This window comes from Heterocephalus glaber, unplaced genomic scaffold, assembly GCF_053883595.1.
Source record: "Heterocephalus glaber isolate CG9 unplaced genomic scaffold, H.glaber_assembly_v1.0 deba00001688, whole genome shotgun sequence".
NCBI classification, from domain to species: Eukaryota; Metazoa; Chordata; class Mammalia; order Rodentia; family Bathyergidae; genus Heterocephalus; species Heterocephalus glaber.
In genome coordinates this window covers 7,790,473-8,078,830 of record NW_028258413.1, presented here as the reverse complement: position 1 = coordinate 8,078,830, position 288,358 = coordinate 7,790,473, and the positions used below count along the sequence as shown (strand labels likewise).

Genomic DNA, 288,358 nt, shown 5'->3' with positions numbered 1-288,358 from the left:
GCCTAATGCCCTGGACAAGAATGGCATCTCTAATGATCACTTAGCCCACAGTGAGATGATGCCGTAACCACTGCGGGGAGCTTGTTCAGTGGGGCAGGTCTGGTCCAAGCCCTCAGCCACCAGATTCTCCCAGAATCACCCAGATGGAGGCCCTGCTGGCTCCAAGCCATGGCTTCCTAACAGATGTCACTTTCCTCAAGGAGCCTTTGCTCCATGATCTGACGTTTCAACTCTAGCCTGTGAACATTGGGGAAATGACTGTATCGCCTTAACCAGGAGTGTTTTGCTTGTTCATGGAACATTTCTTCTTGCAAGTATTTCAAAATGTTAAAACAATTATGCTTCTGTTTTTCTGACTGATCTTTAATTCACATCCCAAGTACATGAAAATATTTTTTGAGGTATTAGAGATTGAATCTAGGGCTTTGTGCATGGAAAGCACTTGGTTTACTGCTGGACTTCACCCCAGCCCCCCAAAATTGTTGAGTCTTATTCTTTTCAACTTTGAAACTGGCTACGTGAAGACCTTTAAAGCACATGTCCACAGGACCATGTGCTCCTCATCAGCCCTGGACTGTGTGGACATATTTAATCCTTATGCATCATAAATATAGAGAAAAAGAGGAAACACTGATATCACATACTGTGAGGACTGAATTGAAGGAACTACTCATAATACACATATAACAGCTAGCTTAAAGGCACATGGCATTTGCTCAGTAAATATAAAATGTGCAAAAGTACATGTTCGTATCTCAAGCACTACGCGTTCTTTCTTTTTCCAGTACAGACCCCATGCCCTAGGGAAAGGAGATGGTTGTTAGGACAATGGCCTGGTTTCAAAGGAGAAACATTTGTTTCTTTCTCACTGAGAACACACAGCCATGCATTGCTTGTCAGTGGGAAGCACTCTCCTGAGACATGCATCGTTAGCTGGTTTGTCACACTGCAAGCCTCACAGAGAGTCCTGGGACACACTAGAAAGGCCAAAATGTCTTAAGGGACCATTGCCATACAGCCAGCCCACCTGTCACTAGCCAAAACAGTTACAGGACCCATGATCGCAAATACTCAGGTGTTTCTCTCCCTACTATCAAATCAATAGCCTGCCCTTATCTGAATTCTTCAACTCTACCTTCTTTCCCATTATTGCAAACGAATTTTCTAAGCTATTTCCCCAGACTAGTCCTCCACTGGTACGAGGGACCCGTCCTTGTGTGGGTCCCCAGGTCTCTGCTCCCACGGTTGGCCCTGCTGTCTCTTCCCTTGTCATCAGGGCCACCTCCGTCCAAGCTAGATCTTTCCCAAGGGCCAACGCATTCTCCTCTCTTACAAATGCCTTTCCCCCTTCATCTCTCTCTAGCTGCTCTATATTTGTTATGGATAAAACTGTGTTCTCAAGAGGATATGTTGAAGCTGTACCCCAAATAACTCAGAAGGGACTTTGTTTTAAAACAGGGTCATTGAGGATGGAATCAGTGAGACCAAGGTCCTAATCCAGTATGCTGGTGTCGCAAGAAGACACCAGAAGATGGAGGTGCAGGGACAACCCCATGTGGCCGTGAACTCAGAAGCTGGAAAAATGTAACTGCCAGCCCAGGAACACCCAAGATTGCCTGCAGCCCCCAGAAGGGACAGGAAGGGGCAGGAGCGTTCCCCTGAGGAGAATGGTCCCATAAACACCCCGGGGTGGGACAGTGGTTTCTGCTCTGCTAAGCCACCCAGTTTATGGCACTTTGTCGAAGGAACCTGGGGCACCAATGTATCCTCAGTTCCCCCTGCATGCCAGACTGCTCCCACAGGCGGACGATATACGGCCGTTGCCTCTTAGAAGTCCCTGACCTGACGCCTTCTCCAGCCACCCCAGCCCTCGCTTCCTTCTGAGAGCAGCTGCAATGCCCACCCCTGCCCTGCTGGACCCCACCTCCAACGCTGCCCCCGGCTGAGGTATCCACTCCCCAGATGCACACGGGGGCGGGGGGGGGGGGGGCAGGGTCCACCGCAGCATAGTTTTCTTATAATAACATCGTATGTTTACTTCTCTTCTGATGCCATCACTGCCTTTCTCCCCTTCTGGAAGCTAAGCTCCAGAAGCCGAGAACACAGTGTGTCCTTCACCACAGTCCTCGTCGAGGGGCCTCCCTGAAAGCTGATGACGTATAGTGTAGGAAATTTCCACCTGGATTTAAGCACTCTTCGATGCTGGGTGCTACAAGTTCTGCAAGGATTTTGTTCTAATTTTTCAAGAACTTGAAGGCTATCACCTAAGAGTTTTTATGGGTTTCCAAGCATCCATGATGAGTAATGTTTTATCCCAAAGTAAACCATGACGGCTTCCGTCAGTTTATATGATACTTTTTATGCCTCTGAACGGATATTAATCATCCTATTCATCCTGTGTATTGGAAAATATGTGTAACTTTTACCTCACAGAGTTGGCAGTGAAAGGCTGTAAGATCCAAGCATCTTCCTGTACATCAAAGTAGACCGAGGATAAGGTGCAAACTGAGATCAAAACTTCCGACTTCCTATCAGGTTCACCTCCAGGGATGCCCTGCATCACCAACCCCACCTCATAATCTCATCACTACTTATGATTATATCTTAATTACATGAAATGAGAAAAACAACACCCTCCTGCATATCAAGGCGATTTACAAAGCAGGTGGGTGAGATGAGATATTACACAAATGCACGTGGTCAAGAAAGAGTCCTGCTCAGTCTGAGCTCTGAAAGGCGAAGTTGAACACGGTAAACTGAGTTTTTTTAAAAAACTAAGAAGTGCTGTGAAATGAGCTTGTACAACACATTATCTAAAACGGGGCTGGGTCACACTGACCCATGATGTTGCAGCGCCTCTGTGCCACAACCTCCAACCTCATCGCGGCCTTGGGGTAGCAAAGAGCAGCTTAGCATCAGGAAGCAGCTGCTGGCTAACAATGCCTAGCTTAGGCAGCAGCAACACCAGGATGAATCCTCACCACGAGTGCTTTATTCTGACTACTGTCTGGAAACGAAGTCAGAGAGCAATGGCATTTTAATCCTCCCTGTACACGCATAATAATTCTGTGAACGCTTTGTTTCACAGTTCCACTAAACAGATTTTTTTTTTTTTTTTTGGTACCGGAGATCAAACTCGGGTCCTTCTGCTTGTGAGGCAGGTGGCAAAACCACTGAGCTACATCCGCAGCCCCTAAATGGATCTTTTTAAAAATATGTCTTAACATACTGATTTCATACATGAGGCAGATTCAACAGATCTCAGAAGCAATGTGGTCTTAGATCGAACAACATAGAAACTATTATTTACTTATTCCTCTGTGAGTTGGCCTGGGTTCCCCAGGGCCAGTCTCCAAGTACTGAACTCCTGGCTCCACCTCCCGAGGAGCTGGGGTTGCAGGATTGTGCTGCCACGCCCGGGAGGAACTAGTTTGAATCTATATTTGCACACTTTCTATCCAATCATAACTCAAACTAACTTTCCTCTCCCCTAAAACTCGGCCTGGAAACACACCTCCTCCTTCCCAACCTTTCCTCTATCCGCCTAGGCGAGGAGAAGGGGCCACCGTGGGTCTGCAGTCGCTCGGCTCCCCACATCCCCAGCTTTGCTTTCTCTTCGGTCCCGAAATCACGCGTGCTGGGCAGGCTCCCCGCGCTGGGCACGGCCTGGCCCAGGCTCCGCTGAGAGAGTCCGCTCCTGCTGCCCTCACCTGCGCGCACAAGGGGGTGAGGGGCCTGAGCCATCCACCGCTGCTTTCCCCTGCCTTCCCTGGGACGTCCTGGGCACAATTTTTCTCTCTCTCTCTTTCTTTCTTTCATTCGTTCTTTCTCAGGGCCAGGGATTGAACCCAGGGCCTTTGCACTGAGCTATCCCCAGTCCTGTTTATTCATTCATTCATCCACTCACTAGTTTATCTATCTTCTTTACCTATTTCTAGACTGAGCTGCCCACACTGGGCTCCAACTGCAACCCTCCTGTACACCACTGAGCCCACTCCTTCCTCCAATTTTCGCGATCTTTCCCTGCGCAGACCTAGCTTCTCCCCAACTCCCCTCTACCTCTCCCTCCCTGTCCCTGCCCCTCACTCTATGCACTCCTCACCCTGAGACACGTGGTCTTTCACCACAGGGCCTTTGCACCTACAGCCTCATGCCCTTGAAGTGATCTCCTTTCCTCCTCGCACTTCTCCCATCTTTACTATTTCTAGACTCAATGGCGCTTCCTCCAAACCCTTCTCTGACATTACTTTTTAGCTAAGAAGCCCTCCTAGTGTTCCTCAGAGACACTGCGCTACACCTTCACCATCTGTTTACATTTGTTTATGTTATCCACTGGGTTATAATTTTTTTTTTTTGCAGTATCGGGGATCAAACTCAGGACCTCGCCTTTGAGAGGCAGGTGGAGCACCACTGAGCTAAATTCCTGGTCCCCTGGATTATAATTTCTTACAGGTCCTCTCTCCCGTTGTGTCTAAAGTACTTCACATATCATAGGTAGTCAATAAATATTAGCAGAATAATGAATACAAGAAAAATTATTAAATAATGTTACTAAACATTTTTAACAACAAAACAACTTTTCAAACAACTTTCCAATCATATGGAAAGAGTTAAAGGAGAACAGAAGTAAAGTTAATAAAGAGGAAAGCTATAAACATCTAGGACAAAAGTCATCTCAGAAATCATTATCGCCATAGAATGGTGGATACACACACTCCACTCAGACTTCTTGAAATTTATTACCTAAGAAGCAATTTTTTAAATTTGTAATACAAAGCAGACATTCTCAGTGGAAAAATTAAGCCAACTTCACAAGTTAATGAATATTTAAATAGATTTTTGGCAAGACTGCTTTCATTTATGACCTTAGCCAATAGGACACCAGGTGCGAAGCAGGACCAGCATTCAAGATGGTGGGGCAGTGAGGCCACCTGGCCCAAGACTCTCACTCAGCAAGCTCCACGCTGACAGGGCACCTCCTGCTTCCCCCCTGCACTCCAGGTCCTCACTCTAAAATCCCACAGCTCTCGGGTCCTCCTGCCCGCCTGCTTGTTGCTAACCCTACAGCTCTCCTCAGGATTTCCTGGGGAACTGCCCTTCCCGCTATCATCATCCACACTGTGTATTATCACCACCTCCCCATCCTTCCAGTTCACTGGACACCAATCAGTGCTGCTCCGGGATGGGGGGGGGGGGTGGCCGTTTCAGGTCAGCCAAAGTGAAGAGGTTGCTCTAGGCCTGTGGAGGAAGCTAGGGAGCAGCCTTGATGAAGCTCCCTGGCTGTTCTCATCTGTGGTTCTCATCCAGGATCCTCCAGGTCATTAGGGAAGCACATTCCAGCCAAGACCCTGTCAGTAGGTGTTGCTGCTACCAAGTCATGGCTGTTGAAGTATGAGGTGCCCCCAGTGACCCCTGTGTGGAGGGCTTGATCCCCCGTGTGGCAGCATGCAGAGCTGGACCCTAGAGAAGTGCCTGACTCAGTCAATCACAATTTGATGGTGTTATTGGCAGACGGTAGAAGCAGGAGGTGGGTCAGGTAGAAGAAGTAGATAATGGCTGTGACCTTGGGGACTTCCTCCTTGGTTCTCTCCTTCCCTCTCTGCCTCCTGGCTGCCATGAGGTGAGCAGCTGTCCTCCCCACACCCTTCTGCCATGTTGCTCTGCCTCACCTCAGGCCTAAAGCAACGGAGCCAGCTGACCATGGACTGAACCTCAGGAACTGTGAGCCAAAATAAGTCTGTCCTCCTTTAAGGTGTTTTTTCCCTGGTACTTTGTCACAGTGATGGAAAGATGACCAACACAACCCTCAAGCTGCATGCTGAATCAGTCCATTTTCTCCTACTAGAAGGAAAGACTCTGCAGCTACGTACTTTGTAAAGAAACATTTATCTGGCTCATAATTCTGGAGGGGAAAGTCCAGACCATGTTGCCCAGATTCTGGCAAGGGCCCCCAGCTGTGTCTCACCATGGCAGATGGCCTCATAGTGGGGCCACATGCACAAGGAGGAAATGACCCAGAAAGACAGGAAGCCAGAGAGCAGGTAGGGTCTGTTACAATACCCCACACACAAGAGTATCCCAGACCCCACAGGAAGGTCATCAACCCTGAGAGAGGGGACCCCAGGACCTAATCTCCCCCCACTGGGCTTCCTTCAGGTGCTCCCATCTCTCACTTGGCACCCTGGAGATGGAGCATCCAACACACGGACCCTTGGGAGACAAAAACCACACCTAGCCACAGCACCCACCCTGCTGTGACGGCTGTAAATAACATCACCTCCTACAATGTGAGAGAGCTGGGACAAAAATCAGCCCCCTAAACTCAGTACCCAAAACCAGTTAGTTCAGTCCTCCTGTTAGAAGGAAGTAACTTTCACCACAAGTAAGTCCTACCCACAAAATCATGCAAATTTTACAAATACAACCCTTTTGTTTATTGAACAAATATTTTTGAAGTGGTGGCTCGAGTCTCCGCTATATACCAACGGATTGTCAATGCACAAAACCACCTAAAACCCTGGCCTGCCTGGAGTTCCTGTTTTAGTAGGAACGGAATGAGGTAACTGGAACAGGTCATTTTCAAATCACTCACATAGTGAGTCACCATATGGTTACTAAATACCACATTCTCAAAACAAAGTCTGGAAATATGTACGTATTATGTCAGTGGGACAGAGCTCGGATACAAAGCTATACATCCAGTATGAGTCCCAAGTTTGTAAAAACAAGTCATGATAGAGGCATGGCTTCCAGACATAGATACAGATCTGGGCGAAAAGATAATATAGAGATACACTACTAGTGTTATCTTTGGGGTGAATTAACAATATTGTTTATTTTCTTGTTTATAGTTCCTGTTCTTGCTAAAATTTCATAATGAAAATACTGTTAGAAGCAAATGGATTTTATCTTATGTATTTGTAAAGGCAAAAAATAGGCTGAGATACAGCTTTGTTCATAATTGCCAAAACTTGGATCCAACCAAGACATCCAACAATAGACACCTGGTGATTAAAAAGCAATGAGCTATCAGGGCCGGTTTAGCTCAGTGGCATGTGCCTGCCTCACAAGCCCAAGGTCCTGAGTTTGACTCCAGGTACCAAAAAAAAAGAAAAAAGAAAAAAGCAATGAGCCATGGAGCTACAGAGGGGACATGGCGGAACTCTACATGCACGATACCTCCCGAAAGACACACATCCAGGAGGCCCCAACTACATGGCTCCACCTGCCTCACACGATGTCCTGGGAAAGACAAAGCTCGTGTGGCAGAGTGAAACTCAGGGGCCAAGGTGGGAAAGAAGGGGAGAGTGGGCAGGGGCAGAGGAGTCTCAGGCAGCCGAGGCCCCGTGTGTGACACTGGAGTGGTGGCTGCCTGCCCCTGTACACTGTCACAACCACCATGTACAGCAGCAAACTGACGAGAGCAGTACACGTCTATTGACAACAGAGCACCAACAGCCGACCATACCCAGGCCGAGTGTTTCGCTTGGAACCGGGAGACAGGTAAGGAGGGGATGGAAACCCTTGAGCTGGCCACCCATGTCCTGTCCACCTAAAATGCTCTCAAATACATGCACTGATTCTTTTAAAGAAATGGGCTAAGATGAGCTCTATCGTTTTGACCTTCCAGTGACACAGGACTCGAGACACTGCATCAAACATTGGTTCCCAGATATCTAACTTCACAAACAGAAAAAGTTTCCAGGAGGATCCAAGGGAGAAGTCGGAGTTGTCTACTTTTCCTCTTCCAGGTCAGCACAGTAAATATATGCACGTGAGTGTTCACACACACACACACACACACACACACACACTACAATATTCCACAAACAGGAAAGAATATTTTAGCACCAAAAGTAAGAGCATAATCCTAGAATAAGAAAAATCCTTTAAATGTAGGAAGTCTGGCCTCATGAAAATCTCGCCCCATTCCTGGGCGCCCTCCTCCATCAGCACCCCACGCCTGCTCCGGGGACGCCTGCTGTCCCCACTCCGAGAGCACCGTCCTCCCCGCTGCCTTCCTGGGCAGCCCACTCCTCACTGCCCACATTCCCAGGGCCACGTCCTTATGTCCTCATTTTCCTGTGTTTCATCTTCCACACTTCTTTCTTTCTTTTTCATGGAGATTGTAATCTCCGGAACAGAAAATACCTCCTCTGTTCCTGCCACCACCTACAAGGACTGTCGGTGGCGTCTCTCCCAGATGACACAGGAGCCCGGGGTCACTGACGGCACAGGGGAAAATCTCCCTTCACTTCAAAGAAATTCTATGCAGTTTGTGTTTTATTTTCATCATATTTTATTTTCTAAATTTTAAAAGTACATTAGTAGTTACTGTTGTATGTTTATCATTTTTAATTGGCACGTAGTATTTACGTGTTTACGGGGTTCTGCATGGCATTTCAATAAATGGGCACAGTGAGCAACAGGAGCAGGGTAATTGGCCATCTGTGACCTCAAACATTCATCGTTTGGTTTGCTTGTTTGTTCACTTTGGGACATTTGGTATCCTCGCTCCTCACTAATCTGGAATATACAACTAATACCTGTCAGCCTTACTTACCCTACTGAGCTTCAGAACATTACAAGCTACTTCTCTCGTCTGTCTGCAATTAAAGGAGGGGATTTTGTGACACGTGAATGACACCTCAATTGAAAAGAAAAAAAACAAAACCATTTACCATGATATTAAGTACAAAAATATTTAAATTAGAAATTAATTTAGACCTCAGCGATGAGTCGGGTGTTTGTGGTTCCTGACTGGCCTTCCGGGGCCTGGGCTTGTCCAACTTCTGCCCTTAGCCTGTGCCTCTCAAGCTGCCTGTGGGGAGGAACCAGTTGTCTTTCAATTTCCTGTCAGTCTCAGGCCAATCCTATTAGAAAATACAATAGAAACCTATTACTAGCAGAATGATAAGCACGCATAAACTTACTCTGTTTAATTGCTATAATCTATATAAATCTATATCCTTATATAGATATATTTATCTATATTTATCTATATAAATATATATAAAAGTTGTTCTCATGGCCGTACTTATTTAAATATGGCCTGCGTAGGAAACAGCTGTGGGCAGGCCCTGATCCGAAGCCCACACTTTGGGCAGAAGTGTTTCCAGCTGTTCGTCCCTCAGGGACAGGGACACGTTCTAGTCACCTTTTGGGGGTTGCACAGAGCAAGTAAAAGGAACATGGGAGCTGTGTAAGTCGGGCCAACGTACTCAGCAACAGCAGCCTCAGCAGTAAAGAAGCCAAAGGCCTCCAACTTAACACATCAGGAAATGGCGGAGTCACCTCAACTCCTAGTCAGAGCCTAGAGGAACCGTGACTTCCAATGCAACATTAATTATTCTTTACATTACATAGCAATTATGCTTTGTTATCTCTCCTATTTATACACTAACTTCATTAAGAAGAGCTGGACGTGGCGGTGTGCACCTGTAATCCCAGCACTTGGGAGGCTGAGACAGGAGAATCGCCTTGTGTTCAGTTCAAAGGCAGCCTGAACTACAAAGCAAGAACCTGTCTCAAAAAAAAAAAAGAAGGGGACATCACTTATAAAATAATTAGCATATGATCAAAACAAGGTCAAAAATAGAGACAAGAAGACCGGGGATTTAGCTCAGTGGTTTTGCTGCCTGCTGCGCAAGCGCAAGGACCCGAGTTCGATCCCCAGTACCCAAAAAAAAAAAAAAAAAAAGAAGACAGAGACAAGAATACTTTTAGCACTAAAATGGCAAAGAGCTTCAGTGCTGGACTTGGATACATAACTCATAGATGACTGACAAAAGTGCTCCCTGCTATTGCTAAGAATAGACCCAGTTGTTTTGCTGTTTCTTTCCTCAAGTGTGGGTTGGGGAGGAGTCTGGACAGGATTTTTTACAATCCCCTTACCTGAAATGCTAGCCATTATGCAAGTAGCTACTAGACAGCTTCTTGTCAAGGGAATGAGAGGCATTTGAGGAATGGGGTCGGAAGATCACAGAGTCCTAATGCCCCATTATTATTCTGGCAAGGGGCATGGGAGCGATTACTTCAAATTTCTTCGGCCCATCCGCTGAGCTTAGGCGAGGACCACACTGCAAAGCCCTGCAGATGGGATTCTTCAGGCTTAGCCTTGCTCCCATCCTGTCTGAGGCTTGGAAAACATGCTGTTTACTGGGTTACCTTCTGGAGGGCAAGACGTTCGTCCCCTCTAAAGAAGAGGGGTGCAGGGGTCGCCAGCCTGGGGGCACAGCCGTGCCTCAGACCGCAGCTTGGTCCACGTGGACTGTGTTACTTCTCTTGTGGAAAGGAAGTCCTTCCACTGCCTGAATGACAGAAAGAAACTGGGGTATACAGGGCTTCACATGTCCACTCCTAATTGGGAAACTCTGATCCTGAACTTTCCTTTATCTTGTGAAATTATGGGGCTGAAGAATTTGGAACGCAAGGAAAACTCCCATAATGGCAGGGCTGTTATGACCCAGTGCATACGAGCAGCAGGAATTCATCCGGTTCACAGCACAACCACTGTGCTGGCTGTGTCGGCTGGAGAACAGTCATTGTCACTTTGCCATGGTGCCAGTTTGTGTCTCCTTTGGTAAGAACACACACATGTGCACCTGCACACATGCACACACGCATGCAGATGCACACACATCGCTACTCTGTAACTTGACGAAATAGCCGTATCTTTTGAATGCTGGTACAATTGCTACCATTCCATGGAGGAGAATTTTTTTAAATCTTTTCCAAATTCCCTCCATTCTTTCTTAAAGATATATATTTTTTTAAAATACTTTATATATTTTAAAGTCTATCTACACTTTAAATATATATATTTTAAATACTATCTATACTTTAAATTTATTATATATAAATATAAACATACTATCTGTACTTTAAATACAGATTTTAAATATACTATAAATATAAAGTTAAAATATAAACTATATATATTTAAATATATGATATTAGGGCCCGGGATTTAGCTCAGTTGTTCCGCCGCCTGCCTCGCAAGTGCAAGGTCCCAAGTTCAATCCCTGGTACCAAAAAAAAAATATGATATTGACCACTTTCAGAGGGGTTTATGGAACCACTTGGTTATTTCAAAAACAAAGGGCTAGAAGCAAATATTTATCTCACCTTGCCGATATAAACTGCAGCACCCTGGGTAACTACATCGGTGAAAGAAGAATCTTCTTAATAAAAATAGCTCAGCTACTGTGTGAAAACTGAAGGGCAGAATTGGAAGGCCACACTTTTGCCGTTGCCAGCACATCAACAAATCAAAGCAAAAGACACCCACATCTCCTCACGGATCGGGGGCTCAAACCTGAGTCTGATGCAGCTGACGATTCTCAGGAAATACGCAGGACAGAGGAGCATGCTGGACTTCATCACGAGGATGCAAGCAAACAGAAAAATGCTCCAGGCTGCAGGCGCTTTATGTTGAACAGCCCAGGTCTGCTACAGAGCGACCCAAGGGCAGCCGGTGAGGATGCGCCTACTGGAGAGATGGAACAGGCGTATGAAATTGTTCACAGCCACCATGGCCAGAGCACGAGCTCCTGCAGTCGGTGCAGCTGGAAGGAGGACTGCACGGCCCCTCAGGAGAGAGCAACAGGTTGGCAAGGAGCTCACGGCGGGGCTTCCAGGGCTGACGGAGCTGTGTCTTGGGCCCAGAGGAGTGATTGACAATGTTTGACTTTTAGTAACTCAAAGCCATACAAGTCTTTTGTGTGCTTTTTCTAAATCTGTACTTCATTTTATAATATAAAAGAATAATGTATAAGCTCTGTGACTGAATACAGCTCCTTGGCACCTCCTCTCTGGCAGGAGCACACCCGGAGCAGCCATGTGGCACCTCCACATGCCCCACTGTGGAATGCCCATTCCCGTCACCCAGGGCTCTTTCCTGGAAGCAGGACTTGGGTGTGAAATTCCTCCCATTCCTCCAAAGAAGGCCACAGAAATTCATCCTCTCAGTCCCAGTCAGGTATCAGCTGCACTAACAATTCATATCACACAAATATTTCACAAAGGTTCTGGCTCAAACTGAAAGCAGGCTCTGGGTCTAGGCTAGGACAATGACAATATCTTGACTTCTTAGTAGACTTTTTTTCTCTGGCACCGGAGGTGGGATGGGCCTTTGCACTGAGTCACATCACCAGCTCCTCACCCCCCTTTTTGAGGCAGGGTCCTGCTAAGTCACTAGGTTGCCCAAGCAGGACTCAAACTTGTAATCCTCCTGCCTCAGTCTCGAAGAGCACTGGGTTCATCATGTGCCATCACCCCTGGCCATTTCTTGGCTTTAATTCCTGTCCCCTTTTGATCCTCTCTGCACTGAAATCAAAACTTGCTTTTAAAAATCCAATAGGCAATTGAGCTGTTTCCAAGATTTAGCTATGTGAAATAGGAAGAAAAGGTCCAAAGGGGAAGGGGAAGTAGGAGGGGTAGGGGAAAGGAAAGAAGAGAAAGGAATTGATACGAGAAAAGGAAAAAACAGAAACACAGTCTTTGTAAATAGGGAGGAATGGAGGGGTTGAAGGGAGGGCAGGGGAATAGGGAAAAAATAAGAACCAAGATACTCATGTAAAGGTGCAAGATCCCAATGATGAATGTCATCATACTGTATACCTAACATGTACCAATAAACTTAATGAATAAAAAAATCAAATAGAGGGGCTGGGGATTTAGCTCAGTGGTTTCGCCACCTGCTGCACAAGTGCAAGGACCCGAGTTCGATCCCCGGTACCAAAAAAAAAAAATCAAATAGGAATGTATGAGCCCTTCCGGGAAAGATCTCCTAGTTTCTCATAAAATGAAGTGTGACCTGCTCTGTGACCGGCAAGTCTGCTCCCAAATACGTACGGAGGAGAAATGAAAGCACACGCTCACAGGACGCTCTGTACAGGACCCGGGTCCAAGCGTCCGCCATCATTGCCTCAGGCTGCAGGCAGCCCAGATGTCCATCAAAAGAGCGGATAAACCACAGCGCACTTAGAAAACAGAATCCTCTGGGCCGGGGATTTAGCTCAGTGGTTCCGCCGCCTGCCTCGCAAGCGCAAGGACCCGAGTTCGATCCCCAGTACGAAAAAAAAAAAAGAAAACAGAATCCTCTGCCACAATAAAAAGGAGCAAGTTACTGGTGCGTGTATGAATTTCAAGATTACACACAGTGGCAGCCCCTCACTCGAGAGGACGCGTGCTAGCGACTAGGAGTGTGGAGGTTCTGCCCCAGGCTCCGCCCATCAGGGGTGAAAGGAAGCCAAGGAGGGGGAGCCAGCCCTGGACAGCGAATCCGGAAACTTGGGCTCTATCTGCATGTTTGAAAACTCAGCGACTTCTGTATTTCACCTTATGTAAATTTTTCACCAAAATACAAAGCAAGCCCGCTCACAACATACGTGCTGAGTAACCTAGGAGTAAGTATGCTGGGGTCTCCGCTTCTTCTGAGACACATCAAATGCCTGGAAGACTAACAGGGGATGAGGGGGGTGGACAAATGAACACACAGGAGGGGAAGCAAGTTCGGGAAATGTGGGTTTGAGAGTCTGTTGGTAGGCGGCCAAGCCTTGCTGCTAAATGCTTGCGACCTTGTGGTAATAAATGATGGGCAGGAAGGCAAGGGAGGTTGTTCGTGGAAAATGATCGGCATGAGACACGAGCCCCGTGCCAGCCTGTGAGATCCCGGGTCCCGGGCGCCCTCCCCAGCTCTCTGCTCCCCTCCCTCCCCGTCTTCTGCTGACCTTTGCCTCCTCTGGGGAATCTACACCAAAAGTGTCTACGCCTGTGCCGCCTCCACCCGGACGATCCTCATTCAGGGCTGCTCACTGTGGCTGTTTCCCGTCCTCCCTGGCACCCTCGGACCCCCCAGCCCACCCTCACCAACCCACTGATCCCGGCGTGCCAAGGTACCCAAGTTGGTGTGCCATGCATCTTCCTGAAGTTCCTCTTCTTTTTAGAACTTCCTGAGCTCTGCGATCTTTCCCAGCACCCACCTGGAGACAGCAAGCTGATGGCCCGGGGACATGGACACTAACTGCCCACCTAATGAAGCACCTAGGAGGAGGACCAGGGCGAAGGAAGGAAATCCCACAGGAAGAAGACCTGGAGGGCTCTGGCACAGCTCTGCTGTTTCCCGAGACATGAGCAGGTGACCACTGTGGACAGCAGCGGCCGCAGGAACACGAGCTCACGGTCAACCTCCAGCCGCGGTTGGCACACAAAGTCGGCACCCAAAGAGAAGTGAGAAACAGGCACATAGAAACCTAAAAGCACTCACTGACGGAAGCGACGCTCTGTTTGGCCGGGATCTGTGGCATCGGGCTTGCCTTCTGTGTCCTCTCCTGGGATTCTCACGGCTGGGCCCTTCTCATCCTGCAGACCTCGTATGGCCTGGGCCTGGCCAGGGCACAGTGCCCACTCTGCAGGGCCCTTGGGCAAGGAGGACACAGGCTAGAGACCCGGAGAAGGACTTCCAAGGGGGTGGTGGTGTCACATGGGAGAGAGACTGTTGGGCGACACATACAGTGCTCCCCAGCCCTGCGTTCTGGACAATGAGGCCAGGGGCTGCCTGGAATCGTTAGACAAATCTGTGTGGAATTTCAAGTCCTTTCCCTCCAGAGATTGAACCGAGGGTCTTTGCACTGAGCTGCATCCCTGGCCCTTTTTATTTTTGACTTGAGACAGGTCTCACTAAGTCGCTAGATTACCCAGGCTGGGCTTGAACCGCCTGCCTCAGCCCACCGCAGAGCTGGGATGACAGGCATGGACCACCACCCCCTGCCGATATTCAGAACCCTTAAAGTGGGGCCTACATCAAGACCCAAGGGTGAAAAGGTGGCATCGGGGACACACAGTCAATGTGCCTTTACAGGGTTTCTGCAGGATGAGGGGTTTGGATGGAATTAGGGAAACTGCTTACAGATGGACAGAAAGGCAGAGGGACTTCATGGAGCAAGGGTGATGGCATGCCAATGTCATTTGCTTAAACTTAACTGTGCTCAAACAAAAGAATAGGGGGAAAGGAGGTAATCGTGAACCAAGTATTGCTGGATTTGGGGTGTTTCTCGGTAACATTTTCCTGACAGAATCCCGAGACCCCAGTGCAGGTTCCCATGCCCTGAACAGCAAGATGCTACCTTGCTGTCCTTGTGGGCCTAGCACTTACCGGTCTCCTGAGTGCATGAGGTTAGAATAAGGCTTTCCTGACATCTTCCTGATGACTTCCTCACCTGGCAGATTTGTCATCCTTGGTTGTGAACCAAGTGAACCCTATCTGGGTTCACTGTGGCTGATGTCTTTTTATTTGCAATAGAGTTGAGTTCTTCAACTTGTGTTCAACAATCACCGCAATCCTCCATTTGTGGCAACACTGGGAATTTCAAGCTTCCACCGATTTGCATTTTATTGTGGCTTCCAAACCTCAGTAAGAGGCTGATGGAGAAGGCACAGGGTCGGCAGCACAATGTTACTGGGAAGGAAAATGCAAGTGGAGATTAATTCTCCAAGCAGAAGTTCGCTTGTAAGTATCTTCACGTTATGGGGCCTTTGGCTTCCCCGTGGTGGGCTTGTAACTTTCCGCGGGGCCCCTGATGAACCCAGTTAGTTGAGTTCCTTTGGTGACTGACTCACATTGAAACTGAAGGCACAGCTGGCAGAGTGCTGAGTATGGTGCTCCTAGAGGTGTAAAAGTATTGCTCTCCTTTAATACATGCATCTTTATTGTCAAATAATTGCAGTATTTCTGATCTTATTAGATCTTATGGTGAGAAGAGCTACAGCATATTAAATAAAATTGCCATAGGGATGCTAAAGGAAGAATTTAAAAGAACAGGCCACAGGAAAGTGGCCCCAGGGCTGGATGGGAACAGGTAGTATTCAAAGGAAGAGAAGACCTGCACTGAGCCAGCTCGGAGACACTGAGCCAGGATAGTAGCGGCATATTCAGAAGAGAACCATGTGCTGGAACAACAAACATTAAGCAGACAAAAGAACAAAAATCCTACTAACTAGCACAGTTCCTGATCTCTAAAAAAAAAATCTTCCAACTCATATTTTTATCAAAACCATGGTCACACTCCCTTCCACTGCCCCATCTCGTTCCACCTGGGTATTTATATGTTCACCAGAGTCTCACGTTGAGCAGTGGACTAGGAAAGGCAGTCTCTTGTGTTCTTCTGACTTCCTGCTCTCCCGCTGCATGCTGGGAAACTCTTTCCTGAGGCTCAAGATGTAGCAGCAGAAACATCAGCCACTCAGCTGTAGGAAGCTGAGTTCAAGCTTTACAAAAAGAGTTATATACCATCATATTCGGGTTCTCTGGAGAGACAGAACCAGCCAGATGCATGGGAGAGAGTTATTGTGAGTAATCAGCTCATGCACATGCACGGCTACCACGTGGTATTTAGCAAACTCAGTTCTGTGTAGAAGAACAGAGTGGCTTATCGACAGCCTCAATTAAACTTCTGCAGGAAGCCCCCTCCTATGCTGTCTGACCTTGGCCGAAGAGTGCCTAATAATGTCTCAACCTCTAAAATGGGAATAAAAGTCTCTTTGCTTTCTGGGATTATTGCAAGCAGTAAATGAGTTAATTAACACTGTTCTACACATCCTAGACATTGAATAAATATTACCTAAGTGTAATCGAGCTCTCCTTAAAGTCTATATTTTATCATTGAAATACTAAGGAGACAAATTGGTAAATGTGTTTTTTATAATTTTATACCTTTTATAATTTTTATAATCTTAGCAAATTAGCATGCATTCTTTAAAATGTTTTATTTTTTTAAATCAGAATATATCAGACTATTCTGAAAGTTGACTGCCTTATAGTTTTGATAACAAATTAAGAAAATAATCACCTCTCTCTCTCTCTTTCTCTCTCTCTCTCTCTCTGTCTCTCTCCATCCACATAAACACACACACCTCAGAATGCTAAACTGGAAAACTAGAAGCTGTAGCTAAAAACCCCAGGCTCAAATGATACCAGACATAAAGCTGACGGCGCTGTGCAAATGCCCCGGGGACTCGCGAGGTGCACACCCTCCCGCAGCTGCCGCGGCAGGCACTGGTGGGGACCAGTCCTTTGGAGCAGGCTCCTGCCAGAAGGTCACAGGGGTCCAGGTGCTGACCTGTGTCCGGCCACAGGGATTCCACTCCGTAATTACCGCTCTGGTGCGGAATCCCTGGATTTGGTCCCTGTTTAATGGCACAACGTGTCTGGGCCACAGTGACAGCTCTGACCACAGCCACTCCCCCTCAGCCTGCCCGGCTCAGACGCTGAGGGGCTGGTGTGGCCTGGTTCCATCCCTCGTGCCGCCTGTTTTGTTTCTGCGCTGGCAGAGCAGCGGGGGAGACAGGCGCTGTGGACACCGCTCTCTCCTTGATCACCAGGGTCCAGGGCCTGTGACAGACACGGTGCCACACGTGCTGTCCCTGCAGCCACCTCTGTCTCACATGGGCTCCTCTTTCTGTGGACGACATGGGGACGGGTGCAGCCCACTTCGGGGAGCAGGAAGCAGAGCGGGAGGCTCCCCGAAACCCAGGCAGGAGGGCTCGGCCACACTCGCAGAGCATACAGCACGGCAGCCCTCACAGGCCCTGCTGTCTTTGCCTCTTGGCTCTTTTTTCCTCCCAGGTGGAAAAGGGGTGTGAAGTCCTTCTGAACAGGAACACCGTCCACGCAGATCCCGGGTCACTTGAGGCAGAGGGTGCGGAGGTCACCAGGCTGCAATGCTGACCTTATGCCAGCTGCCAACAGCACCGGTCTTCCCCACAGCACGGGAGGCAGGGCCGTGTCCTGAACCCTCGCAGTGGGGCAAGAACAGGCTGCCGAGTGTGTGGGTCTGGGTTAGCCTGGCCTGGCACCCACCCGCCCCAACTGCAGAGTGGCTGAGGAACCTCTGCTCGGCTCCCCCCTCCGTGGCCACTGTTCAGAAGGGAGGTGACCAGGCCAAGCAGCCCTGTCACAGCGCAGTGGCACATGGTCATCCCTGTGTCACCACTCCCGGGAGGGGAACCAAGGCATGCCAGAACGAAATGCACTCATCCGGAGCTTAATCCACACTCCGTCACCTTCTGACAGACACGGCTGTGTCTGCTGTGTTCCTACAGGTCAGGGTGCTCAGAGAAGGTGCTGGGGAGGACAGCACACACCATCATCCAGGGCTCCCAACAGCCACAGCTCATCCCCAGCCATGGAAAAAGTTGGCTCTCTCACCAGTGTACAAACTTCCCAAGCGCTTCCTGCACGCCCTGGCTGCTTTCCTTCAGGTGTTTTCCCCTCTGCGGGTCATTCCGGTGTTGAGAAACGGACCAGATGTTTACCAGAAAGGCCCAGACCTGTCCAGCGCTGTGCAGACCTCAGAATCTTGGGCTTGCTCGGCCCCAGGAGCCAGTGTTGCTCAATCTCCACTCCCTTTTCACATTCCTCAGGACCTGGGAGCCCAGGATGATCAGGGTGTAATTTACCGCATTCAGCCCCAAATGCAAAAAAATAAAAAGGAAATTTTGTCTTCTTGGAAAATCCACTCTTCCCAGTTGCCAGCCATAGTCCAGCACTTCCTGCTTAACTGGGTCAGAAGATCCTGGCCATGTTCAGCTGGGAAGGGTGTCTATCCGGTCGGGCAGCTTCCGGGCGGCACTGTGGAAAGTGGGGCAAATAAGCCCAATTTCTGCATTAAGGCCGTCAGAATCTGGTGGAGGAAACATCAGAGACGAAAAACCACAGCCGGTGGAGAATAAGGGCTGACTTGTGCAGGTGTGAAGGAAATCTGGCTGTGCGAGGCAGAGCTGGACATCAGGGAGGAAGGAGAGGAAGTGTAAAGACGTGGGCCTGTGGACGGAGGAACAGGCCGCAGCATCACGGAGGCACTGAGACCGCGCTTACTGTGCAGGACGGAAGGCGCTGGCACAGAGGGAGGCAGGGTGAATCCTACAGAGGGGAAATCACAGCAAGAGAAAGCCCTGGGGACGGAGGCCGATTAGGGTGGACAGGAACCACAGCAGGGGAGGGGAGACGGGCCCAGAGAGGCAACGGGAGGGGTCATGAGGATTAGTGAATAATGAGAATGACATTTTGTCTATCACAAAAATATGACAAAAACAGAAAATGTAAATTAGGAGGAAGCTAAAGTGAGTGACAAAATTTTTCTGTAGAGTCAGAAAAGATTCGTGAGAAACTTGGCAACTTGGAGGCTCTGGATTGGGTGGAACCAAGAAACCAGGTCCAGGCCAGGAGGTGCAGGGCAGACCACAGAGGCTGGAGTGGGCGGAAGTGAAGAGGGACTTCTGTCAGGGAGAGAAGGTAGATATCATGTTATGATGCAGGGAAAAATGCACTGCACATTGCTGTGTACCTGGCAGTAATGCTTTGTGTGCTTGCTGTCTGATGCTTGTGTGACGCTTACACAACGACCTCTGTGGACTGGTATTTTACAGTTTTCACCTCAGAGTTGAGGGAGTTGACAATCCTCTGTCTTCCAGCAATTCCCAAAATGACAGGGGGCACAAAGGAACAGACGAGGGAGCCTGGTGTGAGATTTCTAGGCCGTTTGGAAAACAGCATTTTTCCTCGGCCACACATGCAGATCTACAAAGAGAGTGGCTGTGTGGACGCCAGGGGAGTGAGTACCGTTCAAAAGGGAAGCTGCATAGACACCCGCATGGGAAAGCCAGAGTGTCCGTGTCACTCCGTGGCTGTCAGCATTGTCAGGGACGTGTGGAGAGCGAGGTTCTTGCCAGGGGAATTCGTGTGCACAGCTCGCTAAGGGCGGAGCGGCTTCCTAACGGGGAAGGGGAAGGGAAAGAAGGGCCAGGGGAAGCAGCTGCCCACCCAGAGGAGCCTGGCTGCTCCCCCCACTCTCCTTGTAGCCTTCGCTGGGCCTGGAGGCTCACTGGCGCAGCCCAGGGGATCCGGGCCCCAGGTTCAATGCCCAGCAGTGCTTAAAAATGGAAAATCATCCTGAATTGTAAGGATGGCTTTCCTTAACTGAACAGGTACCTGAGGCCCTCACCCCAGAGAAATAAATACTTAAAAGCAGAAGGAAAAGGTCAGGCAATGTGCTCAAATCACCTCAAGGTTGAGGGCAGAGCTGAGATTTCACTGCAGTCTTCTGATGCCGCTCCCCACAGCTGGGCCCGCTGCTCTGTGTCCATCCTGGAGCCTCGGCCTGACCTCAGTGCTCGGCTCTGCTCAGCCCCCTCAGAGCACCCCACACTGTGTTGCTGACCAGTCCTGAAGCCCCACTCCTCCCAAGGACAAGCCCTACCCCAGCGGGAGCGGCGTCCTTCCTAGGAGTGACACCAGGAATGGTGGCTCGCGGAGGGTGCAGCGAGGAGCCAGCCGAGGACAGTGGCCTCTCCAGAAACCAGCCCTACCGGCGCCATGATCTCGGACATTTAGCCCTTGAACTCCGAGAGAGTGAATTTCTATTCCTTAGGCCACCCACCCTGTGGGGTTCTGGTTCCTAGAGAAAGAGTGATACACAGACGTAGAATCGAGTCAATGACAGGTACAGGAGCTGAAGAAAACTCAAAGCCCAGATAGAGTGCAGTCCTGGGCCTGCCCCTGGGGGGGCGTTTCTAGAGGTCAACCATCTTTGGTGAGGAGAACTGAGTGGTAACTCGTTTATTTACCTGGAATCTATGGGGTTTCCTCAATGAGCTAGATGTGAAGAATCTGGCACATAACTGGACAAGATACACATGTAGCAAGTACGTGTGACACCCAAGGAAGGCAGAGTGCATTAGAACACACTGGATTCACTGAAGAGGTATCAAGGAAGACCTCTCAGGAGGTGTAAACTTCATCCGAGTCTTGGACGTGAGTAAGAGTTTGCCCAGCTCATGAAGAACACATGTTCCAGCACAGGGAGCAGAGGGGCAAAGGGAAAAGAAAACCAAACTGCAAGTTCAGGGAGTGCTATGGCTCTCGGCAGGCTGCTGGGGAGATGCAAAGGGCAGCTACGAGGCTGGGTCCTGCTGTGTGTGATGAGGACTCCAGACAGGACCAGCCGGGCCTCTCGTGTGGAGTCTGGGAGGTGGGGTCCCCTGCCCTGCCCAGTCCCTGGTTCCTTCAAACTTCTCCTCAAGGCCCTGGACCGGCAGCTCACTCCAGTCAGGAGGGGGAAGGAAGAGCAGAGGGCTGTCCCCGTCAGTGTGAAGGGCAGGGGCCACGTGTGCACCTGTGCCCATCCTCGGAACCTGTCAGTCACGGGCACAGGGCCCGAGGTGACGCGCACGTTTTCACACTGCCCCAGGTGCACCATAAGAATTGTCTTGTCAGGGGTAGCTCAGGGATGCCATCGCCTGCCCTGCAGGCACAAGGTCCTGAGTTCAATCCCCGGTACCAAAACAAAACAAAAAAAAGAATTGTCTTGTCAGGAGGATTTCTAAAGAGACCGGCTGCTTCTGATGAACCACAAAGTATGGGCCACAGCCTTCGCTGGGCACGAGACCGCTGCCTCCAATCCATGCCCTGCAGTCAACCTGGCCCCTAATCTCACCCCGGAGACCTTGGAAGTCACCTCCTCATCGCTGTCAGAGGCACCAGAAACAGAGGCACCACAATGCTGAAGGGCAGCTTGTCTCCCTCCAGGACAGAAGTTTACTGTTTAACAGTTTTGTACACCTTTGACAGCAGTTGCAATTATAATTTTTTTTTTTTTGGGTACTGGGGATTGAACTCAGGTCCTTGCACTTGCACAGCAGACAGCGAAACCACTGAGCTAAATCCCCGGCCCGCAATTATAATTTTAGATATATGAAGTACATTAAAATGGATAATTTGCATGTGTGGAAAAAGTCAAATTTTTCAAACTAAAAAAAAGGATTGCGTATATATGAAATGTATTTAAATACCACAAGAGAAATGGTGTCCATTAAAAGGTGAAATAGATTTTATCAAACAAAATCAAGAACCAAAAACAATAAAGCTAGTTAAGTCAACAATTAGATTCATTATTTCACATCGAAGGTGGATGTGGTTTTCACCTACCTGTGACCCCAGACTCTGGGTGGCAGAAGCATTGCAAGTTCAAGCCCAACCCAGGCAGTTTAGTGTCTTACAGAGACCCTGTCTCAAAATAAAAAGGGCTGGGGATGTAACTCAGTGAACAGGCCCTGGGTTCAATCTCCAGTACCACAAAAGAGAGTGAATTAATAAATTTAAAAATTGCTCAATTTTAGTGCAATACAGAATATCACCTAATCCTACTGAGGAGGTGACTAAGCCTAAGAGTAATAAATTGATTTAGTAAAGAAATGTTCAGGTCAGTATATTGAAAACCCTATGTTCTGTGCTAGACGCTATGAGAGGTAAAAGGTGGTAAAGTGCAGAGTTATATTTTCTTCTGTGCACCAACAAAATTGTGTTTTTTCTGTTATAAAACTTCATATAATGTAGGCCTTCCAGGCTAACTCCATGATTCTCCATCTGTTTGCCAGTAGGATAACCTTGGAAGCTTAAAAAAAAAAAAAATACACAGCAATGCCCAGATCAGACTGAGGCATGCTAAAATCAGAATCCCAGTATCCAAGTCTCTAAGTGATTCTTATGAACAACCATGGCTGGGAACTGCTGCCCTTCCTGGACTGTGAGCTCATTAGGGTGAAAGAGTCTGTCCCATCCATCCCCAAGCCCATCACTGTGCCGAGGCATTTGGATATTCCAGCGTTCAGCAGGGGTGGGAGAGATGGATGATGGGTAGACAATAGATGGATGGTGGATGGATGGATGGATGAAAAACTAGCATTTCTTGCCCTCAAGATAGTCATTATCAAGTAGGAAAACAGACCCACAGACAGTTGGGCAGAAACAGCCAGTGGCTGTGCATGATTGCTACTATATTTCCCAGCAGAGATTATGACCTGAAAGAAAGCCTAGTTAAATGCAGATGATGGAGTACTTTCGTTTATCAGCCAAACAAAGGATTTCAATTACACTGATGATTAGCACATAATTTTAAGAGGACAGAATCATCACACAGATCTTATCACTTAGAAGAAATAAAGGAAAACACTATTAACAATGAGAGAATGCACAGATTAACTCTTGGAAGCAAATTCCTTAAGCCCTTGCCACCATCACCTTCTCTAGGGCAGAATATGGGTTGGGTTGGGTTTTATGGTGACTTTCTTCCATGTAATCATTAGTGCCAGGTTCCCTGGCCACTAGATTCCCTCTGATCTATGATAAGTGCTCTCACCCTGTGAGATAACCCAGTATTTGGTTTTATATGTTTTTTTCCAGTACCGGGGATCAAACTCAGGACCTTGCATTTGCAAAGCAGGTGCGGTGCCACTGAGCTAAATCTCCAGCCCTTATAATCCAACATTTGCATATTAACCCTTTCTGGGCACCAGACAGCATCATTGTCAACTAGTGTCACGAAGGACGGACACTCAGCCCATGAGGTTTGTATCAAACACGTCTCACAAGGAACTATGCAAATTAAGCAGCTCATCTCAAACAACAGGGCATTTACAGTTTATATGCCACCCATTCAGTGAGTAAGTAAGCTATGGGAGCAATATTTCAACAGAAGTCATCTTTCTCTAGGTCAGCTTGTCTATGTCTGGTGAGAAGGGAGAAGCTTCGTAGAGCTTTCTTGGGGAGGAAGTCATTAGATAAACTTGAAACCTGTTCTAGCAAGAAATTGCACAATGTGTCTACTCAGAAACACCTTTAACACAGCGAGGCTTTCTGTGAAGCAGTGATGCTTACCCAAACCAACCCACTGGGCTTGAAAGGCAGGAACAGAAATTGCAAAACCGGTTTAGGCTAAAGTCAACATGTGATCATCTCTCCTGAGATGCGAAGATTGTATCTCACGTGTTTTCCAACTTCAGTAACAAGGCTCCAGTGTCCCTGGGGGTGCGACCAGCCTAAGGAATGTTCCCACTGCTGGCTGACAAGGCCACACAACATGTCCCATGTGGTGCCAAGCCCAGCAGACTCCCCATCCCCACACATCCCAGCCCTCAGGTACGCAGCCTTTCCTCCCTCCAGGAGGCTAAACCTGGCTGGCACTGCTTCCACAACCTTGATCTTTTCCTCTTCCTTTCTAAATATCTCTTCATTTGCCTCTTCAAAAAGCGGGTCTCCCAAAGAAATAAAAACAGCAAATAAATAGATGAAAAAATGTTCAACATCACTGGTCATTCAAGAGATGCCGATGAAAGCAACACTGAGATTCCACCTCACCCCAGAAAGAATGGCTGCTATCAAGAAATCAACAAATGGGCTGGAGATCTAGCTCAGTGGTTCTGTCGCCTGCCTTGCAAGCACAAGGACCCAAGTTCGATCCCCAGTACCAAAAAAAAAAAAAAAAAGAAAGAAAAGAAATCAACAAATAACGAATGCAGGCGGGGGTGTGGGGAGAAAGGAATCTTCCTCATTGTTGGTGGGAGTGCAGACTGGTGCAACCACTGTGGAAATCAGTATGGAGATACCTCAAAGAACTAGGACTAGAGGTCCCATGTGACCCAGCTATTCTCCTGCTGGGTATCTTCCCAAAAGAATTAAAAGAATCATACCACAGCGATATATGTGCACCCATGTTTATAGCGGCACAATTTGAAATAGCTAAAACTTGGAAACAACCCAAATGCCCATCAACTGGAAACTGGACAAAGAAGATGTGGTTTTTTTTATAAAATGGAGTACTACTCAGCCATAAAGAATGAGAAACTAGAGTCATTTATAGCCAAATGGATGCATATTGAGGCCATACTCTTAAGTGAAATAAATAGGGCACACGTGTAAATACCGAATAGTTTCTCTAGTATGAGAAACTGAAAGTGTAATTAAGGATTAAAATGATTAAAATGAATAATTGATAATTTAAAATAGGAAAAGGTTCGAGGGTTTGGGGGTAGCGGAAGGGGAAGGGGAAAGGAAAGAAAGGAAAGGAAAAATTATGAGAAAGAAAAAAAATGGAAACAAAGTCTATGTAAATAGGGAAGGGTGGAGGGGGTGAAGGGTGCACAGGTAATGGAGAAAAAATAAGAACTAAGATGCATCATGTACAGGTACAAGCACCCAATGTACCTCTAAATATAGAAATAAATAAAGCGGGTCTCCGCCCATCCTGTCTGCCTTTTCGGATTCAGACCGGCATGCCCGCACTGGTCCCCATGTGGAGTCCAATTCCAAAACAAACTCAGGTCCATCTTACTTCCTTCTGCACAACGAGCCTCCTCCATCTTCCAAGTCCTGGATCCTGAGCCTGCCAGGCCGGGTCTGGATTCCACCTCAACTGTTTCAGAACTGACCTCCCTCCCCATGGCCTTCCAGCTCTTCCCTTGGCACTCAGTGGCTCCCCGAGGTCCTGAATGTCCCCACCCACATCTCCACCTGAGTTCCCTCTCTCTCCCCCTGGGTTTTCTTCAGAAAGATCCACAGATGCCACCACCCTGGTCACAGGTTCTGCTGACTCTCCCTTGCTCACAGGAGTGCATCCAAGCTTCAGCTGAGAGCCCCCACCAGGACCCAAGTGAGTCTGAGTTTCACCCTCCCACAGCCGCGCCACATTCCCAGACAGATTCTTTCCCTGCCCCACGCTGGCCGTGCCCTTCTTGGTTTTTGTGTGTCCTACCCTCTGTATAGACATCCAATCTTTCCTCTCTGCCTCCACCTCAACCTGTAAAGCTTCTACTCTTTTCTTTAAAAACAAAATTGAATGTCGCCTTACTGGTTTCCTCAAGATTTAGACCAGCAGATGCTTGGGTAGGCAGAGGCAGCGCCAAAGTCCCTGGGCGTCCCGCTGTGGCAGCTGCTGTGGCTAACCGGCCCTCTCCACGTCCAGCGTCTGACATTTCGCCAGCACCTAAGCCCTGTTCAGTGGATGGATTTTTCATGATTGGATCTCTTGTTCTCATTCCTTTCACCACAGAGACAAGAAATAGGGCCAAGGCTGAGCCCTGACGAGAAGCAGAATGTTAGGGAAAGAAGAAATCCCACTCAGCGGAAAACAAGATGCTAGGCAGAAGGAAAGACCAAGCTTGAAGCCAAGCAAAGAGACATCCTGCAAAGCAAGACAGGAGAGGCAGTTGAAAGGCTCCGGCGTGGACAGAGGGGAAGCGGCGAAGGGTGTGACTCTGGGTGAAGCCCAAGATCTCTAAGATCACATGTGCCTTTTTTTTTTACAAGTAATAGCCATGTTGCAGTCGCCCTGCTCGCATTATCTGCAGCACTCCTCAGACCCTGAGTTCTTTGGAGAAAGCCACTTTGTCTTCTCATCTTTCAGTCCTGAGCACCTGGCCCCTGCCCAGCATGTAGCGCTGTCTCACTCCACACTGCTGGTTGCTCTGAGAATCCTCAAGTGTGGCAAATGCTCCCAGGCCTGGGCTCTGCTGGAAGCGCTGAGAAAGCAGACTCGGGCTGGAGGATCGGAAGTACCCACAGAGTCCAATCACACACGGCACCCACCAGCTGAGGCACAATTTCCTTGGCTTTTCTTTGAGGGCGTTGACTGAACTTGGTAAGGATTACAGTGAAGTTTCTCTCTGTAGAAGGGGTGAGTGACAGTGCCAGATGCATACGTTACCTAGGACAAATTCCTTCTGTGAGCCAGACAAGGACTTTCTGATGGTGACAGTCTGCTGACACAGATAATCTCCAACAGCCTGGGCAGAGCCAGCCTCCTTTTTAAAAGAGAACCTCTTATGCAAAATGATGGGCTATGGCCTATTTAGCCACAGTCCCACGCCCAGTGCTCCTCTTTGAGCCAATGCAAATACAAGCATCTCAGATAAAGATTTCCCCAGTGGAGGGGACACAGATTCTTTTATCTTTCTCCTATCAAGAGTGGAGCCCTTTATTTTGCTCTTTAAATTATTCATACTGGGGCCGGGGATTTAGCTCAGTGGTTTCGCTGCCTGCTGCGCAAGTGCAAGGACCAGAGTGGAGTTCGATCCCTGGTACCAAAAAAAAAAAACAAAAAACAATAAATTATTTATACTTTGGGTTTCCCATATAAAAGAAACCATGTGACATTTAACCTTCTGTGTCTGCTTGATTTCTCTTATCAGGGTCTCCAGATAAGAAGCCGGGAGGTAGAAACTGTGGAGATGAAAGCAGAGGGGAAAGGAGAAGAGGAAGTGAAAACGATTAAGATGCAATAGAGATATGAACCAGTTCCCCAGGATTAATAGTTGTTATGTATCACAAATAGAAGCCAATAATAATAAGGAGGAGGAGGAGGAGGTGAAGCCCTACTTCAGCTACCTTGAATCTGGTTGGCCAACCAGGGACAGGGGAGTGGTCATGTGACCTCAGCAGCCCTCTCTCCACGCTGCACAGCAGCCACGTGGCAACCACGTGGACGACAGGAAGGGCGACTGCAAGTCCGGGGTCTGGTAGGGTCCTCCCAGCTGCAGGCCCTGGGCGGACAGCTCCCTCCAAGGACCCCTCACCACTGACAGCACCCCCACTGCACTTGCCTCTTGGCTTTCTTTTCCTTCTGCCTCACTCTCTTCATCCTGTTATATAAAGGAATTTTTCTAAGCCACCTTAGATATTTGGGGGACTGAAACAAGCTATACATAGACAAACTCATATTAACAACATGTTAAGGCCAGGCATGGTGGCACATGACTGAAACCCCAACATGCGGGAGGCTAACGCAGGAGAGTCATGGGTTCACAGCCAGCCTGGGCTACTTATGAAGACCTTATCTGAAAAGACAAAGAACCAAAACAATGTTAAATGAAACATTAGTATTTCAGCCAATTTAATTAATTAGTCAATTAGCTAATTAAAGACAAAGAACTCATAGAGCCCTGATTTTCCCTTGGTTTCTAGGGCGGGTGCTGTCCTTCCGTGTGTGCTCTGAAGGCTGCAGTCAGAGCCTTATGCCTGCCAATCAAGAGCTCTGCTACACAACTCTATCCCCAGCCTTTTTAGTTTTATTTTGAGATAGGGTCTCCCTAAGTTGCCCAGACTGGCCTCAAGCTCAAAATCCTCTCGCCTCAGCCTCCTGAGGAGCTGGGATTACAGGTGTCACCACATCCAGCTGTATCATTGTTACTGACAAAATGGCTTGGACTGACTGTCAGCTTGCCCTCAAACTCATCTGCTGAAGTCCCCACTTGCATGCCATGGTATGAAGAGCATCTAACCGTGGGGCCAGGTCAGTGATCAGCCAGTTGTTCACTTGCCCCATTCACACGGCTGCAGTGGAATTGGTGTCCTGATGGGAGCCCAAGAGACGCCCTCTGTCCTTCCCCCAGGTAAGGACATGGGGAGGGGGTGGTATCAGTGGCCAGGCAGCAGACTGAGACCCAGAGCCTGGACCTGGGGACTGGAGAGATTCCTGCTGTCAGAAGCCGCCCAGCCCTGGGAGATTTGTTCGGGAGACACGGAAAGGACAAAGGAGCAGCCTCAGCCACTGGCTTGGTTTTCAGATCAACAGAGGCCCCCTGGGAGCGGGGTGTTCGGAGTGACCGTGCTGCACCCCGGCAGGGGATAGCAGGTGCCAGGAGAAGCAAACAGGGCTTCAGGGAATTAGGCCAGGAAGCCATCACCAAGGGCGGGGTGAGACCTGGTGTTTATAGAACTAGCACCACGGTCACGTGCACATGTAAGGAGGGCACCGCTACTGGCGGTCCGGTCGGCGTGGGGACCCAGGAGGCAGCAGTGAAGGGAGAAGGGAGGTGAAGAATGATTACGAGCTCATTTTTCCCTTTATTTTTCTTTACCTTCTGGGGCTCCATCCCAGCGAGTGCACCAACCCCCAAGGCCTCAGCATTCACCACGATTGCCCACTTCCTGGGACAGTTGTGTGGAAAATGCTGACACTTCCAGTTGCAGTGGTGGGTAAACAAATACCCAATTAGAGCATCTCACTGGGATCAGAGACGGAAGGCAGCCAGTCTTGACTTTATAACACAAGGACGATCCCCCTGCAAAAGGACGGAAAAGGACGCTGGCCATCCTGGACACGATGGACATGGCAGTGCTGCCGTCTGCCCCAGCCGGGTTTGCTAAGGTCAGTGAGCTGCGTGCGCAGACTCACACCTGAGAGGTGGCCTTCAAGGGCCTTTGTTCCACCTCCCACTCCCAGCAGCACCCAGGCGCTCGCTCTGGTACCTCGGGGTGCGTCCCTCTGTGGCTCCCCCACCGCTGCCTTGGAGCTCTCAATTGCAGACATTTTGCAAAGAGACCCTAAGTTCTTTCTGCTTTGAAATTTTTCCAGGGTGAGCCTGTTAAACCCAGGCCTGCGGTGCAGACCTTTGGAACCTCGAGGATCAATTGGCCCCTGGAGTGGGCCCAGAATTGTCTTCTGAGAAAAATCTATGAGCCGGGCCGCGCTCTGGGCCTCCAGGCAGAGGCTAGCCAAAGGGGACAGGCAAAGGCAGTGCTCTCATGAGGGGACTCTGTGTCTCCTTGCTCAGTTGATTTTTTTTTTTTCAGTACTGGGGATCGAACTCAGGACCTTGCACTTTCGAGGCAGGCGGCAGAATCACTGAGCTAAATCCCCTGCCCTCAGTTGATTTTTTAAATACATACTTTTTGAAGTATGAGTGTTAGAAATATACACACTTAAATTGTAACACAAATAACTGCTTGGAGACATTCGGCAGATAAAGAAATGCCTACGGGTGACAGGTGGGCCGGACCTGACACGAAACAGTAATTACTTGGGTTGAAACTCAGTAAGATTGAAAATTGGCCCTGGAAAGGAGAGGAAAGGAAACCATCAGGGTGATTCGCCTAGCGCAGGCCCCGAGGGGAAGGCAAAGGAGATGCAGGTTGGGGAAAGAAGCTGACAGACTCAGTGTCAGAGCCACTGACCTCAGAGCCTGAGGGCCACAGTGGGGGTGACTTTCTGAGTGACCCTCAACTCTGAGACGCCAGGAACACAGGCCGAGACCACTGGCAATGAGGAGGGAGTTCACCCTGCAACAGCCTGCTAGCTACGTCTCCTCAGCCAAGGCCCCAACCCTGTCCGCCTCGGTTTCTTTGTGGGTAACGTGAAGACCATCACTCCTGCCTGAAGACAATGTGAGAAAATTACACTTTCCCCTTAATGCATACCCAGTGAGTGCCTGCTATTTAAATAACATGCTAGGTTCACCTTGGATGACCACAGAGGGGGTGGTTATTAACCTTCCCGAGAAAAGCAAATGGCTCTGAGAGCAGTTTGAGCATGGACTTTATGGACTTGCTCATTTGAGTGTTGTACATAATCCACCACCCCAAGTTCTGCACACAGTTTCAAGGAGGTCTGCAGGTCCCCAAACAATTCTCTCCCGCCCCGACCCCCCACCTTTTTTAAGAAGGGGGTCTCACTATGCAGTTCAGGCTGGACTTGAACTCAGGGCAATCCTCCTGCCTCAGCCTCCTGAGTGGAGGATAACAGGCATGCACCACCATGCTTGGCCCCTAAGCAATTCTTAATGTACAAAATTAAAACGGGAAATGTGGCAAACAGGGAAAAATCAATATTTAAGGAATGAGTAGCATAAGAGAAGTCCAAGGAAGGGTTCCCAGAAAGCTACAAAGAAAACACTGAACAGTTTCAAGGAGACTGACCCAGGTCTCTCAGATTTGGCAAACAGAGCCAGTAAGACAGAGTTGATAGGCACTGGTGACTTGCACAGATTGCATAAGCGTGGGTGGGAGGTGAAAGTGGAATGTGGCACGTTGAGGAGTGGAACAGGGGTGAAAAAGTAGAGGTAACTTGTGGGTAGAAAAGGAAGGGAAAAGACAGAACGAGACACAGAGGGGAATGTGGGTCCAGAGAGGGCTGGGGCTTTGTTTATCGTCTCTGGGGTTTGGGGGTTTCTGGCTTTTGGGTTCTTTGCGGGGGCAGGATTGGTTTTTACTGCTAGCAATCAAACCTAGGGCCTCGCAGGCTAGGCAGGCGCCAGGTCCCCAGCTGGCCTGAGAGAAGTTTAATTATTGTTTTGTTTATCTATTTTTTTAAGGATGGGGAAGGCTTTGGGTTTCTGGACTCAGGATTGGAGCCAACAGGAAGATTAAGGTGGAAACTATGCAGCAGAGGGGTGACCCACGAAGGAAGCAACATTTGGGGTGCGGAGAACCCAGGGCTCCAGGAAGGGCCGGGCTCTGAGCCGGAGAGGGGGCCACACCCGAGCAGGCCGAGGGGGAGCAGCAGCCATGGCCAGTGAGGTCCGTGCATGTGGACCAGGGCCAGCGGAGACCCAGCTCTCCCCACTTCGAGAAAAGCAGCGCCCTGCTGAGAGCATGGGAGCACCAAGCCACGCTGACAAAATGCAGAGGATTTGGAACCAAAGCCAGTGACCTGATACGGAAGTGCGGTCAAAACACAGGAAGTTCTGTGGCCCTGTAGCACCAGCTTTGGGGATTCACCTCTCACGTGCCTTTGGAATCTTGAGACACTGGGGCCAGAACACACCGAGAATTATTTGGGTGAAGCTTCCTGCTTCGCTAGCAACAGTTATTTAGATGGAATCACTATAATTACTTCTTCCCCAAAAATATATTAGATGCACAACAAAAACTTCAAAAACAATAGTAGGTATGATGGACGTTATATCGATAGAATGTGATTTGTGGTACTAATTACTGAGATTTCTTTTGAGGCATTGATACAATCGGTATACAATTTTCTAATGAGCTGTTACATTTTCATGGACTTTTATACCCTTCCTTGCAGAGCCATAAGGAAAGTCAGTTGATCAGAGCAATTTCTTCAAGAATCTGCCTATTACACCAGGCGTGTTGGCACAAGTCTATGATCCCAGCACTCTGAGAGGCTGAGGCAGGAGGATCCCAAATTCAAGACCAGCTTAGGCAATTAGCAACTTAGCCGGACTATTTCTCAAGATAAAATAGAAACATAAAAACAGAGCTGGATCTATAGCACACTCTCGAGGCCCTGAAATCAATCTCCCAAACATTTCCCTTCCTATTGTTATACCGCCAGATCCCACGGTCCCAAAAGTCAAAAGGAACCCTGAAGCATGCTCACGCAATGAATTATGGATGCATAAAAAGCAGTGGTCCTTACGCTTGGGTAATGAATCGGCCTGGCAGACGAATGTTCTTGTGAACAGATTAATTTTTTTCTCTATGCTTGGTGCATAAAACAGAAGTTTTCCCCACACCAGCACACTTTCTAAAAGCACCAAGCCCCTGTCATTTGACAGTTACATCTGGGTCATTTTTATTTCTTCTTCCGGATTACATGGGAAAGATGTGCATTTGCCCTGGGTATTTGTGCAAATGTTTTAAACCTTTTTTCTCACGCTGAGGTTGGTGTGGTTTAGAGCTATTCAGATAAGGGAGAGACAGGGCTGAAGAGACAAAAGTCTGAACTAGTTTGTTTAAAACTGCGGAAATCAGAATAAACATCTAAAGGTATTTTAAGTTTCCGGTCACCTGTGAGAGTTGAAACAGCAGTTCCAAAATCTGTCAGGTTTCTGAGGGAATCTCATGTTTTCTCAGAAAAATGTATGAACCTGAGAAGGAAAATAATGTATTTGACACATTTAGCAGACTCTAGTTGTCCCGGTAAGCGCACCTGTCCGTAGCGCCGCCTAGTGGTCAAGGTGGTTTTATAAATACTACGGTGCTGCTGAACAGCAATTCGGTTGTTCTGGGACTTCGACACTAGACGGCAATAGATTTCCTTTGAAAGGGGCTTTGAGAATCTTAATAGCTGGAAGAAAAAAATAGAATAGGTGTACACTTGTCCAAAAGTAGGGGAAAATTGCCATCCTTTTTTACAATAGACTTTGCAGCAGAAGGCAGTCATATAAAAAGACCCGTTTTTGTACTTTTTGTCAGTTCTCCGCTAGAAGCAGAATATTCTATAGCTTCCTGTTTCCTTTATGATAGATCTCAGATTTTCTCACCCTCCTGAAAGTCCTGAGACAACTACGACACAACCCAGCTGTGCCGGCTCTGCATCAAAAGTTAGTCATTAACAAGACTCTAATAAATAAAGGGCTGGGGGCCGAAAAGCCAACGAGAAATGCACCGAGTGAGCTTGTCCGCCTGCACCCCGTTGTCGATGACCAGAGAAGACACACACGTGGTGTCGAGGACTGACGCCCATCTGCTTTCTTCCTCTCCCGAGGCGAAGGACTCTTCCTCGCTCAGCGTGGTCATCCGGAAGCAACCACCCCACCCTGACACAAGAGTGCACATGTGAGACCCAGCGAAGAACTTCCTTAGCGCTGCCACCGCCTCAGAATGCAAGGCAGCCAGCAGCTGCGCCTTCTCCTTTATGACATGCGTCTCCTCCCTAGTCCACAGCACACCCACGTCTCCCAAAATTGTCCAGGGAGTGCAGCACGCAGCAGTCAGCGAAGCGTGAAGCCTGCCTCTCCGTGACAGACTAACTTCTCCTGCAGGGTCTCGCTGCCCACTGGGCTTGGAACGAGAGTAGGGGATGCCCGCTCCCTTGACCTGAGACACAGACCCTTCCTTCAGGACCAGCACTCAGGTCGTGACAGGACTGGAGGCTTAAACAAGTCCTGACTGAATGGAGAAAGGAAGTGTGGACCTCTCGGGGGAGTGGTCGCACTGGCTCCACGGGTGGATATGCAGTCACTGTCTGCTAAGAGTCTGCTCCCCGGGGCCAGAGGGTGGCACCCTGACCTTTACCCTTAGCTGGACGAAGCAGAAGGGCAGGGTCCTGGCGCTCCGTAAACACGGCAAGTAAGCACCGTGCTGCTCTTCCTAACAGAAAGGACACAGCTCCTGGCGCTGCTGTGAGCCGGGACGTCCGGCTGGGATGGGCTCGGGGGGGACAGGCTGCACTGCCACAGCCCTGCCCCAGGGCGGCCTCAGCCACGCAGAGGACACGCGCCCTGCCCCTGTTCCTGCTGCGCCCAGCAAGGCGGTCACGGAGCAGCTTCCTTTCCAGAGGGACACTTCCGGTCCTGGTCTTCACTTCGCCCTGCGGTGAGGTTGGATAGCAACTGTGGGAAGAGGAAATCAGGCTTCTGGGGCAACGCCACACTATAGGCGTATTCCATAGGTGTCTTCCTTCCAGCTTTGTGAATTTCTGAATGTGTCTCAGGACAGTTCCACAAAGTGAGTCTTATTTTCAGATCTTGATACTTCTTAAACTCAGTGCGCATGCACGCGCGCGTGCGCGCGCGCGCGCACACACACACACACACACACACACAGAGGCAAGTGTCCTGGGAATCCGACAGGCCCCAGAGGGCAGGCCAGACTGGAAGGCTGTGACAGGCATGTCCCCAGCAGGGCAGGACCTTCCCACACACGCAGAGTTTGCTTAGCGCTTCCTCCGGGTGATTCAAACCTGCTGGATCCTGGGCTTCCGGTGCCGAACCCTCTGTGTCCGTGGGCTGGGTTCCTGCTCTGTGAGCTCATGTTTAACCACAATCACAATTACTGCGTCCACTTACATAGGATGTTCAAAGTCCCCCTTCTGCTTACTCTGCATTTCAGAAAACAAAAAGCCGAGAGAAGTGAGAAGTCCCACCTGACAGGACAGAGGAGCCGCTCCTTGGACTAATTAAAATAAGACAGTATCACCTCGTGCGATTATTTTCCAGAAAATAGCTGACGTGCACACACTGCGCCTGGCAGAATTCCTGGCCAACTGCGCAAGAATGGTAATTCCAGGCTGAGATCATCTCTTAAAGAAAGAGAAAGACTGAGAAACGGAATGGGTGAGGACAGAGAGGGAGACAAAGGGAAGTGGGAAGGAAGGAGGGAGAGAGAGAGAACTCTGGACAAATCAGGAAGTTTTCTCATTCTGACCAGATACCTACCCAGTCCTATAGGAAAGTTGTATTACAAAGGAGACAAAATATTTTTACCAGATTCATTAATGTAAAACATCCTGGCCTCAAATTCACATGAAGAATCATAGCATTATGCTGTGGTATGTTGTTTTAGACTTTAATAATTGTCCTCATTAGCAAGGTGACTGTAAGGAGAAGTAGCCAGGATGAACCTCTTCCGCTTCCTGTGGGTGCTGGAATCGCATTCCACCCATCCCCCAGCCTGGGGACAGCCAACGTGGGCGGGCTGTCACAGCCAGCCAGAGAGCCGACGCTGTCACTGATGTGGACAGGGCAGACCCCGTCCCCTAGGACGGTCACACAGAGCCATTTTCCTGAATCGCTCTGCTCACTGAATCCCACCAAAAGGCAACCAGGGCAAATTGGGTTTTTTCATTTTCTTGTGATTCAGTTTGGAATTTTTGACTACCAAGGATTATTTTTAATTCCTGTTACTAATCCAAGGGAGGAAAAGTATAATTAGAGAGTGAAAATTATTATTTGCTGATGTTTTCACTTAGCAAGAATATCAGGATTTTAGTCCTGAAGAGGAAATAGAATTTATAGTTTGCTTCAGACATACTGTGGTCCCCAAAATATTACTAGGATTTTAAAATGTGTTGCTGTTGTTAATAATATTTTCTTTTTTTGTTTATCTGCACTCCGTTTTGTGAAATGTTGAGTTCTAAAGAAATAGATTTAAATAACACTTGCAAGTTTTTTGGTTTGGTTTGGTTTGGTTTGGTTTTTCAATACTGAGGAAGGAGCCCAGGGTCTTTCCCCTGAGCTACATTCCCAGCCATTTTTATATTTGAGACAGGGTCACTAAGTCACTAAGTTGCCCAGGTTGGACTCAAACATGTCATCCTCCTGCCTCAGCCTCCCAAAGTGCAAGGATTATAGCTGTGAGCCAGCTGCATTTGCAGGCTCTATGAGTTTCTCACCAACATTAAAGCTGTCCCAGGTAAACTGGAAGGTTATGTATAGTTGCAAGATCTCACACCAAATTTGTTTTAAATGCTCATTCGACAAGACAAGTGCAGGCCACACAGAGAGAATGGTGGAGAATTGGGCCAAGTTGAGGCCTCCCTGAGCTTCCCACTTTGTTCTCTTTCGGAAACTTCAATTAACAGGGAGGCCGAAACACCACACTACCAGGGGTGAAGTAGGATACGGAATAAGCATTTTATTAACTTATAATCAATAGTGTCAAAATTGTTCACATTAACTCTTTTAGGTCTAAAGAAGATAAAGTATTATCCATGCCATGCCATTGTTTCTATGTTTTCCTTTTCTATAGAGATTATTCTGTCCTTATAAATAACAAGCAGGAAAAAAATCCTTCCATTTAGGTGCCGTCTAAATCGGCAAGGTGGAAGTAAACTTTTACTAACCTTTTAGCTCTATCATAGTCAAAAAGAAAAAACAGTCTCGGGAGATAAACTTCTGATAGGATATCTTTAAATAAAGTTAGCTATGTCATGTCATTTTTCCCTGAATAAATGTACTTCGTCAAATTTTCTTGCAAATTGTCGCCTGCTTTTCTTCTCCACAGGACAAAGTTTAACCCACTTGCATACTCTGTCTCCCATTCCGAGGTCACACCGAGGGCCGCACAAGCCAGGCAGGAGCTCAACGCTGCACCCCAAATTCAAGCCTCTGAGAAAACACTCACGAGCATGTCACGGGGCAGGGCGGAGGAGGGGTCAGGGCCGAAGGGATTCGCTCCAGGCGAGGAACCTGGACCCACCCTACCGCGGAACGGGGTTGCAGGCTCACAGACTTATTTCAGAAAAAGAATTTCCGGACTCGTCAGTGCAGGTGCAGGAAGGGTTTATTAGGCGGGAATTTAAAGTATACCCTCAGAGAAGAGGAGTTCGGGCCTAGAGAGACAGAGGCGCCTTCTGACCCAGAGCTGGGTGCATCCAAGGCGCCTTGGTGGGTCTTGGAGCTTGGCCCGGGGAGGCGCGTCCCCGAACGCGTGGGCTGTGTCGCAGCGCGGACCTCCCTGCTCTGGGCTGCTCTGGAGCCTCTGGCTGCCCCTCAGCTGCTGCTTCCTGGGCGGAGTCTGTGGAGGAAGCGCAGCTCCCAGGTGGAAAGCAGGGCCTCGAGAGCCCTCATTGCAGGCTCAGTGTGTCTGTCAGGCCGGCGGGAAATTTCTGGAGTGAGCTTCCTAAAGGGGAAAAGGGCTTGAATCACTTCTGTGTCCTGAAGCCGCAGTTTTTCTTAAAAGTGCAATTTAAAATTTCTGATTCTCCTTGTCTCCTTTCTACATTATCTTTCTTTCTTTTCTCCTACCCCAACACTAGAAAGAATCAGTATGACCCGTGTCAGTTAAATATCCGGGTTCCTTCCTTCACCCCAGCCTGGATGTGCCAGGAGCCCTCGGGTGTCGGAGCCAGGCTGAGTGAGATGCCTAGTGTGTGGTGCACACCCCACTTCTGTTACTGCGCAGTGGAAAGCGACAGCTCCAGGTGGCACACGCGGTAAGGAAACAGACCCGTCCGGGATGGAACTGGGGGTGCAGGCCTGGTGTCCAGGGCGCACCTCAGTCCAGATGACCCTGTGAGGCCTCGGCAGCTCCAGGCTCGTTTCCTGCTCTGTGATTCGGGTTTCCATCTTTCTACCCAATGTTGGCAGGAAGGTAACGCATTTGTACAACTTAATACGTGCCCCTATTTGCCTTCCTCTCTCCATCTCGGCTCTGTCCTCAGCTTCCAGGGCACTTGTTCAAGGAAACTTCCCGTACCTGGGTCTCTGCCCTCGGCTGTGCTCCAGAGTCCCGAGCTCCAGCACACTGACCCTCAAACTCACCTCTGTTCTATCACAACAGACCCCCAACAGTCACCCAGGAGTCCTGGTTGCAGCCCACACCACTAGGACAGCAGCCTGACGGGCAGCAGGGCCACTCGGAGTCTCCCTGAGGGTGGAGAGCCTGGGAGGAAGATGACCCCTCCTCAGGACCCATGTGGACGAGCTCCGTGGCCAGCCAGGGCGGAGAACTTCCATCGAGGATCCCAGCCTCCTCCCCCTGGGCTCTGACACCTGGGGACGATCCGAAGGGTCCCGGCACAGAGCAAAACAGACCCCTAAACAGAGCCTTGGTGCCTTGAGGTGGCCAGCCCAGCTTCCCCCTGAGGCCCCTATGCTGACCGCCGCTCCCAAGTGCAGACCCCGTGTGGTCCCACACAGGCACCCTGGTGTGACCCAGTTACCCCGAGGACACAAGGTCAAGCAGCACAGGTGCCCCAGTCAGCAGGAGGCAGAGCACAGGGGATCCCCGCACTCTGCAGCCAGGGCCCCGCTGCTGTGTTAGGGGAGCTCGATGTGCAGCAGTCATCACTAGAGGACACTGAAGGACAGAGGCCCCCGTGCAGGAGGGGCAGCATGCACAGGGCAGGGAAGGGGGACAGGATGGAAAAGGGCAGGCCCTGCACCCTGGTGACCCCGAGAGCAGCAGCCAGGGCTGCCCTGAACCCCGGGGTGCACCTCTGTGATGGGTGAGCAGACTTGGTCCTCTCCCAGGCCCGGCTGCAAGGCTGGTGATCCAGCATGGGTGCCGTCCTGGAGGACCTCAGGAGCTGTCTGTCTACTAGTGCCAGCGTGTCGACTCTGGGTTTTAAGAAATCATTTTCACCCCCATCTGCCCCTGTCCCCCAGTTTCCCATTTTGGGGGAGCTGCAATGTTATATTTTTCTCACATGCATCTTCCATATTGTTTCTCCAATTTTTAAGAATTTTCTCTTGACCTCTTCTTAATATATGTGAACGTCAAATTCTTCAGTCATTCTAGCAAAGCGAGTCAGAGCATAGTCGCCCGGCTTTGTGTCTCCTCGCCAGCACTGAGCGCTCCTGTTGAGCATCCCCTGCCCCTGCGGCATCCCTAGAGTGGCCGGCGGCCCGCACGGAGGCCAGCCATCCCCTGGAGCTCGCTCCCTGCACTCGCTTGAGCTTCTCCTGTGAGCTTACGTCCACGTCCCACTTCCTTCCTTCCTTCCTTCCTTCCTTCCTTCCTTCCTTCCTTCCTTCCTTCCTTTAGCGCCGTTAAAGCCTAGACCACCGCTGCACACGGCAGAATTAGGGTCCTGGATTTCACACACCGCGTGATCTTTCTTTCTAACTCAGGCGTATCTGCTAACACCTCAGCCACAGCTGTCCTGCGTGGGGTTTCCGCCGGCGCTGGGCCATTCCCTGTCTCACTTCAGCTTCCTCCCTGCGCCTGGGGTGCGGCTGAGCGGACGGAGCACAGAGGACGGGTGCCCAGCGCTCTCACCCTCCTGTCGGGGCAGCATCGAACGCTTGGGGAAGGCTGTGCAATGCAGTCCCCACCACACGGCCCCCCATGTCCCCTGCGGATTCCCCGGGGAAGGTGATTCCTGCTCTTCCTCGAGCTGCCTCCGTGTTACCTGCCGACCTGGACAGCGGGAAGGCACGTGGGGCAATGGTCTCGGTGTTAAGCACTTTTCATGGGCTTTCATTCCATTTTAAATTAATCCAACTGATTTTCTCCCAGCCTGTGGAGCGAGGGTCAGTGGTACCCCACTGTACAGGGAGGAAACCGGAAGTTAAGAACTTTCCCCGCAACCACGTAACGGGGAAGGAGCGGGGCTAGGACTCAAACTCAGATCCTTCTGATTCCGGACTCCAGGCTCTTGAGTACCTATCTCCAGGAGGAGAAGCAAACACAAAGCCCACGTTCCCTCAGGGACTCATCCGGGAGCCGTAACCATCGCCTCAGCTGAACCCTGGAAAGAGTCGCACGGATATGGGACACAAATTGCTCCTTCAACCTGGTCTAGGGATTTCCACTTCCGTACATCCAATGGCTAAAACTTTATTCACATTGAGCTCTAAAAAAGTCAATTATTTAAGCTTCAGTGATGCTTTGGGCTTAAGATATTTTGCAAAAGAGAAGAGGACTAAGAGATGGAGGGAAGGGAGAGGAAAGGCATAAAAAGAATTGAGACGCGTTATGCACATTTACCAACTCCCAATGAGGGATACGATCCTGACGTATGGCAAAAGTGGACTTATAAAAATGGAGTTTTTTTAAAAGTCAGATCTGCACTTTGCAATCCACAGTCGTCATGGGCCCCTGTGTCCCCAGAGTGTCCTTACCCAGCAGAGCGGACTCCTCTTCCCAGCAACTGCCAGACTTTCCAGGGTCTTCAAGCGTTCTCTTTAGCGGGGATGGACAGGACCACCGGGGACGACTGCCCAGGCCGGAAGGAGGCAGTTGGAGCTCTGGGGTTCACTGTGCACCGTACTGTGGATGATGCGTCCTCGACCCTTGGCAAAGGAGACACGTTCTGGTACTCGTGGGAATCTGCCCCAGGGTCACAGTGAGCCGTCACAGCATGTGGTGTGGGGAAAGATCCAGACACAGGTGGACTCCCAGGTCCACTCACCTGCTCTGCCCCTGGGGGTTCTGGGAAATCCGTGTAGATCTTAACTTCCTCACCCACAACTCAGGAAAGCTGAGGGGCCACCCGATTACAGTGGTGGGGAATGTGGATATCGGACACAAATCACCGAGCTCAAAATCTAGCTTGATTCTCCGTGCTGTTACCTGGAGCAGCTTCATCTCTTTGTGCCTCAGTTGCTTCATCTGCCAATGGAAATCACACCAGTAGGGTCCATTTTCAAATGCCAGGTGGTTGCTAGAATCATCGGAGAGTTAATGAAGGAACACTCAGCACGTGGTCCTGCACCGTCCTCGGTGGTTGCTGTGTTTCAGGGCACCGTGAGGATGGAGAGGGGAAACACCAGCAGGTGGGCTTGACCTCAAGCACTCAAGCACCTGGAGTCGAGGCTCCAGACCTGTCCTGCTGACACCAAGCACCTGGGACCACCAGCTACAGCTAAGCTGAAGACACTTACTTTAGATGACTTCTCTCCATTGACAAGGAGAATAACCAGCAACCATTTTAAGTGCTTTTCTATACTAAAAATCTTTTTTCATTTGTTTGTTTGGTTTTGGGTTTTGGTTTATTTTTGAGGCAGGATCCCACTATGTAGCCTAAGCTGCCCTCCAACTCAGAGAAATCCTCCTGCCTCAGCCTCCAAGTGTTGTGATTACAAGTGTGTCCACTGCACCTGGCTATACTAAAAATCCTAATAACTTTAGGCAAGTTAAACACAGCCACAGTGTTCTCTCTATATATGCTCTCGAGTGAGCAACAATGAAGTCCAAAGCAAATGAAAATTAACAAGTAACTGATCCAACACTTCCCATAAGTTTGCACAGGAGTGAGCCCAGAACAATGTTTTCTGGCATTGTTCTTTTTTAGCCCTGGCCGACTTGTGACAATTACTTTCTCTTTCAGGCGCATTCTGAACCCTGCAGCAGGAAGTCTTCCCTCAGCGTGGCGCTGCACCCTCGCCCCACAAGGGCTCTTTTAGAGAAGAGATCCGTATGAGCAGTAACTTCAATTATTCTAAAATATTTTAATCAGAGGGCCCTGAAAGGGAGTTTCCCTTATAAAAAGCACTCTGACTCACAGCTTGGGAGGAGGAATTCACAGTTTCTAAGCTTAAGCAACTCTTAGAAAGGAAAGAAGGATATGAAGATGTGAAAAACTTATTTTGCATGGGCTCCATCAGAAAGTGGAGGAAAGTCTGGTCATAGAATGATTTTATTTAGAGAAAACAGAAATTTGTGGGACCACGGATCCTAGAGCAGCATGGAAATGATAAGATACGATGCAGGGAGCTGGGTAAAGTTCAGGTCCCGGTCCAGGGTTGGAGGGTCCCTGAGCACCCATGTCTCTGCTGAGCTCCTGGGCGACACCAACAAAGCTGATCTCTGACCTGGCTCCAGCCAGCAATGTGGGAAGAGCCCTTGCTCCTAATGCCATGGCCACATCCACTTTCACCTTTAAATACCACCTCCTAAATTAATCTGAAGAACCAGGCACCTTTACAAGTAAAAACACTGGGAATCAATCCTTCACTCCATCAACATTACAAATGCCAGGGCTTTTGATCCAGGTTAGCCACTCCACAATAGCCAAAGCAAAAAATACCCCAGATGAATCTACCTTTCTCCCTTCTCTCCAGATAGCAACATGGCTTAAGGACTTTTCTTCACTCTCAATTCAAAACAGATCCACCATCTTCCTCGTGCTGAGTATGTCTTGACAAAGTACTCTTAGGAGGGTCATAATTCAGGTTCTTCAGGAAGTAATTGGCAATTTAATCCAGTAAATTAATATTGTGCTCTGATGTGTGAATCAGTAATAAGATTTTAAATGTTCATGTTCATACACCTGGAATGGTTTATTGGCTGTTACACTGCTGCAAATGATGGAGGGTCATTTTGATTAAACTTAAAGCAAATATGTATGGTCATGGGGCAAGAAATCTTTTACATAAAGTAGTGGGACTAAGTGCCCCCAATGAACACGCAGCTCTGATGCAAACCCGGAGGCACAGTGCAAACAGCGCAAGGTGCTGGTGCTTATCGAAAAGCTCTTTTTTCCCCCATGACTACCAACTACATTCCTGCTCTGTGTTAAATGGTAAAACAGAGCCATCGGTAAGTTTTGAATTCTGTCAGCCTGGGCACACTGGGAGAACAATGACCTGGCCAAGCTTTTTTTGCTCCTCCAAAACTTGTCAGCAAGAAGGGAGAATAAATTCAGGCTCTGTGTGACAAGTACAAACCCAAATCTTTGCTGACCAGATTTCGCCTCTTCCGAAGATGCCAGGAGGGGGCAGCATAGGTCACCACTCGGTGACTTTGTGACTCAAAGCCCAGGTGCTCAAGTCTGGACGGAAGAGGCCTTGGGGCAATATCATAGCAGAATTTTGTACGTGACAGTGAAATGAATCTGGTGTCACTGGAGTTCTTTCAAATCTTACCACCTCAGCTGGTGGGAATACACCGCAGCTATTGCCATGTTCAGAGAACGGGGAGAGGAAGAGAGGACAGGGTGCATTCTAACTGAGGCTCAGTTGTCTTGAGAACAATTCACTTCACGCAGGTTTGAGAAGGGCGTGGCGTGGTGCCGAGGAGAGACTGGGAAACTGGACAAGCACTTCCTTCCCCCAACTCATCCCCACTAATGGGGAGATTTGTCAAAGGGCAACTATTAGGCTGCCAACCCCTCAGGGGTCTATTTTTGTTTCTCCTAGGAAAATCATTAAAAATATAATAGGCACAAGTGGCTGGGAAATAGGAACAAACAACTTTAGACAGAAGATCAGGAAGGAAGCCGCTTCCTCCGAAGCAGGAGTTCAGGTTAGCAATTGAGATATGGATCATTCTAGTAATCCCAGCCCCAGCTCTGGGTCCCTTTTTAAAAAGGCTCTGTCTTGTCATTAATTGGTGTCTTTATCTAAGCCCTGTGCAGAGAGATAGTCACTGCCTTCAATCCTAAAAAAAAAAAAAAAAATCCTCAATTTTTCAAAAAGAGTGACCTGCATTTGTCCTGTTGAGAAACATGTTTCAGACTTGTGAATATACAGACCAGAAGCCCTCCTGTTCTTTTCCTATAAAATTCTACCTCATTGTCAGTGAATAGTATCTTTATTACTACAAACATGTACTAAAACTTCAGAAACTAGCATCTGTTCTGGGGTAAAAGTTCTCATTTTTTTGCACCTTGTGAATTCCTCATGTATAGCAAACTAAAACTGGACAGTGAATCACACTTGGCTTGGAATGACTCAAATTCTAAAGAACAGATGGGCTAATCTATTTTATTTCCCTGAAAAACATATGCAAGTTTGTGGCCCACCCAGCTTTCAAAAAGTCCACAAAACTCTAGTGTGTTCAGGTTTCAAAAGGGAAATTTAGATCCAGAAATTTATATTAGACACGTTATAATCCAACTTTCATATACCATAGAAAAGTATTAAATATTTGGTTTTGATATCTTCTTTCTTTTTAAGACAAAGAGGCTGTATTGCTAGAAATAGGAATAAACTATGATTTGCATATGTGAACACAAGCATTTCATGACTTGATATGGCTGTTTCATGAGATTTTTATCTGGCACAGCCTGACACATAACTAGAAAAAACTCAAGAAGAAATGAGACTGGCCTTGAGAGACCTGTGTAGTTTGAAAAGAGGAGAAAATGCTTCTCATGGCACAAATATTTGGAGAAGAGAAAAGAGATAAAATAAGATAGCACATTTTCGTGGCAACATGAAGTACTAACAAAACCTCTTATGCCAGTAATTAGAAATTAGAGGGAGAGAAGAACTTCTGTGATGGTAACAAGAAGGAAATTGCAGAGAGTTATTTTAGGAAGCGGGCTAGATTCACCAAATATGCTTCTCCCCAAGTTTCCATGAAAATATCTATGAATGTAGATGCTTTATTAAACCAGCAATAGTTCTGTAAACTCAGAAAGCTTTACGCTGAGTTAGGGGTGGAATTTTCACCAAAGCTGGTGCCCAGAGGGATGAATGGACTGTACCCCAGGGCACAGGGACAATTCTACAGGACCAGCTTCCTCTGGCCTTCCGGGAGGGCTGTGGTGACCACCATCCTCGCGGTGCAGGAGCAGAATCCCAGCACACTCCTCAGGCCCACAGAAACGGAGCTTCCCGTCCCTCCACCCAGACCAGGCCGCGGGAGAGAGGGCCCAGGGGTTTGATATAAAAATACATATACTTAAGACAAAAATACACTCTATATTCCCATGTAAGGTTTCTGTAAAACAGAAATTCACATTTTCAAATTGTCAACATGCTTTTCTCTTTCTTTTGGCGTTTCTTTTGTAACCAAGGCAAGTGGTTATTTAGGGACGACTAGGTGAAGATTATGTGTCTCAAGAGAGAAAAACTAGGGTATTACCAACTGTTGTGTCCAAAAATAGGACTCGTAGCAAGACAATAAATAGCCCTGTAAGGCAGTTTTCACATTAGTAAAAGGAAAGTCCTCCCAGCCATGGAAGAAAGGCGAAAGAGGATATATATATATATATTTATTTATAAATGCTGTTATAAAGTGACAACTAAATTGAGTACAGAAGCCTAAAAACTTGAGGCGAAAATTCACGTTTCCAAAATTAAATAAAATATTATTGGAGTCCTGGGTCCATGAAGAAAGCCCGAAGTTTGGTTGAGGGATTGGAGCTGAAGGGGTGAGGTGCTACTTTCCCGAGCACCTTGGCCCGCGGCCCACGAGCATGAGCTCCAGCCCTGAACTTGACGTCCTGGGTGAGAAGCAGGGAGCGGGCTCTGCACTGCCACTCGCCCTGCAGGCTGCTCCGCCGCCGACGCTGCCAGGCGACAGGGTGGCACGGAGGCCACGCAGCCTGAGCCACGCTGAGACAGCCGCCCGCCCACGCACCTGCCACTTCCCGCGCCCACAGAAGCCCTTCCCAGAGCCCTGCCTAGGGGACAGGGCCGGGCCCAGGGAAGGCTTCTCCTTCGCGTCCCCAGGCTCCTCCCAATCTGGAAGCATTCTCCTGTTCTCGGTGCGGTCGGGGAGGAGGAAACATCCATCCCTTCCAAACCATTTGCAGCCAAATATTTTCCCAATCTCAGTATTTCCCTAAAGACCCTCAGCTTTTCCAAGATAAACTATATATTTATTAAAATTATAAGAAAGAAATTATTTCTTGTCCACTTCACATCACTGTCTCTTCTGGACCAATGAGCACAGAGTGGCCTGAGCATTTGACTGCTGGCGTAGCCGCGGGGTGACAGGGACTAAGCATCAGGCAGGGGCCATCTCCGTAGCAGCCCCTCAACACCGGCTTGCTCACCGTTTGTCACAGTCGCTTTGCTTTTTAATTTCCATACAGGTCTTTGTATTCCTTTAATCTTTGGGAATTAGTTGCCAGATTTACTACATTGTAAAGAAAGTGTCCTTGAAAAGTTGTTTTTGGAGAATACAGTGAGACTGTTTTGTAGCTGATATACTTATTTCTTGTAAGAAACACAGCCCCCTCATTCCCAGAGATTGTGCGCTGTTGACACGCTGACTGCAGCTTCAGAGGATTCGTCCCAGGACCCTGAGCCCGAGTCCCGCGCACAGCATAGGGTTCACACAAAACGCTCAGACCTGCTCCTGTGTTCATCACCTCCGGCGCACTTACGACACACACTACAGCATCGGTCTCATTTATGTAGATCTTTCACTCTGTGGCTTAGGAAATAATGATGAGAAAAAGGCCAGCACAGGTTCAGTACAAACGCACTTTTTACAAACATTTTTATCCTCCATGGGCTGAATCCACAGATACGGAAACGGAATGCAGAGAGGCTGACTGTTCATTATTAGGGTTCTCTGAAACGTTACTTATTCTTTTCCTACTTGGACTGCTATGTCATCAGAAATCTTTTTATTGCAAATAACATAAGCTCAATTCAAATTATCATAGTTCATTACAAGAGCTAGTGAACCGGAACTAGTTAATACCACAGAGATTTCCAAACCATGAGCTTTCGCAGCAGTGGTCTGGGTTTCAGATGCAGCCCCTGATGCTGCCTCCTCTCCTGGCCTCACCATCTCCTGTCTGGGTGGCACCCGTAGCCACATCCTGGGCAGTCCTTGGTCCTGTCCCTTGCGTTTCGTAGTCACAGGGACAGAAACATACTTCCTTTCTCTAGCAGCAAATCCAGACACAGAGAGCCAGGTATAAATCATCCACCAACTTCTTGCCAGTCCCCGGCCAGAAAGACAGCCCCCACTAGGCCAGCTCCTGTCCCATGCTGCTCAGGGTGGTGTCACCAGCTCCAAGCCCAAGTCAAGGATTCCACTGATGCCAATTTATAAAGGACATTTCCAGGAGAAAACAGTCAGGAAGTGGAGAAACCAAGCAAAGCAGGGGATGCCCAGCAGTTCCCCCTGTGACACAGGAGCAACGGGGTCAGAAGCTTCACCTTGGGTAAGGAGCGGGGCCTGGAGAGGCTGGAGGCCCTTACACCAGCTGGTGCATTCAGCTGCCCTGCGCCCAGGCTGGGGGTGCATGCCCAAGGGCTGGCCCTGAGGGGCTCGGGGCAAACACTTATCTGCAGAACCCAGGAAGCTGGGAACCAGCCCAGAGGAACCCCGAGGAGCCCAGGGCCTCCCAAGTCTGTGGCATGAATTTATCCAGTGCCGCAGTGGGAAAGCTGTGGCCCTAGGTGGGCATCAGCAGTGCGGTTCTGTGGAGCCAAAGAGCTGAGCGGGCCACAGATTCCTTCAGCCAGGGGAGCAGCCAAGGTTCCTGCCAGGATAGCACTCTGCACCCGGCTCCTCTCCTAACAAGCTTCGACTGAGGTGCTAAACCGGCCAGGGCACAGAAGCTTCTGATTGTCACAATTTGAGCCATATGGCGTGTGTGATAAAAACGATCCTTTCCTTACCACTTAATGTTTTGATCCGCTGTCTGAAATCATCCATCCTTTCTCTTGTTAAATAAGGTTTGCCTTATAAATGTCTATCCTCTTTATTTTCTAAATTGTGTTTTGTTTCAGATACTCCCCTTGAAAGCAGCACACGGTTTGTTTTTTAACCTTATTTGGGAAAATTTTGCTTTAATCGGACCACATAGACCCTTTAAAGGTACCACCAGACTGGACACGTTTTGTCTTACTGTGCCAGCTTGGCTTTTGCAGGTGCCATTCCCTTCCTTCTCTTCTTCCTTCTTTCTTTTCAGGTTTCTGGCCACTTCCTCTGTCCTCTGTTGTTTGCCCTTTGGTTTGATTTTATCTTCTGAAGACTTGGAAGATACCGACTTTGTTTTAGGTCCTGCTGAGACTAAATGGACAATCATTCTTTTCCATTCTTGACTTTCATAAGAGCTTTACAATTAGCCATCATTTTACTTTCTCAGTGTTCTCATCCTTCTCCTTGATTTGTGGTCTTTATTCATGTTACCTGCACATTTAGATCCACATTATTATGATTGGGCTTTTACGTGTTATTTTTACATCATTCTCTTCTAGGGACAAGTTTTGACATTGCATTTATTTTTATAGCAAACTTAAAGAGTTCTTTAGACCTAGGGTGGTGAATTTTATGCATCAATTTAACTGGGCCCTAGGGTGCCCAACATTTTGTCAAACACTCTTCCTGGGTGGTCCGGGAAAGTGTCCTGGGTGGAATTAGCATCTGAATGGTGATAAAAGGTTTGTAACAATAATCTATGCTAAAAGTGAGAGGTGCTCAGGGTAGAAATCAGAAGCAAAAATAAAAGATAAAAGTGGTAAGCAAACAACTTTTCAGAATGGAAAAAGGGAAACCCCAGATTCACTGGTCTTAAAAGATTTGGCATATTACAAATAAAACTAAGGCAGAGAGAACCATATTCAGGCAAAATTTTTCAATTTGAAGAATAAAAAATTTTTAATTTTTGAAATAAAATGCATATAATGTGTGTTCTGCCCTCACGCACACACATCCTATTGGTTTCTTTTCTCTAAAGGACACTGACCTTGTACCTGGTTTTCTGCTTGATCTATTTCCTACACAAAGACGACCACAGGGACAGAGAACAAACCGAGTCCTGGGCCCTTAGCCTGTCGCCGTCTACAGCCTGGTTTATGTTTTCCCCTGAGGTAGTCAGGGGCTCAACAGGTTTTGCTGAAAGCTGTGACTCCTCTTCCAAGCCCCCAGAGGCCCAGGGGGCGGCGTAAGGAGCAGAACAAAGCCTGACCTATGCTGTGTGACACCCTGGGCCGCATCCCTCTCAGCTCTGCGGAGACCCCTGCTGCTGGTCTCGAGGGAGTTAGTCTAAATTGGACCAAACAGACTTATCAGCCCTAACTTCCCCAGCTTATCGCACGCCCCTTCAGGGGTGAGCACCCCAGGATGAGAGATTTCCAGGGACTTCAGCCATGGTCTGGGATCTTCGAGAACCTAAATCAGGTCGCCTCAGCTTCCAGCGGAGCCTCCGGGACTGAACTGCCAGGCAGACACGCTGTCCCACTGTCCCGCTGTCTCCGGAGCCCAGCAGCTGGAAGCCGCAGGAGTCCTCTGGAGTCCGGAAAGCAGCTGAGAGAATGATCCCTGCCCAGTCCCACAGCACCCCACAGAGCTGGCCTCTGGTCGGAGCCTCCTATCAGACCTGCATCCCTTCCGCTCCCCACCCTGAAGCCCCAGCGCCTCCTCTTTCTTTGTTGGGGCCCTGGCCCGTTTTCCTCAGAGCTGAGCCCCCTTCATTTTCTCCTTCTTCCCAAGTGACAGCTTTTGCCTCTACATTCATGCCAAATGCCTCTCTTTGATTTCCATCACTGAAACAAGGACGTGTGCTAGCCAGCGCACTGCAGTGAAGGCCAAAAGTCCTTTCATCGCACTATCTCCCCTACTAGAACTTTTTTTGGGGGGTACGGGGGGTTGAACTCAGGACCTTGCACTTTCAAGGCAGGTAACAGAACCACTGAGCTAAATCCCTGGCCCTAGAACGTTTTAATTAACTTCACCGTCAACTGAAAGGCATCTTCAAGTAACAATCTGTCTAACACAAAGCATCTGGAGAAAGTGTTTTCTGAACATCAGATATTTTCAAAACATCTTTATGTTGCCTTTTCAGCTAAATAAAAACTTGGGCAGACACAGAATTCTTGGATCACAATTTTATGCCTTTAAGTCTGTAGAAAAGACTCCATCATAAACTGATGTTTACTACTATGAAGGAGAAGTCTCATGCCTGCTTGATTTTTCTTTCATAATTCACATGCTTTATTTCTTTTAAAGATCATTTGAATTTCTTTATTCTTAAATTGAACATTTTTGCCAAGGTACGGTTTTCTCTGCACTGATTTTATCTGCAGGGTGGTAAATCCTTTTTTCCTTTTTTTCATTAGTCCATGAGCACAGGACACAATGCCCACACTCCTTGGGTGGACTTGGCACACGCACACAACACCTGCTTTCCCCTTCCCTTCCCTCCCTCCCCCTCCACCCCTGCCTTGATCCCCTTCCTTTTTCCTTCTTGTGCATGTTTCCGACACAGAAGCAACATGGTCTTGTAAACCGATATACTGAGGGTTCCCAGGCAACTTCCCATGGCCCCTGGGCACAGAGCGAAGGATCCTCTGGGTCTCCAAACACATCTGCCCCATCACGATTGAGCTCTTCCCTGCGTGTGGGTCTCAGCACCCCATGCTTTTGTTAATCGTAGTCTTCACAAATTGCCCACCAACCTCACTAGTTAGACACAGGGGAGAAAAGGAGACACAGCTGAGGATACAGCAAGGTCAGGAAAAGCGATGCAGTGTTGGCGTCCAGCGTTAGAGGCTGCACAGGGAGAGGCTTGGTCTGAGGGGCTGCTGGTGCCAGGGACGAGCCAGTGCGTGTCTCCAAGGCACCGCGTCACTAGATGAGTTATTTCCTGCCTTCAACTTCCTTCCTTTAGCAGCTCACTGATAAGAAGACACTCAATGTGCCAGTGATCGAGGGAGTGAAGTTTTCCAGTCCGGGTCCTTCAGCTAAAGCCCAGATTCAGAGTCATTAGGAACAAGGAATTTGGCCATGTCTATGAAACCATTATCTACATTTTTCTATAAAAGAAGTGATTTTTTCTTTTTTATTAGCACATGTTTGCAGTACATGCATTTTACAATCATCGCAGAAAGTTGGTTCATGTGCATAACACAGCTTGTTTCTGTTTTAATCCCTCCTCTTCTAGTCCCCCTTTTGTGCTTTTCATTCTTGTTAGTATTGTTAATCTTAGTTCATGTCTATGGCATGTGACGTCCACATTCACTGAGGTTGTTAGGATGCTGTACCTGGTGTGTCTTCACTCCACCTATTTCCCCATTCCCTCCCTCACCCCTCACCCTTGGTCCCCTGGACTCCTTTGACTATAAAGAAGGACAAATTTGGGCAGGGGATTTAGCTCAGTGGTTTCGCCGCCTGCTGTGCAAGCTCAAGGACCTGAGTTTGATCCCCGGTACAAAAAAATAAATAAATAAAGGGACAAATTTGAGACATTTGCAGGAAAATGGATGCACCTGGAAAGCATAATGTGGAGTGAAATAAATTTGACACACAAACTTGAACACAATATGGCATCTCTCGTCAGAGTGAGGCAAAGGACAAACTAAGAGAAAATAAAGGAAGAGGAGGGGAGACGGGACAGATCTCTTGCGGATGGGAAAAGAAGTGCATTTAAACAACCAGCTCTTTCACTCTACCTCTTCTCTGTTACTAGTTTTTCTTTTAACATCTAATTTCTAAGCGATAAGAGTTTGAAATCCAATCTTAAATCTGCCATTAAGGCACTTTTAAAAGGGAGGCTGGAAATAAATATTCCACCAAATGATAGGAGAGAATTGTCCTGAATCACAGCTGTTGACAGAGCAGATCTTTCAAGGGAAAAGCAGTCCTAATGGATTCAAACCTCTCCTTCCACTCTGACAACTGAAGCCCAGAGAAGCCAAGCACAGACAGGATAAAATAAGGGTGCTCACTATAGTCCCCAAAGGACCCGAAGGGAAAGAGGGAAACCCAGAGGATGCCACATGCAAGCCTGGGAGCTTAGAGGACGCGGGATCACATCCTTGAGGAATGGAAATGAACACAACCCCAGTTTCCCGGAGGAAATAAGGACGGGTCGGTGTTCCTTACCAAATGCCAAGCTGAGCGTGGTGCCATGTGCTCAAAACCCAGCTCTCCAGGACACCAAGGCAGGACTGCAAACTGAAGTCCAGCATGAGCGAGACTCTGCCACAAAATGAAACAGGTTTTTGTTTTTGTTTCTAGTTTATTAGGACACAGTGCAGTACATAATGTTACACCCTTGTGTGGAGTTGTCGCAGGTACATACTACATCTTAACTCCTGTTTTTCATCCCCTTCCCTCCTTCCCCCTTCACCCATTCCTTCATCCCTTCCCCTTTGAGGACAATCTCTCTTCCTACTTCCTATCATCAGTCTTTTGTTTTGCTCTTTGTCAAAATAAAAAACTGTAAAGGACTAAGGACATAGCTCAGTGTGAAGGTCCTGGGTTCCATCCCCAGTGTGTGTGTACTGGGGGCAGAGGACTGGAATTATTTTGAATCTTGGAATTTGTACATACAAAACGAAATATCTTGGAGACAGTACCCCGGTGTGAACATGAGGCCGACTTTCTATACAAAGCCAGAAGACAATTTTACCATATTTTTTAGAGTGCCTGCTGTTTGACTCTGACACACAAAGTGATGCTTTAGGGTGATGTTCAAAGGCTTTTGGATTTTGTAGCAGTTTGAATTTCATGTTTTTCAGATTAGGGACTGAAGAGCCCTATAATTATTAACAAAATAGCATCACTAATTTTGAAATTTCCCAAAGAGAAATCTCCAAACCCAGAGGATTTCACTGCAGAATTCTACTAAATATTAAAAGAAGAATTAACACCAATTCTACACAATTTCTTCCAGAAAACAGAGGAAGAATGAATGCTTTTTAATTCTTTTAATAAAACTAGTATTATCCAAATACCAAAAGCAAAGACAGTACAAAAGAAAGAAAAAAATTATAGATCAATATCTTTCATGATTATAGGAATGAAAAGTTTTCATAAATGGGCTGGGGATTTAGCTCAGTGGTTCCGGCACCTGCCTCGAAAGTGTAAGGTCCCGAGTTCGATCCCCAGTGCCAAAAAAAAAAAAGTTTTCACAAATAAATTCTGCAATATGTAAAAAGAATTACACACTGTTACCAAGTGGGGCTCATTCCTAGACTACATTAATATTTAAAATTCAATTAATGCAAACCACCATATGAGAGTTAAAGAAGAAAAACCACATGATCATATTGATAGAGCAAAGGAATTTGGCAAAGTTTAATATCCACTCTTGATTTTTTTTTAAATTAAGTCTCAGAAAGATAGGAATAGAGGAAAATTTTCCTCTATAAGGAGGGCCTATTTAAAAAACCTGTAACATTAACATTATACTAATGATGAAAGATTAAATATTTTCCCTCTAAGATTGGGAGCAAGGCAGAGATCTCTATCCTACCACTCTTTCTCAACATAATACTCTAAGCTCTAATCAGTGCAATCAGGCTGGAAAAGGATAAAAGTCATATAGACCAAATAGGAAAAATAGAAAGTTTCCTGTTGGCAAGTAACATGATTTTTTTCTAGTGGAAACTCCAAGGAATCTATAAAAAGATACATGTTCAGAAATTAATTTTAGTGAATCACAGAGGACCTAGGAGCAGTTTTAAAATACTCTGTATGGGGCTGGGAATTTAGCTCAGTGGTTCCACCACCTGCCTTGAAAGCCAAAGGTCCCAAATTCGGTCCCGGTACCTAAAAGAAAATACTCTGTATATATATTACTGTTAAAATGTGTTTCTTGCAAATCATTCTACACTGACAAACTCATGGAAACCATGAGCTTTGGGTGGTAACAAAGTATCAATGTAGGTTTATCAATAGTAAACAATGTATCTCTCCAGAAAGGGATCTGGATATTGGGGAAGCTCTCCATGTACAGAAGCCAAGATGTGGAAAAGCTCTGCTTGCTTTTCTCTTAATTTAGTTGTGAACCTAAGCCTGCTCTAAAAAAAAAAGAAAAAAAAATGTTTTTTAAAAGCAAATGTATTTTTACATGCTAGCATTGGACATGAAATTTTTAAATCAATACTATTTATAATCACTCAAAATTAAAAATAAAAAACAGTTGTAAATCTACAAAATGCTGATGAATAAAATCAAAGAAGATCTAAGTAAATGGAGAGACAGCAGTGTTCAGGGCTTGAAGTCTCAGTGTAGTAAATGGCCAGTGTCTGAGAACTGATGTATCGGATTAATGCAATTCCTGTCTCGAGCCCCACAAAACTTTTAATACATATATAGACAAAAATATTCTAGACTCTAATGGAAAACCAGATAGACCAGACTAGCAACACAAGGGAACAAAATTATTCTAAAAATATATATGAAGTAGTAGCTTAAAATTTGTTGAAGAAAACAGAACTAAAGTGGGAAGACTCCATCTACTGAATGGAAGACACTGAAGACTATTATTATCATCAAGATTATGAGTGGGCTGGGGATTTAGCTCAGTGGTTTCGCAGCCTGCTACACAAGCACAAGGACCCGAGTTCAATCCCTGGTACCAAAAAAAAAAAAAAAGATTAGCGTTATTAGCAGTGGAATAGACATATAGACCCACAGAATAGAATAGAGAACTTAGAAGTAAATGTACAGAAACATGCCCCGCTGATCATTTCTGGTTTTGTTTTCACTTTTGAGACAGGGTCTTGCTATGTAGTTCCAGCTGGCCTCGAACTCACAGGGATCCTCCTGCCTCTGCTTCCTGGGTGCTGGATTTCCAGTCTTCTGTCACCACACCTGGCCCCAGCTGATTTTTGGCAAAGGTGAGGAAGCAACTAAATAAGGGAAAGAGAGCTTTTTATTTATTTATTTATTTTTGGTACTGGGGATCGAACTCAGGACCTTGCGCTTGCAAAGCAACTGGCAGCACCACTGAGCTAAATCCCCGGGGCAGAGAGCTTTTTAAAATAAATGGAACAATTAGATATTCACAGGCAAAAAGCAAAGAAAAAGAAAGAAAGGAGGGAGGGAAGGCAGGAAGGAAGGAAGGAAGGAAGGAAGGAAGGAAGACTTACAATGCCTCATGGACATAAATGTAAATTAAGAACATTTTTAAAACAATAAGAAATCTTTGAGATCTAGGGCTAGGCCGACATTTTTTAATGTTGATACCAAAAGCATACACCATGAAAATAGGAAAAAATTACACACTGGATTTCATCAAAATTAGAACCTTTGTCTGAAAAAGACAGTTAAAATGATAAGAAGTCAAGCTACCTGAGGAGATATATTTGCAAACTACAAGGCCAAGAAAAGACTCACATGGATGGCACACAAAGAACACTCAACCTCAGTAGAAACAAATAAACAATCCAGCTCAAAAGGACACAAGCCATAACCGGAAACAGAAGCATACTGATGAGGACAAACCTTCAACAAGCAAGCTCGTGTGCATCTGCACAGCCTCACCAGCCCTCAAGGATGCAGCTAGAACCACAGGTCCCCACACACCTGTGCAACCACCAAGAGGAGGGAGCGACAGCAGGCTGTGAAGGGAGACCCCAGGCCCCGGGATGGAGCAGTCTCTGTACCCAACGTGCACGGGGCAGCGATGTTCCTGGGTAAGCATCTGGGGTCACGCGGGCCGGGTCCCTCCAGACAGCTGTGTGAGAATATTCACAGCAGCTTTATCCGCAATCACCAGAGGGGAAGTCGCCGGCCGGCCTTTGGTGTGCACAGGTGAGCACCCCGCAGAATATCCGAGCATGGAGCAGGATGCACTATCTGCTCACACAGGTGAACTACCACACTCACGGCCAGCTGGAAACTCCGTGAGTCTCACAGAGGGGAACTGCAGGCCAGCCCCAAAAGCTGCGTCCTGTGTGATTCCATTTCCACAACGCCCCTGCTGTAATGAAGTTATAGACATGGGGAGCAGAGTGGGGTGCTGGGCTAAGGAGGGTGCGAGGGAAGGGAAGGTGTAGCTGGTGGCAGCAGCTGCGATCTCGGCGCTGATGGGAATGCTCTGTGCCTTGATGGTAGCCATGTCTCAATCTGGCTGCAACCTCACACCGGAGTTTTGCAAGACAGCACGCTGGGGGAAACCAGGTAAAAGGTCCACAGAATCTTTGTCTTCGCCCTACAACTGCATGTGAATGTGCATGTGAATGTGTCAAAATATAAAACACAACTCCTCCAGTATATAACAAGGAAATATTAAGACCATAAATCCAACAACTTGGATGAAAACGAAAATTCTTTGAAAGATATCAACTACCAAAACTCACACAAAAGAAATAGAGTCCGTGTGTGTGTGTGTGTGTGTGTGTGTGTATGTGCACTTATTTATATGTGGTTTTTTTTTCTTTTTGGTATCGGGGATCGAACTCAGGACCTTGCACTTGCAAGGCAGGCGGCGGCAACACTGAGCTAAATCTCCAGCTTGTGTGCATTTATTTATTCTGTGGTACTGGGAATTAGACCCACAACCTTGTGCATATTAAGCAGCTGCTCTTGTGCTGAGCTACACCCCATTTCATTTTCTATTTTGAGACAGAGGTTCACTAAGATGTCCAGACTGGCCTTGAACTTGCAACCCTTCTCTCTCAGCCTCAATATTTTAAAAAGAGGAAGAAGAAAAAAAGAAAGAATTTCAATTTATACTGCTATGTGCAAAACTTAAGTCACACTGTCCCCTGGCCCTGCATGTAAGTTCTCGAACTACAAAATTCTAGAAAAAACATAAAAGAAAATCTGTGTGTCTGAGTGAGGTGAGGCATTCTCAGGAAGAACACTGAAACTCGGTGCATTTTAAAAAAAATAATCTAATGATTACCCTTCATCAAAATAAAAGCATTGCCTTCAAATGAAGAAAAGATAAGGCACAGAATGAAAGGAAATATTTGAAAATCATATCTGATAAAAGAATATAAAATGAACTCTCAAAATCTAGTAAGAAGAAACCAGTCCCCTAAAATGGACAAAATACTGAAACATGCTTTTCACCAAATGGCAAATAAGTAAATGAAATAATGCTCATCGTCATTAGACATTAGGAAAGCAACATAAATCACGATGAGCTACACACACACACACACACAATTAGAATGGTTGAAATTTAAAACTCCGACCACACCAAGTGTTGCTAGTATATGGCAGATACACTAGCAGAGGTATAGAACAATATAACCTTTTTGGAAAACAGTTGCACTTTCTTAAAAAAAAAAATCTACCTACTTGTCACAGAGGTATTTCCCACAAGGATACAAAGTGCGCGTCTGCAGTTACAGACAAAGGTAACAAGCAGTACCTCTACTGTGTACCCCAAACTTGTGGCCACCATGTGCCCGTCTGGAGGAGAATGGCCAAGCAGTGTGATTTAACCATGCCTCAAAACCCCACTCAAGTTTTAATATACACTCAATCGCTAAAATACACAACAATGTGATGGATCTCAAGATAACCACGATAAAGGGGAAAAGCCAGATTAAAAAAGAGTGTACTCTGTGTGATTCCATTGATGTCAAGCCCTAGAAAATGCAAACTAAAGTGGCAGAGAGCCGCTCAGCACTTCCTCTGAGGAGAGGAGTAGGAGTGGAAACCACAGAAGGCCTGAGAAACTGTCTGCACCGTCACTCCGCGGCGATGGCCTCATGGTGTGCATGTCAGTATGTCAAAACGAATCGACTTGTGTGCTCCAAAAGCTCAGTGAAACCATTTAAAGAAGAACATGCGCATGACCCAGTTCTGCTGATGAAAATGAAAGATTAATGAGGGCTTCTGGGAAAGTCCTTTGGCTTTCGAGAACTCTCGCCCTCTCTCCCTCTTGGTCCCCTCCGTGCGAAGAAGTGTGCTGTCCACAGTGCAGCTAGAAGCCACCCTTCAACAGGAGCATGAAGAAATCGCTACTAGATCCAGGAAAGCAGAGACAAGTTCCTCCACCCACTGCCCAAACCTGAAGTTCTCTCTGAAGATTGTCAACTATAGGAGCTAATATACTCTGTGTGGTGGAATTATTTTGAGTCAGGACTCTGTAGTGAGAAGCATGCTAGCCTAGATAAGTATGTTTCCATATGAGAACCATATGAACAATTTATACTGTGCTATCGGAATGGAACTATGGTATTTAATCAAGCTTATTTTTTTTAAACTTAATGAAGTAAAACAGTTAAATGCATGGTGGATATTAGCTCTATCTGCTGATGTGTATACCGGTAAAATGGACCTGTATGTCTCTGCATATTGTTACCATGTATAAAACATGGATACTACAATGCAGGGGTCTCGATCTACTCTTCTCACACCCTTCCTCTTTCTCTGAATAATGTGCCCCAGTTTTCCAGCCAACCGCAGGGCTAGCACCCTGAACTGATGCCTAGCACACAAGGCAGACGCTCCTTGCCTCAAAGAGTGGATGTGCACTTCAAAGAGAGGAAGGTGGGAAGCTGAGTCCGGGTCCCACAGTCACTCCTCCCAACACCGTCCCCCTGACTACTTTTCCAACACGGTGAAGTCGGGATGGGTCATCGGGTGTGGGAAGGGTGTGCCGAGGTCACTGGCTCAGGGGCTCTGGAAGGAGCCCACCTGCTTCCGTTTGCAGCAGCCTGGAGGAGAAGTCTGTGGCCCGGGCCTGGCTGGCTCACACCCGCCTCCGGGGCAGAACCAGTCCCTTAGGAGAGTGCCCCACGTGTGTGCTTGTGTGGGTTGGGGCGGTGCTGGCCTACTCCAGCTGTGCAGGGACCACCAGGGAGCTGCACCAGGAGGTGCGGGGGCCCAGCCCTGAGGTCAGCGAGAGGCCCTGTCTGCACCCAGGGACAGCGGGGGAAGAGACTTCCTTTCGGAGCGTGGCTGCATGTTGCCAGGTTGCCAGGTGGTTCCGTGCCAGCCCACAGCATAGAAAGCTTCCCTCGCTGCTCTGCACCACACCGAAGACCCCAGCTCCTCAGCCTGTAATTGTAGGTCAGTGGACACAGAGCAGGAAGTGGAAAATATCAACCTGCCCCAGAAGGACCAGCCAGCCAGAGAGGAAAACCAGATAAACACTTCAAACAGGTGTTCCACCAAGAGAGAACTGCTGTGAGAGGCAGATAAACTTTTCAAAAAGTAGTAAGTTCATGCCAAAGGAGCTAATTAAAGATTCAAAGGTTAACAGTTAAATATATGATGGATGTGAGAACTAAAAAAAAAAATCACATTTAAGTGGATAATAATTCCATGTTTCTGACAGTTATGCCCCTTAACTAAAATGAAATCGCTGATGGAAATAACTGAAATATTACAAAAATGTTTTTTTAAAAATTAACATGTTGCTTAGCTGGTATGAATGCTAGGAATTCGTCTATTTCCATAAGTGAAAATTACAAGGGCTAGATGATAAATTGCTCATCTTGTCCTTGTCACTGGGTAAAAAGAGAAGAATTTCTCACCTGTGATTTCATAACCTCTCACACCGTATATAAAAATCAAAACTATTCAAGTAAAAAATTTAATTTAAAGCATTCCCAAGTTAATAGTATATCCATGGGCCGGGGATTTAGCTCAGTGGTTTCAACACCTGCTACGCAAGCGCAAGGACCTGAGTTTGATCCCCAGTACCAAAAAAAAAAAAAAAATAGTATATCCAGACTACAGACAAAAAAAAAGAAAAAGAAAAAAATTCCACACGTTACGGTTTAGGTCTAAAATGTTCCCCACAAGCTGTGTCCAGGAGTGCGGCTTTCAGAGGTGATTGGGTCACCAGGGGTCTAGTTTATCAGTGGATTCACCTCCCTCCCCACTTCCTGGCTGCCATGAGGTGAGCAGCTTTGCTCTGCCAGGCCCTTCCCCCATAACGTTTCTGCCTCACCACAGCCTAGAAACAATGGAGCTGGCCAGAAATGGACAGGAACCTCTGAAACTGTGAGCCAAAAGAAACCTTTCCTCCCAGAAGGGCTTATTCTCAGGTATTTTAACACAGCAACAAAAAGCTAACAGGATCTCTCAAAGAATTTCCAAAGATAAGACTTCTAGAAATGTAAGCAATTTATTATCATAACTCAGGTGATGTGTTAAGCAGCATATGCCATGTAGTTGAAAGGTGAGTTGAAGAACTAGAAGATAAACCTAAAGAAAGTATTCAGAATGCAACACAAAGAAATGGTAAGAGATAATAAGACACACAGAGGACAGTATAAGAACGTCTAGCATATACCTAATTTAATTCCAGAAAAAGAGAAAATTGAGGGAAGGCAATAATTGCAAAAGATTATGGACTTGCCACTTTTCAGAATTGTTAAAATATGTCAAATTGTGAGACCCAAGAAGCCATATAAAACCGAATAAAATCCAAGTAGACTACAGGAAAGTAGAGCACACTGGATTCTTTTTGTATATGTGTTGGAGTTTGGGCTGGGGAGTTGAAACCAGGACCTCATACATGCTAAGCACACACTCTACCACTGAGCTACACCCCAGCCTCTAGACTGACTTCACTAGCAACGGTGAAAACCAGAGTTGAACGAAATGTTCAATTTGTGAAGAGAAAGTAACTCCTAATCTAGAGTATCCACTAATGGAACAATCTCTTAAAAGCAATGACAAAGCATAGATACTTGTAACCAAAGTAAAGGAAATTCTGAATTATAACATTTGCTACTCAAATAAGACCAGATCACACTGCTTTAAAAGACTGGGCTAAGCAATGTAACAAAGTTAGATATAACCGTGCCTCTGTTCCCAGCTCAGAGGGCTGCTGGCTGTTTTATTCAGCAACCTGTGAGCAGAGAGTGAAGTAAGGGGTGTGATTGTCACAGATCCGCGGGGAGGCTGCAGAGCATGGGATAGAGCCCGGCAGCACCTGGGGTGGGCAGGCTGGGTACCGGAGACCGTGCCCTCTCTGTGTTGCCAGCAGGAGCAAAAATCAGAGTCCACATCAGCCCAAGGCCCCTCGAAGGTCAGAGGCCCCAGGCTCCTGGTGGTGTGGAGCCCCTGTATCTGTGCTGAGTGATCCAGGACCCCACTGGGGGTCTGACCTGCTCTGACCACATGGCAAGACACTTCAGAACAAGCTGGCATGGAGACACCTGAAACCCCTTCCCCGGACTCAAACAGGGTGATGGCTTCATAACCTTCTGCAGAGGCAGTTGGACGCCGGTAGAATTTTAGAGGGAGCCTGTGCACCACCATCTTCCTCCCGGTGTCTTCGTCCACAGGGCTCTCACAGGAGCTGAGTCTCTGGGCCACGACAGGGGCCGCAGCCTGCCCTGGACGCCCTGCGTTTGTCCCTCGGGTGCTGCCCCACCCCACTGCACCCTCCTCGTGCCTCTGGCTTCCATCCAGCCCCACCGATGGGCAGCCCAGGTCCAGTGGGGGCCGGGGGGCCTGCCCTGTGCTCCCCCTGCCTCGTGGTCCTTCTCAGCGGCTGTTTTCTCCCCTGCGAGGCCTGTTTCTGGCCAAATCCTTCTCCGCCTTGGCCCTAGCACCCATTCTCTCTGCGCCTCTCCTCTTCTGAGTCCCCAGGTGCTCTGACCTCCTTGTTGGACCCCCTGACTCTGCATGTACCCCACAAACAACGGCTTACTGTCCTGAGGGCACTCTGAGGCTTCTGTCCAGACTGATTCACAGCACCTTCAAACAGTCATGTTTTAAAATATGCTTTACTTCGAATTTATTTCATTACATGGTGACATTGTGTTTTGAAATACTCATGTATTTCATATGCAAGATTAATTAAACACTGGCTCAGTTAATTAAACACAGTACAATTGGAGTCAGTGAGCTAAGGGCCTAGAGAATCATAAGAGGGGCGTCTAGGTCACTACGGGGTTCAGAAAAGACTCCCTGCCAAGGTGACCTGGGCGTCCTCCGCCTCCTAGCTCAGCCCCCAAGGTCTCGCCAGTCTGCAGGGCAGCCCGACCTCAGATCCGGGGACATGAGCCTGGAGCTTCTTCACCCTTATGGAGTCGCACGGGAAGAGGCCGCCCTGCCCCGGGCCGGACCTGTGCACAGGGCCCGCTTCCCGCGCTGGTGCGAAGAGGGGGCGCGGGGAACAGCGTCCCTCCCAAGGGCCCTTCGGCCACACGGCTCAAGGGTCGTCCTGGGACACACGGGCTCCGGGGTCAGAGTCACCACAGAGCGCACAGATCTGACCCCATCGGAGGCCGCGAGCTCAGCGCCGCAAAGCACCGAGGGGTGGGAGACGAGGCAGGAAGCCGGGCTCCTGCAGCGGCGGGCGCAGTGCCCGCGGGCTCCGGCGGGCTCTCTCCAGTCCCTCAGCCAGCGCCGAGCCCGGGGTTCGTCCTGCCTCCGCGCTCTGGGGACTGTCGCTGCCTGGAGGGGTGTCGCCAGGCTGGAGCTGGGCCCAGGTCCCCTTACGTAGTGAGGCTGCTGGGCCAGAGAAGCGGATTCTCAGTTCCGCTCTGCCGCTTGGGACCTCGGGGTCCCAAGTGAGCTTCTCTGACTTTGTTTCCCTCATCTGGAAAGTGGAAGGAACAGAATTGCTGGGAAGACTTAAAAACCATACTGTAGGTGAAACTCGGCACTCAGATGGTGACAGGAAGTAGCAGGAGATTTAGAAGGGTAAAATATGCATCTTTAAACGTCTGAAGGACTCTTTTATAAAAGAGGAAGTAAAGTTACCTATATTACTCTATAGGGCAGCAGTGGGGCAAACAGTACAAATTATAAAACAATAGATTTGGGCCCAATCGGAGAATGACCTTCCGTGACCTCGTTGGTAGCAGCAAGGACCAGCTCAGGACGCAGTGATGACCACGCTGTCTCCATCGGTTGCTGGGATTCTCCATGGGCCCAGGGTGCTGCATAAGTTGGACTTCAAGGTCTTTAGGTTTCCTTCTACCTCTGAAGGTTTCTGTACGTCTAAAAATTCATTTTTAGCAGACAAGTGAATTACTAAGAGTTAAACATCTCCCTTCAAAAGAAAATATTGGCTTTGTAAAAAATATTTTCTGAAAAGAAATAGCTCTGTAGTTTACTACAAGGGAAACCCATGTAATAGTTCTCTACTCTAAGAAATTTAACGTTTCTCAAATATTTTCATCTATGTCCTAAGTGAGAAGAATCCTACTAGGGTAGAAGTACTTTCCAGTGCATGCATGAGTGCACACACACACAACTGTGCCCACAAACACAGAAAGGTTAGCTGTTAGGTGTTTAAAAATTCCTTTACATGCAGTTTGTGTACTTTTAAAGCATACTGAACCTGAAGTTGTTTTAAATAGTTGGGCATTAAAAATATAGCCAACAAATAAGCATTGTTATATGAATTTTCACTTCAGAAAGTCCTGACAAAATTCTTAAAAGTCCTGCAGCCAGCCAGGAGTGGGCCACACACCTGTCATCCCAGCCCTCTGGGAGGCTGAGGCAGGAAGATGGAGTTCAAACCCAGCCTGGGAAACTTAGTGATTTAGCGAGACCCTGTCTCAAAATAAAAAATAAAGTAAGGATTGGGGATGCAGTTCAGTGTGAAGGTCCCAGGTTCAATCCCTTGTGCCACAAATATAAAACAATGAAGTCTTTCTGCCAATAGAACAATGGAGAGTGAGTGTGAAAGATGTGACCGTTATACTGAGATCTTTCAGATTTGCATAAAAGCTGATTGGGAAGTACAAACATGCAGACATGCGAAGTACAAACATGTGGATATATGAAGTACACACGCAGACATATGAAGTCTATGCCTGCAGACATGTGAAGTACATGCATGCAGACGTGTGGAGTATGCACATGCAGACATGTGAAGTGCATGCATGCAGGCATATTTACCCTATTAAAAGTGTGCGTACACAGCAGAACCTCACTTGTGATCAGACCTGGCAGCCACCCACAGACGCTTTCAGAAGATAGAGGACGCGGCCTCCTGAACCCAGTGAGTGGTGCGGTGTCACCAGCCGGCCCCAGTTCTCCAGAAGCCACTCCGGCTGTGTCCTGCTCTGCCCTTCACCTGCTCCTCCGGCAGGATCTCCTGGAGTGGGGCTGAGGGGTGGAGCTGAGAGTCCCAGGCCCCGGGCCGAATGGGTTCTCCAGCTCTGCGTAGTCCCGGAGCCCACAGGGCCTTCCGCTCTGCTGCGGGTCAGCTGTGCTCCCGGAGTCCGAGCGCCTGTGGGCTTCGTGCTCGATCTCCCCACCCCCACCCCACCCCCGGGCACCCCTGGCTCTGAGGCCTGACACTCGCCCCTCCGGTCTCCCTGCCCTCCTCCCCCGGGGATCACTCTCCCCCCCCCTTGCCCCGTCGTCACCCCAAGGACACACTGCGGCCCCTCGTCCTCCTGGCTTCCCGGAGCACTAATGTGTGAGAAGCCCTCTTGGGACCAGGACTGTGCTGCCTCTGCTGCCATCCCGTGCTTTATACCGCCAGCCCTGTCCTGTTTCTTCCTGAGTTTCAGCTGTAATTTCCAGTTGAGTATCAGTCGTTTCCACGCTCGCTGCCTCTGTCTTATGTCACCTGGGTAAAGTGAATATGTCGCACTCCCACAGCCTCTCCGGCCACCGTGGTATCATTCTAATCCTGGAGATTAAAAACCTCCAGCACCACCCAAGGCCTCCTCTCACGGAAACTGCACAGGGGGTCTGTGGACACATCCTGTGGGCTCCACCTTCTAATGATCTCTCCCCTCTGTGTTTCACCCACTGCACGCCTGCTTAGCAAACCGGATAACGGCATGAACATTGCAGCCCAAACTACTGGATTCAAATCCTGGCTCCCTGACGACTTCCAAGTTGTGATGTCCTAGGCCAAGCGGGCAACTTGCCATGTATTTTAAAGGAGACATTAATGGTGACCTGCTATACACAACTGTTTGCGAGATGAATGACCTTACATATGTCTTAGTTACTTTCTCATTGTTGGGACAAAATATGTGACAACCCACAAGTTAAGAGGTTTATTTAGCTCACAGTGTGTGGAGGTTTCAGTCCATAGTCGGCTGGCTCCAAGGCAGGGAGGCACAGCAGAGGGGCATCACAGAGGAGAAACAGTCCATGGCAGGCAGAAAGCAACAAGCCTGCCTTCTTTCTTTCTGTCCCGTATATTCCATCCAGGCTACAAGCCTATTGCTTGGTGCCACTCACACCCAGGGTGCAGCTTCCATTATCCACATTCAGGAGTATGCTAAACCAATTTAATAATCACACACCCTTAATCCCAGTATCACACACCCCAGATCAAGCCACTTCTGAAAAGCCCCACCTATGAGCACATGAGGTTTTAGGGGACACTAGGTACAAGTCATAACTACGTGTGTCTGGCAAATATTAGCCAGACACTCACCTGACCTATTTTCTCTTCCTAAAACACAAGCAAGACTGTATGTTAGGGGTTCTCTGCCTCTAAGTGGGACCATGAAAGGTAAGCATGAAAATGCTGTCAGCTTCCATCAAAGACATTAAAGAAGACACATTTGCTCTTTTCTTTCTTTCCTCTTTTTTTTTAATGTTTTTTTGTGACATATTGACAGGGTCTCACTATGTAGTCCAGGCTGCCCTTGAACTCACAGTGATCCTCCTGCCCCAGCCTCCTGAGTGGTGGAATTACAGGTGTGTGCCACCATGCTGGGCTCACTCTTCCTTTTCTGAGGCAACTTTGCATTACCAATATTTAGCTTTTGTTTTTATACTTTTTTTTTTTTTTGGTACCAGGGATTAAACTCGAGTCCTTGAGCTTGTGCAGCAGGTGGCGAAACCACTGAGCTAAATCCCCAGCCCATATACTTTTTTTATAATAGCTGTGAGTACTATTTACCCCAAACACCATGTACATGTACTGGAAATGAGGCCACAGGAAGTAAATTCCCCATAAATGACAGAGGCGGCACCATGGCTGCCCCCTTAGCTTGAGCACAATCAGCTTCCCCTTAGATTTCGAGGACCCTGTAAACGGAGATTCTTTCTGCCCTGCACAGTCTGTTTCCTCAGGACATACTTGGTTAGAAAAGTCTTTGTTCTACCCACTTACATTGTCGTATCATTAATCATTTATTGTTGATTAATTCCAGGGTTCTTACTGTCAAGAGAGTGAAAAATAGTATTTTGTGTTTCTTATAAGGAGGAAAACAACACAGAATCCATTTCTTCTTTACTGCTTCAAAGAATCAGGACAGATGGTCCCAGGCCTTCCCCTACCAACTGTAACTCCTCGGGCCACCTGGACCTCAGGCCCCTGGGTATGGAGGACAAGTTGGCCTGAATTCAAATCCTCCCCTGCACCTGCAGCCCTCTCCTGAGTGTCTCCACCCTGTGGAGCAGGCTTCGCCCAATGCTCTAGCAAAACAATCTATTTTCTCGGTTTTCAGTAGGTCAGGTGAGTGTGTGTGTGTGTGTGTGTGTGTGTGTGTGTAGCAATGGTTTTTAGTGTATTTTCATGCATGTGAGGTACACATTACCACTGAGCCACACCCCAGGTCCCCTAATTTTCTTTTTCTTTTTTTTTTTTTTTTTGGTACTGGGGATCGAACTCGAGACTTTGTGCTTGCGAGGCCGGCGGTGGCACCACTCAGCTAAATCCCCAGCCCTAGGCCCCTAATTTTTTTTTTTTGGTACTGGGGATCGAACTTGGGACCTTGTGCTTTCGAGGCAGGCTCTGGAACCACTGAGCTAAATCCTCGGCCCTAGGCCCTTAATTTTAAAGGAAAGAACAATCAGAACCCTCCTGAACATGTGGTTGTCTTTCATGGAATTTGCTCTAAGCACTATAAATCCATGCTAGGATCTGAGTGCCCAGCCCCTCCACTTCCATTCTCTGGCATCCCTCACCACCGTTGGGTACCACCCAGTGTAGTCCTCTCTACTGCAGACACACAAGTGTTGCTGGTCGCAGCCAACAGGACCAAGGCTTCCCAAGGAGCTGGCAGCTGGGGCACTGGGTATCTGATCCTGTGACCTGGGACACCGCCACCAGGTGGGTGACATCACAGAGGGGTGGACTGTGAGGCTGCACACACAGCTGCTCAGGACAGGACCAGAACAGCCACTTCCTGCAAGGGACGGCCAGGTGTGGGCAGTGCTGGCCGCTGTCTCCTCACTGCATTGTTACCCCAATGTTAGCACCGGCCACACTCTGCCCAGCGCTCACTTGCACTGCCTGTGCTTCACAAACACCTGAGGCCAGTGCGGGCAGGGTGTAAACACCCACTTAGCCAACAGAAGAGATGCCGGGCCACTTGGTGAATCACGGCCACTTTAAATGTGTAGGTGTCCGCACCCGAGGCTTCAGGGCCAAGGGAATAATACTCTGGATTCTCCAGGTGAGGAAGAAATTTGCTCTTCCTCTGTCAGGTTCACTCTCAGTGATAAAACCTGTCACACAAATCACTGTATCCTGGCTCCCACGTCAGGGGTCGTCTCCAAGGTTTGTGGGGAGTGGAGATCGTGTCACCTCTGTCTTTGCTGCCACTAACAGGCAGTGGAGGCTCTCACTGTGCTACCTGCTGGCCGGGGACACTGGTAGAGCTAAAAGACATCCTTTGCTCAAGGATCAGATGTGCCGGGAGGAGTGGACACTCTGGTGTTCTCTGGCCGACACTTACACCCCGGACGACGAGGAAATGAACTTCAATTGATTTTAACTGAAAAGTTCTCGTAATTGTGTATGCTTATATAGGCCCTTTGCATTTTTAAATCTCCTTTTAGTCTACAGAACCACAAGTCAGGGCAGTTATCACATAACATACACATTGTCACTGTACATACACCTAACACGGCATGTAAGTTGTGACATATATGTGACGTGCATAATGTAAAGCATCACGCAAAGCTGTCTTCGTTTGTGAGCTGCAGTGGCTGCCATTCAGACCAGTTATTACTGGGTGAAAGTTACACATAATTCAAGATGGAGCCAGGGCTCCATCTCCAGTCTGATCTTCCCATTCCACCAGCAGCTCCGAGGACGTGTTTATAGGGACCCTGAGGTTGGTTTCCCCAGAGACACCACGCACTCTCGCTCTGTACTCAGGGCAGGTCTTAGGACCCACACCACACAGTGTCTCACCATGGTGCACATGCTCTACCAATGTTGCCCGCAGAATTCTCTGCATGCCGTTTCCAACACTCGGCTCCAGGAGCAAGGAAATCCGTGTGACTTCAGGATTCGGTGGCAAACTCAACCTGCTTTCTCACACTATCAGTGCCTGAAGTTCCACTTCAAGCTTTTCTTTCACTTCTGTGACCAAACAGGGGCAATGCCTTTTGACATCTTAGAGTGGGTGAGTTTGTGAGAACATTCTGAAAGCAGGTTTGTATCCAGTTCAGAGAAAATCCTGGACAACTTCTAAGGGGCATGGGAAAGTTAACTGGGGAGCCAAAAAGAGCAAAGTGGGCTTGGTTTTGTCTGCTGCAGGGCTATGAATTGCATCCCCCCCAGTTACAGTCAAACCCTCACCCAGGTAACTATGAACACGATCTTATTGGGAAACAGGGTCTTCCGCAGCTGTAATCAAGTTAAGGGGTCACACTGGGCTAGAGTGTGCTCCGAATCCAATGACGAGTTTCCTAATCAGAGAAAGGAGATGGAGGCACAGATGAGGTGACAGAGCCCTGCCAGAGTGACCAGAGCCACCAGAGGCCGGGAAGGGGCTCCAGACATTTCCCGGAGCCAGGAGGGAGCATGGCCATTGTGGCCCCAGGATTTCTGTTCCAGGACAAGGCCAGGCAGCATTAGGCCATCCACCTGGCGCAATCCGTTACCAGGGTCCGAGGAAATTATGCCGACACTCCACCCTCAGCTTCAAGTTCACTCTAAGAGGACATTTGAAGTTTGAAATTTAACTGAACTCGGCACCAGTTAACTCTTCGATTTATGTTCCCCAAATGAACGGCCCTGGCTCTACTCCTGTAGCTGTCTCTCATGCTCACATTGGTCCCTGGGCAGAAAGGAGAAGGCCCATCATTTTATATAAATTATACATCAACCTCCTTGGGTGTAACAGTGGCGGATTTCTAATAATGTCCCATAAATAACATCGTTGCTCCTGATCCTCAAGGATCCCCTGAATTCTAGCTGTTTCAAGGGAGCTAAATGACAGCATACAGCCAGTAAAAAGGATCCAGTTCCTCCCCAACTGCACCAGGAGGTCCTGACAGCCTCGGGCAGAGGGACGAGAGGCCACCTGAGGCCACCGCCCTCCACACCTCTGCAACACGGCCATGGCTTCTGACCCATTCCTGATGTTTGCAAGTTAAATTACACAGCGAGCTCCACAGGCTGCTTCAACCCAGGGCATCACGACCTGCGCCTAAAGGGAGTGGGGTCCAGGGCCTGAGGCGGGCGGTCCCACGGGAGCCCTGTCCCCGGTGCTGTGCCCGCCCGAGAGGTCCGGCCAGGGCTGGAATTCCAGGGCCGCCAGGATGACCGTGGCCAGGTGTTTCCCGGGTAACCGACGTGGGCAGGACTGCGGACCCCGAAGGCGTCAGGACGCTCAGCTGTCATCCTTCATGGACGGGGCGGGGTGACATCGGAATCAGGGTGAAAGTGCGGATTCCGGAGAACTGGAGCCGTCAGCCGGGGTGAGTCGGGCGGCACGGACGTTATCGGGGGCTCGGATCCCCAGGCCCGTTGGGGACCCGCTGCCCTCATTCAACCACGAGGCCGCCTGAAGAGGTTGGGGTCCCCGCCCCGCCCCCACCCCACCCCAGGGTCCCCGTCCCCGAGTCCCCCTCCCCGGGCTTCCCCCGCCCCCGGGCCCGGCCCCGCCGACGTCAGCGGGAATTTCCAGCAGGAAGTGAGAGCGCGAGCGAGGCCGAGGCAGCGCCGCCACCCGCAGGAAGAGGAGGTTTCGCTACTGGGCGACGCCGGACGGCGCTGCCTTCCCCGCGGTCCGCCTGCCTTCCCCGCGGTCCGCGCCGCCCTGCTCGCCACCGCGTCCCCGCCCGTCCCGCGCGCAGCATGGAGGGCCGCTGACCGGACCCGATCCGACGCGATCCGACCGATCCGCTCAGACCCGCTCCGGCCCGGCCCGATCAGACCGCTGAGACCCGACCGGATCCGATCCGTCAGCCCGGCCGCGACCCCGGGACCGCGGGCCGCAGGGTGAGCAGGGCGCGCGGGGCCCAGCGGGGCGCAGCCACTTCCTCGTTCCGGGCCGGGCCGGCGGGGACCAGGGCGGGACCGGGGCTGCTCGGCCCAGGCCGCGGCGGCGAGGTGGACGCCGGGCACAGCGGGCTCACCCCGGGCTGGGAGCTGGGGCGCCGCCAGAGCCCCCGGGGTGCCGGGCCTGGGCCTGCCGCGAGCCCTCTCCCTCTCCTGCGCGTTAATGTTGCAGAATTAAGCAGGGCCTGGTACGATGGCGGGGCCTGGCCTTGGAGCCAAGAGATCCCCCCTCCTGGCACTTCTCAGACGCTTGATTATGTAAAACTCGTGGACAATGGCACCAGGCGCCCAGCGTGACCTCTGAGCAGTGCTAGTGATACCAACCACGCCTGCCCCAGTTAAGTTTTCTTGGGGGCTTCAAAAATGCACACGGCGGAGCTGTTGGCCCTGGGTTATTGGTGTGTTCTGAAACTGAAGTAAGACCCGGGATACAGCATCTGGTTGGTCGTCCAGATTTAAGACATATTTATGGACTTAAAGTACAGCTTTATATTGAGCTTATAAAATATCTGTATTTGACCCAAAGATTTTGTTATAGGGCTCCTAAGTGAGAAATGGCTATAGTATTCTCCAAACATTCACTAGCCCAGGCACTAAAACATTCTCCTACAAACTGATCTTTGCTCTCATACTAAGGCTTCAGATTAAGATTTCACTAGTTTTCTCAAAGAACTCGACTGAAGCGCTGAGTAGCTTAAACTACATTCTTATTTGTTAAAGCTTTAAAAAAGAAACTGGATTAAAATTAAGCCTTTGCCTGAAGTATGTTCCTGATTTTCATATTGTGCTTTCTAGACATGAATCCTTTTGCTGTTTGATCCAATAAAAAATTATGTAAATAATTTAAAGCAAAGGGCTTTTGTTTGGTTGTGAACTTATGAATTCAGGTAGACAGAAAATAAAAAAGAGATGTTTCCTATTATACATTTATCATGTGTAATGAGTGGAAACACGACATCTTAAACTGTCTCTCCGTAGCTACAAGTGTGGCTCCTGATTATCCTCCCTCACCTGCTTAGCTAAAAGGTCTTCCTGTGCTGTACCCTGCCCAATGAACCAGACAGAAAGTAAGATTACTTCATTGGCCGGAGCCAGTGCTACTTGCTGTGAAAAATCAACCCCTTCTAAACTGTTTGAAAGACTGCTTTAAGAAAGCAGCATCACCCTATTAAAAGTTGGTGGCGAAGTGATGCTGCGTTATCTCAGTTTTAAAATTTCGGCTTTATCTTGTGTTCTGCAACTAGTGCTGACTCCCCTTGAACCGAGTGGATGTCTCTGGTTTTCTAGCCCAGTCAGTGACTGCCAGGGTATATACTGCAAAAACAGTCCTGCCCCTGTCAGCACTGCTTTGATCTCGGTACTTCCTTTTTTACTTATTTTTACCTCTTAAGATCATCTGTGGCGACCAAGTTGCAGTTGGTGGAAGCCCAGTGAATCTAAACAGGCAGAGTTTTAGACTGAGTGAGCTCGTTCCTTGCGTTTTTCTTCTCGCTGCACTGTGAAACAAATGGAAGCCGGCACGAAAAACTAGAATCTCTGCAGGCTGCTTAGGTCACCACGTTTAGACTTCCAGATAAATGATGAAGTAAGTTTCTACTCTGACTCTCAGGGATGCCAGTGTTGGCAGACCGGAGGGCTCGGTAATGAATTGGCAGCTGGAGCATCCTGGGCCATGGTTCAGTCCTCACACCCTTGCTGTTACCTGATTTATGACAGGTATTTTCCTGTGCAGAGGTGAAAGTCCTGGCCTCTGAGGGGAAGTGGTTACTTCAGAACCTTCAATTAGTTTGAACTTGGGAAAAGCAAGACAACCAGTTGACATTGTAAAACTGTAAGTTGAAATAATTATATCTGCATTGCCATATAGGTTTTGTTGTTGTTAAGTGGTTGGTCCTGGGATGGAACCTTGGGCCCCAGGCATGCTCTGCCACTGAACTGCACCCCCTGCCCTGCCCTGTGGGTTTCTGATACAGCGTTCAAGGTGTGGTCTTTTTTGGTGGTAAGAATTGATTGGTAGATGGGCTGCTGTGCGGGTAGCAGGAAGTAGATGTGGAATGCAGAAAGTGAATCAATATGCTCCCCTGCTCTGCAGACTGAGCGATAATCCCATTAGCAGGAGTTGCTGCTCAGGAATCAATGGCTCTGCAGAATTTCTCCTGAACCTGCCTGGCCTTCAGTGGGAAGGTTGTTCTGATTGGCTGACTTGTTGACTCTGTCTAGAGTATGGACTGTAGGAGGCAGTGGGGCTATTGTGTAAGAAGACAGGGAGGAGACGGAAGAATAGAACTTTGGTGCTAGAGGAGGACACTTCCAAGGTGTCCTGCTCCTGCTCCTACATCCGCGTGTGTGTCCCATCTGGCTGTCGGGCAGCCGCTTCCTGGTGGCCAGGGAGTTGCGCTGGAGTGATGGCACCTGCTCTCTGGGAGTTAGCTCTCTGTGTCCTCCTGCACCCACTTTGTTTCAGAGGCAGCAGGTACAGCATCAAAGGAGTGGAGACCCTGCTAGTGGATTCCACTAGTGTCTGGGAAACCACACAGGTTAGCATAGTTGATGGTTATAGTCACAGAACCAACCCTCGTAGCTTGGCACTCTCTCCTTTGTGAGAGTGCCTGCCTTCCTGTCAGATCTAGAAAGGAAAAAAGAACAGCACTCTGTTCGTGCTGCTGAGACTGCTTCTGCCTGGAGGTGTCTCTAGGTACAGGGTCACGCACTAGCTGAGATGCTCAGCAGGGGCCAGGAGACCTGGCCTGGAAGAGCAACTGACAGTTTGGGAAAAGTTGTGAAATGAAATTGCATTGCTTCCCCACAAAGAATTTAAGACCTAACAGTCTTAACACAAAAGGCTCGTGAGATGTGATTGTTCAAGATGATAGGAAACCCCCTCAAAAATGTGTTTAGAGTATTAATTATACATACTGTATTTTAAATTTTAAAAAGAAAGCTATTATTATTCAGTCCTTGTGTTTTCTGTCATAACTAACACTGATTATATTATCAGCAATATGTTTCATCTCCTTTAATTTGTTGTGTTTTTGAAATTGAAATAATGATATATGTACAGTATAAGTTTAACTATCCATTACAAATTGGCTTATTACTTCTGTTTTTTTTATCACCATTAGGCCAAAAACTTTATAACCAGCTTCTGTTCTGACCCATGTTTTCAATAGATATCAACAGATTTAAAATATCAACAGAACTGGGTGTGGAGGCACATACATGTGTAAACCTAGCACTGTAGGATGCTGAGGCAGGAGGATTACAAGTCCAAGCACAACCTGGGCAACTTAGTGAGCCTTTGTCTCAAAATCATAAATAATAATGGGCCAGGGATTTAGCTCAGTGGTTCCACTGCCTGCCTTGAAAGTGCAAGGAGCCGAGTTCGATCCCCAATACCAAAAAAAAAAAAAAAGAAGACCCTAAATTATAAAAACTGAAAATGAGCGATATATAATATGTAGATGCACTAATTCCCCACAATGAAGTATTATATAATGCAGACACATACCAATAAAAAAGAAAAAGCTCTTTGAAAGAATCAAATCCTATAGTTCCAGCTCAAAAGGAATAATATCTAATCATATCATACTGAGCATCCTGCTTGTTGGAACACAGTAAACGTGTGTTGAATGATTGACTGATATTACATTGTTTTGTTTTAAATGGACAGCCTTTCTATAGAGAACAAAAATTACACAATTTTACCTTGCCTTCCGTTAAGAAAGCAGCCAAAGGGCCAGGGATTTAGTTCAGTGGTTTCGCTGCCTGCCTCGCAACCGCAAGGACCCAAGTTCGATCCTCGGTACGAGAGAGAGAGAGAGAGAGACAGAGAGAAAGAGGCCAAAAACCCAGTTCCTGCTTCCTAGGTATTTTATTATTATCCAAAGTACGCTTGAAGTTTATTAGAACAAGTAAATTATTAAAAAGTCCCTCGTGCCTCCATAAGAAGCTTTTCATTCTGAAATAGGAGCATATGAACTGGAAGCATGCTTGTAGTTTCAGAGTGTTACAGCGCTTGTCAAGCGAGGTAATAAAATAATTGAAATGATAAACGGTGTGTGTATGAGTGAAGAGCAGAACTTTAGGCAGTCAGAGTTGCTCTGAACTCCACTGAGACTGCGGTTTCTTATTAGCATGTCCAGAAAGGGAAGCACCACTTTCCAGTCCCAGGATCGCCAACATCTACTGAAGTCTGTCACCTAAACGTGGCCCCAGGTTACCCTCTCCACACCCTGTCACCCAGAAATCTGTGCCGGTTACGTGATTAGATAGAAACCCTCAAGAACAAGCAGGCACTCGGCAGGGATACTGACTGTCCTTTCCTTTCATCTTTAAGGATTCTGTAACGCTGCACAGCGTGGGGCTCCGTGTGGTGAGGTTTGTCCATCCCCTGTCCCTTGTAGCAGCTTGAAAAAGTCCCCCTCGAAACTCTGCGCTGAGCACTTACTCTTTGGGGACGCAGCTTATGAAACGGAAGACATCGTCCAGACTAGGAAGGAGCAAATGCTTCACCGCCGTGCACCCAGGTCCCTGTCCCAGGAGCCCAGCCGTCCTGTGGGGAAGACAGAGTTTCCATTCAGTGCCACTTGGCTGTGGGGTCCCCTCGATTCTCACCCTGACCCAGACACTGCGACACTCAAAAGCATACACCCAAGGTTTAAAAATTAATTTGAAAAATTATACACACACTTAGAAAGTCTTTGTTATTGCCGACAGGGAAGTTCAGTGTTTACACACACAGCAAGTGCGCTCGCTGTAAAGCTGTCAATGCTGGGAGCACAGGGTCTGCTCTTAAACAACAGACTCAGCAGGACCAGAGGACCCTGTGAAGGGCAGCCCCGCTGCATCCCACTGCCTGGTCAGTTTACCCCTCAGCTCCTGGGCATAAGAAAAACAGCTGTAACTGTGTCCTAGCCCTCCGTGCACTGGTCAGAAATGCATGGACTTCAGGACTGGGCTTTTCTTCAGTGTGAATCTTTTTGATGAATGGGGCTCACCCAGGTTTCCTGGATAGATCTACTCTCTGCTGACTTGAACTAAAGGAAGAAGGAATGGGGCCACGTCGAGTTAAGCACACCGCCAGAGGAAGAGTGGACCATTAACAAATCAGGATTGTCTCAGCGGCACTGCACCTGCCCGGCAAGCGCAAAGTCCTGAGTTCGATTTCCGGCACTGAAAAAAGAAATCATGATTGTTTCAATGAATTTTGTTTTGTTAAAATAACAGTTATTTCCAAAAACGGATTACTTTTACTAGGTATCGTGTGGTTTGAAGGAAGCACATTCACCATAGTTCAGTGTCGGGGCAAAACTGCGGCTTGTTTGTCCCAGACCCCAGGTCTAACCTTCATCAGGATGCAGAGAAGGACAGTCAGAGGTGTCAACAGATGCCCCTGCCTGAGCCTGGAATTCAGTGAAGTAGTGAAAATGAATTACTTAATTGTCTTAGAAAATATCCCCTCCAAGACAAGAATTTTAGGAATGAGAAAATGACTACTTTGGGATGTATTAACCCAAATTCCTAACTAGTGTTTTATTGACATTTGAGAAACGTTGTCAGACGGCTCCTGGGTGTGGGCTTATTCTGCAGGGTTAACTCCTGGCTGGTGCTCGGGCCTAAAGACCTCATTTATAAACTTTGGTGCCCTTTTCATTTAAATAAGGAGCAGGCTCGGCGGCAGTGGGGAAAGAGGAGCAGTCCCTGAGAGCTAATCCTCCACAGATGTACAAGCCCCTTCACGACTTAGAAGAGGAAATGAAGATGATATGGAAGCGTGGCACACATGGAGGAAATCTGAAGCAGAAAAGAAAAAGCAGACCGAAGGTTAAGGATAAAATTAAATCAGATTTAGTTCTACTGTGTTGGGTATTCAGGAAAGTACTAAGGCAAACATGCAAACTCACTGATTTACCTAAAATCAAAACTGCATGTAAGATCTAGGAAGTAGGAAAGTTTTTTTTTTATTCTTGGTACCGGGGATCGAACTCCGGTCCTTGCGCTTGCACAGCAGGCAGCGAAACCACTGAGCTAAATCCCCAGCCCGGAAAGTTTTTTGTTTTTGTTTTTTAAGGCACTCAATCTACCCACTTCAAACCAACCAGAAAATCTGTGAAAATACTTTCTGGAGGAGATGGATGAAAATGAACCAAAATACAGCCGATCCCTTACCCTATTCATTTAATTTGTGTACTTATTATGCTGTCAAGACATATTAAGGCATATAAATGTTATTTCTACATAGGTGTATGTGTTATCAAACCTAAGAATCTTTTGAAAGGTTTAAGAAAACAAAGGATAATGGAAAATAAAGGGTTAGAGGGAGAGTTCCTCTATGAAACTGTTTTGAATGTGAGTATGAAGAAAATAACCTGGAAAGTGAACCAGAAGTCTGGTGGACAGGATAAATTGAGTATCTCATGGTTGAGGAGGGGAGGAAATCATAATGAAAGGGCGGTAGAGACTGCCTAGGAAGAGGACTTTCTTTAAAGGCCTTGCTTGGCAGATTATTCTATTTCTGATAAATTGAAAACAACAAACATTTTCCCCACATTCTGAAAGCACATGAGGAGTGTGTTGTGATTATGTAAACACCAGTTTGCACAAATCAAAATGCAAAGCATGATATCTGACAGCAATTAAATATATTTCCTGGCTTTTGTGCTACATCACAGCAGGTGTGTGACATAGTGTGTTTACGCTTCCTACATGTTTACCCAATTTCCCATGAAAGACGTTTAACAAGTGCACAGCATCTTTTAAATGTTTCCTGAGTATATTACCATTCATCCACCCTGCAATCAGGGCTCCTTTAGGGTGGGTGTAGAAGGGATCCTGTTTCTCTTAGAAAATCCACTGTAACAGCCAAGAAGGAGTTAGCCCAGGTTGTTTGGAGAGGTCGTTTCACCCTTGCTGAAACAGATGGATAGTTTTTGAGTAACTGTGCTGTGTTTGCTAAATACCTATTACAGTGCGGGGACTGGCTCCTGCGCCTGGAGCGTCTCCACACAAGTGGCCCTCACAGCACGCCAGGGTTAAGTTGGCCACAGCCCTGCCCTGCCTGGGCCTCGACCCGCTGTGTGCTCGATGCTGTCCGTGCTGTTCTCGGGCCCCGCCCTTCCCACCGGGCCCTGTACCCTCGCTCTCTCCTCCCTCTGCAGCCCCGGCCCCGCCTCCAGCACCCTCCCACCTCCAGCCCATCTTCCGTCCCAGCCGCTCCAGCCGCAGTTTTCTTGTTGGTCGCAGGGGTTGAACCCACTAAGCTGCATCCTCAGCTCTTTCTCGAAATCACTCTTAATTTCGAGACAGGGTCTCGCTGAGTCTCCCGGGGGCTGCAGCTGGTGTCCACAGCCGATTCCCGCACACCCTGCTGCTCCCCATGTCGCCGTCAGGGCAGCGTTGGCTCCTCCACTTGGACCCCCTGGTGCCCTCCTGGGCAGGCAGCCCTCGCCTCCCACCACCCTGCGACCACACAGCCCCAGCTCCTCGTGCCCGACCTCTTCCCCGATCTCTCAGGGAGGACTCCTGCAGCCACATCCAGCCTTCTCTGTGCTTCTCGGTGTGCTGAAGGAGAAGCATCTCAAGGACAGCCATTTATCTTATTCATGTATATACGTTGTATGCTTGTTGAATGAATAATTGACCAAACAAGTTGTTAGGGAACCTGCTCCTGATTGTGTTGTGTGGCAGTGGGCAAGGTACAGCAATCCACTTCTTTGGGTCTTATTTTCTCTCTGTTAAATACCAAGAGAGGGGTTCGACTAATTGAACCTTACTTCTTAAAAGAAATTTTATTGGGTTTTTGAGGCAGGGTGTTGCTAAGTAATTCAGCCTCCCCTTGAACTCACCGTGTAGCCCAAACTGGCCTCGCACTTGAACTTGCTTTCATCTCCTGCCTCAGCCTCCCCAGTGCTGGGTTACAGGCGTGCACCACCATCCCTGGCTTGCGTCTTTGATACAGTTGCATTAATTAGAAGACTTGGGGTTTTCTTGCCATACCGACATATGTCAGCTGCAGGAAAATAGATACACGGGCACACCACCTGTTCCTGACTGCGAGTGCAATCCCAGGAACTGTCTGGTGCCTAAGGAACCATGATTTTGGGTTCCAGTCTGGTTTCTTCCTGACATCCAGATGTTTCTGTGGTTTCATCTTCTCATGTTTAACTGGTAGCTCACATTATATTTCTCCAAAGAATTTGATGAAAAATTTGAGATGAAATTGAATATAAAATTCAGTACTTGAATTTCAAATTGATGAAGGTCTAAACTGAGCCCTGGTCTCACTATTTATGGCTATTCTTGGAGGGGGAGGAGAGAGGGCACTAGTAATGGTGTGAGCTGAATCCACATGGGTTATAGCAGGAATGCAGTGTCTCAAACTGACAAATCAAGAGAAAAGGACATGAGGGGGCTGGGGATTTAGCTCAGTGGTTCCGGCGCCTGACTCACAAGTGCAAGGTCCCAAGTTCGATCCCCGGTACTGGAAAAAAAAAAGAGAAAAGGACATGAACATATAATTGGAGATGTGAATAGAGCCACCAGGTAAACCCAAAAGAGAAAGTGATCAGTTATAGAAAGTTTGCTTCTCTGAAAAGCAAAATTGGAGGGGCGGGGCAAGGGCACCTTTGTTATTTAAAGAAGTTCCTCTGTCTTTGCATAATAATGACAATTGCTCATTATTTCTTCTTCCTTTTCCCCCCAGCTTCGTACAGTTGACAAGTTCCATACAGTATGGTGCACACGATGATGCTTGTTTATACACACATGTTGTGAAATGAGTAAATTGAACCAAGATTCAGTTTGATTCCACTTTTTTTAAGCTGTAATTCCTGAGTATTGATGAAGTCTTCCTATGAGCTAGGCACAGTTCTGAGTACTGGAAATACGATGCTGAACAAGAAAGATTTCCAGAACCTCATAAGCTTAGATCATAGACTGTCTTCCTGTGTCACCTACCCCTTGTAAGCTGGAGGGTTATGAGGCGGAGGAGCGGAGCTGGCTGCTCCTGCCTGGGTCGCTACACACAGTGACATCTGTGTGTCCTAAAAGGCTTCTCTGTCTGAGTGGTCAGTTGGAAAGGGCTCCAAAGCTGGACCAGAAGCTGGGAAGGTTCCCATACAAGCCTGATTCTGACGCTTGCAAGTCACTGTGTGTGTGTGTGTGTGTGTGTGAGAGAGAGAGAGAGAGAGAGATGGAAGTCTTCATTGTGATTTCTTAGCTTTGATTTCACCTCCAGACTGACTGTGACCCTATGAGAACCAAGCCTTGCTGGGTCACATTATGAATCCATTTCTTTTCTTTTTTCTTTCTGGTACCAGGGATCAAACTCAGACCTTGCACTTACCAGGCAGGTGCGGCACCACTGAGCTACATCCCTGGCCCTGAATCCATTTCTTTTAAAACATAAAGGACATAGGGCTGGGATACAGCTCAGTGACAGAGCATTTGCTTAGCAAGCACAAGGCCCTGGGTTCAGTATCTAGCACTGCAAAAAACAAAACAGAAAGCATTAAGTACAGTGGATCCCTGAGTTAAAACCAGCCTGTCATATGAACAACTTGAGTTAGGACCAAAATTTTAGTTTTAACTTACGAACAAAGTCTTGAGTTATGACCGGAATGCTGACTGCTTGTGCTTCCAGATGGTCTCTGATACAGATTTAACCCTTAAAGAGTTCTGGAAGGAAATTATAGCATTCTTTCCTGTGTAGGATTAATTGAGAAACCCTGGGCCAATGTCTCTCTAAGGACACTGAGAGCTCTCTGAAAGAAAGCGTGGCCTAAAATTATACAAGAGAGAGACTTTGAAGGCTGTATAGAGGAGCCTGAGACTTCATTGACCAATTTGAGTTACAACCAGCCCTCGTGAACAAATTGAGTTCATAAGTCAAGGGTCCACTGTACATATTTTATGGGTTTTTTGAGGATTAATAAAAACAAAATGAAAATCCAAAATAAATCCAAGCATATTCAGGGTCAAGAGAGCAGATGGGTTTCTCTATATTTGAACAAATGGATACTAATCTCTAACTCATAATCGGTGAGGTCTGCTTGCGCCTCAACCTGGAAATATAAATATTTCAAGATGGTACTTGAGGCAAAGACCAGACACGAAGTTAAATTCCATCATACTGTGGTTTCCAGGAAGAAGTCTGTAGGTTTAGAAACTTAGAAGAAAAAGGTCAGAACACAAAGGCCACTAAATCAAATTCCTTTCTATTGAGGCCTGAATGAAAGACTCAAACTATCTGCAGATCCGCAGAGTCAGTTTTCATGAGGAAGTGGAAGGCAGGCCCATCCGGGAGTGACTTTAATTAGAACATGCAAGTCTGGATAATTTTCTACAATCCTTGGAGAATGTCTACAGCTCTATAGATTTTCTCAGCAGGTTTTGCCTACATAATATTAACAAAGATGAATTTTACTTAGAATGGAATTTGCCTTTTGATATACATGACACTTAATTACAATATGATTGAAAAGTGTCCAAAACATCTTTTTGATCCTCTGTATGTTACTGAGGTGCGATTACGAAGACAACCATAGGCAAAGATTTGTTCCAGTGGGGCACATAGGAATGCGCTTAATCACTTTAGCAAGAAAATCCCATCCCCCGTGTTAAGTGTGAGCCTGGTGCAGCGAGAATTTAGACATTTCTTCCAGGTGGGGAAGATAGTCATGTTTATAGTGTTTTATCGATTCTCAGAGGCAAGCCTTTCTTCCCTGGCCTTAATTGCATCTGCTTGAGGATTTTACTGATACTTCCTGTTGCTAGTTTCTGGTTGAATTGCGTTGTGTTTAGGCAACATACTGTAGTAGTCAGCTCTTTGTCACTGTAACAAAATGCCAGAGAGACTTCACTTCCAGCTTTGGAGGTTCCCGTCCATTGCCAATGCACAGTGGAGCATAAGCACTTGCCCCATTGGCCTGGGAAGAACAGAGAAGAGAGAGCCGGCCAGGCCAGGGTCCCCAACCCCTCCAGGGTCACAGCACCCATGACCTAAGGACTTCACTGGGCCCACCTCCTAACGGGTCCACTGACGCAATCTCATCTCTCCAGGAACCAAGCTTTTAACCTGCGGGCCTTCGGGGACACTCGAAATCCACAGCACAGACTCCGTGGGTTTCCCTGGAGTTTATAGCGACTTGCTTTGTGGCCCAGCTCGCAGTCATCTCTGAATATTCCGTGTGCACTGGAAACTGACGTGTGTGCTGTGGTCACTGGTGGAGTGTTTGGGGCTCTGAGGGTCGCCGGACCGGTGGTGTAGCTCCACATCTCACGGCCCTGGTGGAAAATGTGTCCCCGCCAAAGCTCCGGGCCAGGCACGGACCTGCCAATGTGATAGTGACAGGCATGGGGCCCTCGAGAGGCGGTGAGGACATAAGCCAGCCTTCCTGGGAGTGGGTTATAAAGCCCAGCGGGAAGGGCATGGTCGTCTCCCCTCTTCCCCTCCCTCCGCGCGAGGACAGTGCCACCGCATCCCCTCCCCGCCACACCACAAATGGTGGCACCTTGATCTTGGGCTTGCAGCCTCCGGAGCTATGAGAGATTTCTGTCCCTTATCAGTTGTCCACTCTCGTGTCATTTGTTTTACCAGTCAGTGCTGAAACAGCAGCGTTGAAAACCTTAACTATCACTGGGGGTTTGTTCTTCTTTCAGAATTTTTTTTTGCTTCTTGCATTTTGAAGCACTATTAACAGGTGCATGCACATTAAGTTTATTATTTCCCCTTCATGAATTAACTTCTTTTAATTCTTACATATTTTCCTCTTTGTCCCTGGTAATATTTCTTCTCATGAAGTCTACTTTTTCTGCTAACATAGCATGCTTTTTTACATTTAGTATTTGCATGATATAACTGGCATAATTTTCCATCCTTTAGAACAGTGTCTTTAGTATTAAAGTGCAATTCTTATGAAGTCATAGTTTTAGATCTTGTTTTTTTTATTCTTTTAGGTACTGGGGATTGAACTCAGGACCTTGCGCTTTCGAGGCAGGCGGCGGAAACACTAAGCTAAATCCCTGGCCCTTGCTTTTTTAAAATCCAGTTTCACCATCCCTACTTTTGAACTGAGTCCATTCCATTTAGTATAACTATCGGTAGGTTGAGCTTATGTCTTCTGTCTTTAATAACTGTTACTGTTTACCTATCCCTGCTTTATTCATTTTCCCTTTTACTGCCATCCTTTAATAAATCCTTTCTTGTTTCATTTTCTTTTCTTTGCTGGATATTTTCTAAACTGGTTACACTGGAGGTTATGATATGTACTTGAGTGTACAGGGAATTAATATCACAGCACTTGTTAGAAGGTACAAATTCAACATCATTGTGCCTCAGTTTTTTCTCTTCCCTTTGTGCTATGATTGTTACACAGCTTACTTCTGCATACATTATAAACCCTAAATATATTGTATTCTCTTGAACGTTTGTCTATTATTTTACTTTAATTTTTATTTTTTGTAGAGCTGGGGATCCAACCGGTGGCCTCCCACACGCTAGGTGAACTCCGTACCACTAAGCTGCATCCCCAGTGTTTTGCCTTTATTTTTTTTAACAAGGTCTCACTCTGTAGCACAGGCTGGCCTTGAATTTGCAGTGCTCCTACCTCATTCTCCCTGGAGGCTGGGTTTACAGGTGTACCCCACCCACACCGCTTCACCTCTATTTTCAAAGAGTACATTTGCTATTCTAGCCTGATCTTATTTTTTTCACCACTTTAAAGATGCCTTTACCTAGTGTTCTGGCTCATTGTTTCTGGTAGAAAGTCAGCCACCCTGCTCACTATTGTTGTACCGGATAGAGATGTCTTTTCTTATCCCTTGATTCTTTGGGGGGGTTTTTTATCATTAGTTTTTAACAGTTTGAAGTATGTCTAGCATGGTTTTGTTTTTATCTGTCATGGGAATTATTGAGATTCTTAGCTGTATGGGTGATTTTTTAAAAGCCAACTTTGGAAAAGTCTCAATCAACATTTCTTCAGTCTTTTCCTCCTGGAACTCTAAATTATGTGAACAACTGATGCTGTCCATAGTTTCCCTGAAGCTGTCTTCACTTCTACCTGCCTTTCCTCCAGGCTTCAAATTGGATAGTTTTGTTGATCATTCTTCCAGTCCACTGATCCCTTCCGGCATATTATTCAATGCACTGAGAAGTTCATCTTGTAAAATTTCTCAGCAGTTCTAGAATTTCCATGTGGTTCTTTTGAAAAAGTCTGTGCGCATTCCCTACCTGTTCACTTACATCCCCATCTTTTCCTTTATATTATTTAATACATTTGCTGTTTGCTGTTTTATAGTCATTTATCTGTATCTTTTCTTCCTCCTGAGCCATAATTTCCTACTTCTTTGGAGGCTTCAGCAGTTGTTACTGTATAATGTAGATGTTACATTGTAGAGTTTACTTTCTGATTTCTTTACCCTGAGTTGAGTTTTGTTGTAATGGACAATGAATTTCCCAGTGGATCACCTGGTCTTACTGAGATGGGTTGGGAGTAGCCCTTGTTTTAGGGTGCATTCCTTGTTCTCATTACATGGTCTCCAGTCTGAGGTCACAGCTGAGTGTTCAGGCTGCCCAGGGCGTCTCACAGTGGTCTGACCTCTTGACTCTCCCTTCAGTGTCTCTAACCACACATCTGGTGTCTCAGCGCCAGCACACTTAAGTGTCTGGCTGTGGCCATAAGAGACCTTTCTGCAGATTTCCAAGGCTCTTGCTCCCAGAGTAAATCTTATCCCTCTAATCCCATCTACTGAGATTGCTGCTGTTTGGGTCTCCGTTCTTGGGTCATGGTTTAGAAAGGGTCCTCAGTCAAGAAGACAGGGTGAAGGTGGCGCTTGTAGCCCTGAGGTAGCTGCAGTTCAGTGTGAAGCTATCGTGTTAAGTATTTTAAACAATTTCACAGTAGAACATGGCAGAGGCAAGTTCAAGTAACTCTTACTCTGGCATGACTGAAAGCAGTACTCTGTATGCTCACAAATGAGATATGGCAATGCTTCATACAGGCAGTAAATATTAATAAAAATACCTAGGGACTACCAATTTGAAAATACAAAAAAAGCAAAACTCCCACCTCTGCTTTTTAGGCACTTACATTTACTAACAAAGATTATAAATACATAGGTAAAGTAGTAGAATGCAATGCTGTAAAGGGTAAGTGAGCTGGACTCATGTCAGAGACCTGCTGTGGACCTGAGGATGTAAACCACAAGGGGAAATGCAAGGGCTGACCGGACAGGTTGCCTCTTGGGCAGCTCTGAGAAGTGGGTGACGCTTAGGTAGGAAAGAGGGCATTTCAAGGTGTGGGACAACTGTGAACACATACCCACCAGGCAGGAATGAGCAAGACATTTCGTGAAGTCTGCCTGTAGTACAGGGCTTTGGTCGGGACATAGTAATAGTGCCCATAATACAAGAAGATTCAGCATAGTGCACTAAGCTGAATGGTTGAGGTCCTTGAACTTTATCACAAAAGTACTCAGGTAACAGGGCCGGGGATTTAGCTCAGTGGTTCCGCCGCCTGCCTCGAAAACACAAGGACCTGAGTTCAATCCCTGGTACCAAAAAAAAAAAAAAAAAAGTACTCAGGTAATAATGTGACAGATCTGTAGGGAGGGAGGAAGAGGAGAGCAGGGAGACAGGAACTGTCCCTGGGGTGAGGTAATAAAGGTCTGCCAGGTGCGACAGTGGACACAGAAAGGCAGGGCAGGCACAGGAAACCATGTGGAGGAAAAATCAGCAGGGATTGGTTATTGATTGGCTGTGAGTGAGGATGAGATACTGGCAGAAAGTAAGAAGTCCAGAGTGCGGCTTATTGCCCCACAGTGGTAGATTTGGTTTTAGAGATTAGAGAGTTCAAGGGATTTAAAGCACTATTAACTTGTTTATAGTGGTATCATTGCTTACAGCGGTCGGTGGTCTGTTCACATTTGCACTTTCAAAGTCTTCCCGGTCCTGATTTTGTGTTGTGTGGGGTTTGGAGCTGATCCGCTGTTCTTTGGTTTAGCTGGGAATTACACAAGCCAATAGCGTGAGGAGGGCTCGGCTAGGGATGTAATTAGTGAATTGCTACTAAGACAACTACCCCTGCCCAAGTTACCAAAAGACACTCTCTGTTGCATTGTCTCTGCCTGTTTGTCTCCCTGCTCGCTAACCTGCTAGATTAGTTAGCTTTGCCGCACAGGAAGAGCATAAGCACATTGAAATACAAACACTCATCATTTCTTCTGAGTCTGTGGGCCCTGTGAGCTTCTGGCTATCAGTTGGCATTTCACACAGACTCTGGTTTTGAATAAGTGCGTGGTCTTATATCAGCAGCCAGCTTAGTGTTTTGGTTTTTGTTTGTTTGTTTTTTGTGTTTTGTTTTCTTGAGATAGGATCCCGCTAAGTTGTCCAAGCTGGCCTGGAACTCGGAATGATCCTCCTGTCTCAGCCTCCTGGGTGCTGGGATTACAGGTGTGTGCCACTCCACACCTGGGTGTTGTTTTTTATAGACTTCTTTTCAGAGAAAATTTATCTTCTTTCTGTTCTTTGAACTTTTCCCCAAGAGATCTTTTTTAAGACAGTGACCATCACTTGAATGAATATTGTTTAGGACTTTTGTGTTCCCCGGTGATCACCTTGCTTGTGTGTGAGGTCAGCGCCCTGTCCAGCTCCTGTTCCAGGGGACGCATTAGGGTCACCTGCCCCAGGGGAGCCAGAGCTCTGCAAGGCCAGGAGATCAGAGGCTGAAGAGGGGGACTGCTCCAGCTAGGAGAGTACCAGGTGGTCCCCAATGGTGTCTCCCCAAAAAAGGAGGCAGGGGGTTTCACTGGGGAGACATGCATATCCATACCCCCTGTGGGGGGCTCTTTCCCGCACACCTGCAATTTGAGGTTGTGCCACTTCCTTTGTTGCACGTCCCAAGTGTGGACAGGTCAAGAGTTTAGCACTGTAATGAAAGTGCAAGGACCAAGGCTCGCTGGGGTCCCCTGGAAGGCCTGGGTTGGGCTGGTTGGAATCAGGTCTCTGCTCTGGTGGGGGTGGGTGGTAACCATGGTTGGCGATTACCTTCGCCCTGTGTGCCTGCCCGGCAGCTGACACTCGGGGTGGACCAGCCCCAGCCATAGCATCGGGAGACCTGGGGCAAAGATACCCTATTGCAGTAAGCAGTGCTGCAAGCCAGGAGGAAAATCCCGTCCACCTTGCAGGCAGGGGAGAAGCCTGGGCATGGAGTTAGATCCGCCAGTGTCCCCTGCCAGCCCAGCCTGCTCCTGCACTGCAGCCTCCCGGAATGTGTTTCTCAGGATGGGGCTGAAAAGGGCATGCAACCCATGAAGCACTAGCAACAGTGCCTTCCCATGGGAAGAGGAAGGAAGCTGAGCTCTTTCTCCCTGTGGGCCACACACTGCATGCTGGGTGGCATTTGTCAGTCCTTCCTCCTATGCCTTTTCCACCTTTGGGACTGGACAGTCCCGATCCCCACCTGGATGCCGTGGGACCAACCACCCATGTGTGACAGCCACACATGGCCCAGACTTCACCTCATGCCCCTGCGGACAACATGTAAACACTGTATCCAGTAGGGACTGAACCACTCTAGAGGGAACATGGCAGTGTACCCACCAATGAGTCCGCCACCCCCTTAGGCTGGCATCCCATTCGCCAGCTGTGCCATGGAACATTCGCCTTCCTAGGTAGCGATTCCACTGGTTGCTTGGTCACACTGCACCTACATGAAACAACGTGGATATGAAAACAGAAGGGAAAAAAGAAGTTTTTACAACTCTAAATGTGGTAGCATATAAATATCGACTCCTTTTCAAAAATTTTCAGAAATCAGCTCTTCCGAAAAGAGCAATTAAATCCACTGTCAGTTTTTGTTGCACCATCACTGGCCCGATATATTGTCAGAAAGGTGTCAATGAACAGCCTTTCCAGAGCTTTCCTATTGTTCTATGATCGAGGAGAATCCCAGGAGTGCTTAGTAGTTTTTGGCTGGTTCATATTTCATTCATTTATGTCATCAGTTGTTAAAATGTCAAAGTTAAATTTCCAATAATATATATTTCCACTTACATAATTTAGTTAGGAAATTAAAGTATAGAAATATATAACTTAAAAGCTTCCATGTTACTGAATGTGCACATGTATCTGAATTATTGTTAACAATTGTGTAATATTTAACTTATGAATGTAGAATAATTATAATTTAGCAATCTGCTATCAACAGACATTACATTTGCTTCTTTTTCTCTTTTCCTTTTCTTTGCTGCAGTGCATATCCTTTTTTTTCCACTCTTGCTCAGGCAGTTCTTTAATGCAGATTCATGAAGGTGGAATTGCAAAATGAAAAGTTACTTTGCTTTGAATGTTTTACATTCTCTGTAGTGTGCCACCGGGAAGCCAGTCCTGCCACAGGGAGGACCCGGGCCCTCACTTCCTTGGGCCTCCGTTCTTTTACCCTTGATAAAGAATTCAGTCGAGACACACAGCTGGACAGAAGCCTGGGTAGAGTTCGTTGCAAAGTGGATACAGAGAAGGCGAGTGAGTTTGGACCCCTTTTTATGCACCCTCCTAGGTTCCAGGAACTCACTGATTACGGAGCTCATTGACATTTTACTAAGAACTTAATTAGGAATTAATTGAATGTCCTCCTGTCTTTTTTAGACAGTCAGTAATTCCCCAGGGGATTTTGTCATCTAAGGAAGGCACAAAAGAAATTCAAGAGAGATAAGTTCTTCAGTGAAACCAGCCCTGGCAGGAGGGTCTTTGAACACTTCCTTTCCTGGGGTCCTTGGGCTGCTGCTGGTGGCAGCCAGGAATGTGGATGCCTGTGTGGAGTTAGGGGGCCAGGGGCCAGGGGCCGGGGATCAGGAGGGCTGTGCACAACCTTCGACCTCAGGGTGTGTCTTAGTTACTTTTTGTTGCCTAGATGAAATACCCAACACTCAAAGTTAAGGGAGGAAAGGTTTGTGTAGCTCACACTTTGTAGAGGTTTCAGTCCATAATTGGCGGGCTCCAAGGCAGGGTGGCATGGGAGAGGAGAAATAGTTCATTTCAGGCAGAAGGTAGCAAAGCAGCAACAGACAGCCACAGCTCTCTCTGTCCCTTTTATCTTATCCAGACTACTTAGGGCGGGTAGCACTCCCGCCCTTAATCCTAGTGCCCTTGAGACTAGATTGCACCATGAGTCAATCCCAGTGTCACAACTCTAGATCCAGCCGCCTCTGAAAAGCCCCACCTATGACTGCATGAGGCTTTGAGGGGCATCTAGACACAGCCATAACAGGGTGTCACTGCTCCTGGGGTGGCCTAGGGTCTGAGACTCAGAGGCTATTATGACATGTTACCCGCTGGCCCCTTTGTTTCCTACCTGCAGTGCGTGCCACCTCAGACCAACTCCTTTTGTCCCTCTGGCCGCTAATGTCCAGCTCTCTGTCTGCCCCAGAGCCCATGTGCACGGACCTGCTTCTGTGTTTCCTTCAAAACATCCTTCCTCAGAAAGAGTCTTTGGCATATTTTTCTCTATCAATTTGTTATCCCACACAGAAATGGTGAAAGGTCACTTTTTCTTGCAGTTTCACCCTATTGCAATCCAAGATGAGGGATTAAAATCTGGAAAATAGAGACACTTCCCCTCTGATTCCCAACTCTTCCTACCTAACCGTCTGTGTTTTACACTGCCAACTTGGTCCTTTGTGGTCATGGACTCAGTTAAGTGGGATTTAAAAGGTAGTTTTTAAATTTTTAATGGCATCTAATAGAATAGCATCCACTGGTCACAGTGGATGGTGGTGGGAAGGTGTGGACAGCTCTGGGCCCACACAGTCTCCGATGCAGGAACAGGAGCCACCCCGCGGCTGTGAAGTGCAGGAGAACCCGAGCAGCCTGGCTGCCGAGGAGCCCACAGGTGGGACAGTCGCAGACATGTCAACAGTGACCCATTGGGCTTCCAAGGAACTCATGGTGCATGCAGAACTAGGCTGGTGGGGACATTGAGCTTTTCGTGAGAAACGCACCACTCTGGTGGCCACTTGTCACCAGCCAGCTCCATTTTCTGTTTCTCTCTCTGTGGGGTGAAAATCTCCCTCCCCTCACATGGGGAGAGAGGGCGCTGGCCCAGGTCTCCCTTTCTGTTTCGGGGTCCTTCCTCAAGAGCAAGGGCTGGGCAGGAGGAAGGGAGGAAGCAGGCGGGGGCTCGGAGGGGGTTTCCCTGGGCCTTTCTCAGCCTTTGTCCAGAGCCTCGGAGTGTTTCAACATCTGACGAATAAAACCTGCTTTTACAATTAATGCAAATATTCCTTGGTGATTCATCCTTTCCAAGTGGTTCTTGGTTTCTTTGACATTTTATTTTTAAACTACGAGTTAACATCGACATCACCCTGGGGCTCCTCTCGCCTCCCAGCTCTGCCCGGGCTGCACAAGTTCAGCCCTGAGAGGTCACCAGGCATCCTCGCTGCCCGGGCCTTCCACACTGTGCTGTTGAGGACACACTGGTGGGGAGCTCTTGGGTGGGTTAGTGGAGGAAAGGCTGCTTGATTTGGCCTTCTGTCTAGCACAGTCCTAATAAAGTAGGTTTCATTAAAATTTTCAATTTAATTTTTACTTTTTTGGCAGTGCTGGGGATTGAACCCAAGGCTTCACATACACTAGACAAGGACTCCACCAGTGAGCTGCACCCCTCACCTGCAATTGCATTGTTAGAGTGAGAGCTACTTTCTGCTAATTCAGTATACTTTACATTCAGTTTGTACATAACCAGCCTCATGCAGGCTGAATGAATGGGTGGGTCCATCTGCTTCATAAGCTGACATCTCCCCTGGGCTCAGGAAGACTGTTGGAAAAACTCGGGAAATCACCCCCATTAATGGAAAGACTAAAGCCAAGAAAATGGCTTTTAAATTTTCTGGAAATGTGGGCTCCAGTGGTGTTGAAAGGGTTGGGATTCTCCGAGGCTGTTGTGGCTGGTGTTAGGGTTACGCGTCAATGTAACTTTTTAAAGTAGGATTTATATAGCTGGAAGTTATGCTAAGAACTCTTTTATACATATATATATATATATATATATATATACATACACACACTTACATGTACACACTCATAAATACATATAGAAATCCACCAGGGGTGGATTTAGCCAGGGGTGGCGAGGCACGCCTCTTATCCCAGCACTCTGGGAGGCTGGGCCAAGAAGATTGAAAGTTTGAGCCCAGCCGGGGCAACTTAGCGTCTTAGTAAGAACTTGTCTCAAAACAAAAAATAAAAAGGTGCTGGGATGTAGCTCAGTGCATAGACCCTGGTCTCAGTCCCTAGTGCCACCACCAAAACAAAAAAAAAATCCAAGTTTACCGATGAATGCCTGGACATTTAAAGGATATGTTCTTTGAATAGGCGTTTCCTAGCTAACACACATTCCAAGCTCATCAATGCTCGACTTTTTACATAAGCCCACCCTTTCCAAATCTCTACCTTCCCGAAAGAGAAACCAGGGCCACAGCGGGTCTAGTTAATATCCAAGGCCACACACCGAAGAGTGCAGAGCTCCTGGCTTTCAAATGACCATTCCTCTTCATTGCAGCGAGTCAGTTTTCCCTTTTCTTAACTGTTTATCTCAATAGATCTATGTTTAATTTCGGTGTTGGAATATTTTCAGTCCCTAGTTTCCTGTCTTCGGCAAATTTTTCCCTGCAAATCTGCAGGAACTGCATCTGGTGCAGGTCTCAGAGCTGCTCGAGGCACGGTTGAAATCGTGCACTGCTCCAGTCCCCCCCCCCCCGGGACTCAGGGGAGGCGTGCAGGGCTCTGGGGAAAGAGGGTCCCCCCAGAATCAGGTCTGGGTTTTGGCACTGGGCCCTCCAGTGTGAGCTGCAGACGGTCCCAGCTGCTGTGTCCCACGGGTGTGGCTCAGGGACCCAGGCTTCATAGTCTCATCATCTGCCATGCCCCGGGCACTCACTGTCCCCTCTGGCAGAGCCAGGGCTTCTCCACACCAGCTTTAACCCCGTGTCACACAGAGCCCCGCCCAGTCCCAGGAGGTGTGGGGACTGAGCACGTCGTGCCCAGCTGCAGGCTTGAGTGGTCTTCGAGCGTTCCAGACTTTGGGAAAAAATCCATGAATTTGCTTCAGGAATTCATATTTGTTTTCAACCTCATCTTCTTAAAAACTTACCATTTCTTAGCTTACGTATCATAAATTTAATCTACATGAATTGAAATAAAACTAACTTCTTAAAATACTGAAAAGAGTATTTCTTATCCAAGCGAATGCTGAGTGCTCACTCCCGGCTTTAGAGACACCTGAACCTCACCCAGGGGCCCTTCACCTCTCGAAGATGGGGCCGGGTGGGTTCATTTCTGACCCCACAGCCTCGGTATAAAGTTTGTAACTTTGTATTTCTACTGTCTCCCCAACCCCAGCACTGCAGAGAGTGTGGGGACCATTCTGGGACCATCACGGAGTGGACAGATAATGCACATCAAGGCTAAGTCCAAATCCGAAGTTTAGGTGTGATAAAAAGAAACAGCCTGAAGAATCTAAGTGTGTGTAATTTCTACACAGAGAATCAGAGCAGCTGTACCAAACTCAGGCACTGTGAGCCTAGCATGGGGCTTGGGGCCTGCGTAAATGGCAATCCCTCGCTTGTGCAATGTCCCCATGTCAGATTTAGAAACCAAACAGGAACTGCACCTGCCCCCCCTGAGGTCCATAGAGTGCTGTGTGGGCTGACCTCGGGGTGCACTCTGTCCCTGGATTTTCTGAGACTTGCTCCAGTATTTCAGTTGTGTTTTGTTTTGTTTCAATACACAGCTCCAGGATGACGGAAGATGATTCGTACCTGGGAGGGCACGAACAAGTAAGTTTTGTACTGCCATCTCACCGGCAGTTTTATTTCCATCTGTTCACATTTCAAAATCGACAGAGCCCACACAAGGCAGTCAGTGTCAGGAAAACTCTAAAGTTGGTTTAAAAAGTTTTTATTTTAATTTAAGTCTCCTGGTCCCTCCGGGATCAGACCGGTGCAGACATTTCGTGTAAAGTGGGTCACTCGCCCTATCACACGTATTTTGCACAAACATTGTGTGTGTGACCGGTCACACGCCAGCCACTGTACCAGTGCCCTAGGACGACTGTTACACCTTGGCCTGCAGTGGTGGCGCCTCAGCCCCTGGCTCTGTGTCCTTCGTCCCCTGTGTCATATTATGTCCTTGCATCTCCGTGTCTTCTTTCTGGCACCTCACACTTCATCTTTCTGCTTCTCTCCCATGACCGCATTTCTACCAGAGTCTAGGACTTAAACAGGTCTCTTTTTAGGGGGACACAGTTCAACTCACCACAGCCCAGCGAAATATTCACTTAACTCTCTTCTAGTGAGGAGGCAGAGGGTATAGGGAAAAGACCTCTGGACTTAGAATTGGGAGACTGTTGTACGAATGTCGCTGCTGCTGATCGATTAGCTCTTCAATCCCAGGAATCCGAACCTCCCCATCCTACTTGTTCCCTTTTGAAAACCGGAAAGGCCAGCCCCACCTGCACAGGGGCTCAAAGACTACATGGGGGAATGGAACAGGTGTGCTTTGAGAGCACAAAACTGCTACATTTAGCAGTTAGGAAAGGGTAATAGTGTCCAGCTCTTTAGTTTGAAAAAATTCCAAGCCTGCAAGAAAGTAGTATAGTCCAACAAATCTATGCTGGTCATTAACATTTTGCTACTGTCACTGTCTCTCTCTCTCTCTCTCTCTCTCTCTTTTTTATATGTATAGAACGACTTAAAAGCAATTTTCAGACTCTGAAGTAATTCCATGGTGATATTGTTTTGAATGTAATGATTTTAAGAAGTACTTAAAGCACTGACATTCATTCCTGTTATTTATCGAAGCCTTATTATGCACTAGAACATTGATGATACATCAAAATAAGTAGGGACATAGAATAAGAAATTACACTCTGACTTCCGGAAGCTGCTGTGCCTGTAGGAGGGACAGAGACACAGTGTCCGAGGGGTGATCGGGGGCCGTGCCACACAGAGAGGACAGATGTGTCCAGAGGGATTCCTGGGAGCAGTGGGGCAAGAAAGCAAGAGGTAGGGAGCACATTGTAAAGGAGGCTGTGTGCACTGAGCTTGGAGCACTGTAGCTGGCTAAGCTGGACCAGGAGAGGGAACTCCGGGCTCCAGGACATCCTGGTCTGAGACACCTTCTGTCACATTTAAATGTTGGTGCAACCATCTAAAACAATGCACTTTCCAAATTGTCACATGCCCAGAATCAGCCCAGAAAATAAAACTAAAACTGAAATACTTTTGAGGGATCTGGTGTTGTTTCTGTAAATAAAATAGACACAGACAGAGCAGGCATTGTTCTTGGTGTAATGTTCTAGTTGCTTTAGAAAGAATGAAAGTGCATTGCTTTTCACATGAATCTGCTCCTTTCCAATTTTGTTGCAAAAATGGTGATATCAGATAAATCTAGGAACATTTTCTTTGATTGCACCATGAAAGACATCTGGCTATTCGTGTCATCAAAACCCTTTGTTTTACCTTTCACTTTTAATATTTCTAACAGTTAAAGACAAACTCTAACCAGCGTGAGGGCTGCCTCTTCTTGGTTAAAGTGTGCTTTCCTTTCTGCACACAGGAAATCTTATCAAGAGATGGTCCTGTACCACACAGGAGTAAAACCTGCTGAAGACACTCATTTTGAAAGTGTCTTACGTGGGCGGTTTTGTGCTCATCAGCAACAGGGGTGGGGTGTATTCTGGTGTCTCCATCCTTGGGAGGAGAGGTCCTTGAAGTTCTTTTCCTTGTCCTGAGCTTAATGTCCTCAAGTTCACCTGTCCTCGGGGAGATGCGGTCAGTGTTGTGGTGTGAGGTGGAGCTCACTGTCCACCCCATCTGCTTGGCAGTGTCGGCTGTCACACAGGACAGGCTCTGTCTTCCTGGCCTTTTTGCCCTTGACCTGGTCATTTCAGCCACCTGCAGGGCCATGGGACAGGGGACTTTTTCTTCTGGGTCACTTTCCTTTCTGAGACCAGTGGGCGCCATGGTCAGGGGCTGATCTTTCCTGAACACGTCTTCAAGTTCCTGTATTTCCTTTCCATCAAATGATGAACATACCAGTGAGCCTTACTCACAACTGAAGCTGGATGCATGTTTCTGTTCTGCAATTGAAAATTTGTATTACTCACAAGAGGATCTGAAGTGTTCTTGATCTAAACACCTTTTCTTATCTTGATGTACTAGGCATTTGAGGTTCTGAGGAACCCAAGAACATCCAATAATTTACTAATAAGGGCAAAGGGACTAATTGTAATACTTGGATTTATTTTTTAAATACTGATTCCAACCCACTTATCAGCCTTTCTCAGAAAGTGAAGGAAGGTCAGTTTCTAGTGCTGTCCACAAACTTTTCAAAGAGGTGACTTTCGTGGAATGAAAATAATAGGAAGCTCAGAAATAGGAAGTTAAAGTTTTGAATGTACTAAGAGGGAAAATTTAACTCCATCAGAACAGGTTGCGTGCTTGCTGCTTTGATTTTTTTTGCCGTGTGTTGTTGCTATGAGAGAGAGAGTCCCATAAACTTGTGACTTAGGAGAGCGTAAGTCTATTCTCCCGTGGTCTAGGCTTGAATGAAAGCACTGGGTTGTCTTCCTGCTGGAAGCCGTCATCCTGGCCTGTGACCTTCGGAGCCCACCTGTGGCCCTGGCTTGGGAACCTCCTGTTACCCTACCTTCTGCTTCCCACGCCACACTTCTTACTACAGACTTTGACTTCCTAAGCCTCCCATCTGCAGCCCACTGGTATCTGGGATAATCCCCTCACCATAACATCCTCACCAGCCACATAAGCAAAGTTCCTTTTGAAGTTGCTTTCACAGGTTCGGGGATTCAGGGCTGGAACATGCACCTTTGGAGGGCTTTTATGCAGCCTGACCCCCCCCCCATGCAACTTCACACCTTTTGCATTTGATGTGAAAAACATGTGTGCACTCAGGGTTTGGTTCCTGGCCCTTAGACTTCGAGCTGTGTTCCAGTTATTCTGTGAACTGTCCCAGGCCTGCTGTCTAGAACTGTGATAGGTGCTGGACAGTTGTTTTGGTGACTAGGGACAGATGTGCCTCATTGGTAAGGTGGACAGACACCAGTGCTGGAAGCAGAATGTAGTCAGGGGTCAGATGGGACAACAACCAGCTTCACGTGGCAGAGTGAACCACATGGGAGGAGTGGGGACGTCCTACGAGATGTACCCTTGAAATTGGCTAGATCAGATATTTACCATCATAAAAGAAATACAGCTTCTTAGGACTATTTCCTTATATTTCAAAGAGAAGGAGCTGCGAGTCATCATTCCACAAACATTAAATCTCCCCCCTGTGACCAGCACGAAGTTGGCCCTGCAAGGGAGCAGCCAGGCTAGGTCCTGGCCTTGGGATTTGAGGGCTGAGCTGATCCTCTCAAATCCCTTTGTCAGCTGCAGTCCATGGGCATGAGAGCTTAACTAGGCTTCATAAAAGGATTTTAAAATCCTGATTTAGGATATTTTCAGATGTTTGTTTTTGTCTTTAGTTTTCACTCTTGTAATTAATTTTTTACAAGTTGCTACTTGGCATTATTAATATGATGTTGGGAAAAGATCGCGAGATTTAAATTTTTTTCTTTACAGATGTTTCATTTGAATCCTCTGACTCATGCAATATTTAACCCAGAATTATTTCCACCAGAGATGCCCCTGCAGACAGGTAAGAAAAGACATCCCTTTTGCCCTGTGGCTTTGTTTTCATTTTTTAAAGTACTTGCAAGATTTCCTGGTAGTCTCTTGTAGAAATTCAGTGATGTCCATAGGAAGGAAGTGATTTATGTTTTAAACACCAATCATCGGGCCCGGGATTTAGCTCAGTGGTTCCGGCGCCGGCCTCACAAGCACAAGGTCCCAAGTTCGATCCCCGGTACCAAGAAAACAAAAAAATAAACGCCAATCACCTTGCAATTTACTTTCTTGAAAGTTATGTGTACAAAAGGGTTCCACCTCACTTACCTGTTGGACTAGCAGCCATGGTTGCTAATACCTGCTTGGGAAATGTAGAAGGAATTTCTTACTTAATATCAAGATTTCCTTCTTGCCCAGCCCAGCTGCGTCCTTCCTTCTGTACCCTCTCTGTTCCGTTCCAGTCTCAGCTGTTCAGCTCTGTTCCTCAAGGGTCTGACTGAGGCCTGCTGCCTGTCAGCTGCTACAAATATCAGAGATCACCTCGGCAGAAAAAACATCTTTTAAAAAACTTCAAACTGTGCATTCCGACTGATTGACAAAGCTGACAATACTAATCCTTCTAATGCGACTGCATTCACAAACTGTTTTATATAATCTAGATGCTAGGAAATTCAGCTCATTTGGCCTCTTTTACTAATGGTCGGCGTCTGTGCAAGTGTGGTGGGATGGGCCTTTTTATTGCCTTGTTTCGTGGCTCAGTCATAGTGGGACTTAGATGTCAAAGCAGTGAGGCTAATTTTGGAGCTTGTATGTTGGATGCAGAGCTCGGTGACTGCAGAGGCGGACAGCAGGCGTCTGTTTAACATAGCTTGTCTCCTAGGGAGACTCCACCCTACTTTATCACTCACCTAAACCCACTGCGGTTACTCTGGTGTTTGCCTTTCATTGATTAGATCAGTTTTTGTGGGTTGTTTGTTTGTTTTTGTTTTGTTTTGCAGTTGTATCTTCAGTAGTCCTAGGAGTTCACGGGAGGGAAGAAAGTACATCTGCTACACTTTTACCTTCACTAGTAAAAGTTGTATTAGAGACTTCTGGGTTACTTTTCTCTCACTGCTGAGACAAAATGCCTGACATCCAAAGTTAATGGGGGAAAGCTTTATTTAGCTCACAGTTTGTAGAGGTTTCAGTCCATAACCAGCTGGCCCCGAAGGCAGGATGGGTGGCAGAGGAGAAACCGTTCATGGTGGGAAGGTAGCAAAGCAACAAGGGACAAGGCAAGCCTCTTTCTGTCCCTTCTGTCATATCCAGGCTACCAGGATTAGGGCAGTGCCAGGCGCATCAGTGGACCAGCTTAGTAGTCACTCACCCTTCCTCCTAGCACCCTTAATGCTAGCCTTGCACCATGAATCAGTCACACACCCTGGATCCAGCCACCTCTGAAAACCCCCACCTAGGCCTGCATGAGGCTGTGGGGGGACATCTAGACACAGCCGTAACAAGAGCCTTTCTCTCCTTCCTCCACAAAACTTTATGTAGGCCACAATCTCTGAGATCTTGTGATGTGTTGTCCAACTTGAGCGCTGGGTCAATTTCCTGCAAACGGGCAAGTGTCTCGATAATCAGTGTTTCCTGTGAACTTTTAAATTCTGGGGTTCAAAGTATTTTTCTTAGTATTAATGCTTTATTGAAAATGTAAGAACTTGGTTCCACCCTCAGGAAATGTAGATTATCAGTTTCATGCCTTGTGAATGCCAAACAGTGTCCTGAGGCAGATTTCTTGAAAAATGTTTTCTTTTTCTTTACATGAATGTGCATAGAAGTAATAGTATCAAAAGAGCCACATCAGTCAACATTCTGAGGTCAGAGCTTCATGTTGTGGAACTTATGTGGCCATGGTATTAGAAAAGCTTTCAAAATTATACCTAGAAGTCTTATTTTTCAGTTACTACCCCACAATTTTTATCCATATGTCTTCCCTCTCTGTTGCAGTGGTCGAGTTTAGATTTTAGAGTTTAAGATGTATGGGATATTTAGTCAAATTTTAAATGAGTCGAGAAGTTGTCTAAACCAATACTAACTTGTTGTTTCCGTATGGATTTTTTTTGTTTTTTGAGACAGGGTCTCGCTGTATAGCTCAGGCTGGCCTTGAACTCATGGCAACCCTCTTGCCTCAGCCTCCAGGATTACAGGCATGTGCCACCATACCTGTCACCCATATGGATATTTTCAATCATCTGGGTTTCTTAAATCAAAAACCATCAGTTGTTGTACTGCTTGTTGCAAACTATGGGTTATGGTATAACTGTTAGGTCCGTAGTTTATATTTCTGTGCACAGTGGGGCATCACTTTTGTAGAACAGATGTGGCCCCTGCCCAAAATTGTCCTTCGAACAAAGATAAGCACATCAAGTCTAAGTTTCTAATCGATTTAACTTCGAATGCATGCTCTCAAGGAGAAAAATGGGTGTGTTTCACATGGCGTTTCGTATGTTTAAAGGAAATTAAGTCCTGCAGAAAAAGGTCATCAGATTTGCAAGTAGTTTTGGAAGTATTGAGAAGGGAGGGGCTGGAAGCAAGGTAAGTGGTGCCCCGTGAAGCCGGGCCACACATGGCTTCTCAGAAGCTGTCTTCTCCCTGTGCTCTTTAGACCCCAGCAGAAATTTGTTTACATTCGTTATGTTATTAATGGTGTGAAAATACTTCTATGTTTAATGTTTTATTTCCTAAGCAAAACTCAAACACTGGCCATTTTTTTAAATTTTAAAATTACTGCTGTTTTTCTAAAAGTAGTTTTAAATGTTCAGGGCTAACTTCCGTACAGATGGAAGATGATTTCCCTCTCTGCTGCGCATTTAGCTTCCAATGCGGTCATTTTTCAGCTGACTTCCATGTCAACTGCCTGAATAATCATACTTCGGTTTTCTAACATTCCCTAGGTTTATCCTGATTCGTCATAATGCTGAGAAGACAAAACTAAATTCTCTCTTAAGTTCCAGTTTATCTGAATTTCAGTGAAGGTTTGTCTCCTCACTAATATATTTATCTACAAGTCTGAAAGACTGGAAACTCCAGCATCACGGCCCCATGGTTCCAGGATGTTTTCAGTACCAAACATCTTAATAAACCACAATTCTCATCTTCATCACAGAGAGTCATGGCATGGTTGGCCTCCAAACCAGCACAATGCTTAGGAACCAGTCTGATGCCACTCAGCCTGGCAGAGGGTCTAATAGCCCCTAGAATTTATTTTTTGGTACCGGGGATCGAACTTGGGTCCCGACGCTTGCGAGGCAGGCAGCAGAACCACTGAGCTAAATCCCTGGCTGCTTCTTTATGTTTTCACAGTAATCACTTGGCGTGTACTTATGGTCAACTGTTTTTTGGGGGGGAGGAGGGGGAGTGGAGTTCCTGTGAGAATTCAATACTCAGACATTTTATATTAACATCAAAAGCTGTGGATTAATAAGAAAAGTGCACCGTGTTTCATGGACCAAATTAATGGAGGGAGGGGAGAAGCAAGCCAGTTAGGGTTAGGTCATGAAGGCAGTACCAGTACCTAGGGCATCAGGTGAGGGGAGAGAGCAGAAAGGCAGCGGAGGCAGAACCAGGTGCAAGATGCTGTCTGTGTCACCTCTTTAATGTCACACTGCTCAGTTGCTCTGCGGGAACACAAGTCAGCGTCTAATGACATAAAGACGGGAGACTGTGTCACAGTGCCTGGGAACTGCTTGCTGCTTTTAACTGGTGTTTTTGTTATTTAACGAATATTTTGTTGGAGACAAGATTTCGAAGGCAGCAATCCCTGCCAACCAGGAGCCCGCTGTTGGGTGGGGCAGTCCACAAACTCGGATTTACTGTGGCCCTCAAAAACTGTAAAGCAATTATCACAAGAGCAGTAAATGGGATATTTCAAACCAGGAAGAGAAATTGCATCCTCGTGAACTTTTAGCTATAGAATTGATTTGAAAGCTCTATTTAAAAACATAACTTTGAGTTGCTTTACATTTTATACCAAATTTGAGAAGCCTCACAGTGTCTTTTGGTTTCTGTTTGTTGTTTTTGTTTTTAGCAGATGGTCCATTCCTTCAAATATTAGAGCAACCTAAACAGGTAAGAAGATTAAAGGGGTGGGACTTTCCCTATAATCTTAGATCCTTGCTCTAACGTTAAGACCTCAAGCACTGAAAAATACTAAATAAATTCGATAGAGGAAGTAGGTTATCTGGAAGATCAACAACCTACCAAGTTATATAACAACTTTGCTCGTCCGCCTTCCATTTCTCTTACTCATTTTTCTTGAACCTCAGTGTAGTTCTGTGAAACTCCGGTTAATTAGAGATCCTTGTTATTCTGCTCTCTCCACCAGTTTGGCTATCAGCCTTTCCTGGGAAGGCATGAATTATTTCCACTCATTTTCATCTATAAGGAAATACACGCAGCTCACATCCACACATGTGTAGTCCTTCCCACCCCTCCTTTCTCCAGCAGGTCCAGCCTTTTCCCTTCTGTCCACGGAACATGTAGCTTGAGGCACTAACAGTGCTGCTGAATGTAAATGTTAGAATTCTCTTCCCTGTGGCGTTAGCTTTAGAACCAAGCTCTTAGAGCCAGGAGAAGAGCGATTTATCTTATCCGGTTCTTCTTCTAAGCTCAGGGTAGAAATGGCCTCTCCAAACCAAGTGCCACCCGGAGTGTAAGTATTTGTTGGAAATCACAGGGCTCCGGTGCTGTGAAGGGAAGGAAGGGAATCCTTACTGTCTGCCTGTAGGACCTTTCACCTGTGCGGAGATGCCCGGCAGATGTCTTAACGATGGCCGGATGGTCCTCATGAGGCTGAATTAGATGACAGAGTCTCTCTGGGGACGGGACCCCCACGTGGGACTTCAGCATTGTTCAAGTTGCTTGTGGGGTTCAGGTCCCAGCTTCACGGGCTGCCAGCAGTGCTTTCCTCTGTTTACCTCCACATCCCGCTCCACAGCAGTGACTTCTCACATACAGTCTCCCATTCTCCCGGTAAATTTCATCCTCTGAAACTCTACACAGTGATGTGGCCTCCTGGAAAACTTCCTAGCTTGTAGTTTTATGAAACTAATCAACCAGAGTCTGTCTTCACACCAAATTACTTTTTCAGATACCTATTTTTACAAGCATAGCATCACAATAAGCCTTTCACATGCAGTTCCTTACTGTGGGCCCAGCAGCCATAAGAAAAAATTCATGATTTCCCTGCAGGGTTAGTGTAGTTCCAGGACTCAGAATCCAGGTCATCACATGTGAATGCATAAGAGCTCACAGGCGTGCATCGGTGTTTATTTACCAAACTGCCGCTGCTTTGACACCTGACTCTGGTGATGCCATGCTGGAGTCAGACTCTGTCTGGATGCGGGGAGCTTCACCCCTGGGCTTGGTGACTCACCTGAAGCAAGTGGAGTGGCCGGGACCAATAGCTGGGGACTGAAGAACCTTGAATCTCAGCAAGTCAGTCTCACAAACACACCCAGACCGTGCATTTGAAGACATCTTATCTTCCTAAAGAAACGAATTCTAAATTTCCATGTCCAGGTTAAACATTAGCTTGCATAGAAATTGAGTTGCTCTTGTGCACCCCAGAGTAAGATCTGCTGTTTTCCAAACAAAGAGCGCAAAGTGAAGTCATGCCTGTTTAAAGTCTATTCACTTCCACTCTCAATAGCATATAAAAGTGAACACGTGCACTTTTCCAAGTGCCTCAAAGGGATTTTGCGATTAAAGATAATGAATTGCTTTAGTCATTTTTTTAAAGATAGAAAAATGTTCTTGCTGTGGGACGTTCCTGGCCCAGGTTTTCCAAGCTGTGGCAAGGATGAGTCACAGCATGGTCTACAGATCTTTGCATCCCCAGTTCTGCTGCAGATGGCTTGAGATTAATTCGCTAATTCTGTTTTAAAACTGAAGTTGTGTTTAAATTGATTAGCAGTCAAGTAAATCTCTACCTCAGTGGTTAGCCAGTTCTGGATGCTCCTGTACATGCTGTTGGTTTCTCACGCCTCTAGAAATTCTATTTCATTATTTAAAGTAAGTCAACAGCCATCGCTTAAAAAAGCATAGGGCTGAATTTGTAGCTTATTCTGTAATTTGAATTTTGTGAGATACAAAACAGAAGAATCACTCCTAAAACTTCATCTCTGAAGGCTCCCCTGGTATCCAGGCATGGGGGCTTCAGAGAAGCCAGAAGCAAGAGCTGCTTGAGGTCTTGCTGTGTGAGTTGGGAGCATGCTGGAGACCATGTGACCTGGAGAAACTTTCCAGACTGGGGCCTGGACTGCACCCTGCAGCCCTTCCTCGCCTGCAGAACATCTGTGGGACCATCTTAGATCAGGAGCCCTCAAAAAGTAGAGGCAGTTGTCCGAGCTCCATGGAAATTCAGAAGAGTTCTAGGCACCTGGGCCACTCACAGAACGCCCGATTCTACGAGGCAAAATGAACTGTCTTCCAGTCAAGGTGGGCAGATTGCAGCTTGGGCCGTGAGCTCAGAGCTCATGAAACCTTTGTGTTCGCTGGGTCTGTAGAAACCCTCCCCGTAGGTAACGGGGATGGAAGCTCCTGATGGTTCAGTGGCCTGCCAGCGTTCCTATAAAACCTGTCCCACAGTAAAAATAAGTAACAGGTGAGGCTGCTTCCTAGAGTATGCTAACACGCTCTTCTTTTCACCAGAGGGTGAAATGGAAAACCTTAAAACCGTCCAGCTAAGTGGCTGCACAGTTCCAAGCCACTGACTGCCACACACTGACTGACATCATTATGAAGGTGAATGTTTCAGGAAGAAACAGGAAAGTTTCCTTAGTATGACTACGAGGTCTACTTGCAGGACTGTCTTTGCTTTATTCTTTGCATACAAAGCTGCAGAATTATAATTAAGCCAGCTTCATGGATCATGAGCTGTTAGAAGCGGACCCCGCAGAGTGGGCCTTCAGGATGGTGTCGAGTGGCCTTCTCGTCTGCCAGAGAACAGGGCTCCTAGGTCTGTCTTCCCACAGCCGTTCATATGGCAGAGGCTTCCAGCGACCTCTTCATGGATGAACCACATCTGTAAAATTCCCGGATCAGACAGTGCAAGGGGACCGTCTGGGTTTCATTCATTCACGCCAGGTAGTATAAGCTTGAGCTCCTTGCTTCATCATCATGAAATTAAAGCCCCCCCAAGCTGTGGAGAGGAGCCTGGCAGTGCTCAGGGCGGCGCAGGGTGTGCAGTGGATCCTACAGGATGCCTCTGCAGTCCCCCCAAGTCAGCTGTCATCGGTGCGGATACAGAATGAATGCCTCTCAGTCACAGTCGAGGGAGCCTGACGCTACCTTCCGTGTTGAAGCTCTGAGCTTTTGCGGCAGGAACTTGAGATGAGGGGGCCCTGGCGTCAGGCGTAGCTGCAGCAGCCCACCCGTGGGGACGCCGCTGGACTTCCCAGCCCAAGTTCCAGGTCACACCTTCGTCCTGGTGACCTTGAGAAGGGTCTTGTCCTTCCTAGGGCCCTCTCGGCAGTTTCCTGTTTTCACCCGGCACACATCAGCCTTAGAAATGTGCGTGTTGCTTTGTTACTCTCTTTTAAGGCGTATTTCTCATGCTTCTGGCCCTGTGTTCACCTTTGCAGAGAGGATTCCGTTTCCGTTATGTGTGCGAAGGCCCCTCACACGGAGGGCTCCCAGGGGCATCCAGCGAGAAGAACAAGAAGTCCTACCCTCAGGTCAAAGTGAGTTTGGGGTCTCTCCCTGCGGGGGTCCCAAGGGACTTGACTTCCTCAAGGCCAAATCACAGAGCAGCTTCAAATACTTCCATTTGCCTTCGCTGCTAAGTAGAAGTGTTTACAGATTGTTACAATTTTCAAATGGAAATCTGTCTCATAGTAATAGAAGGGACGGGTTTTTAAAGCCATTAACATTTCCATCGAGTAGAAATGCTTTCACTATCAGCTGAGAAACTTACAATTTCTTGGTCATCCTGAGCGATAAACCCTCAAACTTCAAAAGCGCTTTGAAACAAACGCCTCGTTTGGGCTCCAAAGAGATCAGTGAACAGAGCAGTGACTGCGTGTGTGAATCACGGTGTGTGCTGTTGGTCAGTGCGCTGTGCACACTTCTGAGCCTCAGTGTCCCCATGGGGACAAGGTGGAAGCAGAGGTAGTGTGTGCTTCGAGGGGTCCTGCAGAGGTTCACTGAGGACGCCTCTGTATGCTCCGAAGAAACCCAGGGTCCCTGCCTCTGTCTGCATTGTGTCTTCTTGGGCTGAATTTTCATGCTCCATGCAGGTGCTGTCATTGTTTACTGATCTGACTGAGAATGTCATTCTCTAAGTTAGGCCAGGCTTTGCTTTCCAGTTTGGTAATGTTTTTGCAGGAAAGCCAGCCCACCGATGCAGTGTAATTGTTCATAAACATTTCGTATTCATTCGGTAGCCCGAAGCTGAGGCCAAAAAGCCATCGTTGCTGCTTCATGGGGTGTGCACACCCTAATGTAGAACATGCTTTGGGCTCCTGACTTTCTGCCACTTTGTCTGTGTAAGTCGGTGCTCAGCAGGTCTCGCCCGCGGCAGAACTGCACCAGAAGGAAATGGCTCTTTGGTTTTGCCAGGCTTGTGTTGTTTCTTCTCTTTCCTCACACCCCTTCCAGGCCCACGCCTTTCTAATTCTTATCCTTGTTCTCAAACAAAAGAAAAAGTACTGTGCTGTCATTATTTACCTTTTGAGTGAAATGCAACCATAGTATTAGTCCTATGAGCCGTATTTTCAGTGAAGGCTTTTAGCTGTCGTTGTGGAATGAAGGCTATTTTCCCTATTAAAGGTAATTAGACAGGTAAATGCACCATCTTTAGTCCACAGAAGCAGAACCAATAGATGGATGGATGGGTGGGTACATGGATGGATGGATGGGTACATGGATGGATAGATGGATGGGTGGGTGAAGGGAGTGAGTGGATGGGTGGATGGATGAGTGGATGGCAGGAGCTGCTGGCATAATTATAGAGGCCAAATCTTATGTCAGGCTATACCCAGAGGTACTGGTAGCATGGCTTATTCCAAGTTCAGAAGCCTCAGAACCAAAAGATAGTGGTGTAACTCTCAGCCCAAGACGGAAGGTTTGAGAATCCAGGGGTGGTGGGCATGGTGAGGTTGCTGGTTTACTTCCAGAGGTCCAAAGGCTGCAGAGCCCAGGGCTCTGGCCTCCTAGGAGGAGTGACCTGGCTCCAGGGAGAGAGGGGAAAGATGTCTCTCTCTGGCTTGTTGCTCTTTCTGGGCCTCCACTGATGGAAACACCATCACAAACAAATCCAGAAATAATACCCTGCCAGTGCTCTAGGTATCCCCTAATCCAGCTGAGTCGACACCTAAAATTACCCATCACAACAGGCTCAAGGCTTTCAATCCTTTAGAGCCTGGATGAGGAATCGGGAACACCAAAAACCGAAGGGAATTACTCACAGAAAGTCAGTGATTTGCCAAGTATCATGCACATTTCGTCTCTTTTAATATTTGTAACAACCCCGAAGGGCAAAGGTGCAGTGCCTGTGAGGAAACTGAGGCACGGAGAGGAATTAACGGGCCTTTCTCACAGGACTGTAGCTTTCCATCCTCCAGCAGCCTGGTGCTCAGGATCCTCTCCTGGAGAGCGTGTGCAGTGAGGTCCTAGGACAGGACATGAGCACCATGGCCAGATAAGGCATAGAGAAGAAAATTCCGGAAGGCAAGGGAGAGAGGGCTCGGGGACAGAGCAGCGGTCGGAGCATCAGAGCTGTGTGCCGTGTGAATATTTATGTGCACTGTGGGAAGCTCATTGGAAGTTGTCGGCACTGCGGCTGATTGCAGCTACTTAGGAACCCACCTGGGAGGGGCTGGGTGCAGCTCAGCGTGCAGCTCTTGCCTGGTGCACTGGAGGCCCTGGCTTCCATCCCCAGCTCTGAGAAAGAATAAGATAGAAATCTGATTGCTCTAAGGCTCTGTGGCTCAGCACCTGCTCTTGATACTAACAAACACGCGACATTGTTGATGTTGTAAATTTATTTGCTAACAAAAATCTTCATCCGTTCAAGCTCCATCTTCATTCCACCTCTTCAGAAAACATATTGCTGGGAGCAGTCCCGAAATAATTCAGAAATGAAACAATTTAATGGGTGTTAGGTGTTCTTGTCAAATCATACCTATAGCAAGGCATTTCATGCTTAGTGGGAAGTCTATAAACTCTAATACTAAAGCACGTCCAAATATAAACCTGCAGGATGGGTCATTATTGAGCCTCAGCTGGAGAGTCTCATTTGCTAGTTAGGCATGTCTTTCCTAAATTCCTGTCCAGTCAGAAGACAAGGAGGAACTTAGGGTTTCCCCGCCCGGACCTCCTGAAGCGGCCCCATGCTCCTGGCTGGCGTTGTTCACTGAGAGTTTAAGTGGCTCTGTTGTTTTTAACAGTTAAGGGAAATAATTCTGTTCTAGAAATTGTTCATCAGAGGGATGAGAGAGAGGGAAGTACAGAGAAATTGTGAAGACCTTTCTTCTGGAGCTTTTCTTCCAGGGTCCCTATAACAGTCTTTCCATAAAGGATTCCGATGGGTGACCAGTCACTTCATAGAGGGACTGTAAATCTCTCTCCTCTGACACTTGGGCATCGAAAGGGGTGTTCTCCGCGTCCCCAGACATTGTCAGACATCCCCTGATGGGGATCACCCTAGCTGTGAACCAGCCTCACCGTACACTGCTGCATCCTTTTCCAAAGTAGGATCTCGTCCATGGCGTGGAATTGTCCACGTACATGTATTACTTGATAAACACACATGCTTTTCCTGATTAGTATTAGCAGGTCTTTCTTATTCTCAAGACGATGATCATAGTATCTGAATAATTTCTCCTAGAATCTCTTAACTACTTTACGTGGACATTAAGGAGAAAGACAGAAAAGAGGAAAAGTCATACATCTCAGACATCCCCTATCCGACAACTGCATCTCTGCTGCAGAGGTTCTGTTGACTGCTAGGAGCCATCACAGAGGAGAAGGGAGGGTGGACACAGGGTCTGGTCCACCATGCATGGACAGTGTGTGTCCTCCGGGGACCCTGTCACACGGTGGGAGGATTATGAGACACCCAGGCCCGCCCTAAAACCCATCCCTGCAGCGCTTCGGAGAGGCATTCACGCGTGTGGAGAGAAATGTGCTTCTGAGCCCTGATGTGCTCCATATTTAGTCAGTGCATTGTTCAGGCTTGAAGACAGACAAAGCGTGGTGGGCGCTGTCTTCCTGACCTGCAGCCCCTCTCCCGTCACCTCATGCAGCTCTCCCTGCCCACTGTGCTGTCCCCTAGAGGCACCGGGGGGCAAGCAGTCCCTGTGCGGCCTCACATGCAGGAGCCCAGGGTCAGGAGCCAGTCTGAAGGGGCTGGAGCTGTTTGGGGGTTGAGTGCTGCAGAACCCGAGCCACACTCTGTGGGATGTGACGACTTGGAATCCCTGGGGGGCTCTCACTGGTAGTGCACATGAATCACTGAAAGACGATCAGCTCCTGCATTTCCTGCTGGCATGGCCCCTTGCACGGAGCCCTGGTGCAGGCCAGCAGGGCGAAGGTGGGCTAGGCATACCTCCCAGAGGCCGAGGTCATTTCTGGGACCCAGGCTGCTGTCCCCAGCACAGCTCTGTGTGTCTCTGTCATGGAACTGAGAAGAAAGAATCCCCCTCAGCTTTCTGGTGTCTGGCTGTGCATTCTTTCTTTTCTATCAAAATATTTAAAATTATAAAATAGTTCAAGCATACAGAAAGTTTACAAACTGACCATAATGTAAGTTGAACAGAGAACATTTTACATTTTACATGGTCACAGATAAAGCACACCCCACACACACACACACACACCCCATTTCCGGGTCCGTTTCTGTAGGGAAATGCTATCCAGAGCTCTCTGTCTTTTTTGGAGTTGTTTTTGTACTTTTACTACTGAAGTACACATTCATGAATACTGGAGTTCTCAAAATCATACGGCTTCAACCCAACATTTTGATTATATATTGTGGCTCCTTTTCAGGCTTCATGAGAGGGCGTTAAAGATTAACCCAGCCTCACTTTGACCCCTCAGGTCCCTCTTGACTCTGTGAATAAAAATGTGCTCATCCATGGTGCAGAGTTTGTGCTGCCTCTTGAAGCAAAAAATAAGATTCAAGGAAAAGTCGAGGGAGAGTCTGTTTGCAGGCTGACTTCTGCCTTGCCCTGTTTTAAGGGACGTTTTCCTGTTGCTGAAGGGTTAATAGCCCACAGCACTGGCCCGGGGAGTTGGCCTTCGGCATCTGCTGGGTTCTGATTTCCACTGGGTGGGCAGGGAGCACAGAACTCCGGGCCCAGCGAGTCCCTGCCTGTTGGTGACTCAGCAGGGAGTGCCCAGGAAGGCTCCTGCCTCCTGTTTCTGAAAGCTGAGCAAGAAGAGTTTTAATCTCCCTGCCTTCCTCTTTACTGAGGCCTCGGGGACACTGTCCCACCGTCCCTGCCTCCATGGCAGCTGGGGGACACTCTCTACCCTCTCTGTATAGAATACAAATCAATACAGGCCACTTTGTTTCCGAAGTGCCAAGCACTTCCTTCAGTGTTATTTTCTCTTTATTGTAAATATCAAAAGCAAGGGGCTTGAAACAAAACTGATACAAGTGTATCTATTTTTAATGGAGTGTTTTCTGAACTCTCTCCCGGGGTTTACACCTACTGAAAGGCTTATACGAAATGCATATCACCACCCCAAACACCAGCGAAGTGCCGGAGTCCCCCCACCCCCGGCCACGCCTCTCACTTAAGGATCCTGAATGGTAAGCTTCTGTCCAGGTCAGTAGTAGCCGGAGGCTCTGCAGTGGCACCCGAGGCAGCCTCACATGCGTCCCCACGTGACCAGCCTTGCCCCTGTTTGCACTTGTCTGGCGCAGGTTTCCTGTGCTGGTGCTGCAGCCGGGTACTCATTTGGAATAATTTAGTCTGACTCAGCTACTGACAGCCCCGGGGGGAAGGTCCCCAATCATCGGTGAGCACCAGAGTCTCGGTGATGGCACTGATTAATTAGACTCCCCTGCCACCCATCAGGAGCTGGCCAGGAAGCAGCCAGGGCTCTGGGACACACATGGAACCACTGCTGTGTGGGGTAGGACATTGTGGTCCAGGGTCTGTGGACCCCTGAGCCTGTGGACTTCAGCCCTGGCCTAGGGCTCTGGATTCCTGAGGTGTTCGCCGGACTAGGTGCGTGTGTTTTCATGGGAGACCCTGTGCCTCTCTCTCTGTCACATTCTCCGCACAGTTAGGAATTCGTGCTGCAGGGGACACATTACTTTGGCTTCCTGATAGCAGCTAATTAAAAAACAGTTCTCTGATGTCTTCTTAAAAATTCTCCCTTTTTCTTTTTGCATTCTTTAAATTTTCCATGTGTATTTTTGCAGTTTTTTAATCCATTTTATGAGAGTTGGGATGTTTCAGGTTACTCAAGACATGTCAGGAAAGCCAGTCAGTGGAAGAGAGTAGAGACTTAGCACCGGCAGCCAGAAAAGGGGAACAGGCTCCCTGCCACCCCCAGACCCTGACTGAGTGGGGCTGGAAGGAGGAGACCCCTCATTAGCAGGACAGGGTCTATGTTGAGTTCCGCTCTAGGCAACCAGGCAGAGCCCCCATGGAAAACCAATCCAGACTTCCGCATATTTTTCCTTTTATATTTTTGCATTGGGCTCCAAGAGCACACTGTGACCTTGTCGAGTGTTTGTAAAATAGCCTTCGAAAGCAAAGTCAAAAAGCTGGTCAGCAGAGGAAACACATCACCCCTCCTCAGCTGTGGAAATTCACCCTCAGACATAACAAGGAGAGCTACAGCCTTCTCAAATTTGTGAGTCCTCAGTTGTTTGTGTCAGTGCCAGCTTGGTGACCTGGCAGCTTGGTGGCTCAGTCATTCCCTGGGCTAGTGTGGCCCCTGGTGTCATTGCTCAATCTGAGCGGACCCCAGCCGCCCCTTAAACCTGTGGTCTCCAGGCTCTGTGGTACCCCCATCAGTCCAGTGCACACACTGGTCACTCTCCTCGGTCAGGCAAAGTGAATGCAGGACTCTGGGACCTGCAGTGTCCACCTCTGCCTCCCCCCTCCCACCCTGCAGGTGGAAAACTGGCACCACAAGCTTCCCCGCCACCTCGGGCTCCCCCCAGCCCTCCAAGTGGCTCTCCCCAATCACTGCCTTCCCTGCCTGTGTCCCCAGAGTGGGCTGCAAGACGCCTATCACCTAGGCCCCTGTCCCCCCAGCATAGTGATTATCAGGCTGCTCCACCATCCTTGGATTGGGGTTAGGGTTAGGGTTAACCATCACAATAACCCACTCAGCTAGAATCCGGGACCTGCATTCATAAGGGAGGAAATGTCCCTCCCTGAATCCCACAGCCCTGGAGGATGGAGCCCAAGACACTGGCCCAGGCTGGTGTGATGCAAGAGCCCAGGCTCTCAACCATCGTGAGACACAGTTAATCATCAGGATGGCTAAGACCTGTCTCTACTCGCTGGGGCTCTTTAAATCCGTGGTTCTGAATCATAGGTGTTCGTCAGAATCATCCAAAAATATTCTGACCACAGGGACACCTGGGACCTGCTGTACCCAGGCCATGACACACATGTCAGCTGAACCATCATCCAGAATTCTATGGCAATTCTGAGGGCTTCTCTGTCATATAAGGACAGTGCACAACAACAGATGATCGGGGAGAAAAGTCCTGGAACAGCCATGGGATAGAATGTTTTGCCTTTTTTTTTCGGTACCAGGGATCGAACTCAGGTCCTTGCACTTTTGAGGCAGGCAGTGGAACCACTGAGCTAAATCCCTGGCCCTGTTTTGCCATTTTTAAAAACCACAATTAGAAGGACTCCGGTATGGAAAACTGCTCATAATCTAATATTAAGAAAAAAAGCAGAATTCCAAATTATTTATTTTAGCCTTCTTTTATAAAGCCTCAGCTGAATCAAGCTGGTGACACTTTAGCGTTCTCTGCCCAAAATTAAACTAGCTTGGTGGACATGGGTCCCCACCTTGAGCAGCAGGGCGCTGGGCTGAAGGGGAAATGTGAGGCAGACTCGCTGAGTAGCTCCAGGCTTGGCCCATTTTCGTGGGAGCTAAGAAGTGGTGAAGATGTGGAGCCACGTGCACTGCTTTCCTCACGAGATCTGTGGGAGGCAGTGCCGCGCAGGTCCTGTGCACAAAAGTCCCCTCTAAAACAAACTCCAGGTGTCCACAGTGCTCCATCTCCACAGCCTTGTGACAGAGGAGATAATCCTGCCACTGCCAAACACCTAGAACAAAAATATAGCCCCTGGATCAAAACTGTGGCCAACCTTTGGTCTTCGGTACAGTGGCACTTACGGGAAAGGGTGAAAGTCCTCAGGCACCAGAAGGCAGAGAGGTATTTGGAGCTGGGGTGGCTCGATGGTCCAGCATGTATGAGCCCTGGGCTCCATCCTCAGCACTGTTAAAATAAAAGGGGGAATTTAGGGAAAATCAAATAGGGTAGGGCTGGACTCTGGGGCCACAGGCACCCTGGAAACACTTGCTGACCCAGGTTATTGAGAAGCTTGGTTTTCTTTGGTTTTTGACAGCTCCTTGGGGACAGAGAGGGGGCCTCGGGCGCTGCAGTCTGAGGCCGTGGAACTTCAGTCTCCCACTTGGCTCACTTGTCAGTGTGGCAGCTCCCGGTTGCCATCGCCCTCACACAGAGAGAAGGAAGAGGTCGCTGGTCACAGCCCAGGCTCCAGGGAGTCGCAGATGTGACCCCACTCTTGAGAATCAGCCCAGTTCTTCCAGACATACAGACTGGGAGTTCAGGTTCACGCTCCCTCCATAGTCTAGGAAACCCAAGTCTAAAGATTCCTAGAAAGTGGCTCCAGACTGCGGTGCCCTCCAGCCGGGACGGACTGGAAGGCGCCATTCACACAAGCCTGAGCTACAGACCCCAGGTAAGCCGTGTAGCCGAACACACCACTGTCCCAGCCAGACAAGGAAAGCAGAAATGCATCCCCGAATCTCCCGATAATGAGCGTTTGGTTGTTTGCTATGTGAAGACAAAATAAGTTTGCTTCTGCTAGAGAAATAAAATGTAGACTTGAAAACAGGCCAGGAAGAACAAAATGCAAACCAAGAAGAGTTTTTAAAATTAAATATATAAAGGGCCGGGGATTTAGCTCAGTGGTTCTACTGCCTGCCTCACAAGCACAAGGACCCGAGTTTGATCCCCGGTACCAAAAAAAAACCCAGTAAATATATAACCACTGAAATGATTTAACTCAGTGAGTTTAAAGCAAGTTTGTATATGGGGAGGCGGGAAATACACATTAAACGGCACAGTGGATGGGAGGAAACTTCCCAGGATGTGGCCTGGAGACACAGAGAATGGAGGCTGGCTACAGGCACAGGAGGGCCAGAAGGGGTCCTGGGGTTCGGGGACCCCAGCAGCCCAGCGGTGACCTCAGTCTGCACCTAGGTGGTTGTGGACCACACTTCAGGGTTTAAAGCATTGGTTCTGAAGTCCCCTGGTCCAGGCTGGACACAGCGCTGCTTCCTGCTGGTGCTGGTCATCAGCCATCAGATAACGTGGCTGGGCTTCAGCAAGCCCATCTGCAAGACCATGCCAATAATACCGCTTCCTTGGCGAGGGTGGAAAGTGAGCTGCTCAGTTCATGGCGCAGGGCAAGCACTCAGACATGGGAGCTGCTTCCCCTCTCACGTACCCTGATACTCACAGATGCTGCGATGCAGCTTTGGTGGTTGATTGACAGATTCATGGAACTACAAAAAACATTTCTCCAGTTCACTAGTGTATTTCCAGCACAGCCCCACTAAATGAGTGTTGATACCACGACCTTCCTTCTAGCTGGGGTAAGGAGGTGGGAGACAGAGATTGGATGCAATGCAAAAAGCTTGCTTTTAGAAGTGACACAGGCTGGCTTAGGAAAGACTTGGGAGGCCACAGAGGAACTGAGGCACATTGCTTGGTTCCGTAACTGTATGCACACACCAGTCTGCACAAGTATCCTACCAGTGGCTGCCACAGCAAATCACCACCACAACAATGTCATCTATACCACAGAATGTGTTGGTTCTGGAGGGTCAGCATCCACAGTCCAGCCATCAGGAGGGGCCTGCTCCCCCTGAAGACTCAGGGAGGACCCCTCTTCGCTCTGTCTAGCTTCTCATGGGTGCCTGACCCTTGGAGTCTTAGGCCTTTGGACGCCTCACTTGATGTCTGGCTCTGTCCTCACCTAGCTATCTTCCCTCCACCTCTGCATCCACGCCTCCCTCTCCTTTCTCTTATGAAGACCAAACAGTTTCATTAGGGAGCTTCCTAACCCAGGATGACCTCATCTAGAGCAGTTCCATCCACAGAGATCCACATCTAAATCAGATCGCATTCTGATCTCCCTTCCGAGTGGGCATGTGTTCTGGGAGATGTTGTCCACCCCATTCCAAGTGTGTAATGGCCCTGAGGTAGACCAGTAAGTCCTGAGGGTGTGGGGCAGCCCCTTGGTAGCCCCATGATGCACTCACGTCTGTGGGGTTCCCCTGTGAATCATCTTTATGTATTTAGGAAGTAGTAGAAAACCTTTCAAGTTGAAGAGGTTTGCAGTGTTGCCAGTGTTTTGAATCTTTTAAGAAAGAGAAATGCCTGTGTTTCCTCGCTGAGTAATGATGGATGTGACCAAATGTCAGACCTCTGACTTCTCAGCAGACCCACAAACACCAAAAACAACCTTGATTTGTACCATCAGCCAATTGCCCTGGCATTGTCAAATCCAAGCCGGAGTCAGCTAGCTTGCAAAATATCTGAAAGTTTAACCATTGACTCTTGAGAGTTGCTCAAGCCACTTCCAAAGTACATGGAAAGATTTTGTGGCGAATGCAGGTCACACCCTGTGTAATGACCCAGAAGCAACAGTAAATGAAGAGAAGATAACAGCTTGCTTACGAGGAGGTGCCGCGCTTGCCCCTGTGTCACACAGTGTGACCATCGAGACTCTGCAGGATCTGGTGACCCATTGGGCTGCTCACCCACAGCAGCTGAAGAGAGCCTGGCTTCAGGGCAGGGCGGCGCTGAAGCCAAAAGCCAGATCTCCCTCCAGAGTCGGGGTGGTGGTCTTCAGCAAGTTGCCTCCTCTCTTCAAACTTTATTTTCTTTGTTTTTAAGATGAAAATGAAAACATCTCCCTTGCAGTAACCAGGTAAAGGATAAACGAAGTAATTTACATAAGAGCACCTGGACCTGAAAGCTCCCTCACTCTGGCCCATTAGATTATTAATGAACAATGCCTGTGATAGCGTCGTTGGAGCCCCAGGGAGGGATTTCTGCCTGTCCTGTTTCCTGCTGTCCCTCCAGCCCCTGGGGCACTAGCGAGTGTGTGAAGGGGGTCAGCAGTTCTTGGTGTAATGGAAGCTGCATGTACCATTCCCAATGGGTCCTTTCAAAAAACACGAAGGATTAGTACGTAAAATTTATTTATAAGTATCAACTGCATTTAACAAGAATTCAAGTAATGCAAACACATTCAGTGAAAAGTAGGTTTCCTCTCTGCCCAGACCCCTGTCTTCCTAGAAGAAGCACTATTAGCAGTTTCAGGGTTCTAAAAGTACCCCATAGATTTACAGGATTAGATGTGTGCCTGTGATACACGTGGATTTGTGCATCAGGTGCATATGAACATAAACCCAGAAGCACATATGTTTATACACATGTTCTGTTCTCCCACCTGCCTCCCGTGCTCTTTTCACTTAATGAATTTCACACCCATAGACCTCAGGGGAGGTGATGGTACCACGTGATAAGCACCGGACCCACCTGGGAATACTGGGCTCACGTGGGGTCCAAATCCAGCTCTCGCCCTTATTAGCTGTACAACCTCAGGCGAGTTGGTTAACTTCTGTCCCTCTGTAAAACCCAACTGGACAGCACTTGCCTCACAGTGTTGCCGGAAGAGGAAGGGGCCAGAGTTGTAAGGAGCAGCGCTGGCCCGCGGTAGGTGCTTGGCTGTGGGCTGTGGGTGTCCCCAGCAGGCTGCGTGGCCTCTCTAGCTCTGTGGTGGTGCAGACTCTTCCAGCCTCCGTGGCTGCCTCCCTTCCTGTCTCGTGTCCGAGGCACAGTCGGAACCACCTTGGTGACACCGCACCCTTAAAGACACCTGAGTGTCTCTGTAACACTCGGGGATGCGGCGTGGGCTTCCCTTCCCTGTCCTGAGCAGAGGGGCTTCCTCCCGACTAGTCCAGCACCGTCACCATCTCCTCCGCGTGTGTTTTCTGATGCTCTTCAGGCTCTGCCCCGATGGCCCATCCCCTGAGGCCCACGATGCCTTGCAGGTGTCTCAGGACCCTCACTGGTGCCCTCTGCTCTTCCCTGGACTCCGAGTCTTATTCTCCATTGCGCGCCCTCCTGGGGGAGAGGAGGCAGACACCTGCCGGATTGAACTGGATTCCTCTTCTTCCTTGGGTGCTGTTATTGCCTCCCGTAGTCGGATCTGCCTGATTAGTAATGTCAGAGCCGTGCTGTCCCTGTCCCTCACGGGGTCTGCACTGCGTCCGGGGCTGCATGACCCTTACACGCCCTGCAGGGGAGACTAGTACCCCTGGGGGTATTTTTCTTTCTTTTTTTAAAAAAATAGTTTTCATCACACTCCTTTTTTTTTTTTTAAGTTTTTTTAGTATAGATTGAGCAGGCCTGACCTGAAAATCCCAAGTCTGAAGTACTCCAAAAGCTGGAACTTTTTGAGTGTCACAGCTTCCAGATTTCAGAGCATTTGGGATTTAAGATTCTTGGACAAGGGATGCTCAGCTGGTCGAGTCTAATGCAGATAATCGAAAATCCAGGGAATCCGAAACGCTGCCAGCCCCGGCATCTCAGAAACAAGAAGCCTTTGGTCATTGGCCGGCCGATGCTTGCCTGGCCTTGGTCTGGGCTCGTGGGCGTCTCTTAACCAGCTGCCACACTCCCGGCTCCTCCGCTTTCCTGTTCTTTTCCGACAGACACCTGAGGCGTCCTGGGCTCAGTCGCTGCCCATCTCCCCACGGCCCCTCGTCCCTTGGGCAGAGCGAGCCCTTCCCCAGGCCCGTTACAGCGGGAAGGTGGGTTTAGAGAAAGCATAGAGCGCACTGTTCATCCCCAGCTCCAGCCCGGCCCCGCCCACGGCCTCCTGCTCTCTCCCCGTCTTCTGCTGCCCCCTTTCTCCGGGAGCCCAGGCCCTCGGCTGGGTTCTTGTTTCCTCCGTCCTGAAGTTCACTCAGACAGACGCTCAGTCTGCAGAGCAGTGGTGTGGCCTGAGAATTTCTGCACCGCTGTCATTGCTCACTACAAATTTGCAAGAGGAGTCCTCGGTTTCTCTGCGGCCCAGGCTGGATGCATCTTGGGAAGCTCAGTCAGGGAAGTGCTTCCGCAGGTCAGATTTTTCCTTTGTCACCCCGAGGCAGTGGATGCTCGATGCTTGCTCTGCAGCCTGGGCCCCAGAGCCCGAGGGTGAAGACACCAGAGTCTCCTCCCCGCCTGCCCTCAGCCCTTCGCCCCTGCCCCTGCCAGGCACACCCAGACTGTCCACCTCCTGTTCCCAGCTCAGGAGCAGCGAGGGGCAGATGCCCTCGAGATGGTGTCAGGTGTTTCCTGGAATGGCGGGGGAGGGGGGAGTGGGGTGCATGTATGCGTGTGTGTGCCCATGTGTACATGTGTGCACTTGTGTGTGTATGCACGCTTGTGTGTATGTCAGGAACTGAGGCGGGAATCCCACCATGGCTAGTGCTGGGACCCTGAGGACACTCCCAGAGCCCTGCTCTGGGCGCCATGGTGAGATCGGGTGCCCCATCCCGGGTCCCAGTCCCTGGCTGGGGTCTTGAGTGCTGGTACGGACCTGCCAGACACGGTTTCGGGACAGCAGGGGTTAACTGGTGTCAGCTGGGGGCGCTGTTTTCAGGGACAAGGCCCCGGATCTTTCCCCAGGCTGTGAATACATTTGCTCTGTCCTTCATGGAGCCACTAAGGTTCTTATCAAATTCCCAAGTGACAGGAAGCAATAGATGACAAATCACTCAGTTCACCTTACTCTGAAACGCTGGGAGGGGCAAGGCGCCAGGCCCTTGGGCAGCAGTGTTTGAAGGAGATAGATGCACACGTGCAGAGAACAAATCACCACAGGACAGGGCGGGAGAGGTAGGATTCAGCAGCCACACCTGTGCAAAGAGCCAGAAGTTCCAAGCAGGCCTAGCCAGGATGCCAAGCCAGAACCCCCGGGCTGCAGTAACAGAGATACCGTGTGGAAATCGAGGAGGCGTGCTTTGCCCACAGCCAGGCTGCAGTGGACAGAAGGGAGCCAGTGTGGGGGAGCCCAGACCAAGATCATGAAAGACTTTGCTGCGTTCTGGTGCGGAGAGGTCCCTCAGCCTGAGGCATCTGCGTGTCCTCGCCTGAGAGTGGCTGTCGTGGGAAGGCCGGGCCAGTCTGTCACGGGGTGAAGTGAGGCGTGCGTGGAGCCAGGAGAGTCGGGGGTGGGGCGGGGTGACAGGCCGGACGCCAGCTCCGGGGAGACCCTTCCTTTGCTGCCTTCTTCCTTCATTCCTTCCTTTCTTTTTCTCTCTCTCTCTTTTTGTATGCCTTTAGAAAAGATTTTTTTGCTCAACAAATCGTGACCTTATAACGAAGGCTACCCAACACTAGATTATAGGACAGTCACAATTTTCTGGCAAACTCTCAAAAATCATAGAAAGCCACAGCGGCCTACAGACCATTTCATCCGAGGCTCCAGGCTCATGACGGAGCTCCCCATCCAGGCTGACTGGTGGGAAGTTGTGCTATGAAAGGGTTTTCGGAGCAGGGGTAAAGTCCTGGGGCCTTCAGATGCTCGGCCCAGCATCACCCTGGAAACTGGCAGAAACGCTGATGTCCCCAGGCGTCCTCCCTGTCTTATGCAGATGAACAAGGATCTAGTTAACCTCAGTCTGACATGTGGGCAGCATCCTCGCCTGCCGCATTTGTGTCCGGGGGTGGAAGCCGACCAATAGAGCAGCAAGAAGAAATCAGACAGAGAAAATTTCCCAGCTCTACTCTGTAGTGATTCTGGTGTAGCAGGGGTTTTCCACAGGAGGTGACAGCAGCAGAGCCCGCTGCACTGCGCCGGCTGTACTTTCCTCTGGAGGGGACAGTTCACCGCCCCACCCAGGGTGGCCCCGAGCTCCCTGCTGCTGGTCAGTGAACCCCAATTGCTTCTGTAAGCTGTAGCTTCCATGAAGGCAACAGAATGGGTTTTCTAAGGAAGTCAAATATATCGGGAGGGTGATGATATGCTTCTAAGAAGAAAGAAATCACTGATATTTGATCTTAGATAAATTTGGGGAGATATTCTTAATTATCTCAGATTAAGTTTGAGTCAGAAACACTGTGTTGAGAGACTTTGACACCATTTAAAAAGAATGTTAGAAATGTATCTTAATGATTGATGTTTTCAAGGAATAGTCAGAGACCTAAAATTTTTATTTTGAGCATACTGCAATCATACATGTGTTTTAGTTCCTCTAATTGCTAAAGATCATTTATGATTTTTTTAAATCTTTTGATCACTAGGCATGGTGGCATACCCCCATAATCCCAGTATGTGGGAGGCTGAGGCAGGAAGATCATGAGTTCTAGGCCAGCCTAGACTACGTAGTGTCTCAAACACACACACACACACACACACACACACACGTTTTAATTAAAATGTACCAGTATATCTTAGTTTGCTCCTCTGTTTTCCTCCACCCTCCCTTGTTTCTGACCATACCCCAGAATGGACTGTTCTGTATTATGAGGACTTAGCCACCCAGGCTAGGGCCCCGCTAGATTCACTGAGAACAAGTACTTCAGGTGTTCAGTCTGAGCTTTAATGACAACAGTGGAAATCTTTGCCTAACATGAAGGTTTTTCTTTGTCTCTAAATTTTGGTTTTCCATGCTATCAGAGGCCCCATTGCAACAGGTAATTTACGTGTTGATTTATGTTTCCTCAATTTGTAATTGTGGCACAATGTATTTAAAATGTCCACAAACTTGTAATTACCTATAAGGTTCCTTCCAACCCCCAAATTTTATGATTTTCAACTTCTTTTTTCTCTATTCTTTGCTTTCTTTCTTTGTGTTGTTGTTGCTGTTTGCTTTTTTACAGTTTGCAGCTGTGATCTCTGGGTGTTGTCCTGTGTCTGATGTGTGTGAGGAGAAATCACAGAATGAGAGCTGGGGGCGTGTTCCACGCTATCCAGCAATTCCACCCAGGAAGGCCCACGAGGCCCGCGGTGGTCAGGGGGCTTGGGCAAGGTCACGGCCGTGTCTGGTGACCAGCGCTCTGGCCATCAGCTACTCAGTCACTTAACATTAACCCAAATGTTCTAACCTGAAATCGTAGAGTTTGGGCCAGGTCTCTAAACAAACCAAAAAGGATATAGTTTTTTGAGAAAGGTAAGCTTCTCACGCCACTCTCAGATAAGAGATGCCTGACACAGATGTGTTTGGTAGGGAGAACTTTCTTCCCTTGCACCAAAATGAGACATTCTGAACTGTCTCAAAATTTGAGACTTTTGAGGTATTTAAATTAAACCCAGTTTATTCAGATTCTCCCTAAACGTCCCTATTGTTCTCCCCAAACCTGGAATCTGCTTAAAAGTAAAGCACGACTTTGGTGAAGCCAAAGTTCCTTGACTTGTGCTGGGTGTAGTGGTGTACATCTGTAATCCCAGCACTCAGGAGGCTGAGGCAGGAGGATTGCCCTGCTCAGAATTGAGGTCAGTCTGGGATACATAGTAAGTTCAGAGCCAGCCTGGACTACATTGGAAGACCCTGCCACAAAACAACTACACCCCCAAATTCTTGATTTCACACCGTAGATACTTTCCAGTGCCTTGGAAGGAGGAACCATTTTACAGGGGTGACAGCGCATGTCTGGGATGCTGGGAGCCTGCAGGCTGCCTCACACCTGGCATCCAGGTGATGCTGCCGCCCCACCCAGCCTCGCTTCTGCTTTACCAAGAACCAGCCCCTGGCGACCGCTTCCCCACCTCCACCAGCTGGCCAAGCCCGGCCTGACTGGGAGACGCTTTCCCGGTTGCATTCCTGAAAACTGCAGCTGCTTGAGCACCCTGCACCCGATCCCCCTGGAGAGGAAAGCGCTTTCCCAGTGCGAAGGCCTAAGGCAGGACAGGGCTGAGGAACTAACCCTCTAGCACCAGCTGCGGTGCCGCCAAGGGAGATGGTTCCTGACTGCGACTCAAGGCGAGGGATTTGCAGTTTCACAGGGTCATTGACTTCCTGTTTTCACTGTGGCTGGGACATTTCAGGATCTCCTTGGGACTCCCGAAGGTCAGGTCAGTGAGGGATCCAGGGCGTGACGGGAACCTTCAAGGCCCTTCTTCTGGGACAGCCTGGGGGCCTGCTGTCGGCACCTGCTCCTGAGGAGCGGGCAGGGCTGTGCACCCCCTTCCACCTCCGCCTTCCTCAGAGTGGCCTCGGAGCCAGGCCTAATCGGTCATTCTTCTCTGAAATACTCATTCAGCGCACACTGAGTCTATGCCCGGCTCGGAGACGCAGAATGAGTGGCTTTGTCCTTGATGATCACTGGCCAGAGGAATGAAGATGTGTCCCCAGCTATGGAAACAGTGCCAGTGTGTGTGCTTTGCTCCCTGGGATATAACCAGTGGCTGCCGAGAAGCAATCAGTGGGCAACTTAATTTTTGAGTGCAAGCATAAATGGCCCAATGGCCCGAAGGGTCAGATGAATTTCTATGCTTGGGCTAGTTGGGGTGACTAGAGAAGGACTCGGGGGTCCAGCCTGTGGGCTGGATCTTGCCAGAAGACATTTGAGGACAGATCTAACAGGAGAAAACAAGCAGAAAAGTCAGCAGCAGAGGCTGAAAGCTGGAAATCTCGGAGGCCGAGTGGCTCGTGGTGAATAACTCCTCAGGGGCAGAGAACACAGGAAAGGGACACCGGGTGACGAGGTAGGAAGATGTGAAGGGGCAAATCACACAGGGATTCGGACTACACTTTTCCGGGAAAGGGGTCAGCGTGGGAGTTGACTCCAAGAGCGATGATGTCTCATGATCAGCTTGGGCTCTGGAACACGATCCGGAAGAGGCTGTGACGGTAAAGCCCGGGACGCTGGTGAGAACTGCAGTGACCCTCAGCTAAGCTCAGGGCGCGGGCTACGAGGGTGAACTGAGAAGGTGAGGGGCGCCAGGTGTGGGGACCCAGCGCGGGTTGCTCGGTCAGTGGAGGTGGAGAGGGCTCGGGAGGGAGGTGACTGACTGGTCCAGGTGTAAGGTGCTGGGGACAGAAAGGAGGACGCTCGGAAGCAGCCGGAAATGTCCGAGGTGCCTAAAAGTGCAGAGGGTGAGTGGCTGCTTCGCAATGGTCCGGGTGGTGCAGACAGCTAATCCGGGGTGGGTTGAGTGTGCAGGGCAAGGGTGGTAGAGACGAGAGATGCCCAAGGCCCATTCTCTGCAAGAGGAAGCCAGAGCTGTGGCCAGGGCCCCGTGGCCCGGAGGAGAGGGCGGGGCAGTGGTCACCGGTCCCGTGCCATGGAGTGGGGTGAAAATGCAAAGTGGCTGTGGGTTTGGAAACGCGGAGGCAGTGTGACCTTTGGGTGCTTTTGAAAGTTTAAGCAGAGGGGATTTAACCACCTCACAAAAGCCTCCAGATGAAGTCAGTGGTCCGCCTTGGTTGCGTGCTTGGGAGGGAGAGAGAGAGCAACCTGCGGTCGGAGCCAAGGAGGCAGGGAGGACTCTCTCCCTGCAGGGCAGAGAGCGGAGGAAATCTTGGTTCTTTCTTCCCCAGTAGTGCGTGGGCCTGTGGGTTTCAATAAAAGCCAGCCTCTGTAGTTGTCATCATCGTCAGGAAGGTTGTTGTTTTTAGAATAAGGAAGGAGAGGCTGCTGTCTGTAAATGAAGGCAGGAGCCACGGGATGGTGAATCACAAGGTCTGCACCAGGTGTCCAGGGTGAAGACACCGTGGTTGCTCCTGGAAAGGGAACACACGAAATTCTCTGAAGAGCAAGGGACATTTGCGCCTCAGTGACAGCAGGAGCGGAGACCAAGGGACGCGCATGGTGGCCTCTTCTCTTGTTCCAGAGCCTGGGGAGGCGGGAGGTTGAGTCCCTTACCTTGTCTCCCTTATACCTACAGAAACAGAGCAAGCATTGTGTTCACATTTAAGGTGAGGAATGGAGTCAGGAATGAGTCACCAGCATCAGGGCCACACCTGTCCTGTTCCAGAGCCCACGGGCTCCCTGGCTGTGAGATGTCAGGGTGTAGCCCTGCACCCTCAGGGGTGACCCCCGCCCCCCGCCGCCCCCCAAAGCCGTTCCTACCAGTGGAGTGACAGGCAGCGATTTCAGGCTGGATGCAGGACTCAGGAAAGGAGACAGAGGTAAAGGGCACAGTGGTGCTGAGACCCTCGGAGCAAGAGGGAGGCTGGGGAGCAGCAGCGAGGGCGGACGGGGCATCCAGGCTCTTGGCGGACAGCTGCTGTCTTGATGGGCCAGGGAGGGACACAAGGTCCCCTTCCCTCCTCCTCTGCAGCTGCTGGGCTTCAGTCTTCGCAGGTTGGAGGCTTCTTACCTATGGCAGCCCGTGTCCCCGGCTAGCTTTATCCCCTCCTGTTGGGGGACATTCTGCCCTGTGGCAGTGGTCCCGTCCTAGACCCCGTGGCCTGTGGACAGCTAGAATGGGACCCAGCTGTCTTTCAGACACAAAACAACAAAAGGAAGAATTTAGTCGCCTTCCTTTCCCCCTTCTCACACAACTCCGTGTTTTAGGGTCACCTTCACTAAATAGCATTTAACTCATGTCTGAATTGTTTAATGACACACTCACTGAAGAATTAATCACTGAATGCCCACAGCGTGGCAAGCATTATCACAGGCACTGGGGAATAGCGGAGAAATCGGTGTCTCCACACTGCAGAAAGCTCCGTTCTAATGGGGAAGAATCTGCAGTCATTAAATGGCAATTTATAGAGAATGACAGCAAGAGGAGCAGGGAATGTGGGGGGGTGGAAGTCCAGGGCGGGGGGCCGGGTGGCTGGGTGGCACCCCGAGACATTGCTCAGGGGGTGCAGGTGTCCCGGGCCACGGTGTCCCGAGCAGGGGACAGCACTGCACTGCGGAAGCTGTTGAGGGCCGAGGCTCCTGAGCTGGTTAACCGCTTTGGCTTTGAGGATTAAGGGTTAGCGCATCTGCTTTGTTTTGTTTTTGCTGTTTGTCTGCCAGTGCCAGGGATTGCACCCAGGCCCTCACCATGCTAGCGAGAGCTCTGGCTCTGAGCTGCATTGCCAGCCCTTCGAAGGCTATTTTTAACAGGGTCATTGCCACGTCACCCTCCTGCCTCTGCTTCCGTGTGGGTTTCACCGTGCAAGTGTTCAATCACGTGTGCACACAAGAGGACCGCGCGCCTGGCACCTACATTGCTCAGCTTCGTTGCCTTTCCCTTTCGGAGAGCTCTAAGCAGAGCGGTGGTGAGACCTGGCCTTCGGACTTGAGCAGGATCCTCGGGCGGAAGGGAACCTCCGCCACGACATGGGGTGTGGGCTTGGAGCCGGGCGGGAGTGGCCAGCCCAGGGCTCCTCCCAAGAGCCAGCTCCGTGCTACCCAGGTCCCACTGTACTCTCGACTTTGAGAGCGCATGCATAAGGGGAGTAGGAAAGGCAAGGAATCAAGGTGCCCGAACGCCTTCACTTTCCGCTTGAAATGCACCGACTCCCAGAGAACTAACGGGGTCACACACGAACATTTCCCGCTCAGTTCGCGCTCTGTCCCCTCCCGTGGTTTTCACAGCCGGGATTTACTGGGGACTTGACAGTGAGGTTTGGCAGCTGTCGAGGTAAAGTCCCCAGTGATTCTGGTAACCAGCAGTTGTGTATTTCCTGTTCTGGGTTTGTATCTGATGTCATGAAACTGAAGACCAGAGCCCTGGAGGCAGCCTGGGTCAGAGTGTGACAGGAAGCGGGCAGAAGCTACGCACCCGGCGGGTTGCAGCCGCCCTTCTGTCCTGCGCCCTCCGTACAGCCTGGCTCTGCAGCTCTGGCGGTGGTGGCTGCACAGGGGCTCGGGCGGAAAGGCACAGTGGTAGTCCGTGTCCCACAGGGGCGCCTGGGGATGCCTGTGTCAAAGCAGTGACAGGTCCCGGGAGGCTTCTGGCCCCCGAGCTCCCGGAGACGCGGAGAGCACAGGGCACAGGGCCAACCCCTGGTTCCTCGGCGCCTTGCTGTTCCCACCCTGTAGGGTGGGTACTGGGGGCCGGAGTCTTCACTTGTGAAGGAGACAGAGGGAGAGCTTTGTCCAGGGCCCACCCCGGGTGCCCCGTGTCACGCTCCTTCCCCCAGGTCGCTGGTGGCCCATTCTGTAGACGGAGCTGGGGCTGTGAGTGGCGCAGGACCTGCCACACCCGAAGGGCCAGGGTGGGCTCAGATCTGACCCCCGGAGAGCAGGTGGATCCCTGCGGGAAGGAAGGAAGGGGCTGGCTCTACTGAGAGCTGCACAGCCCCGACCTGCGTCTGATTCCCCTCCATGGGCTCTGCTGGGAAGGCTCTGCCCACCTCCCGCCCGCTCAGCAATCATGGAGAACAACCAAGCGGGATGCTTCTCAACATGTCTTTTCTTTTTCTTGTGGTACTGGAGATTGAACCCAGGCCCTTCCCACTGAACTAATCCCCAGCCCTTTTTATTTTTATTTTTTTAATGTTGAGACAGGATCTCACTACGTCTCTAAGTTGTCCAGACTGGGCTCCAACCTGGGATCCTCCTGCCTCAGCCTCCCAGAGTGCTGAGATTACAGGCGTGCATTGCTATTCCTGGCTCTTTTCATCTTTGAGATTGAAGATGTATTATTAAAATGCTATTCTTTGTATCTTTCCTCCTTTCTTCCCTTTTTAAACTTACAATCTGACTTGCAATCTACCGTCTGGGACATATTTTCACAAAGGGGACTTTCAAGAGGACCAGAGCCCTTCTGCACCTCTCAGCCAGCTGTGCGGGCTCCCCTCTCAGCCCACAGCACGGATGCCCCAGGAGCAGGCTAATCGGGAACGACCATCCCGTACCGACGCTGGCGGGCAGTGCAGAGCTGTGAACCGCTGCAGACGGGCCCGCAGCCCAGAGCAGCAGTGGAGGACGCGGTGGGCTTTGGAGAGGACGGAGCCAGTTCCCGGCTGTGGCCACTGCAATCCTGGGCCTCGGTTCCTCCAGTTGTGACCCCTGCCAACCCACAGGGCTGCGTGAACTGGCTGGGTTAGCATGTCCCTGTCCCTGTCCGTCCCTAAACACGCTTGTGAGGAAGTCGCCGTGGGCATGCTGGGACATGGCAAGCGAGCAAAGGAAGACAAACAGTCACAGCCCTCAGACAAGGACCACAGCGCAGCCTGTGGAGGGCGTGGAAGATGAGCTTGGCCTAGACTTGAGCTTGCCGAGTCCGTGGGCTCAGACCACTGAGCTCACTCGTGTCATCCCCGCAACAGCCCACCGCAGCGAGTGCGTTCCTGCTTTCACTCCAGAGGTGGAGAAACCGAAACCCAAGATGTGCGCTGCCTGCCCTGCTCATGCAGCCGACAGCCACAGATGGTGTCAGAGCCCCGCTGCCCGGCCCCGGAGCGCTGGGCCCCAGCCCTGTGTGGGAGGGAAGGGACCCAGTCGGCCACACCGGGCCAGCTTGGCTTTCTGTTTGAAAACTGGGGCTTTCCCTTCCTCCTCGTCATCGCTGTCACTTTACAAGAAAACCTAAGCAGGAAGATGCCTTCTTGTGCCTCGAGTCTTACATCCGTGGGTCTCTGCTCCTGCCCAGGGGATCCAGCTGAATTTACCAGCGAGTAAACTGGAGTTTCAAATCCTGATTCCCAGAAGATCCTAGATGCCGTCCTTAAACCAACCTGGGGGAGCCAGCATGTGCTTTTCCACGGGACAACTGTAAAAGGCGGGGCTTTGACAAAGATCAGGGTCACTGGAGAAAGTGGTGTAGCCGTGGTCACCGCGGTGTTTCGTTATGGTTTTGTTTTGGGGTTTTTTTTGGTACCACGGATAGAACTCGGGACCTCGCACTTGTGAGGCAAGGGGTGGAACCACTGAGCTAAATCCCCAGGCCTATGAAAGTGCGGGTGTCACCAGGAAGCCAAGAATGCCACTGTTCCTGCAGGGACACGGATGTTATGCGAAAAGTGACAGAGCCCGGTCCTTCACCGCACTCTGGAGCAATAGGAGGACCCCGCCCGCTGTGAACGGGGTGTTTGAAAAATCATCTCTGGGTAATTGCTCTGTGGCTCGATCCCTGGAGGGAACAGGACCCGGCCGGACTGAAGCAGACGGTGGTCAGCGCTTGCACAGGTGGGCAACCTCGCGCCCTGGAGCCGCTGTGACTTCCACTGACAGACAAGGACAGGCGCCTGCCCCTGATGTCGGCTCCCGTGTTCCTGGGAGCTGATGACTTGGTGTTGGCTGAGGTCCAAGCTGGACTTGTGTCTACACTGGGAGTGTTAGGAGTCTGCCCCATTCAGACTCTTACAGAAAAGCCTCCCTCTCCCTCTCTCTCTCACTCCCTCTCCCTCTCTTTGGTAATGGGGATCAAACCTGGAGGCCACTCAGCTACATCCCGTCCTTTTTGTTTTTATTTTCTTTTTGAGACAGAGTCTCAATAGTTACCCAGACTGGCTTAGAGCTTGGGATCCTCCTGCCTCACTCCTAATTTGCTGGGTGCATAGGCATGTGCTACCATGCCTGGCTCCACAAAAACCATTCTAACAGATACATTTGCTCTCTACAAACTTAATCTTCAAGGGGAGCACTGGTCAAAGAAGTAAAAGGGAGGCTGGATAAAAAGAATTCAACTCCCCGTAGACCGCGTGAGTTCTTGGACTGGTTGACAGTGCCCTCTGTCAGCACGGATGACGCCATGGCTCCTCACGTGCCTCGTTAAGTTGCAAACCGTGTCGTTTGCATCTGTCCCACCCTGGAGCTTTGGTCTTTCAGTCAGGACTGCGGAGAGTCCACAAAGCCCAGTGGTTCGTGACCAGGGTGGTGTTGGGCTGCTTGGACTCAGCTGCATCAGGCAGCACTCGGGGCAGGTGGATCTCTGGGTCCTGTGCTTCAGCCACCATGGAGTGAGAGCAGAACAGCACGAAGCGCTTTAGGGAGCTCTGCCTGCCTCTTTCCTCTGCTGTGGCTGCAGGGATCTATTCCCTAGGCCCCGGGACAGGTGACAGCAGGTGACAAGGGCTGCATTGCGATCCTGCTGGTAGAGAGCCTGCTGCCGGGAGCTCAAGCCCCTTCTGCACTCCTGCACCCCCATCACTGAAAATGTCCAGGTGCTGGGCTTATTCAGTGCCCTTCCCTTGCTTGGATGCCAACGTAGTACTGCAATGATCCACCGCCACCTGGGAGCATGGAAGGCAATGGTTGGTCGCCATGGGGACAGACCCAGGCCTGGGCGCCGCCTGTGCTGCACTGTGGCAGAGGCATCCTGCCTGGCCTGGAGGGGACATGCTGAGTTCTGGGTCAGCTCCGGGCCGGGGCTGGATGCTCTCTGCCTGGGAGGTCTTGGTTTGTGCTCTGGGGTCTTCAAACTCAGGTGTCTTCTGAAACGCGCTTGGTGGTGAGCTTGCTCCGTGGGAAGGGGCACGTCTTAGTCTGCTTTCTGTGGCCATAGCCCAGCACTGCAGACTGAAAAACTTGGACAGAGTGAAGGTTGGATTGAACCGCGGTTCAGAAGGCCGAGCCGTTCCAAATTGGGCAGCTGCCTGTGCTGAGGTCCTGCTTCCCAATGGGACTCCTCAGAGCCCTGGCATGGCAGAGAGCGCCCCGGGCAAGACAGAACACCCCAGCTCGGGCCACCCCCTCTTCCTACAGAGCGGCAGCCCTGTGGATTGGGCCCAGCCTCACAGCTCCTGTGAGCCTGACCACCCCAGAGGCCTGGGCTCCACCGAGCATCATGGATTAAGTTCTCTCGTGATGCTCTGGGGAGAGGAGATGTCCACGGCGCATTCACCCTCAGCAGGGAGTAGGAGGCTCAGAGGAGACCTGTGCCTCGGCCCGAACAAGGCTGGGGGCCCAGGAGAGCCTGTCCTCTGCTCAGGGGGCGCTTTCTCGATCAGCCTCAGCCACCAGTCCTTAACCTCTGGCCACCACAGGGGGTTGGGAACAAAACCCTCCCGCCCTGCCTCCCTGGAGTGCAAAGCCAGCTTCGAGAATGGGTCTGGTGGCGAAGAGCAGCCGCAGCAAGCGGAGGTTCTTCCTCAGCTGTGTCGGGCAACTTTAGAGACAGCACATTCCCAGCCATGCAGCTGAACTTACTGTGTCTTTTTCTAACAGTCAGTGTGTTTGTGATGCCTAACAATGCTGTTCATCTCGGGGAACTGGCACATACAACACTTCTTGATCCCTTTGACTTCTCCTCCCCATCTCCACCTTCCTGTTTCTTAAAATCTCTTACTTTGCTCTTAAAATTGTCCTTTGAGTTCCTCAGGCAAGAGAAACCACAAGATACTGGACCTTCTGCATCCAGTTTCACTTAGCATTGGGGTCTCAAGATCCATCTGTTTTCCTACAAATGACTCAGATATACTGCATGTTTCTGACTTACTAGGATTCCGGGGGTAAAAATAAGGCCACTGCTGTGTTTGTTTGTGTGTGTGTTTCTGTTAGTGCTGACTTTAGAACTGAGGCTCTTGAGGAAGGAATCCGTGGGCTGGTAGGAGAGTGGATGACCACCTGGAGGCGAAAGGGTATCCAGGCTCTTGCTGTTTCCTTTTTATTGCTGTAACCATCATTTTAAGGCCATGCAAATAAAAATTACCTTACATGAAAAATCTGATTTTTATAAAACAAGAGCTGGAGAACTAAACTGCTGTGAGGGCCAAGGGTTTGTGGTCAGAAGATGCAGCGACTTCCCGTGACTTCCCCTTCTGAGCACATGGAACTTCACCAGCAGCGCTTGCGGTGAGAGGACAGGGGACAGGACAGGGCCGCATCGTGGGCCCGAGTGCCGAGGCCGGCCTTCAGGGCCAGGTCCTGCGCTGCCTGGGCCCCCGGCAGGGTTAGGGTGCAGGGTTCTCCCCCAGCTGTTGTGCTCTCGAAGCCCTTGGGTCCCCAGCCCCTGTACCCCTGAGTCCCCACCCAGATCCTGCAGCCAGACTTGCAAGGAGGGTGCAGAGGAAACCACAGCTGGGTCGGCAGGAGGGGACACCTCTGACCACACAGCCTCCTCTGAGATGTGCTGGCCCAGCGTCGGGGACGTCTGTGCTTTAGGCAGCCGCTTCCTGGAGAACTCCTCTCGCCACTAGGACAGCGGCCACTAGCACCCGAGTCTCTGTCATCCTGGGTTTGACCCCCATGTATGAGCATGGCTTTGTGTGACTTGGTATCATACTTTTTTTTTCCTTCTGTGTGGTTCTTCATTTGGCTTTTGGAGTGGTCTTCTTGTGGGGTTTTTTGTTGTTGATTGTTTCTATTAGTCCATGCTTGCAGAACATAATGTTCACACTCCTTGTGTGGGGTTGGTGCATGTACACAACACATCACAACACACCTTAATTCCTTTTCTCCTGCGCGTTCCTCCATTCCCTGCCCCACCCCATCTCTTGATCCCCTTCTCATTCGAGAAAGGTCTCTCTCCCTACTTCCCATTATCTATCTTATATTTTGCTCTTTATTTATACTTTGAGTTTCTTATATAAGAACAACCATGCAATATTTGAGTTTGTGTATTTGATTTCTTTCATGTAACATTGTGGTCTCAAGGTACATTCAATTTCCTACACATGACTCAAGTTTTATCTTCCTTTATGGCAGAATAGTACTTTATTGTGTATAAATACCACTTTTTTTTGTTCATTCATCTGTTGATGGACATACAGGGCACTTCAAGGATTTATGCTGCTATGAATATGGGTATGTGTGGATCACTGTGATCTGATGTCTTTAACTCTTTCAAGAAGATACCTAGAAGGGAAATAGCTGGGTCAAATAGAATTTCTAGTTTCAATTTTTTGAGAAATATCCACACTGATTACCATAGTGATTGTACATTTACATTCCCACCAACAATGCAGAAGGGTCCTTTTTCCCACCTGCCTCTCTGGCATTTGTTATTATTGGACTTTTTTTTTCTGTTACCGGGGACCAAACTCAGGATCTTGTGCTTTCGAGACAAGCATGGCACCACTGAGCTAAATCCCCACATTATTTGATTTCTTGATGGTGGACATTCTTTCTGAGGTAAAAAGGCATCTCAGTGTTGTTTTAATTTGGATTTCTCTAGTGGCCAGCAATGTTGGACATTTTTTCGTGTACTTATTGGCTGTTGGTACTCCTTCTGTGAAATGTCTGTTTATTTCAAGTGCCCATTTTTTAATTGGGTGTTTTATTTTAGGAGGTCAGATTTTTTTTTAATTCTTTGTATATTCTAGATATGAGTCCTCTGTCTCATTCTGTAGGTTTTCTTTTTGTTCTGTTGGTTGTATCATTTGTTCTGTAGAAACTTTAAAATTTCATATGATCCCATTTGTTAATTCTCAGAACCATTTGCTATGCAACTGCGGTTTGTCCTTGCCTGTGATCTATGATTTCAGGAGTTTTACCTGTCTTGTCTTCCAGTAGGTTAAGTGTTTCTGTGTTACCACTTAGTTCTTTGACTTCTCTTGGTTTTAGTTTAGTGTATGGTGAGGTACGTGGGTCTGTCTTTGCTCTTCTGCATGTGGATAGCCAGTTTTCCCAGCAGGAGCTGTCTTTCTTCTTGTGTGTGTCTTTGGATCCTTTGTTCAAGATCAAATAGTTGACTGTGCTTAGGGTCGTGTCTACATCCTCTTATGCTCTCTTGAGCTTCTAATCTGTTTTTGGGCCAGTTTCATGCTGTTTTTATCCCTGGAGCTTTGTAATATAACTTCAGGTCCAGGATTGTGATGGCTCCTGCTTTGCTCTTGTTGCCCTGGGTTGCTTTATGCTTGCTGACTTACCGTATATGCTTGTCTTTGTTGCAAAGAGTCAGATACGCTAACTTTTGAAATGTGATCCTTGTATAGATCTGCAACTATGTGGGCCCTGCCAAAGTCATTGTTCAGCTGGTCACAAACGGGAAGAACGTCCGCCTGCACGCCCACAGCCTGGTGGGCAAGCACTGCGAGGACGGCGTCTGCACTGTCACTGCGGGTCCCAAGGACATGGTGACCAGGTGAGCATGGGCGCGATGCTGGGAGGCATGGTGGGGCAGGCACAGTGCAGCGAGGTGACCTCCCCAGATCACTGGGGGCCTCAGAAAAATCCAGGAGGTCTGGTGATGCCACATGGACCCTGGAGGAAGGTGGCCACATGTGTGCGGGGTTCTGGCCCAGTTACACTCCAGAGGCAGCCCAGTCTGGAGGATGGATTACTGCTGGAGACCCGTGCAGTCAGGTTGCAGTCCCCACCTGCCCAGGGTGCGATGCAGGCCTGAGAAAAAAATACACTGAGAGACAGAACTAAGAGAGAGAAAGTGGGGGCCAGGACAACAAATGCCGGTGCAACCGACAAAGGTGCTGAGTCCCAGGCATTGATTTTTATTGGCAATCAACTGGGCTAAAGGTGACGCATGGTTTCTATGGGAATTAATGTAAACAAGGCTCCTAAAGGACAAGACGAAGCATTCTCAAATTAGGAACAGAAGAGACAAGATATATGATAGTAATTAGAACGTTGTCCTTCTAGTCTGAAGGTTTTAGTTGTGGGAACGGAATTTGGGTGCGAGGTACTCGGACCTCGGCACGTAGGCTTCAGCCAGACTCGCTTCTCTAAACACGCCAGTCATGGAGTCAACTCTTCCCGGCCTGCTCTGGGCGGAATCAGTGTTAGGGCCTCAGCAGGTCACAGGGCCTAGGAGGTATTTGTGCCACTTTCAATGATATTTTTCTTCTCCTGGAAATAAAGATAAGAACGAATTCAAAGAAACTTAGCTAGAGCAGAAGCCATTATTTTGTGGATGGTTTTTACATTCTTGATGTTCCTTTAATGGATTCAGAAAGTGTGCAAAGGAAGACGTGTGCCAAGTGTGCAAAGGTAAGAAGCCAAGGAATGCAAATTTGCTTTGGCATTGATAGACATGGAACGTGGACAGGAAAGGATGTACTCACTTAGGGGCCAGTCAGATAAAACAACCAAATGTTAAAGAAGTTTTACAGAAATAATTTCAATCCAGAACCAATCAAGAAAAATTTTAATAAGATGTATTTATTGTGCTAAAAATCAGATTTTATTTTTCATTTTCCAAAACACTGGAAGAGCAAACAACATTGCAGTTCGGCACATGATATCTAGGGATCTACGCAATCAGTAATCTCCAAAATGGTGACTTTAAGTTCTACTCTGAGACTCCTTAAAATAAAAGCAGAAATTTTTAATTAATTTTGTTTCATTTTTTAAAATATATCCCACAGAATTGTAATCCTGGTTTAAATATTTACATTAAAATCCTAATTATTCACTCCAAAGAAAGCAGCTGCTCAAATCCGCTATGATTGAGCTGGTGGTAGCCTTGCAGGCTTTGATTTCTGGTCAAGTCTGGGCTGGCTGGTACGGGGAAAGTTGGGCTCTCATGTCCCTGGGCATCTCTTTGTTTGACTGAAAATGTCCAGTGTGGAAACCCTAGAGAGAGAGCTTTCTTCTAAGTCACAGACTCTTAGTCTTTTAATGTTAGAAGAAAACACTCCAGGTTGAAGAAAGAGACTTAAATTGGCTTGAAGCCTCAGGAGAGCTTTCTGTGAACTTGTCACAGCGCCCTCTGAAGGTGCCAGCTCCCTCTGTAGGCCTCAGTGGGCCGCGCTCTGACTCGGGTCCCTGTCCCACCCCCAACCCACCCACGGGGGCTTTGAACTCAGGGCAGCTGTCATAGCATCAGGCCTTCTATAGACTCAGCCCTGTGGGCTCCTGTCCGTGTGAAAAGCGCGTTCTCCTTGGTCCTCTTCAGTGTGCGTCATAATTGTATTTCTGAGCGGGAGTTGCAGATAAATTCCCTGTGAGGGTATCCGTTACCGTAAAACTCCCAGGATGTTGTCAGAAATTTGCTGTCTCTGCGGCTCAGGTTAATAATCCCAGGTGATGTCAGAAGGAACCAATGGTTGTTATTTGGGGCATAAGGCAGGAGTAGAAGTAAATGCCCTGTCTCAGGTAAAGTAAGGAAATTCCTCCACTCTCTCACAGCGCCTCAGGGTGGGAGCTCAGGAGTTTGGAGCACTCGCCATCATTCATTCACTCAACAAACACTGTGCACATCTAAACCCCTGAGCCCCCTCTCCGTGATGCTGGTCTGGTGTCGCTCTGCAGGTTTTTCTCACCTAGACCTGTCACCAAGAAATGTGACCAAGGAGAAGCCACCTGAGAGTAACCCCACACCCAAGCCTTTCTTGCTCACTGTTCATGGGACAATGGTTCTCCCTGTCGTGTGACTTTTAGCTGAGAAATTTTTGCTTACCCTGATTTCCAAAGGACACTGTTTCCTCTGCTGTTCGTCTGCCTGTCTGCCATGTCCGAGCCCATTGCTTTTTCATAGCAAGAGCAGCTGGAAGCCCTCCCAGACAGTTGCAAGACTATAGAGAACTAATTTCTTCTCTAGAAGATGAGAAGCCTGCACTGCAGACTCTATCTCCGGGCTCTGTCGATCTGCAAAGTTGAAGTCAGTGCTCAGATTAGCTAATGGTCCTGAGTAACAAGAGCAAACTTGCTTTGTGTGTTTCTGTGGTAGGCGCTGATTGCTGCTTTTCAGTTCTGACTTGCAGGCAAGGATATCAAATAGAAAAGGCTGGGGTGACAGCCAGACTTATTCCTCAGGCTCGTCCATGTCAGGAATAGCACCAAGACAAGCTGTCTTCAACAATACAGGTTAGACTAAGAGTGCAGAGTCCCAGCAGGCCTAGGCCCAACACATCAAAGAAGATGCATAAAGATGGCACTGGGGAGAGAAGTAGCCTTCAGTTATCAAAACCAAAAAGAATTACCTTTCTTTGCAGTGTTCCTCTTCACTTCTCTCTCAGCATAAATTCTCAATAAACTTACTTTCTCTTCTCAAAGCTACTTTATATTAAAATATTCATGTTTTAAATATCCAAGTCTTTTTAATCTTTTTAATTAATTTGTACCTTGTCTTTCTTATTTATTTACTTAGCCTTTACTACCTTTCTTGATCAAAAATAATCTAAGTTTGACATTTCATTCTAACTTGGAATATCAACAATTTTCCAATCACATTTCAGGTCCGTGACATTTTATTCAAACTCTCTTTTTCTTTTTTCAATTAATACACACAGTTTTTCCTTGGCTGGTAAGTATTAGAAGTTGATCCGTAATGGCCGAATACAAAGGAGAACCGGTGGGTCTACCCCAGGGGGACCATGTGGAAGGGCTGTCCTGCAGGCCCATGGCTGCGGGTTGGCATTTCCCAGAGGTGCAGGTTGGAGGGTGACCAGGATGGGCTGAGGTGGGCGTGTGGCAGAGGCTGCATTTGAACCCCAGGAGGACAGAGTGTCCCGGCCCTGAAAGGATGACTGGCACAGAAAGGGGCCACTTCCGAATCTCAATCCAAGGACAGGGACTCAGATGTAGCCAGGGAAGACTCTGAGTATGGAAATCTTTGGAACAGTGCAGAGGTCTGGCCCTGGCTACCAGTGTCCCCTGTGTCGCTGTGTGCACACGGGTGTGCCAGGCGCTCCCCCAGACTCCAGTCTGGTCGGGCAGGACAATGCAGGCAGGTGTGTGCACCAGAGGTCACCAGGACCCGCCGGAGGGTTTGCTGTGGACAGCATGGATCCCAGGTTCCAGATCCTGTAGCTGTGTTGTAATAATTCTAAGATAATGCTTATGCTGTGGTCAGGCAACAGAATGTAGCACTTTAAGGAAGAAACAGGATTGTAGTCCCAGTTCCTTTATTGGCTGTGATAACCTTTTTTTAAAAAAATTTTTTGAACTCTCAATTTATGGAAGTAGACTTTAATTACTGCAATAGTAATCCCTTAAAGTGTTCATTTCTGAATCCCGACAAATACTCATTTAACTCCCACAGGGGAGGCAGAGAGCAGTGCCGTCACCCCAGGCTTCCAGTGTTCCTTTGTAGCCCAGCAGCCCTGGGAAATGTGCATTCCCCAACCCTCTGGTTTTTTTGTTTGTTTGTTTTTTTGGTACCGGAGATCGAACTCGGGACCTTGCACTTGCGAGGCAGGCGCCGGAACCACTGAGCTAAATCCCCAGCCCTCAACCCTCTGGTTTTGCATTTTAGGGCTCCCTGCAGCCGGAAGGGTAGAACATGCAGCCTCCCTGCCTGGCTTCAGTGGTTGATTCCTTTCAATCACTAAGTAGCACTGCATTGTATCAGTGCTACAGTTTATCCACCTCTGTCTGAAGGACACTTTGTTTCTTTCTAGCTTTCATGATAAAGCACCTTTTGTGTGAGGGGGAAGTGGAATGCAAGGAAGGCTAAGGTTGTGTCTGTCTCGATGAGAAGCCACCAAGTTGTTTTCAGAGTAATTGGACCTTTTCATATTCTTATGAATTCCTATTTGTAATCCTAAATTTTTCTTTCACATATATTCATAATAACCTGCTATCATTTCTTTTACACTTTCTTATGGAAATTTTCAAAAGTGTGTAAAAGTAGAAAGAACAGGGGACAGGGATTTAGCTCAGTGGCACTGGGCCTCCCTCCCAAGCACAAGGTCCTGAGTGTGATCCCTGGTACCAAAAAGTAGAAAGAACAGCATAATTAGCAGTGGTTACACTCATTACCCCCATCAACTATTACTTGTCAAGTGGCCAGTCTTGATTTAGATGGATCCCCACCTAGGTATCTTTTGGCTATTGATATCTGATTAATTCCTTTGTGGTAAAAGAATAATTGGTATGATTCATATCCTTTTAAATTTATTGAGACGTCTTTCATGGCTCAGAACATGGTGTGTCTTAGCAATTTTTCCTTCTGTCCTTAAAAAAGCATGTCTATCCTTGTCTTGTTGAGTGGATATTCCATAAACTCTTGTTGAGTGGAGTTGTTTGACAGAGTTGTTAAAGTCATCTACATTGTCAAGGTTTTCTGTCTGCTGGTCCTGTTATTGAGAAGGGGTGTCAAAATCTGCAACACTGTATACAGATATGTCTGTTTCTCCTTTGCAGTCTATAAAATTTTGCTTCTATTATGAGCCTCTTTTTTTCTTTTTTTCCCAGTCTCTGGGATCAAACTCAAGACCTTGCACTTGCGAGGCAGGCATGGCTTCACTGAGCTAAATGCCCAGCCCTATGAGCCTCTTTTATTAAGTGCACAAATGTTTAGGATTCTCGGGCTCTCTTGATGGATGATGCCTTTATCTTTGTGAAATGGCCCTCTTTTATCCTTGGGCTGTTGCTTGCAGTGAAATCTACTGCAGCCTTCCTTCGTTAGTGTTAGTACAGAACGCTTTCTGTCCGTCCTCTTAGTTCTAACCTTTTTGTGCATTTAGACTCAGAATGCACATACACTGCAGACTTGACTCGCACTTTTTTATCCAGCCTAACACTGTGATTTTTAATTGGGTGTTTAGACTGCTTGTCACCAGTGTGATTGTTGGTATGGCCATGTTTAAGTCTCCGTCCTGCTCAATCTTGTTTCTGCCTATCACGTCTCTTTATTGTTCTTTCTGCCCTCTTTTTCTTTCTGTTTTGGGGTTGTTATGATTTCATTTTAGCTCCCTTTTGGTTTATATCCTGTTATATTTTTAAGCAGCTATTTTAGGGTTGATGCTGTACATCTTGACCCTTTAGGTAAAGTTACACCTGTCATGTGTTGTGTGCGAACCTTGGGACAATATACACTCAAATCCCTTCTCTGGGCCTTGTGCTGTTGTCTCCTGCATTTTGCACTATATATATGATATAAATCCCACAAAACATTGTTTTTCACTTTGGCCTTAGTCAAGTATCTTTTAAGAAAATTTTTTAAATTACAGAAAAGTTATGTTATCTAAACACACTCATCATTTGCAGTGCTCCTCATCTGTCTTGTGGGTCAGGATTTTTACCTGGCCTCGTTTTCTCCAGCCTGAAGCGCTTCCTGCAGCTTTCTTTACAGAGCCATCAGTCCTCCTGTGCCCAGGGAGTCTCACTTCCTCTCTGTTGCTCCGGAGTGTGTGGAGGGCAGCGAATCTAAGGCTGGCAGTTCCCCTGTCCTTCCGTCTGCGGCATGGCCGTCTGTCCTGGTCTCCACGGAGGGCTCCTGTCCCTCATCTCTGTCCCTCACACATCACAGGTTGCTCTGTCCTGCAGCCGCACCTCAAGTCCCCTCCTCGTCACCAGCTTTAAGCTCGCAGATCATGATGCACTTTGTGTTGGCCTCTTCGTGTTTCCTGTGCTTGGGCTTCCTTGGGATTCTTGGATCTCTGGGCTTACATTTTTACTAAATTTCAAAACTTTGTTTAAACATTCATTTTTCAAATGCTTTTCCTGCTCACTCCTCTTCCTCTTATTCTGTTTACTTGGCCATTTGCAATTGTTCTAAGCTCACTAGTGGCTTCTGTTCCTTCTCTCTTTCTCTCTCCCTCTCTCCATCCCAGGATCAAACCCAGGCTCTGTGCATGCAAAGCACACACTAGCGCTGAGCCACACCCAGAGTGCTGCTACAAGCCTCCCTCCTTCTCCTCCTCCTCCTCCTCCTCCTCCTCTTCTGGAAACCTCTTTTCTCTGTGTTCCATTTTGAGTAACTCTATTGCTACATCTGCAAGTCCACGTATCCTTTTGTCCAGTGTCTAGTGTATCCTCCATCTCATCTAGTGTCTTTTTCTCATCAGAAACTGCAGTTTGTGTCTCTTGCATGGGACGTTATGAATTATGTCTTTCTACTTCTTTCCATGCCTTGTAACTTTTATTGACAGCAGACATTGTGAATTGTGGATTGTTATGCGGCCGATTTTTTGTATGCCTCTAAGTATTTCTGGGGATCAGATAGGATTACCTTTGGGCACGTGTGGCTCTTCTGGACCAATGCTGAGCACTTGTGGGAGACCAGAGGAGCCTGGGTGTTGCTCTGTGGCAAAGGCAGCACCTGCTCCGAGTCCTGGGAGGTTTGTGACCCCGCCCAGCCCCCGGTCCATGCGAGGATTGTTCCTCCCGCTGCTCTGGTGTCTCCTCACCTGCACTCCCATCCCGCCCACTGAAGGCTCGAGGACACCCCCAGGGCCTGAGTCCACTCACAGTGCCGGTCTATGTCCTGCCCGCCTCAGCCTCCCGAGTGTCAGCTCTGTCCTCCCTCGGGGAGGTGGCAGCTATGCCCGGCCCTCCTGGGCCGTCCAGCCTGACAGCCGCGGTCCCGTGTGTGCTCCAGTGGTTTGGGAGGAGGTTGGATTCGGTGTGGGCACAGCAGGGGTGACATCCGGGGGCTCTGGCTCCGCACACGTCCGCCTGTTGCAGGACAGTCTCCGCGCGCCCTCGCATGTCCCACAGCGCTGACCGAGCCCGCGCCTCGCGCTGTTCGCAGCGCTGCTGTCCTCTGTCTGGAAGTCGGGGCTTGGGCTGGTGCCCATCCATCCTGCCTTCACCTCTCCGCTCTCCCTGCCCGCTCTACCTGGCTGTCCCCATTCACTTGCTCTAGTTTCTTTCCACCCACTCGTCCACTCAGCGCATTCTTGCCTCTGCTAACCTGTGCGCGTAGAGGCAGAGTGAGCAGGGTCCTCCGGCAGCTCACAGACCCTGGTGTCCACTCATCCGCCCTCTCCTCGTGCCCAGCCCACCCTGGGCCTGTGCTCCACCCACCCTGGCCACCTTGCTGCTGCTGTCTCTGGAAACCCCATGCGGTGCCACCCCAGGGCCTTTGCACTTGCTATGCTCCTGCAGGTGCTTCCCACCCAGGCATGAAACCCTCACCTCCTCTGAGCAAGGCTCTGCTGCCAACTCCCCTGAGCCTTTTCTGACCTCACACAGGCCTTATGCTCCATCTCTCCTCCTCCTCATTCCCACTCTATGCCCCCTGATAGCACACATTACCCTTTCTGTACATTGTGTGGTCATCGACCTGGTGTGTGAACTCTGTCATGCTCCCTACTCCAACATGGGCCTTGGGACTCTGTGGCTCTGGAAAGGACCTGATATTTGCTGAGTGAATGAGTCTCCTTGACAAAGGGCATCTGATTCATTTGTTTGTTGTATTACATCATATTACATTCCATCTTTATTTCATAGACTTTAAAACAAGGATGAGTGGAGCAGTACACACATATTTTTGCTTGTTTGTTTGTTTTGAGAGAAGGACTTGCCATGTAGTTCAACTGGCCTTAAACTCACTATGTAGCCAGGTTGGACTTAGACACATGGCAATCCTCCTGCCTCAGCCTCCCAAGTGCTGGGATTACAAGCGTGCACTACCACCTGTATATATCTTCTTAAAATCCTTCCAGCTGCTTTATTTAGTGGATGTACTGTACTGTGTTCTTGAGATACGAACCCCCTGTGAAATAAGAGGTTCCGTGTCCCATTGTATGTAAGCAAGCGCTCAAACCTGAGCTTATGTAGAATTCGATGACAATTCTGGTGACAGTAAATAATCCAGATCTTATGGAAAACCCAGAGGATATGGGATTCCTGGGGAGACTTTAAATCCCATCCAGAAACCCAAGAATGACCCCCAAAAAATCTTCCAAATATAACATTCCTTCTATTCTTAAAAAACGTTAGTATATATTTGGAACTTGAAATTATTTCTATAGAATCCTGTAGAAAATACCCTAAAAGGAACCCAGGTAAAAGGTCCTTGTTAAGATGTGTGAGCCCATATCCTCCCCTTCCCAAAGCACTGTTTGAAAGTCTCAGAAACACTGAGGACCAAGGGCGGGTCTGAGTTTGCCTCGGACTCATTTGGTAGCAAACCCTGGGGTGCAGCTGTTCACAGTCGTGTTTCCTTTGGTGAATCCACTTAGAGGTTTTCAGTTCTCTGGGTGCAGTAAGTACCCGGCCCACAGAGGGCTTGGCCCTGTGCTGTGTGTGGCCCAGCTCCCAGCCTGGATTCCGAATGCCCCCGCTGCCTGATCTGGTTGGGCCGTGAGCTGAGGCGAAGCCAGTGCCCCCATGTAACTTGTGGTTGTTTCCCTGATGTTACTGTTTCCCCCCAGCTTCGCCAACCTGGGCATCCTCCATGTGACAAAGAAGAAGGTGTTCGAGACCCTGGAGACGCGGATGACAGACGCGTGCATCAGGGGCTACAACCCCGGGCTCCTGGTGCACCCCGACCTCGCCTACCTGCAAGCCGAGGGGGGCGGAGGCGACCGGCAGCTCACGGGTGAGTGTCAGCCCGGCCTGTGTCCCCACGAGGTTCTCGGACGACCCCTCCCGCCCCTGCCTTCCCGTGCCGGCCCCTCCCACCCGGTCTCGGCTCCTGAAGCCCCGATGTAGTCACACCTGTCCAGCCTCCCTTCCCACCTGGTTACCCCTGGCGTCGTTGGTCCCAAGAGGGGAACAGGAGCCTCTCAGGGCTCTCCAGGTGGCCGCGTCATGAACACAGATGCGTGCTGCCCTTGTGCCTCCCCCTCACTTGCTCCTTGCACCCCGTTTCTGCTTTCACATTCGCCCTCCCCTCCGCACACAGTCCGAACCCAAGCCCAGGGTCCCGCTCCCACTGAGCACCGCAGGCCCTCGCGATGTCCTGTCCTGTCTCCCGTCCTCCGGCCCCAGGCCCTGGCCCAGCCACTCCCTCACCCCGGCCCTGCTCACCCATTGCTTCGGTTGTTGTCATCTCCTCCTACTTCCAGTCCGGTCTCCACCCTGGGGCTGGGTGGATCTTCCCGAACCTGCATCTCACCATGGCCAGAGGTCCCCATTCCCTACCAAACCCAGTTCTGCAGCTGGCACTGGGCCTCCCAGGAGCTGGCCCCAGGCTGCATCTCTGGTCCGTGTCCCCCAGAAGCACCCCAATTTCCCTCTCCCAGTCCCGCACACTTCCTATTCCCCTCCACGCAGGCAAACTCCACCATCCCTGCCCCACTTGGAGGGGACTCCTCCTGCTGCAGACCCCGTCACTGGCCCTGGTGTCCCCGCCAGGACTCAGCACTTGAAATGTGACTGTTTAGGCTGCAGAAACTCACCAGGACCCTGTCCACTAGCCTGAGAAACCCCGGGAGGGACGGAGTCTAATGTGGCTGGGCCACTTAGGGCCTTCCAAGTCCACCTTGAGCCCTGTCGGGCACCGTGGGGGACCCGGGGTTGTGCTCCGGGCGTGGGCACTTCTCACACCTTCAGTGTCGCTGATACGTGGTGGCTGCTCTACCGGCCACGTCGCGTCCTCTGGCCTTAATAACTCACTGTCGGGGGACAGAGGAGGCAGGCAGATACTCACGCACAGTTTTTACACAATCCAGAAAAATGCAAGATACCGTCCTTGGATACCTTGAATTGTGGCTGACATCAAGGGAATGATTTTTTTAAAAAAATCTTAGCACCAATACAAAAGTTCAGAAGAGCAGGAGTGGGTTTTTAAGTTGATACAAATGTGCACATTAAATGCCCGCCTCCCCGCCCCCCGGGCACGGCTGCCGCAGACCGGGAGAAGGAGCTGATCCGCCAGGCGGCCCTGCAGCAGACCAAGGAGATGGACCTGAGCGTGGTGCGGCTCATGTTCACCGCCTTCCTGCCCGACAGCACCGGCAGCTTCACACGCCGCCTGGAGCCCGTGGTGTCCGACGCCATCTACGACAGCAGTGAGTGCCCAGGCGCCCTCCGTGCCTGCAGGATGGGAACGCGGCGGTCTAGCCTGAAAGGTCTGGGGGCGCCGGGTCAGACACTGTTAAGACAGACTCCAGAAATGTAGCTCTCCTTCCTCGGGTGAGTCCTGGCATCTCACTGCAGCTCCAAACCTCTGCCTCCTGAACACATCCCCGTGAGGAAGGATCGGCGCCTTGGGCGGGACAGGTTTCTCAGTGTTTTTCTTGGGGACCCTGCAGGGAGGCTGATGAAGGGAAACTGTATTCTTACGCTCGTTCCCACGTGGCATCAGTGGGATCGCCTTACAAGACAGGAAGTTCAGGCTACCTGAACACGTGGTGTAGGACTTGCAATTCCTCTCCGAGAACAGTTCCTAGACCTTCCTCAGAGTTTACCCTAGTTTATCATTGACCATGCAGCATTCCTGGTATGCATGGCATTTATTCACAGGTGTTTCCAGAAAGCCTGCATGTGTAGTATTTGGGCTCACTGAATACTTTATAGAATTTGGGGTAAGTAGATTACTCTAGGCTTCTAGCAGCACAGCTAATGGATTTCTTTAAACAAGTTTGAAGGGAAGAGAAAGGTTTATAAAATGATGCTGACCCATCCACCACAGATCGCCTTCAACTGCAGCTGTTGGAGTAGAAAAAAGAAGCGTGATACTATTTCCACATGAAACTTTTAGCCCTTAACCACACAAATCCTGATTTAGTTTGGGCAAAAGAAATAAAACATCTCCATTTTCTTTGTACAATAAAAACCAGTACATAGTTTCACAACATGGTGCTTCTCCTAAATTGTTTAGGACTCTTCTAGATGGTACAGAGTTAGCATGGGAATGGGTTTGGGGTTAAATTTTTGACCTCACTGCAATTCTAGAAACCCACTGGCTCGGTTCCTGAGACATCAGGGATGCTCTTGCTCTCTGTGTCAGTCCCTCTCTCTGGTTAGAGGGAGAAACAGATGCAATGGTTTCTTCCACCTCACTGTTCCTCACCTGTCTGGGTGATACCGTGTGGCTGGATTACTGTGAGCGAGCTAAGGACCTTGGGAACATTTTTGTGACATTTGTGTCTCGGCTAAAGCACGGGACACAGCATGTGCTCGGACCGGGGTGGGGAGGGCATGCCGGCGGGGCCCCCAGGAATCAGCGGGAGGCTGGGGACAGACCTGGACCTGGATGTGTGCTGTTTTCCCCTTTGAACAGAGGCCCCCAATGCATCCAACTTGAAAATCGTGAGGATGGACCGGACTGCCGGCTGCGTGACTGGCGGGGAGGAGATTTACCTCCTGTGTGACAAGGTGCAGAAAGGTAAGGACACTGACTGGACGTGGAGTCCGACTCCAGTGGTCTCTGGGTCACTGCTCGGCGGCCCTTCCGCCACCAGCACCTTCTCCAGGTGTCAACTGTCTGTCATTTTGTACAACCCCAACTGTATGATCCATCTTAAATTTCCTACAGAAATAGAGAGATGAGAAAACAGTGATAATTGTTAACTAGCGATCACCTGTGTTTCTAAACCTTCCGTTTTGTTTTCTGTGCTCTGTTGAACTAAAGTGAATGGATAACCGCCGGTGCTTGGTGCACGCGCACACAGAATCGGTGACAAGCCTTACGTCCGTCGTGTAAAGCTGCTGATTCTGTGCACTCTGTGGTCCTCTCTCGAGGCACTGAGAGAGCTTCTCCGGCTGCTTCCACGGTCACTGGGAGGCCAGTGGAGAAAGAGTTGAGGACAGGATGCTCTCAGAGCACGTTCCTCCTCCAGGGTCATTTTAGACAAGGTTGTTGGCCCTCATTCTCATAGAGCCATTAGAAGATCAACAAATTAGTGAAAACGGAGATTATGTGTTACTTTCTCAACCTTCACTCTTTTTTAAAAATAAGATGATAAATGTGCAGTATAATAAACATCTGTTTACCGCAAAGTAGGCAATTTTCAAATGAAGCAGATTCGGAACTGGAAATCGGCCTTCAGTAAAGGTAGCACAGCTGTAAAATAACTCTCAGCAGAGGATCCACGCTCTGAGACAGGAAGTCAGGGAACAGTGGGATGAGGTTGGAAAGTGAACATGCTCTCTTCTCTGAACAATGTGACCTCTGACTCTGCCTGCACTGCTCTCGGCCTTCCTCCTGCCCACCCTCCTGAGTAGTACTCATTTCTGGGCTGAGTTGCTTTTGTTTGCATTAATCGTCATTACTGCTGGCCTAGCAGGGAAGTTGTGTCCTTAGCTTAAAGAATCTGAAAAACTGAGTCCAACCTGCAGGTGAAGGAATGGACCAGGAGATGGTGGCACGCTTGTCTAACCCTCCCCTAAAATGGAAGTATGTGTGTCACTTCATCAGGCAGAGGTGTGTCTTTCCTGTGAAACGAGAAGTGAAGCCAGGGGGTTGCCAACCTGAGTTACACAACCCTAGTTCTGCAGAAATAAAGAACACTTGGATCCCAAGTGAACTGACCACCTGGGTATTTTGACCGCTTATTCAATGGGGGCTAAGGAAAGATTATGGGAGCAGCGGGGTAGAGTGTGCAAATGCTCGGGCTCTGAAACCTGGTGTCTGTGTTTAAATCCTTGCTTCTCCTCTCGCTGGCTGTTCAGACCTGGATAAGTTACTTAAGAAACTCTTCAGACCCCAGTTTCCCTTCCACAAAGTGAGGATAATAGAACACCCACCTCCCAGGGTCATGGTGAGGATTAAATTAATTGATATTTACATAGAAAGCGGTTGGAACAGTATCTGTAAGCTCCATGGGAGCTAACTGCTGTGTGCAGCTATATAGTGGGGTGCCCCTCATCTGGGGCTCTGATACTCCTCCCGGTGCCTCTGTCTCTCAGGAGTGAGAGGGGGCCAGGTTCAAAACTGAACAAGAGAAAGGTCAGGTCGACCAGTTAACCCTAAGATTCTGCCACAGGAAGTGAAACTTAACGGCCTATCCCTGTGGTGAGGAATTTTTTAAAAACGTGTTTGTATAAGTTGTAAATGTTAAATCTACTACACTAATTATTTTCAAGAAACGGGAGTGTCTGGTAGGTAGAACCCTGCGCCACCCTGGCTCTCCAGCCTGTCTTTACATCCTGTCACACTGTGAAGTGACATGCCTGCTTGTGACTTTGCAGATGACATCCAGATTCGGTTCTATGAAGAGGAGGAAAACGGAGGCATTTGGGAAGGATTTGGAGACTTTTCCCCCACAGATGTTCACAGACAAGTAAGAGGATCATCATCATCTTTTACATTTCACCTTGCTGAAATTCAGTCCCTGTTTTCTGTATATGACAACCAAAAACATCAGAAGTGCTGACCCAGCATCCATCAAACTGTACTATTTTTGAGACTCTCAAGCCATCTAGAAATCTGTCCCACCGTAGAACTGCAGGCCAGTTCTCCCTGGACCATGGGGCTGAGGTGGGACATTTCATCTGGGGCCTGGTTCTCTGTCCCAGGGCGGTGCCTTTCCATGAAAGCCTGCTAGGTGTTCTGTTGAAGTGTTGTGCAAGGCCTGTGAGACAGTATTGCCCTGGAAAGTATAGAAAGGAGGGGGCTTCTATGATGAACTAGGACTCCCCAGTGACAGCCCATGGTATGACCAGGAGACAAAAATGCTGAGCCTTCCCCTTCACGATGACTCTCTCCCTCTTACGAATGATTGAGAAACACTGTTTTCATAAAAAACTGAGAACAATTCAAATGCTGATCAATAAGCAACAGTTCGGTAAATCATGGCATTTCTAAGATACCATGCAGTTATTAAAAAGAACGAATACTCTGAACTCACGGAGGGAGACCGCAAAGGTACAACATTACCGTTTAAAAGATAGTTATAGAACAGCGTGAGTGTAAAATGATACCTTGTTCACAGAGAAACCAGAGGGGGATGTAGCAAACGAAAGACAGAGTCCATGAGGCTGGGGCTGCCAGGCTTAGGGGTTGGTGGATTCGGGGCAGTGGGGGCAAGGACAGTTATCCGTGTACACCATTCTGTGTTCCTTTTGTGTAGTTTACCAAATCTAGACTCCTGTTACGTAGTAAAATATAAACCAAACTAACAAATGGTGAATTGCCTAAGTATCCCAGCACCACAGGGATGAAATAGCCCTTGTTCTCCTCCTTGGCTAGGAAAGCAAGTACCCAGCCTTTCTGACGTTGCTAGAAGTGGTCTTGGAGGCTTGTGAGGCTGATTTGAAAGAGGAGAAATAAGCATATGCAGTGAACGTTGTATGTGTGGTCATTGCAACTGGCTGACAACTGAAATATCTGGCGAATGAAGCAAGGGAGACGCGGGGTCCACGGGCACAGTGTGTTTCACCTCCACAGCGGTGGTGTCACAGAAGCGTGCAGGTGTAGAATACTGAGCTGGGAACGTCCTTAGGGTGCTGCGTTCTCAGAGCACACTTTAAACACTGGGTTTAAATAAAAACAGAGAATGTGAAGCATTTCTCCCAAAAACGCCACAACCCAACACCAACATGTGTTTCCTTGTGTCCTGCAGTTTGCCATCGTCTTCAAAACCCCGAAGTATAAAGACATCAACATCACCAAGCCGGCTTCTGTGTTTGTCCAGCTTCGGAGGAAGTCGGATTTGGAAACCAGCGAGCCTAAGCCTTTCCTCTACTACCCCGAAATCAAAGGTAACGGTGGCTGAGGGTCCTGCACTTGGTCTGCTGAGATGCTGCGCTGATTCAAGGTCCACTCGTCACCTCCTGGACAGCTTCCCGGGAACTGGCCGATCAATGGCCTGGATTTTTAGAGGAGAGACAGTAATACATTAATCTGAGGTCATGGAATTAGTTCAGGCCTCTACAAATAATGTTATCTCCACTAAACTTGTATGAGATTCAGACCCTGGAGAACTTGTCTTTGAATTTGAAAATCTAGGGTTTCCTGAGTGATTTGGGGTCAGGCAGTGGAGATGAAGCCTAAGGGTCACTGCTTAGGCAAAGAGCCTGGCAGTCAGCAATGTCCCGCTGGTGTCACTGGTGACCTCGTGATGCAGCCCCAGGTGGAGGGGAGGCCAAGCAGGGCTTGGAGGGCGAGCACGGCAGCTGGGGTTTCACGCGGGCCCTGGAGGGGCTGAGGTCACTTCCCAGAGCAGGAAGCTGTGATGCAATTGCCCCACAGAACAGGGAGGAAGAGCGGGACGGGGCAGAGAGGAGCATGGTGTAAAGCACAGCAGGCCACATCTCGCTCCTGTGGGAAAGTCCTGTGGCTCCCAGGGGCCCCGTAGAGGCCAGAGCAGACTGGAGAGGGCTGGGGGAGAATCAGCTGAGACACAGCGGGCGCCAAGTGGATCAGTGCTTCAAGGTGTCTCCTTATCCAAGCCCACTGACCCCGAGGAGCCCAGGATAGAACTGTGCTTTGCCATAGCAGCTGCTTCTGTGCCTGGCCTTGGGTGTCACCTGCAGCAGCCCCTGCCTTAGGGGATCCCTGTTGGGCAGAAGCATCGGAAGATGCTCCTGAGAGCCGTGTGTCCTCCTGGGCATGACCTCCCCACAGCCAGGTCAGGTGTGGGTGTGCCCACCCCTCTGCCTGCGTCTCCTGGAAGCCCCAGTGTGCGGCCCCTGGGTGCTGGTGGGCGTGGGCAGCTGCCCGGCCCTTCCCAGCCTTTCCCACCTCCTCTCACTTCCCCCTTCGAGGTGCCTGAGGTCTTGTGGGTGCCCAAGCCTCACACCGAGCTACATCCCCAGCCCTTTTTAGTTTTTACTTTGAGAGAGGGTGTCACTAAGTTGCCCACCCTGGGCTGCTACTTAGGATCCTCCTCCCTCGGCCTCCCACAGTGCTCGGATGGCAGGCGTGCACCACCGCACCCAGCTGTGATTCCTATTTCTATAGTGAACTGAGATTCTATGGGAGAACAACTGTTATATGCGCAATGAGCTTGGCTGTTGATTAACCATGGTGTAACTGGTGGGGAAATGTTCCACATCTGGTCACCCGACAGCCCTCTCTTCAGCCCCAGGCTGACCCGCACCACCACGGGGTTAGAAACAAGACAGGATCTTTCTGAACGCAATGACAAAAATGGACACTGAAGAATCAGAAACAGGACAGTTGTTAAGCTTTGGGCCCCTGACTGAAATACGAATACCATGTTGACTGTTTAATGTAAACACCCAGAAGAGGGAAGGGAGGGGCCAGGGATTTAGCTCAGTGGTTCTGCTGCCTGCCTCACATGCGCAAGGACCCGAATTCGATCCCCAGTACCAAAAAAAAAAAAAAAACAATCACACAGAGGAGGGAAGGGAGAAAATGAAACACAGGGTAGGAAAATCATAGAACAGAAATAAAGGGAAACAGAGAGAAGTAGGAACAGGCAGCAGACCACAGAGGCAGTGACAGAACTCAGACAGGACACAGGGCAACAGGTCCATCTATTCAGGGGTCTGGGGTCCACACATCTCCACCATCTCGGAGACCGTTATGGACCACATGGCCAGCACCAGCTGTCAGTGCCATCCTACCCGGCACCAACTTGTTAGCAGGTCCTGAGGGCAGGTGACCACCTATGCATGCCACTCCGGTGTCCAGGGACAGTCGGGAGCTCTCCTAGTGCAGCATGGAAGCCTTGTACCCCAGGGTGGCCCCATGGTCACCACCCAGGAACTCCCACACTCACCTCTGCTGAGCCCATCACCACTGGGCCCTTTCTCCTCCACTTCCTGTCCTCTGGCTCCTCCTCCTGTCCATGAATCAGCACCTCACCTCTACCCTGTTACCATGACAGCTGTCCTGCCAGGCTCTTCCGGCCACCTGTCCTCACCAGCGGACACTGTGTCGTGATTCTCTTTGTTCCTGCATGTATCTCCCTGTGGATGCACAGAAAATGTTGGCCAATTAGGAAGAGGATTTTGTGTGACCGAATGCCACTTACCCTTTCTGTGCTTCATCTCAGCCTGACCTCGTTGTACTACATCCACCTTGGCCTGGGGAGCTCTCGGCCCATTGGAGTAGACATGGTCTCTCTTCCTCCTCGCGTGCTTTCTGTTTCCCGTTTGATGTAAAATACCCTGAGAATCATAGCCTGTGTGTGGCGGCTGCTGTAAATGAATCCATCTTTCTTCCCGTTTCCCTTGCTGTGCGCGCAGACAAAGAGGAAGTGCAGAGGAAGCGGCAGAAGCTGATGCCCAACTTCTCGGACAGCTTCGGCGGCGGTGGCGGCGCAGGCGCAGGAGGCGGGGGCATGTTCGGCGGCGGTGGCGGCGGTGGCGGCGGTGGCGGAGCAGGGGCCCCTGGCAATGCCGGACCAGGTACCAGAGAGGCTGCTGCCTGCGCAGCGTTTCCGGGTGGGCGGGGCCTCTTCTCCGGCCTGGGATCTCCGGGCAACCCCGTGGGTGCAGTGGCTGCAATATCACCAAATAGGAGGTCTCAGTCCCATGAAAGCCTCCCTACAAATGTACTTTTGTCTTTCAGAGAAGTGCGTGTTCATTTCACAATACCGTAGCCGCCCCTTCTCCAGTTTCACTTTCTGTGGCTTCAGTTACTGTGGTCAACTCCACCGTGCTGGCCTTGACGCCGTAGAGGGAGGGACCACAGTAACAAGAGTCTTGTTACAGTGTTTTATTATAATTGTTCTGTTTTATTATTAGTCAGAGCTCTCACTGCCTGATTTACAAATCAAACTATCGTAGTTGTGTGTGTGCAGTATAGGAGAAAATGTACAGCATGAAGAGCTCCATACGCTTGCAGTTGCACACATCCCCAGAGGTCCTGGGACATGGACCCGGAGGGGGAGGAGGGGACACAGATGGTCCCAAACCCTGGAAGAAGAGAAACAGCCATCCAAGGCCTGTCATGCAGGAAACACCTCTCTGAGTATTTTGGTATAGCTGGGCGTGGTGGCGAACACCTGGGATCCCAGCACTTGGGAGGCTGAGGCAGGAGGATCACTGGGAGTTGAGGGTCAGCCTGACTTGCCTCAGTTTAGCCTTGCTGTTGTGGACGTCTGGTCATCCTGTGTCCCCTCAAGTGTGTCTGACCCACACTAGGATCAGCAGACCTTGGCCTAAAGTTGCCCCGAGGCCACATTTATTTTCCTTACCATGTCAGGGTACGGCTTCCCACACTATGGATTCCCCACGTACGGCGGGGTCGCCTTCCACCCCGGGACCACGAAGTCCACCACCGGCATGAAGCATGGTGAGTAGCTCCTTTTTAATGCCAGGGACTTGTACGTGTCTTGACTCCAATCTTTACAATCTTTTCCTTTTTTTTAAATTTGACTTTGCTTTTCATTCTGCAATCAGCCCACATTTCATTCCGTACGGGAGAGCATGCAGGTCTCCATACAGGAGACCCTCGCTATGGGCTCTGTGACTGCTCTGTAAGGAGAACGCTTGGTCTCCCTCAGAAACACTCATGTACTCGCTAGAGTCAGTGGCAGAACCGGGATTTGAACCAGATCTGCCCACAAGCCTGGTCAGACAACATAGCTGGACCGGAAACAGTCAGCAAACTGCCAAGTGCACACCGAGGAATGCAAATTGAGACCACGTCTCTGCGGCTTCCCCTGTTAACTAGGATGAAGGAAAAATCACTGCTCTGCTTTCAAGAATTTAAAAAATTTCACTTCCCTCCCATACACAGAAGAGCTTTATTTCATTGTCCTCCTTTACAGATAAATGACACCTAAATTTTAGAAGTGTAGTTTAAAAATGTATAGAAGTGAGTATTTAATATAGTCCCTAGCCAAGCATGGTGGTGCAGGCCTGTAATCCCAGCACTGGGGAGGCTGAGGCAGGACGATCACCATGAGTTCAAGGCCACCCTGGGCTACATAGTGAGACCCTGTCTCAAAAATAAATAAATAAACCCCAAAGTGTGCTAGTTATGACCTGAAATGTTTTAGAAGAATTATAAATTAATATTTTTATTCTCCCTCTGCAGTAAACTCTCCTCTTGCCCTTACATGACCTACTTGCAACAGCGCATTTTAACTTAATTAGCAGGCTTGATGAGAAGCAGCTGATGTTTTGCATTTCCCTCAGAAACCGTAAACACTGAATGTGACCATGACCCTGCAGGCTGTGAGGCCTGCGAAGATGGGGAGGTGATTATAGCCCCAGAGCTCGAGGAGGAGGCAGGTGCACCCAGCCCCGGGACCCACAGGGCACCGCTGACCGGAGCCGTGCGCAGAGAGGACGAGGGGACGAGGTTTCCGGGTGCGGAGTGCTCGGGGTGCGCTGCCTGGGGGGTGGGGAGGGCCCGTGCCACTCACAGAAGCTGTGTCCAGAAAGCAGTTTCCTGTCTGTCTGGCCCTGTCCAGGCCCGCTGAGTGCAGTGATTTCCACAACCCACGCGCTCTGAGTGGGGAGCAAGGGCGCTGGAGTTGGTGGGGGCCCATGGGCGCCTCCTCAGGCACAGGTAGCAGAGCATTTCCACATCCACTCTGTTTTTGGCTTGGACACTACAATTCCTATTTCACAACTTTAAGCACCAGAACACCAAGAGATCAGTTATTTAAAATCGTGGCGATATCCAGTTACCATTGATTGGAGACCGATTGTTCCCCTTAAAATAGTGGGCAGTGATCCATTTCTGAAATTCCCCTCGAGAGGCGTGGACGGGCTGCTTTAGATCAGTCCCTGGCACTGGTTCTCAGTGACCTGTGTTCATTGTGCTGCTTCCCATGAACGCAAAGCGAGGCCGGGAGGCGCATCCCCCCGAGGCTGTTGCTGTCAGGGCCGAGCTCTGCCCCAGGTGTGGGGTCCGGGCTGTGGCTGTGACCTTGCCGTGACTGTGGCCCCTGCATTTTAGACAACCTCTTCCTGGAGAAGGCCCTGCAGCTCGCCAAGCGCCACGCCAATGCCCTCTTTGACTACGCGGTCACGGGGGACGTGAAGATGCTGCTGGCCGTCCAGCGCCATCTCACTGCAGTGCAGGATGAGAACGGCGACAGGTAAGGGGGATCCCAGGGGGCAAGGGCCGTCCCAGGGCCGGAAGTGTGGGAAGCCGTAGGGATGCATGATAAATACGGCCATTGTTTAAGCAAAAGACACGGTGCCATGAATCGCCCTCACAGTACCCTGTCACCCCTGATGCTCGTCCCGTCGTCCTGGCCACTTTCAGCAGCAGCTCTGGAGTCCTCTTTCCTGAGAGTCTCTAGTTGAGCTGTGGTGACTCCCTTGATGTCCTGAATCCATTCAAAACATTTCCCTTTTGCGGCCACTTTGACTTTGGGAAGAGCCAGGAGTCGCACGGTGCCAGATCTGGTGAATAAGGTGGGTGAGGACCCAGCGTCGTGTTTTAGGAGCTGCCTTTCTGGTGGATGGTGCTCAGGAGCGGCATTCACCAGATTTTCGATCACATCAGTGCTCTCTTAGAGTCACACACCACACCCCACTCCAGCAAGTGCCGTGAGTGCATCCGCAGAGCCACCTACCTCCCTGTCTTTTTGTCCTTTCACTGTGACTTCTAAAGCCATCTCAAAGGCCCATAAAAGTAACAAGGTCGGGGGCCTCGGATTCCAGGCTTAACTATGACCTTCCAAGAATAGCACACACAGTTCAGGCCTTTTCTGTGACTGAGCTCCTGGCGCTGTGTTCTAAGTTAAAAACGGAAGCCCACGCCGTGGAAAGAGCCAGCCTGGGGATGCAAGCAGAGACCTTTGTTCTCGGTCCTCACAGTGTAACCAAGGACATGGTGAGACCACCGGTCTTGTGTAGGTGCCACCAACAGCAGAAGGTGCATTTAGGGCTAAATAATCCAGGCGGCGATCTACAGTGTGTTCCCACAAGGGACAGCAGTTAACCCAGAGGGACAGCAGTGTTTCCGGTGTCGGTTCTGGGGGCCGTGGAGTCGATGCGTCCCAGGAAGATGAGCATGCGTATGTTAGCAGTGTGCCAATGTCCAGGGGACCCAGGCTGTGGCTCAAGTGGGTACATGGAGGGGGAAGCACATCCGGTCAGACCTGGACACCCAGACAGGCTGACAGGGGCCTTCCCGCCACCTCATGGGACCCCAAACACAGGCACCGGTGGGCACCAGAGGGGCACACTCGGGCTGATGGTTCCCCCCGAGGTCCACGTTGCCTGTGGGTGACAATCTGAGTCCTGTGGTCATTCCTCAGGCAGAAGAAATAAGAGAGCAGGTGAAGTCTCTGGGCTGAGGAGGTTCCCCAAGGGCGTGGGCATCAGGGGAGGAGGGCAGCTTCTGCTAGGAGACGCCCCCTGCTCTGAAGTTCTCAGGCTCCCGGAGGTCTGACTTCCATCTGATCACGCACCTCAGGTCTATGTCAGACATCACGCTGCTCAGAAGTCACCTTCCCATGTCCCGATTCACAAGGCGGGAATGAAACCCTGAAGCTGCTCTTGTAAAAATGCTCCCAAGCAGTGAAATCACGGTTCCTTCTGAGGCCCCCCTGCACCAGCTGCGGCCAAACAGTCTCAGGTGTCATCGAAGTCCTCATCCTCTCAGTGCAGAGCCGGTGCCTGTGTCCCTCGTGCAGGACAGTCAGGGTGAAGACGGCGCAAACCCCGAGTCGCCTCTGCTCAGGAGCTGCAGGGCCCACACCTCGGGTCGCTCCATCAAACACAAGTGGGGACAGGATTCCCTGGCTCCTCGGGGCCTAAGACAATGTGTGCCGAATGCTTAGCGCAGTCTGGTAACTAGAATCGCTCAAGAGTCACAGCTTTAGTGACAGCTGAGTTGTTCGAGTTAATAATAAGTGCTCAGAGCAGGAGGGCAAGAGGGACAGTTGTTATCGCCCAGCATTTCTGAGCTTCTGGTCCCACTGTCCTGTGAGCTCGGTCCCACAGTCCAGGGCCACAGGGACAGGGGACAGTGCCCCCGCCTGGGAAGCTGGGGGAGTGCTCTCAGGGTGGTGTGAACTGGACACAGGAGCAAGCAGCCATCCTGGGGAGCACGTGGGAGGAGACAGCCTGACACTCCCAGAGCTCTGCTCTGAGTTCTGCCCCCTGCAGATCCAGGAAGACCCTAAGAAGCACAGCACCGTGATTCAGAGGAGCATGGCAGGGCCAGGGAGCTACACCTTGCCGAGCAGCTCCTAGTGTGGGCTTTCACTCTACTCCAGCCGAGTGTCAGAAAAGTCGGGGAAACAGGAGAAAGCGCCTGCCAGACAGATGCAGAGGTGGCGCTGGGATTCCGTGTGGGTCCCCAGGCCTTGAGAGAGGCTGAGAGGCCGGGGTGGACACCCCGGGCCAGGCTCACCTCTGAGGACCTTTTCTGCATTCAAAACAGGTTGGGCCGAGTAAGGCCAGGGATGCACGAGCCAGGCTCAGTCTTGGAGTCTGATCATTTCTTGAGAATTTCTTTCTTGGTCTGTGAACACCTTAGTGAATTCCCTGCGCTGTTTCCATTCCAGCATCTTACACCTCGCCGTGATCCACCTCCATGCCCAGCTGGTGAGGGATCTGCTGCAGGTGACCGCGGGTGTGATTTCCGAGGACATCATCAACATGAGAAATGACCTCTACCAGGTGAGCAGAGATCTCGAGGAGACAGATCCGTAAAAGCTCACGGTTTGGTTTTGGTGTGTGTGGTGCTGTCGGGAAGGTTAATAGTAGCACAGACACGATGAGGCCTCTCTGTAGGCAGCATCCTGAAAGGCTGCTGGGTGGGAATGTTATGTTATGGGTCAGGACCCTTTGATCTGTAGGTATAATTAGTCACCCGACCCTGAAATTCAGCATCCTGAAGTTGCATTTTAGAGGGAGAACCTAGAATTAAAAGGTCACATCCGTCAAGAAAAATAAAGTTGAAAAAACTACATTTGAAAAGCCCGTCCTTTATCAGAATTTTGAGGTTTCCTGAAATGTACAACCCTCACATTCAGTGTCTATCAAATAAAGGGGGTGAAATCAGAACAGAGAGGTGAAGGTGTCTTTCCATAGCAGAGATAGCTACAGGTGAGGGGAGCAGGAGACCCCAGAGCTCTGACCGAGTCAGACTGGAATAGAAACCAGACCCACGTTCTGCAGACAGCACAGGAAACAGTTGGTGGGGACTCAGTGGGGCTGCCTGCTGGCTTGAGCACGATTTGGGGGTGAGGAGGGGCTGAACCTGCTTGGCAGAGCCAAAGCCGGGTGCGGGTGGGTCCTTGCAACTTCCTAGCCATCTCCGGGGCCTGGAGTGGTTCGTGGGCTGGGCGCCGAACGCCAGCACATGTTTCTCTCTCTCCAAAAGTGGAACCAGCAATCACACATCGTTATTTACCCAGTCAAGATATCCGTTTCAGCTCTCAAGGTTTAGTTTGTTCTATATTTTGGGGTGCCAGGGAGGGAACCCAGAGCCTCACACATTTGAAGCACATATTGTCACCCAACTGGCCACTCCATGGTCAATATGTAGCCCAGCCTGGCCTCGAACTCGAAGCAATCCTCCTGCCTCTGCCTCCTGAGTGCTGGGATCACAGTCGTACACCCCCATGCCCGGCTCCATTCTCAATTTTTTAAAGCAAGTGATATGAATCATTTTTCTTATTTGAAAGAATAAATTTTAATTATTTTAAAGAAAATTAACCGTTAATTTATTTTAAAGGAAATGGTGAATTATTTCCTTATTTTCATTTCCACATTTTTAAATGAGCCTTAAAAGCCTGTGATGTTGCTGTGTAGCCCTCAGTGGATTTCTTCTGGGAATAGGTGTTCCCGGGTGGGTAAGATCACTTTCCCACTAAAGACCAGGCAGCAACCAGCTTCTCTGGCTGTTTGCTTCCCAGCAAGGGAAAATAAGGTTGACGATTTTTCACTGACTCACGAAATAACTGAGATGAAAAGCCTGATTTTCTATTTACACTTAAGAGATTATCTTCTTCCAACTTTCATGCCACTGGGGGGGTAGTGGTATTTGGAAAGTCACTTGGCTCATTGAGCTTGATTTGCTCAGATTTCTAGACTGTTTTTTTTAAACTGTCTGGAGCATATGAATAAAACCAGGCCCAGGACTTGGGGCTTCTCAGCCCTCCTGAAGGCCACTGCCTGCACGGGCCTCGGGTCCCCTCAAGGAAGTGCTTTTCTGTTCAGGACCAGGGCCTGCGGGCGCTCAGCTCCACAGGATGGGTGGTGTGGTTTATGACATGAGAAAGTCCTGTCTGGGTCCTGGGGTAGGCAGATGGGGACTCCTGGAGCTGGAGTGAAAGCCAAACCCCGCTGTGGGCCCTGCGCCCTTCCGATTGGGCACCGTAGGCAGAACATGGCTCCACTGTTCCCACCTCGAATCTCCGGTTCCTGGCAAGGGCTCTGAATTCCCTGGGGTGTCTTCTCAGAGGAGCACCCGCATATGCGTGCGTGTGTGTGTGTGTGTGTGTGTACCCACCCATGCGTGTGCATGCGCGCACACACACCCAGGGGTAACTTTTACTTGAGGACTAGAAGCCGCTGAGATTAGGACTCTGTTTTAAAGGGTGTCCCTTCTTGACTGAAGATGACACAGTCCTCTGAGCCACGTGGATTATTTGGCAGTTATCTTAAACATCCTCCCCAATCCCGGCTCATTTCTGTGGCCATCTGTCATGATCAGACCCTCTCCCATCCACCCTGGAGACACACTCGTGAGTCCTCAGGCATAGAATTAAGGGTTATTTTTTTACTTCTCCCTCTAAACCATATTCTCCTCTTTACTCTCCTTCCTTCCAACATGGACAGCCATCTGCGGTGTTTGATGTGAACTGTTTTATTTGTGTGATGTTCCCATCAAACATGACCAGGTGGTTTTCATGGGTGTGTTTTTCTTTGTTTTTAATGACTATAAATACATTATATATCGATGGCTTTAAAATAGCACCAAAGGCTATGTATCGGGAAGTCAGGGTGGCTCTCCCTGCCAGACACGAGTCCTCTTGCCCTGCGTGAGCACGGGACTCCTGTGTCTGCAGGTACTGGCTAAACGTACTCCCACATGGACTTCATTCCCAGTGCCGGACACTTGGCTGCTTCTGGCTTGGCCCCCTTGGTGCTCGGTCCTGCCAGGAACAGCAGTGGCCAGGTCCACCCATGTCAGAAGCTCACTCAGGGTGCTGTCCAGTGCTGGCTCTGCAGGCTGCCCCGGGTCCCACGTCTGCAGACAGCGTGTGGGCTGTGGAGCCTGACTGCTGTCTTCCAGGCGGCGGGTGGAACACTCAGCTTGGTGGCACTATGAGAGAAAATTAAAGAGCAGAACTCCTACTCATAGGAGTTTTTTCGCATGGTGTGAATAAAACAGTATGAGAACTAGAGGTAATTCCTAATTTCGGAGTGGTGTAGTATCTTTTCTACAATCTCCTTTGTTCTCCTTTACCCATTTCCCATAGCATTCCAGAAAATACAGATTAGCAAACAGCCTTTGGTGACAGATTTGTTGTTAAGAGGAAAGCTCCTGGCAGTAACACCGAAAGTTGTGAGGACGTGATTCCATTCCAAGCCTCTGTAGTCCCAGAGAGAGGTAAAGGAGGAGAATGATGAGGGTCTTGTTCCTGCTAAACGGAACCACTGCTGTCACTGAGAGTCAGGCGGCCGGGCACTGTTCACCCTCCTGGATCCCATGCACGGGGGCAGCTACACCAGCGAGGACACTCGTGGCCTCAGCTGCTGTGGGCAGCCTCCGCTCGGGAAAGGGACCTCAGGCAGCTAGTCACCAGATGGGATGGATTTCAGAGCCATGCTCCAGGAAAGCAGACTGATTATGTGGAAAATATCGCTGTTCTCTCTCAGTGATCTCCATTCTTTGCAAGATACCTCCATGGTTGCGTTTGTGTTGCTCATTTTTGTTTTTTGATGGGTTTTTTTTGGTACCGGGGATCGAACTCGGGTCTTTGCGCTTGCACAGCAGGCGGCGAAACCACTGAGCTAAATCCCTGGCTATGTTGCTCATTTTTGAAAACACACAATTTCCAAATCATCTCATTGGCATTCTCAGAAGTTTTCGTCACATGAATATTTTGCTGATTGGGTCCCATTAAGTCCAGTGGTAGGGTCATCTGAGCGGCACTGTCCTGGTTATGCCGTGTAGAACCCCGTAATGACACCCTTTGGTAAAGGAAGGGGGTTATGATGATGGGTCTCATGAAGCCAGTCCATGGAATTAATTCAGTAAGTTTATTTTCCATGTCAGTAGAGCACGCTGCCACCTTTGGGAATGGTTTCTATTGAATAGTTTATTTAAATTCCTTCATCAAACCATAGCCTTGGTTTAATTTGCTAACATGACATTATCAGCCAAAGATAGCCTCCTACTAGGAAAACTCAATTTAGCACTAGATGAGTTAAAAAAAATACTATGGCCGGGGCTGGGGATTTAGCTCTGTGGTTCCGCCACCTGCCTCACAAGCACAAGGTCCTGAGTTCGATCCCCGGTGCCAAAAAAAACCCAAAAAAAACACTATGGCCAATGTATGGAGAAGTGTACCTTGATTTAGTGTAATTGTTTTATGTTTTTCGGTCTGTCTGGCTGTTAATCTGTTCATCATAATTAACCTGACAAAGACTTCCAAGTCAATCAATAAATTTGATGCTGTCAAAAAAAAGAAAGAAAGAAGTATCAACAGTCAGGAAGAAACCAAGCCGTGTAGAAGTCTCCCTGAGGAGCCTAGTGGCTGAGTGACCATGTGTCGGTCCAGTCCGCACGCTTCAGCAGCCAATGGGGAAGCGGGAGCCCCTCTGCAGAGGTCGGGGGGCCTAGGACAGGAGCTGCCCAGCGGTGTGGCCCTGAGAGTGGCCCGGCCACACACAGCATGGTTCCCCACCCTCCTCCATCCACCCAGACACCCTTGCACCTGGCGGTGATCACGAAGCAGGAGGACGTGGTAGAGGACCTGCTGCAGGCCGGGGCCGACCTGAGCCTGCTGGACCGCTTGGGCAACTCTGCACTGCACCTTGCCACCAAGGAGGGCCAGGACGGAATCCTCAGCATCCTGCTCAAGCACCGGAAGGCGCCGCCGCTGCTGGACCATCCCAACAGGGAAGGTAGGAGGCCAGCCGTGGCTGGTATAGCATGCTCTTCTCGGCACTGACCGGTGCACCTCACGTGATTTTCGCCCCGAGCTGTCTCCTTGGCCACCTGGAGTTGGCCTCATCTTGCGGGTGTCCTGTTTCTCACCATGGCATGTTCCCTTCACGATGGATGGTCTGGGACAGTTGACAGGAGAGTAGAGGCCCGAGCGAGCCCGGTTCCATCCTTGATTCAGGGCAGCAGGAGGCTGTGGGTCCCATGGGCACAGTGGCTCCTGCGCCTTCCCAGCCTGCCCTGCGGGGAGGCCCTGAACCCCACTGCCTCCCTGCCACCCTGTGTGTGATGCCCTGTGCGTGCTTGCAGGCCTCAATGCCATCCACATTGCCGTGACAAGCAACAGCCTGCCGTGTCTCTTGTTGCTGGTGGCCGCAGGCGCCAACGTGAATGCCCAGGAACAGAAGTCGGGGCGCACGGCGCTGCACCTGGCGGTGGAGCAGGACAATGTGTCCCTGGCCGGCTGCCTGCTGCTCGAGGTGAGGGCTTCAGCCACGTAGGTTCTGGGGCAAACCCTGGTTGGTAGCCTCAGCTGGGTCCAACACCTCAGCCGGGATTCAGACAGCACCTCATGAGTCCCCCTGCCCTGCCCTGCCCTGCCCTGCCCTGCTGCTGTCCCTGTAAGCACAGAGCCAGCCGGGCAGCACTGGGGCTGGGCTCGTGCAGACGAGAGAAGGGGACAGAGGGTGACTACCCCTGAGCTCTCATGTGGCGGGTCTAGGGCGAAGCCCACGTGGACAGCACCACGTATGATGGGACCACAGCGCTGCACATCGCGGCAGGGCGAGGCTCCACCAGGCTGGCCGCGCTGCTCAAGGCTGCAGGTAAGGGCTGGGGTTGTGCAGGCTGGTGCGGCCCCTGGGGCAGTCGGGCTGCGGGAGAGCAGGGGCTGCTGATGGCTCGGGTGGAGGAACGTCGAGTGACCTGTCCTGCTGAGCTGCCGTCTAGATTCGCAATGCCCCTTCACCACCAAGGCCACCTTCGCGTCCACTCTGATTCTTCTGTTTGCTCAGGGTTTGGGCTCCTTAGCTGCACTTCCAGAGGAAATTCTTCAAGTAGAGTTCAGTTCTACATAGAACTCTGAGTGGTGCTGGTCTCTGCCTGTGTCACAGTCCCCAGCGGAGCAAAGCTCTGGTGTGGACACATCTCGGGGCAGAGCAGATGGCCATGGACAGCGAGTCACCCAGCTTGGAGCTGCTGTCCTTGCACCTCCAGCCTGTGCGCTGGGCCCTGTGTGGCTGCCAAGCTCACTCCGTACATATAGACCTGGTTCCTGGTCCCTTGTCCCCAGGGAAATGGGCAGAGAGACAGCCAGTCCCACCCAGCCCGTCTGCCCATGGCAGAGCCATGTGCGAGCCGCACCCCAGCAGCCTGAACCTCTGGGGTCCCCCCTCCCCATGTCTCGGCGTGCTCAGGGCTGAGGGTGTCTCCCAGTCCATCTCCATCCTGGAGCTGCAGACCGCTCTGCTCTGCTGGGAGTCCCTGCACCCTTGGGTATGGAGAACCCACTCGCCATCCTCACACATCTGACCTGCTGATTCTGCTTGAAAGTTTTCGGAAGATGAATGCTTTGGAAATCCAAGAAATGAGAGCAGATGGAGGCACCATCTTAAACACGCAGGAGCTTTTCCCTCAAGGGGATCCTATTTTTCTGACCCGTAGAATCAGACTCCAGGTCAGCAGCAGCCTTTTCTTTTCTCTGTCAAATTTAATTTTTCTTGGCTGGGAGGTCCTGGTCCAAGCTCATCCGAACCACTGTGGAAGTCTCTGATTACACTGAAGAAACAAACACCTGCAGACCAGAAGGTGTGACCCTCCCACGAAAGTGTTCCCTTGGCGGGCGTGATGCCACACACCTGAAAACCAGAACACTGCAGTGGAAGCAGGAAAATCATCTCGAGTTTGAAGTCAGCCTGGGCTACATAGCGAGACCCTGTCTCAAGAAAGCACAAAAACCAAAGGCTTTCCCTTGAATGCTGAGCCCGGCAGCCTCTCTGACATGCACGAGGACACACGGATGAAAAGCTTGGCCCTGAGCCCAGCGTCACAGAGATCGCAGGGGGCAGCGGCAGCTCGGCCTCTCAACCCGAAAGGGCAAGTTGGTCCACGCTGGTCACTGGACAGCGACCCGGCGCTGCTGCAGGAGCAATGCCTGGGCTTCCGAGAGGCGGCTCGCTCTGAAGAACAGACTGCATCTCCCCAGATCGTCCCCCACTTCCCGCTAGCCACCCGCCCCACCACAGCAGAGGGCTCTTCCCGTGTCCGTGTGAGGCCCAGGGCTGTCCCCAGGGGACAGCTGACGGTGCTGCCACTGGACACAAAGTGGGCAGGGAAGGGGGAGATGCACCCAGTCCGGGCGCGGTCACACGGGGACCCCGTCTCTGTGAAACCCCACCCCCGGTCCTCGGATGAAGGCTGCCTTCTCAGGTGGAAAATGCGCCGTTGGGTTAAAGTCAGAGCATTTAAAGCCTGGTTTTCAGGCTGTCCTGGGCTCCATGGTACCCTAAACGCTGCTAAGTCAAGGTAAATCAGAATCTAGGCTGAAGCCCTGTGGGTATTCAGTGGAAACGTGTTGTAGGCATCGGAAATGACCCGGGCGTCACCTCCCGCAGCCACTGTGCTTTGCTGCCACTGGTCACAGTGAGGGGGTCCCTGACGCTGTCCTGGCTTGGCAGGGGCGGACCCCCTGGTGGAGAACTTCGAGCCCCTGTGCGACCTGGATGAGTCCTGGGAAAGGGCCGGAGAGGATGAAGGCGTGGTGCCGGGGACGACGCCACTGGACATGGCGGCCAGCTGGCAGGTGAGCTTGCGCAGGCCGAGGCTGGGCGTCAGTGGGCCCCAGGCACATTGGAGACCAGAGAGACCAGGCAGGGCACGGAGCTCACACGGCATCCGGGCATCCCGGCCCTGGGCCAGCAGATGTGCCTATGGTCCGGGACACGGGGCAGAGGAACAAGCAGGAATCTCAGGGTTTCTGTAAATAACAGGGGAAGGGGACTGAAAGCCTTCCTCCGGCGACACTGAAGTAAGCCCGGAAGGAGAGAGGCCGTCCCTGAGTCTTCAGGGGGAGGTGGCCACACGATTCTCCCACGGGGTGGATCGGTGCTTTTAGAGGGACTTGATGCCACATGTGGACCACAGGGCTCCTCCTGGGCCCATCTGCCCCTCCGTGACAAGTCCCAGGGCCTGAGGACTCCAGAAGACCGAGCCGGGCAGCTTTTCTCTTAGCCTGACATCTGCGTGATGTTTCTCCACCCAACAGGTGTTCGACATCCTAAACGGGAAGCCGTATGAACCCGAGATCACGGCCGATGATGTCCTGGCCCAAGGTTTGTGGAGTGGGCAGCGAGTCATGCGGGGCTGGGGGTGCCCACAGGAAGGAGAGGCCGCCTGCAGGGACCCGGACCCGCTATGTCCTTGAGGAGGCAGGGCTGGCGGGGCTCGGGACCAGCATGCTCCTCCTCGTCCCTGCAGGGGACATGAAGCTTCTGAGCGAAGAGGCCAAGCTGCAGCTCTACAAGCTGCTGGAAGTCCCCGACCCAGACAGAAACTGGGCCACGCTGGCCCACAAGCTGGGCCTGGGCATCCTGAACCACGCCTTCCGGCTGAGCCCCTCACCGTCCAAGACGCTCATGGACAACTATGAGGTAACTCGTCACCTGAGACAGGGAAAGGCTGGATGTCCCTGTCACCCTCTGTGCCCTTTGCAGTCCCGCCCGGCTGCCTGTGTGGACACGATGTCACGGAGCGGCCCAGCCCCGCGCTCCCACGGTGCTTGTCTCTCCCCAGGTCTCCGGGGGCACGGTCAAGGAGCTGGTGGAGGCCCTGGGACAGATGGGCTACACGGAAGCCATCGAAGTGGTCCAGGCCGCCTGCTGCAGCTCGGGGGCCCCCAGCCCTGTGAAGGGCACCACACAGGGCCCCCCGCCCGCCCTGTCGCTGTCCCCGAAGATGGGTAAGGACACTGGTGAGGCAGGGCGTTCCTGCTCCCTGCTGGCCTGGGGTCTTCGGGTCTCGGGGGACACGGAGGACAGGGCCGTCCCCACCGGCACCCTCTGCCCCTCGAGACACCGCTGTTCACCCGAGGGGGCAGTGACGCGGACATGTGAGCTGCCATCAGCACCGCGCCCAGCAGGATGCGACCGGGTGAGGTGAACCCCCTCTCACCCCTCAGGTCCAGAGGAGGGGACAGCGGCAGGCTGGGGACCAGGCCGACCAGAGCAGTCGGCCACAGTCCTCTCCGCTGAAGCACCCCCAGTGCCCCAGGGACCCGTCCTCCTGGGGTCTTCTCCACGCTCGGGACACCCACCTGCCCACCGCCAATCACCCCACAAGCCCTGGTCTCCCTGGGGCTGCTTCCAGTGGCTCCCAAACCCTCCATCTCTGCCAGGCCTCTCCCTCTGCTCTAATAGCACAGGCTCCCTGGACCCCAGTGCGCTCACCTTTCTGCCCTGAGGAGGCAGTCTCATCTCTGCCACCTGGGGTCCGCCAGACCCCTCCTGCCCTGCTGGTTAAACCAGCACGGGACCAGAATTTCCTGATCTGTAAAAACAAAACAGAAAGCCGGGTGTGGGGGTGCAGGCCTGTAATCCCAGCACTCTGGGAGGCTAAGGCAGGAGGAGGACAAGTTCAAGCCCATCCTGGTCAACTGTGCACCTTAGCGAGCCTCTGTGTCAAAATGAAAAATTTTAGGGCTGGGGATTTAGCTCCGTGGTTTCACCGCCTGCTGCACAAGGACCTGAGTTCCATCCCCGGTACCAAAAAAAAAAGAAAAATTTTAAAAAGGACTCGGGATGGAGCTAAGTGTGAAGGCCCTGGGTTCACTCCCTAATAACGAAAAAGAAATGGAAACAGAAAAGCAATTCACTGCCTCGATCCCACACCCCTTTCAGCTACAGTCAGGCAGGTCGGAGGAAGCGGAGCTTCTCAGGAGAGAGTTCTAGAACATCCTCACTTAGAAGCCTGTCCCAGAGCCTCCTCACTGCTCAGGAGAGTTCTAGAGCCTCCCACATCTGGCCCCTTGCTCGGGCCCCCAGTGTGGCCCCCGTCACACTCACCAGGACCCCCTTCTCAGCATGGGGATCGTGCCAGCCCCGACTCCACAGTGTCCCAAATGCTTTTCCAAGATCCGCCACCACCCTGCTCCCTGCCCTTTCACCTCTTACAGCTGCAAGCAACCCAGAGTCAGGTCCCAGCCCAGCTCACTTCCCTGTGCTGAGCTCTCGACCCCCAGCCAACTCTGTGCTGGCCACATCTGTGAGAAGCAGGGCAGTCCTCAGGGGCAGGAGAGACTCTGAGAATCGCCTCTTATATCCTGACAAAATGAGAAAACCCACTGAAAGGAAGTAAGGTTTACGTTGGCTCAGTCCATGGTCTGCCACCTCAGAGGGAGAACATCATGGTGGAAGGGCCTGGTGGAGGGGAGCTGCTCGCCTCCTGGGAAGCAAGGAGAGAGGGAAGGAGCAAGAACAAGAACTGACCCTTCCAGGTCCCACCCTAGGGCCCTTCCTAAGTGTCCTTCCACCCATGCTTGTCCTGGATGCACCCATGGATGAGAGCCATGGCCCGTAGCTGTCACCTCCCATAGCCCTCGGGAGCACAGGAGAGTTTGCAGGCATCTTCAATCCAGACCCCATTTCTTGTGTGTCCCTCCTGGGCTGGGTCATCTCAACACCACCAGTGTGGTACCTCATCCTTCTCCCTTCCCCACAACAACCTTACCTGGACCCACCTTCCCTCCTAGCCTGGACTCCTCCTATTCAGTCTCCTCCCTCAGTCCACTCTCTGTACCAGTGGTTTGAACGTGTGTGTGTGTGTGTGTGGTGCTGGGGACTGAACCCAAGGCCTTCACACTGGGTTATTTTGAGACAGGACCTCACCTAAGTTGCCTAGGCTGAGGTTAAATTCAAGATCCTCCTGCCTCAGCCTTCCAGAGTGCTGAGATTAAGAGATATGTGCCATCACACCCAGTGGTGTTATTCTCTTCCCAAGTTAGCGAGCTAATGTGGCCTGTCACGTCCCCTGCAGTCCATTCATCCATGCAGCAAGTCCTTGTCCAGCACATAGCAAGCCCAGCACCATCTGAGGGCTGGTGGAAAGCTACGCCCACCCCTGCCCAGCTACCCCCTCAAACGTCACCCCAATGTGCTCCCAGGGTCACTAGTGTTACCCAGCCCTAGAAAGCTCGCCTCCCTGGCCCCCTCCTGACCCTCCTGTGTCAAGGTCACCTTGTCAGGGTGTTGGGGGGGGTCACCTTGCAGGAGGGGGGAAGCAGCACCAGGAATCCACCTGGGGCTTGGACTCGGGCTGGTGCTCTTTTAGCACACTCAAAAAAGTAAACGCCGACAGCTCTCAAAAGCAAACACTTCAGCATTAAGCCTTTAATTTGTAGATATCTTTAAAATACCTCACAGCTCCCAGTGCAGATGAGAAACTACATTAAGATTGGTCACTTGAATAAATCCATACCAAGGCAGCAGTCATGGCACAGTCACTAAAGTCTCAGTCCCCAGATAGAGCTGTGACAGATGAGCCCTAGCAGACTGGAGATGGGTCTGCATCAGCCTCCTGTCTCCCTGTTTCCCTGTTTCCCTTTCTATACAGGAACTAATTCCCGTTGGTCAGATTCCTAAGGATACTCTTCCACAAAGAGAAGGCTGCGTCCTTTTCCGTGTAGACTCACTTCATCAAAGCCCTCTTATTTTCTCTGCTACTAGGAATGTCGTCAAGGTGCCCTTTGACGGCACAGGAGACGGGAGCGGTCTCCGCATTAGCTCCTCCTCCCGCTCCTGTATATGTGCGTAGGTTCAGCCTCTTCCTGGGCTGCCAAACAGGTGGTGCGCGTGGAGTGAGGAGAATTCAGGCCGTGTCCGACCCACGGGCGACAGATTATCAGAGAGAGATGAAAACGTCAGGTTGAAAAGGGTCTGCACAGATATCAATGTCCTGGGCACCTCCTGCCCTGCCCTGCCCCAGTGTGGACAGCGCTGGCGGGCGGCAGGGACAGAGGGGACAGAGTGGGTGACCCCAGAAGCCGAGGTCCCGGCCAAGCCCCTGAACCCCAGCTTTCTCCCCACAGATGAGCTTCGAGACCAGGACAGCATCTGTGACAGCGGTGTGGAGACCTCCTTCCGCAAGCTCAGCTTCACGGAGTCCCTGACGGGCGGCAGCCCCTTGCTAACCCTTAACAAAGGGCCCCCCAACTTTGGGCAGGACGGACCCATAGAGGGGAAGATCTAGCCGCCGCGAAGGCCACTCCGTGCAACCAAAGCCCGAAAGTCCAGCACCTTGCCAGAGACATGGAAGGCCGGGCATCCAGAGGCGCTCACGGAAAGGCAACCCGGAGCCATGGGCCACTGAGGGGCTCTGAGCCTGGCGCCCAGCTGGGTCCTGATGTCCAGACAGGAAGCCCCCAGCAGGCGCAGCCCTCGGAGCCGCTAGCGTTCCCGGGCGAGGGACACGCTGGTGTCGCTGCCGCTGGGTCACAGCTGCTTTCTCTTCCGTCGCTGCTGCTGCCGTCCCTCTGCTGCTGCCCCTCTGCTGTGTCCCCGAGACCCTCCCATGGCCGCCCAGTGTCTTTCTAGCCGCCCAAGCACAGTTTGTGCACTCAGATACGAAGGAAGGAGGTATTTGGGGACGAGAGTCGCTTGGTGTACGATAGAAAGGCTGCGCCGTGATTCACAAAGCACGCACTTAGCAATATTTAAACATGGTTCCAATCAGGGCTGAAAGTGGTATTTTTCCCTCCCTTTTCTGCATTTTGCTATTGTAAATATGTTTTTTAGACCAAATACTTTAAAGGAAAAAAAGTTGGATTTATAAATGCTATTTTTTATTTTACTTTTATAATAAAAGGAAAAGCAAACGGTTGACCTCACTCTGTTTGATCTTCTCTGAGACGATGTCTTGTGTGGGGCATCTGCAGCCTGCCCAGCACAGTCACACCCCCTCTAGACTCCATTTAGGAACAAGATGCAATGACACACTGCATGTACAACCAGCTTCCCCCTTTTGAATTATGATTTTTGCAGTGCTGGGAATGCCAGGCAAGTGCTCCCCACAGAGCCCCACCTCCCGCCCCCAGGACCCCTCTAACAAGCCCTTGACCCACTGTGGAGAGCAGGTCCCCATCCCCTCCACACACGTCTCGTGCTGAGAGCAGATGAAGGCCTCCCCTGCCGGGTCCCTGCGGCACCTCCGTTCAGCCCACTCCGTTCCTCCCTCCGGTCCCTTGGCAGCTCTTGGGCCCAGTCACTCCAAACAAATATCCCCCCCCCCCACTCTCCATGTCAGAGGACCCAGCCTTCCTGGGTGCTGGAAACTGTCCTGAACAATTTTGCACAACGCAGTAGGTCACTAAGTCACTTAGTTAACCCAGTGAGGTACGAGGATTTATCCCCAGCTTCCAGAGCAGGAAACTGAGGCCTAGAGAGCTCAAGTAGACCATGGCTAGGGAGCTTCTGGGTTTACATCCACTCTGGCCAGCTCCTGAGCTCAAGGGCTGGGTGTTGTCTTGATAGGGTACAAAGGTAGATAAAAATAACTGAGTCCAGAAGTGAGCTCCAGAATATACAGGAATGTGTTATAAAATAAAGTAAAATTCCAAATCAATGAGGAAAAAGTGATATCCAACAAACATGTTCCAGCAGATGAGTCGATTGGAGCAGGAATGATGAATGAATAGTCCTGAGGTCGGGACAGCCCTGCTAAATAAGGCTTTATTCTCTCATGTAAAAACAGTTCAGGCCCGAGTTTAGAGTGTGTCACAGCACAGGCCTCCTCCTGTAACAGCCGGACTCCGTTCCTGTGACTAGGTCATTAAGTGATTTGGTCGGAGATGAGGAACTGTATATAGTATGCATATTACAATGTTCGGAACAAGAAAATGGTCAGAGGAGACTCCAACTTGGTGACTGTGCTTCTATTTGCGTACCTCTTACATGCAGTGCTGTAACATATAAAACCATAAAACCACAATACTGTACTGTTCAGTACAATCAGCAAAAATGACAGCTCTGTACTGGTGAAGAAGCCACCATAAGGCTGCACTGCCGCTCACATTCCTGTGTCGTAAGTCAGGATGCGGGTTCTAAGTCCAAACATGCCTCAGTCTTAAATCCGAACCATCGTTAAACGGGTAGGTCAAACAAGAGCTATTTGTAAATACAATTTTTAAGAAATTCTGTTTTATATTCCATTGCTCTTCTCTCCGCCCCTCTGCTTCTAGTTTAACTAAAACTCTATCTATAACATCTTAGTCACTTTGTTGTTACTGGGACCGATAAAGGAGGAGAAGTTTATTTTGGCTCACAGTGTATGGAGGTTCAGTCCTTAGTCAGCTGGCTCCAGAGAAAGGCAGCATGGGGAAGGGTCTGCGGAGGACAGCTGCTCACAGCATGGTGGACAGGAAGCAGAGGCCAGGAAGGGAGGTCATGCCCCCTAGTGACCTCTTCCGACCAGGCCCCACCTCCTAACAACAATCACCTCTGAGCCCCATACCCAGCCACCTCCCCAAGCCCTGCTGTGACTGTATTAGGCTTTGGGGGGACACTGAGGTATAAACCATAGAAGACATGAAAAGGGACAGCTCTGGGTTTCTCATTCTCACTTGAGCAGTCTGTCTGCACCCTAGGCCCCTGTCAGCTCCCAGGGTGGCAAGTGGCCTCTGTCCCTTGGGCCACAGAGGGGTCCTGTCCACCCGTGTGCTGACCCCTCCCACCAAGGAGTGAGGGCTGCCTTGTCCCCTGAGTGTGCGTGCCTATCATGGGCAGGAGAGGGGCTAAGTGACTTCCCTAGCCTGGTCACAACACATAGCACGATTCTGCCCAGCCCTGGGGGGCATCCTCTCCACAACCCCAGCCATGTGGCCACTCCTCAAAGCCAGTGGGGACCCCAGTGTGACCAGAAGCCCCAGCCCCAAGCCCCATCTGACCTTCATGCTGTTGGGCCTCGCTGCCCATCAGGCACACAAGCTGTCCTGCTGGGCCCAGCCACAGGGACAAGTCACAGACCCGAGACACTTGTGGCCCAGGTGGGTGGACTGCAGCTGTTTTCCAAGTCTCTGCCTGGACAGTCCTGGACCAGAATCCACTCTACACAGAAGCCAAGCTTGGAAGAAGACGGACCGGCCTGTTCACACCAAGATGGAAACAGAGCTCAGCAAGGAGGCCGCTTCTCCTTCGGCCCGGAGCTGCCTCCCAGGGCTCCATTGCTTCCATCCTGGGGGCAGGTGGGACCCGCACCAGAGGGAAGCAGGAGGTCTACAGAGCCACAAAGGGCCTGAAATAAGCCTGCTGGCTGCCTGCCAGGAGCCTGCCTAAAAACAGCTTCCTCAGAACTTGAGTGTCTTTGAGTCTCCCTCCTCACAGGCCAGGTGGAAGCAGACCTGCCCCGGACTCGAATTCTCGTCCTCGGCAGCACCAGAGTGCTCTGGGTGCCCCTTCCCCGCCCGGGGCCCCACAGACCTTCTGGGGGGCACCTTGTGGGTTTGCACAGGAGAGAGAAGGTGGGACAGGGCCACCATGATCCCGAAGACGCCCCTCCAGGGACATCTAACCCCCTCTGCAACACAGACAGGAAGCGAGAGCTGCACCCCTCGGCCCAGACTCAGCCAGGCCCACCCGCTCGGAAGACTGACCTCTGAGCATGTCCCAACAGGTCCTTGGAAGAAAGGACACTGTTCCTACAGGAGAAAGAAAATGGACCCAGGGCTCTTACAGGGTGCTGTAGTCATAGGGCCCCAAGCCTAGTGCAGTGCAACCAGAATGTAGTAAAGGCACATCTGTGACTCGATTTCTCCTACTAACAAGCTGAAGTGCTTGAGTAGGAATCATTGCTCCCCTCCTCCTTCCCACTCTGTGCTGTCCTGGGGAGTTTTCTTCCTTCTTACTCGTCCCCCAGTAGAGGGTGTGGGGAGGCGCAGAGATCCAGCAGACATGGCTCAAGCGCGCTGTGTTTTCTGAGAGATCCCAGAACTTGGGCTGGATGAGATGTACAGATCATCTTCCCGAGGGCTGTGACGGGAGCATCATATACAAGGCCCAGGGTTCCAGTTTAGCACCAAAAAATAAATAAAAAACTGAAGCAGGGTACACGCCTGTAATCCCAGCACTCAAGAGGCTGAGGCAGGAGGATTGCTGCTAGTTCAAAGCCACCCTGGGTTACACAGTGAGCTCAAGGCCAGTTTGAACTATATAAAAAGACTCCATCTCGAGGGAGAGAGGGAAGGAGAAAGAATCTGCGTGTCTTGGCTCCATCTTCACGACTGCTCCACACAGGAACCGGTGACCACGATTGTGGTAAAAGGCGCCCCAAGCATGGACTCAGCATCGCCTCCACTCCAGAGCCTGTCGCACCAGTCTGTGTTTCAGAGAGGGAGCAGCGGGGGTTCATCCGGGGAGGTGATGTGCACAGTCACGTGGCCAGGAGGCCTCAGCGGATGGCTTGCTATTGGGAAAGTGTGGCTGGACAACTGGCTGGGACCCAAGGGACGCTCCCACCCACGGGGCCACACCCTTTAGCCAAATTATTTTATTTGTTCTCCTAAACAAACTTAACATGGTAGGTGTTATTATTCCTTTTTTTTTTTTTTTGCTTTTTGCTTGTTTGCTTTTTAGTAAAAGTCTCTGTAGCGAACAGAGAAAGGGGAGTTTACTAGAACCTCTGCAGTGAGTCCTAGTCTCCTGAGAGCCACAGCAGCACAAGGCTAATTATAGGAAAGTAGAAAAATGAGACTGAGAAGAAGCTCAGCTTTGGGTCCGATCAGTGCTGCTCTGAGCAGCAAAGACAAAAGCCACCAGCTTACCGCACCTTTTATTCAGACATCGGGAGAAACAAATGTAACAAATGACTTGCAGAGAGTTCAGTACATCCTGTAAACAAGATGTAACAATCCAAGAACAAGGAGGAACTGAGTAGATGTTTGTTCCTCCCAGGATGTTTTCAGCTCCCAGGATGTTTTCAGCTCCCAGGATGTTTCTTGTCCTGGAGAATCACAGCATCACTGGATCATTGAGGTCTCAGTTGTGACTGGAGGCCAAAATGCAATTATGTCTCAGAATTCCATAGCTGTGCTATAGGCAGGAGAACTAGGCTAATCAAATGATTTTTCCCTAAAATTATGTAGCATTACTCCCGACAAGTCTCCCTATACATTCCAGGCTGCTCTTGAACTCCCTGTGTAGTCCAGGCTGGCCTCAAACTCAAAGCACTCCTGCTTCAGCCTCCCAAGTGCTGGGATTAAAGGCATGGGCCACCACACCCAGGAACAACTGGCTTATTATTCCCATTTTACCACACACAGAAAAATCAAATACAGAAGTTGGGAAGCTTGACTAAAACTGCAGAACTCCGTGTAAACTCCAGCCAATGTAGGTCAAAGCTCACCTCCCGGACAGCCAGAAGAGCTGCTTCGCACTAAGAAGGGGGCAGCCCTTCTGCCGGCAAGGCCCAGTGTCACAGGCACAATGAGGAATACCCAGCACAACGTCTGGGGCATGATTCAACAAGTCACAGACGAAATAGCAAGTTGTCATATAGCTTTTATTTTTATATAATTTCAAACTCAGAAAAACTGCAAAAATAATACAAAAACTTCACATAGCTTTACCCTCATTAACTACTTATTAACATTTTGCACCATTATCTTTCTTATCAGTGTAATGTTGTAAATGTGATAATAACCGAACAATTTTAAAGCAAGGTACAGTTAATCAATATAAATAAATGATCTAAACTCTTGATAAAGGTAACATCACTTAGTGCCAGGGCCAACAAGTCTACATTTAATCCATCCCTTTGAGCTCAAAATCTCATTGGACTTGGCCAAATCTGAAGCTCACCCATGTGCCAATGTCAGGGCACCCCAAAATTTCTAGTGCCCACGGTGATTTCAATGCCAGCTTATTTTTTAAAGGATCACTCTAAGGGTCTTTTAAAAAATAAGTTATGGTCACTAAAGCAGTTTTTTTTATTTAATAACTCAAAATGAGTAAGAATCTTACCCCCAAATAGTAACCAAACGACAACAATCAACCCCTGAACAGTCTGGGAACTGTGATCAGCATGGTGTCACCAAGAAATCTCTCATTCTGACAGCTGAAGCTCCAGTAACCAGGCACCTCAGTAGATTATTCAGCAAGACGGAAGGAACCAGAGGTATTACGCATGATTCCCACAAGGAATGTGGTTGTTACCTACTGCAGACGTGTGCTACAAAAACAGTAATTAAAGCCAGCATTTCTCAATGCTGACTGTGAAAGGCCCACAGTACCTCACAGCCTCCTGGGTGTGGCTCCACAGACACTGCCACTGTACCTTTCCTGTGACTCCTGGAAGGGCCCCAGGCACGGCACAGGCAGGGCTGACCCAGAACACAGCCTGGCCAGATCCGGGACACCTAGATGCGGCCCTGCCTGGGGACGTCACCTGTGGACACTCGTAACCTGGACCCCTCAGTAAATGTCTGCCAGGGAGGTGACACGGAGAGAATGCTCCAGGGCACTCGTGCTGGTGGGCGCCCACGGGTGAAAGAGAACAGTCCGTGTCTTCTCGGTCAGAAGGAAACCGTTGTCGCTGAACCTCCCCGGGATGCTCCCTACGTCCAACCATACGAAGGGTGCCACCGCTGACGTCTCCAGCTCAAAGGCAAATGTGTCACCCTGCTGGGAGACGGTGGCCTGGAAAAGAAGATGAATACCCAGAAGGGTGAGGGAGGGGCTAGGGGGTCTAATGCCACACCTGGGAGTCAGAGAGCCCAGGGAGGATCAAGTCTCCAGCACCTGCTCCTGCTGGGTCAGACACTCAGCAGTGCTTAGCTCCATGGGAAATGACTGCACTATAATTTCAAACCAAGGAAATGTGAGACTCCGAATATTAAGGAGCACATTTCACAAGGACCTTAAAGCTTTCTATCTCAGGGCGCTTTTCTCAGAGCAGGAAGGACCACCTGGCATAAGGCGGTGGCCTAAGTGACCTGCTGAGGACATGTCTGGACCTGTTGCAGAGCACAGACGCCAGCTGACCTTGAGGCTCTGAAACTCAAGCCGGACAGCAGCCTTCGGGCCAGTGAGCCATTAGCACAGCAGGGTGGGGCAGACACAGGGTGAGTGAAGAGGACAGCAGTGCTCACGTTTAAAATGTTTGTTACAGGGCTGGGGATTTAGCTCAGTGGTGCCGCCGCCTGCCCCACAACCGCAAAAACCAGGGTTCGATCTCCAGTATCAAAAAGAGGTTTATTACAGTAAAGAACATATGGTCACCAATCCCCCAAAATTCTCCCCCTCAAGCCAAACACACTAATCCCATGGTCCTTCACACTTTCTGCAGCAGCTCTGAAGTCCTCTTTCCTGAGGCTCTTTATGAGCTGTGATCAAAAATATAGTGAATGCAGCTGCTGCTGAGCGCCATCCAACAGAAAGGTAGGCTTGTAAAAACACGATGCTGAGTCCTCATCCACCTTCGTCACCAGGTTGGTGCCTTGTGACTCCAGCTCTCCCCAGTCAAAATGACCATGAAAGGCAAACAATTCAGGACACTGAGGCAGCCACCCAACAGCACAACTAAAGACACTCATGAAGCAGGGCTCCAGAACGGCTTCAGAGGGTGGCAGGAACGATGGGATCAGTGTGTTTCAAGCAAGAGGGCAGATTCTGAGGGCGATTCATGGCAATGTGTGTTTTACTGTGGTAATGGTTTTTTTTTTGCCACCGGGGATCGAACTCGGGACCTTGTGCTTGTGAGACAGGCAACGGAACCACTGAGCTAAATCCCCAGCCCTGTGGTAATTTTTTAATTTAAATATATGCTATTCTTTGATCACACCTCCCCCATGCTATGCTATAGGGTCTTTCATTATGTTTTGTGTAACATAAAGTACTTCAAAGGGCATTTCTTTTACTGTATCAGCTCAGCCCCAAGGCACTGGCATGATTATCATTCCAGGGCCTCAGTTATAAAAAGAAAACCTACACTGATAGAAGCAGAAAAGAAACTCGGTAAAGCACTCTGGGGAAGGCCTGTAGTCGGGCACCGGCCCCCCTTTCCCCTGCTGGAGCCTGGTCTCTGGCTTCAGTCCGCCTAGCCTCCCGGAGAGGGACGCCAAGTGCTCAGCCCGTCATTCCCCGAGGAACGACAACTTATGTTATGCTTACTTTAGGACGAAGAGAAGACGAGAAGCCCCAGCTAAAGAAAGAAAAAATGTTTTCCAATCCATTCATTTAGAAACCAAACCTTTTCCAGTCCCACAGTTATGTTTTTGTGTGAATGCCACACAATTTGTTGGGGGAAGAAAGAAAAGCTCGGCCGGGGATTTAGCTCAGTGGCGCCGCACCTGCCTCACGAACGCAAGGTCCTGAGTAAGATCCCAGGTACCGGAAAAGAAAATCCAGAGGGGAAAAAAAGCTATGTAAGCATACGTCATTTCCTTCCAATCTGTTCTACCTCGTCATTGCAGAGAATTTGGGCATCACTATGTGAATATTTCACTGTTAATTTGGAAACAAGGTATGTCTTCAACTGGTACGCCCTTTTCAGAAAAAAAAACAAACAAACAAGGATACTGTTTTTATATGACTTCTAAAGTCAGTTTTAAAATGCTTTCTCAATGAAATAAAAGTATAAACCACATTTAAGATTTGTTAAAAACAGAAAATAAAACTTTCTTGAAAAGTATTGTCAGTTACTGGGGGGGATTCCAATCGGCCAGAGCCCACGCCCTCCAGCGGCACAAGTTTTGTAACATCGCAGCCTAAATTACCTCTTTTCTCTCTTGGCAGTTAGAGCTTTGGTGATTAAGCCCCAGAGCAGGGAGTGCTGTGATTACAGACCAGACTTACAAAGGCAAAACTGGGATGCAGGACCCTGCGCTGCTGCTTGGTCTCAGCATGGGTTAACACCATGGGGTTGTGCTGAAGGTCACGGGACGCAGCGAAGCACCTGGGTTCCGGTGCACACCCATGGGGTGCAGTTGGCAGAAGCTGGGGTGGAAACCGAACCCCTGCTCAAGCCCTGCACTGCAAGTGAAAGCCCTCGGGTCTCTGCATCCAGCGTGAGGGGTGTCTCCCAAAGGCCGAGGTCACCCCTGAACCAAGGGGGAGGTGTGCGGCTAGGATGCAGCCGCGGGCTCTACAGGCCCAGGGCTTACCGAGATGCGCGCCTTGAGCAGCCCCTCGGCGTCCTTCAGGGACGACAGGAAGTGGTAGTTGACTGGGCTCACGAGCTCGCGGCCGGCCGAGAGGTAGAAGGAGAGCACACAGCCTCGCCGGGTGCAGTTCCCGCACCTGCTCAGCAGGCGGCCCATGGGCTCGCTGTAGAGACAGGTGGCAGTCCCCGCCTTCATCACCAAGGACTCTGTGGCCTGGACACATGCGGGCTGCAGGGAGCGCCAGGAGTGCCCCGTCAGCTGTGGGAGGAAGCGGCAAGAAGGAACCCTGAGAGTAGGGACAGTCACTGCGGCGGGGACGGCACACCTGGCTAGGGGACAGCAAAGCTGGGTTTCAACCCCAGGCTGCTGGGTGCTGGCCATGTGACCAAGTCCCCAAGCCACTCAGCCTCTGTTTCTTCACGTGGACAAGGAGACCAATGACCGCATGGACGTCACAGGCAGTGGTGGGCATCGAAGACCACCCTCGGGAGACAGGAGCTGCAGTCAGCACAGGAACCCCACACACAGCCGGCTTCCAGTGTGGCCAGCGCCCCCCAAGGGCGGCCGTCCAACACAGGGACTCGCTGCCCTTTTCTGTTTGCCTAAACTTGTTATAAATGCAAGTTTATTTTTCTAACTGCCCCTCCCAGGTAGTCTTACTGATTTCAACTTTAACACACCAAGATTAACCAGTTCTTTTTGCAAAATTTGGAATACTGCCTGATTGTCTTGTTTATAAGTAAGCTTACACTTGCATGCACTTTGCAGTTTATATAATTCAGGTAATTCACTATTCTCAGACACCTCCAGGGCAACAGGCTGCTGTGTCGCCTCGAAGACAGAATGCTGGCTGGCCAAGTGGTCCAGAGCTCCCGGCAGAGCCGTAACCCGACTGCTGTCCACTCTGTGTTCTGACCCCGAGGACAGCACATTTTCTACCATAGCCATTGAAAATATTTTGATGCAAATTCATTTCGCTATTTGTCCCCAAAGCCACACAACCCAAGCACCAAGGAGCTCATCTCCAGCCCTCCATGTCCTGGAGCAAGGCCCCAGTGACTCACGGTGAGCGTCACGTTCCGGTCCTCATGCAGGTCAGACACGCCGTGAATGTGAAACACGGCCTCATCCTCGAAGCCCACGGGCAATAGCGGGGCGAAGAAATGCCGGGCGAAGTAGTGCAGCATCTTCCACTTGCCGCCATACTCTGTGGGCAGCGGGGAGGTCAGAGAGGCCAGGGCCAGTGGACAGAGTCCCTGTCCCCACTGTCCCGTGGGCGGCTGGGCGGCTGACAGGAGTTTCCAGGGTGAGGGGGTCGGGGCCACACACGGTCAGGACCCTGGGCATCCTTGGTGTCCCAGCCCATCAACCTGGCCACTGAAGGCAAAGGGGCTCCGTGGGGGATTCAAACCCACCAGGAGCAGGTTCTAAACCCAAACCCGGCTCCCAGACAGCACATGCCAAGGCGACAGTGCTCAGGGAGCCGGAGCCGTGTCCCTCTCCCCACAAACACAACGAGCCCATCACAGCACTGCTGGGGGCGCCTGCTGCAAATGGTCGCAAGAGCCACTCAACACTCAGCGCCTCCTTTCCCTGGGCATAAAGCCCTTGGGGATCCAAAGCAGCTCTGCAAACAGGGCTGGCAAGGTTGGAACAGAGGAGGAAAACATGCACCAGGGGAGTTAGTACCTGTGCCACAACTGACCAGAACCTGCAGAGAACCCGGGGGGTTCACATCCTGGTGACACAGCCAGTACAACAAACCCCAAAACTGGCACTTCCACCACCTTCCAACTGACCATTTGTCCATTTCAGGACAAGACTCTTCCCCAAAGCAGTGCACCCCCCACGTTTCAGGGTCCTGCCGGGTTGAGGAAGCAGCTAAATTCTTGCTGTGCCATCATCCCCTCCCTGAGGAACTTCTACAAATGATCCACGTGCAGTCATCACACAGGCAAGGCTGCCGGGTGTGATGTCGCACACCTGTGATCCCAGCATTCGGGAGGCTGAGGCAGGAGGATCACCATAAGTTCAAGGCCAATCTGGGCTCTCCTGTTTCTTGACTCAACTCAGACTCAGCAGCCACAACCTTGGACACCAACAGACAGCAGGGCCAGTGTCCCAGGGCTTCTGAGCAGCCTCCCTCTGTCCACCTTTCCAGCGTCCCCGCAGCTGTCCCATCTCTGCCTGCCAGATTCCATCATGCGCCTTCCTCCATCGGTGCTGGAAGACCTGGGCAGACCCCTGAGTTACCTGCAGGGCACTAACCAGGCTTGGGATGGACTCCAGGGCTTGCATCCATGCCCACGAGTCGGCCTGTTTACTGGGAGGCCCTCCCCCATTTCTGACTCAAAGCTACTGTTGTTATTACTATCTGAACTTCACCTCAAATCACCTCCAGAGAAGGTCAAAGACATTATTATGGCTTCATGTTTGCTAACTGTACCCAAGTAGATGGGATCGCTCAAACTACAAGCTCCACGCCAGTGTCTCACCTGCTGCTAGTGAACCGGGAAGGTTGGCAGCTCAACCAGCTGAGGCTGGATCTCTGACTGTACTATCTCCTGTGCTTGCAACAAACAGGGTGCAATGAAGATGACCCTACAGAGTAACAGAGCCAGAGAAGGAGCACTTTAGCAGCTAAGTGGGCCAATCCTCCCGGGCAGAATCTTCCTACACTATGCTATAACTGCAAGACACATGGCTGGGATCTCTGGATATGAACTGTCCCTCTCTGGGATGCTGTGACCGCACACACAGTGCTCAGAGCCCCCTGTGGGGGTCAGGGTGGGGAGTCTAGTGATTGGCTTGGGAGCTGCCCTGAGGATGGGAGTGGCACACTTCTGGGTGTTTCTGGGAGGGTCATAGGGTGACCTTGGGTCTCTCTGGCGCTGTTTCCCTGCTCTGCTTCCCAGCTGCCATGATGGGAGCATCTTTCCCCTGCCAGGCCCTTCGGCCATGATGGTTATGCCTTGGAACCAGCTGACCATGGACTGAATCCCCTGAAACTGTGAGTCAGACTAAACCTCTCAGGTATTGGTTCGCACTGATGACTAATACTCATCACTGCTAAGGCCAAGGAGACACTGCTGACATGAGTGGGGGCTGTGGGTCACACACTCAGTTCCAACAGCTCCTTGGAACTCAGCTCTGCCTCGGTTCACCTGGCCCTTCAAGCTCAGTGCATTCTTGGTCCTTCTCCCTCAGGTCTTGCTTCTTTCTGATACAGGACACTGAAGCTCTTACCTAGAGAGGCCCAAGAAGGAGCCTGCCAGATGTCATTCAGCTGCCAATAGAGCGCACCCATGGTGTGGCCCTCACCGGCCACTATCTCGCTGCGGCTGCGGCGGTAGAACTCCGTTTCTGTTTTCACGCATTGGGCCTGCATCACCTGAGTGGGGGAGACATACACACACATAGGCATTATTGTGTGACTAGGCCGTCCAGATCTGAAGGAAGTACAGGCATGAGGGGTTTCGTTTTTAGAGAAAACTGGATGAACTAGGGAATTCCATTAGCAATAGGAATACCATTATTACACTAGGTATGGAGCTAGCCCCAGGGAGAACAGCAGCTGCTGTAACAGCAGGTCTGTCTGGGAAGATTGGTGCTTGATTTATTGTAACAATGGGTGACAGCGAGGTGTGGGGACACATGCCTGTCATCCCAGCACTCTGGAGGCTGAGGCAGGAGTTCAGTTTGAAGCCACCTGGGCTATATAGCAAGACTCTGTCTCAAAAAAACAAATCCAAAAAAAAGGGAGACAAAGGAAATAGGACATGTAAAAGATTCTTTGCTAACAATGTAGGAAATGAAGAAAAACAAAGACTACTAGTCCAGAACAAATGGTCTATGTAGTCAAACATTGGTTGATTTGTTTTCTAATACTGGGTTTGCCTAATAGATTCATAGCTATTTTTAAAATTTTTTATTAGAAAAAAACCTACAGGAAAAATAACATTATGCATCTGATGTAGTCCATGTCTAGCCCTTTGTTCTAGTCAAACTATTGTTTTGATATCATGATTTTTTTCTCGGTACGGTTTCACTTTTATTTTTTTTTGCTGGTTTGTCTGGTTTTGTTTTTTGAGACAGAGTGTCACTATGAAGCCCATGCTGGCCTCGAGCTCATGGAAATCCTGTCCAGCCTCCTGAGTGGTGGGATCACAGGTGTGCACCACACCTGGCAAAGTAGGATTTCTTATGCATATAATTCCGCAGATACAGCAGAGCAGCTGATGGATGCAGCAATGACACAGGGGGGTTAGTTCTTCTCTCAGGGGCCCCAAGAACTTCCTGCAGCACCTCTAATCCCTGCCATCCTCACTGTGCAGCTGGTCACTTTTAGCTGCTGTCACTGATGCTGGCGTGCAGTGCTCCGCCCTGGAGCTGTGGCCAGGAGGGTCCTGAGGAGAACCCAGAGAGACGGCCAAGGCCGTGAGCTTCATTCAGAGAGCAGAACAGTGAGACCAGGAACTGGATTTCACCCAGGGAGGGATTTTCATACAGGAGCACTACGAGACTGCACCCCGCTGCCCTCCTCCAGTAGAGTGACATCGAGATACCAGCTACTATCAAAGACATCAGGATGCGGCCTTCCATGGGCCAGAGCCACACATCCCCGGGGTCTCAGTACCTAAATTATACCAGTTTTTATAACATATACATATATTTCTGTACATCCATTGTAACATTAATTTCCTTACTATCACTTAACTTTTCTGGCTAATGATAAATATCATTAATCCCTTTGAATTTCCATACTTTAAAAAATTTTACACCAGGAGCAGGACTCCTATCCTTTGATGGCCGTGGAGGAAAGGACACCAGGCCAGCTCTCACCAGGACCTGCCAAGCCTGAAGTTAGCAGAAGGCGAGAACAGAGGCTCTGCAGGGTGTCGGGCTCCAGCGTGGTCCAGTACCTACCACCCCGGGACCACACTGCACCACTAACAGAGACCCGAGTTCACTAAAGCCAGCAGGCGCCAGCCCAGGGTCGTGAATGAAGCACACTGCTGTGGTTCGGGAAGTGTCCCCAAGACATCCCTGTGTTCAAGGCTTCGTCCAGCATGGGGTTCTTGGGAGGCCAAGGGAGCCCTGAGAGGTGGGGCCTGCTCGCAGATCCTCAGGTCACCAGGGCTGTGCCCTCACAGGGATGCAGGACACAGGGTCCTCTCTCCTCCACTTCCTGCTGTGAGCCGAGCTGCTCACCAGGCTGTGGTGCTCCTCATAGGCTCAGAGCAACTCGGCCAGCTCGTCATGGACTGGAACCTCTACAGCTGCAGGCCCCAATCAACCCTTCCTCTTTAGAAACTGACGCCTTAGATGCTTCCTGGTTGCTGAGACACAATACCCTACACCTAAAACTCAGAGGAATGGCTTTATTTTGGCTCACATTTTCCATCCGTCATTGGCCGGCTGCAAGACAGAAGGACATGGTGGGAGGGTCTGGCAGAGGAGCACTGCTCACCTCATGGCAGCCAGGAAGCAGAGAGAGAAGGGAGGAGTGGGAGGGAGATGCACCCTTCCTGGTCTCACCCGGTGACCCTGAGAGATGGATAACAGTGGGGCTGCAGGAGTGCAGCTGTCCACGCCCTGGTGGACATGTTGAGGCCCTGGTACTGGACATGGAGCTTTAGCATTAACACCTTGCTGGGGCCTGGTCTTCCTTTGGTCTGATTCTCCCGTCTCTATCTTTTGGAATGGGAATGTTTACCCTCTGCCACTACACCTAAGGAGTATACAGATTTCCCTTGTTTAACGGCCTACCTGTTTACTATTTAACAACTGTTCAGACTTATAACTCACTGCTCAGACTTAGGACCTGTCTCTTTTCCTTTTCTTCGGTACAGTTCTGTACATCTTGTTGATATAGCCACAGTGTCTTTCTTGTGCAGTACTCGTTTATACAGTACTGTGATTTTTGCTGATTGCACTGTACAGTACAGTACTGTAGTTTTATGTCCTGTTATACATTTCAGTACTGCATGGAAGAGTTATGCAAATAAAAGCAAAGTCATCAACTTGGAATCTCCTTTGAACTTTTCTTTGTTTGGAATATTGTCACATACATACTCTATACGAGTTCTCATTTAGCAACCAATTCTTTTGACAACAGGAAGTGGACTGGGTCATTAAACGAGGAGAGTTTGTATGTCAGCTGTTCTTTGACTTTTATAGAAGCTCACAGCAGAATCAGCCTCAAAGCTCAGAGAAGACTTGGACTTGGACTTCTGAGCAAGGCAGGAACTGTTCAGATTTTGGGGTCCCGCTGATGATGGATTCAGTGCATTTACACTGTGAGACAGACATGAACCCCTGGGGTCTGGATGTGTCCCCCAAAGGTCCACTGGTGAAGCCTGGGCCCCAGCATGGCACTGCCAGGGGGGTGGTGCCCCTTAAGCAGAGGGGCCTGGGTCACAGGGTCTTTGGGTCACAGGGTGGTCTGTTCCTCTCTCGCTTTTGCAGGGTGGCCCTGCCACACTCCTGCCATACTGTGGTGCTATGCGTGGAGCCAATGGATTCTGGACTGAAATCTCTTAAAACTGTGAGCCAAAATAACCCTCTTCTCTGTCAGTTGATCATCTCAGGTATTTGTTTCAGTGACAAAAAGGCACTGTTCGTCATGTTGCACAATTGTAATTCCTTAGACAACCTCTGGAGCTGCTGCTTCCCTTTTAAAATGTACCTGTGTTTACACACCACACTCCCTTTCCTAGGAAGGGAGGCTTCGTTACCACAAATATAGACACTCAGTCACTTCCTAGGTTACTCAGCCCCAGTGCAAGCTGGCACATCTTATTTTAGTTTTTAAAATATGCCACTTGCAACAGCTTGTTGATTCCACTCATGAAATCAGTCTCCTTGAAGGGACAGATGGGATGGTGAAGAGGCCTGGGCCCCAAGGCTGGCTCTGCTGCTGTGACAGAGGTGCCAGCTGCCTTCCCAAACCCACTCCCTGGCTCCCAAGTGACAAGACTGTAGCTGTAGTGCCTCTTTCAAAGACAGAACCCACCCCGGAACTAAGAGCAGCCATGTGGCTAAGCTCTTCCAATTTTTAGATATTTTATTTATCATCCTGCTAATAAGGATCATCCAATAAAGCAGTTTTTCAAACTGAAATATAAATCACTTATCACATATAATTTAATGTTTATGATTCATTGGTTTTTAGGGTACTCATAGGTTGTCAAAATCTTTCCATAATTCATGTCCAGAATATTTTCATCACCCCCAAAAAGAAACACCATACTGGTTAACAATCACTCCCTATTAGTCCCTCTCTCCAGATTCCGGAAACCATGATTCTACTTCCTGTCTGGATTTAGTTAATCTGGACATTGCATGTAAATGGAACGGTTCAGTACATGGCTTTTGTGTCTTGCTTCTTTCACTAGCATGTTTTCAGGGTTCATTTGTGCTGTTTGCATGCGTCAGGACTGATTCCTTTCTCTTTCTGAAAACGATTTCACCTACAGGAGGCCACCTTTTGTTCACCCATTCAGGTTGATGAACATTTGGGTTCTTTCCACTTTTTGGTTATGATGAAAAATGGAGCTATGAACACCATGCACACATTTTAGTGTGAATACGGCTTTTGAATTTCTTACCTAGGAGTAGAATGGCTGGGCATGGCAATGACACACCTGATGCTCACAGCACACAAACACTTCACATTCACACCAGCACCTCTCCACATGGGTGCCAACACTTGCATTCCTTTGAAAGAGAAATTCTAGGTAATCCTAGTGGATATGAGTGCTAGTCATGATTCTGATTTGTATTTTCCTAACAACCAATGATGTTGAGCAACTTTTCATGTTTCTTGGCCATTTTCTCTAAAGAAATATCTATTCTGCTGGGAGTAGTGGCGCACACCTATGATCCCAGCACTCGGGAGGCTGAGGCAGAAGGATCACTGTGGGATCAAGCCCAGCCTGGACTACATAGTGAGACCCTGTCTCCAAAACCCCAAAAAACAAAGTAAAAAAAAAAAACTATTCAAAGCCTTTACCATTTTTTAAATTGCCCTTTTCACCACTGAATTGTAAAAGCTCTTCATATAGTCAAGTCAGTAGATCCCTGTCGAATGTATATGATTTGAACTTTTTTCTCCCTTTGTGTGGATGTTCTTTTTACTTTCTTTTTTTTTTTTTTGGTACCAGGGATCAAACTCGGGACCTTGCGCTTGCAAGGCACGCAGAGGAACCACTGAGCTAAATCCCTGGCCTGTTTTTACTTTCTTGATAATGTTCTCTGGCATACAAAAGTTTTACATTTTGATGATACACTTTATCTATTTTCCCTTTGGTTGCTTATTCTTTAGGTATCGTATTTAAGAAACTGCTGCCTAATCAAAACCACAAAGACATATCTATATTTTCCTTTAATAGTTTTATAGTTTTAACTCTTACATTTAGATCTTAGATCCAGTTTGAGTTAACACTGTATGGTATGAGAGAGGGCTCTCAACTTATTCTTTTGCTTATGACATCAGGCTGTTCTAACACCATTTGCTGAAAATACTATTTCTTTCTCCATTGCATTGACTTGAGAATGTAAATCATTTTAGCTGTTACAGAAAACAGTATGGTGGCTCCTCAGAAAATTAAAAATAGGGCACCATGTGCTCTAGCAGTCCCTCTGCTGAGTCTGTATCTAAAGAAAATGAGATCAGTATGTGGAGGAGACACCTGCAGTCCAAGCTACCGCAGCACAGGTCAACGCAGGCTGGACAGGGAATCACTCAAGCAACTGTCACCAGAGGAGCAGCACACATACACGAAGGAATGCTTCTGGTCTTGGAAACCAAGGAAATCTGTCATTTGTGACAACATGGATTAATCTGGAGGACATTAAGTGAAACAAACAAGCACAGAAAGAAAGACACTATATGATTTCACTTACATGCGGAATATATAGAACGTAGAACGGTCACCGGGGTAGGGCAGGGGTCTGGGGAGAGGGTGGTGCAGTTTTGTTAACAGGAGGAGGAAGTTACAGAGCTCCGCTGTGCAACATGGTCCTAAACTAAGAACAAGATGGTGTATGCTTGCAAACTGCTAAGAGAGTAGATCTGATGTTCTCACCACAAAAAAGGACTAGGCATGTGAGTAGTACATATCTTAAATTGCTTGATTTAGCCATTCCACAATGTGTGTATGTGTGCATCACGTTCTATACCATTAAAATCTGATTTTATATATATAAAATCAATTAGGAGAAAGCTAGCTATTTTTTCTTAAAAATCAACTGACCACAGATGTGTGTGATTATTTCTAGACTCCACTCTACCGACTCAATCTAGTTCGGGCCCCCGGTGAGGATCTCACAGTCTTGATCACTGTAGCTTTGTAATAGTTTTAAAGCTGGAATGGGACTTCTTCAACTTCCTTCTTCTTTCTCAAGACTGTCTCTGACAAGTCTTGGATCTCCACAAGAAATCTAGGATCTACTTGTCCTTTTCTCAAGGGAAGTCAGTGGGAATTCTGAGATTGCACTGAATCTGTAGCTCGACTTGGAGAATACTGTTATCTTAACAATTAAGTCTTCCAATCCATGAATACAGGATGTCCTTCCATTTCTTTAATTTCCTCCAACATTTCTGGTAGTCTGCAGTGTGACAGCCTCATACCTCTTTGGTGAACTATATTATAGAAGGCCCCTCAATGATCTACTTAGGGTTTTCCTACTTGATGATGCTTCAGAGGTGATATTCAGTAGAACTGTATTTCTAATTTTTTTTAATAATCAGCTAACCAAGTAGTTATTTAATATTTTATAATAATTATTATTTTGTTTGTTGAGACAGGGTCTCACTATGTAGTTCAGGCTGACCTTGAACGCACTATGTATCCCAGGCTGCCCTCAAACGTGAGGTGATCCTCCTGCCTCAGCCTCCCGAGTACTGGGATGACAGGTGTGCACCACGCCCAGAGAAACTGTACTTCAGATTTAGACTCTTTTCTGGGACTGGAAACCTGGAGTACGATGGCCCCTCTCACCACGCCAGAAGCGTCACCCACTGCAGCACCAGCCAGCAGGTGAGCAGGAGGCCAACAGCCTCCACAGGGGACTGCTGCCAGGCGGTGGGTCTGGTAGGAGGCTGCATTACATCCATGCTGGACTTACAACATCTTCAGTTTTCAGCTAGCCTTCTGAATGTAAACTCGTTGTAAGTCAAAGGACATCTGTATTTTCTTTCTTACTGAATCCCATTCTCACGTGGTTTACTGCTTGGCATGTGTCCACTGCCCTTATATCCTGTAACTCTGGACAAGTGTTTCTGGATTCCTTAGGTTTTCTAAATGTCACCTAGGGATGGTTTTCCTTCTTCCTTCTGATCTGGCTGCCTTTCATTTTCTTGCCTAAGTCCCCTGGCCAGAACCCCCAGTACACACTGAACAGAACCAGCAAGAGAGCAGCCTGGCTGGTCCTGACCCGAGGCTGAAAGCTTTGTCTCTCAGCATTAGATATGATATCAGCTTCGAGGTTCTCAGAGATGCCCTTTATTAAATAGAGGAAGCTCCCTTCTATTCCTAATTTGTTGTTGTTGTTTTTATCACGAAAGGGTGTTAAGTGCAGGAGACCAGCTTGAAACTGCACTAGCAGGCTTTAGATATTATTTATTTGGCTTATAACTTGGCTATTGATTAAAATTATGAATCATTCCAAGGCCTATGTGTGACTTGCTAAATGAGCCTTTGGCTGGTGTACAAAGACAGACTTTCCTATGCCAATGGTCACAATGCAGGTCTCAATGATCAATGAGATTGTGACAGCTCTAGTAACAAGTAAACACTACAGCTGAGGAATTATGACTCTGTGCAGCCATTCTCCAAGATCAAACATTAGCTAAAGATAACAGAGGTGGCTTGCTAGCTATGACCTGCGAGATAGCACAGGTGCCTTGTTAACGGTGTGACCTGTCCTTCACAAGAATACATAGTTACTCCCCTTTCTACAAGCCTAGCTCACTGGTGCATTAGTTCTGCTAGTCCCTACATCTGCCTCTACCACCGTGCTATCTTTTATAATCATAAATACTGACTAATCCAGAGATCCTGGTCTTAGCCAGGAGAGAGCTAAGATCAATTCCTAGCCCTCCAAGTAATAAAATGTCATTCTTTATTTTTTATTCTTGTTTATTATTCTTTCATCCTCTGCTGTACCCACAATCAGGTGATTGGGCATCCCCTGGTAACTAACTGTCAGGTATCACCTGAGGTTAGGTTTTGTCAAATGCTTTTTCCTTACCTGTTGAGATGGTTATTCTCTCCATATTCTCCTAATCTGGTGTGTTGTATTGGGTGACTTTCATATGTTGAACCAATACTGCATTCCTATAGAAAACACCACTTGATTATGGCATGCTATGCTTCCATGTGGGGTGGATTTTGTTGAGGATTTTCCCCGCTCTATTTTCATAAGAAATATTGGCCTGTAGGCTGCTCCCCCCACCCCCATACTGAGGATCAAACTCAGGATCTTGCACTTACGAGGCAGGGGCGGTCCCACTGAGCTAAATCCCTGGCCCTGTGGGCTCCTTTTCTTGATATATCTTTATCTGATATATCTTTATCAAATAATACTGGCTTCACAAAATGAGGCAAGAAGTATTTACCCCTCTCCTTCTTTTTTTAAAGTAAGTAAAGAATTGGTGTTAATTCTTTAAATATTTTTAGAATTCACCAGCAAAGCCATCTGGCCCTGAACTTTTCTTTGTAAGGGAAGTTTTTTTGATTACTAAGTCTTATGAGTTGTTATAGGTCTACTCAGATTCTGTATTGCTTCTTAATTTCCGTAGGCTGTCTCTGTAGCAATCTCTCCACTTCATCTAGGTGACCTGATTTGCTGCCATGTAACTGTTTATAGTACAGTGGTACTTCAGTTCAGACTTGATTCTTTCCATGATTCTGGTCGCAAACCAAGTTGGTCAAGAACTGAATCAAATTCAATGGTTAGGTTGAATGTTGACCTTGTGGGGAAATTTTTTTCTCATTCAGCTTGGTTTGTGACCAGAATCGTAGAGAGAATTGAGTTTGTGAACTGAGGTACCACTGTATTTCCTTAAAATGCTTTTATTTCTATAAGGTGAGGAGCACTTTTCACTCCCTCACTCCTGGTTCAGTTGTCTGAATCTTCACCTTTCTTCCTTGGCCAATGTAGCTAAAATGTTTGTCGATTTGTTGATCTTTTCAAAAAACTAATTCATGGTTTCATTGATTTTGTGTAGCGTTCCAAATGGTTTCTTATTTAATATGCTAAATTTCTGATGCCTGATTTACTTAATTGCTGAATATTAATGTTATAATTAAATCAAACACCTCAGCCATTACAGATTGGCCCTTAGCTGGGAAGTGAAAGAATATTAGACACGGGTTTAAAAGTAAAAAATATGCTCCATTCACTGCTCTGAGTCTTTGGACAAAATATTAATCCTCCTGAGCCTCTATTTACTCATATTTGTATTTGTCAAAATACAAATAGCAATACAGGTGTCTGGAGAGGCTAGCAGAATTACATGAGAAAGTAAGCAAAGCTAGCCTGGCCTAGCACTCTGGAAGGCTGAAGCAGGAGGTTCACAAGTTAGAGCCCAGCCTGGGTAACTCAGCAACTTAGTGAGCCCCATCTCAAAATAAAAAAGGGCAAGCAGTGAAGCTCAGTGCAAAGGCCCTGGGTCCAATGCCCAGAGAAGGAAGGGATGGAGGGGTGGAGGAATGAAGGGAGAGTCCAAAACAATTCATGGCTAGTACCTGGCATTTAGCAGACATCCAACCAAAGCAGACTGTATGATGGCTAAAACCTCTGCTGCATTTGAAGGAAGCCAATACACACCGTCCTGTGTCATTAGTCACTCCTTCTAAGGTGCTCTGCAGGTGAGCCCGCTTTTACCCACCCTGCCCCATCATGAACGCTCAGTACAACCTGGCTCTCCCATCTCATCCCAGTGCTGCTTACCAAACCAGTGGCTGTCACCAGCGGCACGTGACACCTGCCCAAGCCTAGAGCTCAACTTCTTTCTGAAGTTGGCTGATGGAGTTACCTGCAGCATGAGGAGATAAAACAGACCCTGAGGAACAAGTTTCTCAGGTCACTACCAATCAGGGGTGCTCAGTAAACAGAGGGGAAAGAAATGAAAGTACTAGCAGGGCGGTAAGCTAAGGGTCAGGACAAAATGGCTTCAGCCCAACTTATGTCCACACAGCTTCCTGTCTACCCAGCTTCCTGTCCGCTCAGCTTCCTGTGTGATCACTAATAAGAAGGAGGCTGAGCCAGGGATTTAGCTCAGTGGTTCCGCTGCCTGCCTTGCAAGCGCAAGGTCCGGAGTTCGCTCCCTGGTACCAAAAAAAAACAAAACAAAAAACCCAAAAACAAACAAAAGAAGCTTCTGGCACAGAGCTACACACATGGTGCTCACAGGTGTATCAGTCATCACAGAGGGGGTGGAGTCTCGTGACAAAGACATAGTCAGATGCATGAGTAGGGGCTGTGGAGGACACTGACAAGATAAGTCAGAAAATGAGGCAAGACTGTTCTGGAATAGCAGGAGAACTGAGGAGAGAGCCTCCATGTGGCTATCAGACAAGAGAAGGCAGGACAGGGTCCACATGGAAAGAAGCTCTCCTCCAGCTTTCTCAGGCAAGACTGCCAATGGTCACAGCACCAGGTTAATTATCAGGAAGCCTTTAAAAGCAGCGCACAGACAAGCACCCTGGTTCTTAGAGCTGAGAGAGGAGATGAGGAAAGGGCAAGATGGGAACGGGTCAGGGAGATGGACAGAAGAGGCTTCATTCCCATGCACAGATTCAAGATGGAGGCTCTACTGGCACAGCCACAGGAAAACATGTTTTACCCTAGCACTTCCTATCTGCATTCAGTCACAGAAATCCAGAACTAAACATGAAACCAGAAAGCCATAATCCTCAGCTCTTTCACTGCAGATCCCACCTGGTAAGCCAGCCGGAGCCACATTGAGGGGACAACTCAGACCATGACTCTGACAAAACCTGTCATGAGCAAACCCGTAACAGTATGTCTGCAACACGCCTGCTCCTCATCGTTGCAGCTGGCAGGCTTAGAAGCTCAGAAAAGAACAATTATTTCTGTCAGGACCTTGAGGAAAGTGAATAAAGCAACCGTGATAAAATGAACAGCTGGAAGGAGAGGGGACAACAGGAAAAACAACAGCTGAAAAGCCCTCCCTCTCTCTCCTCTCTCTCTCTCTCTCTCTCCCTCTCACACACACATGACCAAGGACTGACCTGTTTTATAAATCATAACAGTTTCACTGGCTGCGAAAAGCTTAAAAGATGAACTGTAACACTCAGAAAGGGGCAGACAGCACCCTCACCTTTAACTCTGTGCCTGGTAACTTCCTGAACTACATGTTACCCTGGAAAAACTCTTGTTATGATGTAAATCTGGATGTTCCCACAAAGCCTTTATGGGAGGTGATTGGACCATGGGAATGTGATACTCACACTGGATTAGTCCACTGATGAGTTTATAGCTAAATGTGACTCTGGGAGGTGGAGCCTGGCTGGAGGAGGTGGTCAGTGGCAGCATGGCCTACAGAGGTCGATCTCCCTCCTCCTCCCTTGATCTCTCTCTGCTTCCTCCCTGCCATGCCATGGACTGTTTCTCCTCTGCAGTGCTCCTCTGCCATGCCAGCCTGCCTTGGAGCCAGCCAACTATGGACTGAAACCTCTATAAACTGAGCCAAAAAATAAACCTTTCCTGCCTTAACTCTGGGTGTCGGGAATTGTGTGCCAGCAATGAGAAAGTAATGAAGACAGTCCCCTAATTTAGGAGACCACTGCTGTGATGTTAAGATTCTCTTTATCCTTAGATCACCTTCTAAAAGATGTTCCCTTTGGCTCACCAATTTCTGCTTCAGCTTCTACCCAGGTATTTCCATTTTCACACAGGAGAAAACTGATGAGCATAAGTTTGGACAAAAATTGTATGTTTAGATTAGAAAAACTTAAAATGTGATCATGTTTAACAAAGACTTCTGATCTTCAGATCAATGGATAGAACTAGGATCCATCTCTTATCATCTCTCTAAGAACTTGAAACAAGAATGCCAAAAACACGGGGTAAGTAAGGAATGACTTTCATGTAATCTTGAGTGTGTGTAGTCACAGAAAATAGGCAAATAAAACAAGTAAAATGGGAACATTAAGAAGAAAATATCTAGCCAGGGATTTAGCTCATTGGCATCACACTTGCCTCACAAGCACAAGGTCCTGTGTTTGATCACTGGTAGCAGAAAAAAAAAAAAGAAAATATCTAAAATTCAGTTCAGCGGTTTAACTTAAAAAGTGAAGCATAATTTTGCCATATTACTCAGCTATGCCACTCATATATTTCCTAGACCCAAAAAAGAGAACCTACATCCACATAAAGACTCACAAGAATATGAACACCAGTACCATTCGCAACGATCAGAGGTGGGAACAATCTGCATGTGGATCAGCTGATCGGAGACCAAATGGGTATGACCATGTCACAGAACGGGGGACAACATAGATCCAGCTGGGACCTTCTGCTGGTGACAGACACCAGGCCCTGATCCCACACACTGCAGACCCCAGCTACCTGAAGTGTGGGTAAACCAAAGTCTGGGCTAGAGGAAGGGAAGGGGTGACTCAGTGGGCACCAGGAACCTTTCTGGGGTAGCAGAAATATTCTAGAAGGACACCATGGGGATGATCTCCATGGAATATACTAAAAACCATGTAACTATACACTGAAAATGAGTGAATTTTATGTATGTCAACTATAGCTCTACAGAAGTGTTTAAAAATATATTGAGCCAGGCGTGGTGCCACACACCTGTAATCTCAGCACTCAGGAGGCTGAGGCAGGAGGAGTATGAGTTTGAGGCCAACCTGAACTACACAGTGAGACCCCATGTCAAAAAAACAAACAAAGCCTGCTAAGGTGCATACTAACGTGCAGAATCTTGTGATACACACAGGCCTGTGTAGCCACCCACAGATCAGGGCATAAACAGAAAGCCTGGTGGCCCCTTGCTAAGCAGTGCTCACCAATGCTGGTTAAGACTAGTTTGTTTTAGGGGCTGGGGATTTAGCTCAGTGGTTCTGCTGCCTGCCTCACAAGTGCAAGGTCCCAAGTTCAATCCCCCGTATGCCCCTCCAAAAAAAAGACTAGTTTGTTTTCTAACATCTGGACTAGTCTTCTCTATACCTGAATCCCAACACAAAAGGCAACGGAACCTATACACCTTTTTATGTCTGGCTTGTTTCACTGTGGGACTCATCCAGGTTGATGGTGCTACGAGTGCTTGTTCTTTTTATCACTGCATAGCATTCCGTTGCACAAATACACCACAGTCTGTTTGTAACTTTTCCTCTCTATGGAAATTTATGTTTCCAGTTTGGGTCTATTGTGAACACCGCTTCCCTGAACATTATCGAAGACATCTGTTGGTGGATGGGCACCTGGTTTTTTTGTTTTTGTTTTTTGGATTTTTTTGGCACCGGGGATTGAACTCAGGACCTTGTGCTTGCAAGGCAGGTGGTGGAACCACTGAGCTAAATCCCCAGCCCTAGGCACCTGTTTTTCTTAGGCACACAGCTGAATGTAAAAATGTTCATTCCAAAGGAAACCAACCATTTAGCCCTGATAGAAACTGCCATAAGCTTTTTCAAAGTGGTTGAACAAAGGTGCGCTCCTACCAGCAGTCCTGAAAGTTCCAGCTGTCTCCTCCTCACCTACAGTTGGCATTGCCAGTCTTTTCAGTGTGAGCCCCTCTGCTGCAGGGTCAGCAGGGAAAGCTTTATTTGGCATTTCTCTGCTTAAGAATAAAAGTGAGCATATTTTCATATATTTACTGACCCTTTGGGTATCTTTGTGGTAAAGTGCCTGTTCAAGGTTTCTGCCCAGTTTTCATAGGTTTTCTGACTTATTTGTCCGACTTCTAGAACTTCTTCACTCTGCATATGTTTTATCAGACAGACGAGCTGCAGCCTGGGGGTAGCTCAGTAGTAGCAGAGTGCTCGCTTCACAAGCACAGGCTCTGCATTTGACCCTGGCACCGCCACAAATAAAATAAAATAAAATAAAATAGATACATAAACTGTGACTATTGTTCCCCAATCTGTGGCTTGCCTTTTTTCTTTCTTAGTGGTTTTTTGATCTACAGAAACCCCTATTTTTGTTTTTGGTGGTGCTGAGGATGGAGCCAGAACCTCAAACGTGTGAGGCAAGTGCTCTACCACTGAGCTATGTCCCAGTACCAGAGCCCATAATTTTAGCAAAGTATAATTTATCAACATTTTCTTGTATGGCCAGTGCTTTGCCTGGCTGAAGAACTCTTTCCTACCCCAAAGTCACAAAGATATGTTTCTGTTTTCCTCCTAGAAGCTTCATTGTAGCACCTTTCACATTGGACTCTTATTTATTTTATTTTTGGGGGGTACCAGGGATGAAACCCAGGGCCTTGGCGTACTAAGCATGTGCTCTACTACTGAGCTAAACTCCCAGTGTCCACATTTGAATCTTTGATCAGTAACCAAATTCATTTTTTTTTGGTACCAGGGATTAAACTTGGAATCTTGAGCTTGCGAGGCAGGCAGTGGAACCACTGAGCTAAATCCCTGGCCCCCAAATTCATTTGTATACATGGAGTCAAGGTTCATTTATTGTCCCATTGAAGTATCCATTTGACACAGCACTGTCTATTGATAAAGCTGTCCTTGACCCCTGAATCACAGTGGCAAATGCAGTAAATCAGGTGACCAGATCATGCACGAGTCTATCTCTGCACCCTCCTGGGTTCCATTGTTGTGTTTCACCCTTGAGAAAAAGCCTTGTCTTAATGAGAAAAACCTTTATAATAATCTTGAACTAGGGAGCATTTTCGTGCACAGTTTAGAATTTCTTAAACTGTTCTTACAAAAGAAACAAATACCAAAAATGAACCATTTCAAATCTCACACGTTAGCGTGTCATAATGAAGAAAACAAAGCTCTTAAAATCAGCAGAATCAAAACCTACTTTGTACATAAAGCCTTCAAAATCTTTGTGACCTCTTGTGGCCACCCAGGAACCTCACCCACCATGATGGGACCCACCTGCGTCAGGTAGAGCGTGTCTCTGAAGATGCGCTCAGGGTCCAGGCCTTGTGGGAGCCTGAAATGCAGTGCGGCCTGGCGAAGCATCTCCTCGTTTCCATCCACATGGTGCTGTCGATGACGGGCGAACGTGCTGTTATAAGACCAGTCTCCCTTTGCTGAGACCTTTCAAGTAAAGATTAAGAGTCACAGGGGTGAGGATTTAGCTCAGTGGCACCACGCCTGTCTTGCAAGCGCAAGGTCCTGAGTTCAAGCCGGGGTTGGGGATTAAGAGTCACAATTGGGAAGCTGGCAGTGAAACTACTTGTCTAGAAGTTCCTGACAAGCCCAGAAAGTACTCTACATGCTGGGGAAGAGCCTAAAGTTTGTTGTGTGGCTGATGTCATAGATGTTGTTGCCGTCATACTTGTCACTGGTCAAAGCCTAACTTTGTGCAAAGTGGAATCAGCAGAGCAGGATTTGCTACCTTTGCCCTCCCTTGTTCATACCTAGAAAGTTACAACTTGTTTATTCTCTCAAAAGCTTTGCCTCATCAAAATGCATTCATTATGTGCATTTTATAATGCCCTCTCATCGATTTCATATTATTTTGTTATTAGTTTGTCAAAACTGTCATAGTTCTGAAACAGGAATAAAATGCTACTATGACAACAGTAGATGTTTCAGAGTTTGCTTATATTAGTTGTTTCTCAGTGACTGAGAAACAAGACTGATAAACACATTTACTCTTGATGTAGTCGAGGATATAAACTAAATAATGACACTCTGATCTTTTTTGTTTTTAAGCTAGGCACTGGTAAGTGGAATCAGAACAACTGGCCGTCCATCCTCAGGCACAGGAGTGAATCTAGATACACATTAATAACACATGGAGAAAAGTAAAACGGTCACCCAGCCCAGAGCTAACACTAAACATTCCTAGCAGACAGCACAGGAGTAAACATTAGTTATCTGATTAGGCAAGGATTTCTTAGAGTCAATACCAAAAGCTCGAGACTGGCAGGTAGAACTTTGTCAAAATTAAGTTTTATGCTTTTAAGGCACCATCAAGTTGATAAAATGATAACCCATGGATTGGGAGAAAATATTTGGAAACCACATGTCTGATTTTTAAAATTCTAGAATAAATTTTTAAAAACACTCATAACTCAATAATAAAATGACAATAATAATAATAATAATAATAATAATAATAATAAAATGACTCTATTCAAAAGTGGGCGAATGAGCTGAGCGCACATTTCTCAAAGGAAGACAGACAAATAACCAATAAGCATGGGAAAGGTGCTCAACATACTCAGCCATCAGGGAAATGCAAATTTTCTACAAATGCGTATTTCCCGGGAAGTGTTTTTATAATGAAAAATAACTAGTGTTGACAACAGTGTGGAAAAAATGGACCCCTGGTACAAACGGGTGCTGTCACTATGGAAACAACGTGTTGGTTCTTCATGTTCAACGTCCAATTAGCATGTGGCACAGCAACTCCAAGTCATGGGTAAGACATGTGCAACTGAAAACATGCTCACATGAGCAATGCACACACACATTCACACTGCACGTGCACAAATGTCCGCTCACAGATACAGTGCACCAAATGTAGAAGACACATACAACAGAATATCATTCCACAATCAGGAGGGGTGACACACGGACACACAGTATGACTCGGATGAACCTGGAACACACAATGCAAAGTCAAAGAAGCCATGCATGGGACCCATGTTGTGTGGTTCTGATCACACGGACCATGGGAATAGGAAGTCTAGACATCAACAGTGGACCGGTAGAACCAGGGCCAGGGTAGGACAACAGGGCAGAGGGGGGTGGCTGCTACTGGGTCAGGGAATCTTTGGAGACATGGAAATCTACAGTTAGACCATGTGATGGTGGCACAAAAGAAGAGAGAAAAGCATTATCACATCCACTTCTCACTGTAATGAGATGCTCAGTCTCAAACATCTGTCCATGCCAAAACAGTTGTGGGAGACACAGAAACTAGCAAGTAAGAGTTATTTTTATGTGCAACAATAATTGAGATTCGGGCCAGGGATTTAGCTCAGTGGTTCCGGTGCCTGCCTTGCAAGCGCAAGGTCCTGAGTTTGATCCCAGGTACCAAAAAAAAACAAAACAGTAATTCAGATTTAAGCAACCACTAACTCCTATTTAACTTGTAAATGTTCCTGAAGGAATGCAACTAAAAGCAATACAGAAAATTTAGAGTCCCCAAGATGATAATCACAAGAGCTTAGCGCCCCCAAGGTGAAAGAAAAAGTTCTTTTCTTGTCTTCTTCCTAAACTTTCATTTAAATAAGAAGAAGAAGGGGCCGGGGATTTAGCTCAGTGGTTCCGCCACCACCGCCTGCCTTGCAAGCGCAAGGACCCGAGTTCGATCCCCGGTACCAAAAAAAAAAAAGAAGAAGAAGAAGGTAGACGGGATGTGCACACCTATAATCCCACCACTCTGGGAGGCTGAGGCAGGAGGATCGTAAGTTCAAAACCAGCCTGCGCAACTCAGCAAGACTCTGTCTAAAAATAAAAAAATAAAAAAGGGCTGAGAATGCAGCTCAGTGAGAAGGTCCTGGATTCGATCTCCAGTAACCCCTCAAAAAGGTAGATTTCATTTGGTTTTCTGAACCATTTTTCAGAAGCAATGTACACCCATAGTCTATTGTTCCAAATTACTAGAAAATCAAATGAACGAAGGTTTACCTTTTCTAACGTACTGAAGGAAGGCCAGGACTGATAGCCATATTCAGATACAAATCGGGCTTTGGGGAAAACGGTCCAGTTCCAGCAGTCGCTGTTATAGTTATAAAAGTGCACATCGCCGTAATGGTTGCTGTTAGGGTGCTTGGCCACCCAGCCTTCTGCGATGGTTTCAGCCCCATTTGAAGGACTGGACGCCACAAAAGGACGACTCTTGTCTCCCTGAGGACAGAAATAAAGTGATGTTAAGGGTAATAATTTCATGCAACAAAGCACAGGTCCCAGAAATGCAAGCAGGCTCGCCCACACCCTTCTCAACGCCAAGCTGCTTCCCACCCACCCAGGGCCCTCACAGAGCGACTCCGACCTTTCAATCAAGCTTCCCTCCATTCTTCCCTCATAGGGCGGGTACAGGGGTGATAGAAAAAAACACCGTGGGTGTTCAGTTTTAAATTTATTACCGTAGGGCTGGGGATTTAGCTCAGTGGTTTCGCTGCCTGCTGCGCAAACGCAAGGACCTGAGTTCGATCCCTGGTACCAAAAAAAAATTTATTACCATAAAAACACATTGATGGGACAGTGTGTTCAAAAAGAACAATGGGATAAGTGTGTTCAAAGTGAGAGGGAGGCCCTTGCGTACTTTGAGGGGAATGGCCCTGTCTCTGACTGTTACACAGCTTTTACACTTGAACTTATTCACTGCACATTCTGATCAGCCCACAATCTGGTTCAGTCCTCGTCTTTGCCACCACTGATATCTGGGACTGGATGATGAGTTTGGGGTCACTCACCGTACCCAGCAGTCTCTGGCTGCCACCCCAAAACTGTCTATGACATTGCCAAGAGCTCCCTGGGGCCAATCACCTCTGCCCCGGACACCAGGTTAAGGACAGACACTGCGGGGCCCGAGGCACCTGAGTTTAAATCCCTCGTGACTCGGGGCTGATCTGCACCTCAGCATGTCCTCTGTGAAATGAGGACAAGGAAAGCACGCTGTGCCTGCTGGGACTGGAAGCGCTGAACAACTCCAACAAGGAAGGGCTGGCCACAGGTCCTGCTACCGGGATGCAGGGCAGTATCAGGCCCTGTGTGGCCGTGTGCCCCCTTCCCCATCTCTCAGAGTACAGCACCTGCCCACGTAGCCGTCCATGGAGAGGAATCCATGGACAGGATCCATGGAGAGGGAACGTGTGTGTGACAGAAGCTACCAAGCCGTGAGGGAGCTGTAAGGACATAGCTCAGTACCTGGTGCTCAGAGGAGGTCAGGATGACACAGTCATCTTGGCAAAGGAGCTCACTCCCTGTCTCTCAGAAATCTCCCCTTGGCAAGTGTCTGTCCTGTGTCCCTGAGTCCAGGGCATGCAAGAGGGAGAGGCCTCAAACCTCTGCCAGGCTCCTGCATCCAGTAATTGTGCCAGGCATAGTCATTCAGGGTCCTGGAGGGTCACCCCAGGACAGCCCGGTCACTGGCCCAAGAGTGGCCTGCGCCCAGCACAGCTGACCCAGGGCTGCTCGATGAGTGTGCGGAGCACAGCACAGGCTCCGGGCACCAGGAGGGCTGCGGGTGCCACGCCTTCATCGGTCACTCAAGCGTACTTCATGCCACCCACCAACTTCCACTCAAGAAGCCAGGGCGACTCACAGCATCTCCACCCACACTGTCCGGCCACCAGCAACACCAGCCTTTCCTCATGTAGGACCCCAAATGCACCAGTGCACCAGCGTTTGCCTGTGCTGGTCACCAGTACCCGAGCAGGAGCAGCCTCACCTTGCCCCTCACTGCATCACTCTGAACAGTGCCAGCTCTGCGAACACTGTTTCCATCACTGCATTTCCACTTCCAGGTTACTGGGCTTCACCATCTGTGCCCTCTGTGACCTTGAGCTTAATCTCCCTAGTCCCTGTGTCTTCATCTGTGAAACAGAGATTACACGGTATTCCCTCCATGCCAGGGTAATTCTAAAGTTAAATTATATAAAGCATCCAAATAATATATTTACAGTGGTATCTCAGTTCACAACTTCATTCATTCCACAATTCTGGAAAAGATGGCCACAAAGGAAAGGTGGCCGCAGCTGCATTTGTCACCCAATGCAGAGTTTGCAAACAAAAACAAAATCTTGCCAAACACTCCTGTTTGCAAACCAAATTGTTCACAAATAAATGCATTCATGAATCAAGGTGCCACTGTGTGTCTAATATTAATTAATACAATGACTGTAATTAATGTAGTAGTACCTGGCATATCACATGTTCCCAATAACTTGGAGTTCTCAGTTTTAATAGATTTCCTTGTCCAGAATCTCATACTCCCCTAATCCTTTGCTAGTAAAGGTATCTTCCAGAAAAACATAGGTCACATAAAGTCCCTCCTCTCCCCAAAAATGTGTGCCCTCTGGCCACTCTACTGGATGGGGCCCAGCCCCAAACATGGGTCAGGGTCCCTCTGTAACCTGCTCCCAAGCAGCCCTTCTGCCTGTGACTCTCCCCACACAAATCATGAGTCCTCATCCTGCTCCCCACACAAACCGACCCCGCTGGCACTTCTACCTATACCGAAAATACCTATGGGACCACACTGCCTCAACTTTCTGCTCCACCACTAAGACTTGGATGAATGTCCACCTTTCGCATGAAAGCCTTCTCAAACTCTTCCAATTAAAATTAGTGGTTCCTTCCGATAGTTCTCGGCATTCTGGAACCGGCTTTCCTACGGCACGTCTTTCACTCTGGTCATTTTTCTCCAGGCTTTCTCTGACAGCAGACTGAGCTCCACAAGAACAGGAGGACCCTTGCAACACGGGAACAAGGCTTCATGCCTGGCAACAGGGACTTGGTGGATTGAGTTAGTCAAATTTAAAATATTAGAGGACAGTAAGACGATAACTCAAGAATTCTTGAATCTTTAAAATATGGGGCCTTTGAAGTAAAACTGGAAATCAATTCATCTGCCTTGATCCATCAAGCTTGATCCGTTCCTCCATTCCTCCAGACTTCTGAACAATTTGGTAAAATGAGCCACTCAGTAGAATCACTAATAAATCCCTACCTGAAAACATCCATCCTTGACGGTGCATTAATGTGTGTTTCTGTTTATGAATTACTTTCAGGTGAGGCCTGATTTTCTGCCTCACATCTCACAGATGACTTCTTTCTAGGTAACAGTCTTGAGCATTTGTTTGGGCCAAGAAAACCATAAGAAGACCTGAGAAAATGGCCATAAAGGAAAGCCCCTCACAGGAACTGTGAGATGGATCCATTTACCAGGCTTTCCCTTAAATGCCTTTCACTTTGACAGAGACAACCACAGAGATGACTAGGAAGCCTTGAACACTGTCCATCTTCAAAGAAACTTGCAATCATCAATCAGGACTCACAGTTCACTTAAGATACACGGATCCTTGCAAGAAAGGGACGGTATTTCCATTTGAGATGTAGGACTGGCACATGGAAGCTTATTTTCTTTTTGTTACAGTCCTGGGGGATTGAACCCAGGGCCTTGCACATGCTAGGCAACTGCCCCACTACTGACGGAATGTGGATATTTTAAGTTCAAGAATGTAGCATTAAAATTATAGATTCAAGTGTGTCTGAAGATTTGTCAACTGAAACCAACAGGAATGATGATTCAATTAGCCTTCATGGAATGCTACTATGGGCTGGAGTCTGCATCCTGGGCCTGCTGTCCCGTGTCCACTTAACCCACCCAACAACCCTGAGGGCTCTGTCTCTCTTTCTAGATGAATTTTACAAATGGAAGAGTGGACATTAAGCACCTTGCCCAAGACTTACAGACAGTAAGTGGCTCAGCCAGAATTTTCAGTCATGAAACTTAATCACCATTCTATGAAATTAAAATCCGCATGTATTAAAATCAATTTCTGAACATCATCAGATATGGAAAACATAATACCAACACTATGAGTAAAAAGATTATATAATAATGGTCTACAACTATTAGTTAAAGCTGACACCATCCCATTTTGTGAACAGAAAGACTCTTGATGTCACGTGACACAGTGTATCAGATAAGCTGTACACTGGAACCTATGTTTGTCATGAATTCTCACTGCCATCTCTTCTTATAAATGGAATAATGCCATCAACTGGGCATATTTATGTGCTAATATCTTACTATTTTAAAAAATATATACCTTTTCAAATTGTTTCAGGATATACCCAAATATACCAAACATCTAATTAGACACAAAACTGTAATGACAGATTATTAAATCACACGTTAAACATTAAAGCCCCCCTCGTACTGGAAATCGAAGTCAGGACCTCACACTTGTGAGGCAGGTGCAGTGCCACTGAGCTAAATCCCCATCCCAAACATTAAAGTTTTAAAATTCTCTTGAAGGCATTACTTGAAAAATGCTGCTTCCCCTCCTCCACAAAAATAGCCAGTGCACATGAATGCATGGTTGTATAATGCGTCTATCAGACAGAGGGGTACAAGGGGAACCCACCGAGGAAGGGCCTTGGTAGGCCTGGTGGCCAGCTCTGCCCTCTCCCCTGGCCCCTCAGGTCACAGGCCACAGACACCATGTTCTCACCAGCATTCACAGCACAGGACTGTATAGGCAGCGTCTCAGTAAAACATTGAATCTCGAGACTCTAACATTCAGGGTCCTATGGACAGATCCCCAGGAGCTAGATGTGCATGGAGAGCTCCCCAGACAACGTTATCATCACAGACGTCCACAGGGTCCCTCCAGCTGCCTCAGTGGGACCAGGACACGACTGTGTCCAGCTGATCCTGCTGAGGGCAACACCATAAAGGTGCATAAATATACCCACCCATATCCAAACTTATCCATCTGAAAAACACATTCCCTAAGTTCTACTGCATTAAAAACCACTACTTACTTCCAAAACGACCTCCCTGATGTTGGCCACATACAGCGTCACATAGTCCTTGACATAGGTCTCCAGGTCGCTGGGAGGGACCTGGAACCAGTTCACGGCCAGTAGTCCCTCATTCTCATTATTGCCGCTCCACAGGATGACAGACGGATGGGGCTTCAGTCTCCTGACCTGGAATTCAGGAAGACACAAAAACCTCCACACTCAGAGCACAATTAGCCCCTGCATTTCAGAACACACACAAAAACACGCATCAGAGTTGGGCTAGTGGTGCCAGCGGTGGGACACCTCTTAAGAAGTCTCTGACATTCCTTTTATTTAGATTTACTATACACTGATATGATGGGTTCCTTTTCTCTGCTGTATAAAAATGGAAGAAAACATAATCCCGTTAAAAAGAGAAAGAACCCACCTGTCATTCTCAGAATTGCCAGGAAAAGGTTCCAAGCAGCATAGAAAGCAGGGATGGGTTCTGGGGAGGGAGCGTGGAGCAGATGGCACCCCAGGCTAGGGGATCCCAGTTTTTCCACAGTAACCGGGGAGGGGAGTGAAGACTACAAACATAGAGCAAAGCTACAGAGTCGATCACTACATACTGTGGACCCGTACTGGGCTATCACACTGAATCCAATAAACACATAAAATCATTTCATATTTTATTTAAGAAAAAATCTAATATGAAAATGGACCTAACCCAGTCAGTGGGACGAGCGCTCTGGAGAGAGGACGTGGCTGTCCCTGCTAACCCACATGATGCAAACTCGGTCCAAGCACAGCGTCCCTGTTTCCACGAGTCCCACTGTCCCGGGGGAAATCAGTGCCCCATCAGATGCCATCAGCACCCACCCCTGTCCCAGGACTCACAAAGGGACCGAGTCCCCACAGTGTCCCCTGCATGTGTGGCCACCGTGATGAGGGTGCAGCTCGGGACAGCGAGCTCAGCTCACACTGTCAGCCCCGAGGGCACAGAGCAGCGTGGAAAGATTGCGAGTGAAGTGAAAAGTGTTTTCACCACTTAAGGAGACAGTGATGCTAACTACGCTGGCATGATCACTGCACACTGCACACCTGTGCCAGGTTATCACACCAGTCATCATAAATCTGTACAACAAAATAGTAATAGCATCTCTAGATAAAAATACAAAAGTGAAGCAGAAGAACTAGAAAAGCTTTTAGAAAGCGAGTGAGTTCATGAGGATCCCTACAAGGGAGACAGGTAGTCGGGAGGCCGGGCCCTGAAACAGCTCCGGGGTCCTTGGAGGTTGGAAGCCACTGGCTGTGCCCAACAGGGACAGGAGCCCAGGGACTGCTCTGGAAGCCCCGCCAGGCTGGACATGATCAGAGAGCACCACACCCCATCTGCTGAGACCCAGACATGTGCCTGTCAGGAGGGCAGTTATGGGTGACAATGACCAGCGGAGTCAATGGGCAGGGCAGGAGCGCTCCTCCGAGCCACACGGGTGCTGTAATTTCATTGCTATTTACAGCCGCTCTGTCACCAGAGTCGATGGTCAAAGCACACAGCTGAGGAGCTCAGAAACATGCAACAGGGCACTAGGGGTGCATTAAAGAGTGGTTTCCATGGAGGTCACAGCAAACTCAAAAGCTTCTGCACAGCAAAGGAAATGACCAGCAGAGCAAAGAGACACCGAAGGAACAGGGAAATTACCAGCAATTCTTCAGACAGAGGATTCATATCTAGAATAGAGAAAGAACTCAAAAAACTAGACCCCTCCCACAAAATAAGAGACCCAATCAAAAAAATGGGCAAGTTGGGCTGGGGATTTAGCTCAGTGGTTCCGGCGCCTGCCTTGCAAGTGCAAGGTCCTGAGTTTGATCCCTGATACCAAAATAAAAACAAAAAAATGGGCAAGTGAAATGAACAGACACTTCACAGAAGTACAAGTGGCCCGTAAAACATGAAAGAATGTCCAACATCTCTGGCCATTAGAGAAATGCAAATTAAAACAACACTGAGATTCTATCTTACCCCAGAAAGCTCGGTCATCATCAAGAAATCAAATAATAACAAGTGCTGGTGAGGATGAGGGGAGAAAGGACCTCTTCCACACTGTTGATAGGAATGGAAACTGGTACAACCACTATGGAAGTCAGTGTGGCGATTCCTCGAAAAACTAAAAATGGAAATTCCATTTGACCCAGGTATTCCCCTTCTAGAAATCTTCCCAAAGATTTAAAAGCATCATACCACAGTGATATATGTGCACTCATGTTTATAGAAGCAGAATTCGCAATAGCTAAACCTTGAAAGTGTTCCATATGTCCATCAACAGATGAACAGATAAAGAAAATGTGGTATTTACATACAATGGAGCACTACTCTGCCATAAAGAAAGATAAACTTGAGTCATTTGTAAAAAATGGATGCACCTTGAGACCATAATATGAAGTGAAATAAATCAAGACATACAAGCTTAAAAATTGCATAGTTTCTCTTACATAAAAACCAAAACTACAAATAAAGTGCAAAATAAAAGATGGATAATAGGAAACAAGGAGATAGATCTTTTGCCAAATGGCCGAGGATCAAGAGATGGAGGAAAGGGAGGGAGGGCAGAAGGGGGTAAAACACTGAGTGAAGATGTGTTATATCCATGCACCCACTCCACATGAGGAATGGAATCATTATGTACTGCAAACATATTCCAATAGAAATAAAAAGCCAGTATGTGTGCTGCTGAAGAAAGCATTAGAAATTAAAATCTAATAAAAAAGAAGAAATAAAGACATGTTTGGTGTTTTTAAAAACTGAAGTCTTGCATTTTCTAAGCAGCCCTGTAAACAGTCCGGCACTTCCCCTTCGCTGCCTCTGTCGTGTCCAGGAGAGTGACACCCCATCTGCTGGCAGCGCACTAGGGATGCTCAGCACCCACAGATGCATACTCTGAGGAGGCGAAGAGCCCCAGGGATCTTGTGCCACACGCACGATGTGAGTAGACCACACCAGGCTCAGCTGCAACACAAACCACAGCTTCTCCCTCCCTTCAATAGCACACAAAAGAACCGGGGGAGGCCCGCCATCAAAACTTGTGTAGCTGTGACTAATGTAAGCTGTCCACCATCCGTCCATCTGCCTGTCCACTCAATGGTGAAGCCAGCCAGGGACAGGCACAGAGGGCAGGCGCAGGGCCTCGGGGAGACATAGTCATCCAGGTGACAGAACTTGACTCAGCCCCACCAAGAGTGCCACATGTCACAGAGGACAGGCGAAGGACCTGGTCTAGACCTGCAGAAAGGGCTCCCCAGAGAGAGCTGCATTCAGGCCAATGAGTGGTCCAGGCCCAGGGCAAGAGGGAGAAGGAACAGAAGAGCCAGAGATGTGACGTGGGCAGGAACTGCATCCCACCCAGAAAGGCGCTGCAGGGGATGGTTTGGAGTACTTAGCTGACATCTGACAACACTTGAAACCACAGAGAGTACCACAATCGGGCTCTGGAGCCAGCCGGAGCTGCCAAAATAAGGGCATTCAGCACTTGGCTCACAAACCTGTCTGTGCCCAAAAGCACCCACCAGTGATACTGGTGTAATAAGCAGCATGACCTTAACAAAGGTGTTCCAAACCTTGGATCAGCCAGCTCTCTAGGAAGCCCCTCCCGCTTCGCACTCTTATTTTGTGCAGTGCTGGAGATCAAACCTAGGGCTGTGAGCATGCTAGGCCAGGGCTCTAACTCTGAGCTGCACCCCAGCCCAGAGGAATTTGTTTTTCAGTAGGAGGGTGGGCCCAGGGGCCCTCTCTCCCACTAAGTCACACCCCCAGCCTAAAGCTAAGGTGGTTTTTTTGCCGAGATGCTGTCTCGTTACATGGCACAGGCTGGCCTTCAGCTCCTAGACTCAACCCCTAGTAGCTGTGCCCACCAGAAAGGCCGTGGGACCCGGCAGGTGCCTTTGTCTTAACAGGAAAGACATCTCAACATGAAGATACTTGCTCCTGGGCTGACCAGTCTCTGGGACTTCCGTAGACAGAGACAGCAGATGGCCAGGCCTTGCATTTATGTGCGTATACACAGGAAGTATGTACACACTGAACGCAAAAGGAATCCTGGGTTGACAATCACTTTCAGTTTCTGTCCCAAGCAATCCAAAGACGGCACTGTCACCCACCGAGGAGGGACTGCTGCGGGGGCGAGGGTGGGGGTGAGGAGCCTGGCCCAGGGTAGGGAGCCAGGTGCAGGGACAGGAGCTCAGCAGAGAACCAAGGATGGGGCTCAGGTCAGGGATGTTGGCAAGCACACAATCTTAAAATCACCGTGTGATTTTGCTTGGCATTGGGTATGGAACAAGTAGAAAAAGGAAGACACTTCCCAAGAGGGAAAATGAAATGTGCACATCTCCTCTCTTCTCAGAGCAGCAACCACGTACCTGGTAAGCAACTTCCGCCCGCACAGAATCCAGGAAGCCCTGGTCGGCTGGGTACATGGCACTGGCAAACATGAAGTCCTGCCACACCTGGAAAGAAACACAGGGCCGCAGAGTGCTCGGTGAGTCTCTCAGGAGATGCTGTCCCCACACCCAGGAAGCAGCTCAGAGGAGAAGGGCCCAGGCTGCAGACCTCACACTGCCCCAGGGCCACGCAGGTGGGCAAAAACACAAGAGAAATCAAAAAGGAAATCATGAGTGTACTGGGGAAAGGAAATGAAGCTTCCCCAGACCCTCCTCATTCCTAATTCTTTCTAACTTTCAAACTTTCACCAGCCATTTGGTTTTGGAAGATGCACCCAAGTGATAAAAATCAATGCATTATTTTATTTATTCTTTTTTTTTTTTTTTTTTTGCAACAAGGTCTTACTAAGTCACTAAGTTGCCCAGGCTGGCCTCAAACTTGGGGTCCCTCCTGCCTCTGCCTCCCAAGTAGCTGGGATTCCAGGTGTGTGCACCACACATCGTGACACTTGGTTCACAGAGGACCTGATTTTCTGCTTTAGTCCAGTTTAGGAATGAAGCCACGAAGTCCCTCCTCAGAGGCTGCACTTGGGGTTAAAATCACAGCCCAAGCAGCCGCTTCCCCAGCACCTTCTCCATCAAGGGTGAAGGCCGGGTAGGAGTGAGGTTCCTAACGTGCTATGCCATCCCCCTCATCTGTAAATGTGGACAGAGGTGGGTGGGCGTGAAGATAATAAAATAATAAAGTAAGGGCACAGCAGCCAGGGCAAGGCCGCACAGACCCTCACATTGGTCAGCAGGACCATGACTATTACTAAGCCCTGCGACAACAGCACTGTGCGTGGCCCCTATGATGTCAGAATGGGAGCCACAGGCCACTGCCCTCCATATCCGTAGACTCTGCATCCTTCAATGCAACCAACTGTAGATAAAAATATTTAAAAGAAAAAATCAAATCACATCATCCTGAGCACGTACACTTTTCACATTACCTTTCCCTACACAATACAATGATCGACACAACACTCCCGTCACGGGAGTCTGTATGAAGTGCTGGGACGGTGACAGGGGTGAGATGCAGCCTCTCCACCACCCCACACGAAGGGCTGCAGTGTCCGAGGGGTCCTGGGACCCAGGGAAGACACGGAGGACCGAAGTCCCCTCTGCTCAGCCCTCACCTGCTCAGGACACAGGGACAGCAGGTCGGGGGCAGTGCTGAGCATGCCTCTCCTCTACCCCACTTTAGCAGACTCCCTCTCTGGAGGATCAAAGCTCCTTAGAGCTGCACTGTTTTAGTATTTTATTTTCTCCTATTATGCATACCCACGGATCACAAAGGAAGTGTAGGTAGAGAGATACTTAGATAGAACCCACATGCATAACAGGTCTCGACCTGGAATAAGCAGACAACTCCGATACCCACTACCAGCAGTGGCTCTGGGTTTACCATGAGTCACATGGACAAGATGGGGGTCACCATGGGTCACCACCGCCGGCGCCCCCGAGACACCAGAGGCCCCACCCGGGACTCACCATGACCCCCAGCTCGTCGCAGAGCTCGTAGAAGGCATCCTGCTCATAGATGCCACCTCCCCACACTCGCACTGCGTTCATGTTTGCGTCCACAGCCGACTGCAGAAGGAGCCGCAGCCTGAGGAGAACGCGGCAAAACAAGGCCCATTTGGACATTTCGGGACATTAAGGGAAACTTCTAAAACATTTCCAATCTGTTGGAAAAGCACACTTGGAAAACCATGATTTGTATATAATGCTAATGAAAAGAAGGGAGGTAAAACAATTCACACATCAATTGTATCACATAAAGGAAACTGAAAAATTATCAGTGACACCATTTTTCTAAGTTTTTAGCAATGCTACACTGCTTTTAAAACTATTTTTTATATTTTTTCCTAGGGAGTAAACCATTTTTATTCCTGAGTAAACCTCAGGAGGCATGTTCATTTTACAGAACCACCTCAAGCAGTAAGACAAAATCCAAGCCTATTTTTTAATTTTCTGAGACAGGGTCTCACAAACCTCTAACACGCAATCCCCTTGCCTCAGCCTCCCAGAGTGAGGAGATTATAAGCATGCACCACCATGCCCAGCTGAGAATTTCATTTTCTTATGAAATCTAAAATAATATATACTTTTTTTTAATATATACATTTTAAAAAAGGAAATTTCTACAGGTTGGTTTTAGCCAAATTAGGATTTAGTTATTAACCACATTTGCATTCTAAACACCAAATAATATACAATGCACATGTACATTTTTGTAAATAAGTTAAACTATTACTGATCTTAATAAGGTAAAATGTGTTTATTTTCACTTCACATAGTTTAGTTTCACTGTCACAAATACGATAATTTATATATCCAATTAGAAAATGTTTTCATCGAAAGATCTATTCTCAAGACCTCAGAAAAATACTTTAGTTTTTTTCTAGATCCACAATGTTTTATGACTTACTTTGGTTTTATTTTTTAAAATGTTTTGTTGTATATATTTAAGGTATAGAATGTGATCTCATGGTGGACATGTAGTTAATTACAAGGTAACCACAGGAAGCAAATTAACGGGTCCACCATTTTGCACAGTTAGCCACCTTTTCTGGTTTGTTTCCGAGTCAAGGGCAGCTAAAGCCCCTCACCTCTCAGGAAGCCCGCGGACAGCACCACGCAATGCCTGGCGTGGCCAAGCTTGCCCCAGCTCCACCCCGCATGTCCCCTCCTCACCTCTGCCTGCTCCCACCCCGAGACTTTTTAAATTCTTTCATAAAAGACAAGTCTTACACAAAAAGACAAACACGAGCTTCTAACTCTCAAATCCATGCTCCAAACTGTACCAACTCCCCATGATGAATTTGTAATCATTATGTGTTGCAAACATATCTAATAAAAATTAAATTTTTTAAATATATTCAAGGCATTCTGGGGAAACTGTTGAATGTAATCTTTTCTCTTCTAGGACTCACAATCCACAATGTCACTTCGTCATTGTCTTGTTTATCCAGAGTAAATATGTAATAGTTTTCTAAACACAGGACAGCTTCGGGGGTCTCAAGCAGCCGGAAGAACGGAATTTCAGGCTGCGAAGTCCTGTGCACCCTGAAGTTGACGTCATCCTAGAATCCATCCCATGCTGCCTCTCAGTTCTTTCTCCCAGGACTAAAGCAAGCAAAAAGAAGTTCGCTTCAACTCGGTGGGGCTTTCATAAAAGGGGAACAAGAAAGGAAGGCTGGTGTCTTACACGTCCGGGGTTACCCTCTCCTGGAACGCATCTGCCGGGATCCAGTTGGAGCCCTTCAGGAAGACTGGGAAGCCGTTGATTCTGAAGTAGAAGCTCAGCCCCGGAGACCCCTTGATGGGCTCTTCTACAAGCTCCACCGTCCGGAAATAAACCTGTCGCAAAAAGAATCAAACATCATCAAGGACATCAGTAGCCAGGGATGTAGCTCAGTGGCACCGTGCCTGCCTTGCAAGTGCAAGGTCCTGAGTTCGATACCCAGTACCAAAAAAAAAAGATTAATTAATAAAATAATTATCTCATACTAACTTGATATTATTTTTTTAAAAAGAGTATCAGCAAACTCATTGTAAAAAAGGAAGTCTGCTTTTTAAATACTTAATCGGTGGAGTTTAATATTCATGTTCTTATTTACTACAAAGTAATTCACGTGGAAATGCAAATTTCAGAAAATATATAGTTTATTACTCTCTTTCAAAAGAAAAATATACAAACAATTAAGAGTAAAATATATTGTTATCTTCCCTGTGAAAGAGGCATCAGTAATTATGGGAGAAAAAGAAGCAGACATGAAGGTAACGTTTCAAAATCGAAAATGGATTCTTTTTCACAAAAATAGAAAACGCCATCAGTTAAACTAATGCATCGTCCACTGAAAAACACATTCTCATTCCAGCGTTATTAAAATGTGCACCTTAGCGTCAAAGAAACATGCAGGCTTCATAACTAGCAATGTGCCAATCTTCCCGGCACATAGCTCTACAGTCACCCTGTCCCAGGGACACTGAACCCCAAGACTCACATGAACCCCGCGGCCCGAGCCTGGATCGCCGACTGCAGGCGCCTGCCATGCGCGAAGCGGACAAGGTAAGATGGCACACGGGCCACGCCGCCCAGACACGCTGAGCCGAGTGTTCCCACAGGCGGCACAGCAGCAGGGCCCGAGAAGCCCGCCTGGCTTTGGCACGGGCTGTGTCGTCCTCAGCCTCGGCCCGGACCAGGGCCAGCACAGGACAGGAGCCAAGTCGCACTCCGCCTCCTGAGAACTCCGTGCCGTTCCGCATAAGGGAGGCAGCACGCCCTCCCTTTCTCACAGCCTCTGTCGGGGTGAGGGGACCCGACTAAAGGTGCCGCCCTTAAGGTCACGAGGAGACAGGGCTGGGGGCGGGGCCAGACCCGGAGTCACCACACCCGCTTGAGGACAAAGCAGGCTCCTGGCGTCCAGAGCTGTGACGTCCACACTGTGGTTCTCTAAGTGTGGCCCTGGGGGCCCAGGGGTCCTGGACCTCCGAACTTGCCCCTCCCCTCTCCTCTCTTGTCTCTCTCATCAGTGCAGTTTTCCAGAGAATACGGATGTGTGAATCATCGTCAGCCCCTAACTGCTTGTGCTCTGTTTGAGGTGGAGGTTTGGGGTGTAAAATGATGTTTTGTCCACTGAAAGATAAGTGGATAATGAAAATGTGGTATTTACACACAGTGGAGCACTACTCTGCCATAAAGAAGGATAAACTTGAGTCATGTGTAGGAAATGGATGCACCTTGCGACCACAACGTTAAGTGAAATGAATCAGACACACGAGCTTAAACACCACCTTGTTTCTCTTATATGAGAAACCCAAAGGATAAATACAGGGCAAAATAAAAGACAGATAATAGGAAACGGGGATATGGAGCCTTCTCAGATGGGAAAGGGACCGGGAGAGGGAGGGAGGGGAGAGAGGGGGACGAAGAAAGGAATGAAGGTGTGTTCTGCACATGTACCAATGCCACACGAGGAGTGCAGACTTCATGTACTGCAAACACAGACTAATAAAAATAAATAAAATTTTTAAAAAAGAAAAGGTGCTCTGCAAGAGATGAACTCAGCTCTTCTCAGTACTTACACTCTGCTCTCTGAGCTGCCAATCTCCGTGACCTCACACTTGTTCAACAGATCCTTACTTCGCGCCTCAGTTTCCCCTGCACCGCACACAGGCGCATGGGAAGACTGGGTGCTGGTACTTTAGTCACAGAAAGACCTTTACTTAAAACTCAATTTTAACTAAAACTCATTTTAGAGTTTAATATTTTATCTCATTCAAAAAGAAATCTTATTTATAATACACTTTTTCTAATTTAAAGATGAATTGTTAAAGTGGGATAAAGTTGGGTGTTTTGGTGCACGCCTGTAATCCCAGCACTCAGGAGGCTGAGGCAGGAGGATCACTGAGTTTGAGGTCAGCCTGAACTACAGAGTGAGACCCTGAGTCAAAAAACAAAACAACAACAACAACAAAATGCAATTACAAGACAAATTCTCAATCTACAATTGTTATTGATCACATCTAAAATGCTGAAAAAAATGAAACATGTAATAGAATCTTTTGACTCATGGAAGGAAAGAATCTATTTGAAAGAAACCAGGTAAAATTACAATTAAGAAATAGAATGTTGGTTTCGCTGCCTGCTGCGCAAGTGCAAGGACCCAAGTTCGATCCCCATTACCAAAAAAAAAAAAAGAAAGAAAGAAATAGAATGATGATGAACGCTATCTTTCCTTCAGCCTTATAGATGTTAATAGTTCACAGGCACGGTAATACAGGCCAGAATCCCAGCATTCTGGGAGGCTGAGGCAGGAGGATTCCAAGTTCAAGTCCAGCATGGCCAATTTAGTGACTTAGCAAGACCCTGTCTCAAAATAAAAAAGGACTGGAGATACAGCTCTGTGTGAAGGCCTTAGGTTCAATTCCCAGTGCCATACCAAATGAAAAAAAAAAAAAATTACCCTACTGTATCTTCCACAGGCCACAGTGGACAGGTGGTATCATTCTGAGACAAACAGTGCACACAACAAGAAAGAGGAAATCAAGTATTTTAAACTTGACACAAGAAGCTCTTGAAAAACCAAACATTATTTATTACATTTTTCAAACCAGCAAAACAACAGGCACGGACCCCTGTCCCCCGACAGTGAATGGATAAAGTGCCAGCTGCCTGCGCAGGCTGGGCAGGACACGGGAGCTGGGAACCTATGTGTAGACGGAGCGCAGCCTTGCCTTCAGGGTCTCTGCCTGCAGTGTGGACCCGTGTCTGTCTCCTCCGCCTCACACACAACCCCATGCCTTGCTGCTGGCTGGCACTGCTCCGCTGCTGGCGCAGTAAGTCACTGACGAACTTCTTCTGGGTGACGCTTTTTCCCCAAACCTGAGAAGAGTTGGGCACCCACAGACTGAGCACCTGAGACTCCAGGCTCCCCTGAGAACAGCCCAGCGGGAAGCCCAGGCCCTGCAGGAACCAGGGGAGCTGCAACTGAGCCTGGGATGCACAGCAGCAAGAGGACAACGGCACCACATCCAAGCTCAGTGGCATCCAAGCTCTGTGACCGCAGGGGCTGGCCAGGAAGGACACGGGGCACCTGCAGGGCCGCGTCCAGGAGAAGCAGCCCCCACTGTCCAGCAGAAAGCTGAGGCAGGCGTGCTGCTCGGGGACTCCTTTCCCTCAAGAGGAGACTGTGGGCAGACTCCAGGTATTCGGAACAGATCTATGCAGGTGTTTTCTCAGAAGGGAATGAAGCAAGCCCTTCACCCCCAGAGAACATGGCAGCATCTGGTATCCCGTGAGGAGACTCAAGCCATCAAGTGAAACTCAGAGACAGATCCACGCCCAGAGCTAGTGAGCACCAGGCACTTGAGGACCTTTCAGATGAACAGGCGAGGCCAGACACTGAAGGGTGAAGGGCTTCCACATCCAGAGGATTCGTAACTCACAGGAGGCGGGCCTTTCTCAAAGAACCAGTGCATTACCCTGCAGGATCCCACAGGGAGAAGGGGTCCATTAAAAGTGCAAGCGAGGGGCTGGGGATTTAGCCCAGTCATTCAGACACCTGCCTTGCAAGTGAAAGATCCCGAGTTCCATCCCCTGTATCAAAAAAAAAAAGTGCAAGAGAGACCCACATATTCAAGGTCGTGGAGCAGAAGCTCACAGACCGGCTGCAGAGCACACAGCGCTCACACGTAAGAAGCCACCACCTGCGGAGGCCATGGCAACCAAAGATCACCCTGAAAGGACAGTGCCATGCTTCCCTCCTCCAGCCACGGAGCTGTGTGAGTCAAATCTTCTGAAGTTTCCATCAGAACAGCACTTTGCAAATTGGGTCGAGATGGAGATGAGGATCTACTCATTTTTAAAACACCGAAAGGACTTGCAAATGTGTAAAACAGTGTCATTATCCACACTGAATTTTCTGTTTTGTATTTTTATTTTTCATAAAACAATTCAAACCTACTAACATAATGAGCTTAGTATGGCAAGTTTAAATGGATACACAAACATTTAATTCGCAGTCTAAATATTTACTGAGGCAAACACTAGTAACTTATAGCCCACAGAGCATTTCCTGGGGCTCAGTACTTTTTGTGTTAAGTACTTCTGAGTCCAAAAAAAATTGGGGCATCAGTAATGTAAGAAAAAGAATAAATTTGTCTCTCACTCTCTATTAAGGCTGTAAACAGCACTAACCTTAAACACAACACATTTAACATGTTTTTCTCATCTTTGCAACTTTCTTGTGAGAAGATATCTCTCCCTGTCTCCCAGGTCCCGAAGTGGAACTGTACAACCAGGGTCCAAGCCAAGCCTATGCCAGCAGCCAGCACCCCTCCACGGGGCAGCAGTGACCAGCAGCCCCCGCCCTCCTGGGCAGGGGTCTAACCTGTCCCTCAGGGGTCTTGACAGGTCATGCACAGGAAAAGCCTTCTATGACAGGTATTTCACTTCCGACAAAATATGGGCTCTGACAGGGTTTTTTGGAAATCACCCAGGAGTGATAAATTTGCATCCACATTGGAGGTAATTATCATCTTCCGATGAGATTTTAAACAGCCCTACAAAACAAATTATCATCTAGAGGCAGGCAAAAAGTATAAACACCAAGAACCTAAAAAATGTGAAAATCAAGCAGTTTGAACTTAAAATTTTTTAACTTCCAATTTTCTTATTACAGGTGCTATTTGCTCCTCCTCAGATCCATGCTTTATTGGCTTCATAAAGATTTCATTTTTAAAATAAGAGGATTGCTTTCAGAGCCCCCATGGAAAGGTCCTCAGGGCTGCGAGACCGATCAGCAAATCCCGCACTCCTCCAGTTTCTCTCTCTGGGGACCACACAGATTCCACTGCAGTGAATCATCATTCACAGACTGCGCTGCTCAGCTGCTGGTAATCAGACACCTCAGAAGCTGCCGGAATCACTAGATTTTCAAAACAGGAATTCTCTTCTCAACCATAGACTACTTATTTCTAAACAGAGGCAAACATTATCCCTTCTAAAACCATTTCACACCTACTGCCACACACTTTTAGAGACAGGCAAACACCAAATTTCTCTCTTTGCTCTGAAAGTGCTTGAACGTGCAGAATCACAAGAAAACAGGCGCAGGGCCTCCACCACAAGTGCTCAGTAAACAGGCCCGGGTGAGACCGCCTAGCAGATCAGCATGCACGTGATTATCTGAAATCTTTGAACCAGATGTGTATCTAGTGCGTGAGATGTGATCAAAAAATATAGCAAACGCAGCCTGCCTCACAAGTGCAAGGTCCTGCGTTTGATACGTACCAAAAAAAACCCACATTCATCCCAGGATTCTTGCTACTTTCTTTTTTTTTTTTTTTTGGTACCAGGGATCGAACTTGGGACCTTGCGCTTGCGAGGCAGGCGCCAGAACCACTGAGTTAAATCCCCGGCCCGAAGAAGGTTCACTTTTTTTTTTCATGCCAGGGATCGAACTCGGGACCTTACGCTTGCCAGGCAGGCGTCTTGCTACTTTCTGATGCAGTTCTGGAAGTCCTCTTTCATGAGTCTTTAGTTGCATTTTTGTTGTTGTCTCAACTTCCTGAATCAATTCAAAACATTTACTTCTCATGGTCATTTTGAGTCTACTGTCAGGGCAGATGAGAGGGACATAAAATCCCAGGAGACAACACAGATGACTAACGCTGCAAAATCATCACATGCTCATGTGTGGCTGAGGACTGTAAGATCATCACCTGCTTACCCTGTTCCATGTACTTGAGAAAGTGTGCCCTATTGTATCCTCATGAAAGTCTTACTCATGTTTGCTGTATGCTGCCCTTGTCTCCCTCCCAGAAACAAAGGCTAAGTCCCCAAATGGCCCGGCCCACACCAACCAATGTAAGGGTTTGCCCCTCTAGGTAGGGACATGTCCCATACACTGGGCATCCCGAGTGGATGCCCCCAGTCTTGTGGCAGCACTCTGCTGTTAAGACAGCTTCTCTCCTGCTTTCTCTGCATTGGCCACACTTCAGATAAACTTTTGCTTTGCACTGTATCAGTCTGGACTCCCCTACTTTCCGCTAAGAGCTCCACTCCTTCATTCTTCACCAGAGTGAGAGCAAGGACCTGAAGAGAGGCAGAGGGTCATTATGGGGGACCCCAAGGCCCCTTCCTCACAGATCCCCTGCCAGTTGCAACACTACCATGCACTGTACCACTGAGCTACATCCCACCCCTTTTTATGTCCTATGTGGAGAGCAGGTTTTGCTAGATTGCCCAAGCTATCCTCAAGTTTGTGATCCTCCCGCCTCAGGCTCCTAAGTGCCGCATTACAAGCACACACCACACACTGGGCTTCAAAGCAGATGTTTTAAGATTTGGTATTTCACGATCCACTGTTCAAGACAGATTCAGACTATTTTCAATATGTTCATATCTGATTAACCACATCTAAAACTACACCAGGGAAAAAGAGAGTAACGCCCCAGTGGGTGCTGACCACACACAAAGCAATTTGGACCTCGGCAGGAACGCTGCTCAGGTGCTCTGAGGTATCTTCTGTGGGTCCGGAAAAACTGGTTACTTCTCGGCTCCAGCTCATCATCTCTAGAGGGAGCCACGTGACCAGCGGGGCCACTGATCTGCTCAAAGCTGCTACAGTGTAGCTCACGAGATCTCAAGCTCAGGCCCACCTCTAGGAAGCATACCATGGACACGTTTTACTTTCTTTCTTTAGCTTTAAAACAACAATTTTAAAGGACTAAATGTCAATTATAAAGATGCTACTAAAATTAGCAGACTCGGGCCAGGGATTTAGCTCAGTGGTTTCGCCCCCTGCTGCACAAGCGCAAGGACCTGAGTTCAATCACCAGTACCAAAAAAAAAAATCAGCAGACTCTTCCATATACAAACAAAAGCTTGCGCTGAACCAAGCACTATTTTACATGTGATGTCTTACGTATCCCACTGTCCCCATCTTAAATTTTAAACACAAATGTAACTCCAAGCCATCACAGAGACTGACAGAGTTGAAGTAACACACACTGAGAGTTTCTTCCTGTTTGTAATTACTCTGATACTGTTGTTTATCACTAACTACTTCAGGTATAAAAATACATAATAAAGCAAGAACTGGAGACACCAACTATGATCAAAGCTGAAACAAATTGTTACCAACTCACTCTCAAATGACTGCATGAGAGAAGTCTTCATGGACCTGGGGCAGCTGCGATTTCTGGCATTATTTATGCCTGCTAATACACAGAATTTTTAAAAAAATAAACAAGCCAGTCTGTGGCTACATGCAGTGCACCTACTTTCCGCTGCACCCAGGTGAGTTGCTCTCATGGTCCTCTCCATTTGGAGACTCTACACTTTCGACAGGAAGAAGGAGGGTGCACGGCGCTTCACGTGTGCCCCCAAAATTCATGTCCACCTGGACACTGAAAATGTGACTTCATTTGGAAACAGGGTCTTTGCAGATATGCTCAGTCAAGTGAGGTCACAGCAGGCCCTGACCGGAGTCCTTCTAAGAAGGACAAGGCCCTGTGATGATGGGGAGCGGGGAAGCTATAACCCAGGGAATGCCAGGGATTGCCAGCAACGAGAAGTAGAGTGGAAAGAAAAGGATTCCTCCCTGGAGTCTTCCGACAACATGGCTCTGCTGGTGCCTCGGATTTGACGTCCAGCCCCCAGAACTGGGAGAGAACAAGCTCTTCTTGTTTTAAGCTTCTCAATCTTTATAATTCGCTTTGACAGGCCTAAGAAGCTACCATGGAAGGAGATACACTTCACAACTGCTGCAAATGCTCAGTACGGAAACACTCCTTAAATATTCTAAATAATAAGAATGATTTTGTGCATTAAGAATTGCTTGGGAGCCAGGCGTGGTGGTGCATGTGTGTAATCCCAGCACTTGGGAGGCTGAGGCAGGAGGATTGCTATGAGGTTGAGGCCAGCCTGGGTTACATAATGAGTTCAAGGCCAGGTTCAATTACATAGTGAGATCCTGTCTAAAAAAAAAAATCTAGCTAATAGAGTACTAGAGAATATATAGGGAACATTTGGGAGGCTTAAAAAATAAGTTATGATAAAGAGAGATATCAATGAATTGGTTTCCTATTTTTTTCAGAAAAGCAAACCATAATTGGCACTCCAAATTTGTGTGTGTGTGTGTGTGTGTGTGTGTGTGTGTGTGTGTGTGTGTGGTACCAGGGATTGAACTCAGGACCTTGCACTTGCAAGGCAGTCGCAGAGCCACTGAGCTAAATCCCCAGCCCGGTCATTCCAAAATACTTATTATCCCATTAGTGCACATTACCTAGTTGGTTAAGCATAATCAATTAGCAGGATAAAACTCAAACCTGGGTTAACTGGGCAGAAACGGCAAAAGCAGTGACCATTCAGAACTCTTCTTCCATCATCGTAGACTGGTCTCTCTCCTCCCATTTACACACAAAGCATTCTCTTTTATTAAAAAATCTAACTGGCTTCCCAAACTAATGAAGTGGACTTTCCCAGACTCACAGTCGAAGGTTCTCTCCTGCAATGATTTGTTGGCAGGATGTCTGACATCATGACTTTAATTTTTAAAGCACCTGCTGATTTTCCCATGACCTCCTTTCATGCTTAAACCATTGCTCCAAAGTCACTTTTGTTAGTCCTTTTCCTGTTGCTAAACAAAATCCCTGAAGCTGGGTAATTTATCAAGAACAGAGGTTTATTGGGGCCAGGGATGTAGCTCAGTGGTGCTGTGCCTGCCTCCAAGAGCAAGGTCCTGAGTTCGATCCCTGGTACCGCAAAAAAGAACAGAGGTTTATTTAGCTCAGGTTTCTGGAGGCTGGGGAGGCTCAGAGCACACACTTGTGTCCAGTCACTCACAGAGCACCTGTGTGGACCTCACTGCCATGTTACCACTCGGCAGCGACGTCCTCGTGTTATGTGTAGGTCTAGAACGTGTGTCCAGAGGTGGAGCTCTGGGAAGGTGCCTGGATCACAGGGTGCTGTGTTCACCCGCAGACCCATCCACCCATGAGTTCATGGCCAACTGTGTTGTGAAGGGGCAGGGCTGGGCGGATGGGGCTTAGAGGGTGCATTCTTGTCCTGCTCCTCCCTTCTTCTGCTTCCTGACTGCCAGGACGCATCTCCACCCGGCTGTTGCTACCCTGAAGCCAGCCAAACATGAACTAAACCCACTGAAACTGAGAGCCCAAATAACCTCTCCTCTGTTAAGCTGCAGATTGTGTCCCAGTGACAGGAGAGTGACTATGATGCTCTGTGATGCCACAGAGGGGGACAGAGCAAGTGAGAGAGCAAGCTTGAGACTCTTCTTTCCTCCTTCTTCTCCCCCTTCTCTTCTTTCTTTTTTTCAGAGCTGGGGATCAAACCCAGGGCCTCACACATGCTAGGCAAACCACTGAGCCGCAATCCCAGCTCCCCTCTCCTTCTTACAACACCACTAACGCCGTCATGGGCCACCCTACAACCTCATCACTCCCTGTGGGCCCCCTCCAAACAGCTCCAACACAGAACCCTGGGGATTAACTTTCCAAGTTGGGAATTCTGGGGAACAAACATTCAAACCATGGCACTCTCCTTTCAATACTAAAAAGAATTTCAGCCATCAAAGTATTCCTCCATGTTCACGAGGAAATGCAGTCAGTCCCTTCTCGTCTCTACAGAGCTGCCTTTTTTAGGATCCATACATTTCTGCCGCAGGAGCTGCACCCAATCCCCAAGGCCTTTGTCTTCGTTAAATGAGCTGCTGTCTTGTGACATGGTAAAGAAAAAAATAAAATACATGTGGAAGAGAAGCAAGCAAGATATATTTCAATGACATATTTCAAAAACAGGAGTATTTTGGGGTTGGAGATGTACCGCAGTGGTAGAACAATTGCCTAGTTTGTGTGAGGACCTGGCTTTGATCTCCTGCACACACAAAAGAAATATTCCTGCATGAACCAAGGCCAGGTTACAATAAAGCCATCCAGAAACAAGAATAACATGGGTGAGATAAGGAGGTGCTAGTGATGAGGAGACAGTGTGTACAGTCCCATCTGACACACTGCCCAGTGTCAGTGAACAGGTGAGTAAGGGTGAGTCTCAGCTGATACCTAGGAAAGCAGCTGAGCATTGTTTACACAGCTGAACGCCGGTGAGAGCAGGTGTGCTCCCAGGGGTCTATCAGTCATGGTCACAGCAGCATTACATGGAAGAGCCAAGCTGGAAATGGTCCAAGTGTCATGAGTGGACTAATCAGACAATGGAATATTATACTACAGTGGAAACATGCAAACCACCACTACTCACAACATACCAAAATGCCACGGACATGATGGTCCCGTGCACAGAAAACTTGAACACAGGTGACAATAAACCAGTGTGCGACATAAGGATACTGGATGTGGGGGAGGAGGTGGGCGGTGACAGGGCGGCCCACTGGGGGAACTTCCAAGGAGCCAGTGTCTACTTCTTGATTGGGAGGACAATTATACAAGTTCATTTTCTGATAATCCATTAAGCTTCTCACTTATATTCTGTTTATCTTCTGTATGTGTCTTACATTTCACAATCAATAAAGCATAAAAAGAAATCCCAGTCTGGCACATTAGCCCTAGAGAAGAGCTAGAAAGAAGTAAGACTAAGGGACTCCAGCCAGGAAGCAGATATAGATGGCAGGGATGTGGATGACTGCTGGCTGAAACTCGGGCAAATCTGAAATCATCAAAAAAGACTTGGCAGTTTAGGATTGACGAGCAATTAAAACTCCCTGGAAGAACCACGCTGGATGGAAAAAAGGATGAATTTGATATCATCTCTCTCTCACCAAATTTGGCATGGACCTATACTTTTTATTTTAATTTTGAAAGCACGCAATGATTCTGAAACTTACAATGAGCCCAAATTCTTACATTATTCAAGTTTCCAGTATTGGGCAATTTTAGATGTATGGGGAGGACTAAAAGATCATTCAATCTAATCACCTCTAGTCAAATGAACAAATAAGCAAAAACATTATTTCAAAGTTCCCACTGCAAGAACATTTCAGAATGTTCCTCAGTGACTCACTCTAGTATCAACAACCTTGCCTAGGGCAGAATCTCTCCTCTTCTGGCCTCCTGGGCCTTCTTTAAAATCTGGGTGGGAGCCTCTATGACCCTACTACTCTTCACTCTGCATGCCAGTAAAACCAGCATCATGTTAGGGCCGGGGATCTAGTTCAGTGGCACTGGGCCTGCCTCACAAGCGCAAGGTCCTGAATTCAATCCATGGTACCAAAAAGAAAAAGAAAAAAACAGCATCATGTGGATGACATCAAACTCTGTCACCAACACGAGCAGTAGCCTGGCCCCCTTGGACCATGACTGTAGCAGCCACTGAATCCCCAGATGGCTGAGCACTGTGAGATGAATCCCAAAGAAACAATTCCCTAGGAGGCCCTTCTCAAGCAGAAGTCCCAGGAGCTCTCCCCACACAGGGAAGCTTTTACGCTTTTGCACCACTGAGCTTGCAATGGGTGAGGTCTTGCTGATTTCTGGGACGTCCTTGAGCCATCTTCTTGTCCCTGTGCAAAGGACTTAGTTTCTTTTTAATGCTACCAACCTCTTCTGCAACTTCAGCTCTCTTGTCCCAACTTTCCGTCTCTTTCTTTTCTGGCCAAAACAAGATTTTCAAAATTTTCTGCTCTGCTTTTTGTACCTGATTCTCACTATAAAACTGACTAAAAGCAGTCAGAAGTACTCGTGCCATCCCCTGAACACTAGGTTGCCTTGAAATTTCCTCCACCAGATCAATGAGTTCATAGCCCTTAAACTCAGCCTTCAGCAGTCTCAAGACAGGAGCAAAATGTGACAAGTTCTTTGCCAGAATGTAAAATTCATTGCCTCTAGTCCAATTCCCAAGAGCGCCCTCTTTCTCAGCTGAAACCTCATGAGTCTGATTTATTGTGTCTCATTATTTCAGAGGGTTCAGTTCATGGTTGGCTGGATCCAAGACAGAAACAGCCTGGTGGAAAGTGTAGGAAAGTTGCTCAACCCATGGCAGCCAGGAAGCAGAGAGAGAGAAGGGAGGAGTTGATGACAACAATGCACCCTTCCAAGTCACACCCCAGTGACCCATCTCCTTCAACCAGGCCCCACCTCTCACAGAGGTCAGCCATGAACACATAAATGGATGGACCCACTGATAAGTACAGCAATCCCATGCTCCAATCACCTCCCAAAAGCCCCACCTCTGAACACAGGAGACTTTTGGCGGACATTGTATATTGAAACCATAGCACCATTCTTCCAATCCAAACTACACAACCTTTGTTAAACACCAATGTCATTCATCCCTTCGAAAAGCCCACTGTCTCAGGATGGAAATACTTCCTGGCTTAGTATAGCAGATGCAGGTATTTGGGGAAAAGAAGACGAATGGCAAAAGAAATAAGTAGAAGTTAACATTTTTGGTTCTGGGAATTAGGAAATAGGAATAGGAAGAGGTGAGCAAAGGAACCTGTTTTTTCATATGAGCCTTCTAGTAATGTGTGAGCTTTAAAATTACACATATGTATTACTTGGATATAAGCAAGTACAATTGAAAGCACAAAAGCTGGGGGTGTGGCTCAGTGGTAGGGTGCTTGCTTAGCAAGGAGCCCCTGAGTTCAGCTCCCAGCACCATGAAAAGAACAGAAAAGAAAAAGTACTGAAGGAGAATATCTATTGACAAAATGATATGTAAAGTCTGACTCAGTTAAAAATACAGTACACACACACATTGTCTTAGTCACTTTTCTTGTTCCTGAAACAAAATACCCAACACCCAAAGTTAAAGGGGGAAAGGTTTATTGAGCTCAGTTTGTAGAGGTTTCAGTCCATAGTCAGCTGGCTCAAAGGCAGGGTGGCATGGCAGAGGGGCATCACAGAGGAGAAATAGTTCATGGCAGCAGAAGACAGCAAAAGCAAGCAACCAAAGGACCTTAACAGTGCCTTTCTGCCCCTTTTCTCTTATCCCAGCTACTTAGGGCGAGCAGCACTCAAACCCTTAATCCTAGTGCCCTTGAGCCTAGCATCGCACCATGAATCAATCCCAGCATCACACATTCTAGATCCAGCTGCCTCTGAAAAAATCTCACTTATGACCATATGGGGCTCCGGGAGGACATATAAAGGCAAGCCATAAAACACACACACACACTCACACACTCACACACAAAGCTTTTAAATGCTGCTACTCTGACTAGTAGAGTCATACGTTTTATGGCTTCTTTTCCTTCAAAGATCTGTACTGCCATTTTAACAAGAAATATAATTTTTTTCACAAAATATTCAAAGTATTACTTACCTTAGCAGATTTTTCAATACGTAAGCCTCCGTCCAGTTCAAAAAGAACTGTCATGTTGTACCCAGTCTGGTCTCCATGTCCATGAGGCCACCAAGTTTCCACAGTAATATTCTTTGAAAAAATGAGATTAGCCACTCAAAATAATGCAGTATATTTTCAGAAATGCAGTATGACTCAGAGCATTGTATCAGTTTCTCATATTATCAAGAACAGAAAGCTCCACATTTTAAAACAGCACAAATCTCCCTACCTGTACTAGCCAAAATCACACCAATCCCCTGATATTATCCTGAAATCAACATGCCCAGAGCTTGGCCCAGACTCTTACACCAAAGAGGAATGCACTGAACAGAATAAGAGGGATTTGCAGAAAAGCAAATTCCCAAGCTTGCTTATTCTAAATCCTTAACACTTAAAATAGGACTTTAAGGCTGACTCTTCTTTCCAGCCAAACTAGAAATGATAAGGAGTTCTTACTCTATCAGGGCAGGACTGAATGCTATTTCTCCCCCCGCACCACCACCACGACCAGCTTTCTCAGTTCACAATTATCAACCAAAGAAATAGAAGAGGAAGTCAGGGGTTAGGGGATAGGGTTAGGGTTAGGGTTAAATGTTAAGGCTTAGGGGTTAGGGCCAGGACTAGGGTTAGGGAAAAAAGGGAGTAAAACCCACTCCCCTCCACCCATAAAAGCTCCTGAGTTTGGAATCATGACCCACACGTAGAGGATGCACCTCCCATGAGACCTGTCCCGGAGCACCAACGTCACCCTGTCTTTAGTGGCCCTGCTGGGGCTGAGGCTGAGTTCCAGACTGCAGCACAAGTCCACAGCCACCACGCAGTGCTCCTGGGATGGGTGGAGTTCCTGATAAAGACAGGACCCCTCCTGCTTCTTATCCTGCTTTTGCTGTTTTAATCAGTGCCCTAGAAAACCCACAGCTCAGCAAGGAGAAGTTAGCAACTTCAGAGGTCACTGCTCCGTGAGTCACCCCAACAGGCAACTGCTCACTGAGCAGGACCTGTCCAAGTCATTCTCTGGACTGTCACCCCCTCCCCATCTGGAGGCAGACATTTCTTTTACATCTCTCCAGGAAATTCATGCAATGGCACCAATACTCAAAATAATTGAAGAATAGCAAAAATAATCACTGCACTTAAATATAATCCATAGAATGTACACTGGATTTAGGATACTGCAACTACAACAGAAAAAACAGATTACCAATCTCTCAAGAGGAAAGGTTTCCAAATTAATCACATTTCCTCCATTTTCTGACTTTTAACATTTGGGGAAATCATATGGGGTGTGGTGATACAGACCTGTAATCCCACCACTTGGGAGGCTGGGGCAGGAGGATCACCGTGAGTTCAAGGCCAGCCTCAGCTACATAGTAAGTTCAAGGCCAGCCTGAACTACACAGTGAAACTGTATCAACCCTCACTAAGAAATTGGGAAAGTCATTCCTGGCTCACAGTCCCACAAAGCTATCTGAGAGGGTAAAAACAGAGGAGAAAATGAAACGGAGAAAGTAGCTTTTCTTTCATACCCAGTCCCTTCTTTCTACACATTTCTGCTGAACAGCTGTTACTTTCCTCCTGTGTCTCAGGAAATCCCGGCGCTCACCTTGTTAATTTTCACAGAGAGCTCAACAATCCTCTCCCCAGGCTGGAGTTCAAGGCTGTACATCTGCTGTGTGTGCAGTTTAGGGATGACCACGACCACCTGACCACCGACTGGCTTTGAGCTGACAACGTCAAAAGCAGATTCTATTTCAACACTCCACACCTGGGCAGTGCTATCTAAGCACAAAGAGAAAAAGAAAAATTATCCCTGCAGTCCTCAGGATTCAGTGGAGATAAGGCCAAAGCCCCTTTTAAACCAGTGAGCACTCCACAATACAAAGTCCATGGAAATCTCCTTTTAATTCAGAAAGGTTAAGCGTTTCATTCTAAACAATAATCAAATTACCTATTTCATATAGACTTGCACATGGGAAAGTAAAGAGTTAAGTTCACAAAGTCTCAGTTAACCAGTAATTTCCCTGATATTACAAGGCTCTTGCTTTTAATTGCTAACTAACTTCTGGCAGGGTCACTGTTGGTGAATCAAGCTGAGCGCTTGTTTTGTGAAAGGCCAGTTTCCTGAATTTCCAGACGGTACCACTGGGCCTGCTTTTCTAACCCAAACTGTGTGTCTTGATGACACGACCGTGCAGTTTGAAATACGAGGCACAGACAGACAAGAACAATACCATCACCACAACTGTAGATGATGTTGCAAATGAGGAACATTTGCAAGAGCAAGAAATGGGTTAAAGAACGAGCTAGCATCTTATTTCCGGTGTGTGGCCTATGGGTTCTTGTTGCTCCTCGTTAGCCATGTCCAGACTCCTAAATGACCTTCCAGGGTAGAAAGTGTCAAACTTTTTTCTTTCTGGAAGTAAAAAATCGGAGGCTGCACCACACGGAGCGCAAGGCACAGCTTCATGGCAGCAAGGCCCAGGTGGCTTTAGCCAGATGTCCTCCTTGCCCGCTCCCCTCACCCTGGGCTGCAGCTGTGTTATCTTCTCCTAAGTGTGGTAAGAGAAGGCCGAAAGCACAGTGTTTCCACAGAACGCACTTACCGTGCGTTTTAACTGTCTCCACAACCTCCTGAAATGTTCATAAAACTAAGCGATCGTCCCTCCCTAAGCAACGGATGCCCACTGTGAACAACTCACAAGACAATTGATGAAGGAACGGATCTCTCTCTCTCTCTCTCTCTCTCTTTCTCTCTCTGTCTCTCCCCCAACACCCAGGGCCTGCATTTTGCATGGATTATTTGCTTATCAATATCCTCATCTTTGGGGCTGTGGCCCCAACCCCACTTCCCCTCCCCACACCTCAGACCCCAAGTCCAGCCCAGGTCCCCCACCCCCTCCACAGAGGGACTCAAAAAGCACCAGCAGACACTGCCGGGTCCAGCCCAGGAAAGAGCCCCTGAGCTCCCCTTTCCTAACAACTGGACACAGGAATCCCACAGCTACCACTGCCATCAGCAGCCTGATTAGAACATCTCGAGGCTAAGGTGACTCCTCCAGCAAGCCATGGGGTCCGGGCTCTGAAGAAAACCATCCACACTAAGGCTCTGATACCTCTGACCACCCCATGGGTCTCAGGAGCTTCAGTGGCAGCTACTTTTTTCCTTTGATCTCAGTATTATTTTCAAACACAATGTTTTTATTATTTGTCACCTTAAGCATTAAGAATATATTAAAGTTGAAGCTGGAGTACAGCTCAGTGGTGCAGTATTTGCCTAGCACGTGTGAATCTGAGTTTGATCCTCAGGACTGCAAAAAGAGAGAGGAGAGAAGAGAGAAACAGAGAGGGAAAGGAAGGAAGGGGGAAGGAAAGAAAGAAGGAAGGAAGGAAGGGAGGAAAAAAGAAAAGGAATTATGTGAAAATCATTTAGGAAGCTGATGTTGGGGCAAATCAAACAAACGACCACAGAATTTGAAAAATACAATCATTTAAAAACCACTATTATAAGGACTGAAAACACAGGGTAGATAAATGTGTGTACACACAAATATAAATAATTAAATATGAAGTAAAATAATTCAGAAAAATCTCAAGTTAAACATTAAAGCTGAGCAGTTCTCTTTCTGCCACACTATGCACAACTAAGTTGAGGACACATGATTCGTCATTTGATCTTCAGGAGGAAATGCACTAATTTTAAATTAAGAACTGAACATTTGAGAAAGCAAAAAAGATGATCTCTTTGGAAACTCCACGGGGAGGAAGCAGAAAGTGCCTCACAGAGTGTCTCAGTTATTTTTCTCACTGCTGAGATAAAACACTCAACACCCAAAGTTGAAGTAGGAAAGGTTCACTTGGCTCACAGTTTGTAGAGGTTTCAGTCCATAATTGGCTGGCTTTAGGGCAGAGACACAGCAGACAGCATTGCAGAGGAGAAACGGTTCACGGAGAGCAGAAGGTAGCAATGCAAGCAAGGGACCTTAGCAGTTTTTTTCTGCCCCTTTTATATCTATCGAGCCCCCTGCGGCAGGCTGAGCAATGGCCGCATGCACGTCACTTCTGGTCTATGGCCACCCGCACCCGGTCTGTGTCAAAGTAGCCCAGGGTGAGCAAAAAAAAAAAAAGAGTTCAATAAATATCTGTCCAGACCCTAAGGCACTGACTGATGTCTGTGCGATTTCTGAGGTTTCATTTAAATGCTCCTTGACAGCAAGTAGCTACTACACTGCTGAAAAAGCAGTATTCTTCACTTTGCAAGACTTGGTGCCTTCTCGACTTCCTGTTCATTTGTGCCTCACAAACACCTTGGTCACGGAGACAACAGGAAGAAGAGAAAGTCGGAGCCCGGATGGGCACAGGCCAAGGACTGTCACCCACAAGCCACATGCCCCATCCTTTCAAAACAGATTACTTTGGCTGGGGATTTAGCTCAGTGGCACCGCGCCTGGCTCACAAACACAAGGTCCTAAGTTCGATCCCCAGTACAAAAATAAACAGTTCCGGTGCCTGCCTTGCAAGCGCAAGGTCCCGAGTTCGATCCCTGATACCCCCCCCCCAAAAAAAGAAAGAAAGAAACAGATCACTTAGCCCAGGAAGGTTTGGAAATACCTTCCTGCTCCCCCATCTTCCCCCCACCCCGCCCTCTCTCCCTTTTCTTTAATACTCTAAAGTTATCTACCTACTTACCTGCTTTACATTGTGAATTTTCATGACAGACCACAGTCTATATCCATTGCTTCTCTGCAAAATACATCTGTTCTTTCAAATTATGAACCCATTCTTTCACCAAGGTGGAGACTCAGAAAGAAAAGCCAGAGGCACCAGGCTCAGCTCACCGTAGACAGGGGAGAAAGTGAAGTGGCTCAGACAGCAAACGTTGTAGGCTTCGATGCTGACGTCTCTCCAGATGCCCTGGGTGGGGAAGGACGGGCCCCAGTCCCAGCTGAAGGAACACTGCTCCTGCCATGTGAGCGGGAGAAGATGGCACTGACCTCGCTGGTGCGCACAGTGTGACACTCACCTTCCAAGTGTCACACGTACACATCAGTTTGCTAAAGCTGCCATAACAAAACACCACAGCCGGCAGCTTCGCCAAACCAAACTCCTCCTCTGGGCTCCAGAGGCCAGGTGTCCAAGATTACTGTGTGGCCTCTTCCACATCCCTGCTTGGCCTGCAGCGCCCTTCTTGCTATGTCCCGTGCCCGAGCATCCCTGGGGTCTCTCTGTTGTCCAAAGCAACACCGGTCATCCGAGATCCGACCCATCCTAACCTCCTCAACTGACCCAATCTACTCCTTAAAGATTATCGCCAAATATGGGCATATTCTGGAGCTCGGATTAGGAGTTCAATGTAGGAATTGTGAGGACATAATTCAGCCCATAAGAGTATGTGTGTGTTCACACCGTGGACAGCCCTCTGGTGGCCCACAATTATCCCCCTCGAGTGTTCATGCCCCTGTGCAGTCCCCTCCCTTGAGGGCATGGATCTAGACAGTCACTTCCAGCCACTAGAACAGTGGTGTTGAACCTATGGCACACGTGTTATTTGTTTTTCTTTTAAGACAAAGGATGTTAATAGATGAGTTGTTTTTTATAAACTAAAACCTCAGTATTCAGATTTAATTACAGTGTTGGCGCTTTGTGATAACTAAGTGGGCTTGGGGTTGCAGTTTGGGGCCTCGTCTCTAAAAGGTTCACCATCACTGCACTAGAACATAATAACGGAGGTGAAGTTGCTTTCAAAATCCAGTGGAGGGCCGGGGATTTACCTCAGTGGTTCTGCCGCCTACCTCGCAAGCACAAGGTCCCGAGTTTGAACCTCAGTACCCCCCAAAAAAAAGTCCAGTGAAAAAGCAAGAGGATGCTCCCAAGCACGAGTAAGGGGGAGCTGAAAAACTGAGGACCCCATCTAGGTAGGACCGAGAAGGTTGCAAAGACATGGGGGACTTATATCTACGTGGAAGGAGTGGAAGGGTCAAAGGATTGGTGAAGGAGAGGTACATTTCTTCCTAAAAACTAAATAATCAAGACCTACATGGCAGCGCATACCGTAATCCCAGCTACTCAGGGGGCTGAGGCAGGAGGATCCCAAGTTAGAGGTCAGCCTGGGCAGCTTAGTGAGACCCTGCTTCCAAAAGAGTAAAAAGGACCAGGGTACTGATTAGTACCAGGGCGTTTGCTTAGCTCTAGTACTGAGCTCTGGTAATTAGCTCTGAACTGAGGCAAAGCTCTCAGTTCAATCCCCACCCGCACAGCAGGAGAAAATCCTAGTGCCACCTGGAATACTAACACAATCAATCATACACTAAGATAAATCCACATCCTCTAGACTGGAAAACAACTCCAAGGAAAACAACTACCTATGTGATTCTCTTTATCTTTCTGTTAAGATGTTATGAGAATCTAGCAGTCACCTGAGACTGCCTGGTCACAAGAATAACTAACACATTCTCACAGCTGGTGACAAGTGTCATAAATCCATTATGTTAAAAATTAATCTGTAAAGTCACATGACCACTCACAAATTTTTCTTCTTTTTCTGATGCCATATAAGTCCTGAAACATGCTTCAGGAAGAAGATCTAAAAAGATGAAGCTTCTCTACAAAAAGTCAGATAATCTTTTGGTTCTTCTTTCAATTTTTTTTTTGAGACAGGGTCTCACTACATATTTCAAGCTGGTGCCATTCCTCCTGCCTCAGCCTCCCAGTGCTGGGATTATAGGACTGTGCCACCATGGCTGGCCTCTTTCAAATGTTGAAGTACTAGTATGGGGTCTGGAAAAAGATTCCACTGCTGAACTGGCAAGGTGAGTCTTCAAGCAGCATTTCCTCCACCAGCACATCCCATCCTCACACTCAAATCCCTGACCCCTGCGAGTGCTACCTTACGGATAAAGTTGACGTGGCATTCGCCCTTCTGCACGGGTGGGGGACAGGCAGGGGGCACCGGGTACCCGCTGTGGGCTCTGCTCCGCTGTGCCGCATACAGCACTGCCGACTGGAAGCGAAGCTCCAGGGAGTTCACGTCTCTGGCCACATTGGTGACATCAAAGCTCTGGAGCAAAAGGAGACCAGGTAAAATCTCAGGTAGATGTGAAAAAGGACTCAAATCTAGGGCTGGCTTCCTCAGCAGAGCACCTCTCCAAAAACAGTACACACAATTGCCCACTTTCTGCTCTCACTGAGCCTGTTCTTCCGCCCAGCCAAGTTTCTAGGTTTCTCCTGTTTTTACTGACAGGATGATGGCCCAAGGAAACAGCAGAAAATCTCCAACCCTGGAGTTCTGCTCGGCTCTTTGTAGGCGACCCTGAGCTGCCAAGGGTTCCGAAACACCTGGTGCCAACTCGACTTCCGGAACGTACAACATGAGTCCCCAGGTCACAAGCTACTTCTGTTTTGAAAAGGCTAACCTTGAAAGTGAAGGGAGATCAGGATAAAACCTCCTAATGGAATTTTCCAGAAAGAAAATGTATTCTTTGAAAAGTCATTTGCCAATTGTCATTGCCCATGAAAGTCTATCCCCAGCCCACAGAGAACAGTGCTGTCAAACATTCTCTGTGTGCCCAGCACCTGCCGGCCACTCTCGGAATTCACTCAAGCCCCACCCTAACCTCCTTGGGACTGGGGACTGGTAAGATTTCCATCATCCTTCAGTGTGGCCACCAAGAAATACAATCACTTCCCTAGCTGGTGCTTCAAAGAGCTCACACCTGTGCCTCAGCCAGTTATGCACATACCTTTCTCTGTTCACAAACACAGCACAAACACACACAACTGGGCTTTAGCCGGATGTTATTATGTACTTACATATCTACGGAACATGCTGTCTGTTTTCCCAATAGAGACATTATTGAAGAGGATTTCTGCCACTGTATCAACTCCCTCAAAAATCAAATTTACTTTCTGCCATTTGCTAAAAAAAAAGAAAAAGTTTTTTTTAAAAAAATTAGATGCATAAAACATTAACTTAGACAAGTCTTTTTGTAATTAGTTAAGAACTAAAGAAATAAATATTTCATAGAAAAAAATACATTCTTAAATGGCAGTTTCCAGTACAATTTTCAGGAGTATTGATTTAACACATGTTCTTTTGAGTAATCCAGCTTATCTTTCTCTATGGTATATCAATCCATTGCCATAAAATCAAGAGCACACCTATAATTTCCAAATGTGATTTTTATCTAGTTAATTCACAAAGTTCTTATGAGAACCAAGTTAAATAACAAACACATGTTTTCACAAACTATTCCACATACTGATGCTAAAAGAACACATTAAGCACCAACTAGTATCTATGAATGAATATTATGTGCCCAGTATCCAGCCCTGTGGGGAATCTGAATTAAGGGGTCTGCAATCCAGCTGTCAACCAAGCCCAACACACAGGAAATAGAAAACTTCCAGTCTGTCCTGCTATCTACTATGGTGGCTTGTGCTGGATAGCTATGAGGGCTGTCAGAGTCTATCTCATCAATTAAGACTTCAAGGAGAAGACAAAAATTTAAAGAAGAGATTAAATAAGATGTGGTATAGCCATGCAACGAAATATCATTCCACAGAAAAATGAGTTCAGTGCTGATACATGCAGCAACTCTGATGAGCTTTGGGACATTATTGTGCTAAGTGACAGCGCCTGTCACCAAGAGCCACATATGTTAGGGTTCCATGTACATGAGGCTTCCAGACCAGAAAGTATATTAGGGTTTTCCTGGAGGAGCAATAGGGATGGGGGAAGGATGAGGGCTGTCTTTTGAGGGTGAGGACAATGTTCTAAAACTGATTACGGTGATGGTTGCACGATTCTGTGAATGTACCAAAAACCACTGAACTGAACTGTACTTTCTTTGGTACCAGGGACCGAACTTGGGACCTTGTGCTTGGCAGGCAGGCTGCGGAACCACTGAGCTAAATCCCAGGCCCTCTGAACTGTACTTTCTTTTCTTTTTTTTTTTTTTTTTGGTACCAGGGATCGAACTTGGGACCTTGTGCTTGCAAGACAGGCACCAGAACCACTGAGCTAATTCCCTGGCCCTGAACTGTACTTTCAATGAATGAACTGTCTGTTATGTGAATTATACCTCAATAAAGTTTGTTTATTTGTTTTAAAGAAAAGTAGAAATGCCTGGGTAAGGGGGAAACACCCAGAGAAAGTGCTCACAGCATTGATTAAAGTGAAAAACTTGATTCAGATGCCTGCTTAGGGCTGAGGAGTTGGGGCTGGGGTGGACAGGTGGGCGGGGCCAGGGTGGACAGTAACACCTGGCAGGACTTTTCGGACAACCAGATGGGAACCTGGTATGTCAAGAAAAAGAAAGTTACTTCTGCTCCTTGAGCAAAAACACATCATGGCAAAATCAGAATTTTGGGCAGGTAAGTCTAATGTCTTTTCATAGAGAAGACTGGAGAATAAAGGGACAAAGCTAGAAGTATACAGGCAGCTTCAGCCTTTGCCAGGCCCTCACTCACTTTGCCAGGCTAGAAACTTGGAAATGAGAAGGAAAGGGCTCAACCAAGAGAAATGTTAGAGAGAATTAAGATTCAGGATGTTATGGGTGATATCTGGATGTCCCCCAAAGCCTCATGTGCTCAAAGGTGGGACTTTTGGGAGTGACTGAATCATGGGGGTATGATACTGGATTAGCCCACTGATTGGTTTACCACAGCTCTGGGTATGAGTGATGGACTTACTGAAGAGGGAAGACCCACCCTGGGTGAGGGTGGCACCAACCAATAGGAAGCCTGGATGGAATAAAAAGGAAAAAAATCCTGCCTGCCCTGCCATGGACTGTTTATCCTCCGCTATGCCCCTCTGCCATGCCACCCTGCTTGGAACCAGCTGACTATGGACTGAAAGTTCTACAAACTGTGAGCTGAAATAAACCTCTCCTCCTTTAACATGTGGCTGTCAGATATTTTGTCCCAGCAACGAGAAAATAACTAAGACAATGAACAGCTGAAAATACAGAGGTGAAGAAAAGATACGAGAGCCCAAACCACCATTACATTAGAAGTGGGAAGGTGAGACATGAGGCTGTTAGGACCTAAAGTGAGTAGTGAAAGAGAAAGTCAACTGGTTGAATTTTGGAGATGTGGAGCCTAAAGCAAAACAGGTTTATGTTAAGAGATATTTCAAATCTCATCTAAAGCCTGGAGCAGCAAAGTAACTCCAAGATATTGAGCACAATATTCTATTTTTCAAGACTACTATTTTTATAAAAATTTCATATAAAAGAGGATTTGTTAATTTTAATAATAATGGTGGTATATACTCTCAGATTGCATTCTGCTTCATATGGAAGTAGTTGTTTATTATAACACAGAACATTAATGAAAATAATGTGACCTTCTTTCATAACCTCAGGACACACTATACGGACAAGGTCATGATCTCAATGGTTAGTCAGCATCACACAGAACAAATGATATACTTCTGATCCTGCTTATTCATACTACACATATACGGACCCTACTGGTTACTAGGGGAGGGAGGAGGTTACACAGAGAATTGGTCAAGTCTAGGTGGCTCCATAACAGAATTGAAAATGAATTCCTCAAGACACAACGTCATGGCTGATGACCAAATAAAACATAACATAAATCATGTATTTAAACAAAACATAAATCATATATTTTCTCTTACAGTGAAAGATTTAATCTGAGTTAATGCTCTGATATACAACATAAGCAAACAAAAGCAAAGGAAGAAAAAAAAGCTCAAATAATAATGAATATAGTACACATACAAACATACACACACCTGATATCAAAGGGTACTTTAAATTCGTTGCTATAGGTCCAGTTGTCCAAGGAGATCCATCTGTAGTCAAGGTCATTAAATCTGTAGTAAGGGTCCTGTTCATACAAGAAAGAAATACAACAGATAGCCAGCTATGCAAAAGTCAATAAAGTCAACATAAAATAAACTACTGACAGGGGCGGGGATTTAGCTCAGTGGTTTTGATCCCTGCTGCGCAAGCGCAAGGACCCGAGTTCAATCCCTGATACCAAAAATTTTTAAAAAAATACAAAAATAAACTACTGACAGCTACTGATCACCTAAAAATTGATGAACACTTGGCCCAGGGGTACAAAGAAGTCAGATCACCAACACTAAAAAATATGGGGGGGCACGGGCCGGGGATTTAGCTCAGTGGTTCTGCTGCCTGCTTCGAAAGCGCAAGGTCCCGAGTTCCATGCCCGATACCAAATATATATATATGGGGGGGCAGTTCAAATTAGACACCTGAAATGAAAGTTATGAGATATATTTTGCCGCCTGCTTCACAAGCACAAGGACCCGAGTTCGATCCCTGGTACCAAAAAAAAAAAAAAAAAAAAAAAAAGAGATATAAATGATATAGTTTTGTGGATTTTTTGTGGGGTTTTTGTTTGTTTGTTTGTTTGTTTTGGTTTTGAGACAGGGTTTAGCTATGTAGTTCAGGCTGGCCTTGAACTCACTGTGCGGTGAGCCTCCTGGCTCAGGCTCCTGAGCGCTAGGATCACAGGCATGCACTGCCACGCCCAACTGTATAGTTTCTTTCTCAAAGAACAGGCCTGGAGACTGAGATTCGTGCCTTTGCTAAACCAGTCCCTTTGCTCCAGCTGGCCCCAGGGAAGCAAGGCTCTTTCACCGCCCAAACATGTGCAAAACACCCGCTCCTCAGCTCCCCTTGCATTTCTCACACCATCTTCATACAGCCTGACTAGGTGGGAACAGAGTGGACCTCCACAGAAGAGCCCAGGCAGCACACACTTCTCGACCTCCAGACCCAGGATCCCCAGCACTCAGGTCAGGTCAGCAAACTGCAGCCGCAGATGTAAGGCCACTCACTGCCGCTGCTAGTGGCCAGCAGGCTGGAGTCACCTGAGCCCCTAAGCAACACAGGCTGCTTTCCCTCCACCTGCAGGGCAGAGTTAGGAATTCCCAAAGCCCTAGACGGAAGTCCCCACAGCTTGGCCCACCCACCTGTGTGTGCAGCCCCTCAGCCTTACCCACCTCTTCTACCCATTCTCCACCTTCCCCTTTCAGAGAAGCCACCCAGGCAAGAGTAGAACCAGAAGCAGGAAGTGAGCTTTTCAGTTCATCTATGACAGTCACTACGGCTCCAGAGAAGAAGCAGGGCAGGTTCCAGCCCTGTCACTCCACAGGGACAGGGCCAAGGCTTTCCTTAGGGTCGGCCACTCCAGGTGGAGAAGGAAGACAGCATCACTCCAGGCGGGAGCTGGACGGCCTCGCTGGGCTGGTCCAGGGCGCTGGGCAGGCATCAACACCAGGCCTGGGAGAAATCTTTTGATAACCAGCCAGGGAGGGAGTAACTGATGAAACTTGGTATGAACAGACAACCACCAAACTCATTTTTAAGATCTGGTGAATGGCCAGGTTTGGATCTGTTAAACGGCCTGTGCCAGGCCTGGTCAGCTTCCTTTGCCTCTCCTCTTCTCACACCCAGGACTCGGCCTCTCCATCGAGAAAGGACTTAAGACACAGTATGGAAGAGGCGCCTAATGATTCGGCCGACCACGTGTCTGACCGGCCCCATTTCTAACGTTACACCCTGGGCCTCATCCAGCACGGTTACGAAAGTCACGAGGAGGGAAGTGGGGGACCCCTTCAGCCCCAGGCTACCAGACCCCATGGCTGGCAGAGTGCATTGGGTCCTCCTCCAGCTCCTCGCCGCACACCAAGCTCCAGCGGGCAATCTCCTGGATACACTTGGTAGAACGCACAAACAGAATCTGCACATTCAAATGTTTTTCTCTGGCTTGAAAGAACCCAAGTAAGGCAGCTTCAGACCGTCTGATTCCAAACATACGACATTCCGGAAGTTCAACCACAGCCCCGGAGGCTTCCAACCGCCACCCAGCAGACCTGGGAAGCCAACAGGGAGCCACGTGTACTCCAGGCCAGACCATTTCTCCTGCAGACAGAAGATGCCGCCAGCTGAGGCAGCGCACAAGGAGTCCTCCCTGCTTAACCCCGACAAGAAACGCTGCCTGCAGGACCTCATGTTAACCAACCAGTTTCTTTTCCTCCCATTCGCTTCCTTGTTCCCACCTCTAAACCCTCTCTGCCAAGGTCCAGTGGGAGCTCTCTAACTACTTTAGAGAAGGAAAGGTGTTCTGATTCATGAATGGTGAATACAAGCTAATTAGATCTTTAATTAACTTGCTGAAATTCTTTTGACATGGAACAGACAAAACCAAGGAGACAGTAAAAGGGTGGGTGGTGGCCAGAGGTTGGCAGGGAGGGAGGGGTGAGTCTGTAGGGCAGCGAGGCCATTCTGTGTGGGTCTACAGTGGTGGGTACGTGTTGTCGTCGTACAGTGGTCCAACTCCAGTGGCTGCATCCCAAGCAGAGCCCTCCTGTGACTGTCCTGAGCGTGCCACTCTGGCGGAGGATGCTGACAATGGGGACTCTGCATGCCTGGGGACAGGAGGTATACAGAATTCTAAACTCTCCAGTCAATCTTGCTGTGAACCACCCTACCGTTTAAAAAAAAGTTGATAAAAATTTTTGATCTTATTAAGGGATAATACTGTACCAAAAATAAAAAGTTGCAGAGACGTAGATCGCATTTGTAGTAACTACTCTAAACACTCATCAGCTACCTTAATTTGGTTCCACATTGGTCTAATCCCTTTGATCACATTACAATTCTGCGTCCTGTTTAAAGCAAACAGCAGCCTGGAGAAACCTCCCATGACTGAGGACACATGTAAGCCATCGAGTCATCTAGCAAACCGATGGCCCTGGCCAATGACAGCACCATCAGCCGGCTATGAACCACACCTGTCTCCGGCTGACACTTACCCACTCCCATCTTCACAATAAACATGTGCAGGGAATGTCATTTTGCTAGGGGAAGAAACTAATACCCCAAGAACTGAAGTGCGTTTCCCAAGGTCCCATGAAGAAACAGAAGTGCATCCAGGAACGAAACCAACTTAGTCCAATGCAAGCCGCACGCTTTCCACCAGACTCTGACACTTCATGCCACCAAGCTTACACTTCTGAACCAGCTGGTCGCTACAACAGCAATAACAACAACTGTGACCCTGCTGGGCAAGCACTGTCACTGCTCCCATTGTCTAACAGAGGCCAAAGTTCGAAGCCAAATGGCCAGTGAGTAGTGGGGCACTGACTCAGACCCAGGCGTGTGCTGTCTTGAGTCTCACAAACACCACCACCAGGGCTGGGGATTTAGCTCAGTGGTTTCGGCTGCCTGCTGCACAAGCGCAAGGACCTGAGTTCGATCCCCAGTACCAAAAAACAAAAAACAAAAACACAAACACCACCACCAGTGAGACTGTCAGCAAGACTCACAAAGCCAGACCACGAGGTAAGCATGGCATGCGAATGCCTGCGCTAGGCACTGACGACTGACATCCACCCTCCTTACAGGACATCACCAAGCACGACCAAGTCTCACTTCTGATAATCTCTGGGCGCCACCTGCCATGTCTGCCACCAGCCACGGGGACCACTACCCAAGTACAGACTTTCCACTCCCACGCTCTGCTTCACTCCGACACCTGGCTCTACCCTGACACAGGCCCCCTGAACGGAGTGGAATGGGGGAAGGCTTTAGAACCGTTTCATTTCATAGGCATCGTTTTCTGGGATGTCTAGACAAAAGCAAGTAATTAAATGTTGAGAAACCATTTATATGAAAACAAGCAAAACTAAGCAACATATTGATTAAGAGTCACAGATATTTGGTAAACCTTAATGCGTAAAGAGAAAGACATTGATAATTCAGAATAGTGTTGCTATTTCGTATGGCTCAAGCACCCCGGACATCCACGTTAGTGATGCCCCGACCCAGCGTGGCGCTTGGGAAGCAGGGGAACCGCTGCGAGCTGGGGTGGGGGCAGGAGGCCTCCAAGCCACTGGTGTGCGCTCTGCGGGGACCCTGGGACCCCAGCCCTTCCTCTTCCTGCTTCCAGCTTCCCGGCCACGAGGGAGCAGACAGTGCACAGGCCTGACAGCAGGCACCTATTCACAGACTGAAAGCTGCCAAGCAACAGCCAAAAGGAACCTTTCTCCTTAGAAGGCACAAGGGGTATTTGTACATTCCATTCAGGAGAAGCTGAGCTCCCTAGCCTCAGTTGCCCCTCCTCAGCTATGACTCTTCCTTCACAGGCTGCATGACACAGCCCCCAAATCAGCCCAAGGACTTTGGTCAGCTTGAATGCCACCGTTGTCTAAAATTCTTCTGCTAGTACACACCGCTTCTAGCACAGTTCTGGTGCAAAGGAGTTGCAATTGAAAAAGACTCCCCATCTGTCTGACCAGAGACTGCTATTTAGCAGGGCAAACAAGACAAATAATTTGCTTAGCTCATTTCCAGGCGCCAAGCATCATGTCAGGGGCTTCAAGGAAACAGAGGACAGACAGGGACCCGCTGCGTGATGCCGTGTGGCTCTGGGAGATCCACATGACAAGAGGCTCAGCCAAGAGGAGAGGGCCACAACCACTGCCTCCAAGATGGGGCCCCAGTTGGGGACTCATAGCCAGGGACCTTGACAAGCTGTGATAAGAACCGTGTGTCCACACCGTGCAGAGTCAGCACAAGATTGCAAGAGACAGCGCCGGGGATTTAGCTGAGCAGCACTGCGCCTGCCTTGCAAGCACAAGGTCCGGAGATCAATCCCCAGTATGGGGGCGGGATTGCAAGAGACGATTCCCAAAGGCGCTTAGGGCTGTTCTTGCCACACCATAACCATGCGATATCGACAGCTGTGGTTTCTGCTCTACTTACCCATTCGAGATGATTTCTAAGATAGAGCAAGTTAAAGAGAAAGGGCAGTCTGAAACAACAGACAGTGAATGCTGTCACTGTCAGATAAGTCTACACCCGATAAAGGGCCCCACGTTTCCACAGAAGACACCGGCCTCGGCCACCAGGGTTTGCTTCCAGGAAGGGAGCTGCTGCCCTGTGGACCTCGATGGAGGAGACTTGTTTTTCATTACACATTCTCCCTCGAGAACTGTCAGCACTTATATCTTCTACCTATTTCTAAAGTCAGTAAAACTAACTGTGCTCCTCTAAAAAGAAACGAAGGCTGATAGCAGCAGAAATGATAAGGACAAAATGGTTAAGACACTGCAAGGTATAAGATCTGCAGTCTGGACCTACCAATCCAGTATCCAAAAGTATGAGGGCTGAGAAGAGAACAAAAAACCCCCCAAATGCACCAGGATTCTCAGCCTCTTTCACAGAGGAAACACTCATGCTTTTATGAGAAATAGGTGCAATCACAGAAACCAAGGACAGTTAAGATCGAAAGAAGAGGCACGGGGGTGTGTTGAGTTCTAGAAGCCCCAAGGACACTGAGGGAAGAGGGCGGAGCAGAACTTCACCCTCTTACTTGCAATCAGGCAGGTGGGAGCCAGAGATCAGAAACTTCGCCACGCAGCTCCAGGAAACAGAATGGAGAGAGAAGTGAGATGTGGATTCCATTTTCCGAAATTCTGGCAAATGGAATGCATTTGGTGGCATATTTTGAACAATACAAGGGGTGATTGAATAATAGGGTGAATGTTTAAATTAAAAATTATATTACAATAAGACACACTGGCATGAGTCCCCCTCAAATCCTGCCCCTCACTTTGTATTCTTGTCACTTTTTGAAGCAGCTCCAGAGTTCTCTTTCGTGAGTGTCTTTACAAGGTGTGATCAAAATTACTGTGAATGCTGGGGCCATGTAAGATCCCAAGGAAAGGCAGGCTCGTAAAAACATGACCGTATGTCCTCATCCACCTTATTCACAGGAGCTGGCACCATGAGACTTCCGGCTCCTCCCCAAAGTCAAAATGGCCATGAAAGGTAGATACTTTTAATCTATTCAGGATACTGCGCAACCATGCCAGCGCAACCAAAGACACTCAGGAAAGAGGACTTCCAGAACTGCTTCAGAAAGTGGCAGGAGCGGGGATAAGTGTGTTCAAAGTGAGGGGGAGTATTTTGAGAGAGATTAATGGTCATGTGTCTTTTACTGTAATAATTTTTTAAAATTTAAACACACTATTTTTTCAATCAACACTCATAGGTTGTGCTTTTGTCACTATTTCCCTTGGATATTTTAAAATTAAAGCAATAATCATTTTCTTTGCAATTTATTCTTCTTGCCAATTGGCACCCTGTGATGATGAAATGCATGTGTGGGTTTGAATCTTTGCTCTACTATGCATTAGAGGCATGATCGTGGGCAGTAACTTCATGAGCCTCAGTCACTGTGAATACAGTAATTACACCTTTTCCAGGGGGCTGTGGTGGAAACTGTATGAACAAGGATACTGAGAGGGCCAAGAACACTGCAGTGCACGTGGAAGACACCAAATGAATATGACATGAAAACAGATTTTATAGTCTGGGTGGGTGATATACATGGGTGTGTGACAAGCACCCACCTGAAACTCAACCCTCAATGGCCCTCAATTCTCAGCGTTGGGCCAAGTGAAGGAAACCTAACCATGCTCTAAACATCTCATGTGCCATCAAACGAGGAAGTGCATGTCCACGTGTGAGAATCAGAATTCTTTTAAATAACTTTTAAAAAAACAAATGAGAGCTCAATAAAGGCTTCATAGGTCTCTCTTGCTAGAAATTGATATTATCCATTGATAACTATTTTCATTTGAATTTAAATTTCAAATGCCGAGTAGATAATTTACCTCCTTAATGTCACACACGGTTTATGGAGTCTTTTAGAGGACGGAAAGATCATCTAGTGAGACCCTTCCTGAAAGCTCCTGAGCTCAATTCACATCGTAAAATGATCAAATAAAGCCCAACATTAAGTTCTTAAGTGTTTTAAGACCTAGATGGAAGGTCAGTACAGCAACCAGAAAAGTACCTTCTGTTGTCAGAATAAATTTATGTTTAGTCTTGGGACTTCCTAGTCTGAAACACACTAGAATATTTCATGGGCGATCATGGCATTGTGGCTATGTTTTATTAAGAAATTCCTTATCTAGAGCCAGGGATTTAGCTCAGTGGTTCCGCTGCCTGCCTCGCAAGCACAAGGACCCAAGTTTGATCCCCAGTACCAAAAAAAAGAGAAAAATTCCTTATCTTTCAAAGAGCTATTCCAAATGTTAATGGGTGCGATGACAGAATGTCTAAGAGTGCTTCAAAATGAAAAGACATGGCACCGCAGATGGAGGAAGAAACAAAACTGGCCAGGAACTGGTCACTGTTGGAGCCAGGGAGTTCATTTTGCTCTTCTCTCCATTTTAGTATTAGTTTGAAGTTCAACAAAATAATAAGTTTAAAAACTGTTTACCGGGAAGCTGCCTCTTTGCAACTTAAAGAATACAAAACGGGGGCCGGGGATTTAGCTCAGTGGTTCCGGCACCTGCCTCGCAAGCGCAAGGACCCAAGTTCAATCCTTGGTATCAAAAAAAAAAAAAAAAAAAAAATACAAAATGGTCTGTTAGTCCACACTGGTGCGTAAGTGATTAGGATCCATTCATGCATGAGAATGTGTGCGTGGGGACCTCCTCCCGGGACAGACTGACAGCTCCAGGGACAGAATGATCACACGTACAGCTCCTGTGAGGTAATCTTTTTATATTTTATAAACTTACACATCTAAGAAATGCCCTCCTTTGATCATTTGTCCCAATTTACCTGTGAAGAATATAAAGTAATAATAAAATGTAGAGAAAAACACTAAGAATCTGTTGCCTACCACTTTTTAGTAAATGTGTATATTTATATATTTATAACATATTTTCTATTTTTAAGTGTAAATTTTGAGAAAGAATACATCTTTATAATGAAGCTTATGTAGTCATTAAAAATTATTATGGATTTATATTTATAGGCACAGACAGTAGCCACATATCTTTTTTTTTGAGCTTTTGTCACTTTATTAACCACTGAATATTATCCAAAATTAGAGATGTAACTGTAACTTAATTGTACAACATAAAATTATGCTAATGGTAAAAACGTATTGGAATTTACCAAATACTCAATATACTTTTACATTGCTATATGAACATGTGCTCTCACTATATACTTTAAATTTAAAAATAGCTTGCAAAAAATCTGAAAAGATAAACATTAAGTATTTTACAGCAATTAGCTTTGCTTTAATATGTTTTATTGGTTTTTATTTCTTTATATTTTCTGCATTAAGTTTTTTGTTGTTTTATTTTTTGGTACCGGGGATCGAACTCAGGTCCTTGCGCTTGCACAGCAAGAGGCAAAACCAATGCATTAAGTTTTTTACAATATGCATTAAGCTTTTGTAACTTTTTTAAAAGACTAAAAGAGAAAGAATATGAAAATTTAGCATATGATAAAATATTTTCATATCAGTGGACCAAAGAGAAATGCTCAAGTAATAGGATATAATCAACCTGATAACCATTTGAAAAAATTCAAATGGATTAAAACTTTAAATATAAAAATGGAACCATACTAGGGGCTGGGGATTTAGCTCAGGGGTTTTGTCGCCTGCTGCACAAGCGCAAGGACCCGAGTTGGATCCCTGGTACCAAAAAAAAAAAAAAAATGGAACCATATCCAAGCATGGTGGCACACACCTGTAATCCCAGCACTCAAGAAGCTGAAGTAGAAGGATCATCATGAGTTCAAGGCCAGCCTGGGCTACATAATGAGACCCTATCTCAAAAAACAAACCAAAAAAAAGTAACCATAAAAATTTAAGTGGGGTGGATTTCTAATCCTATACCTCGGAAACTCAGTCCTCAGTGTGGACTCTGAGAGGTGGCGGGCCCCTTAAGAGGTGTGGACAAATGGAGATTGTTACTGGCCCTACCCCATGATCACACTCTGCCACCATCATCCCATCCACCATGACACAACATGGTCAAAGAGTTTGCACCTTCTGCCTCCAACACTATGGGCTCAGTGAACCTCTTTTTTTTTTTTTTTTTTGTACTGGGGATCGAACTTAGGACCTTGCGCTTTCGAGGCAGGTGCCAGAACCACTGAGCTAAATCCCCGGCCCTCAGTGAACCTCTTTTAAGATGTACTCAGCCTCAGGGATTTCACTGTAGTAATGGAAAACAGATTAATAAACTCCAAAGACAGAAACCATCACAAAAGAAAAAAATTTAAATATTTCAATATATGAAATGTTAAAGCACTTACATGACAATCATTAATGAATGCAAAATTTTTGAAAATATGTAATAAATTAAAGCGATCTTAAAATACATACTTAACAGGATACAAAATCAAGATTTAAAGAACTGTTTTTCTATATACCAATAATGAACTAAGAAAGAAATCAGGAAAACAATTCCATTCACAATAGCTAAAAAAATGAAAAAAATTTTAAAAACTAGGGATGGAGGTAAAATACCTCTACAATGAAAATTACAGAACTTTGAAGAAAGAAATTGAAGACAAAAGAAGATGGAAAGAACCCCCATGTTCATGGGTTAGCAGAATTAATATTGTTAAAAAGCCATATAACTGAAAGTGATCTATAGACTCAATGCAATTCCCATCAAAATACCAGCGACATTCTTCAAAGAACTACAATAAAATCCAAAAGTTCATATAAAAATACAAATGATCCAGAACAGACAAAGCAATCCTGAACAATAAGAGCAAGGCCAGGGTCATCATACCAGTGGTTATCTCCAGAAGCTGGCTTCCAACTTCTCTTTCTTTTTATTCCTCTATATCTTCTAATTTATCATGCTGAGAAAAGCTTAAAAATGAAGAATCTTTTCAAAACTCACTCCCGTGAGAAAGTGCACAAGAATGCTGAGAATATTCCTAATAAAAAGTCCCCTTACCTACGTCCTCAATGTATCATATAATGATGAGAGAAGTTTTCTGCCTCACTAAATAAATTACAATGGGAAGGGCTGGAGATTTAGCTCACTGGCACAGCACCTGCCTCGAAAGAATAAGGCCCTGAGTTCGATCCCTGGTACTAAAAAAAAAAAAAAATTACAGTGGGAAGTTGATCCTCTTTTGCGGTTTATATCAAGAATGTCCCCTGGGCCGGGGACTTAGCTCAGTGGCACCGCGCCTGCCTCGCAAGTGCAAGGTTCTGAGGTTGATCCCCAGGACCAAAAAAAAAAAAAAAGGGAGAGAAAAGAAGCTAGACTGTTCTGTTAAGCTCCGCCCCCTTACGAGAACATTTTATAACTCCGACCCCTCGGCATCAGAGGAGCACGCTTCAGGAATGTAACACAGGCCCTTGCCTTGCCTCCATTTTTTTTTTTCCACAGAATGTTTTGTTTTGGAAATGCAACAGTTTGCACTGCTGGGCTCCTGCTTTTATAACTGTTTGAACTTGGCGACTGCTCAGGGATCTTCCGTTAGCTCCGCCCCTTTCAGGAATGTTGTTAGCTCCGCCCCCTTACCAGAATGTTCTGTAACTCTGCCCCTCTGCCTCAATGAACGTGCTCGCCACTGAGCTGTCTCGCTTTGCCACAATATAGCGATTAGAGAAGTTTTCTGCCTCGCTAAATTACAGTGGGAGGTTGGGCCTCTGGGGGGGTTTATACCGAGAATGTCCTTCAAAGGCTCCACCAGCTCATAGGCGGGAGTTTTGCACTGTGGGACAATATGGCTGCCTGTCAGGTTAGAGGTCGTCACTGTGGACATGACCCGGAAGAGTTTATCTCCCTTGCTCTGCTTCCAGTCTCCATGAAGTGAGCAGCTTCTCCTCCACAGGCCCTTCTGCCACACTGTTCTTTGGAGCTGGCCAACCATTGACCAAAATGTGAGCCAAAGTGTACCTCTCCAGCCGGGAATGTAGCTCAGCGGTACTGTGTCTGCATGGCAATTGCGAGTCCCTGAGTTCAATTCCCGGTACCAAAAAAAAAAAAATTGTACTTCTCTTTCTTTTAAGTTGCCTGCAGATATCGGTATTTTTTCCCACACACAAGAAACGTGACTAAGACAGCTCCACTCATTTCTTTCTCTGCTTAATGCCTATCATCAGTACATGGCGTAATCCTCCACCTTGTGAATAACAGGGAGCGCAAAAGGCTCCCTGAGACATCTGCTGGGCTCAGAAAACCACACCCAAAGGAGAACCGAGGTCCAGCTGGCCTTTTCCACCCACCCTCAGCCCCCCACTCTACTGTTGCCCCATCTCTTCCCCTCTTTGCCTACCAAAGTGCAGGGCAGGGCCTCTGGAGTTCCCCACCTACCTCCATGCTGGATCCTCCAGGAGCTCAACCAGCAGGACAAAGCCTAGACCTAATCCGTACCCAGAGCTCAGGCAAACTGTACCACACTACTCTTGGTTCTTTGGGTCCATTTATCGCCCTTAAAAATCATTTCCTCTTCTGAAGTTGCCTGCAACCCTTTCCTCCCTCTGCCCTAAGAAGGGGGGTTACTCAAGCCTCAATCATCCTGCTCTTTGGGGTTCATGCTAGGTGTAACTCCTATGCACCTGTACATTAAAACGCGTGTGCCTTTTCCCCCGTGAATCTACCATTTGTCAGTCTGTTCCACACACTCAAATTATTGAAACTCCAGACAGTTCTTTTCACCCTAGCCATCTAAGGTTTGGATTCCATGCAGGAAAGCCAGTCAGTCACCTAAGAGACAGCCAAGGTTGGTCACAGAGCCTCCAAGGGAATACAAATCCCACTCAGCTAGAAGCTCAGATGAAAATCCTGACGTTTCCTTGACTCCTCTTCCTCTCCTTTCTCACTCCCAGTTCATCAACAAATCCCACTGAACAATTCCCGCTGGTTCTGCATTTAAAATGTGCTCTCACCACCTTTCTCCCCATTTCACCACTACCCTCAGGCTTCAAGCCAGAAACCATCTCCGGCCCGCAGAACTGCTAGGGTCCCCAGCTGGTCTCCTCTCTACGACAAGAGCAGAGTGACCTCTTGAGAGAGGTCAAAAGTCCAGAGCTCCAAGCCCAGCAGAATAAAATCCAAAGTGCTTCCTGAGGGTTCCACGCCCTTTTCCCCCAGTGGCTCCCAGGGCTCCAGGGCTGTCCCCAGGGCTCCAGGGCTGTCCCCAGTTCTGTCTTTTCCCCAACTTTTCCAAGAACATCCTTCTCCTTAAAAGCAAGAAAGACCTCTGCTTAGACGTCACCTTAGCAAAATAGCTATCTTTAACCACATTTTAAACAGCAATCCTTGGACTGGGGATTTAGCTCGTGGTTTCGCCACCTCCTGCGCAAGCACAAGGACCCAAGTTCGATCCCCGGTACCAAAAAAAAAACCCAAACAAACAAATAAACAGCAATCCTTTTCCAATCAGTCTTTTTCTTCTCTTCTCTTCCCTTAACTTCCTTAATTTTTCTGCAGTGAAAACTATATTCTGCATCGGGTCGGTGATTGTCCCTCCACTAGAATGTCCCTGTGGGTAAGATTTTGTTTCCTTCGCCATTTGACATGGAGCACTTGGAAGAGTCCCTACTCTGTCAGAGGTACTGTACTGTGCAAATACTTACAGGATGTCTAATTAGGTGGATGAAAAAGGAAACAAATGACTTGGCCAGGGCACGTCTCAAGTTCATGTGCAAATACACTATTTGCCCCGGTGTCCGACTTAAACTACAATGGGCTCAGGGGTCAACACCATAGGGATATTGCCACAGAGCAGGTGGGCGACGATGCGACCTTACTCGGGCAAGTAGTCACCAAACTCTCCTTCTGAGTAGGTTGCCCTTCAGCATGGTACATGGTCACCTGACTGACTGCTAGTCACTAGTTCTGTCGCAGCACTCGTAAGCCCAGCCTCGGGGCCCCAGCGTCAGCTTGGTCTGTGTCCCGTGTTGTTCGTTAACTGAAGATAACGCGCTTAAATTCTGGACGGTGCTCGCTGTCACTGTGGACACTCATTCCCTTCTGGATGCGCACCGAGGGGAGAGGGATTGGCGTTAGGATTGGGCAACAACTGCTGAGAAGCAAATCAGAAGCTCTGCGTCCCCAGCCGCCCGCCCCACGCGGGCAGCACTTAGGCCGGTGCTCCCTGCGGTCCGCACACTGCTCCAGGAGGAAGTGCGGTGCACCGGAAGGACGGACCGGGCGCTGTGAGACCTTAGACGCGTCCTCCTGCGAACCCGGATACGTCCCCTGCTCCGCGGAGCTGTTATAAGGACGGGAGCCCCAAGCACAGCCTGGGCTCAAGCTGGGCGCAGCGCGGGGGGCGCTCACGGCGGCGGGGACCCAGTGTGCAACTCGGGCGCACTGACTGCGCCCGCCGGGCCACGCTCGCTCACACACCTGGTCACTTCCGCCTCCCCCCCCCTCCCCGCCTGCAGCACCACCCCGGTCCCCGCTCCCCGGTACCTGCATGAGGCCGCGCTGCAGCAGAGCGCCGTGCACGCAGCCCGGCACCGCCGCGGGCAGCTCCAGCGAGCCGTTCCCATTGCGCACCCGCCAGCCGCCCCGAAGGCTGCACTGCCGCGAGCCCACCCTGGGGCCCGCCCGGCCCGGCGCCGCCAGCCGCGGCAGCAGCAGCAGCAGGATCAGCGGGACGCGCATGCCGGACGCGCCTGCCGGACTCGCTGGGAGCTCTCGAGAGCAGCCACCCGGACGCGGACAGGAAGGACACGCCCCCGCACGAGGCCCCGCCCCCGGGCCGCCCGGGCCCCGCCCCGCGGGCAAGACGCTCCTCCTGGACCCGCCCCAAGGCTAGGACACACCCCTAAGAACCGGCCCGCTCCTTGCCACGCCCCCTCCCGGCCCCGCCCCGGGCCCCACGGGCATCTTCTTCCCGCTCCGCGCCCCTCAGCTCGCGCAGAACCCGGGCTGCAGGGGCGGAGCTCGGCCGGAGCAGCTGGTCCGCGTGGCTCGTTCCCGCCCCTGGGGGACGCAGAGGCCACAGCCCTCACGGTCGGGAGCCCGCCCCGTCCAGGGGCAGAGTTGGGGCGACCCGGGCCCCGCGTGCAGTGCGCACCGGGCCCTCGGCCTGCGGAGCACAGGGCGCACATCCTGGCACGGGCGGGCGGCGGCTGCCGGGCACCGTCCCCTGTGGGCGCCGTCCACTCTCCGTCCCCCGTGAGCGCCGTCCAGCCTAAGCACGGTCATCCGCGGCCCCGGCGCCCAGGCTCCGCGCCCCCAAGGCGTCGCCTCTTTAGGGCAGATCACGCATATGGCCCTGGCGGTGTAGGGCCGGGAATCAGCGCCCCAGGACGACTCTGCGCCCTAGTTGTGCAACAGGATGTCTCCGAGGCTCGCCGGGCTCTGCGAGTGCTCAGCCACTCCGCGCTGGCCGAGAAGCTCAGAGCTGCCCCTCCCTGGGCGCAGGCTCGCTCGGGTGGCAGTAGGTGCCCGCCGAGGTCTAAAGCGCTTTCCCTTAGCCCAGAAATTCCAGTAAGGAGAACCAGGACAATTCACCAGAGTCAAAGTGGCTAGATTATGTTTTCTATTAAGAAATGCTTAGGGGGCCGGGGATTTAGCCCTGTGGTTCCGTCGCCTGCCTCGCAAGCGCAAGGTCCCAAATTCGATCCCAGGTACCAAAAAAACCCCACAAAAAAACCGCTTAAACCGGACTTGGTGGCCCATTCCTTAATCCCCGCTGTGCAGGAGGCTGAGGCAGGAGGATTGTGAGTTCAAGACCGCTAGATTCTCTCTTTCAAGAAAAAAAAGGAAAGAAAGAAGGAAAGAAAATAGGAAATGCTTAAGAGAACCATACTTTTAAGTTAAATCGGACACATGTTTAAATACCACATTGTTTCTCCGGTTTGAGAAGCTGAGAGTGGAAATAAGGACTGAAATGCGTAATGGATGTTGGGAAATGGGAAGAAAGTGTTCGAATAGGAAGGGAAACAAGGGAGGAGGGAGGGAGAAAGGAAGGAAGGGACAAGAAGAAAAGTGAAAATAGAAGGAAAAAATGGAAACAAAGCTTTTGTACGTAGGGAGGGGAGGGGACCTGAAGGGGAAATGGGGTAAAATTAAATTTTAAAACACAAAAATAGGGCCATCACTCCTACTTTCTTCCTCTATACAAGCGCAACGTTGCTTAGGTTACCGTGGAACATCCAGGAAAAACCAAAGCCCTGGTTCATCCTCTCCCTAAAATTGGGATTGGCACAGATGACAAAATGAAACGTTTATGTTGTAATCAAATCATCTTTTTCCATGATTTTCTTGAAGAATATTCAGCTTTAGGGGGATCATAAAGCTGCTAAACTTTAAGTCCTGGCACCAAATATAATCTTAAAAGTAGCCATGAGTATCTGTAAATCTGTACTATATACACTATTCCATTTTGATCATCTCATTTGATGCTTTCCAAACTTTGAATAGTTTAGGACAAGTGATCATTTCATAGTTTAAAGAAACAAACAGCCTCTGGGGTCACATGATATGTAAGGGTCCCTATGCACCACAGCGGGCCCCTGGGGCCCTTGGCTACGTTAGTCAGGCTTTCATCCCCGTGACCAAATATCCAAGAAAAACCAACATGAGGAGGAAAGGTTTGTTTCAGCTCATGGTTTCGGAGGGTTCAGTTAGTGGTCAGCTCCAAAGCACAACATCATGGCAGAGGGCGTGGAGAGGAGAGCTGCTCACCTCTTGGCAGCTGAGAAGCAGAGGATGAGAGAACCCTGAGAGGAAGGGACCAGAGACAAGACACCCCCAGGCCCATCTCTGTACCCAGGCCCTGCCTCCTGTTTCCACCTCCTCCCAATGGTCCATCCAGTCCTAGTCTCCTGGAGGAACTGACCCAGAATGAATTGGCCCCTTCACAGTCCAGTCCCTTCTGAGACCCCCACCTTGGGACACACGCCTTGTGTGACTTTCAGATCTAAACCCTAACACCACACAACCCTGGTGCCTTCATCTCTAAGTGTGTAAGTTTGCTGAGCTCATTTGTATATCACACATGCCACAGCAAGGGTGCTCCAGTCCGAAGAAAATGACAAGAGTTACAAGAAGAAAAGGGAAGTCTAGGGGTGTGCTGAGCACAAGTTTTCCTTTCGCCTGGGAGTCTGCTATTTGTCTAACCTGGGGACAACGGGTATCTTGAATTGGCCAAACTGCTCCCTTGACCTGGGCTCTTGCCAGGGTTAGAACCTAAACCATCAAGTGAAACCTGTCAGATTCCAACTCCCCATCTTCCGGCCTCAGCCTCCCAAGTGTTGGGATTACAGCTGTGCACCACCATGCTCGGGTCCCATGGAGTTTGAAGCTCCAATTACTGGAAAAAGGAGAGAAGGTAGTAGGAGCTGTGATCACCACTAGAACATGGCATGTCGGGGATGTGTGACTTTCCCAACAGCCAAGAGGACACTGTAGTTCCCTGGGGGAGCAGCCACAGAACCCCCTTCCATCATTGATGTCCCAACGCCCCTGGAAAGGAAGGGGGACTCCGACCACAGCAGTAAGGATGGATGTGAAAGAGGGCCCCTCCTGTCTCAATCCTCAACTACAGGTGGGTCCTGAGCCACCGGGGAGGACAGAAAGGTTTGCAGTGGTGGTGAGACTGAACTTTTATATTGAATCAAACCAGACTGAAGCAGGAGGATCGCTCTGAGTTCGAGGCCAGCCTGGGTTACATAGTGAATTCAAAGACAGCCTGAACATAATGAGACTCTGTCTCAAAAAAATTAAAAAATAAAAAATACCTGAAGACAAGCAAAAACCTGTGAAATCTGAAAAGGGATTGCACACAGGTGTGACTGAAGCAGCAGAGGAAGACACTAGCCCTACAACTCACAGCGATCCTCCTGCCTCAGCCTCCCTCGTGCTGGGATTACTGGCTGGTCTTTATGTCCGGAACTCGCTCTTGAGAAACTTGCTCGCTTGCTGCATTGGAACATCTCTGATGTCATAGAAGCACCTATCTCTCAGTGGCTCAAATGGGGAAAGAAAAGATGTATTGTGATACATCGTAGTCCCTACAGTCCTTGGGTTACCTGGGGTGAGAGGGTGGAGCAGCTTTCATTCAGGCTCTGGGCCCAGAGCTTGAGTTGTGGGTGACGCAACTGAAGCCCTCAGATCTGAGTGGCAGAAAGGCCTCTTGGTACCTGACACCGTCTTTTTTAGGTCACATACAACACTGAAAAGAACTGACCACTTGCCAAGCCGCAGAGAAATATCCAATTCTGAGGATCGGACAATGTGGAAAACAACATTCTCTGACCATCATGTAATCAAATTAGAAATAAGTGGGCCGGGGATTTAGCTCACTGGTGCCACTGCCTGCCTCGAAAGCGCAAGGTCCCAAGTTCGATCCCCAGGACCAAAAAATAAAAAAATAAAAATAAATAAAAAGAAGAATTCTGAGCCACAGAAGCAGTAGACTCCTGGTTTTCAACTGTGAGCATCTGGAGCTTGGGAGCTGCCCCTCTGCCCTGAAAACAGGGGAAAAGCCACAAACACGGGACAGCAACCATGAGGACCCCCTCCACCAGACATGGGGTCCTGGGGGAACACTGCCCCAGGGAGGGACAGCGGGTGACTATGGAGTTACCAGCCAAAGGCCAAGTGGAGCCACTGGGCAGGAAGTCCTGAGCTGGAGCTGGAGGGGGCATGACCAGTCTGACCTGCCTGCCCAGGGTCAGAGCCGAATGGTATTTTCAGAAATTTGCCCCCAGGAGCTATACAAAGTTCACCCGCTGAAGATTGGAGGAAAAACCTTCTGTGCAGTACGATCACAAATATGGTGAATGTTTAAACATTTATTAAAATGTGAGTGTCTTGGGCCAGGGATTTAGCTCAGTGGTTCTGCCGCCTGCCTCGCAAGTGCAAGGAACCGAGTTCGATCCCAGGTACCAAAAAAAAAAAAAAAAGTGAGTCTCTTTAGTTGCTGTCCTGGCTGTCTCAATGTCCTGAATCATTCAAAATGTTTCCCTTTCATGGTCTTTTTTACTTTGGGGAAGAGCCAGAAGTCACACAGTGCCAGATCCGGTGAAAGATGCCTCATCCAGTGGATGGGAACACAGCATTGTGTTCCTATGGTCCTGCCTTTCTGTTCGATGTTGCTCGGCAGCAGCATTCACCAGATATTTTTCACTGTATTTTTGATCACACCTCATAAAGACACACAGGAAAAAGGACTCCAAAATGGCTTCAGAAAGTGGCAAGAGCCAATTCTTTTTTTTTTTTGGTACCGGGAATCGAACTTGAGTCTTTGCGCTTGCTCAGCAGGCGGCAAAACCACTGAGCTAAATCGCTGCCCAACATCGCTTATGGCTTTTGATTAAAAAAAAAAATCACAGGAAAACAAAACCAAACACAATGCAACTTGCAGAGAGAGCTAGCAGGAGCCTCAGAGCCACAGCAGCAGTGTGTGCAGGATTCTCCAGCAACTGTGTGCAAGAACTGATGGGGAACGGGGAGAAAGACGGGATTCTTTGTTTTGTTTGGCTTGGTTTGGTTTTTTGAGTCAGGGTCTCACTATTAGTTCAGGCTGGCCTTAAACTCACCATGTGGACTAGCCTGGCCTCGAACTCATGATGATCCTTTTGCTTCAGCCTCCCAAGTGCTAGGATCACAGGCGTGCGCCACCGCACGCAGCTGAAGGCGGGGTCCTGAGAAAGACCGAAATGATGCCGGTGATGGCAAGCACTTCGACAGAAAGGATGGTTCCTGAGCAGACGCACCACGGCTGAGACTCTCCAAACTCAAAGTCAGCAAGCAACAAGGCTGAAAAGAGGGCACTGCAAAAGCTATACTGTGCATGAGTTGGAAACACCTGGAGAAGAAAGACAGGAGAGAAGATTCGCTTCTCCCCAATCAATGTCAGACACCACATGATGGAACCATGAAGCTCAGAGAACGTCAAGCAGAATAAAGGCCCCCAAAATACAGGCAAGCGTGGCGTGTTCAGACTTCGGAAAATCAAAGAGAAAGAAAGAAGCCCGAGGCAACCCCCCCAACCTCTGTGGGAGCAGAGTGGATCCACAGGGAACCTGGCTGCAGCTGGGCGGGCAGGAAGGGCCTAAGAAGCCTTGAAAGCGTCGAGAGAAAAACTGTGGGAGCAGCCACCCGGCACCTTGTAACTAACCGAGCCCTCAGGAATGGAGGAGAAATGAGGACTCCCGGGCAAACAAAACATCAGAATCTGTCACCAAAAGAGGAGTGTTAGGAGGGGTTCCTGAGAGAGGAGGACAATGATGCAAGGTCTAAATGAAGAAAGGAAGAGCCCAAAGGAGTAAGAGGGGGAGAAATAACCCTTTACTTTCTCATTCCGCCCCGACCCATGGCTGTCAGCAAGGATGTGTCTGGTGGTCACTGCTTACGTAAACCTGGAAGGACGCCAGGGTGACTTGGGGACAGGCTCACAGCCCAGGGAGGGGGCTTTGTTCCCATCCCGCATGGGCTCGGCTGAACTTGGAGGAAAGGTGAGCTGTCAGGTGTTGACATCACCCACAAAGCAACACTGAGCCACAGCAGGGTGACAGTTGCCATCCGGTCACTTCTGTCATAGGAGAAGCAAGAGGCTAAGCCAGAGAAGACACTTCAGGCCCCTGTCCTCTTCCAGTTGAGGGCCAGGGGTCACAAGAGCCTGTGTCCCTGCAGCACAGCTGTTCTCTGGGAGGACAGGAAGAAGGGCTAGCCTGGCTGCAGGGGTTAAGGGTGGCCACAAGGTTTTCTGTCCCTCTGCCCCTCCAAATGAGTACTCAGCCAAAGGATTCTCATAGAGGACCTGGGAGCGGGGGAGGCACCAGGGATAGAAATATAACACTCAGAGGACTTGACTGGCCACAGCCGGCCCTGCACCCCACCTGTCCCGCAACAAGCCCCAGACTGTCGGGTCCTGGCTTTGTAAGGCCCTAAGGTCACCCACGGTGGACATGTGCATTGCTAACCAGAAGTTGGACTCCTCAGCCTAAGCCTTACTGTGCAACTCTAGAACTAACTATAGAGCTATGGCAATTGTGACAGCATAGTGCTCATGAAAGATCAAATACATCAGTGGGATGGATTGGAGAGCCAAGAAACAGACACTGATATAATGGGCTGACCCTTGTCAAAGACCTAAAAACATAACAGTGGACAAAAGGTGATCTTTTCAACAAATGATGCCAGAATAATAGGACATCCATATAAAAAATAAAAATTAAGAAAAGAATCTGGATGAACAAGCCAGAGAGCAAGCCCTGATGTGAAGTGTAGGCCTGGGGTGGTAATGACGTGTAGGGCCATTGTCGGTGACAGGTGCACCCTGGTGTGCTCTGTGGAGGGGGAGGCTGTGTGTACGGGCAGGAGGGACCCGGGAACCCTATACCTTCAGCTCAGTTAGACTGTGAACCTAAAACTCCTGTAGGAAATGAAGGCTGACCAAGACTGCATATAGACACAGACCTTACACCCTTCACAAAACGAATTCAAAATGCATCATAGACCTAAATGGAAAATGCAAAACCATAAATTCCCAGGATGTAGAACAGGAGAAATTTGGATACGGCATTGGGTTCTCAGACGCAACAGCAAAAGCAAGATCCATGAAAGTGACACCTGATAAACTGGACTTTGTTAAAATTTAAAAACATCTGCCTTGCAAAAGATGCTGACCAAGGCAGGCATGGTGGTGCATTCCTGTAACTCCAGCACTCTGGAAGCCTGAGGCAGGAGGATTCCAAGTTTAATCCCAATCCAGGCAATTTAGCAATTTGGTGAGATGCAGATCAAAGTTAAAAAAAAAATAAAGAAAAGGCCTGGTAGTAGCTCAGGGCAGAGGCCTAGGTTCAATCCCCAGTATTGAAAAAAAGAAAAAGAAAAGAAAAGAAAAATGATACTATCAAGAGAACGAAGACAATAGACTGGGAGAAAATATTTGTAAAACAAATCTGATAAAGGAGTGGTATCTAAAATAGACAAAGGACTCTTGAAACTAAATAATAAAATGAACAAACCAATTGAAAAACGGACAAAAATCTGAAAGATATCATGTCAAAGAAGATATGCAGGGCCAGGGATTTAGCTCAGTGGTGCCACCACCCGCCTTGCAAACGCAAGGTTTGAACCTCTCTACATCTTGTGCCTCCTGTCCTTCCCTACTCCTCTGGGACCCTTTCAATGACCTCTTCTCCTCCACTCTGGCCTTTTCCTTCTCATTTCAATACTACACTATGCATTCTTTCTGGTGCGTGCATGCGTGTGTGTGTGTGTGGTACTGGGACTGGGGATTGAACCCAGGGCCTTTGCACTGAACTACATCCCCAGGCCTTTTTTGCTTTTTGTTTTGAGACAGAGTCTCATCTTACCCTGCTAAGTCGCTAAGTTTCTTAGGCTGGGCTCAAACTTGGTAACATCCTGCCTGGTGTGTCACCATGCCCAGCTAAGAAGACCCCTCTTTTACCCCTGAACTATATTCTTTTGGTGTCTCCTGGGGCAGAACTAAGGGCCTTGCGCATGCTGGATAAACACTCTCCCATTGAGCTACAACCCACCCCCAAATCACACATTTTAACATGCCTCTGTTAATTACTAAATTCTAAAATCAATCATTTTCTTTACACTTCCCCAAAGGATCCTTGAATTACTATCATATTACTCTCTCCGGCCTCTCTGGTTTTGTTGTTTCCTTCTGGATTTTTTTACTGATTATTGGGGGGGGGGATGGGACTCAGGGCCCACGCGTACGCTGTACCTCTGAGCTACACCCCCAGCGCAAACCAGATCGTCTGCACTTCACTTTATTTTTTTCCGGTATGGGGAATCTAGACTCACAGAAGCAACAACACAGGCAGCTCTGAAGACACAGACTGGTGGTGTCCTAGGGGGTGCTGGCTCATTACACTGGGACCAGCCACGCCTCAGCTCACGATGGAAATAGGAGAAACTTGGGTTCGCTTACTGAGAAAGCTGAGCATCACAGCCACGTTTATGGAGAAACTCTTCAAGGGTGAAGTTATCAGAGAAAATAAATCGAAAGGTGGTTTGGCAACCAGGACAACAGATAGAACTCAAGCTCCTGTTAGACGTGTGCTAGCCTGAGTTATGGCTCCCCTCATGTTGCTTCAACTCTTTCCTGTATTTTTTGTCCCTGAATTATATTCAGGATAATTTCTATTTTCCACTTCTCTAATTCTTTAGCCAGTCGTGTCTAGTAGGCTATTACAACTATCCTCTGAGTAAGCTTCAATTTGTCTGTTTCTTAATTTCTAAAGTAATGATTTTAGTTATTTTTCAAACCTGACCGGTCATTTTTATAATCTCCTGATCTTTATTCACATTTTAAAACTTGTATCTATCACAATAGTTAAGAGGCAAGATTCTGGAAATTCATTATGTAGATTTAAATCTCAGTCTTTGCCATTAGATGAGTGTTTAGCCTCTCTGCCGTTTCCTCATCTCTAAGGTAGAGATAATAATACAAGCTCATACATAATAAGTATACAAGTTTGTTATGAAAATTGAGTTAATATATGTAAAGAATTCAGAGTAGAGCTTGGCATCTAAAAAGTAGTGCATGTTGGCTGTTACTATATTTACTGGCTGATATATTTTTGGGGGTGAAAGCCACATTAACACGAGTCATTTTTAAACGCACAATTTAGTGTCTTTTAGTATGTTCACAGTGCTGCAAAACTGTCCCCTCCACCTGGCCCCAGGACATTCTTGCCCCCCACGAGGAGACCCTATGCCTACTCAGTAGTTACTATCCTTTCTCCCTTCTTAGTCCCTCGTATATGCCAATGTGCTGTCTTCAACAGACTTTATTCAGGGTGCTCCTTTAAAGAGAACCATACAAGGTGGTTCTGTGCCCTTTGCATGTGTTCACAATACATCCACACACTGTAGCATTTATCAACACTACATTCCTTTCCATGGCTGAATGTCATCATCTGAAATACTAGAATTTACTTATTTATTCCTTATTTCCACAACGTTTTCAATTCTTGTGTGTACATACTATACTTAAGAATGGAATTGCTGGCTTTCTGTGATAATTCTGTTTAACTCTTTTTTAGTGGTACTGAGGGTTGAACCCAGGCCCTTCCTATTGGGCTACATCCCCAGTTCTTTTATTTTGGGACCAGGTTTCACTATGTTGCCCAGGCAGAGGGTGAATGTGAGATCCTGTGTCTCAACCTCCCACAGTGCTAAGACTAAAGGCATGTGCCACTACATTCAAATAAAATCTAACTTCATGATTGCCAAACTGTTTGCAGTGAAGCTGTACCATTTTACATTCCCACCAGCAATGTTCAAGGATTCCAGTTTCAGGTATAAATCGATACCTCACTGTGGTGATTTGCATTTCCCTAGTAACTAATGATGCCGAACAACTTTTTATGTGGGTGCTTGTGGACATTTGCGTATCCTTTTTTGAGAAATGTCTACTGAAATCTTTTGACTTATTTTTTTTGGTACCAGGGAATTGAACTTGGGACCTTGCACTTGCGATGCAGATGCCAGAACCAGAGCTAAATCCCCGGCCACGGCTGTTTTTAAAAATAGGACTGTCTTATCATTGTTTTATGAATTCTTTATGTATAAGTCCCTAACATACAATTGTAAATATTTCTTGCATTCTTTTCACTACTATGTCCTTTGACATGCAAAGTATACAATTTTAATGAGGTCCAATTTTTCTACCACTTGGGATTGCTTATGCTTTTAGTATTTGATTATAAAATCAAAGGGCATGAAAATACTCATTTTCGTTCAAGGTTTTTGTGGTTTTAGATCATATGTAGGACTTCAATACCTTTTAATTGTGTATATGTTGATGGGGGCCCCAATTCTTTGGCAGGCATATATATATATATATATATATATATCTAGTCCCAACACCATTTGTTGAAAACCACTGATCCCCATTAAGTAGTCTTGTCACCCTTGCAAAACACCAGTTGACCATAAACACATGGTTTCTCAATTCTACTCCATGGGCCTTCATGTTTACCTTTATGCTATTATCAATTTTGATTATTTAGCTTTGTAGTAAGTTTTAAAATTGGAAATAAATCCTTTACTTACATTTCTTTTAGCAAAACATTTGTACATTTTAGATAAACATAGTAACACTCATCATAGGGAATTTACACCAGTACGATATACCTTCCCCCCCCTTCCCTCTCCCCTCAAACCCCATTACTTTTGCTCTTTTTAAACATTGCTTGACTCTTTGTACTCCTTTGAAATTCCATTAACTTTTGCTCTACCACTGAGTACATCCTCAGTGACATACAACCTTTTAAACCAATTGTTTCTGTAAGCCAGTCATTCTAACTTTGACAAAGATTGGATTCAATCTGTAGATGGCTTTGAGAAACCGTTATCATCTCAACACTATCCAATCTTCTAATCTGTGAATACGGATGCCTTTCCATTTATTTAAGAGTTCTCTAATTTTCACTGTACAAGTTTTACATTTCCATGGTTAAATATATTCCTAAGCATTCTGACGCTATTCAAGTGGAATTTTCTTAATTTTTATTATAAAACTACAACTAACTTTCTGACTGTACCTTATGAACTCGCTGTGACCCGACCTAGTTATGGTGGGTGTTCTGCACAGGCCAGGCCACTGCGTGCCAGGAAGCAGGAAGACCACTCACTAAGACAATAGATTCACACAGTGGTGGCAGCGGGACAGTGAACTGGAAGATGCCGAACACATTTTAAACAGCCAGGTGCACAGCAAACAGATGGCATGCGCACCAGCTCAGCAGTGGTAGGTCAGCAATGAGCCGCTGAGTTCCTAAACGGGCACGAAGGCATTTTCACTTTACAGTGTTTGCTCTTGCTAAGGATGAACAGAGATCAGGAAGTAGAGGCTCAGTCAATGGTCTGTCACTTCATGAAACCATTTTCTATATTACAGAAAAATTTGAGGGCTCTTAAAATCAGAAAACAGCCAACTTCAATCTCTCGGACCTGTCTAGAAATTTGTCTTTAATAATGTTCCACTATAACAATGTTTTGGAAGTTTCCAAACTCTTTACCATTTATTTCACACTACATTAAGAAAGCACAAAAAGTTTTAAAGTACTAAGGCACATTTAATGGGCTGTTTTGTTGTTTGCTTTGGGGTTTGAGACAGTGTCTCCTTTGTAGTGCAGGCTGGTCTCAGGGGTAGTGATCTGCCTGCTTCAGCCTCCAGAGGGTTAGGATCACAGGCGTGGGCGACTACACCTGGCCAGGGCACATTAATGTTAGATTCAAACACTGCAAATACATCTTCATTTCCACAGAATGAAATCTGGGCTCCAATCTTTATTCAGCTATGTTTACCTAGCACACAGGTAGATTTTGAACTTGGTTACTTGTAATACCTAAACATTAGCTGGATTATACAGATATTAAGCTAGAGTTTATGTATTCCCAGTGTAGATCACCTATGGCACTTGTCAGCTATTAGAACACTCAGGCATACACAACATCCTCTGCACCCACAATGAGCAGAGCACAGTTGCAGTGACGAGTTGTGTCACAAAGGAACACTAAGAAGAGACTAAACACTGACCATGCATAGAGCCACTTGGAGGGCTCCGTAAGGACCAACTAGGACAGGACCTGATTTGTGTTCTAAGAACTTCCTCAACAATGCTGACACTGGTTGAGTCACACTTTCAAACTTGTAATACCCTTCGTACACCATTACTTTAATACTGTACATTCAAAACTGAGCTCGCACACCGTATTGAATTCAATCATGGACTTTGCGTTTGCTGCAATGAGTAAGACCAAGTGTCTTTAAACACAGACTTTAATGGTAACAATTCCTTTAAGCTCAATTAACGTTAGTTATTACAAGTCTTAGGCAGTTGTCACTTTTAGACATTTAGTGACTTGCACTGGGTTCCTCGAAAGACATTCACTTAAGTGTAATCAACAGTTAACAGTTATGTCAACACAAAACATGGCTAATTTGTCAACCCCATCACTAGCACAGCATGATCAGTATTTTAATACTAAGCCATTCATATTTAAAAATGAAGTGAGTGCTTCACTACCCCTGAGACCACTAGTTAACCGTGGTTCATACTTTTAAATGTGAGTACACCCACACAGTAAAAGGAAACTAAGGTTAAACAAAAAGTCTGATCATCACATTGCAAACCTGCCCGAGAAAAAAGTGAGTCACTTAAGAATGTAATATTTACCACTAACAGGCCAACTGTATTCATAGGTGAAGAAAAATGTGAGTCTACTACAGGAAACACAGACAACAGTCCAAACCAATACTTAACCAAACAGTCACATCAGTCCTACACATGGCACTAGCAATGTCCAGTTGCTGTCGGGTGGGGAAGAGGGCAAATCCTTAAGATTCTTTTGAAGGTATCATGGTGATCCCAAGTCCAGCGCCTATACATTCAAAAACGTGGGGTTTTCCAGGTACTTCACTGTTCTTACACCTGGAGAAGCCTCTATGGCTTATTCCCTTAGAAGCAACACAGGAGATACACAAAGTATCAAAAGACACAACTGGACATACCCACTAATTATGATCACGGTAGTCTAAGCTATCTCTGTAAACAATGTCTAAGGCTAAAAAAAAAAAAGTCCAGTTGAAAGCCAATTAGGGCCCCACCCTTTTATTTTAAAAGTTTTATTCATGTTTGGCTTTCAAGAACATGCCTATTAAAGCTGTTACTTTGAGTATAGGAATCTTGGAAAGATTCTGAAAATAGCCAAAGAGCAGTTATTTCTTACCTTGTGGAGCAGTTACTGGTTTTTCATTCCTAATTTGAATCTATAAAAGTTTTGACAGCATGACATCTACCCTGAAGAACCCATGATTTTTAAAGCAAGATAAGAGTCACTTCATTCATTGGAAAAGACCATTTAGGCGGATTTGTATTTCCAAACGAAGTGCTTAGTACAGAATGAACAAAGCTAGAATATCTTCAGAAAGCATGCATTTCACTTCCAGTTTAGATTAGAATCTTAACAAATTATGTCCAAACTACATATTAAAATGTTTATAAAAATTAAGCTTTAACGTTTATTTCTAGCTTCCCACATCTGTGTGCAGACAAGAAATAAGGTTGCACGTAAGTGTAAGCAGTGCAAAAATGTGGAAGTGGAGACATCACATTTGCTAGAAACTGTACACAGGACTTGAAATAAAACGGTGGGTAAATCAAGTTAACTAGGAAAAAAGTAAAACTACAGGGTCAGAGTTAGGGTGAAGGATGGTAATGCCCTTGTTACTACAGTTCAGCAGTAGAACTGTAGTTCTACTTGTTGAAGAGAAGAACCCAACAGCACTTGACCTTAGCCATTCATGTGAAGTCCCCCACAGTGCTACCTGCTGCACTGACGCTCACAACTGTAAATGGCCAACAATCTACTCCCTCAGATACTCAAATACCCCAGGGCTAGGCCACGTCAACACAGCATCGCAACAGCTCCCACATTGAACAGTACTTTATTCTGTCAATTCCAACCCACTGTTACTCCCATGTGATGGTTTTCTTAGGGTGTCAAGTGTACAAGGTGAAGACATTCTAGACAGGGGATGCACCTGGAAAATAAACTTCAACTCCATACACACATTTCAAAGCTGCTGGGGCCCAAGTCCATCGCGATCTCCAGGGCTGCCAGGATTATATGCAGCACACTGAAGCTACACTATCCGAGTAGCCTATTCTGCGTAAGTCAGGTCAAACAATAGATCAACCTATAACAGACTGCATTTTAGCTGAACATGACAAAATAGTCACTCTTGAACTTTACATCATTATCTGATGTCAAACAATGAAGCAAATCCCAATAGTATATACAAAAAAAACCAGCTTTGCATTTTACAAGATTGTTTCCCATACTGATTAATCCAGGCAGCTAACTCATTGGTTTATGCAACTTTATTGAAGAAAAATAAATCAATTACTAGCAGAGCTATTAGTTGATCACTCATCCACTGACAACTTGCATCATTTACTCAGTGCTATATTTAACAGTGTTTTGGAAGATAGATTAACTAATAGCTCCAAGCCTCCTAACAATTTAAATGAAAATTACAAAATGTTTTGAGACCCTATTTTGGAATACAAAGGGTGTTTGAGTTCCAATTTCCATTCTCTGTAGAACAAGAACAGGTCATTCCTTTATTGACATGCATAAAATACATCACATTTTCTGTTCTGCCGATGCTATAAATTCAATACCAATTCTCCAACCACATCAGTTATGAGCATAAAGTATATCACGTAACCTCAAATCTCTAACAGTGGAAGGCTTAACAAGAATGGATGCTGCTAGAATAATGCTGCTTCCTTGCCGTGACAACCGAGCATCCATCTCCCCCCCTCAGCTGGCTTCTTCAGCAGTTAGAGCTGTGAGGAATGGTTTAGTCTCATAACCAAGTTAGAGTGAAGACATTGGCCACATAATACACATGCTCCCTTTTTTAAAAAAAATTCTGAATCTTGGGCAACTGTTCTCTTGTAACTACTTTACAGTTTCTAAAAGCAGTTATTGTCCAAAGCTGGAAGAGCTTAAGTCTTCTCAGATGAGCATGTGAATGAATGGAGGGAGGTAAACAAAAAATAAAATTAAAAAAGATGAGGTCTGATAGGGGAGCAGCCGGATAAGAAAATCAAAAAAGGAACAGTAATTTAAAGTTTATTCCAGCTATAATGCAGGTTATTCTGATTTTAAGGTAGCATCACATGGCATACTTCTGAGTCCATTCTCGAGATATTCTGTTGTACCTGTAAATGAAAAAATGTATTTTAAAAATAAAGTTAAGAGTATTTACCAACATTTTCCAGAGAAGAATCAGATCAGTATTTTACCTACACAATCATGACGTTTCTATTATAGCTATGACTGGAGAACAGCAAAGGGAGAGACACCTCTGGTTCTCAAAGCAGGATGGGAAATGAGACTAACTGCTCTGAAGGCAGGGCTTTTTAGAGTTTATCAGAGATGTCTGTCAGAATAGTATCTCATTCTGTACACCAACAAACTCCACCAAAAGTAAAATCAAACAGTTACTTTAAAATTATGTTGAAATCCTAGACTTTGTGAAGTTACTTGGCTCCGGCTGTTAAGAGAAAATGCCTTTGAGACTTAGAATTCTGAGTGAGACACTGGGAAGGGTTTATGTAACAAAGACCAGCAAGCCAGAGATGTAGCTCAGTGGTGCTGCGCCTGCCTAGCAAGCCTAAGATCTAAAAACAAAACAAGACAGACCAGCGATTTTCAAGAAGGGCTGGGTGTGATCAGAACCACATATTAACTTTCAGAAATTGCAGTGCAGTAGGTGCTAAGACCCACAGCAACCTGTTGGAGATTGCTAGCACTGTAACCAAGACATCTCTGCTTAGATTAACTCATGAGCCAGGTCATCACTGAGCAAGACCACTAATATTGATAAATACCATCCATTTCTCCCAAGATTCTTCCATGCCATTACTTACCAAGAAAAATAGTGATAACCTTAAGAAATGAATATACGGCAAAAAGACACAGAACTTTTAGATTTAATTTAAACTTTTAAAAATACTGTTAGTTTTATTTCAAACCTAGAACTAAGTATGACTCAACTTTTTTCTAAACTTTACATTTCAAAGTTCTTTCTACTCAATTCATAGTTATGTCATTTAAAAATATCCTCTCCAGAAAGCCAGCACTTTAAAACAGAGGCTTTACATAGCAGAAAGCGAGCCACAAAATATAGCTGACACTAACACATGCTTGTCAGTAATGAACATTTAGTTTAGATGAGTAGGTTGAAGTATTTTTCCCTTCCAATACTACTACCTCTTGGCAAAATTTTAAAAATCCATCACATTCTATTATAGCAGTGGAACAAAGTTTCAAGTTAAAATGTAAACACCAAGATAGTTTGATAAAGACACTCTTAAATTGTCATCTTTGACTAGTGCTATGCTGCTTTGCCATGCAAGAATACTTCCGAGTAGTAGTGACTACTGGGCATTCTGTCATGCTCAGCAGATCAAGCTGTTACAAGCAGCTTTCAGAGACTGCCCAGTCTGTTATCTGTTAGTTAATGCAGTGCCTGAGAGCATGCGGCACCCCAGTGCTCGCAGCACCAAGAGCGAGCGGCACCACGGTCCTCTTACCCTACAACATAGCGTATTTGTCTGTCCACTCTCTCGCTAACCTATTGTACCTGATTGGACAACACACTTACATTAATCACAAGGTAAGGTGGTTACAATGCTTAAGTTGAACATGAAGGTAATTCAGGTATCTGAGAAATTTAGAGCCAAGTTTTTGTAATCATTAGTACTAGTATTTTTTGGAAAAATGTATTTGGGGTGAAGAAAAAAGTGCTTTCTCCCCTCCCAAATTTTATGAGCACAAAGTGACAAAGTTTTTATCACATTAGAAGAAAACGAACATGTTGTGGGGCTATTCAGTCACGTAAAAGTCATTTTAAAAAAAGCTTTCTACACTATTTTATCAGATAAGAATACAATCTCCCTGGCATTGGCATAACTTACAGCAGAATAGAAGCCTAACTCCAGTTAGGCTAAAAGTATTTTTATAGTACTTCCCTAAACAACTGTATACTTACTTGTCTCTGTCTGTTTTATAGATCCGTGCAATCTCTGGCACTAGGGGGTCATCTGGGTTTGGATCACATAGCAGTGAACAAATGGATAAAAGAACTGCAAGAAAACAAATGTGTTGTTACTCAGCATCACAGGGTTTGGGCGAGTAAGGGTCAAGAGAATTTAAAAATACATGTCAAGAACTTCAATACTCAAACGGATGTTGTTTATATTTTAATCTCAATCAAATATTTTATGAGATTTTGCTTCACAAAAGTCAAACTCTTGGTAAGTAAGGAGTGCTAAAAGAATACCTTTGTTGGCATCAAAATCAGTACTGACTACTACACAGGTAGTCAAATGCCACATTAGTTCGCTGGTAAGAGTAATACCCATGCCGGATGAAAAATCCATTCCTTGCTCTGCCCTTGGACAGGCTCCACAAAATGCTGTCCCCTGGAATCTGCAAGGTGGAGACCATATTCCCAAGAGTCCCAGTGAACCCAAACACTGCCGAGACCTCTTGAGCACTAAATGACCCCTCAAAGCTTTCGTTCTTGCTCTGATCTGCTCACACCGACTCAGGAGAGGCCAAGTGTCACAGGACATAGCTCAATCATCGTGGGTACCTGTGATGTGTCACTCACCACATAGGTGTTACAAAGACCTCAGCAACATTCACAGAAGCTGAACGTAATTTCAAATCCAAATGCACGTGCGAGGGATGCACATATAAAATTACAGAATAAAAGACCTGGCTACACAGTAACTCAGGAGAAAAGGCAAAAACTTCAGCTGTACCTGCAAGTTAGCAAAATACAACTGGCAAAAACCAAAGTACTTTAAAAACAAAACACTACAAACTCCCACCTGTATTTACAGAAACTTTTCAGTACTACAGTCCATCCAGGAATAGTAAAAACTTGCCACCTGGCACTTGGGTATGGGAGCACGATTTGGGGAAAAAAAAAAAAGAAATTAGAATTTTAAAAAAGTGATCTTGGAAGACTCATGGCAGTATTTACTCACTTTATTTTCTCCCTCAAAAGTGGTGGTAGTTAAAGCTTGAGAAATGTTACACAGTACCTTTGAAGTTCTAAGGCATAGCATGAACATATATTTTACTCTGCATTTACCAAACTCATAAATTATAAAACCTTTTGGTACGATTTTACATAAGCACTAAGCTCAAAACAAAATGCTTTATTGGGAAATGGGAAGACAATGTTCAAATGAGAAAGGGAAAAAGGAAGAGGGAGGGGGAAAGGAAAGGAGTGACAAGAAAAAAGGGAAAAATGGAAACAAACCTTTTGTAAATAGAGAGGGGAAGAGGAGACGAAGGGAGGGCAATGGGAAAAAAAGCAGCGGCAAGATCTATCATGTACAGGTACAAATTCTCTATGATGAACACTATCATGTCTACCTAAAATGTACCAATATAGGCTGGGGATTTAGCTTAGTGGCACTATGCCTGCCTACCAAGTGCAAGGGTTTTAAGTTCGATCCCCGGTACTGCCAAAAAACAAACAAACACTAAAAGGCAGACTTTTCCTTCCCAAGAAATAGCTGTGTGTGATTTTACTCATGGGGTAAAACTGAGAAAAGCCACCAGAATCACTCAAAATAAAGAAAGTGAAAAAATGATCCATCTGAGATAATGCTGCCAGGACAGGTCAACCTGGTACTCTACTGTGATAAAAGCAGGACATCAGAACCAACTTAGGGATCAAGTTTCTATAACTTTTGATGACATCCTCCTAACTAGAAATATATTTAAAAATAAACACGCTGGGTGTGATGGTACACACCTGTGATCCCAGCACTTAGGAGGCAGAGGCAGGAGGATTGCCGGAAGTTCAAGGTCACTGTGGACTACATAGTGAACTCACGACCAGCCTGAACTACAAAGCAAGACCCTGGCTCAAATAAACAGAAAAACCAGCATCAGAATTTCCCTAGAGTCAAAACTTCAAGATTTAAAAGTTCTATTAAACCCAGGTAAGCTATAATTATACCATTCTTGTTTTTTTAAAAAAAAAGATAAAATGAGATGTACAAGTAAGTTGTTTAGGACAAGAAAAATAGAGGTCCATAAAATAAATTTTGGTCTTATATGATGAAGGGAACTCATTAGGCAAACAATGCTCTCTTCACCCAGTCCTAATTTGAATTTCAACTTCAAGTTTCAACCAATATTGCTAGTAGGGTAAAAACAAATTTATGTATCATTTCTTCTTCCACTTCTTATCAAAATGCTGACACAGTAAATACAGATTCAAGGATGAAACTCCTTTATTGGGGGGGAGAATCAAAGCATCAAGACTACATTAAAAGTACTTTACCTTTAGAAATAGTTAAAGCAGGAGACCACTGTGATCTTAGGATATCGAGACAAATGCTGCCATTACTGTTAATATTTGGATGATAAATTCTTGTTGTAAATGCAACCTAAAATAAATTTTTAAAAAACCTTTTAAGTATTTTATCCAAATAAAAACAAAGCACCCTAAATTTGATCAGAAGATGTTTAAAGAAAAGTTTAAAATACAAGTTATCAGGGCCGGGGATTTAGCTCAGTAGTTCCGGCACCTGCCACACCAAGCACAAGGTCCTGAGTTCGATCCCTAGTACCAAAAACATAAATAAATGAAATAAAAGTTATCACTTAAAATACAAAAATTATCAAAACGGGTCTTTACATTTATTCTGTGCTCTTTCCCCCAATCATTTTCAATTAAAATGGAAAGTACTGCTGGGACAAAAATTTCATTACTAATAATATTGTGGAAAGTTCTGAAGGTTAACTTTTGTGCTATAATACAAGTATCAAAGGGTAATCTGAAGGGTACTTAATAACACTTATTAAAATGTACATAAGGTCCTGAGCTAGGCGCACATAATCCCAGCACTTGGTAGGCTGAGACAGGAGGACTGGTGAGTTTGAGGCCAGCTTGGGCTACATAGTGAGTTCAAGTCCAGCCTGAACTACATATAACAAGAGTCTATCTCAAAAAAAGGGAAAAGGAAAAAAAAAAAGGTCTTAGAATCAAAATTTATAAATCTTATTTAAAATGTACTAGGTTATACAGTAAAGTTTGCATTTCCACTGTGCACAAAACCAAAATTTGAGTATTACAAAACTATTTCAGGCTGGGAATTTAGTTCAGCAGCACAGCACCTGCCTGACAAGCGTAAGGTCCTGAGTTCCATCTCCGGTACAAAAAAAACCAAACAAAACCTACTTCATTCAATGGCATGTCACACAGCACCTTCAACATGACTGTTACAGTGAAGTATCACAGTGTTTTATATATACTATCTTGTGGTCATTCACAGGCTGAATTTACTTTATTGATTATAAAAGGTCAAGGACCATATGCTTTCAGTACCTATAAACTAGCCACCTCAGAACATTTGGGAACTCTTGAAGCTGAACATCTGATGGCTACTATTACAACAATTCCAATCTGTGTTACTGACAAATGGAAAAAGGTTTCCACAGGGCATATTTGAGCCTTGCAACACTAAGGACAAGCAAATCTCCCCCACTTATAAACTTCAAGCCGATATCTAACTCTTTACAGGCTAGTTGTGTGTGCATATCTACATATAGATATATTTCAGCTTCAATTATTCTTCTTCAGTACATAACACAGTCTTACACAGAACCCTAATTTTGCAGAATGTGTTGTTCCTCTGAAACAGTGCAAATTCTGTACTAACAGATTGTGAAAGAAAACACTTGCCTTAGGTGGTTTGAAGGGGTAGTCTGTAGGAAAATGAATTGTCAAAAAGAATACACCACCTTGATATGGGCTGTCATTCTGTGAAGAGAAAAATATTCTTAACCTTAATATTTAAAGAAAACTCATTGGTAAGTAAACATTTCCATTTTCTAAGTATTTCTCTAATAATGAGTCAAAAATTACCTGCTTGCACTCTAATGAACTCTTATTCATTCGGTTCATCTTGGTGGAAAAACGTCATAACTATAACAAACCCTAACTTATTAGCTTCAATTTTATAAATTTACCTAAGGTTAGAAAAAATTATCCAGAAACCAAAAGTACACTTAGCAATAGTTTGCCTAGTATTATTTCTCAGTCACACTGTAATTTTAAAAGAAAGTTTTTACATGTGTAGAATATTTCTTTTTAATGAAAGCCAGATGTACACAAATGGCTTTGCAACTCAATGGGTCATTCACCCACTACTGTGTAGTATAAACCAAATTTAAAATTCTTAATACTTACAGGTCCCATAATTGTGGCTTGCCAATGGAACACTACAAAAAGAAAACAAAATAAAACATTCTCACTATCATCTCAAGACACACAAAGCTCCTTTCAAGTTAGCCATAGAAATCAATTTAGAAAGTTACTTACTGTCATCCCCAACTGGGCCTGCAGAACATTGTGCTGGAGGGTCACGGGCCAAATCACTAAGTTCCTATACCAAGACAAAAAACAATGGGTCATGTAACATAATGTAAGGAAACAAGCAAATACAGTCAAATGAGCAGGGCATGGTGCTGCATGCCTGAAATCCCAACACTTGGTAGACTGAGGTGAGAGAACCCAAAGTTCAAGCAAGGCCTACCTGGAATATATAACAAGATCGTGTTTCAAAAAGTCAAAACAAAAACAAAAACACACAAATCACTTGAGTAGAAGGCAAGGGGTAGTGGAGGTGAAAATGATCCAAAGCATGTGAAGTGCATACCAGAATGAAACCTCTCCATCTGTATGGCCAACACGCTCACATGCACACATGCAAAGATGTGAGGCAGAGAAATCCCAATTTCCTGGTACTATGGCCCAGCACCTTGACAAGGTCCCAGGCCCCCAGAAGGACTTGCTGACAACCGCACACTGACAGTACCTCACCTTTGGAGGCAAGCTAGACTGTGCACATCCACTTGAGTCACTGGACTGACTCAGTCAGCTGATTCACTCAGTAATCTGAGTGACTGAACCAGTGAGCAGAGTCATTAATTTGCAATGAGAAATATTCCTTTCCAACAGCCAGTACCCTCATGCCTATAGTTCAGAACACCTTCTCAGGAAAAGCAAATTAGTAAGCAAGAGTCTGACACATGTACAGAACTAAACAGAGACCACTGGATGTGGGAGCTTGAGTCCTATCTGAGCTAAGCACATTCCATACATTGCTTTGCTTGGCCCTCATTCCTTCAGCAAATACTGACTGAATGCTGGCCACATACATGCCAAACATTGTCCTCACTGAATGTAGCATCAGCATCAAACACAATCTAAGCCATCATTAGATAGGAAACAATAGCATATCTGTGACTGTATTTTTTTTTGGTACCAGGGACCAAATTCCAGTCCTTGTGGTTGCAAGGCAGGCAGCAGAACCACTGAGCTAAATCTCTGGCCTGTGACTGTATGTTTTTAAAAATTAGTCAACTAAGGGCCGGTGATTTAGCTCAGTGATTCCCCTGCCTGCCTTGCAGGCGCAAGGCCCCAAGTTCAATCCCTGGTACCAAAAAAAAAAATTAGTCTACTACTTCCATTTACTTTTATGTCATTCTTTAATGGACATACAATCATGACTCTCAAACAATACGTTCCATTAAGAAAGACAAAACCTAAGCAACCCTATGTCCAGTCACTGGAACAAAGTAGGCAGCATTGGCCCATGGACATATACCCAGCAATCCGCACTCAGGGTTCAATGACACTAACGAAATTCTGATGGACAAAGCTGATGCTCTCAATATGAGAGCTTGGAAAAGGCACAGCGCAGTGCAGTACCTACCTACTGACCTTTCGGACCACCTCTGGGGCCCTCTTCTGTCTTCAAACTTTTGCTCTTCCTGAACCACACTTATACCAATTCATCCATGGATTCCATTTTCCACATTAAAAACCTCTCATAGGACTAGGTACCCTTTTGTATCCAATCTTACTATTACAAATTAACTTTTTCTTTAACTCAACACTAATTTTTAACTGTTTTCAAAATTCTAACTTTGAAAGAACTTATTTTCAAGACAAAAATAATGTGCTCAGCAAAACATGAAATTTCCACAATTCCATATGAACTAATTATCCCCATACACCTATATGTACAAAAAGATGGTAATCTAGCATGAAGATACTTGGCTCCTTAGACTTTCTTTTTATTTTAAATTTAATATGGTACAGCTCTATCTTACAAAAGACATAACCAATGCCTCATCATCAAAAATAAAAAGCACATGTCTGTAATCCCAGCTACTCTGGAGCCTCTTGCAGAAGAATCACAAACACAAGACCACCCTGGGCAAGTTAGTGAGATTCTATCTCAAAATAAAATTTAGGAATGTCTGGGAGTGCTCAGTGGTGGAACACATGCTGAATGCCTGCCCAGTGTGTGTGAGGCCCTGGGTTCCATATCCAGTACCAAAACCACAAAAGACCAAAATGGCAAACCAAACTAATGCTAATGCACTGCTCCATTGAACATTTTCAAACAACAAGTTAAATTCTTTTTTTAAAAGTACACTGAAGTCCAGGAATCACTTTTTAAATTCCTTTTGTCTAAACATGGAAATAACAATCAAGGATATGTGGGGGAACAACAAAACCCTCCAAAAGTCTCAATGTTGTCATGTACAAAAAGACAAATGCTAGAAAAAGGAATGAATGGTGGGTGGGGCTGTGCTGTGTGTCAACCCCAGAATGGCCAGGGTGCCATGCAAGTGTCTGCTACCAAGATACACACCCTAGTAAAAGGAGTGTCTTCCTGAAAGGAGGCCTAGAGTCTGTGATCTTTCTGCCTCGGTTTCCAGAGCAGTTTGAATTACAGGCTTACACTACTAGGCCTCAATGGGCTAATTTCAAAGGATACAATAAAGAATGATGTGGCCAATACCAACAACTTACCACAATTATCAATGCATTTCTAACCCTGAAACATTAATCTCATTCTTTTACTCTAATCCCACAATGTGTTCACTGTTAAGGACAGAAATACAACCGCATGGAAATAATTTTCTTTAGTTACTGGTATGATCTTTGCTTCTCATTGCAAAGTCAAAGATATGAAGTGCAGAATAGTCAGTAAAAACTCCCCTTCCCTAGAGAGTCCAAAGAATGAAAAGCTCAATTTAAATTCCAGAATAACCACATTTTGGAAAAATGTATGATTTCTAGCTGGTATATAACTACCACAGAAGAGTGACAAACTATCCAGGTTACCTACAAATACTTTTACTAACTAGAAATCCAGGCTCTTTTCAGTTTCTTTATACCACTGCATAAATAGTTCAGTCAGCCATTTACTTATCCAAACCCCATGTATTTGATATGTTAAAAAATAAGAGACTCCTAAGCCCTCAGTTATAGAGCTTTTATTAAAAATTAAAAGTATAGCTTTAAAATTTATTGATGCTCATGACAGGGCCGTAATTCATATGTCTCACTGTCAAGTGGCTCCGATTTGAATCGACTGTTCTCACCAGCTTGAACCACTGGTGGTACATGCATGACTGTACCACTGTGCGGCTTATACCACTTATTAGGATCTTGGATTACAATAATGCAAATAAAGGCACTGTTTAGCAGAGGAGATATCATCATACAGTTCCTTAAGGAAAACATTAAAATAGTCTAAAAAATTGGGAGACAGCTAATTTGTGGTACACCATTTATAAATGCTATTTACTATACATATGAGCAATGAGGTACGTATAAGATTTCCATGTTAAAATTTAGAGAATTATGGATAAACTATTCATGAATATAAATTTCTCTTAACCTGATGAAGTAAATTTGATTATTGTAATAGTTTTAATTGGCATGAATAGTGTTAATGTTTATATTTGGGCAATAATTACCTAAATTTAATTATGTATGAACCACCTGTGGTTCAAGCCAGTGGGAAGGTGTTAAGTGAAGGACTATATATATATATATACACACACACATATATATATACACACACACACACATATATGTACATATATATATATAAATATAAATATAAAAAACAAACCGATTCTAGGGAACTTAAGAGCATTTCCTAAGTGACCACTGGAGCCTGTCCTTCTGGTTTTTCAGTAAGGTAGGGTTAGCCAGCATGGACCCAGTGGACCTGCACTTTCTATGCTTGCAATCTCTGCCTTGCCCTCATCTAGTAATATGCACAGGAGTAAACCAAGCCCTAATTTGATTGAAAGGGAAAGATGAGCAAGGTAAACACTGACAATGACAATACAGACCCGGTGGCCCTGGGTGAAGCTAAGTTATGACACTGCTGTTTTGGTTATCTGACAGGCCCCTACTGAGAGCGGTATGACAGTCACAGCTAAATGGGAAGAAAAAGGGGATAAGCAGTACTGCCTCAGGAGCCAAGCTCTGGCATGGTACAACTATTTCATTACTCAGGAACACTGCAATTCTATTGCCCCTCCCGGTTGTGCAGTGCTGGGGACTGAATCTGGGGTCTTCACATTGAGCTACATCCTCACCCTATCTTATTTTTCAGACAAGATCTCCCTAATTTAAGACAGGATCTCCGGAATTTCCAACCTTCCTGCCTCAGCCTCCCAGAATGCAGGGATTACAGTCAAGTACCAACCACGCTTGGCTTCTGTATTCTTTTTAATCCCAAGTTTTTTTGTCATTATATGAAAAAAATAAGATAACTGGTATATCAAATACATCAGGGAACAAAAATGTTACAAAATTTAATGCCAATTTTATACCAGATTCAGATGCTTCAAGTAGATGATCTGATTCTTTTCATTCACTACATGGAACCAAAATGAAATTTTTAAAAGACCCCTGTATTCTACACAAAACATCTTATTGTGAATCTATTATAAAACCAAATTTGACAATGAAGATAAAGGAAACACACTGTTGTAAATACTTTTTGAAAAGAAATTTTAAGCCAGGCATGGTGGTGGTGCATACTTGTAATACCAGCTAATAAAAAAAAGGCTGAGGTAGGAGGATCACAGGTTTGACCCAGCCATGGCAACTTAAAGGCACCCTGTTTCAAAATAAATTTTTTTTTGGAACCAGGAATCAAACTCAGGACCTTGCACTTGCGAGGCAGGTGCCAGAACCACTGAGCTAAATCCCGGACCCTCCCTCAAAATAAAAAATTTTTAAGGGGCAGGGTAGCTCAGTAGCACTTGCTTTACTAGTATTGCATCAAAAAATAATCACAAGTTGGACCAGGGATTTAGCTCAGTGATGCCACATAAAGTAACAAAGCTTCATTCTGGTACTAATTTGGGGGGAGATAAATTGTTACATTTTGTTTATATTTTGTTTAAAAATCTACTGGAATCTTTAAAATAGGCATTCAACAGAGTGGCATGGAATAAATTCGGCTTTTTAAGCGTTTAGCAAATTGGAGTAATTTACACAGCCTGAAAATGATTATATTGGATGCATCTATCTCTACAAAACCCAGGAACTGAATAAATGGTTTAAGACCAGATAATATGCAAATGTAACAGATTTATGTCAATTTATGGGAAAGCTATTTTAATTGGGCAAGTCTGTATTCTGCACCTCTATATTAGAGAGGGTTTACAATGTTGAAATATTCAAACTTAGAGAAACATTAAAAATACTATTTTGTAAAAAAAATTTCTAGAGAGAAACAATCTGAACATGTAAGTGAAAACCTCGGGTGAAAGATGACATTCCAAATTTTAAAAAACTGAGCTGGGCAAGGTGGCCTGCACACCTTTAATTCCAACACTCTGGCTGAGGCAAAAGAATCACCAAATTCAAGGTTAGGCTGAGCAACCTAAGTGAGACCCTGGCTCAAAGTTTAAAAATATAACAAGGTCTGGGAATTCGAGGTCACAAGAATCATAACCTTAAGAAGATGCAAGATTAGATCAGCCCCTTCATGGCTATGTAGGTAAATACACCCTCACATGTTCAACTGAAGAATGGGAGAAAACTCATTCAAATAGTTTTAAAATTCTGATCAGCACCTCATTTTTGACAAAGGAGCCAACCACCCTCACTGGAGGAAAGATAGCCTATTTAATAAATGGTGGTGGAAAAACTGGACTTCAACCTGCCAGAGATTAAAACTAGACCCATATCTATCACCATACACTAAACTAAGGCTGAGGTGGATTAAAGATCTAAATGTTAAGACAGAAACACTAAACTTGCTGGAAGATAAGTTAGGTAGAACTCTTGAAGATATTGGCATAGGAAAAGACTTTATGAACAAAACCTCAATAGCACGGGAACTAGCAGAAATAATCAACAACTGGGATCTCATCTTATTAAAAAGCTTCTGCACTGCAAGAGAAATCACCAACAGAGCTAACAGACAACCTACAACGTGGGAAAAAAATTTTAGCAGCTGTACCTCAAAGGACTACTATCTAGAATATATAAAGAACTGAAAAAAATCGGACTCCCCAAATTCAAAGACCCAATTCAAAAATGGGCATCTGAAATGAACAGACATTTCTTAGACAAAGTAAAAGCAGCAAATAAACATGAAAAAATGTTCAACATCACTGGTCATTCGAGAGATACAGATGAAAACAACAGAGAGTCCACCTCACCTCAGAAAGAATGGCTGCTATCAAGAAATCAACCAATAACAAATGCTGGCAGGGGTGTGGGGAGAAAGGAACCCTTCTCCATTGCTGGTGGGAGTGCAGGCTGGTGCAACCACTGTGGAAATCAGTATGGAGATACCTCAAAGAACTAGGACTAGAGGTCCCATTTGACCCAGCTAGGTATCTTCTCCAAAGAATTAAAAGAATCATACCACAGAAATATATGTGCACCCATGTTCATAGAAGCACAGTTTCTAATAGCTAAAGCTTGGCAACAGCCCAAGTGTCCATCAACTGGAAACTGGATAAAGAAGATGTGGTGTTTTTTTTTAATAAAATGGAGTACTACTCAGCCATAATGAACGAGAAAGTAGAGTCATTTATACTTAAATGGATGCATATCGAGGCCATACTCTTAAGTGAAATAAATATGACACATATGTGTAAATACCAAATAGTTTCTCTAGTGTGAGAAACTGAAAGTGTAAATAAGGGTTAAAATGATTAAAATGAGTAAGTGATAATCTGAAATAGGAAGAAAAGTCCAAAGGGGTAGGGGTGATGGGAGGGGAAGGAGAAAGGAAAGAAGGGAGAGAAAAAATTATGAGAAAAAAAAATCTGATCAGCAGAATTATTGAAATTCATCTAAGAGCTTAAAACTTTCTGAAAAGAAAAGTAGGTTTTGCTTAAAAAATTTCTTACATACTAGATAAATAGAAACCAAATCATGTTGGTGCTCAAAATGTTCTAGATTCTGGAGCAATTTGCTTCTGAAAAATATTTTGGCAATTTGAACTGATCTGGCTCTATGTTGAGCAAATGACTTTCACAGGCTAGACCAATTTTCATAGCAATCATGTGCCAATTCCATGATTACCCAAGTTATTTATTATAATGGCAAATGGGGCTGAGGATTTAGCTCAGTGGTTTGGCTGCCTGCTGTGCAAGCGGCAAGGACCCAAGTTCGATCCCCAGTACTCCCCCCTCCCCCCAAAAATATGGCAAATCTATCTGAACACCATCTAGCTACACACTTTATTGCAGGTAAGAATTAAGCAGTCTAGTAACAGAATTTTCCCATGTTCAAACTTACATGGGGGTTGGGAGGAAATACAAAAAAAATTAAGATGTGTTATGTACATATATCAACTCCTGGTAATGAATCTATTAAGTACTGCAAATATGTATTAAAATAAAAATTTAGGGTCGGAGATTTAGCTCAGTGTCACCGTGCCTGCCCAGCAAGCACAATGTCCTGAGTTTGATTCCTAGCATCAAAAAACTTTTTAAAAAAATAAAAATTTAAAGCATTAAACTGACTTGAATAATAACACTTACATAAGCTCTATTTCACTGATCAACAAAATTAGAAACAAAAATTTATGTAGTCTAATTTCCCCTTCTAAAGAGGGGGAAAAAATGTCTATTTGAAAGTGAAAAAGTTTTCTCCAAACTACATTTTCCCTTTTCATAAAATAAGATGAAGATCTGACTTTTCAAACATGCTATTCTATTCCAAATGTATTGTACATACGCAAAGCAAATACTCTAAGACAGCATTATAGAGACACAAATATGCCCTCCCTCCCCAATGCAGTCTTGGTCTGGAATCTCTTTTAACTGAGATCCACTATTTCTTAGGCTTATTTCCTTATCTCTAAAATAAAAATGTCTATTTTGTACAACGTTTTGAGAAACAGAACGAGACGGAAAACACTCTAGCATACTATCTGGCACATGATGTGCTAGGTACTTAACTAGCAGACCAGCTATACAAAGCCCATGCTGGAGTCAAGGTTTTCTGGGTAAGGGTCTCAGTCCATTTGTTTATGAAACAGGAGCAAATAACCCTAGCTCAATTAAATCTTTGGGTTATGTGATAATCTTTATGCTTAGCAGTCTAAAATGTCTGGTAAGCATTTAAATTCAAATACTATTAAAATTTTATTTACAAAAAGTTGACAACTATATTCAAGCTTCCTATATTGTTCTACCCCTAATTATTTAATAAACACATTAATAAAAAATGTGCTCAAATGTCTGAGGAATATTTACTATTTAAATAAAAATTTGATGCTGAAATTGTTTCATTATAAATACTAAATGTCACAAGACTACAGATGATGTAGAACATACCTTTTCCAAGTTATGCATCTGAATCGTGAACACAAGGAAATTATAATGAAATTTTTCCTGCACACTAATCTTTATGAATAAGCCTTTAAATACTAGCATAGATCACTTCTTTAAAAGCAAAACTTCAAGGAGTTAAAGTAGAATGTCAGCTCTTCATTCCCATCATTTCAGAACTCGTTTCTCTCATTTTTTTTAGATGGGGGTATCACTTTATTGCCCAGGATGGTTTAAACTCAAGATCTTCCTGCTGAAGCATTCCAGATAGTTGAGATTACAGGCATGAGCCACTGGACCCCACAATTACTAAGGTCTAAGTGCCTTCCAAAGTCTGTGACTAAGATGCCTCCAAAGTGGTAACAAATACCTAGAATCAGGCCAATAAACTTTTACACTAAAATCTACTTTAAATTCAATACAGAAAAGTGACTTACATAAAATATTTTAAAAATCAAAGCCTTTTAAAGAAAAAAAAGCAGCACTTAGTTTTCACATTTCTGTGCCCAGAGCAAGCCAACATACAGATATTTTAGCAAGGGAAGTGTGAGAAACAGCAGGGCACTGCAGATGTTACTCTCTGTAACAAGACACTCTCTACTCTGTGGGACTGCTTTTGCCTTTGCTCTAATATGTGATGGTGGTCCGGGGTGACTCAGTTATCACTAACCCATGTAGTCAGACATGCAACCCACACAAATTTGTTCCTTCAGCCTCAGTGATCAGCCTAAAGGGCTGGAAAGTAACCTAAGCCTAGACTTGGCCTCAACCCTGCCCAAGATTTTCTAAATCAAAGCTAGAAAGGACATCTTTTTTAAAAATCAGGAGCTATAGGGCCAGGGATTTAGTTTCTGCCACCTGCCCCACAAGCGCAAGGACCCAACTTCAAGCCCCAGTACCAAAAAAATAAAATAATTTAAAATAAATAAATAAATAAAATCAGGAGCTATAACAATAAACTACTGGCAGCATGTGCTCTGCAGTTACATGGTGAAGCTGAAAGCCAGAGTCCACACTGGGCAAGTGGCACAAGAGCTGACTGGCAGAGGTATGGATGCAAAATTCTCATCCTTGAAGGTGCGGGGACTGGTTCCTTAGCCTGTTAACTACCCTAGTTTCCTTCTACGAAAGTACTACCTGGCAACTTTTACCAAGTACATAGATTTTTATCTGACTTAAACAATGTAATGCTTGACTCTAGCTGGAAAAGTGGAAATACAAATGAAGCAAAATCTCTAAATTAGTAAGAGCAAGAAGTCATTTGTCTCATGTAATAGCTTAACTTTCCATCTTCACCAGAAACTACAGGTTAATGCTATTTCTAATGAAAAGTACAATGTTAAGTTGTTAGCTTAAATCTCACAGCCAAATTATTTATTCATATAACCACAGTCTCTGGTGCCAACCACGATAGGTCTGAAAATACCAACATAAATAAAATATGAACATCTCTCCAAAGGCTTCAGCTAACAGCTAGTAGGCACAACAGGCAGGCACGCACCCCCCCGCATCTATGAATTTGCAAAAGGTATTCAAACACTTTATGAATCCTGAAAAGGTAACCACTAACTTCGCCTGGGTTTAAAACACAGCCATTTGAGTTGAGACTTGGAGAATTAGTAGGCATCTGCCAAAGAAAAAGGAAGAGAAGCATCAAGTATAAACCAGGGGTTTGTACAAAGTCGGGGTGAAAGAACACAGGTTGTAAAAAGTGCTTCAAGTACTGTAGTGGTATATCACAGACAGAGATACAGTAGGGGAGTGGCTAGAAAAGCAGATCAGAGTGTGAGCTTTTAGGACTATCCTGAAAGGCAACAGGAAGCCACTGATATTTCTGATGTACTGACAGTACTTGTACAGAAGTGTCCTGTACTGTCAGAAATGATTCTTCAACTTGTAAGTATATTCCAAAAACACATACACATCAGCTTGGTCCAAAAATTAACAGTTTTCCTACACCTCTTTCACATTTTAAGTAATGTGACAGAAGGCGTGGGGGTGTGGCTCAGTGGCAGAATGCTTGCCTAACACGCATGAGGCATCCTGGGCTTGACTCCCAGCACCGGAGGGCTGGGTAGGGGTGAGGGTGGGGAATGGGACAGAAATAAAGGTCTCAAGTCCTCCTCAGGTTGCCTTCTCCCTCCTCAAAGCAAACAGATTATCCCAATTCTTTTCTTTGATCATTTCCGCATTATTACAGTACATACTGCTTAAGAACATACAGCATTATTTCACACATTTTTAAATCTTATTTTTTTTGGTACCAGGAATCGAACTTGGGTCCTTGCGCTTGTGAAGCAGGGAGTGGAACCACTGAGCTAAATCCCCGGCCCCCACATTTTAAAATCTTAATACAAACCCATTTAAGCACCACTTAAGTATCATTCAGAATGGTGGTTCTTAACATTATTTGTAACAAGAACTGCTAAGAACTTTGTGAACTCCTGACCCCTCTAACGCCCCAAAATACATACGCCTGCACAAAATTTAGCTTGTAGGGTATGCCAGACCTCCCTGACCTGGTACCTGCCTGAGTCCCCCTCTACAGAGGACAGACTGAGTATGGACTGTATGAGGAAGCAACAGTAATAAGGCTCGCAAGAGAATGTGAACTGTGTTCATGGGTACGATGAAATCACCCTCACCAACACCTTGCAGACACATATTAGAGCCCCCTAGAGAGGGGAGGAATGATGAGAAGCTAAAGAATGGAACACCCCTGGTTCTGGGACAGGCAGCAGAACAAAGTAACACATACGACTTGAAAACAGGACTAAGAATGAATTCAAAAGGCTTGTTTTTCCAGGTGGTGTCCATGCATCAAAGATGTATTTCACAGCAAAGAACTTAATACAATATTTGGCAAATTGGAGGAAAAAAACTTCAGCCACACCAACTCAAGTCTGTCAATGAACAAACACTCCAGACTGAACAAGATATGGATCAGGATCAGCTCTCCACAACTACCCAGGGCCAGCCTGCCTCTCACTGTACCTAGTGTGGGTAGGGTTACCCAGCTTTCAGGTCAATGCCAGCTGAGAAACAGTCTTCTGCTCCACTGTAGGAAGAAACTATCTGCTAGACTGCAGATCAATTTCCAATGAAGCACCTACTCTAAGAATTTTCAAAAGTACTTTGCCTAGGATTCTTTTTATCTTATAAATGACTCCAAACCCTACAAATTTCACAGACTCAGGGACAAAAACAACTTATAAAATTTGAAGAACTGAAATTGCCAGCTCATTGCTTTCAGGAAACAGAACAGTAGATGAGAGAGAACAGGTTCACATATGGCAGCTGTTAAATTTTCATCCTCTACAGACAACTCCTCCCAAGTGAGCCCTGGAACAGGAAAATACTGTAGTAGGTGGGGAGACTGACACACTGGAGGAGCTGTGAAGGACTCCAGTTCACCTGAAGGACCAAAGACCAAAACATGCAATCAGGGCACTATGCGACATTTCTTTTGCACAAATATTCTTTTAAGACCACCTTCCTCTGACCTGCTTCTCCTGAAACTTTCTGCACACCTGGATAATGTGAGAATCCAACCCTTCTTCCACTGGGAAAATGGTCTTTCTCTTTAAAAACCTGAAAAAGGGGTAAGATCAAAAGAAGGCAAGGAGACCACACTTCGCCTTTCTCTAACTTAGGTAACTGAAGTCCTCAAGCTCTCATGTGGTTTAGCTCACCCTCTTGGGCTAAAATACTACAAAGGAATTTGGGACTTAACATTTCACACACCTGAATCGTCTACTTATGTCCTAAACACCCAGAGGGCAGCACGCCAAAACCAGACTGGACTCAGGGAATTTGTTTGCCAAGTAAACCCCTCTAAGTCAGCCAGGAGATACAGCTTACGCCAGTGAGTATTCTCATCTAAATGTATAAACAGTAATGGGTTTGACTGTCCCACTTTTTATTCTGAAAACACTTTTTTAAGATTCCTAAGGTTGGCCAGGGATTTAGCTCAGTGGTTCCGGCACCTGCCTCGAAAGCGCAAGCACCCAAGTTTAATCCTTGGTACCAAAAAAAAAAGATTCCTAAGATTTATAAACAGTTTAGAGGAAAATCTTTGCTTTATATGATGATACAGGATCTTTGATAGCTGACTGCTGGAAGTGAAATATAAAAGGCTGAGAGATACAAACCTAAAAAGCCTAAAATATATCAGGTTTTTGCTCCTGTAATTCCCTATCTCCCTCATTCAATGATAGGTGGTACTACACCAGTGATGTGACCAACCAGACTACAAGAACAGCAGGCCGATGTATTGAAAACATTAAAGGTCTGATGTTGGGAAAAAAAAAAAAAAAAGAAATGGCTTCTGCCTTCAAAGAGCTTAGTAATTAGAAAAATGACAATTTGTGAACCATAAACCTGTAAAGCAACCAAGTTAAACAAACCTCTAGTAAAATTTAATTCCCCTAGTAAGAATTACTGCAGCATTCTATAAACTTTGCACAACACATACTACTTGTATAGCAGAGCAACAAAACCAAAAAGGTAGTATTTATCAAAATATTTCCACTATCCACCCTATTAAAATGTAACTCTAGGGCTGGAGATGTAGCTCCACAGCACAGCACCTCCCTGGCAGGCACAAGGTCTTCAGTTTGACTCCCAGCATCAAAAAAAAAAAAAAGTAACTCCATAAACACACTAGTTTATCACGACATACTGTAGTTTATCAAATTAAAACACTTCCCCCAAAGGCTCGTCAAAAGTGAATCCAGGGTGGGCTAGGGATTTAGCTCAGTGGTTCCGGCTCCTGCCTTGTAAGCGCAAGGTCCCGAGTTCAATCCCCCGTACCAAAAAAAAAAAAAAAAAAAAAAAAGTGAATTCAGGAGCCTGGGGATTTAGCTCAGTGGTTCTACCGCCTGCCTTGCAAGCCCTAGGTCCCGAGTTCAATCCCCGTACCAAAAGAAAGAAAAAACCTGAATTCAGGTACTGTGTATGGCCAAGTCCATGGACTCCACCTCTAGCCATTATCACCAGGTTTCTGCAAACACTGACGCCCCATCTCTGTCATCCATCTTGCATTTCATCACAAAAACAGAATGAGGTAGTACAAATTTCCTATCAGCACTTATGCCTATCAGCACTTTCTCCACTAACTGCTGAAAGCTAATTTCTTGTACTTTACCTACAAACCCATTTCTTTCACAGCTAAATTTGACTTGACTTAAAGTATCTGTGACTGTGGAGGAGTACTAGAAAGTCCTTACCATAAACCTACACCAAGCAACAAGGGGCACATCATGGGACAACAGAGTGCCTTTTTAAAGAACTTTTGAGTTGGCCAGGTTAGCCTTCATCTCACCACCTGCCTCATCTTAGTGCCCAAGTGCTAGGTTACATTCAAGTTTCTTTAATCTTAAGGACAAGTAGCTTCTGAACACTGTCTTATTACATCACCGACAAGGCACTAACTTCCTGTTTACCTCTAATTATAGGTGAGACAAGTAAGCTTGTTCATTAGATATTAACAATGGCTTGAATGAATAACAATAATTTTCTTGATTACTCTTGAAGGTAAGTCATTTAAAATCATTCAAATTAGGCAGTGGTGTGTATTTATACTCCCCTTGAGGATCAGAGGCTTTATCTGAAATGGGCTAAGACATAAAGCCCAAACTTAGGTTCTAAACTATGATCCATGTAAACAAAAGGCATTTCATAAATACGAAAAATAAAAACTTAAAAGCAGTCCAATAGCAGAAAATATCCAATTATGCTGGGTGTGGTGGTGCATGCCTGTAATTTCAGCTACTTGGGAGGCTAAGGCAGGAGGATTGAAAATTCCAGGCCAACCTGAGTAACTTTAAGACTCAAAATAAGAAGGGCTGGAGATGTAGTCCAGTGGTAGTCTACTTGCCTGGCACATGCAAGGCCCTGAGTTCAATTCCCACTACCACAGAAGAAAGAGGGAGGGAAGAAAACTTAATTATACATAAGCCATGAAATTATAAAGGTAGGATAATGTGAATAAGCACTCCATTCAGGAACAAGTAACCAAGAAATAGTGGATCACAACCAAGAGATCTCAGGATAAGTAGGACAAATTCAGCTACAAAAATCTGGTTGAAGCTCTCTAAATGACACAAAGCAAGATTAAGATGAAAGTATAGGGCCGGGGATTTAGCTCAGTGGTGCCGCCACCTGAGCTCAAGGTCCCAATTTCAATCCCCGGTAACAAAATAAATAAAAATACTACCCAGGCAGGGTGCTGCTCACCTGTAATCCAAGCTACTGGAGAGAGAAGAATTACGAGGATAGCCTGGTCAAATTTAGGGAGAACCGTCTTAAAATTACACTTAAGGGCTGGGGATTTAGCTTAGTAGTTCCGGCGCCTGCCTCGAAAGCTGAAGGTCCCAAGTTCAATCCCCAGTACCAAAAACAAACAAAAAAAACAACTACATTTAAAGGGGGGAGGTAGGGGGTGTAAGGGGGCTAAGAATTTAGCTCAGTGGCGCCACACCTGCCTCATCAAGTGCAAGGTCCTCAGTTCAATCCCCAGTACTGAAAGAAAAAAAAAGGAAAAGAAAAAAAGGGACTAAGGATGTAGCTCAGCTCCCAGGTTCAATCCAACGCCACAATAAAATATTACTGAACTTTCCCTCTCCTCTTTGCAAGTAAGAAGGCCAAGGATACAGTTTTGAGAATAAATCTTATCTAGTAAGGTAAACTGGCTAGTAAAATGTTAAATGCTTCCATCAAGTACAATTATAAAAAAGTCTAGTTTTGCTAATTTCCAACACTGGTTTTGGCATGTAGTCCAAAAATGTCCTTTAGATAAACCTATCTTTAGTAATAGATAAACCTGCATTATCAATATTCCCCTTAATTTCTTCTAAGTCTTCAAGAACTTAGGGCAGGGGATTTAGCTCAGTGGTTTCGCCGCCTGCTGTGCAAGTGCAAGGACCCGAGTTTGATCCCCGGTACCAAAAAAAAAAAAAAGAGTATACCCTGGGCAACAAGCACCCAAACCTAGGAATTAACACACAGAGTTGGATAGAACAATGTGAGTAGGAAGTGTAGCCAACATTGTATCTGTCAATAACAAAAAGTGGAATTAACACAGCAGATGAGCATGAGAGGAAAAGTTAGTGTCACAGCCAGTCCTTCTGCACATACTAAGATCATTATATGATCTATGGTCCCCAAATACACAACTATCCTACATATTAAGTTGGCTAGCTATAAGTATTATCATTAAAAGAAACACACCCAAGATGTAAGCTAGCTAGCCTATAGACAGGTTGGGAATAAGAAGTGTATTTTATTTTGTTCACTCTAAGAGACATCTACCACTGAATAGGCACACAATTAATTTCTGGCCCTTACGGAAATATTCACTCCTTCCAAAACATTTATATTAGCTCACTAATTAGCTATACCTTAAAAATAAAGCTGTATTCCAGTTACTTAAATAGAAGCTAGAAGAGAAATTTTAGGTAATAAATACTAGGATCACATTTACTATAAAATAGAAATTGAAAGGGTCCAGAGCTTGACCTCTTTGAGATATACTATGTGATTTGAATCTCAGCCACTTCCTGTTAAGACAAGTTAACGTAACCTCTCTGCATTACTTCAACCCTAAAATGCAGTCATCTCTCACATGGTTGTCTTAAAGACTGCATACTCACAGGGCTCAGAAAATATGTGGTATACAGTCAAGGCTTTATGTCTTACTTATTGTAATATATGTAAAAGAAAAATCTTTTAAAGTTGGTTCTGTAGTTGAGAGAATATACTCTAGAACCAGATGGCCTGGGTTCTAATCCCACCTGTCACACAAACCTGGATGTTAGTTTTTCTTCCCCTTAACCACTCTGCTCTAGTTTCTGATTTCAAAGTGTAGACCACTGTACTACTTCCTACATTTGTTAGATCAAATTAGTTAATATAAGTTATTGTTCGAAATAGTTGTAATACACTGAAAACCTGAGTTAAACCCCAACCCCATGGCCTTTCACTGAGGGATCCCCAGCCCATTTTTATTTTTTAAACAGGCTGTCTCACTAAATTGCCCAGGCCAAGACTCAACCTTGTGATCCTGCCAAGTGCTGGGATTACAGGAACGTGCCACCAAGCCTGGCCCAAGTTATTTTCAGGCTTGGTTCAGGTCATATTTTAACGTGAAAAAAGCGCTGTATTCAAACCTTCCCCAAACCTATATACTACAGTCACTTAGTTTAATGGAAGTGATAAAATGATCTATGGCACCCAACATCAATCAATTTGTAATTTTATTTTTTTGATTTCTGTTGTCCAACAGCCCTATCTGGGATTATACTACAGGTGGTCCAGAGGAGAGCTACAGTAAAAAACAAGTTACCTGACCTAAGAAACAGTCAAAAGATGTAAGTTGAAGAAAAATTCATAAGCCTTTGTCAAATCGATTACTAAAGATTAACAGTATCTCAATAATAAGCATTTTAATAAAATATGAGAACACAGACGTCTTTTTTAGGGGTTTCACATAAGCATAAATGCAAAACAAATAACTAACAACAACAAAAAATCAACATCCATAGCTACTCTAATCCTTATTTTTAGAGGTAACTTAAAGCATTCCCCTTCAAAGCTGTTTCCGATTAAAAGTGACGTGTGTGGTAATGGAGACAGAACCCAGGGCCTTGTACATGCTTAAGCAAATGATCATCCACTGAGCTACAACTCCAGGTCTTAATTTCTAACTTTTGAGACAAGGTCTCCCAAAGTTGCGTAGGCTGACTTGGAAATGGGTTATACTGTATTTTTTAAAAGCTTGCTCACGTGATCCTGATAGTAACAGCTGAAAAAAAAAAAAATCAAACCACATATGCATGCTTAAATTTTTTTACGGGTTGAATCAACAATATACCAAATAAATACTGGTTTTTCCATTTTGTAAAGTCTTTAAATCTCAGTATTATTTAATTCTGTAAAGTATTTAGCACAGCAACAACCTGGAATCAATGAAGACTAGACTACCAAAATTCTTAAAAAAAAAAAGTTTCTGAGAATTACACTGTGATCTTAAAGCAGCAATAACTATTACAAATGCCATGTGCCAGAAGCCTGTTCAAAACCACACATTACCACATTCAATCTGTACAATTACTAGGAGTGTAACATGTCTTCACTGCTATCCTCTCAGTGTCTACCAGCACACAACTATTTATTGTTCATATGTAACAAATACCTATCTCACAGAAACCCAAAAATAAGCTTGCTCAGAGAGCTAGAACTCTATAACCAAAACGTTTCTGCTTAAAGTTCACTCTTAATCATTGCCATATTGCCTCTCTAGAGCTTCTAAATCATTAAAATGGTGTCACAGCAGCGGCTATCACCTGTAAAAGAAAAACAATCAATGAGACCTTTCTTCAAAGTGTTTTCTGTTCTATATGCATAAAAAGCAAAAGATCTGAGACTATTTTACACTGCAATCGCCTGAACTAAGTTCCCACGGGTAAAAGGTTCTGATATATACTGAAATAGATGTCTCTGTATTAGGCAAGCTATGTTCAATGTGACACTCAAAGTGGTCACAGAAAAGTTATCACTTAGAAATCTTTTACTTTTAAGCTTTCAACTCTAGTGAGTTCTTCCTCCTCTCCTTTGCTAGCATCTCAAAAATAGACTCAAGTTAATACTTTCATAAAGCCACAATGACAGTACAATTATGATCTAAAAGAATTCAATACTTCAGCATCTAATATGAATTAAAATGTAAACATTTATCCTTCATAAAACACCAGTTTTTCCACTTAAACTCCAAAACCACACTTATTAAACAACTCCAAGTTAAGCAGTATCAGGTCTGTTTCAATAAAGCCAATTCCTTCCACATATATCTTTTAAAAAGTATCCTCAAAGTTTCTAACTTATGTCTCCCAATTTCCCGTAAGGCTGAATTTGTTCCCTGACTTTTTTTTCAAGTTAACTGTAAATACTCCACCCTCCTCGATTGTGCAAGAACCAAATACACCACAAATACACAAGACACAGAAAAAGCAAAGACTCTGAGAGTTTGAATTCTGGTGGAGTCTTGGGCAGAGGGTCCCCAAGCAGTGCTCGAAGCGGGATATAAAAGTTACCCCTCGACAAAGAATAGACCCTACACTATTAGAAACGAAGACGCCGGAAAGGGCCTGAGCCGGCGACAGCCGGCGCCATCTTAAGATGCGGGACAGAAGTTGGAGCAGAACAGAGCCTGAACCGGGCGGGGACCCTCGCCGCCGGCGGGGCAGCGCTGGTCCCCGGGCACAGGTGCGCGGCGGGAGCCCTGCTCGGAGCGGCGCGGCCTGGATCCCTGCCGGCCCCCAGCGCTCGGATGGCCCCGGGTGGCAGGCCGCGCACCCTGCAGCCTGGGCTCCGGGGACCCCACCCGCCCCCGGCCACCTGGCCCGAGCCCTCCCGCCGCGCGCCCGCTGGGCCCTACCTTGTTAATCCGCTTCAGCGCCATGGTCCGTGCTGTCCCGGCCCTCGGTGTCCGCGTGTGCTCGGTCCCGCCGCGTCTGGATGGTCCTCGGCTTCCAGCGGCTCAGACACAGCCCTTCGCGAGAACGGACAGAGTAGTCAGCGCTCGCCCGGGGCCCAGCGGCGGCCGGGAGTCGAGGAGTGCGCTGATGGGGTGCGGGGCCGGGATGGGGAGCAGGCCGGGGCCCTGGGGGGAGGGGAGGGGAGGGGAGGGGAGGGCCCGGGAGGGGGGCGCCGGGCGGCGTCACAGGGCCGGGGTGGGCGGGAGAGCGAGGCGGCCACCAGGCAGTGGCCGCTTTCGGTTTCCGCCCAGAGAGAACGCGGCAGGGGCTCGCGGGCCCGTCCCGCACCCGGCCCTCCGAGGGCACGCGCCCGGCCGAGCGGGCACCGTGGCCCGGCCTCCCCGCCGCCCCGCGGGCCTCCCGCGCCCACGCACAGAGGCCGGGGCTCCTCGCCTGGCCTCGCCTCGGCCTCCTCCCGCGCGGCTCCGGCGCCTCCCCGGCCGACGGGGCTCCGCGCGACACCGCCACAAGATGTCCGCCGGACGGAACTACGCCGCGCGCCGCCCGCCGCCCGCCGCCCCCCGCGCCTGCCTCTTCACCGCGCGGATCCGTCCGCCAACGCCGCGGCGCGAGGGAGCGCAGCTCGGCGGCCCAGTCCCTGGCCGGCTCGGCCCGCGCACCGCCGCCTCCCGCTCGGAACAGCACCTTCGACTACGCCGACCGGAGGTCGCGCCGGGCGGGCGGGGGCCGGGGGCGGGTCATGGGCCGAGGGGGGGCGGCGGCGGAAGCCCGGACTCAGAGAAGCATCGAGAACCGGAAGGAGACCCCGGGAGGAAGGGCTTGGAAGCGGCAGCTGCGCGGAGGCGCCCCACGCCCCTCCCAGCGGCGTCCCCCAGTTTCCTCACTTGGTACGGAGGAGGCGAATCTCGCGAGAAACGCGCGGCAGCCTGACCGGAGCTGGAGCTCTGCAATGACTTAAGGGCAGTTTTGTGCGCTCTTCCTGGGGGAGCCCCGCCCCCGGGCCCGCGAACTCTCGCGAGACGCGCCGGGACGCTGACCGGAAGTGGGTGGGGCCACGGCTGGGAAGCCCCGCCCCTCGAGGCGTGCGCTGGTGGGCTGGAAGGAAAGTGGAGTTCCGCGCAAGCCGACGCCTTGGGGAATGTGCAGGTGGGCGGGGCCGCGGCCTGATGACGGTTACCTGTGGTCCAGGTAGATCCTCGAGGGCAGGTGAACGGTATTTATCCCACTCCAGGCCCGCCCCTGGCGGCTGCAGACGCCCCTCGCCAGGGGAGCGGCGGATCCGCAGAGCGCACCCACGTGGCAGGGCCGGGCGCGAGCGGGACCCAGGAGATCGCGTTCCCGCGCAGCTGTGGGCGATCAGAGCTGGGGGCCGCAGGCCGACGCCTTAGAAAACCTTCTCTCGCGTGTCCAGTCTTCGGCCTGAGTAGCTAGATTCCGAGAAATCGGATAGGGTTTGGGGTCAGCGAAACTCAGAACGTGGTGGAACCGGGATGGCGGCATTGATAAGGGTAGGATGCAGCGTGTCCTAACTACTGAGGAGTTTCTAAAACTCGCCAAAGTCGAAGTCTTTAAGGATTATATGGAAAATAAACTTGTTTTTAAAATATGCTTCATTTAGAAAACAAAGTATTACCTAATAAAGTCTTAGGTAGGGCCGGGGATTTAGCTCAGTGGTTTCGCCGCCTGCTGCACAAGCACAAGGACCCGAATTCGATCCCCGGTACCAAAAAAAAAAAAAGCCTTAGGTCAGTGATAGGTGTTCTGATCAGCACTGTTCAAGTGACCATAGAGTGTCACTGGAGTCAACAATACTTCTCAAACTAGTGTCCATAGGGATCACCTGCAGTTTTTTCACAATGCGGGCTTTGATTTAGTAGGCCAGGGTGGAGACTTGAATCCATAGCTCTAACAAGCTCCCAGGTGATGTCGATACTTTTCTGGTCTGAGCCATTCTGATAGCAAATCACAAATGCTCTCACCTCTGGCCTACAGGATACCTGCTCCCTCCTCCTCCCTGAGTAATCTTTCCATAGTCCTTCTTGCTTACCAGGTATAGTAGAGGCATAGGATTAGGCCTGAGGGTGGAGAGAGAAACCCGGGTGTGCATTCTTGCTTATTGCTTCCTATTTGTGAAATGGGACTGGTTACTCATCTGAGACTGTTGTTCCCTACTCAGCTAAATGTAATAATAGCTATCCTCTCACGGAATTGCCATGTGGTTCCCATGTCACAAGGACACTAGACTCCTCGGCATAAGAGGCTGTATAACGTTAGTTCTTCAAGTAACAAGTCAGACGCTAACTGGCCCTATTGTAAAATAAATGTGCAGTAGTAATGATAGGAATAGATCATGCATATGGAAACTTATCACACACTGGATATTGTTTTAATAGCCCTCTTCTACAAATGAAGAAACTCAGGCACAGGTTAAGTTACTGTCCAAGGTGACACACCTACTAAGTGGCAGGAGTAGAATTTGAATTTATACAGTTAACTTCAGAATATGTATGGTGGAGTTTCATAGAGCAAGATGTTTTCTATTTATACTTTAAGTGACATCTGAAACTAACTTGTTTAATCTCTGTTGATCTAATTTATTATTTCTTCCATTTGTTTTGTTTTTCCAGAAGCCAGGGTACAAGGATAGGAGGAAACATTCCCATTTACATAAAGGAAACTGATAATATCCAGAGAGGTCCATCCTTAAAAGCCTCAGAGAAACCAACTTGTATTAGCCTAGTCTCAACAAGCTTCGGTATAAAAGCACAGTGGAATTCACTGCTGTGGGCTGGCACAACGCAGTGGACTGGGACAAACAGGAGGCAGTGGTCCTAACTTTTTTGTGCCACAGATCATTTTGGCAGCCTAATAAAGCCATAGACCCTTCTCCAAATAATATATATGTGAAATGAAATCCATCATATTTTAAAGTAAAACATTTGAAAATATTAACAGAAAAACAAAAATTTTATAAGTATACTTTCTTTTAAAAGGTATAGAAATGTGTAATAGAAAACCAGGCAATAGTTTTATCTTATTTGTTGAACCCCCTCCCCCATGGGTACCAAACTCTGGAAAATTGAATAATCCAAGTTGATCAGAATGATTTATTTCCCAAACGTCCTGGGTAATTTAGGTTTTATTGTATCACATTCATTTATTATATGCCT

At 47.5% G+C, this 288,358-nt stretch overlaps 3 protein-coding genes and 1 long non-coding RNA gene across 17 annotated transcripts; 1 reads left to right on the top strand and 3 right to left on the bottom strand.

Moving 5' to 3' along the window:
• The first annotated feature begins 68,888 nt into the window (after positions 1-68,888).
• Nfkb1 (nuclear factor kappa B subunit 1) lies at positions 68,889-165,443 on the top strand. Of its 8 annotated transcripts, none has more exons than XM_021245471.2 (25): positions 68,889-69,197; positions 70,974-71,088; positions 91,040-91,085; positions 94,890-94,965; positions 99,007-99,044; positions 102,560-102,658; positions 129,981-130,129; positions 139,047-139,213; positions 140,469-140,627; positions 141,842-141,946; positions 143,752-143,843; positions 145,125-145,263; positions 147,718-147,879; positions 148,679-148,768; positions 149,617-149,790; positions 150,386-150,527; positions 152,952-153,066; positions 157,326-157,527; positions 157,877-158,046; positions 158,289-158,391; positions 160,243-160,367; positions 160,830-160,896; positions 161,042-161,214; positions 161,357-161,522; positions 164,646-165,443. In XM_021245471.2, exons 3-25 carry the CDS (start codon positions 91,047-91,049, stop codon positions 164,804-164,806), a joined length of 2,913 nt encoding a protein of 970 aa, XP_021101130.1. In that variant the 5' UTR covers positions 68,889-69,197; positions 70,974-71,088; positions 91,040-91,046; the 3' UTR covers positions 164,807-165,443. The 8 variants fall into 8 exon arrangements, with proteins under 8 accessions (XP_021101130.1, XP_021101128.1, XP_021101129.1 ...); XM_021245469.2 differs by having other exon boundaries at positions 99,004-99,044; XM_087198728.1 differs by lacking the exons at positions 68,889-69,197; positions 70,974-71,088 and adding exons at positions 97,053-97,123; positions 97,871-97,951.
• Manba (mannosidase beta) lies at positions 161,581-245,170 on the bottom strand. 2 transcript variants are annotated; one of them, XM_087198730.1, is made up of 17 exons: positions 244,921-245,170; positions 231,415-231,509; positions 228,465-228,570; positions 227,542-227,712; positions 225,494-225,617; positions 222,262-222,437; positions 220,638-220,748; positions 207,045-207,196; positions 205,325-205,442; positions 203,771-203,857; positions 199,394-199,561; positions 194,525-194,743; positions 191,813-191,977; positions 176,955-177,099; positions 174,773-174,915; positions 173,709-173,966; positions 161,581-162,109 (listed from the first exon to the last, which is right to left on the bottom strand). In XM_087198730.1, the coding sequence occupies exons 1-17, from the start codon at positions 245,113-245,115 to the stop codon at positions 161,891-161,893; spliced, it is 2,652 nt and encodes an 883-aa protein (XP_087054856.1). In that variant the 5' UTR covers positions 245,116-245,170; the 3' UTR covers positions 161,581-161,890. The 2 variants fall into 2 exon arrangements, with proteins under 2 accessions (XP_087054856.1, XP_004866359.1); XM_004866302.3 differs by lacking the exon at positions 161,581-162,109 and adding an exon at positions 170,090-171,243 and having other exon boundaries at positions 244,921-245,168.
• Positions 181,791-191,802, bottom strand: LOC147821907 (uncharacterized). Its single transcript, XR_015446392.1, has 2 exons — positions 186,669-191,802; positions 181,791-185,050 (listed from the first exon to the last, which is right to left on the bottom strand). It is a non-coding gene; the product is annotated as an uncharacterized LOC147821907 (long non-coding RNA).
• Positions 245,171-259,328: 14,158 nt separating the features above from the next.
• On the bottom strand, positions 259,329-286,249 carry Ube2d3 (ubiquitin conjugating enzyme E2 D3). 6 transcript variants are annotated; one of them, XM_004866263.4, is made up of 8 exons: positions 286,073-286,249; positions 285,128-285,241; positions 266,393-266,456; positions 266,261-266,292; positions 265,754-265,831; positions 264,350-264,455; positions 262,031-262,124; positions 259,329-260,195 (listed from the first exon to the last, which is right to left on the bottom strand). In XM_004866263.4, exons 2-8 carry the CDS (start codon positions 285,149-285,151, stop codon positions 260,150-260,152), a joined length of 444 nt encoding a protein of 147 aa, XP_004866320.1. In that variant the 5' UTR covers positions 285,152-285,241; positions 286,073-286,249; the 3' UTR covers positions 259,329-260,149. The 6 variants fall into 6 exon arrangements, with proteins under 6 accessions (XP_004866320.1, XP_004866323.1, XP_021101054.1 ...); XM_004866266.4 differs by lacking the exon at positions 286,073-286,249 and adding an exon at positions 285,873-286,009; XM_021245395.2 differs by lacking the exon at positions 286,073-286,249 and adding an exon at positions 285,759-285,896.
• Positions 286,250-288,358: the final 2,109 nt, after the last annotated feature.

What these genes read in the sequence shown, in the direction of transcription:
- Nfkb1 (XM_021245469.2), top strand. Translation starts at nt 91,047, where the DNA reads ATGACGGAAGATGATTCGTACCTGGGAGGGCACGAACAA. An exon ending in CGACGCCATCTACGACAGCA is followed by an intron (nt 140,628 to 141,841) that starts GTGAGTGCCCAG and finishes CCCTTTGAACAG; the next exon opens with AGGCCCCCAATGCATCCAAC. An exon ending in CAGGATGAGAACGGCGACAG is followed by an intron (nt 150,528 to 152,951) that starts GTAAGGGGGATC and finishes TTTCCATTCCAG; the next exon opens with CATCTTACACCTCGCCGTGA.
- Ube2d3 (XM_004866263.4), bottom strand. Translation starts at nt 285,151, where the DNA reads ATGGCGCTGAAGCGGATTAACAAG. An exon ending in CGCTGAAGCGGATTAACAAG is followed by an intron (nt 266,457 to 285,127) that starts GTAGGGCCCAGC and finishes GTCTTGGTATAG; the next exon opens with GAACTTAGTGATTTGGCCCG. An exon ending in ACCCCTTCAAACCACCTAAG is followed by an intron (nt 264,456 to 265,753) that starts GCAAGTGTTTTC and finishes AATTTATTTTAG; the next exon opens with GTTGCATTTACAACAAGAAT.
- Manba (XM_004866302.3), bottom strand. Translation starts at nt 245,115, where the DNA reads ATGCGCGTCCCGCTGATCCTGCTGCTGCTGCTGCCGCGGCTGGCGGCG. An exon ending in ACAGCATGTTCCGTAGATAT is followed by an intron (nt 227,713 to 228,464) that starts GTAAGTACATAA and finishes CTTTTGCTCCAG; the next exon opens with AGCTTTGATGTCACCAATGT. An exon ending in GGGCGGAAGTTGCTTACCAG is followed by an intron (nt 199,562 to 203,770) that starts GTACGTGGTTGC and finishes CCTGAATTCCAG; the next exon opens with GTCAGGAGACTGAAGCCCCA.